At 47.8% G+C, this 280341-nt stretch overlaps 12 protein-coding genes and 2 long non-coding RNA genes across 42 annotated transcripts in view; 7 read left to right on the top strand and 7 right to left on the bottom strand.

Moving 5' to 3' along the window:
- The window catches only part of LOC117693514 (F-box/WD repeat-containing protein 15-like), an 18354-nt gene extending 17862 nt beyond the window's left edge, over positions 1-492 (top strand). The window contains exon 10 of the mRNA XM_076918102.1: positions 351-492. Within this exon, the coding sequence (XP_076774217.1) occupies positions 351-456 (106 nt within the window). The 3' untranslated portion in view covers positions 457-492. The remainder of the gene's footprint in view (positions 1-350) is intronic.
- A 19836-nt stretch (positions 493-20328) lies between these two features.
- Positions 20329-47336, top strand: LOC117693506 (F-box/WD repeat-containing protein 15-like). Of its 5 annotated transcripts, XM_034484202.1 has the most exons (12): positions 20329-20418; positions 21344-21381; positions 21577-21740; positions 22848-22966; positions 38499-38708; positions 41210-41368; positions 42243-42453; positions 44239-44417; positions 44705-44813; positions 45889-45899; positions 46135-46142; positions 47231-47336. In XM_034484202.1, the coding sequence occupies exons 1-12, from the start codon at positions 20329-20331 to the stop codon at positions 47334-47336; spliced, it is 1404 nt and encodes a 467-aa protein (XP_034340093.1). The 5 variants fall into 5 exon arrangements, with proteins under 5 accessions (XP_034340093.1, XP_034340092.1, XP_034340091.1 ...); XM_034484201.1 differs by lacking the exons at positions 45889-45899; positions 46135-46142 and adding an exon at positions 46899-46937 and having other exon boundaries at positions 44705-44799; positions 47240-47336; XM_034484200.1 differs by lacking the exons at positions 45889-45899; positions 46135-46142 and adding an exon at positions 45551-45569.
- A 21452-nt stretch (positions 47337-68788) lies between these two features.
- On the top strand, positions 68789-87919 carry LOC117693524 (F-box/WD repeat-containing protein 15-like). Of its 5 annotated transcripts, XM_034484231.2 has the most exons (11): positions 68789-68878; positions 69898-69935; positions 70131-70306; positions 71358-71476; positions 79041-79250; positions 80651-80809; positions 81686-81896; positions 83465-83643; positions 83922-84015; positions 84804-84834; positions 87543-87919. In XM_034484231.2, exons 1-11 carry the CDS (start codon positions 68789-68791, stop codon positions 87646-87648), a joined length of 1413 nt encoding a protein of 470 aa, XP_034340122.1. In that variant the 3' UTR covers positions 87649-87919. The 5 variants fall into 5 exon arrangements, with proteins under 5 accessions (XP_034340122.1, XP_034340125.1, XP_034340120.1 ...); XM_034484234.2 differs by lacking the exon at positions 84804-84834 and having other exon boundaries at positions 70131-70296; positions 71366-71476; positions 83922-84046; XM_034484229.2 differs by lacking the exon at positions 84804-84834 and having other exon boundaries at positions 83922-84030; positions 87515-87919.
- A 17417-nt stretch (positions 87920-105336) lies between these two features.
- On the bottom strand, positions 105337-131222 carry Plxnb1 (plexin B1). Of its 4 annotated transcripts, none has more exons than XM_076917371.1 (38): positions 131082-131222; positions 126359-126411; positions 124475-125587; positions 123630-123812; positions 123134-123262; positions 122918-123018; positions 122531-122663; positions 122151-122307; positions 121769-121877; positions 121571-121679; positions 120492-121169; positions 120190-120312; positions 119863-119985; positions 119483-119576; positions 119218-119390; positions 118917-119068; positions 117613-117718; positions 117300-117436; positions 116870-117046; positions 116543-116678; positions 116111-116353; positions 115315-115491; positions 115090-115238; positions 114306-114406; positions 113998-114215; positions 113732-113910; positions 113541-113607; positions 113220-113366; positions 112415-112583; positions 112116-112219; positions 111940-112024; positions 111403-111575; positions 111086-111246; positions 110855-111002; positions 110267-110331; positions 110069-110144; positions 108665-108739; positions 105337-107492 (listed from the first exon to the last, which is right to left on the bottom strand). In XM_076917371.1, the coding sequence occupies exons 3-38, from the start codon at positions 125579-125581 to the stop codon at positions 107388-107390; spliced, it is 6369 nt and encodes a 2122-aa protein (XP_076773486.1). In that variant the 5' UTR covers positions 125582-125587; positions 126359-126411; positions 131082-131222; the 3' UTR covers positions 105337-107387. The 4 variants fall into 4 exon arrangements, with proteins under 4 accessions (XP_076773486.1, XP_076773484.1, XP_076773483.1 ...); XM_076917369.1 differs by lacking the exon at positions 131082-131222 and adding an exon at positions 130774-130871; XM_076917368.1 differs by lacking the exon at positions 131082-131222 and adding an exon at positions 130027-130231.
- Positions 131223-133219: 1997 nt separating this feature from the next.
- Positions 133220-151739, bottom strand: Ccdc51 (coiled-coil domain containing 51). 3 transcript variants are annotated; one of them, XM_076917843.1, is made up of 6 exons: positions 151471-151739; positions 151173-151380; positions 149350-149512; positions 135977-136296; positions 134599-134763; positions 133220-134120 (listed from the first exon to the last, which is right to left on the bottom strand). In XM_076917843.1, the coding sequence occupies exons 3-6, from the start codon at positions 149429-149431 to the stop codon at positions 133365-133367; spliced, it is 1323 nt and encodes a 440-aa protein (XP_076773958.1). In that variant the 5' UTR covers positions 149432-149512; positions 151173-151380; positions 151471-151739; the 3' UTR covers positions 133220-133364. The 3 variants fall into 3 exon arrangements, with proteins under 3 accessions (XP_076773958.1, XP_034380938.1, XP_034380939.1); XM_034525047.2 differs by lacking the exons at positions 149350-149512; positions 151173-151380; positions 151471-151739 and adding an exon at positions 142609-142720; XM_034525048.2 differs by lacking the exons at positions 149350-149512; positions 151173-151380; positions 151471-151739 and adding an exon at positions 142184-142599.
- On the top strand, positions 142805-148077 carry LOC143435411 (uncharacterized). 2 transcript variants are annotated; one of them, XR_013105695.1, is made up of 4 exons: positions 142805-142850; positions 142927-143002; positions 143084-143171; positions 147632-148077. It is a non-coding gene; the product is annotated as an uncharacterized LOC143435411 (long non-coding RNA). The 2 variants fall into 2 exon arrangements; XR_013105694.1 differs by having other exon boundaries at positions 142834-142850; positions 142947-143002.
- Positions 151740-151811: 72 nt separating the features above from the next.
- Atrip (ATR interacting protein) lies at positions 151812-166047 on the top strand. 3 transcript variants are annotated; one of them, XM_034525042.2, is made up of 13 exons: positions 151812-152193; positions 153590-153726; positions 154454-154624; positions 156808-156926; positions 158284-158441; positions 159092-159190; positions 160007-160133; positions 160298-160969; positions 164259-164395; positions 164550-164638; positions 165041-165121; positions 165240-165489; positions 165886-166047. In XM_034525042.2, exons 1-13 carry the CDS (start codon positions 151944-151946, stop codon positions 165951-165953), a joined length of 2358 nt encoding a protein of 785 aa, XP_034380933.1. In that variant the 5' UTR covers positions 151812-151943; the 3' UTR covers positions 165954-166047. The 3 variants fall into 3 exon arrangements, with proteins under 3 accessions (XP_034380933.1, XP_034380934.1, XP_034380932.1); XM_034525041.2 differs by having other exon boundaries at positions 151813-152193; positions 164547-164638; XM_034525043.2 differs by lacking the exons at positions 165041-165121; positions 165240-165489; positions 165886-166047 and having other exon boundaries at positions 164499-164634.
- Positions 166048-166056: 9 nt separating this feature from the next.
- Positions 166057-167857, top strand: Trex1 (three prime repair exonuclease 1). 2 transcript variants are annotated; one of them, XM_076917844.1, is made up of 2 exons: positions 166057-166154; positions 166861-167857. In XM_076917844.1, the coding sequence occupies exon 2, from the start codon at positions 166868-166870 to the stop codon at positions 167813-167815; it is 948 nt and encodes a 315-aa protein (XP_076773959.1). In that variant the 5' UTR covers positions 166057-166154; positions 166861-166867; the 3' UTR covers positions 167816-167857. The 2 variants fall into 2 exon arrangements, with proteins under 2 accessions (XP_076773959.1, XP_034380941.1); XM_034525050.2 differs by lacking the exon at positions 166057-166154 and adding an exon at positions 166369-166595.
- A 213-nt stretch (positions 167858-168070) lies between these two features.
- On the bottom strand, positions 168071-184087 carry Shisa5 (shisa family member 5). 5 transcript variants are annotated; one of them, XM_034484442.2, is made up of 6 exons: positions 183912-184087; positions 181726-181882; positions 174783-174875; positions 169664-169782; positions 169273-169485; positions 168071-169134 (listed from the first exon to the last, which is right to left on the bottom strand). In XM_034484442.2, exons 1-6 carry the CDS (start codon positions 183976-183978, stop codon positions 169082-169084), a joined length of 702 nt encoding a protein of 233 aa, XP_034340333.1. In that variant the 5' UTR covers positions 183979-184087; the 3' UTR covers positions 168071-169081. The 5 variants fall into 5 exon arrangements, with proteins under 5 accessions (XP_034340333.1, XP_034340334.1, XP_076773962.1 ...); XM_034484443.2 differs by having other exon boundaries at positions 174783-174872; XM_076917847.1 differs by lacking the exons at positions 181726-181882; positions 183912-184087 and adding an exon at positions 174985-175014 and having other exon boundaries at positions 174783-174872.
- On the top strand, positions 183433-186375 carry LOC143435412 (uncharacterized). The gene is made up of 2 exons (XR_013105696.1): positions 183433-183675; positions 183839-186375. It is a non-coding gene; the product is annotated as an uncharacterized LOC143435412 (long non-coding RNA).
- Positions 186376-188912: 2537 nt separating this feature from the next.
- Pfkfb4 (6-phosphofructo-2-kinase/fructose-2,6-biphosphatase 4) lies at positions 188913-238990 on the bottom strand. 8 transcript variants are annotated; one of them, XR_013105631.1, is made up of 15 exons: positions 236694-237191; positions 227680-227796; positions 227443-227539; positions 221479-221545; positions 219449-219523; positions 219068-219124; positions 218447-218568; positions 216396-216603; positions 215662-215808; positions 195770-195874; positions 193283-193412; positions 193127-193189; positions 192162-192226; positions 190890-191077; positions 188913-190784 (listed from the first exon to the last, which is right to left on the bottom strand). XR_013105631.1 is itself a non-coding variant. In XM_076917630.1 (14 exons), exons 2-14 carry the CDS (start codon positions 227789-227791, stop codon positions 190725-190727), a joined length of 1308 nt encoding a protein of 435 aa, XP_076773745.1. In that variant the 5' UTR covers positions 227792-227796; positions 238894-238990; the 3' UTR covers positions 188914-190724. The 8 variants fall into 8 exon arrangements, 7 of the variants coding, with proteins under 7 accessions (XP_076773745.1, XP_034339858.1, XP_034339855.1 ...); XM_076917630.1 differs by lacking the exons at positions 190890-191077; positions 236694-237191 and adding an exon at positions 238894-238990 and having other exon boundaries at positions 188914-190784; XM_034483967.2 differs by lacking the exons at positions 190890-191077; positions 236694-237191 and adding an exon at positions 238541-238649 and having other exon boundaries at positions 188914-190784.
- Positions 238991-240046: 1056 nt separating this feature from the next.
- Positions 240047-241748, bottom strand: Ucn2 (urocortin 2). The gene has a single exon (XM_076917973.1). It carries the CDS (start codon positions 240745-240747, stop codon positions 240406-240408), a length of 342 nt encoding a protein of 113 aa, XP_076774088.1. The 5' UTR covers positions 240748-241748; the 3' UTR covers positions 240047-240405.
- Positions 241749-241839: 91 nt separating this feature from the next.
- Col7a1 (collagen type VII alpha 1 chain) lies at positions 241840-272620 on the bottom strand. The gene is made up of 119 exons (XM_034483663.2): positions 272549-272620; positions 272355-272443; positions 271698-271878; positions 270926-271085; positions 270750-270843; positions 270497-270658; positions 270223-270386; positions 270017-270146; positions 269797-269913; positions 269570-269716; positions 269367-269483; positions 269142-269291; positions 268938-269066; positions 268053-268196; positions 267840-267965; positions 267599-267742; positions 266930-267049; positions 266651-266794; positions 266213-266338; positions 265965-266111; positions 265635-265757; positions 265172-265318; positions 264794-264928; positions 264572-264718; positions 264357-264493; positions 263972-264098; positions 263742-263888; positions 263481-263653; positions 263321-263356; positions 263213-263239; positions 263087-263131; positions 262954-263016; positions 262292-262363; positions 262164-262199; positions 261993-262028; positions 261766-261837; positions 261582-261659; positions 261151-261177; positions 261016-261069; positions 260865-260927; positions 260731-260790; positions 260602-260637; positions 260362-260406; positions 260255-260290; positions 259930-259974; positions 259805-259840; positions 259653-259685; positions 259284-259316; positions 259082-259135; positions 258944-259003; positions 258815-258850; positions 258619-258699; positions 258482-258517; positions 258236-258280; positions 257926-257997; positions 257640-257684; positions 257386-257412; positions 257161-257190; positions 256959-257030; positions 256848-256883; positions 256737-256772; positions 256567-256647; positions 256320-256355; positions 255891-255953; positions 255762-255806; positions 254855-254890; positions 254747-254782; positions 254545-254640; positions 254397-254432; positions 254272-254307; positions 254117-254164; positions 253749-253784; positions 253521-253643; positions 253234-253434; positions 253106-253141; positions 252965-253018; positions 252768-252836; positions 252650-252694; positions 252471-252533; positions 252237-252281; positions 251920-251955; positions 251771-251806; positions 251576-251620; positions 251425-251457; positions 251287-251349; positions 251129-251164; positions 250968-251048; positions 250773-250841; positions 250618-250653; positions 250479-250520; positions 250264-250308; positions 250130-250174; positions 249240-249275; positions 249095-249154; positions 248884-248991; positions 248645-248716; positions 248484-248519; positions 248328-248387; positions 248179-248223; positions 247947-247982; positions 247799-247834; positions 247665-247721; positions 247430-247501; positions 246976-247047; positions 246732-246767; positions 246387-246467; positions 246004-246057; positions 245756-245809; positions 245616-245678; positions 245192-245254; positions 244969-245085; positions 244306-244383; positions 244160-244213; positions 243961-244009; positions 243326-243358; positions 243108-243194; positions 242782-242910; positions 242488-242682; positions 241840-242198 (listed from the first exon to the last, which is right to left on the bottom strand). The coding sequence occupies exons 2-119, from the start codon at positions 272440-272442 to the stop codon at positions 242188-242190; spliced, it is 8835 nt and encodes a 2944-aa protein (XP_034339554.1). The 5' UTR covers position 272443; positions 272549-272620; the 3' UTR covers positions 241840-242187.
- A 3356-nt stretch (positions 272621-275976) lies between these two features.
- The window catches only part of Uqcrc1 (ubiquinol-cytochrome c reductase core protein 1), a 10955-nt gene continuing 6590 nt past the window's right edge, over positions 275977-280341 (bottom strand). Inside the window, exons 5-13 of the mRNA XM_034483664.2 lie at positions 280332-280341; positions 279992-280071; positions 278411-278526; positions 278086-278229; positions 277799-277959; positions 277617-277702; positions 276978-277066; positions 276598-276673; positions 275977-276174 (exon numbers count right to left, since the gene is read on the bottom strand). The exon at positions 280332-280341 is cut by the window's right edge and continues 189 nt beyond it. Of these exons, the coding sequence (XP_034339555.1) occupies positions 276110-276174; positions 276598-276673; positions 276978-277066; positions 277617-277702; positions 277799-277959; positions 278086-278229; positions 278411-278526; positions 279992-280071; positions 280332-280341 (827 nt within the window). The 3' untranslated portion in view covers positions 275977-276109. The remainder of the gene's footprint in view (positions 276175-276597; positions 276674-276977; positions 277067-277616; positions 277703-277798; positions 277960-278085; positions 278230-278410; positions 278527-279991; positions 280072-280331) is intronic.

Genomic DNA, 280341 nt, shown 5'->3' with positions numbered 1-280341 from the left:
CTCTGGAACCTGCTTGGTGAAAGGAGAGAACTGATTACCACAAGTTATTATCTATCCACTCCATGCACATTAGCATAGGCATGCACTCACACACACACACACAGGCACACATAGACACACACACATATATACAGACACACATACACAGAGGCATGCACACATAGGCATATACACACTCAGGTACACACACAAAAACACACACAGTAGTACATACATATACATACACACATGACACGTAAGTATTAAAAGGTTTTAAACAAATTCAGGACTGTGATGAAACCACAGTCAAATTATCAATTGATAAGCTTCACTCCCATTTGAGTACTGACATCTTGTTTTTCCTTTGGCAGTGCTAATACAAAAACATTATGTGACAATGTGAGCATAATTCGAATGATGTCAACTGGTCCCACCTCCAACTATCTGATGGCATATACCTTGAATATCTTTTCTTGAAAACTGAGTAGGTTATGTGTCCTCTTCCTCAATGATAATAAAAGTCTATTTGCAAGCCAAGGCTGGTGATTTCAGTGTTGCTAAGAAGTGAAGAGGCCAATCCAGACACTGGGGAGGCAGAGGCAGGTGGAAGATCTGAGTTCTGAGGCCAGCCTGATCTACAGAGCTAGTTCCCGGCCAACCAGGGCTACATTATGAGAATCCATCTGAGAAACAAAACCCGTGGCTAGTTGTACAAGCAATTTGTCTGTGACATCTGTCACTTCACTGCTATAGGGTTGACTCAGGTGATCAGGGCATGTGGGCAGCTTCTCACTGTAGAAACCATGTGGCAAATTATAAAAAAGGCATTTGTTTAGACCATAATTATCCTTTCCCCCTTCCTCCTTTAAACCTTCTCATATACCTCTCCTCACTGTTCTCTTTTGAATTCTTGTCCTCTTTATACTCAAATCATTTTTTTTAAATCAAGGGCATATGTGCTGGAGAGATGGCTCAGCAGTGAAGACCACTGGCTGCTCTTCCAGAGGACCTGGTTTCAATTGCTAGCACACATGCAGCAGCTAACAAGTGTCCTTAAAGGCAAAACAGCAACACACTTAAAAATCTTTTTTTAAAAAAAAGAAGAAAGAAAGAAATGAAAAAAAAATTATTAAAAGCCAGGTGGTGTCAGAGTACACCTTTAATCCCAGCACTTGGGAGACAGAGTCAACCAGAACTGAGTTGAAGGCCAGCCCGGTTCACAGAGTGAGTTCCATGACAGTCAGGGCTATGTATGTATGTGTACACAGAGAAACCCTGTCTTGAAGAACCTTAAAATGAAAATTAAAATTTAATTGAGCTTATGGTTTTGTTGCAGGAAATATTAAAGTTGGCACCACCCCATGCTCTGTCCAGCTACTCTATCCCCAGCAGACCCAGTCTCCCCACCTCCAAGGCTAGCCCCCATATGGTAGTCTTCCCAGCTCTGGTTCGCTTGCCTCAGAGTTGCTCGTTCCTTCTCTGCCATCCATCCCTATGGCTGGTGGTAACAAATCCTCTTAACCCAGTAAATCAAAGCTCTTGAAGCTTATCATTAACCAGTCAGATTTATATATCAATAAATTCTCAATTCATAAGATGCCCACACAATACTTTCAGAGGCAATTGATGATGATACAAGCTGCCCACCTAGAGTAGACACGTTATCCCGATTGTTCTATCCCTGTATTGTAGCTACCTGTGGCTACTTAAAGCCACGCAGACTCTGAATCCTCCTGTGTATCCTCCATTACCTTCTCTGTCCTCATCTCTGAAACTCTTTGCTCCACCTCTTTTCCCTGTCCAATCACAGGCTTTTTGTTGTATTGATATTTAAAGTGATTGGACAGGGACAAATCTGCTCCATGGTTTCAAAGGATTAGAGTCAATAGGGCAGAGCAAAGCCAGGGAGGCAGAAACAGTGGAGTGTGCACATCTTGATCTGCAAAAAGGAAGCAAAGAGAAATCATGGGAATAACAACTCTTTCTAAACCTCAAAGCCTGTCCACAGTGACACAACCCCTCCAGCAGAGCCACACCTCCTAATCCTTCCAAAATAGTTCCACCAACTAGAGGCCAAGCTTACATTGGTGAGGGGGAGAAACATTCTCATTCAGATTACCACATATGCACACACGTTCATAGCACACAGAAAAATGCAAAGAAAGAAACCCCAGAGCTAAACCACTTGAGAGTCAAAAGCAAAGGAATCCTCAGCCATACAATGAGCTCAAGGCTAACCTGGGTTACAAGACACCACCTCTTGAAATAAAACCAAGGGACTCGAGACAAGACTTGGCAGTTAAGATCAGAGCTGGTCTTCCAGAGAACCTAACTTCAATTCCCAGCATTCACATGGCAGTTCACAACTGACAATTCAGTTCCAGGGGATCCAATGCCTTCTTCTAGCCTCTGAGGATACTATATGCTTCTGGTAAACATTCAGGCAATACATACATACTCACATACATACATACATACATACATACATACATACATGCTCCCTGGCTGTCTAGGTAAGAGTGTTGTATGCCTGGAGTCCCAGCACTCAGAAGGCTGAGCCTGATCACAGGGAGTTCAAGTTGCTCAGATTGTATAACAAAACCCTTTCTCAGGCCAGTAAACGAGGCTATATGCCTAAAAAGAGAATTTTCTGAGTTGGAGAATGAAAATACTACCAACTGAAAAAGCAGGCAAAACAGAATGTCTTCATAGAATGTTAAGGAATTTCATAATAACATTCAGTGTTTCTACAAACTTGGAGACCATATTAGAAATCAGACCCCAGACCCTCAGAAAAGTTTATCTTGGAGATAAATGGAAGGACTATTCCACTGGAGAAGGATGATGGTGATGTTCAATCCTAGAGAGAACAAAAGCAGAAAGGACCTTCTTGAAGTTCCAGATGGCAGCACTGCCCACTCTTGGCACTGGGCTTCCTGTCAGCTGAGGTCCTAGCATGATACGAAGTGTCATGGATCAGTTTGCAGAAGGTTTTATGAAAAAGATACTTTTGAAGCAAGGTTTAAAAAATAAAAGCTGTGCCAACCAGATGGCTCAGTGGGTGAGGGAGCTTTTGAGGCAAGCCTGATGGCTGGTGTGTTCAATCTCTGGAACCCACTCAGCAGAACAGGATCTAATTCCTGAAATTGGTGTCTGAGCTTCCGGTGCACGTTCTGGTGTGGGTATGAGCACTTGCACACTCTTACCACACACACATGTATAGGGTGAACTTAGCCTCCATGTAGCCTAGCGTGGCTATGCAGTCCACTTCTGGTCTGTCCTCACCAGCTCAGGCCTGATCCACATTTGCCTCAGTCACAGAAGCCCTGTCAGTAGGCACCTTTCAGTGGCAATTAATCAAACCTGCATCTTCCTTGTGTGGCTAAGATTCCACAAAGGAACAACACTAATGTGTATCAGGCAGTTGTAGCTGACTAATTAAAGGAGGGATGAGGAGACCTCCCATTTCCTCAGTTCCCCAGAATATACTGGGCTTCAAACTGTTACTCATAGGGCAGTTTACAACCATCTGTAACTCTAGTTCTAAGAGATCTAACACCCACTTCTGGTCCCTCTGGTACAAGGCTTGCATGTGGTGCACATACACACATCTAGACAGAACACACATGTTTTGATTTCAAAATATTAAAAACCATGTACCCATAAAATTAATTTTTATTTACTTTTGTTTTGTGGATTTAATTTTTTAAAAAATCTTAAGTGGTTTAATTATAGATCTGAGTACACGCATATATAAATGTGTGTGTGGCGGCCCGATATCTGTGTTTACATTTCCCTCTTTGGTCTACATTTAAAAATCAATTATTACACTTATTTGGAGTAGAGGGGAAGGTACAACACACATGCAGAAGTCGGAAGACAACTTGCAGGAGTTAAGTTCTCTCCTCGTACCTGTGGACACAGACATGGCACCCAGGCCATGAGAATGCTGGGCAGTGCTTTTGCTGACTGAGCATTTTGCTAACCTCCATCTAATGGCATTTACGCCTCTAATATCCCCAGAGATTAGATACATTGCAGAAAAAAAGTGGCTAGAGCAAGAAGTTGTAACTCACCAACTGCAAAGGAAGTCCACACTGAGCTGGCTAGAACAAGGATGGCAACTGAGGAGGTCACTCTCATGGTGACAGATCTGTGGAAGGAAGCAGTTCTTTGCCCTCTGGCATTACTTACTTTCAGCTGTGGAAGACACTCCTGACTGAAGGAGCCTCAGCTCAGTGTTAACAAAGTTGTCATCAGCCTTCTGTGGGTGGAAAGCAGCTTCTCTGTCTCCCCTGGCCTGAGATTGTAGAGAAAAGTAGCCTTTCCTGTCCTCCCTCATGCCTCCATTCTCCAGGGGAGAAATTCCTTCTGTGATAACCATCTGCAGAAACAGGGTTCCTGCAACAGACAGTTGTTCTCTTCAGTAATTTTTCTAACCCCTACATAAGAGCAAACCACAGTAATCCCAGCATTTGGGAGGCAGAGGCAGGCAGATTTCTGAGTTCAAAGCCAGTCTGGTCTACAAAGTGAATTCCAGGACAGCCAGGGCTACACAGAGGAAACCCTGTCTCAAAAAACAAAAAGCAAAAAAGCAAAAACAATCAAACAACCCACCCAAAAACAAAAACATAAAAACAAACAAAACGACAACCACAAAAGGAGCATACCACAGAAGCTAAGAAGCAAAGTTGAACAGTACCTTTCCCCAAAGCTGTCAGCCTGTCAGGCTGAGCAGGTGGGAACACACTGTTTACCACTAGAGACCTAATAACAAAGGACCTGGGAAGCTGCTTACATTGGAGACCCTAAGTTTGCCACAGGAGTTGAGTTGAATAGACTGCCTGCTGAGCTTGCTCAATACACCTCCAGCCTGTGATTAAGGATGCACACCCCTCACCCAAGCTGAGCTATCCTTGACACCTTCCAGACTGCTATCTTCTTGCCCAGACCCTGGGCTGAACCACCCAGACTCTGGGCTGAACCAAGAAGAGACTCTGGGGTGTGGGGCTTCCCCTTTATATGTGAAAGCAAATTATTAAACTACAAGCCTTGATCAGAGAACTTTGTCTTGGCTTCATCTCTTGCCACCATTATTTCCCTGTTCTCAGCTTCTCTTACAGGTGAACACCGTTCAGCTGTTGCTGCAGGCGGCAACATAAGTTGAGTATATTTAGACATTTTCTGAGAACTCCAGATTGGCAGGTGGTACTGTCTGTGTGCTGAGTTTTACAGCCTGAATGGTACTGCCATCATGGACTCAGTTGTGCTAATGTCTCAGGGCCTACTAAGTCTGGGGTCCTCTTACAGTGGTTTGAATAGGAATGGCCCCCATAGGCTCATACATTTGAATACTCATTCATCAGTGAGCAGCATTACTTGAGAAAGATGAAGAGGTGTGACCTTGTTGGCTGAAGGGAAAGTGTTTTGGGGTTTCAAAAGCTACTTCTCCAGCACAGTGTCTTACTGCACACCACCATACATTCCAACATGATGAAAATGAACTGATCCAAAAGCAAGCCCAAATGTTTTCTAAGAATTGCCTTGGTCATCCTGTCTTTTCACAGCCACAGAGCAGCAGCGAGCAGGCCAGTACTCTTGGGAATACTTTGACAGGACAGTGTAAGTAGCATTCAGTAGCTCACTCCAGTGCATGGCTACTGAATGTCACTTTAGCCTGATTTTGCCTTTCTTCCTGGTCATCACCCCTTTTTATGGGCCCCAAGTCATACCCAAGCCACTACTGCAGCTTCTGTTCATTTGTGTGCTTTGAGACAGGGTCTCACTCTAGCCTAGGCTAACCTTGACTTCACTTTGTAGTTCAGACTGCCAGTCCTGCTTCAGTGTGGGATTACAGGAATACAGCCATGTATGTGATCAAATTCTCTAAGCCCAGCTCTGTGTGTGAGCACAGGTCTATGTTTTGTGTTCTCTGTGGCTTTAGACATGCTCTCTATCGTGATCTGTAAAAGCAACAACACACCAAACAGCTTTTGTGTTTTTCCATTCTCATGGTGCTTTACAAGGCTGTGTGCAGAACAGGTACCTAGAGGAACACCTAGTTTCTCTATTGATTCCATGTTGGTTAGAATGAATGGCATATGACTTTAGGGAAGAGGAATTCTAAAGAACGGGGAAGACTGTTACTAGTGGTCAGCATTGGCTGATTGTAACCAGTAGCAAAAGCACTGAGAGGCCGCCAGGGGACAGCTACCTCCTCCTACACAAATGGATTCATAGACTCCACTCTAGAAATAACCATTTCCTGCTGGGAGCCTGTGAACAATGAAGTTCTAACAGTGTGGTGTTCTCTACAGAGCAGTGGCTTTGTTAGGGAGAGTGCCTGCTGACACTGCAAAGCAGAGTCACTGGGGCATATCAGCAGGAATGATGACAATTGGGGCCCCAACCCTCAGTTCCTCCAAAAGGGAAAAAGGGGGCAGAAATCCCATTGACAGTGTGAGGAAAAGAGTGGTGGAGTGGAGACAGTGATCCCTGTGTAATGTCACATGGAGTAAGGAGAGTGTGGCTACAGCAGACTCCACGGATGCCAAAGTAAAAGCCTTTTTTTGTTGTTGAATTTTTATGGAACTTATTTCTGAGGAAAATTCTTAGTGTTCTGTAGCCCCTTTGTATCAGAGAAGAAGAGGCTGAAAACTGTCTTCAGGCCCGACATACTGTTAAGTGAGTAGGTCACAGCCAGCCCAGAGGAAAAGAACTGGAGGCAGTAGCCTTACAGCAAGGTCATAGATATCTGGAGCTGATGAGAAGGCCGCAGACAATGTAAGACCCCCACAAAGGGGGAACTTCACCCAAGCCTCGGGAATTTGCAGCCACCCAATAACTCACAAGACTCCAATCTTGATGCAGTCAGCACGAGGTATATTTCCAGATCAACAGGCTGATGGTCAACTCATAACTCATGCAGGAGCAGAGGAATTGACCAAGAGCCTGGGGAGAGAAGGGTATTTAAAGGGAAAAACCACAAATGGGGGGCAGGGGAAAGGTCAGGGGGTAACCAAGGTAACATATCATAAAAAAAGAGGAAATTCTCAGCCCATAATGCAGTCAGTCATGTGAGGAACAAATTATACACACATTTTTTTTCAAGAATGTAATCTTGCTTGACCATTCACCTTATGGCCAGCTATCTCCTGGAACCACCCAGATGACTTACTTTTTTTGTGGTCAGCTAGTTCCTAGAACCACCCAGATGACTTGCATTTTTCTTTGTGGTCAAGTTGTTCCTGGAACAAGCTAGCCTACATTATTGGCTCAGCTCTAGGGGACATAGAGAATACTTTCTATATCTTTTAAAGAATTTTCTATACTTTTCATTCTCCACTCCTTCTAATGCATAGTTTTAATCATAAGACTAAACTTCAGTATCATCATAACACTCATTTTCTTGGCTAGGTAAAGTTTGATATTGTTGGAGTAGCATTAAGATCTGGACCGCACTTATACTTTCTCTAACAAAAGTTATTAATTCATTTAACATACAGGGGCCTATAGTCAGGAGAAAAAGCAGGATTAAAAGGGGTCCAGCGAGGGAAGATATCAGAGTAGTCATCTACGAGGATCTGTTAAACCAACTTTTAAACCAATTTTGTTGTGCTTCTCTGTCTTTCTGTCTTTGATCTAATCTCTCTCTGAGTTTATTCCTAGAGTCTCTAATCACCCCTGAGTGGACTATATATAAACACCATTCTTCTCTAAGAGTAGGGCAAAAACCACCTTCTTTAAGAAACAGTAAATCTAATCTTCACCTAGTTTGCAGGACAACTTCTGAAAGGGAGGTTAATGATTTTTCAAGCTTTGATATTGATTGTTCCAGGGCCCTTAGGTCAAGGTCTATGGCCACTCTTAAATCATAGAAATAATGAGGTGTCTATACTAGTGCCTCAGTGCCTGTTCCCACACCTGCAGCCACTCTAAATCCCAGTATGACAGCCAAGGTCAAGGAGATGGGCTCTCATTGGAAGAGTCTTGGTCGCATTTCGAACTCATTTTCAAGGGTATCAGTGGGGTGATAATAAACCCGAGGGACCAGCTCTACAAGTACACAATAATCTTTGGCCTCATCAAAGACAGAAGTGAATATATAAGGGGTTAATCCTGAACTGCAGACCTAACATTGATCAATCTCAGGCACTAAGTATCTGTTAGCGGGGTTCTCATGCTCTAGTCTATCGGCTAGGGGGTCTCAAAAAGTTTCTATTTCTTTCAAACACACATCTAAAGTTACCCTCTGGCTTCTACATACATCCTGGGGCACACAGTTGCCCATATACACATACATTCACACATATAATAAAGTGAAATTGTAAAAGCAACAAATCTATGTAACTCTAGATTCACATTTAGTTCTTACAACACAGCTCCTGATCTTTCAGACCCGTTGCTTCTGGCTAAATAAGGAACATTTCCAATGTGCCCAGCTATGACCTTTTTATAGATTATTAAAGATTTTTATGTCTCATTGTTTAACAACAAAAGAAAGAAAACTATTTATAAAGCAAAATTAATAAAGATACCAGAAAAGGTTAATAATATTTGTGAAATGAAGGAATAAGTGCCCAGAGTTTTTCAATAACTCTTTTAAAGTTGCAGTCACTTCTGGGGCAGGACCTGAAAGTCAACAGATAATAAGAAGCAGAAAGGGACAGAACCCCAGCCACACACTGCCACACTCTTAAGCTTTGGTAAGTATCGCTTTTGTGTTAACAGTAACCAATGAAATTCCCAAAATGAAAGCCAGAGAGTTGGTAGCAAGAGCTCACTGCAGAACTGAAACAGCAGAGGTACAGTCTGTTCTCATGTTCTGGAAAATGATCTGTCTGGGTAAAGTCAGCCAATGACCTTCCCTGAGGAGAAATGAATAATAAAACACTCTTTCAGTCTCAGAAAATTGGTTGTACACGTTACCTGCTGTGACTCCCACCATTGCTCTGAGAAACTGCCTGGCTGGAAGTCTTAAGCCAGTGAAGAAATAGGAAGACTGACAGGAGGCGGTGCTGGCTGTCTCAGGACAGTGCCTGGTCCTGGAAGCAGTGAGCTTTGAAGTTCAAAAGAACAAATACAAGCCAGGGCTGTGATGATGCATGTCTCTGGTCTCAGTAGTCAAGGAAGAGGCAGGTAGATCTTTGGGAGTTTGAGTGCAGCCAGCCTGGTCTACATAGCAAGTTCCAAGGCTACATATTCCATACTGAGACTTCATCTCAAAAAAAAAAAAAAAAAAAAAAAAGGAAATACAGATCAAATTATGAATCCCATGCTTCCTACCTCAGCAAGTTCGAATTCCAGCTTTCTGGGGATGGAATACATTGTCCACGGCCACTTGGAAATCCAACTCCTCTTGCCAAACTTGCTATTATGTACTATTTGCTATTAAATAGGGCATACTTAATTTGTTTGTTAAAGCAGGGTTTCCTGTAGCTGGGTTAGATGCTGAGGCTATCCTTGACATGATCCTCCTGCCTCTACTTTCTAAGTACACATCCCTGCAGTACTGATTTAATGATTGAGTTATTTTGTTTTAGGTTTTTTTTTTTTTTTTTTTAAAGCAGGTGGATTTATGTGATTTTGAGGCCAGCCTGGTCTACAGAACTAGTTCTAAGGCAGCCAGGGCTACACAGGGAAACCCTCTCTCAAAAAAAAAAAAAAAATTACTTTATGTGTCTTTCTGTCCCATGTTTATGGGTATCCATGGAGGCCAAAAGACGGCACCTTGAGCTGTAGTTACAGGGGCTTGTGAGCTAGGAATTGGGACGAGGAACTGAACTTGTGTCCTCTGGAAGAGCAGGAAGCTCCCCATCTGATGAGCCATCTTTCTGGTTTCAGGTTTTTGAGATGAGGTCCCACTCTGTAACTCAAGCCTCACTGTGTTGCTACAATTCTCTCCTGCTTCTGCCTCTCAAGTACTGGGATTCCAGGCTGAGCTACCATATCCTGCCCAGCAACCATGTTTAGGATAGCTTTAAATACTGGCACACCATATTAATGACCACATATGTATATGTAGTTAATTATTTTATCCAGAGTCAAAAATTAGCTAGTCATCTTTTGGGGAGGAAGTTTTCTTTTACTGACAGAGATTTCTCTGTGTAGCCCTGGTTGTCCTGGCACACACACACACACACACACACACACTCTCTATCTCTCTCTCTCTCTCTCTCTCTCTTTCTCTCTCTCTCTCTCTCTCTCCCTCCCTCCCTCCTCCCTCTCTCCCTCTTCCTCACTCTTCCTGCCTCCCTTTTCCCCCTACACCCCTCTGCTTCATTCCTCCCTCCTTCTCTGTAGACCAGGCTGGCCTTGAACTCACAGAGATCTGCCTGCTTCTGCCTCCCAAGTGCTGGGGTCAAAGGCATATGCCATCATGGCCCTATTGATGGTTCAGGTTTTAAGAGCACTCATTGCTCTTGTAGAGAACCTGGCTTCAGTTCCCAGTACCCACATGTGCTCACAGCCCTGCTAACTCTAGCTCCAGGAGATCCTATGCCATCCTCTCGTCTCTGAGGGCACCTGGAATGCATGTACACAGACATGTATGTGGACAAAAACTCATAAAGTAAAAAACAAGTTTTTTAAAGTTAGCTCTGGCTGTCAGGATGGCTCAGAGATTGAAGGTGTTTATCTTGTAAGCCTGGAAACTTGAATTCAATCTCCAGAGACCACATGAAATAGGAGAGAGCCGACCCAGAAGCCTGCCTTTGTACCTCCACCACCCAAACCCACACACTGTCTCCTCTTGCACAATTAAAATAATAAGCTAAGTCTCAGTGGATAAACCAGGCTTAACACCAAGCCTAATAACCTGAGTTCAATACTCCAGGAGAAGTACCTGCCATGGTGAAGCCTCTACAGGTACATTCTGGAGCACACAACCACTGCTCACCCAGTAAATAAATAAATGTAATAATGGAAAAATGTAATGTTAGACCATTTTCCAGTCTCATCAGTTTCTCCTTTATCTCTGTGTTCAATCAATAGGTAGGTGGAGGCCAAAGAGAAAGGCGGTGCATGCCTGGGGGCTCAGGCTACAGGAAACTTACCCTGTGCTGCCTTGGCTAGTTTTCATAAGATTGCAACAATCAGAAACTTGCTTAGCTTATGAGAGTGCAAGTAAACTCTAATAAGGGCAGTGTAAAGAGAGTTGATGGAAACCTTTTCTTCTGGAATGGGCATGGTATTGTAAATATTTATGGCATATATTTTAGAAATATTTAAAAAAATAAACCTTTATGTGGCTGGGAAACTAATACTCAACTTTAATGTTTTAATGAGGGCTGGACAGATGGCTCAGCTCTTAAGAACACTAACTGCTTTGCCAGAGGTCCTGAGTTCAATTCCCAGCAACCACATGGGGGCTCACAACCATCTGTAATGGAATCTGCTGCCCTCTTCTGGTGTGTCTGAAGAGAGTGACAGTGTACTCACATACATAAATACATAAATCTTCTTTTAAAAAAGTTATCCAAATACTTAGGTTATACACTTACCCAAAAATCAAGAAAACTGCTGGGCAGTGGTGGCACACATCTTTACTCCCAGCACTTTGGCATTACAGGCAGGTGGGTCTCTGAGTTTGAGGCCAACCTGGTCTACAGAGGGAGTTTCAGGACAGCCAGGGCTACACAGAGAAAACCTTATCTTCTTTAGTCATTCCCTGCCTTGTCTTTTGACACAGGATCTCACTGAAGTCGGAGCTAACCTGGCTGATTCAGCCAGTCTAACCAAACTGGCTAGGGATCGTCGTCCTCCTCTGCCTCCTCAGTGCTAGAACGGACATGGTTTCTCCCTTAGTAGATGCTGGGGATTGAATGCAGGCAGGTCCTTCTGTGTGAACAGCAAGAGCTCTATGTTCTGAGTCATTGTTATTTTTTCTTAGTTATGATCCCTCTAAGCAGTATTTTCATTTTCCACATAAGCAGGATATATTTCTGAAACAGTTCTTTAGAAACCATGATGAAGACTTAGCTGAAAGTTAAATTTGAACAGTAAATTTCTGCAAGGGACATAGCAAATTTGAAAGCATCTGATACACAGGTGTGCTAGGTGACTCATGCCTGTAACCCCAGCAGTTGGGAGTCAAAGGCAGGAGGATCAGAAGTTCAAGGTTACTTTTGGTTACTTAGCAAGTTCAAGTCCAGCCTGAGCTACTTGAGACCCTGGGTCAAAAAAACAAACCCAAACAGAATCAGAGATTGGTTGATTTCATGATAATTTATCAGTTACACATGACTGCATTCACACTGCCCTCCAAAACTTCCACAGCTTAAAATAAACCATTACCTCATGTTTTGGGGGGTTGGTGTTTTGGCCCTGGCTCAGCTGTTCTTTCTAAATGGTTTCTGGTTTAGCTCCTTCTCAGCTGTGTTTAATGCCTGTATCTGCCACCAGGTGGCAGGTCACTTGGGTGCTACTCCTCTGGCTGGTGCCCCTGTGTGTCTGGGGGGAGGATGATGAGTAAGAAGGTCAGGCTTCTCTGTCATCAGTCAGCCTAGCATCATCTGCTTGCCTGAACAGGGTCCCCAGAGACAGGAAGCTGGCCTATCCTCTTGAGGCAAATATTCTGAGATGGCAGGACCACATCTGCTGCTTTGTATTAGCCCGAGAAGAGTCACGGGCGCAGAACTGACTAAGGACATGAACACACTGGGTGCAGTTCCATACTGGAGTGAGTGCTTAGCATGCTCAAGTCCAGTCACTAGCCCAGAAAGTAGAGTGTGCAGGTGTGCCAGCTGGAAAGCATGGAGGAAGAGGAGCAGACCTAATCTGAATGGGAGGGGCTCCAGAGTCTTACTATAAAGAGGTGCCCTCCTTAAAGACACCAGGCACATTTTTTCTTGTAATCTCCTCACTGGAGACTTGTGGCTTCCTCACGCTTGTTGCACAGCTGGCCTAACCCCATCACTGAGCACCAGACCAAGAAGAATGAGAGGCTGTGTCAAAATCATAGATGGCACCTGAATAACAACAGCTGAGGCTGTCCTCCAGACTCCATTCTCACGTATGTGCCTATGCTAAAAAATGAACACACAAAATAAGAAGAACGCTTACAAAGAGGCATGGATGCTTGCAACCATTTTTACGACTTCTTCCAAGTCTATCTTTTTCTTTCTCTCACTTGGAACAACTTCAGTTTGTATCTTGTGCCTATAAGTCAACTGTTCCCTAACTTTCATATGTGCCCTTCCACTAACCAAGAGTTAACAAAGCTGTTTGGTCACTGTCCACAGTCACTTTAGAAAACACCCAGGGAGCTTCCTCTTTAACATTATGGACTTTCCCAAATATTCACCTAGGACTGACAAAGTGGCTTAGAGGGTAAAGGGGCTCGCTTTATTCTTTATTTTATTTTATTTATTTATTATTTGACAACCCCAGGTCAATCCCTAGAACTCACAAAAGGAGAGAATTAACTCCCCAAACTTGTCCTCTGACCTCCGCACACCTACTGTGACTATTTTCCCTCATACACGTGGTAGATACACATATTAAGTAATTTGAACAGATTTACTTGAAAAAATATAGATAAAAATATCTATTTACTTATTTTATGTATATGAGCACACTGTTGCTTTCTTCAGACACACCAGAAGAGGGCATCAGATCCCATTGCAGATGGTTGTGAGCCACCATGTGGTTGCTGGGAATTGAACTCAGGAAGAGCAGTCAGTGCTCTTAACTGCTGAGCCATCTCTCCAGCCTCTAAAATGTAGATCTTCTCAGAAAAGAAAGATCAGAGTCAGAATTGATAGAATTGTACATTTTTAAAATATATTTTCACACTCTGAGTAAGTCTATTAGTCTGTAGTTCTTTCCCCACCCCCCAACCCCCTTGTCCATGAGTTGATGAGAAAATCCAAACCACCAGCAGACAGCTCCCATGTATGAACGCATCTCTGGTTGTTATTTCATCTGCTGGTGTGACTTCTATTTACTTTGTCCTTAAGAAAAAGAACTTTTCCTATGGTGGTCAGGGTTGGAGAAATAGTTTTGCCTTGTTTGTCTTCTGAGACAGAGTCCTAGGATATAGAAATTGGCCTCAAATTCATCCTTCCACTTCAGTCCTTCAAGTGCTGGAATTTTGCGCAGGGACCTCCATGTATGTGTGTGTGTGTGTGTGTATACATATATGTATATGTGTATACATATATACATATATATATATACATACATACATACACAGTTTTATTTATCTGTCGTATGTGTGGAGGTGCACACAGCACAGCCTTGTTATAAAGATCAAAGGATAAGTGGGGGAGTCCTTCCCTCCTTCTCCCATGTGGCTCTTGGAGACTGAACCAGGTCCTCACATTTGGCAGTAAGTCCTTTACATGCTGAACCATCTTCTCAGCTCCCAGCTTAAAACAAGACATTTTCTCCACCCAGAAACCTTTACAAAGGTAAGTCAGAAAGAAAAGAGCTTTAATAAGCCTTCAGTCAGAATGTAACACACATCACAGGTAACACACTGGGAGACTGCAAAGACACACTCACCCTCTTGTGTTGCTATGTGAGCACAACCTATTACACAGATGTTCACAAGAGTCAGGGTAATTAGTCCTTAATTAGTTCTCCCAGTAAGAGAATTTGACAGCACCATTCATTTATCCTAAATCCAGCTGATATGGGGTCACCACCTGCATCAGTTCATTGATTTTATACAATGGAAAAACAGGCTTTCTTTATGAAAGAGGTAGTTTCCCAATCAGGAGCCAAGCTTTCCCTGAAGCCGGGCTCCTCAGCCACAGACACTGGGAGACGGGGACCTAGTATAGTTCATCACATTACAGATCTCTGTACATAAGTAATGAAACATTTTATAATGTAATGATATATTTATATTAAAAAGACATTTAATTGAAAATAATAAATATATAAATAAATATATAAGTATGTAATTGGTTTATACATGCTTGTAATAAGATCTCAGAAATCATAAGATTTTGAAAGTCAATCTTAATGATGTCATCAGAGAACTACCTAGGCAACTAAATTTGAGTAGACAGACTATTTAAAGAAATACACACACATTTTGAGAGAGAATGTAACTTTTTTTTCTGAAGGAAAATGCCTAAAGGAGGGAAATCTTTCCCTTGTCCTTTGGAGCAAGAGCTGAACCCCACATCTGATCTGTTTTCAGGCTGATCTTGAGCAGAGCTGCTCTGGGTCAGCCATGGTCATTCGTAACCACGGGAATGAGCTTGCTTATATTCTTGTTGGTTTAGGACTTATTAATCCAGTCCCTCATCTGTCAGGTCATAATTAAATCTCATGCACCAGAGAGAAGTCTGGACTGTGTGGATTCAGCAGTGAGTCAGAGGCAGACTCCCTTCACTAAGGAAATTGTACTGCACAAAAGGAAACAGAACGAACAGATGAATAAGTGTACTTGATAGTTTATTTCCAGTCTGCCCACAGGGCTGTGGAGTGCAAGGAGAAGAATGAAGCAGCCTGAGGGCCTGAGCTGGGAGGATACTGTAAGGAGGGTTGTGCAGTCTGAACTGTGAGGGAGTTCACTGCAGATGAAACCAGTCAGTGTCTCAGCAAAGGAAACAAATGTGTGGTTGGAGGAAGGGAACAGTGGCCAGGGGACGTTTCACTGGGAGTAGGAACATAGAAAAGTGGTCAGTGGGGCCAGATAGAATCCTGCTCTAAACATGGGAAGTTTGAGGTTTCTCTTTTTAAAATATTTGTTTAATTATTACTATTTTTATTTAGATGGTGTCGGTGTGTGCGAGCTTGCACGTGCACATGCATGCACGTTCAATGAAGCCAGAAGAGGGTGTTGGAGCCATTGGAGTTGGAGTTGCAGGCAGTTGTGAGCTGCTGGGAACTGACCTGGGTCCCCTGGTACAGTGTCAGGTACTCCTAATTACAGATCCATCTCTGCAGCTCCAGAGATGCCTCCAAAGAAACCCAAAACAATAATCCATTTTCGTATGGTTATAACAAGTGTTTCACAGACATGTATGTCTGTTTTGCTTGCATGTATGTCTGAGTACCTCCTGTGTGCCTCAGAAGAGGGCATCAGATCCCCTGGAACTGGAGCTGTGAGCTGCCATGTGGGTGCTGAGACTCAAACCTGGATCTTCTGCAAGAATAACTGCTCTTAGCCACCAATTTACCTCCTAACATCAAAATAGAGGGCTAGCCTGGGACTCCATCTCCAGGTCATCCAACACCCTTTTCCATCTTCCGTGGATACCCACTCACATCTAACATATGAACACATGTAGACACATTAAATAAATACATTCATACATACCACTCACATCGAACACATGAACATATGTAGACACATAAATACAAACCACTCACATCTAACATATGCACACATGTAGACACACACAAATAAACAAACAAAATTTTAATTAAAAAATCAAAATTCAAGACTGGAGACATGGAAGGATGGTTAGAGCACTGGCTATAGACCAGGCTGTCCTCAAACTCAGAGAGCTCCACCTGCCTCTGCCTCCTGAGTGCTGAACTTTGATGGTGTGCCTAGTTCCCTGCATTTTTTTTTTTTTTGAGACAGGGTTTGTCTCTATAGCCTTGGCTGTCCTGGAACTGACTCTGTAGACCAGGCTGGCCTCAAACTCAGAAATCCACCTGCCTCTGCTTCCCAAGTGCTGGTACTAAAGGCGTGAGCCACCACTGCCCAGCATCCCTGCCTATTTTTGACTATATAAATACTTAGGTTTAATGAAATTGTTGTTGCAAAGATTACCATTTGCCTTATAGAATGGCCCACAATGGGCTGGTCCTCCCACATCAATCACTAATTAAGGAAATCCCCTACAGGCTTGCCTACCACCTGATCATTTGAAGGCGTTTTCTCCATCGACGTTCCCTCCTCAGATGACTTTAGCTTCTGTCAAATTGACATAAAACTAGCCAGGACCAGGTCTAATGTGGTTGCAGTCAGATGGTGTTCCTGGCCCCAGTCATCCTCAGAACCTTCTGTATTCTGTCCACTGCCTGGGCTGCAGGATCTGAGCTTCTCCTTCGTCCTTCTTTCTACATTTCAAGGGTGTTTTGAGCCTTAGCTGTCCCTTTACAGAACCTCAGGGTAGCCAAATGTCTTACTGGAAGTTGAAGACTGTGATGGCAAGTGTCCCAAACCAACTGGATAACACACTGAAGCCTGTTATTAAGAGCTGCAGACATCTTGCCGTACCCAGCAGGGTCCCAACTGTTTGCAGCATGCACTGGTTAAGAACTTGTGTGCACTCTTGCTCCGTCCCTTGTTAATATTGTTAAATTAAGGTGGTATTACAGGATTTCCAAACGCTGTGAATGTGCAAATATGTCTTTATTCAATAACTGCAGTGGCCAGTCATGGTGGGCCCTTCTAAAAGATACATCTATGTCCCAATCCCTGGAACCTGTATTGCCTTAATTGACAAAGGTGGGAATGTCATTTAATATGATAAAATATATGACTGGGTAGGACTGGGGACATGGGTCATCAATTTAAAAAAGCACATACTGCTTCTACAGAAAACTCGGGTTCTAATCCCACAACCTCCTGGGGCAGCCCACAACTGCCTGCAACTCTAGCACCAGGGAGATCTGACACCTCTAACTTTGTGGGCACCTGTGATCAAGTTCACAAACACACATGCTCATTCACATAATTTAAAAAAATCAAAGATGTGACTGGGTTATCAATCTCAAATGAGGAACTTCTCTTAGTTTACCCAGATGTGCTCTGAATACATTTACAGGTGACCTAAAAAGAAAGACATCTAGCCAAATGATGGTGGCAGTGGTGTTTGCCTTTAATCCCAACACTTGGGAGACAGAAGCAAGCAGATCTCTGAGTTTGAGGTCAGCCTGGCTGACAGAGTGTGTATCAGGACAGCCAGGGCTACACAGAGAAACCGAGTTTCAAAAAAAAAAAAAAAAAGGCATCTCAGCTTGAAGATATGCACCTTTAATCCCAGCATTCAGCCCACTCAGCAGCAGGCAGAGGCAGGTGGATCCCTGTGAGTTCAAGTCCAGCCTTCTCTACAGAGTGAGCCTAGGCCACCAGAGCCACATAGTGAGATACAACAAAGCAGAGAAGAATATGGACCAGGATGAGAACATTGACTGGTGGCAGAGACAGGGAACAGTGTGATGTTTCTCAGGTCCAGGGATGCCAGGGTAGCTTCTGGGACCTGGCAGAGACAAGGGGTGGATAGTCTCCTAGTGTTCCTGCAGAGAACAGGGCCCTGCCACTGTCAGATAACCAATGTCCAAACCTGGGAGACAGTGTATTCTGCCACACACCCCATCTCATTGACACTCACTTATTAATGGCCCAGGAAGCTACTGCAACAACCATGTTCTACTCACCTTGTGTGGGAAATGTCAGAGCCCCAGAAAATATTTTCCAGCTCATTTCTCTACTGGTCCCTTGATGATCCCTTTGTCAGATGGCCATTATTGAAATACTGGTTTAAATACAGCGAGAAGAAGTATCTGTTTATGGTCAGGAGAGATGGCTCAGTGGTTAAGAGTACTGGAGGCTTTTCCAGAGGACCTGGGTTTGATTTTTAGTACCCACATGGTATCAGTACCACTCACAACTGTCTGTAACCTCAGTACCAGGAGGTCAAATGCCCTTTTCTGGCTTCAGCAGGCAAGAGATTTCATGTTTGAAACCAACCTAAACTTCACAGTGAATTCTAGTCCACTCTGGACCATAGGATGATGTCCTTTTTAATCCAGTCACACACACACACACACACACACACACCTTAAACAATTATCCATTGTAAAGTAATCAGATCTCCTTCATGGATGGAAAGTATCCATTGTTAAGGTGTCTGTGGTAGCAATGCCTCATGACTATCATAAGGAGTTATAACAGCTGTGCATGTGAACATCTACATCAGACACTCAGAGAAAGAAGCCAGGGCCATCCTCTGGCTCAGCAAACATGCAAACAGAAAGTCCAAAGCCAAGCACTGTGGCACACATCTTTCATGCCAGCCCTTGGGAGGCAGAGTCAGGCTGATCTGTAAGTTTGAGGCCTGGACTATATATATCAAGATCGAGGCTAGTCAGTCAGGGCTGGAGAGAGACCCTGTCTCAAAATATAACAAAGAAAAGAGAAAAAGGAAGGAAGGAGAAAGAGAGAGAGAGAGAGAGAGAGAGAGAGAGAGAGAGAGAGAGAGAGAGAGAAGTGAGAAAAGTATAGCACAAGGAGGCCTCTGGCTCCTTTCCGGGCCTGCACTGTGGCCTGTCGTCCTCTCTTCAGGCTGCTTTGCTTTTGATGGGTGCTTCACATTCAACCCTCCAAATATATAGAAGCAAAGTCAGGGTGGGGTCTGGAGTCCTCAAAACTATTTCCAGTCTGAATCAGAAGATAGCATAGTTGAAGAAGTGTGTCTTTGTGGGTATATACATATATCTGTTTTGTATGTGTGTCTTTGTGTGTATATACATATATCCATTTTGTATGTGTGTGTGTCTCTGTGTGTATATACATATATCCGTTTTATATGTGTGTGTGTCACTGTGTATATATACATATATCCGTTTTGTATGTGTGTGTCCACACATGTATGCATGCATTCATCCATTGTGTATGTCTGTGTACACTCTGTCATAGCACTGGTTCCTTGAGTTATTTATTGTCTTTTTGTTATTTTGTCTTTTTTTGTTTTCAGAGCTGAGAACTGAACACAGGGCCTTGTGCTTGATAGGCAAGTGTTCTACCAATCAGCTAACCCCCTAACCCCGAGTTATTGTCTTAAATGACAAAGGAGCACAGTTACCAAGGGTCCAGGACTTAAGCTCCACCCTGTGGCTGCACAGGAGAAGGTAATGTTAGATGAAAACACATTCCAATTTCTAGTCACTAACATAACGAGCATGAACAAAATCAGCATGACTCTTACTTTTCTATTTCTGACACAAAGTCTCAGTCTTTAGCCTGTTGAAAATTAGTGTGTTACTCTGTATTTTCTAGAAAGTTCTGACAAGTACATTATCAATCGGGGCTACCCCAGCTCATGTACTTTTTTGGTCTCCACAGTGCCAGGCAGGGGTTGTTGAGCTCATCTGTGAGATGAATAACACTGTGGAGTGAATTTAGGTGTGAACACTCTTAGCTGAGTGTATCTGGCTCTGGTGAGTGTGTGTGTGTGTGTGTGTGTGTGTGTGTGTGTGTGTGTGTGTGTGTGTCTGTGTTGGTGTGAGGCTGAGGGTCTACACACCTGCAGCTTGCTGCTATCAAAGCCTGAGGAGCTGCAGGTGGCAGCCTTGTTAAATCTTTGGCCAAGCCTTTAAAATTGCAGCAAGCTGGAGAGCAGAAAGAAGAGTCAATGTGGACTTAGGCCCCTTAAGATGGAGTTCTATTTGTCTCCTGTGACATCGCTGAAAATCTTCTCCTATCTGGATGCCTTCAGTTTGCTACAGGCTGCCCAAGTGAACAAGGTAAAAGCTCCTTGGCTGAACTCTCCATCTGGTGCATCATAAGGCCCTGGGCCTTTCCCGCTCAGTCTTGGAGTCTCAGCTACCCCAGCATTGTACTCACACAGCCTGGCTTCCTTCCTTCCTCCCTTCCTTCCCTCCCTTCCCTTCCTTCCCTTCCCTTTCTTCTGTCCCTTTTCTCTTCTCTCTCTTATGTCTTTTCTCTCTCCTCTCCCTTCTCTTCCTTCTCTCCCTTCTCTCTCTCTCCCTTCTCTCTCTCCCTTCTTCCTTCTCTCCCTTCCTTTCCTTCCCTTCCTTCTCTTTTTTTTCTTCCTTCCCTTCCTTCTCTTCCCTCTTTAAACTTACCTCATTCAGACCTGTCTACTCAGCTCTGACACATTAATGTCTCAGGAACTCAGCTGCTTCTCTTGACCAACAGGAGTGCCAACCTACAGAAAAGCAAACAGATATATATTCTCATGGGTTAGTATTATCCACTCTGAAGACCTCAACTACAGTTCAATGAGGCAGGAGTGGTGGCACATGCCTGTAATTGAAGCACTTGGGAGGTGGAAGCAAGATGGCAGGAGTTTGGGTCATACTCAATTACATGAATTTAGAACCAGCCCAGGCTACTTAGGCACCCTATCTCAGAGCAGCAACAGTGACAACAACATTCTGCTAAATGAAAAGAACAAGCTGCCGTGAGGAGACGTGCTGCTTATATGTGGCATCCTTGAGACTCCCTGTCAGACCTGTGGAGACTGGCCCTCCTTCCTCTGAGCCCTCCCAAGGTGACTTGTGTTTGCTGGGGTAGGTCTCTCCAGGCTGGCTGGGCCTGGGGAGCTAGGACTGTGCTTGATTAACCTGTGTAGGCCCAGCACAGACCAAACTGAGAGCAAGGGGAAGGGGGCTGTTGTTGATTTAAGGATTCTTTTCTCTCCCATAGGACTGGAATGCAATTGCAAGCAGTGACATCCTGTGGAAGTAAGGAGAGGGGCAGGGTGGGATGGGAAGAAGGGATGAGATGGGGCAGGAAGGGAAGAGGAGGCCTTCTGAGTCTGGACCTGGGCCTCTGCTGTGTGAGGATAGTTAGTGAATAAAAGTTGTGCTCACTGTAACTGTGGCTCTAAGGTGAGGTGACTGGGGTCAGCCTGATGAGATTGCAACTGTGCATTGCAGGAAGTTCTGTGTGAAGAGATGGCTCTTCTGTGACCTTGTCACCCTACAGCTCCTGGGTACAGAGACATGGAAGCAGTTCTTTGTTTATCAAACATGGCAAGAACACATCAAGTCCCGGGCAAGGCCAGAAGATTTTACTTACAAGGAAATTTATGTGGAGCCTGGTATGGCATTGGGTGTGCTAGAAGAGACACCCACTTGGTTTTTTTCATTCTCTGAAGTCCTGCATTCTCACTCAGTAAGAGGAAGGGAACTATAAGATGGGGCTGCCGTGCTAGGCTAGCCATAGAACCACTCTGTGATCTGCTGAGTGGTTGCTCAAAATCATAAAACCAGCCCTGCCCCTCTTTTTCCCTGAAGGCTTCATACCTTTCCCAGAGTATAAAGAGAATTTAATGGGGAAATTCCTAGAGAGGCTTTAGTATTTATCTTTTTTCTACAAACTTCCTCAGAACAGCTTTCTGATGGAGAGATACTTTTAAATTTCTTTCATTATTTTTAGTGTGTCTGTGTGTGTGTGTGTGTGTGTGTGTGTGTGTGTGTGTGTGTGTGTCTCTGTGTGTGTGTATGTAGACACACATACAGAATCGGTTTTGTGGAATTGGTTCTCCTGATGGGAAAAACCTTACCTTTTCTGTTTGTTTTGAAACTATATTGCTGTCGCTAGCCTAGAACCTGGTCTGTAGAGGACACTGGCCTCAAACTCAAGATCTGCAGCTTGCCTTCACTGGGACTGGGACATCTGGCTGTTTTATTTCTTTTGTTTCTTTTTCTCTTTCTTTGTTTCTTTCTTTGTTTTTTTTTGTTTCTTTCTTTTCTCTCTCTCTCTCTCTCTCTCTCTCTCTCTCTCTCTCTCTCTCTCTCTCTCTCTTTCTCTCTTTCTCTCTTTCTTTCTCCCAAGACAGGATCTCATGTACCACAGGCTGACCTCAAATTCTTCATGTAGAAAACATCAATCACCTTGATCCTTCTGCCTCCAAATGAGAACTGGGTTATGGTTTATAGGCCTCTAGGAACAGAACCCAGCACTCTGCCCACTGAGTTCCAGACCCAGCACCCAGTACCCATTTTGTATCTATAGAAGCACATTAAAAAGTAACTGTATCTGAACCAATGACCAACCTGCAGTGTGCTTGACTGTGTCTGCTTCATCCTTCCCACAACTTTTATACAAGCCTTCTACAAGGTAGAGGAAACTGAAACATACCTTCTGTGGTTTGAGTTGCCCCTCAACTGTCTCGTGTCCAAATATTGTTGGGGTTTCCTTGCAGGAACTCATGGATATGCATGTTATCTCTCAGGGCGTGGCTTAACAAGAATCCGACAAGACAGATCAGTTGTCTGTATCTTGAGTTCCAGAGCCAAGATTTCCACCTGGGATATTCACGAGGTGAGTCTGACCTAAGTAGCAAAAGTTACTTGGATGTGAATTCTGATTTCATCTTTTTGTTGTTGGTGATAATGAGACAGGATCTCTCTGTATAGACCTGACTGTCCTAGAAGTCTCCATGTAGATCCACCTACCTTGTTTCCCCATGTGCTCGGGTCAAAGGTTTACACAGCACACCTGATTTTCCCCTCTTACTATTTTTTTTTTACATTTAATTGTTTTATTTATTTTTTATTGGATATTTACATTTCAGATTTTATTCTCTTACCCCATTCCCCCCACCACCCAGGAACCTCCCATCCCATTCCCCTCCTCATGCTTCTATGAGGATGTGCCCCCACCTACCCTCCCACTCCCACCTCCCCACCCTTGAATTATTCCACCTCTAGGTGTTCAGTCTTCATGGGACCAAGGATCTTCTCTCCCACCTATTCCCAAAAAAAGGCCAAACTCCCCTACATGTATAGATGGAGTCATGGGTCCCTCCCTCTGTTCTCCCAGGCTGGTGGTTTAGACCCTGGGAGCTCTGGTTGGTTGGTATTGTTGCTCTCCTCATGGGGCCACAAACCCTTTCAGCTTCTTCAGTCTTCTCTCTAACTTCTCCATTGGGAAACCCTTGATCAGATCAGTGGTGAGCTGAGCATCTGCCTCTGACTATGTCAGACTCTGGCAGACCTCTAAGGAGACAGCTATATCAGGCTCTTGTCAGCATGCATTTCCTGACATCCACATCAGTGTCTACCTTTGGTGACTACACATGGGATGGATACCCAAGTAGAATGGTCTCCAGACAGCCCTTCCTTCACTTTCTGTCCCACACTAAGTCTCCATATTTGCTCCCTTGAGTATTTTTGTTACTCCTTCTAAGTAGGACCAATGCATCCACACTTGGTCTTCTTCATGAACTTCATGTGGTCTGTTAGGTGAGTCTTGGCTATTTCAGCTTTTGGGCTAATATCCACTTATCAGTGAGTAAATACCATCTGTGTTCTTTTGTGGTTGGGTTAACTCACTCAGGATGATATTTTCTAGATCCATTCATTTACCTAAGAATTTCTCAAATTCACTATTTTTAATATCTGAGTAATACTCCATTGTGTAAATGTACCACATTTTTTGTATCCATTCCTCTGTTGAAGGACATCTGGGTTCTTTCCAGCTTCTGGCTATTATAAATAAGGCTGCTATGAACATAGTGGAGCATATGTCTTTGTTATATGTTGGAGCATCTTCTGGATATATGCCCAGGAGTGGTATAGCTGTTATGTCCAATTTTCTGAGGAACCGCCAGACTGATTTTTAGAGTGGTTGTACCAGCTTGCATCCCACCAACAATGGAGGAGTGTTCCTCTTTCTCCACATCCTCACCAGCATCTACTCTCACCTGAGTTTTTGATCTTAGCCATTCTGACTGGTGTGAGGTGGTATCTCAGGGTTGTTTTGATTTGCATTTCCCTGATGACTAAGGATGGTGAGCATTTCTTTTTTTTTTTTAATTTTATTTATTTTTTTCAAAACACTTTATTTATCAATCTTTGTATAAACATATATACTTATACATGTATACATATATAAACAATAATTAAATAATAAGATGTATTTAAAAAGTATGGGGGGTTGGGAAAAGTGGGTGGAAGGAGAGAAAGGGGAAAATTATGCAAATACAGTGTTCATATATGAAATTCTCAAAAAGGAATCCAGTCTTTTAAAATGTTCAACAGATCAACTAGCATTTTACAATACGAAAATAAATATGACCCACAATTATGTTAAAGGACATTTTAACTCACTACAAACCTTGAAGTTTAAAATGAGATCCATAAAAATCATTTTACCCAGCATACTAACAAAAACCACAATAACATTTTATAATTCAAAGTGTTTCTGAGAACAATAAAACAGATTGTCAGGAGCTAAGTCAGCAGAACCAGGGGTACACTGTGTGTCTGTGTGGTCTTTTTTTTTTATCAAATAATAATTTTTACTTTTTAACATAGGGGTTATAAACACAAAAATGCAAGATGTGGGGAAGGGGATGACACAGGAGCATAGGTGTTCAGGGGGAGTACAGATATCTTTCAGAACAGGGTATCAGCTGGGTGAAGGTTCAGGGGTCAGGTCATTATGACTCTGCCTATGATTCACTTGTTTTTATCTAATTTGATACTATCTGCCAAAGGCTGCCTATTTAGAAGGTCTATGACTACTCAGGCTGGTAGATTTCAATAAAAGCTGCCTGTTTACAATAGTTTATAGCCCTCTGTTTCAGTGTTTTTTTCCATAGAGACCCAAGACTTTGTGTTAGCAGGCATGTAAGTCAGGCCTATTGCTGATTTTAGGCTTATGGCTGATTTTAGGCCTTCAGTGTATTAGCAGGGCTGCCCCTGACATCTCCTCCCTTCTCCAAGTATAGAAGGGCTGTGGCGATTCTAATCTTGCCAAGGCAAGGATAGAGGCCTACCTCCAGTAATTAGAGGGGACCTTGTAATGGCTCCAGTCCTCCTGTCATTGTTCAGTGAGGCATGAGGGCCATACCCGTCCCAATGTCTTTTTCCTGGAGAGGGGATATTTTTGACATCAACCCCTATGCAGTCAGGCTTGTCCCTCAGGGAACCCAGAAACATATTTTTAACTTTTATTTATATCCCCTTGCAGTGCTTAGCCTCATAGCCTATGCAAGAATTCAGATCACCAGATGGAGGGGGTTCTGGGTGGCCCCTCTCTGCTTGGTCTAGGGGTGGAAGTCCCCTCTTTTAGGTTGGGTGGAGATGGGACTTGGGAACACCCTGGATAGAGTAACATCCTCATCTAGAGTCTCATGGTCCTCCATAGTTAACATATGATAATGTATCTGAATAGATTTTGCTATCAGATTATCTATCTGTTGTTTCACAAAGTTAGCCTATTTAAGGCCCAGGGACCAAAGGAAATAAGCAAAAATAACCCAATTAATGATCCCAAGATGGAAGGAAGTAGGGTTAACAATCATGGAGAGGTTGAAGACCAATTCTTGTACAAGCTCTGATGGTGAACATTTCTTAAGGTGCTTCTCGGCCATTCAAGTTTCCTCGGTTGAGAATTCTTTGTTTAGCACTGTACCTCATTTTTTTTCTCTTTGTTTTTTTTTATTAGATATTTTATTTACACTTCAGATGCCATCCCCTTTCCCCATTCTCCCCCCCTTAGAAAACCCCTATCCCATGCCCCCTTTTCCTTTTTGCATTTATACATTTTTTTAAAATAATGTTAATCATAAGCGTTATAAGTTTGGAATTGTTCAATCAGAGGTGTAACCCACTGACCAACCTAGATATAACAACTATCTTTGACTGGTGGAGATACATGAATATCTGCCTCCCTGTCTCCCCCCTCTTTCTCTCTTTCATCACCTAGCTTCTCCTCTCCTTCTTCTTCTCCTCTTCTTACACCTTTTCTTCCTCTCAGTACTCCTCCTACCTTAGCTCCTCCTACATATCACCCTTCCTGTTAAAATGAAACTTTTCTCTCAAAATACAATTAAAGCATAATTATGCCAATTTGTACCAGTGAGGTACAAGATAGTCCTAATACCCAGTCCATCATTTTGTTGACTAACCAGCACCTCTGTCATCTATCCTAACTAAAACATTTAGTTCTGAACCTGGCTTTAGGATGAATGTCAGCTGACGACCATCCACTCAAATCTTTTCTCTTACAGTAAATAGCTATAAGTTTTCAACCCCGTCCGAAATCCAGAATGACTGAGTTAACTATAATTGTGGGAAGCACAAAGCATAGCTTCTAAAACTTAGCCAATTTATAGAGCCCTCTGAACACCTGAAAAGCCCCTATACTACCGAATGTTGGAGCATCAAATCTTCAGCCTTCTGGCCCAGAATCATCTGACAGACCTTGGTGATGCAGGATTATTAAGGACTGATTACTCTGTCTAGGCAGATATAATCAGTTGACTATTCTGCATGTGTGTCCTTTTCTGGACAGTAATTTGTCTGTAGATGGAGAGAGGCAATTCTTGCCTAGTGGCTGTTACCACACAACTGGAGTAACTCCAAGGATGCTCAATTTCTTCTTAGAATCCATGACAGGAGGCTGTCAGGAGCAGACAGGTCTCTAATCAATATGAACATTAATATATAAATATTTGTAGCGTCAGTTCTATGGACTTCTGATGTTTTGAAAACCAACTATCCATGTAAGGTAACCTGGACTGTTGTCTGTTCACTCCTCTCAGCTATTTCTAAATAAAATATGGAAAAAACACTAACAATAAACTCAAAAATATGAATTTGCTATAGTCCCTTAACTCATAGGTTAACCGTCCCAAATCAGTTAAAAAAGTTAAAAAAGGGCTGGGTCTAGGCATTGTATTCCTAAATGTGTTATACAGGCACAATGCCCATGAGCGTATCAATATTCATCTCATTTTTATATTAATAAGAGGCTCGTACCAATGAACACCTTAAATTTGAGATCAAAGTAAATTTTGTACCATTTAAGAAATTATAACTTCATCTTGATAATAATTATACAGATTTCTACCAATAGGTTATGGCTATGCAATAAGTCCTATCTAATCCCCCCTGTTCCAACAAAACCACGACTTGTCCCTAGAAAGACAGACCATTATTAACCACATTAGTCCCCAAGCTCAGGGAATAGGGGCGCTGACTCTCCTTTAACTTCTTCAAGCTGATTAAGGGCGTTGAGATTTTAGAAGAGGGGTGGGGGGAAGAGTAAGTTGATAAGCCTCTGATGCTGTGTCTTCACTGAATCCAGGTGGAATTCCAGGACATCAGAGGTTTGGGCAGGTCTGCTCAGTATGCTTGATGAGTAGATACAACAAGGCTGTGTATTCTGCAATATACAATTCTCAGAACAAGTTTTAGTATCAAGAGAAAAAAAAAATTTCCCACCCCCAGGGGGCTGACATTTTTTTTTTTTAAGATATTGGTTCTGAAGACTTTTTTTTTCCCGCTTGTTAAAATTGGTTGTAGTATTTACATTTCAGATTTTATCCCCTTAGCCTGCTTCCTTCCACCACCCAGAAACCTCCTATCCCATCCCCCTCCTCATGCTTCTATGAGGCAGTGACCGCACCTACCCCCCCTCACTATCCCCTCCCCGCCCTCACATCCCCCCCCACACTGTGTGTTCATTTTTTTTATGGGACCAAGAAACTCCTCTCCCACCTATGTCCGACAAGGCCATCCTCCCCTACATATACCTCTGGAGTATTGGGTACCTCCCTATGTGTTCCCAGGCTGGTGGTTTAGACCCGAGGGGGCTCTGGTTATTTGGTATTGTTGCTTTCCACCTGGGGTCAGTAACCCTTTCTGCTCCTTCAGTCCTCTCACTAAGTTCTCCATTGGGAAACCCCTGATCATATCAGTGGTTAATTGTGAACATTGTCCTCTGAGTGTGTTAGTTTTTGGCTGACCTCTAAGGAGACAGCTATATCATGTTCCTCACATTATGCACTTCCAGCCATCCACAACAGTGTTTAGACTAGGTGGCTGTACATGGGGTGAATACCCAGGTGGAATGGTCTCCTGATGGCCCCTCCTTCAGTTTCTGTTCCATGTTTTGTTTCCCTATTTGCTCCCTTGAGCATTTTTGTTTCACGTTCTAAGTAGAACTGAGGCATCCCCTCTTGGTCTTCCTTCTTCATGAGCTTCATGTGGTCTGTGGGTTGAGTCTTCGATAATCCAAGCTTTTGGGCTAACATCCGTGGAGATATGTTTGTATAACTATCTTCTTTTGGGGTTTTTGGAAGATTACTTTCTTGCTTTTTCTAGGCTGTAGTTTCCCTCCTTGTGTTGGAGTTTCGCACCAATTATTCTTTGAAGTGCTGGATTTGTGTTGAGATACTGTGTAAATTTGGATTTGTCATGGAATATTTTGGTTTCTCCATCAATAATGATTGACAGTTTTGCTGGATATAGTAGTCTGGGCTGGCATTTGTGTTCTCTTAGGGTCTGTATGATATCAGGCCAGGATCTTCTGGCTTTTATGGTCTCTGGTGAGAAGTCTGGAGTAATTCTTATAGGTCTGCCTTTATATGTTACTTTGCCTTTTTCCCTTACTGCTTTTAGTATTTTTTTCTTTGTTTTGTACATTTGATGTTTTGACTATTATATGGCGGGAAGTATTTCTTTTCTGGTCTAAACTATTTGGAGTTCTGTAGGCTTCTTGTATATTTATGGACATCTCTTTCTTTTGGTTAGGGAAGTTTTCCTCTATAATTTTGTTGAGGATATTTACTGGTCCTTTAAGTTGGGTGTCTTCCCCCTCATCTATACCTATTATCCTTAGGTTTGGCCTTCTCATTGTGTCTTGGATTTCTTGTATATTTTGGGTTAGTAGCTTTTTGTATTTCGCATTTTCTTTGACAGTTGTGTCAATGTTTTCCATGGTATCTTCTGCACATGAGATTCTCACTTCCATCTCTTATATTCTGTTGGTGATACTTGTGTCTATGACTCCTGATCTTTTTTTTTTAGGTTTTCTATCTCCAGGGTATTGTCCCTTTGTGATTTCTTTATTGTTTCTACTTCCATTTTTAGATCCTGCATGGTTCTGTTTAATTCCTTTTCCTGTTTGGTTGCCTTTTCTTGCAATTCCTTAAGGGATTTTTGTGTTTCCTCTTTAAAGGTTTCTATCTGTCTACCAGTGCTCTCCTTAAGTTCTTTGAGAGTGTTATTTATGTCTTTCTTAAAGCCCTCTATCATCATCATGAGAAGTGATTTTAATTCTGATTCCTGCTTTTCTGGTGTGATGGGGGTGTTCAGGGCGTGCTCTGATGGGGGAGCTGGGTTCTGATGATGCCATGTAACCTTGGTTTCTGTTGCTTACATTCTTGCTCTTGCCTTTTGACATCTGGTTAACTCTAGTGCTGCCTGTACTTTCTGTCTCTGACTGAAGCCTGTCTTTCCAGTTATCTAGCTTGTGTCTGATCTCCTAGGGGTCCAGATGTCTCTGTGATCTTTTCCAGCTGCACTGATTACAGTGGTACCTCTAGGATGCCTCAGGATATGGTGCCTCCAAGGTAGTAGTCCAGCTAGGTGTCTGCTGTTCTGGGTGCAGTGTCTCCTCTAGAATATCTCAGGATATGTTGTCTGAAGCTCTGAGTTCATTTGTTCTTCTGTGGCTCTGCATTGAGTGGACCTTCCAGTATGTCTCAGGTGGAATCCGGGGTCCACACAACAGCAGACCTGGCAGAGGTCTGATCCAGGCCTCAGATCTGAGAACTAGTTTCTAAGACACTGTCCAAGTTAGAGCACCTGGGATCCCTACTTCCTCTGGGTTCTTGGAGGTTGGGGACAGAGCTGTCACCCAAGATCTGCTCAGTGCTCTGGCCCAGACGGGAAGAAACCAGTGTTCTGGGCTGGGAGTGACTTCCTGGGTCCTTTTGGTTCCCAGTTACTCCCTGTTTAGGGCGGGCCCTGCTGTCTGCTTACCTAAGATACTGCCTGAGTTCAAGCGCCTGGGATCCCTGCTTCCTCTGGGTTCTTGGAGTTTGGGGACAGAGCTGCCACCCAAGATCTGCTCAGTGCTCTGGCCCAGACCAGAAGGAACCTGTACCTCATTTTTTAATAGAGTTATTTGATTGTCTGGAGTATAATTTCTTGAGTTCTTTGTATATATTAAATATTAGCCCTCTATCGGATGTAGGATTGGTAATGATCTATTCCCAATCTGTTGGTTGCCGTTTTGTCTTAGTAACAATGTCCTTTGCCTTACAGAAGCTTTACAATTTTATGAGGTCCCATTTGTCATTTCTTGATCTTAGAGCATAAGCCATTGGTGTTCTGTTCAGGAACTTTTCCCCTGTGCCTAGGTATTCAAGGGTCTTCCCCACCTTCTCTTCTATTAGTTTCAGTGTATCTGGTTTTGTGTGAAGGTCCTTTATCCACTTGGACTTGAGCTTTGTACAAGGGGATAAGAATGGATTGATTTGCATTCTTCTACATGCTGACCTCCAGGTGAGCCAGCACCATTTGTTGAAAACACTGTCCTTTTCCCACTGGATGGTTTTAGCTCCTTTGTCAAAGATCAAGTGACCATAGGTGTGTGGGTTCATTTCTGGATCTTCAGTTCTATTCCATTGATCTTCCTGCCTGTCTCTGTACCAATACCATGCAGTTTTTATTACTATTGCCCTATAGTATATGTTGAGGTCAGGGATGGTGATTCCTCCAGAAGTTCTTTTATTGTTGAGAATAGTTCTCATTATTCTAGGTTTTTTGTTCTTCCAAATGAATTTGCAAATTGCTCTTTCTATCTTTATGAAGAATTGATTTGGAATTTTGATGGGGATTGAATCTCTAGATTGTTTTTGGCAAGATGGCCATTTTCACTAAATTAATCTTGTCAATCCAGGAGGATAGGAAATCTTTCCATCTTCTGAGATCTTCTTCTATTTCTTTCTTCAGAGACTTGAAGTTCTTGTCATACAGATCTTTCACTTGCTTGGTTAGATTCACTCCAAGATATTTTATATTATTTGTGACTATTGTGAAGGGTGTCATTCCCCTAATTTCTTTCTCAACCTGTTTATCCTTTGAGTAGAGGATGGCTACTGATTTGTTTGAGTTGACTTTATATCCAGCCACTTTGCTGAAGTTGTTTATCAGGTTTAGGAGGTCTCTGGTGGAAGTTTTAGGGTCACTTAAGTATACTATCATATCATCTGCAAATAGTGAAATTTTGACTTCTTCCTTTCCTATTTGTATTTCTTTGATTTCTTTTGTTATCTAATTGCTCTGGCTAGAACTTCCAGTACTATACTGAATAGGTAGGGTAAGAGTGGGCAGCCTTGTCTAGTCCCTGATCTTAGTGGGATTGCTTCAAGTTTCTCTCCATTTAGTTTGATATTGGCTACTGGCTTGCTGTATATTGCTTTTACTATGTTTAGGTATGGGCCTTGAATTCCTGATCTTTCCAAGACTTTTATCATGAAGAGATGTTGAATTTTGTCAAATGCTTTCTCAGCATCTAGTGAGATGATTATGTGGCTTTTTTTCTTTGAGTTAATTTGTGTAGTGGATTACATTGATGGATTTCTGAATATTGAACCATCCCTGCATTCCTGGAGTAAAGCCTACTTGATCATGATGGATGATTGTTTTGATGTGTTCTTGGATTTGGTTTGTGAGAATTTTATTGAGTATCTTTGCATCAATATTCATAAAAGAGATTGGTCTGGAGTTCTCTTTCTTTGTTCGGTCTTTGTGAGGTTTAGGTATGAGCATAATTGTAGCTTCATAGAATGAATTGGGTAGTATTCCTTCTGTTTCTACTCTATGGAATAGTTTGAAGAGAATTGGTATTAGAGGTCTTGCTTGAAGATCTGAAAGAATTCTGCACTAAAACCATCTGGTCCTGGACTTTTTTTTTTTGTTGGGGAGACTTTTAACAACTACTTCTATTTCTTTAGGGGTTATGGGACTGTTTAGATGGTTTATCTGTTCCTGATTTAATTTTGGTACCTGGTATCTGTCTAGAAAATTGTCCATTTCATCCAGATTTTCCAATTTTGTTGAGTATAGGCCTTTGTAGTAGGATCTGACAATTTTTTTAATTTCCTCAGTTTCTGTTGTTATGTCTCCCTTTTCAGTTCTGATTTTATTAATTTGGATACTGTCTCTGTGCCCTTTGGTTAGTCTGGCTAAGGGTTTATCTATCTTATTGATTTTCTCAAAGAACCAGCTCCTGGTATTGTTGATATTTTGTATAGTTCTTTCTGTTTCTACTTGGTTGATTTCAGCTCTGAGTTTGATTATTTCCTGCCATCTACTCCTCTTGGGTATATTAGCTTCTTTTTGTTCTAACACTTTCAGGTGTGCTGTAAAGTTGTTAGTGTATGCTCTTTCCAGTTTCTTTTTGTAGGCACTTAGAGCTATGAGTTTTCCTCTTAGTACTGCTTTCATGGAGTCCCACAAGTTTTGGTATGATGTGTCCTCATTTTCATTTAATTCTAAAAAGTCTTTCATTTCTTTCTTTACTTCTTCCTTGACCAAGTCATCATTGAGTAGAGCATTGTTCAGTTTCCACGTGTATGTGGGCTTTCTGTTGTTTTTTTCATTATTAAAGACCAGCTTTAGTCCATGGTGGTCTGATAGGGTACAAGGGATAATTTCAATCTTTTTTTTTTTTTGTTTTTGTTTTTGTTTTTTTTTTGTTTTTTGTTTTTTTGAGACAGAGTTTTTCTGTATAGCCTTGGCTGTCCTGGAACTCACTCTGTAGACCAGGCTGGCCTCGAACTCAGAAATCCGCCTGCCTCTGCCTCCGAAGTGCTGGGATTAAAGGCGTGCGCCACCACTGCCCGGCAATTTCAATCTTTTTGTTATCTGTTGAGGCTTGTTTTGTGACCAATTATATGGTCTATTTTTGAGAAGGTACCATGAGGTACTGAGAAACGGGTATATTCTTTTGTTTTAGGATGAAATGTTCTATAGATATCAGTTAAATCCAATTGGTTCATAACTTCTGTAAGTTTCATTGTGGCTCTGTTTAGTTTTTGTTCCCATGATCTGTCCATTGCTGAGAGTGGGGTGTTAAAATCCCCCACTATTACTGTGTGAGGTGTAATATATGCTTTGAGGTTTAGTAAAGTTTCTTCTATGTATGTGGGTGCCCTTGCATTTGGGGCATAGATGTTCAAAATTGAGAGTTCATCTTGGTACATTTTTCCTTTGATAAGTATGAAGTGTCCTTCCTTATCTTTTTTGATTACTTTTGGTTGAAAATCAATTTTATTTGGTATTAGAATCACTACTCCAGCTTGTTTCTTGGGGCCATTTGCTTGGAAGATTGTTTTCCATCCTTTTACTCTGAGGTAGTGTCTGTCTTTGTCACAGAGGTGCGTTTCCTGTATGCAGCAAAATGCTGGGTCCTGTTTATGTATCCAGTCTGATAGTCTATGTCTTTTTATTGAAGAATTGAGTCCATTGATATTAAGAGATATTAAGGAAAAATGATTGTTGCTTCCTGTTATTCTTGTTATTAAAGGTCGAATTATGTTTGTGTAGCTATCTTCTTTTGGGGTTGTTGGAAGATTACTTTCTTGCTTTTTCTAGGTTGTAGTTTCCCTCCTTGTGTTGGAGTTTTCTGCCAATTATCCTTTGAAGTGCTGGATTTGTGGTAAGATATTTGGTTTTGTCATGGAATATCTTGGTTTCTCCATGAATAGTGATTGAGAGTTTTGCTGGGTATAGTAGTCTGGGCTGGCATTTGTGTTCTCTTAGGGTCTGTATGATATCAGGCCAGGATCTTCTGGCTCTTATATTCTCTGGTGAGAAGTCTGGTGTAATTTTTGTAGGTCTGCCTTTATATGTTACTTTACCCTTTTCCCTTACTACTTTTAGTATTTTTTCTTTGTTTTGTACATTTGATGTTTTGATTATTATGTGACAGGAGGTATTTCTTTTCTGGTCTAAACTATTTGGAGTTCTGTAGGCTTCTTGTATATTTATGGACATGTCTTTCTGTATGTTAGGAAAGTTTTCCTCTATAATGTGGTGAAGATATTTACTGGCCCTTTAAGTTGGGAGTCTTCACCCTCATCTATACCTATTATCCTTAGGTTTGGCCTTCTCATTGTGCCCTGGATTCCCTGGATGATGTGGGTTAGTAGCTTTTTGCATTTTGCATTTTCTTTGACAGTTGTTTCAATGTTTTCCATAGTATCTTCTGCACATGGGATTCTCTCTTCTATCTCTTGTATTCTGTTGGTGATGCTTGCATATATGACTCCTGATCTTTTTCCTAGGTTTTCTATCTCCAGGGTATTGTCCCTTTGTGATTTCTTTATAGATTCTACTTCCATTTTTAGATCCTGGATGGTTTTGTTTAATTCCTTCACCTGTTTGGTTGTGTTTTCTTGCAATTCTTTAAGGGATTTTTGTGTTTCCTCTTTAAGGGCTTCTACCTGTTTACCTGTGTTCTCAAATTCTTTGAGAGTGTTATTTATGTCCTTCTTAAAGTCCTCTATCCTTGTCATGAGAAGTGATTTTAATTCTGAATCCTGCTTTTCCAGTGTGATGGGGTGTTCAGGGCTTGCTATGGTGGGAGAACTGGGTTCTGATGATGCCAAGTAACTTTGGATTCTGCTGCTTATGTTCTTGCACTTGCCTTTCACCATGTGGTTAACTCTAGTGCTACCTGCACCCACTGTCTCTGACTGGAGCCTGCCTTTCCAGTTATCTTGCTTGTATCTGAACTCCTCAGGGTCCAGATGTCTCTGTGATCCTGAGCTCCAGTTGCTCTGAGTACATTGGCTCCTCTAGGATGTCTCAGGATATGGTGTCTTCACGGTAGAAGACCAGCTAGGTGTCCACTGCTCTGGGTGCAGTGTCTCCTCTGTATGTCTCAGGATAAGGTGTCTTCCCGGTAGCAGACTAGCTAGGTGTCCACTGCTCTGAGTATAATGGCTCATCAATGATGTCTCAGGATATGGGTGCCCGCAGCTCTGAGTTCAGTTGCTCATCTAGAATGTGTCTCGGGATATGGTGTTTGCTGCTCTGAGTTCAGTGGCCCCTCAGGATGTCTCAGGTTATGGTTTCCACACAGGAGCAGACCATCCAGGTATAGATTTGTTTTATATGAGTGTTTTCTATGCATATGTGTGTGTGTGTGTGTGTGTGTGTGTGTGTGTGTGTGTGTGATGCACGTGTGTCTGCTGCCTGTGGAAGTCACAAGAGGGTGTCAAGGCCCTTAAAACTGTAGTTGCAGATGGTTGTAAGCTGTAGGCAAGGCAATGGAGCAGTGTTTCTCAGTAGTTCTCATATCACAATCTAGGCAGTCTTGTTGTCACTGTGCCCGTATCACTCAGAGATCTTGGGAGTTGGGGGTTCACTGTCAGGATTTGGTAGTCTCTGTCTATCCTAGTAAGCTTTAACATTAGAAAATCCTAGTAACATAGTTACCATAGTAACATTGAACATTACATTTAGCAGATTTCTGACAGGAACGAGAGCCAGTATGTATTAAGTATATTGGAGTAAGACAATCTGTGTTTACTTGTTCTAGGATGTATCTAGTAAGTAAAGAGAGTACATTGTAAATTAATAACAGTAGCAAAAACAAGGCTAAAGATACCTTTTGGCAGATTAGAATTTTTTTCAGAAGTTCCTGAGGAACCATGGCTTTTATCTAACAGTCAGAAATCCAACAATCCAGCTTGATGTCATTTCTGGATATTTGGAGAGTCTTGAGAACCAACATTTACCACATAGTATAGTTTGCCACACGTTTGTGTGTTTGTGCTTTCTTTTGCTGTGTTAAAAGGCCATGACCAAAACTAACTTGGAGGAATGAACTCAGAGGTGAGTTCATCAGAGGAGGCTCAGACAGAAACTGAAGCAGAGACCATGGAGGATTGGTCATTCTTTATGGCTTGCTCTCCATGGCTTGCTCAGTTAGCTTTCTTATACCACCCAGGACCACCAGCCTGGCAGTGGCACTGCCGACAGTGGGCTGAGTCCTTCCACACTGATGATTAATTAGAGAAATATCTACAGATGTGCTTAGAGGCAATCTGCTGGCATGGATGTGGGGGTGATGCCCTCCCTCAATTCACTACCTGTGGTAGTCAGGAGAGCTGGCCATGAGGGCATAAGGAGAGCTGGCCATGCCCTCTCATTGGCTGTGGCACTAGGAGAATGGGCCTCCAATCTTTGCCTGGGGAGCACAGTGGAGCTGTACACTCTTGGGTGCATTTGGAGCAATTGACAGAGCTGTTCTCCACGTGATTCTTTCTCTGATAGTGTCTACTAGGGTTTGGAGTGCCTCTCCGCAGGACCTAACAGAACAAGGTGTGGCTAAGTGCTAGGTAGGATCCTGTGGTTCATTCTCATCTTACCACAATGGAGCAGAGGGAGCACGGAGTGGAGCTGGACCTCAACCTTGTGAGACTGAGTCTTGTGCTCCATGGTGACAAGGACTTCACCAGGTTGCCTTTCAAAGGAGGCAAGATTGACTCAAAGGGGAGATCACAGTTAGAGGGAAGGAGAGGTAATTAATAATTTTCATGCAAATGGAGCTAGGGCTTAGAAATGGCTATATTGATTGCTGCCTCTAATATTTTACTAAATTTAATTATGCTTTTGGCTTTTTGTTATTGATGCTCTGCTAGTGGAGTGAGTATGTGTGTGAGTGTGTGTGTGTGTGTATCTGAGTGTGTGTCTGAGTGTGAGTCTGTGTGAGTGTGTGAGTGATTTAAATAAAAGACTTATTTATTTTATTTGCTGTATCTGCATGTATGTATCTACATGCCCAAAGATGGCATCAGATCCCATTACAGATGGTTGTGAGTCACCATGTGGTTTCTGGGAATGGAACTCAGGACCTCTGAAGGAATAGTCCGTTCTCTTAACCACTGAGCCATCTCTCTAGCTAGCACCTTAATTTAAAAAAAAAAAAAAAAAAAAAAAGATAAAGAAAAGCCTGGAAAAGAACCTGCTTTCCCATTTACAATGTATAAGAATTGATGATACAATAACCAGTTTTGGAATTGATTCATTGTAAATAGGTTTGTTTCATGTGTTATAAAAGGTAATACTGCCAGAAGCATTGACTCCAGTACTCGGGAGGCAGAGGCCAGTGAGTTTAAAGCCAGCTTGGTTTACATAGTGAGTTCCAGGAAAGCCAGGGGTATAGAGTGACCCTGTCTCTAAAACAACAACAACAACAAATCTAGCCCCACCAGAAGTGACAATAGGCACATGCTCCCTGCTTGCACTGTTAGTGAAGGTGAAATGGCGTTGAGCACAGGACTGCTGATTGTTCTTCATACATGTTTGTGGGAGTTAGGTCTCCCTTCCATGTGGTTCCTGAGGATTGAAGCCCTGTCATCAGGTTTAGTGGCAAGTGCCCTTCCCTGGTGAGCCATGTGACAGCCATGTTCTTTCTGTCCTGAATAGTGAATGTGTGCTTGTGTCTGAGCACAATGTATGTGTCCTGTTTCCTGTCGACTCCTGCCATAATATTCCAGATGTTTGTTTTCCTTCTTTGTGTTTCTTTTTATTTCTATGTACATATGTATTTCTGCCTGCATGTATGTCCCTGTGAGGGTGTCATGTCCCCAGGAACTGGAGTTACAGACAGTTATGAGCTGCCATGTGTGCTGGGAATTGAACCCAGGTCCTTTGGTTAAGAACAGCTGGTGGTCTTAAATGCTGAGCTATCTCTCCAACCCTGTGTTTCTTTTTCTTTTTTCTTTTTCTTTCTTTCTTTCTTTTTCTTTTTTTTTTTTTTTTTTGAGATAGTCTTGTAATGTAGTTCCAAGTGTCCTGCAACTTGGCATTGCAGACCAGACTGGCCTCAGGCTTCTAGTGACCTTTCTGCCTCTGCCTCGCTGGGCTGGGATTCTAATCATGTGCTCCCATATCCAATGAGGGATGCTTAGAACTTCCATGCTCTTTTCTTGTAAGTAAGAAGGGGTTCCAGAGTGGAGGAGGCTTTCACATAAAGCTGGTGGGTGAAAGCAGCTGAACTAGAGGTGCTCAGACATGATGATGCTCTTGTTCCCCAGGGTGTGATGACCTGGGTCAGCCCAGAACAGCCCACCTACATCAAGATGTTGACGACCCTCCCTGAGATGCACATTGCAGTCACTGTAGATATAGAACAAACTATCAAACTGTGGGACTGTCACAAAACAGAAGCTCTGGCGACTAACAGGCTGCTCTTTCCCTGTGAATCACTGGAAGCTGTATTTACAAAGGATGGCCCGATTGTCTTGGTAAGTGACCCCCAAATCTGGAATAGCCACACAGAACAAAACACTTGCCAACTTGAGGTCCCATTACTGTCAAATCTTAACTTGCCATCTTGGAGTCTCTGCAAACCCTAAGAGTCAATCACAGTATACCAAAAACATGGCCATCTCTTAGCCTTTGACCTACTTCATGTACATTTAAGCCATTCTCTTTAAACTATCATTTCAAAATTCTTTCCTGGGAACTGGGGAGAGATGGTTCATTAGGTAGTAGTGTTGGCTTTGCAAGCATGAAGACCTGAGTTCAAATCCCTGACACTCACATAAAAAGTGAGCTGTGGCTAAAGGTGCCTATAACCCCAGTAGTGTAGGGGATGGAAACACAAGGGTCACTGGGACTAGAAGGCTGCTAGCCAAGCCAGCCTAAGTCCAGGCTCAATAAGAGACTCTCAGGAAATCAGGAGAAGAGGATAACAGGATACCTGGCATCCTTCTCTGGTTTCCATGTATGCCCTGGTATGAAATCTACATATAAACACATAAATATGCATATAACACACATACACACACACACAATTTTTCTTTTTTTTTCTTTGAAAAATCTAATTCATTTTCTTAATCAAAAAGAAGTATATTTGTGTTAAATTTAAAATATTTAGCTTTCCATTGATCTTTCCAACTCTTGCCAGATAGATACTAACACTGCTCAGATCTGTGAAAGTTAATACCCAACACCGCATTTTCTAAGAAGTCCCTCAAAGCATTGGTGATTTTAATTTAAAAGTAAAAGAATTTTAATTAGCATTGGAAGTCTAAGTGATGATGGGTTTTAAGAGCTAAAAATCAGATTTAAAAAAAAACAGATTTTTTTTTAATTTTTGGAGGACTCAGACCTGACACCTCCATTAGAATACAGTATGTCCCAACTCCCAAATTATTAAATTCATTATTTCACCTTAGAATAGCAAAACTATAAAATGGAATTTCTAAATTATTACATATATAAATACATCATTTTAACAGTCATGTTTGCCAGCAGAAGTATGGAATAAAAACAAATTCTACATTCAAGGTGCAAAGAATAATGCTCTTTCACTGTTTTATTCAAGATTCCATCCTATTCTTTCTTATTTTCCACCCTTTTATTTAAAGCTATGGTCAAAGCCAAGAGTCAATCGTCTTTCTGCACTCGATAGTCCTTGGTACCAGTCCCTATATACAGCAGGTGTCCTGTACTGGGCCCAGGACTCCTGAGACTGGACAATTTGACAACATGATTTAGGAACGCTTAGGAATTCCAATGTGACTCTGAGACACGCACCCAAACCTGACCAGCCAGCATCAGCAGGCTGTTCACACAATCTTTCTACGTGGTTTTATATCTTCTTGCCTTTGAAATGTCTATTATTGCTGAATCCATGAATTTGGGTAGAGACAATAGAGAGAAAATATGAACAATATTGAGGAAAAAAGGATAACGCTGACGTCCCAGCGAGTCCTGGGGAGGAGGGTTTTACCTCTTGGAAAATCTTTACACATACCCTACCTCATGTGTTTGAGGCAGAATCTCATGATATGGTCCTGGCTGGCCTAGAACTCACTGCGTAGACTAGGGTGGTCTAACTCTCTGAGTTTAGACTTGTAAGAAGCCGTGGTCAGCGGTTATACATTCACCATTCCAAGATGGCTCGGACATCGTGTCCTCTCCATTAGTAAACAATTAACTGCACAGCTGCAAAGGCAGAAAGCACGCCAAAGTCACTGGCCAATCCCGAGGTGTAATATTGGGTGATGAGTGAACAGCCAATCAGAAGTGAATACGTCACTCTAGGGTGTATTTAAGCTGTGCCTCTTCCTGTCTTTGGCCCTTCCGCATCTTTCCACGTCTGCTGATGCAGAGTAAAGCCTCGTCTGTGGTAATACCTGAATACTGTCTCATGTGTCCTTGTTCGCGGGAGGAGGGGACACGGGAGGCGCGTGGAACTTCTGAGTGTCGGGATTGAAGATAATAGGCTACCTTGTCCTATAAAAGTTTCTTTAAAAAAAAAAAAAAATCCTGCAAGGCATGGTGTATGCCATAGATGCAGGTGAATTTCTAAAGTTTGAGACCAGTCTGGTCAACAGAGTGAGTCTGGGATAGCCAGGACTACACAGAGAAATCCTGAAATCCTGTCTCAAAAAAACGCAAAAGGAAAAAAATTATTTTGCATGTGAATATTTTGCCTGCATGTGTGTCTATGTATCACGTGCATGCTTGGAGGTCAGAAAAAAGCCATTGGAGGCCTAGGATTGAACTCCCCCTTGTCTCTGACTTTCTGCACAATTACCCACTTAGTCATCTCCCCCCAGGTCTAGTGAGTCTTCTTCCATGATCATCCCAGATGCTCTGTGACACAGGCTGCTCAGAGCTTTGGATCTCTTGTTACTGGACTTAAAGACACAGTGGTGTATTTTAGAGCAGATAACACTGCCTCCTCCATGCTTAACCTTTTCCCACTGACCGGGTGCCGGTGCTCTGATTTCAGGCAGGTGATACTGGTGGTGACCTCTACATCTTTAGGATTCCCGACTTACACCTCATTTCCAAAGTCCATGTATTCCAATATGGTATTAACCAACTCTACTGCTCTCCTCAGAGGAAATGGGTCTTTGTGAGTAAGAAACACCCACATATCTCACCACAGGTAGGTCTGTTCTAGCAACTCCAGGGTGAAGGTGGAGATGGTGGGAAGGTCCAGACCTCAGGGAGGTTCAGGCAGATCACTCCTGCCCTCCTAGGCCCTATCATAAGGAAAGCCATTCCTATAGTCAGGAAATAGTAATGTGCTTGGAAGCAGTCACGTGACCGACCACAATGGTAAATGTCTATTAGTGAAGTGTCCTTGAAATGTGGCTCAGCCAAAGGACAAAGGCAGGTGACATAACAGTCCCAGAAGTCTTTGCTGGTCCGGAACTGGAAGCAGTTTTCTATCACTGGCTGACACGCCTACCCACCCCATGACACATTTCACATAAGTGCTACCATACCCAGTGCTTTATATACTGCCTTCTCTCTTAACTGCCAGCTCTCTGGTGCCTGGTTCTTAGGTACTGTGAGAGAGATGGTCCACTCAGAGGCCAAGTACTTCTTGGGGGCCCAAGAATATTGACTTGGTTTTATGCATCAAAATACTTTCAAAGCAACCTGGGTTACAGAAGACAGTCTCAATGCCTCATTTAAAAAAAAAAAATCCAGAACAGCCCTGGACTAGTCCTCTGCACAGGGAAAATGTACTTAACCAATCTCTGCCTGATGAGTCCATTACAGTAGGGTGACCGAGGCGCCCTTTGACCTGGGTCAGGGACTCCATTCTGTCTCTGAATGTTATGGGAGGGGCAGGAAGACAGTGAGTTATTTCAACCCTGAATGAGAGCAATGACTGTTCCACCCTGTGCTGGGTAAAGAACAGATGCAGCCACTCCTGGGTTTCTTTCAAAAGCCCCTTGTCTGGAGTGCACATGTGCCAGGCTGCAGAGGTGTTACTCCTCATTGATTGCACTGGGCCATACTCTCTGCAGGTATATTTCCTGAGCAGCTTACTGAGGACATCAGAATTCTCCGCCCCTGTGTCTACCATTCTCTCCTTCTCATTATGCCAAGGAGCCTGCTGGACCCCAAGAAGGGAAGACAGGATAACCCTGATGGCCAGAAGAGGCCCCAAACAAGCCACAAAATTTTCCACATTTGATATGAAGCTGGAAGAGATTGGGAACCAACTAACAGTTAAAGGTAAACCTTAGAAAATTCTCGGGTCAGACATGCTGGCACATGCTCCAAATCAGGAAACTGGTTCAGGAAGCATCATAGAGGGTGCTGTCTTGCAAAAGAAAAAGATGGAGCTGACAAGATGGTTTAGCATGTACACATGCATACATATACCAATGCATACGTGTACACACACACACATACACCCTCACATTGATAAAGTTAAAAAATAATAAAAATAAAAGTGCAAGCATTGTAATACATACATTTAATCACAGCGTTTAGAAGGAGAGACAGGCAGATCTCTCTGGGTTCCAGGTTCCTGATCTATACAGTGAGTACAAGGTTAGCCAGGGATACATAGTGAGACCTTGTCTCAAAAAAAAAAAAACAAAAAACAAAAAACAAAAAACAAAAAAAAAACAAAAAAACAAAACCCAAAGGACAAGCAATAACTAACTGTATTATGGGGTGGCAAAATGGCTTAGAGCAGTGGCTCTCTGCCTATGGGTCGTGACCCCTATGGCAAACCTCTCTCTTCAAAATACTTAAATCATAATCCATAACAGTAGCAAAATTACTGTTATGAAGTATCAATGACAGTAACTTAGTGGCTGGGGTGACCCTCAGTACTACATGAGAACTGTGTTAAAGTTCAATGGGAAGCATTAGAAAGGTTGAGAAGCACTGGCTTAAAGGAGAGAGACACTTAACTACCAAGCCTGACAACCTAGTTCAATTCCCGGAGTACCACATGATGGAGGAGAGAAACCAAATCCCTCAAGTTGTCCCCTGACCCCAATATATGTGCTTGTGGCATGAATTCCTTCACAAATGTAATAATTTAAAGACAATTTTAAAAGGAATCCTGTCCAGGCAGTGGTGATGCACACCTTTAATCCTAGCACTTGGGAGGCAGAGGCAGGCAGATTTCTGAGTTCAGGCCAGCCTGGTCTACAGAGTGAGTTCCAGGACAGCCAGGCTACACAGAGAAATCCTGTCTTGAAAAACCAAATAAGAAAAACCAAAGAAAAAAATTGATTTCTCCTGTGTCTCCCACAAGTGTTCCCCATAAACTATAAATGTTTGTCATTCTTTTATATTTTTAGTCATTCCATACAGGGTTTCATTGCATAGCCATGAATAACCTGGAACTTGCTCTGTAACTTGCTCTGTAGACCAGGCTCGCCTCGAACTTGGAGATCCACTGGACTCTGCTGGGATTGTGGATTACCTCATGATGATGTTTCAGTAAAGGGAGCAGCAGGCTCCTTGGTCAGAAGTGAACTTGTGCCTGTTTGATGGTCACTACACTACTGAGCCATGGTTTTCTTGGGCAGACATGTTTCCATTTCCATCCTGTATTAGGGACTGGGCTCTACTGTCCTTTCCAGTACAGTTGTCTTTTCCAATGCTTGAGTTACTGACTGTCCATACCGTCCCTGTGTCACAGCCTGCCTTTTCGTGGCCAAGGACATGGACTTGTCAGACCAATGGACTGTTTTCATTGTCTCTATCATATTAACACTCCATGGAAGTGTGGATATGTTTTTCAGTAAGCATTTAGGGTTTTGCTCTTACTTTTTTAAAAGTATTCATTTACTTAATGTGAGTACACTGTTGCTGTCTTCAGACACACCAGAAGAGGGCATCAGATCCCATTACAGATGGTTGCGAGCCATCATGTGGTTATTGGGGATTGAACTCAGGACCTCTGGAAGAGCAGTCAGTGCTCTTAACTGCTGAAGATTTTGCTCTTAATTAAATGATTGAAAAATTGTCTGTGTATTTTGTGTTTCTTTGGAACAGGATATTTGGTCGCATATTTTGTGTTCCAAGATTACGGAGAGTTCCCAGAATGGATGGGAGTCAGTGATAAGAACGTGATTGTCTGTTCAACTGTATCCTCTCTCTTGCTCTTTAGCATGGAGGGCAACCATCTACAGAGATTTCAGTACTACCCAGAAGAGATCTTGAGACTATGGGTGGTACGTTTGGAATATTTCCCCTCCAGTGGGTTTTAACTAAAATAGATTTACATTTTTTGAAACTTCATACAGATGGGGTGTGTGTGTGCATTGGCACGAGTGTGAGCACGTGCAGAGGCCAGAGGCCGACTTCCTGGAGTTAGTCTCTCTCTTTCCACCTTTACATGGTCAGAGCACCAGGCTTGCTCAGCAAGTGCCTTTACCTGATGGACCATCTCCTAGCCCTTCTTTCTGTCTTTTGATCTGACATTGACTGCAGCCTACTCACATTTGGGTGTTCTTTGAAGGACCCTGTTTATGTCATTGTCACCTTTCTTGATGGCTCATTGGATGTATATGCATGGGAGGAAAGAAGCCTGCGGCTCAGGAGGTGTTATCGGCTGCCAAACTTCAGATGTTGGACACGGCAATGGTAAGCTCTGTTTCTTAACTTAAACTGGACATTAATTTTAAAACCTTTCTGGGGCTGGAGAGATGGCTCAGCAGTTAAGAGCACTGGCTGCTCTTCCAGAGGACCTGGATTCAATCTCCAGCATCCACATGGCAGCTCACAAGTGTCTGTAACTCCAGTTCCAGGAGATCTGACTGACACCTTCACACCAATGCATTTAATGTTCATTCAAACATATTTAAAAAGTTCTATGTAAAAATGCATTTTTAAAAGAGAATGAACTTTTGAGAAAAAGGTATGACTAGATTTAGACCTTCATACAGATCAGACATGGTTCTGTGTGTGTGTAATATTTAAGTGGAGGGAGGAGGATCCAGAAGTTCAAGGTCACCTTCTGCTGTTTAGGCAATTTGGCAGCCAGATGGGTTAATTGTAAAACCATCACAAACAAAAGTAGGAACTGGCTAAGCATAACACACACCTTTAATGCCAGCACTCTGGAGGCAGAGTCAGAGGCTCTCTTGTTGGTTCCAGGCCAGCCTGGTCTACATAGTGAGTCTCAGTACAACCTGGGTTCTAGAGAAAGATTATGTATTAGGAATGAAGGGAGGGGAGGAGGGAAAAGAAAGAATTGCTAGTTCTTGGGATTGAGTTATTATGTCAGCAGTCTCAGGCCCACAGTAGAAGTAGAGGGACTGCATCCTCATATCTTGTCTTCAGTGGCAGGATGGGTTCTCCTGAGTGTGGGCCCCACTTGGGTTGCTTCATCAGTGAGCTGTCATTATTTCCATTTGGCTAATTTTCCTGAGTTGTACTTGCCTTCATCCAAGTTACCTTCAGTGATTGTGGTGTGGTATAGTCTCCTCTGTCTTGGAATCAGGCTGACCTTGGACTCAGAGATCCACCTGTTTCTTCCTGGGACTGAAGTTTTTCACCCAGAGTCCCCTTTCAACAAGGGCCAATAGCACATGACAATTTACCAGTATAATTTATATTACATGTATGACTTAAAGCTATGTCTCCCTTTGAACATAGTGGCACACAGCTATACTCCCAGCATGCAGGAAACTAAGGCAGAAGACTTACCTCAAGTTAGAGGCTAGCCTATGCTACATTCAAATTCATTACAAATCTGGGCTATACACAATGAAAACTTATTTCAGTTTTTCCCCACACTCTGTGGGGTTTCTCATCCTTCTCTTGATTGATGTTTTGTTGTTGGTTGGTTGGTTTTGGTGTTTTGTTTCCTCCACTAAGCTGTGGAGAGACTTTTTAGTTTGATTCTGTTCCATTGGCCAATTCCTGCTTTGCTTGCTGGTACTGGAGAGTTCCTAGCCAAGAACTTCTGCCTAGAGCTGAGACACGGAGCTTTTTCTACAGATTCTCTTTTAGTGACTTTCCAGTCTCAGGTCTAGTGTTGCCTTCAGTGTGTTATGAATTGATCATTGAATCATTGAGTAGTGGGAAGTATAAGAAAGTGATGACTTTTGAATCTTCCTGACACCATTTATTGGACAGCCTAGTCCTTGTCCTTAAAAAAAAAAAAATCACCAAACAATAAAAGTGCAGGTTCTCCTAGGCTCTGATTCATCTATTTGATGGCAGTATCATTCATTCTGCTTTGACCACAACCGCTTGCTGTGATATATTTTAAAATCTGATATTGTGATAGCTTTAGTTTTGTTGTTTCGCTCAAGAAGGCCTTGGCTATGTAAAGTGTGTGTGTGTGTGTGTGTGTGTGTGTGTGTGTGCGAGCATGTGCATGTATGCTTTGAGACATCTTGTATACCCCAAGACTGGCCTCAAACTTGCTCTATACTTAAGGCTGGCCTAAAACTTTATGTATTCAGGACTTGCCTTGAACTCCTGAACCTTCTCCCTCTCACTCAGTCTTGGTTTTCTTAAATTGGTATTACTTTCTACTCCTTCAGGATTTGAAAAGGGCTCTACCATGTCCTTCTGGTTTCTATGCGGTGCTGAAAGATCAATTGTCATTGGGGTCTGTCATTCTATAGATCAGGTGTAATGTCCCTCTGATTTCAAGTTCTTTGTTTCATCTTTAGAAACTTGTTTTTGATGAATCTAGTGAGCGAATCTAGGAGAGAACTGATTCCCACAAGTTATTATCTATCCACTCCATGCACATTAGCATAGGCATGCACTCGCACACACACACAGGCACACATAGACACACACACATACATACAGACACACATACACAGAGGCATGCACACATAGGCATATACACACTCAGGTACACATACACACAAGAGTACATACATATACATACACATACACACATGACACATAAGTATTAAAAAGTTTTAAACAAATTCAGGACTGTGATGAAACCACAGTCAAATTATCAGTTGATAAGCTTCACTCCCATTTGAGTACTGACATCTTGTTTTTCCTTTGGCAGTGCTAATACAAAAACATTATGTGACAATGTGAGCATAATTCGAATGATGACAAATGGTACCGCCCCCAACTATCTGATGGCATATACCCTGAACATCTTTTCTTGAAAACTGAATAGGTTATGTATCCTCTTCCTCAATGATAATAAAAGTCTATTTGCAAGCCAAGGCTGGTGATTTCAGTGTTGCTAAGAAGTGAAGAGGCCAAATATGGCGGTGCACACCTTCAATCCAGATACTAGGGAGGTAGAGGCAGGTGGAAGATCTTAATTCTGAGACCAGCCTGGTCTACAGAGCTAGTTCCCGGCCAACCAGGGCTACATTATGAGAATCCATCTGAGAAACAAAACCTGTGGCTAGTTGTAAGAGCAATTTGTCTGTGACACCTGTCACTTCACTGCTCTAGGGTTGACTCAGATGACCAGGGCATGTGGGCAGCTTCTCACTGCAGAAGCCATGTGGCAAATAATATAAAAGGCATTTGTTTAGACCATAATTATCCTTTCCCCCTTCCTCCTTTAAACCTTCCCATATACCTCTCCTCACTGTTCTCTTTTGAATTCTTGACCTCTTTATTCTCAAATCATTTTTTTTTTACATCAAGGGCATATGGGCTGGAGAGATGGCTCAGCAGTGAAGACCACTGGCTGCTCTTCCAGAGGACCTGGGTTCAATTGCTAGCACACATACAGCAGCTAACAACTGTCCTTAAAGGCAAAACAGCAACACACATAAAAATGTTTAAGAAAAGAAAGGAAGGAAGGAAGAAAAGAAAAAAATTATTAAAAGCCAGGTGGTGTCAGAGTACACCTTTAATCCCAGCCCTTGGAAGACAGAGTCAACCAAAACTGAGTTCAAGGCCAGCCTGGTTCACAGAGTGAGTTCCATGACAGTCAGGGCTATGTATGTATATGTACACAGAGAAACCCTGTCTTGAAGAATCTTAAAATGAAAATTAAAGTTTAATTGAGCTTATGGTTTTGTTGCAGGAAATATTAAAGTTGGCACCACCCCATGCTCTGTCTAAGTACTCTATGCCCCGGCAGTCCCAGTCTCACCACCTCCAAGGCTAGCCCCCATATGGTGGTCTTCCCAGGTCTGGTTCGCCGGCCTCAGAGTTGCTCGTTCCTTCTCTGCCATCCATCCCTATGGCTGGTGGTAACAAATCCTCTTAACCCAGTAAATCAAAGCTCTTGAAGCTTATTATTAACCAGTCAGATTTATATATCAATAAATTCTCAATTCATAAGATGCCCACACAATACTTTCAGAGGCAATTGATGATGATACAAGCTGCCCACCTAGAGTAGACACGTTATCCCGATTGTTCTATCCCTGTATTGTAGCTGCCTGTGGCTACTTAAAGCCACACAGACTCTGAATCCTCCTGTGTATCCTCCATTACCTTCTCTGTCCTCATCTCTGAAACTCTTTGCTCCACCTCCCTTTTCCCTGTCCAATCACAGGCTTTTTGTTGTATTGATATTTAAAGTGATTGGACAGGGACAATTCTGCTCCATGGTTTCAAAGGATTAGAGTCAATAGGGTGGAGAAAAGCCAGGGAGGCAGAAACAGTGGAATGTGCACATTGAAGCAAAAAGAAATAATGGGAATAACAAGTCTTTCTAAACCTCAAAGACTGTCCACAGTGACACAACCCCTCCAGCAGAGCCACACCTCCTAATTCTTCCAAAATAGTTCCACCAACTAGAGGCCAAGCCTATGTGGGTGAGTGGGGGAAGCATTCTCATTCAGATCACCACATATGCAAACACATTCATAGCACATAGAAATATGCAAAGAAAGGAACCCCATAGCTAAACCACTTGAGAGGCAAAAGCAAAAGAATCTTCAGCCATACAATGAGCTCAAGGCTAACCTGGGTTACAGAGACCACCTCTTGAAATAAAACCAAGGGACTAGAGACAAGACTTGGCAGTTAAGACCAGAGATGGTATTCCAGAAGACCTAGGTTTAATTCCCAGCATTCACATGGCAGTTCACAACTGACAATTCAGTTCCAGGGGATCCAAGGCCCTCTTCTAGCCTCTGAGGATACTACATGTTTCTGGTACACATTCAGGCAATATATACATATGTGCATATGTACGTACATATATACATAGGTACATACATACACACACACATACATACATACAAGCTCCCTGGCAGTCTAGGTAAGAGTGTTGTATGCCTGGAGTCTCAGCATTCAGAAGGCTGAGCCTGATCACAGAGAGGTCAAGTTGCTCAGACTGTATAACAAAACCCTTTCTCAAGCCAGTAAACGAGGCTATATGCCTAAAAAGAGAATTTTCTGAGTTGGAGAATGAAAATATTACCAACTGAAAAAGCAGGCAAAACAGATACAATGTCTTCATAGAATGTTAAGGAATTTCATAATAAAATTCAGTGTTTCTACAAACTTGGAGACCATATTAGAAATCAGACCCCAGACCCTCAGAAAAGTTTATCTTGGAGACAAATGGAAGGACTATTCCACTGGAGAAGGATGATGGTGATGGTTGATCTGAGACAGAATAAAAGCAGAAAGGACCTTCTCGAAGTTCCAGATGGCAGCACTGCCCACTCTTGGCACTGGGCTTCCTGTCAGCTGAGGTCCTAGCATGATATCCATGAGGTGTCATGGGTCAGTTTGAGGAAGGTTTTATGAAAAAGATACTTTTGAAGCAAGGTTTAAAAAAATAAAAGCTGTGCCAACCAGATGGCTCAGTGGGTGAGGGAGCTTTTGAGGCAAGCCTGATGGCTGGTGTGTTCAGTCTCTGGAACCCACTCAGCAGAACGGGATCTAATTCCTGAAGTTGGTGTCTGAGCTTCCGGTGCACGTTCTGGTGTGGGTATGAGCACTTGCACACTCTCACCACACATGCATGTGTAGGGTGACCTTAGCTTCCATGTAGCCTAGCGTGGCTATGCAGTCCACTTCTGGTCTGTCCTCACCAGCTCAGGCCTGATCCACATTTGCCTCAGTCACAGAAGCCCTGTCAGTAGGCACCTTTCAGTGGCAATTAATCAAACCTGCATCTTCCTTGTGTGGCTAAGATTCCACAAAGGAACAACACTAATGTGTATCAGGCAGTTGTAGCTGACTAACTAAAGGAGGGATGAGGAGACCTCCCATTTCCTCAGTTCCCCAGAATATACTGGGCTTCAAACTGTTACTCATAGGGCAGTTTACAACCATCTGTAACTCTAGTTCTAAGAGACCCAACTCCCTCTTCTGGTCCCTCTGGTACAAGGCTTGCATGTGGTGCACATACACACATCTAGACAGAACACACATGTTTTGATTTTAAAAAATTGAAAACCATGTACCCATAAAATTTTTATTTACTTTTATTTGTTCTGTGGAATTAATTTTTTAAAAAATATTAAGTGGTTTAATTATAGATCTGAGTACACTCATATATAAATGTGTGTGTGGAGGCCCGAGATCCATGTTCACGTTTCTCTCTTTTGCTCTACATTTAAAAAATCAATTATTACACTTATTTGGAGTAGAGGGGAAGGTACAACACACATGCAGAAGTCGGAAGACAACTTGCAGGAGTTAAGTTCTCTCCTCGTACCTGTGGACACAGACATGGCACCCAGGCCGGGAGGATGCTGGGCAGTGCTTTTGCTGACTGAGCATTTTTCTAGTCTCCATCTAATGGCATTTACACTTCTAATATCCCCAGAGATTAGATACATTGCAGAAAAAAAGTGGCTAGAGCAAGAAGTTGTAACTCACCAACTGCAAAGGAAGTCCACACTGAGCTGGCTAGAACAAGGATGACAACTGAGGAGGTCACTCTCATGGTGACAGATCTGTGGAAGGAAGCAGTTCTTTGCCCTCCAGCTTTTCTTATTTTCAGCTGTGGAAGACACTCCTGACTGAAGGAGCCTCAGCTCAGTGTTAAAGATGACGTCAGTGAACGTCATCAGCCTTCTGTGGGTGGAAAGCAGCTTCTCTGTCTCCCCTGGCCTGAGAGTGTAGAGAAAAGTAGCCTTTCCTGTCCTCCCTCATGCCTCCATTCTCCAGGGGAGAAATTCCTTCTGTGATAACCATCTGCAGAAACAGGGTTCCTGCAACAGACAGGAGTTGCATGTTGTTCTCTTCAGTAATTTTTCTAACCCCTACATAAAAGCAAACCACAGTAATCCCAGCATTTGGGAGGCAGAGGCAGGCAGATTTCTGAGTTCAAAGCCAGTCTGGTCTACAAAGTGAATTCCAGGACAGCCAGGGCTACACAGAGAAACCCTGTCTCAAAAAACAAAAAGCAAAAAAGCAAGAACAATCAAACAACCCACCCAAAAACATAAAAACAAACAAAACGACAACCACAAAAAGAGCATACCACAGAAGCTAAGAAGCAAAGTTAAACAGTACCTTTCCCCAAAGCTGTCAGCCTGTCAGGCTGAGCAGGTGGGAACACACTGTTTACCACTAGAGACCTAATAACAAAGGACCTGGGAAGCTGCTTACATTGGAGACCCTAAGTCTGCCACAGGAGTTGAGTTGAATAGATTGCCTGCTGACCTTGCTCAATACACCTCCAGCCTGTGATTAAGGATGCACACCCCTCACCCAAGCTGAGCTATCCTTGACACCTTCTGGACTGCTATCTCCTTGCCCAGCCCTGGGCTGAACCACCCAGACTCTGGGCTGAACCAAGAAGAGACTCTGGGGTTTGGGCTTCCCCTTTATATGTGAAAGCAAATTATTAAACTTCAAGCCTTGATCAGAGAACTTTGTTTTGGCTTCATCTCTTCCCGCCGTTATTTCCCTGTTCTCAGCTTCTCTTACAGGTGAACACCATTCAGCTGTTGCTGCAGGCGGCAACACAAGTTGAGTATATTTAGACATTTTCCAAGAACTCCAGATTGGCAGGTGGTACTGTCTGTGTGCTGAGTTTTACAGCCTGAATGGTACTGCCATCATGGACTGAGTTGTGCTAATGTCTCAGGGCCTTCTAAGTCTGGGGTCCTCTTAAAATGGTTTGAATAGGAACGGCCCCCATAGGCTCATACATTTGAATGCTCAGTCATCAGTGAGCAGCATTACTTGAGAAAGATGAAGAGGTGTGACCTTGTTGGAGGAAGGGAAAGTGTTTTGGGGTTTCAAAAGCTACTTCTCCAGCACTGTGTCTTACTGCACACCGCCATGCATTCCAACATGATGAAAATGAACTGATCCAAAAGCAAGCCCAAATGTTTTCTAAGAATTGCCTTGGTCATCCTGTCTTTTCACAGCAACAGAGCAACGAGCAGGCGAGTGTTCTTGGGAATACTTTGACGGGACAGCGTAACTAGCATTCAGTAGCTCACTCCAGTGTATGGCTACTGAATGTCACTTTATCCTGATTTAGCCATTCTTCCTGGTCATCACCCCTATTTATGGGCCCCAAGTCATACCCAAGCCACTACTGCAGCTTCTGTTCATTTGTGTGCTTTGAGACAGAGTCTCACTCTAGCCTAGGCTAACCTTGACCTCACTTTGTAGTTCAGACTGGCAGTCCTGCTTCAGTGTGGGATTACAGGCATGCAGCCATGTATGTGATCAAATTCTCTAAGCCCAGCTCTGAGTGTGAGCACAGGTCTATATTTTATGCTCTCTGTGGCTTTAGACATGCTCTCTATAGTGATCTGTAAAAGCAACAACACACCAAATAGCTTTTGTGTTTTTCCATTCTCAATGGTGCTTTAAAAGGCTGTGTGCAGAACAGGTACCTAGAGGAACACCTAGTTTCTCTATTGATTCCATGTTGGTTAGAATGAATGGCATATGACTTTAGGGAAGAGGAATTCTAAAGAATGGGGAAGACTGTTACTAGTGGTCAGCATTGGCTGATTGTAACCAGTAGCAAAAGCACTGAGAGGCCGCCAGGGGACAGCTACCTCCTCCTACACAAATGGATTCATAGACTCCACTCTAGAAATAACCATTTCCTGCTGGGAGCCTGTGAACTATGAAGTTCTAATAGTGTGGTGTTCTCTACAGAGCAGTGGCTTTGTCAGGGAGAGTGCCTGCTGACACTGCAAAGCAGAGTCACTGGGGCACATCAGCAGGAATGATGACAACTGGGGCCCCACCCCTCAGTCCCTCCAAAAGGGAAAAAGGGGGGGCAGAAATCCCATTGACAGTGTGAGGAAAAGAGTGGTGGAGTGGAGACAGTGATCCCTGTGTGATGTCACATGGAGTAAGGAGAGTGTGGCTACAACAGACTCTATGGATGACAAAGTAAAAGGCTTTTTTTGTTGTTGAATTTTTATGGAACTTATTTCTGAGGAAAATTCTTAGTGTTCTGTAGCCCCTTTGTATCAGAGAAGAAGAGGCTGAAAACTGTTTTCAGGCCCCACATACTGTTAAGTGAGTAGGTCACAGCCAGCCCAGAGGAAAAGAACTGGAGGCAGTAGCCTTACAGCAAAGTCCTAGATATCTGGAGCTGATGAGAAGGCCGCAGACAATGTAAGACCCCCACAAAGGGGGAACTTCACCCAAGCCTTGGGAATTCACAGCCACCCAATAACTCACAAGACTCCAATCTTGATGCAGTCAGCACGAGGTATATATCCAGATCAACAGGCTGATGGTCAACTCATAACTCATGCAGGAGCAGAGGAATTGACCAAGAGCCTGGGGAGGGAAGGGTATTTAAAGGGGAAAACCACAAATGGGGGGCAGGGGAAAGGTCAGGGGGTAACCAAGGTAACATATCATAAAAAAAGAGGAAATTCTCAGCCCATAATGCAGTCAGTCATGTGAGGAACAAATTGTACACACATTTTTTTTTCAAGAATGTAATCTTGCTTGACCATTCACCTTATGGTCAGCTATCTCCTGGAACCACCCAGATGACTTACATTTTTTTTTGTGGTCAGCTAGTTCTTAGAACCACACAGATGACTTGCATTTTTCTTTGTGGTCAAGTTGTTCCTGGAACAAGCTGGCCTACATTCTTGGCTCAGCTCTAGGGGACATAGAGAATACTTTCTATATCTTTTAAAGAATTTTCTATACTTTTCATTCTCCACTCCTTCTAATGCATAGTTTTAATCATAAGAGTAAACTTCAGTATCATCATAACCTTCATTTTCTTGGCTAGGTAAAGTTTGATATTGTTGACGTAGCATTAAGATCTGGACCGCACTTATACTTTCTCTAACAAAAGTTACTAATTCATTTAATATACAGGGGCCTATAGCCAGGAGAAAAAGCAGGATTAAAAGGGGTCCAGCGAGGGAAGATATCAGAGTAGTCATCTACGGGGATCTGTTAAACAAATTTTGTTGTGCTTCTCTGTCTTTCTGTCTTTGGTCTAATCTCTCTCTGAGTTTGTTCATAGAGTCTCTAATCACCCCTGAGTGGACTATATATAAACATCATTCTTCTCTAAAAGTAGCGTAAAAACCACCTTCTTTAAGAAACAGTAAATCTAATCTTCACCTATTTTGCAGGACAACTTCTGAAAGGGAGGTTAATGATTTTTCAAGCTTTGATATTGATTGTTCCAGGGCCCTTAGGTCAAGGTCTATGGCTAAGCTTAAATCATGGAAATAATGAGGTGTCTGTACTAGTGGTGCAGTGCCTGTTCCCACACCTGCAGCCACTCTAAGTCCCAGTATGACAGCCAAGGTCAAGGAGATGGGCTCTCATTGGAAGAGTCTTGGGCACATCTTGAACTCATTTCCAAGGGTATCAGTGGGGTGATAATAAACCCGAGGGACCAGCTCTACAAGTACACAATAATCTTTGGCCTCATCAAAGACAGAAGTGAATATATAAGGGGTTAATCCTGAACTGCAGACCTAACATTTATCAATCTCAGGCACTAAGTATCTGTTAGCGGGGTCCTCATGCTCTAGTCTATCGGCTAGGGGGTCTCAAAAAGTTTCTATTTCTTTCAAACACACTTCTAAAGCTACCCTCTGGCTTCTACATACATCCTGGGGCACACAGTTGCCCACATACACATACATTCACATATATAATAAAGTGAAATTGTAAAAGCAACAAATCTATATAATTCTAGATTCACATTTAGATCTTATAACACAGCTCCTGATCTTTCAGACCCATTGCTTCTGGCTAAATCAGGAACATTTCCAATGTGCCCAGCTATGACCTTTTTATAGATTATTAAAGGTATATATGTCTCATTGTTTAACAACAAAAGAAAGAAAACTATTTATAAAGCAAAATTAATAAAGATACCAGAAAAGGTTAATAATATTTGTGAAATGAAGGAATAAGTGCCCAGAGTTTTTCAATAACTCTTTTAAAGTTGCAGTCACTTCTGGGGCAGGACCTGAAAGTCAACAGATAATAAGAAGCAGAAAGGGACAGAACCCCAGCCACACACTGCCACACTCTTAAGCTTTGGTAAGTATCGCTTTTGTGTTAACAGTAACCAATGAAATTCCCAAAATGAAAGCCAGAGAGTTGGTAGCAAGAGCTCACTGCAGAACTGAAACAGCAGAGGTACAGTCTGTTCTCATGTTCTGGAAAATGATCTGTCTGGGTAAAGTCAGCCAATGACCTTCCCTGAGGAGAAATGAATAATAAAACACTCTTTCAGTCTCAGAAAATTGGTTGTACACATTACCTGCTGTGACTTACACCATTGCTCTGAGAAACTGCCTGGCTGGAAGTCTTAAGCCAGTGAAGAAATAGGAAGACTGACAGGAGGCGGTGCTGGCTGTCTCAGGACAGTTCCTGGCCCTGGAAGCAGTGAGCTTTGAAGTTCAAAAGAATAAATACAAGCCAGGGCTGTGATGGTGCATGTCTCTGGTCTCAGCAGTCAAGGAAGAGGCAGGTAGATCTTTGGGAATTTGAGGGCAGCCAGCCTGATCTACATAGCAAGTTCCAAGGCTACATATCCCATACTGAGACTTCATCTCAAAAAAAAAAAAAAAAAAGGAAATAGAATTCAAATTATGAATCCCATGCTTCCTACCTCAGTGAGTTCACATTCCAGCTTTCTGGGGATGGAATACATTGTCCACGGTCACTTGGAAATCTAACTCCTCTTGCCAAATTTGCTATCATGTACTATTAGCTATCAAATAGGGCATACTTAATTTGTTTATTAAAGCAGGGTTTCCTGTGGCTGGGTTAGATGCTGAGTCTATCCTTGCAATGATCCTCCTGCCTCTACTTTCTAAGTACACATCCCTGCGGCACTGATTTAATGATTGAGTTATTTTGTTTTAGGTTTTTTTTTAAAGCAGGTGGATTTATGTGAGTTGGAGGACAGCCTGGTCTACAGAACTATTTCTAAGGCAGCCAGAGCTACACAGGGAAACCCTCTCTCAAAAAAACAAAACAAAACAATAACAACAAGAATTAATTTTACTTTATGTGTCTTTCTGGCCCATGTTTATGGGTATCCATGGAGGCCAAAAGACGGCACCTGGAGCTGTAGTTACAGGGGCTTGTGAGCTAGGAATTGGGACGAGGAACTGAACTTGTGTCCTCTGGAAGAGCAGGAAGCTCCCCATCTGATGAGCCATCTTTCTGGTTTCAGGTTTTTGAGATGAGGTCCCACTCTGTAACTCAAGCCTCACTGTGTTGCTACAATTCTCTCCTGCTTCTGCCTCTCAAGTACTGGGATTCCAGGCTGAGCTACCATATCCTGCCCAGCAACCATGTTTAGGATAGCTTTAAATACTGGCACACCATATTAATGACCACATATGTATATGTAGTTAATTATTTTATCCAGAGTCAAAAATTAGCTAGTCATCTTTTGGGGAGGAGGTTTTCTTTTACTGACAGATTTCTCTGTGTAGCCCTGGTTGTCCTGGCACACACACACACACACACACTCTCTCTCTCTCTCTCTCTCTCTCTCTCTCTCTCTCTCTCTCCCTCCCTCCCTCCCTCCCTCCTCCCTCTCTCCCTCTTCCTCACTCTTCCTGCCTCCCTTTTCCCCCTACACCCCTCTGCTTCATTCCTCCCTCCTTCTCTGTAGACCAGGCTGGCCTTGAACTCACAGAGATCTGCCTGCTTCTGCCTCCCAAGTGCTGGGGTCAAAGGCATATGCCATCATGGCCCTATTGATGGTTCAGGTTTTAAGAGCACTCATTGCTCTTGTAGAGAACCTGGCTTCAGTTCCCAGTACCCACATGTGCTCACAGCCCTGCTAACTCTAGCTCCAGGAGATCCTATGCCCTCCTCTGGCCTCTGAGGGCACCTGGAATGCATGTACACAGACATGTATGTGGACAAAAACTCATAAAGTAAAAAACAAGTTTTTTAAAGTTAGCTCTGGCTGTCAGGATGGCTCAGAGATTGAAGGTGTTTATCTTGTAAGCCTGGAAACTTGAATTCAATCTCCAGAGACCACATGAAATAGGAGAGAGCCGACCCAGAAGCCTGCCTTTGTACCTCCACCACCCAAACCCACACACTGTCTCCTCTTGCACAATTAAAATAATAAGCTAAGTCTCAGTGGATAAACCAGGCTTAACACCAAGCCTAATAACCTGAGTTCAATACTCCAGGAGAAGTACCTGCCATGGTGAAGCCTCTACAGGTACATTCTGGAGCACACAACCACTGCTCACCCAGTAAATAAATAAATGTAATAATGGAAAAATGTAATGTTAGACCATTTTCCAGTCTCATCAGTTTCTCCTTTATCTCTGTGTTCAATCAATAGGTAGGTGGAGGCCAAAGAGAAAGGCAGTACATGCCTGGGGGCTCAGGCTACAGGAAACTTACCCTGTGCTGCCTTGACTAGTTTTCATAAGATTGCAACAATCAGAAACTTGCTTAGCTTATGAGAGTGCAAGTAAACTCTAATAAGGGCAGTGTAAAGAGAGTTGATGGAAACCTTTTCTTCTGGAATGGGCATGGTATTGTAAATATTTATGGCATATATTTTAGAAATATTTAAAAAATAAACCTTTATGTGGCTGGGAAACTAATATTCAACTTTAATGTTTTAATGAGGGCTGGACAGATGACTCAGCTCTTAAGAACACTAACTGCTTTGCCAGAGGTTCTGAGTTCAATTCCCAGCAACCACATGGGGGCTCACAACCATCTGTAATCTGCTGCCCTCTTCTGGTGTGTCTGAAGAGAGTGACAGTGTACTCACATACATAAAATAAATACATAAATCTTCTTTTAAAAAAGTTATCCAAATACTTAGGTTATACACTTACCCAAAAATCAAGAAAACTGCTGGGCAGTGGTGGCACACATCTTTACTCCCAGCACTTTGGCATTACAGGCAGGTGGGTCTCTGAGTTTGAGGCCAACCTGGTCTACAGAGGGAGTTTCAGGACAACCAGGGCTACACAGAGAAAACCTTATCTTCTTTAGTCATTCCCTGCCTTGTCTTTTGACACAGGATCGCACTGAAGTCGGAGCTAACCTGGCTGATTCAGCCAGTCTAACCAAACTGGCTAGGGATCGTTGTCCTCCTCTGCCTCCTCAGTGCTAGAACGGACATGGTTTCTCCCTTAGTAGATGCTGGGGATTGAATGCAGGCAGGTCCTTCTGTGTGAACAGCAAGAGCTCTATGTTCTGAGTCATTGTTATTTTTTCTTAGTTATGATCCCTCTAAGCAGTATTTTCATTTTCCACATAAGCAGGATATATTTCTGAAACAGTTCTTTAGAAACCATGATGAAGACTTAGCTGAAAGTTAAATTTGAACAGTAAATTTCTGCAAGGGACATAGCAAATTTGAAAGCATCTGATACACAGGTGTGCTAGGTGACTCATGCCTGTAACCCCAGCAGTTGGGAGTCAAAGGCAGGAGGATCAGAAGTTCAAGGTTACTTTTGGTTACTTAGCAAGTTCAAGTCAAGCCTGAGCTACTTGAGACCCTGGGTCAAAAAAACAAACCCAAACAGAATCAGAGATTGGTTGATTTCATGATAATTTATCAGTTACACATGACTGCATTCACACTGCCCTCCAAAACTTCCACAGCTTAAAATAAACCATTACCTCATGTTTTGGGGGGTTGGTGTTTTGGCCCTGGCTCAGCTGTTCTTTCTAAATGGTTTCTGGTTTAGCTCCTTCTCAGCTGTGTTTAATGCCTGTATCTGCCACCAGGTGGCAGGTCACTTGGGTGCTACTCCTCTGGCTGGTGCCCCTGTGTGTCTGGGGGGAGGATGATGAGTAAGAAGGTCAGGCTTCTCTGTCATCAGACAGCCTAGCATCATCTGCTTGCCTGAACAGGGTCCCCAGAGACAGGAAGCTGGCCTATCCTCTTGAGGCAAATATTCTGAGATGTCAGGACCACATCTGCTGCTTTGTATTAGCCCGAGAAGAGTCACGGGCGCAGAACTGACTAAGGACATGAACACACTGGGTGCAGTTCCATACTGGAGTGAGTGCTTAGCATGCTCAAGTCCAGTCACTAGCCCAGAAAGTAGAGTGTGCAGGTGTGCCAGCTGGAAAGCATGGAGGAAGAGGAGCAGACCTAATCTGAATGGGAGGGGCTCCAGAGTCTTACTATAAAGAGGTGCCCTCCTTAAAGACACCAGGCACATTTTTTCCTGTAATCTCCTCACTGGAGACTTGTGGCTTCCTCACGCTTGCTGCACAGCTGGCCTAACCCCATCACTGAGCACCAGACCAAGAAGAATGAGAGGCTGTGTCAAAATCATAGATGGCACCTGAATAACAACAGCTGAGGCTGTCCTCCAGACTCCATTCTCACGTATGCGCCTATGCTAAAAAATGAACACACAAAATAAGAAGAACGCTTACAAAGAGGCATGGATGCTTGCAACCATTTTTACGACTTCTTCCAAGTCTATCTTTTTCTTTCTCTCACTTGGAACAACTTCAGTTTGTATCTTGTGCCTATAAGTCAACTGTTCCCTAACTTTCATATGTGCCCTTCCACTAACCAAGAGTTAACAAAGCTGTTTGGTCACTGTCCACAGTCACTTTAGAAAACACCCAGGGAGCTTCCTCTTTAACATTATGGACTTTCCCAAATATTCACCTAGGACTGACAAAGTGGCTTAGAGGGTAAAGGGGCTCGCTTTATTCTTTATTTTATTTTATTTATTTATTATTTGACAACCCCAGGTCAATCCCTAGAACTCACAAAAGGAGAGAATTAACTCCCCAAACTTGTCCTCTGACCTCCGCACACCTACTGTGACTATTTTCCCTCATACACGTGGTAGATACACATATTAAGTAATTTGAACAGATTTACTTGAAAAAATATAGATAAAAATATCTATTTACTTATTTTTATTTATGTATATGAGCACACTGTTGCTTTCTTCAGACACACCAGAAGAGGGCATCAGATCCCATTGCAGATGGTTGTGAGCCACCATGTGGTTGCTGGGAATTGAACTCAGGAAGAGCAGTCAGTGCTCTTAACTGCTGAGCCATCTCTCCAGCCTCTAAAATGTAGATCTTCTCAGAAAAGAAAGATCAGAGGCAGATTTGATAGAATTGTACATTTTTAAAATATATTTTCACACTCTGAGTAAGTCTATTAGTCTGTAGTTCTTTCCCCACCCCCCAACCCCCTTGTCCATGAGTTGATGAGAAAATCCAAACCACCAGCAGACAGCTCCCATGTATGAACGCATCTCTGGTTGTTATTTCATCTGCTGGTGTGACTTCTATTTACTTTGTCCTTAAGAAAAAGAACTTTTCCTATGGTGGTCAGGGTTGGAGAAATAGTTTTGCCTTGTTTGTCTTCTGAGACAGAGTCCTAGGATATAGAAATTGGCCTCAAATTCATCCTTCCACTTCAGTCCTTCAAGTGCTGGAATTATGCACAGGGACCTCCATGTATGTGTGTGTGTGTGTGTGTGTATGTATGTATATATACATATATGTATATATGTATACATATATACATATATACATACATACATACATACACAGTTTTATTTATCTGTCGTATGTGTGGAAGTGCACACAGCACAGCCTTATTATAAAGATCAAAGGATAAGTGGGGGAGTCCTTCCCTCCTTCTCCCATGTGGCTCTTGGAGACTGAACCAGGTCCTCACATTTGGCAGTAAGTCCTTTACATGCTGAACCATCTTCTCAGCTCCCAGCTTAAAACAAGACATTTTCTCCACCCAGAAACCTTTACAAAGGTAAGTCAAAAAGAAAAGAGCTGTAATAAGCCTTCAGTCAGAATGTAACACACATCACAGGTAACACACTGGGAGACTGCAAAGACACATTCACCCTCTTGTGTTGCTATGTGAGCACAACCTATTACACAGATGTTCACAAGAGTCAGGGTAATTAGTCCTTAATTAGTTCTCCCAGTAAGAGAATTTGACAGCACCATTCATTTATCCTAAATCTAGCTGATACTGGGTCATCACCTGCATCAGTTCATTGGTTTTATACAATGGAAAAACAGGCTTTCTTTATGAAAGAGGTAGTTTCCCAATCGGGAGCCAAGCTTTCCCTGAAGCCGGGCTCCTCAGCCACAGACACTGGGAGACAGGGACCTAGTACAGTTCATCACATTACAGATCTCTGTACATAAGTAATGAAACTTTTTATAATGTAATGATATATTTATATTAAAAAGACATTTAATAGAAAATAATAAATATATAAATAAATATATAAGTATGTAATCGGTTTATACATGCTTGTAATAAGATCTCAGAAATCATAAGATTTTGAAAGTCAATCTTAATGATGTCATCAGAGAACTACCTAGGCAACTAAATTTGAGTAGACAGACTATTTAAAGAACTACACACACATTTTGAGAGAGAATGTAACTTTTTTTTCTGAAGGAAAATGCCTAAAGTAAAGGAGGGAAATCTTTCCCTTGTCCTTCGGAGGGAGAGCTGAGCTCCATACCTGATCCGTTTTCAGGCTGACCTTGAGCAGAGCCACTCTGGGTCAGCCACAGTCATTCATAACCACGGGAATGAGCTCGCTTATATTCTCGTTGGTTTAGGATTGGTTAATCCAGTCCCTTATCCTTCAGGTCATAATTAAATCTCATGCACCAGAGAGCAGTCTGGACTGTGTGGATTCAGCAGTGAGTCAGAGGCAGACTCCCTTCACTAAGGAAATTGTACTGCACAAAAGGAAACAGAACAAACAGATGAATAAGTGTACTTGATAGTTTATTTCCAGTCTGCCCACAGGGCTGTGGAGTGCAAGGAGAAGAATGAAGCAGCCTGAGGGCCTGAGCTGGGCGGATACTGTAAGGAGGGCTGTGCAGTCTGAACTGTGAAGGAGTTCACTGCAGATGAAGCCAGTCAGTGTCTCAGCAAAGGAAACAGATGTGTGGTTGGAGGAAGGGAACAGTGGCCAGGGGTCTTTTACTGGGAGTAGGAACATAGAAAAGTGGTCAGTGGGGCCAGATCAAATCCTGCTTTAAACATGGGAAGTTTGAGGTTCCTCTTTTTAAAATATTTGTTTAATTATTACTATTTTTATTTAGATGGTGTGGGTGTGTGCGAGCTTGCACGTGCACACACATGCACGTTCAATGAAGCCAGAAGAGGGTGTTGGAGCCATTGGAGTTGGAGTTGCAGGCAGTTGTGAGCTGCTGGGAACTGACCTGGGTCCCCTGGTACAGTGTCGGTTACTCCTAATTACAGATCCATCTCTGCAGCTCCAGAGATGCCTCCAAAGAAACCCAAAACAATAATCCATTTTCCTATGGTTGTAACAAGTGTTTCACATACATGTATGTCTGTTTTGGTTGCATGTATGTCTGAGTACCTCCTGTGTGCCTCAGAAGAGGGCATCAGATCCCCTGGAACTGGAGCTGTGAGCTGCCATGTGGGTGCTGAGACTCAAACCTGGATCTTCTGGAAGACCAACTGCTCTTAGCCACCAATTTACCTCCTAACATCAAAATAGAGGGCTAGCCTGAGACTCCATCTCCAGGTCATCCAACACCCTGTTCCATCTTCCGTGGATACCCACTCACATCTAACATATGAACACATGTAGACACATTAAATAAATACATACATATATACCACTCACATCTAACATATGCACACATGTAGACACACACAAATAAACAAAATTTTAATTAAAAAATCAAAATTCAAGGCTGGAGACATGGAAGGATGGTTAGAGCACTGGCTGTAGACCAGGATGTCCTCAAACTCAGAGAGCTCCACCTGCCTCTGCCTCCTGAGTGCTGAAATTTGATGGTGTGCCTAGTTCCCTGCCTTTTTTTTTTTTCTTCTTCTTTTTTTTTCTTCTTTTTTTTTTTTTTTTTTTTTTTTTTTTTTTTTTTTTTTTTTGAGACAGGGTTTGTCTCTATAGCCTTGGCTGTCCTGGAACTGACTCTGTAGACCAGGCTGGCCTCGAACTCTGAAATCCATGTGCCTCTGCCTCCCAAGCGCTGGGGCTAAAGGCATGTGCCACCACTGCCCAGCATCCCTGCCTATTTTTGACTATATAAATACTTAGGTTTAATGAAATTGTTGTTGCAAAGATTACCATTTGCCTTATAGAATGGCCCACAATGGGCTGGTCTTCCCACATCAATCACTAATTAAGGAAATCCCCTACAGGCTTGCCTACCATCTGATCATGTGAAGGCATTTTCTCCATAGACTTTCCCTCCTCAGATGACTTTAGCTTCTGTCAAGTTGACTTAAAACTAGGCAGGACAAGGTCTAATGTGGTTGCAGTCAGATGGTGTTCCCGGCCCCAGTCATCCTCAGAACCTTCTGTATTCTGTCCACTGCCTGGGCTGCAGGATCTGAGTTTCTCCTTCGTCCTTCTTTCTACATTTCAAGGGTGTTTAGAGCCGGGCAGTGGTGGCGCACGCCTTTAATCCCAGCACTTGGGAGGCAGAGGCAGGCGGATTTCTGAGTTCAAGGCCAGCCTGGTCTACAGAGTGAGTTCCAGGACAGCTAGGGCTACACAGAGAAACCCTGTCTGGAAAAACCAAAAAAAAAAAAAAAAAAAAAAAGGGTGTTTTGAGTCTTTGCTGTCCCTTTACAGAACCTCAGGGTAGCCAAATGTCTTACTGGAAGGTGAAGACTGTGATGGCAAGTGTCCCAAACCATAACACACTGAAGCCTGTTATTAAGAGCTGCAGACATCTTGCCGTACCCAGCAAGGTCTCAACTGTTTGCAGCATGCACTGGTTAAGAACCTGTGTGCACTCTTGCTCCGTCCCTCGTTAATGTTGTTAAATTAAGGTGGTATTACAGGATTTCCAAACGCAGTGAATGTGCAAATATGTCTTTATTCAATAACTGCAGTGGCCAGTCATGGTGGGCCCTTCTAAAAGATACATCTATGTCCCAATCCCTGGAACCTGTATTGCCTTAATAGACACAGGTGTGAATGTCATTTAATATGATAAAATATATGACTGGGTAGGACTGGGGACAGGGGTCATCAATTAAAAAAAGCATAAACCACTTCTACAGAAGACTCAGGTTCTATTCCCACAACCTCCTGAGGCAGCCCACAACTTCCTGCAACTCTAGCACCAGGGAGATCTGAGACCTCTAACTTTGTGGGCACCTGTGATCAAGTTCACAAACACCCATGCTCATTCACATAATTAAAAAAAATTAAAGATGTAACTGGGTTATCAATCTCAAATGAGGAACTTCTCTTAGTTTACCCAGATGTGCTCTGAATACATTTACAGGTGATCTAAAGAGAAAGACATCCTAGCTGGATGATGGTTGCAGTCGTGTTCGCCTTTAATCCCAACACTTGGGAGACAGAAGCAAGCAGATCTCTGAGTTTGAGGTCAGCCTGGGCTACAGAGTGAGTATCAGGACAGCCAGGGCTACACAGAGAAACTGTGTCTCAAAAAAAAAAAAAAAAAAAAAAAAAAAAAGTCATCTCAGCTTGAAGATATGCACCTTTAATCCCAGCACTCAGCCCACTCAGCAGCAGGCAGAGGCAGGTGGATCCCTGTGAGTTCAAGTCCAGCCTTCTCTACAGAGTGAGCCTAGGCCACCAGAGACACATAGTGAGATACAACAAAGCAGAGAAGAATGTGGACCGGAATGAGAACATTGACTGGTAGCAGAGACAGAATACGGTGTGATGTTTCTCAGGCCCAGGGATGCCATGGTACCTTCTGGAACCTAGCAGAGACAAGGTGTGGATTGTCTCCTCCTGTCCCTGCAGAGAACAGGGCCCTGCCACTGTCAGATAAGCAATGTCCAAACCTGGGAGACAGTGTATTTTCCCACACACCCCATCTCATTGACACTCACTTATTAATGGCCCAGGAAGCTACTGCAACAACCATGTTCTACTCACCTTGTGTGGTGAATGTCAGAGCCCCAGAAAATGTTTTCCAGCTTATTTCTCTACTGGTCCCTTGATGATCCCTTTGTTAGATGGCCATTATTGAAATACTGGTTTAAATACAGTGAGAAGAAGTATCTGTTTAGGGGCAGGAAAGATTGTTCAGTGGTTAAGAATACTGACTGGGCCGAGAAGCACCTTAAGAAACGCTCAACATCCTTAGTCATCAGGGAAATGCAAATCAAACCAACCCGGAGATACCACCTCACACCAGTCAGAATGGCATAGATCAAAAACTCAGGTGATACTAGATGCTGGTGAGGATGTGGAGAAAGAGGAAAACTCCTCCATTGTTGGTGGGATTGCAAGCTGGTACAACTACTCTGGAAATCAATCATGGCGGTTACTCAGAAAATTGGACATAGCATTACCTGAGGATCCAGCTATACCACTCCTGGGCATGTACCCAGAAGATGCTCCAACATATAACAAGGACATATGCTGTACTATGTTCATAGCAGCCTTATTTATAATAGCCAGAAGTTGGAAAGAACCCAGATGTCCTTCAACCGAGGAATGGATACAAAAAATGTGGTACATCTACACAATGGAGTATTACTCAGATATTAAAAGTAATGAATTTGAGAAATTCTTAGGTAAATGAGTGGATCTAGAAAATATCATTTTGAGTGAGTTAACCTAGTCACAAAAGAACTCACATGGTATTTACTCACTGATAAGTGGATATTAGCCCAAAATCCTGGAATAGCCAAGATTCAAATCACAGAACACATGAAGCTCATGAAGAAGGAAGACCAAGTGTGGATACATTGGTCCTACTTAGACAGAGTAACAAAAATATTCAAGGGAGCAAATATGGAGACAAAGTGTGGGACAGAAACTGAAGGAAGGGCTGTCTGGAGACCATTCCACCTGGGTATCCATCCCATGTGCAGTCACCAAAGGCAAACACTGATGTGGATGTCAGGAAGTACATGTTGACAAGAGTCTGTTATAGCTGTCTCCTTAGAAGGATGCCAGATTCTGACACAGTCAGAGGCAGATGCTCACAGCTAACCACTGATCTGATCAAGGGTTTCCCCTGGAGAAGTTAGAAAGAAAACTGAAGGAGCTGAAAGGGTTTGTGGCCCCAAGAGGAGAGCAACAATACCAACCAACCAGAGCTCCCAGGGTCTAAACCACCAGCCTGGGAGTACATAGGGAATGACCCATGACTCCATCTGTACATGTGGGGAAAGATGGCCTTTTTGGGCATAGGTTGGAGAGGAGATCTTTGGTCCCATGAAGGCTGAACACCGAGTGGGGGAGAATTCAAGAGTGGGGAGGTGGGAGTGGGCACATCCTCATAGAAGCATGAGGAGGGGGGATGGGATAGGAGGTTCCTGGGTGGTGGGGGGAAAGGGGTAAGGGGATAAAATCTGTAATGTAAATATAATATCCAATAATAAATAAATCGTCCACCTTTTTTTAAAAAAAAAAAAAGAGTATTGGCTGTGTTTTTGGTTTGTTTTTTTTTTTTCCAGAGGACCTGGGTTTGATTTTTGGTACCCACATGGTGTCAGTACCACACACAACTATCTGTAACCTCAGTACCAGGAGGTCAAATACCCTTTTCTGGCTTCAGCAGGCAAGAGATTTCCTGTTTGAGGCCAACCTAAACTTCACAGTGAATTCTAGGCTAGCCTGGACCATAAGATGGTATCCTCTTTAATCCAGTCACACACACACACACACACACACACACACACACACACACACACACCCTCCTTAAACAATTATACATTGTAAAGTAATCAGATCGCCTTTATGGATGAAAAATATCCATTGTTAAGGTGTCTGTGGTAGCAATGCCTCATGACTATCATAAAGAGTTATAACAGCTGTGCATGTGAACATCTAAATCAGTCACTCAGAGAAAGAAGCCAGGGCCATCCTCTGGCTCAGCAAACATGCAAACAGAAAGTCCAAAGCCAAGCACTGTGGCACACATCTTTCATGCCAGCCCTTGGGAGGCAGAGTCAGGCTGATCTGTAAGTTTGAGGCCTGGACTATATACATCAAGTTCCAGGACTAGATAGCGAGACCCTGTCTCATAATAAAACAAAGAAAAAAGGAAAGTAAAAAAGAAAGAAAGACAATTGAGAAAAGTATAGCACAGGGAAGCCTCTGGCTCCTTTTGGAGCCTGCACTGTGGCCTGTCGTCCTCTCTTCAGGCTGCTTTGCTTTATCTGGGTGGTTCACATTCAACCCTCCAACTCTGTAGTAGTAAAGTCAGGGGTGGGGTCTGCAGTCCTCAAAACTATTTTCAGTCTGAATCAGTAGAGAGCATAGTTTAAGAAGTATGTCTCTGTGTGTATATACATATGTCCATTTTGTGTATGTCTTTGTGTATATATACATCTATTTTGTATGTGTGTGTGTCCCTGTGTGTATATACATGTTTATTTTGTATGTGTGTGTGTCTCTGTGTGTATATACATATATTTGTTTTGTATGTGTGTGTGTCTCTGTGTGTATATACATATATCCATTTTGTATGTGTGTGTCTACACATGTATTCATGCATCTGTCCATTCTGTATGTCTGTGTACACTCTGTCATAGCACTGGTTCCTTGAGTTATTGTCGTTTTATTATTTTATCTTTTTGTTGTTGTTATTTTCAGAGCTGAGAACTGAACACAGGGCCTTGTACTTGATAGGCAAGTACTCTACCACTCAGCTAAATCCCCAACCCCGAGTTATTGTCTTAAATGACAAAGGAGCACAGTTGCCAAGGGTCCAGGACTTAAGCTCCACCCTGTGGCTGCACAGGAGAAGGTAACGTTAGAATGAAAACACATTCCGATTTCTGGTCACTAACATAACTAGCATGAACAATATCAGCTTGACTTTTACTTTTCTATTTCTGACACAAAGTCTCAGTCTTTAGCCTGTTGAAAATTAGTGTGTTACTCTGTATTTTCTAGAAAGTTCTGTCAAGTACATCATCAATGGGGGCTACCCCAGCTCATGTACTTTTTTGGTCTCCACAGTGCCAGGCAGGGATTGTTGAGCTCATCTATGAGATGAATAACACTGTGGAGTGAATTTAGGTGTGAACACTCTTAGCTGAGTGTATCTGGCTCCGGTGAGTGTGTGTGTGTGTGTGTGTGTGCATTGATGTGAGGCTGAGAGTCTACACACCTGCAGCTTGCTGCAATCAAAGCCTGAGGAGTTGCAGGTGGCAGCTCTGTTAAACCTTTGGCCAAGCCTTTAAAATTGGAGCAAGCTGGGGAGGAGAAAGAAGAGTCAATGTGGACTTAGGCCCCTTAAGATGGAGTTCGATTTTCCTTATGTGGCGCTGCTGAGAATCCTCTCCTATCTAGACGGCTTCAGTTTGCTACAGGCTGCCCAAGTGAACAAGGTAAAAGCTCCTTAGCTGAACTCTCCATCTGGTGCATCATAAGGCCCTGGGCCTTTCCCGCTCAGTCTTGGAGTCTCAGCTACCCCAGCATTGTACTCACACAGTCTGGCTTCCTTCCTTCCCTTCCTTCCCTTCCTTCCCGCCTTCCCCCCTTCTCTCCCCTTCTCACCCCTTCTCACCCCTTCTCACCCCTTCTCACCCCTTCTCACCCCTTCTCACCCCTTCTTACCCCTTCTTACCCCTTCTCCTCCTTCTCCCCTATTCTTCTCACTTCCTCCTTTCCCCCTCCATTCCCCCTCCTTTCCCCCTCCATTCCCCCTCCTTTCCCCCTCCTTTCCCCCTCCTTTCCCCCTCCTTTCCCCCTCCTTTCCCCCTCCTTTCCCTCCTTCCCTTTCTTTTCTTCCATCCCTTCCTTCTCTTCCCTCCTTAAACTTGCCTCATTCAGACCTGTCTACTCAGCTCTGACACAGTAATGTCTCAGGAACTCAGCTGCTTCTCTTGACCAACAGGAGAGCCAACCTACAGAAAAGCAAACGGATATATATTCTCATGGGTTAGCATTATCCACTCTGAAGACCTCAACTACAGTTCAATGAGGCAGGAGTGGTGGCACATGCCTGTAATTGAAGCACTTGGGAGGTGGAAGCAAGATGGCAGGAGTTTGGGTCATACTCAATTACATGAATTTAGAACCAGCCCAGGCTACTTAGACACCCTATCTCAGAGCAGCAACAGTGACAACAACATTCTGCTAAATGAAAAGAACAAGCTGCCGTGAGGAGACGTGCTGCTCATATGTGGCATCCTTGAGACTCCCTGTCAGACCTGTGGAGACCGGCCCTCCTTCCTCTGAGCCCTCCCAAGGTGATTTGTGTTTGCTGGGGTAGGTCTCTCCAGGCTGGCTGGGCCTGGGGAGCTAGGACTGTGCTTGATTAACCTGTGTAGGCCCAGCACAGAACAAATTGAGAGCAAGGGGAAGGGGGCTGTTGTTGATTTAAGGATTCTTTTCTCTCCCATAGGACTGGAATGCAATTGCAAGCAGTGACATCCTGTGGAAGTAAGGAGAGGGGCAGGGTGGGATGGGAAGAAGTGATGAGATGGGGCAGGAAGGGAAAAGGAGGCCTTCTGAGTCTGGACCAGGACCTCTGCTGTGTGAGGATGGTTAGTGAATAAAAGTTGTGCTCACTGTAACCGTGGCTCTAAGGTGAGGTGACTGGGGTCAGCCTGATAGGATTGCAACTGTGCATTGCAGGAAGCTCTGTCTGAAGAGATGGCTCTTCTGTGAGGACGTCACCCCACAGCTCCTGGGTACAGAGACATGGAAGCAGTTCTTTGTTTGCCAAACATGGCAAGAACACATCAAGTCCCGGGCAAAGCTAGAAGATTTTACTTACAAGGAAATTTATGTGGAGCCTCATGTGGGCTTGGGTAAGATAGAAGAGACACCCATGTGGTTGTTCCCATTCTCTGCTGTCCTACATTCTCACTCAATAAGAAGAAGGGACTTGTAGTTTAATGGGATGGGGCTGCCGTGCTAGGCTAGCCATAGAACCACTCTGTGATCTGCTGAGTGGTTGCCCAAAATCTTAAACCAGCTCTATATATCGGTCCCTTGCCCTGAAGGCTTCATACCTTCCCTAGAGTACAGAGAGAATTTAATGGGGAAATTACTAGTTAGGCTTTAGTATTTATCTTTTTTCTAAAAACTTCCTCAGAACTGCTTTCTGATGGAGAGATACTTTTAAATTTCTTTCATTATTTTTAGTATGTCTCTCTCTCTGTGTGTGTGTGTGTGTGTGTGTGTGTGTGTGTGGACAACTTTGTAGAATTGGTTCTCCTGATAGGAAAAATCTTACCTTTTTGTTTGTTTTGAAACTATATTGCTGTCGCTAGCCTGGAACCTGATATGTAGACTACACTAGCCTCAAACTCAAGATCTGCAGCTTGCCTTCAACTGGGACCGGTACATCTTTATATCTGGCTTTTTCATTTCTTTTGTTTCTTTTTCTCTTTATTTCTTTCTCTTTCTTTCTTCCTTCCTTCCTTCCTTTCTTTCTTTCTCTCTCTCTTCTTTTCTTTTCTTTTCTTTCTTTCTTTCTTTCTCCCAAGACAGGTTCTCATGTACCACAGGCTGACCTCAAATTCTTCATGTAGAAAACACCAATGACCTTGATCCTTCTGCCTCCAAATGAGAACTGGGTTACAGTTTATAGGCCTCTAGGGACAAAACCGAGCACTCTGCCCACTGAGTTCCAGCCCCAACCCCCAGTACCCATTTTGTATCTATAGAAGCACATTAAAGAGTAACTGTATCTGAACCAATGACCAACCTGCAGTGTGCTTGACTGCCTCTGCTTCATCCTTCCCACAACTTTTATACAAGCCTTCTACAAAGTAGAGGAAACTGAAACATACCTTCTGTGGTTTGAGTTGCCCCTCAACTGTCTCCTGTCCAAATATTGTTGGGGTTTCCTTGCAGGAATTCAGGGATATGCATGTTATCTCTCAGGGCGTGGCTTAACAAGAATCCGACAAGACAGATCAGTTGTCTGTATCTTGAGTTCCCTGGCCAAGATTTCCACCTGGGATATTCACGAGGTGAGTCTGGCCGATGAGTAGCAAAAATTACCTGGAAGTGAATTCTGATTACATCTTTTTGTTGTTGGTGATAATGAGACAGGATCTCCCTGTATAGACCTGACTGTCATAGAAGTCCCCATGTAGATCCACCTACCTCTGTTCCCCATGTGCTCAGGTCAAAGGTTTACACCACACACCTGATTTTCCCCTCTTACCTTTTTTTTTTTTTTAGATTTAATTATTTTATATGAGTGTTTTCTGTACATATATGTATGTGTGATACACATGTGTCTGCCGCCTGTGGAGGTCACAAGAGGGTGTCAAGTCCCTTAAAACTGTAGTTGCAGGTGGCTGTAAGCTGTGTGGGTACTGGACTCAGGTCCTCTGCTAAGCCATCTCTGCAGTGCCTGTCAGTGTTTCAAAGTTTTCATCATAGAGATTGTTCACATACTAGGTTGGGGTTACTCCCAGGGATTCCTTTTTAGGATACGTGTCTTATTTTATATATATATATGTGTGTGCCTGTGTTAGTTTGTGGTTGGTGCCTGCTGGCCGAGGCCAGAGACTGAGATGTTGTGTAGGCTTTGGGAACCCACCTAGGGTCCTCTGCAAGAGCATCACTTGCTCTGAGCTGCTGACCCATCACTCTGGCCTCTTACTCCAGGGTTTGTTTGTTGTTGTATTTTTGGTTTGGAACAGGGTTTCACTGTGTGAGAGCCTTGGGGGACACTTGCTCTGTAGACTAGGCTGACCTCAAACTCTGAGATCTGCCAACCTCTGCCTGCTGGGATCAAAAGCGTGTACCATGTCCACCAGGCCGTTTCAGGGTGGTGTTTCAAGGCTGCTGTGGATGGGATGGCTTCCCTGATCCTCTCTCACTGTGTCTATTGCTATATAGGAAGGGCACTAATTTTTTCCCATGTTAACTTCATAGCCTATCAATCTGCTGGAAGTTTATCAGTTCTAAGAGTGTTCCTGTGGAGTCTCAGGGTCTCTAAGTACAGGCTCATAGTGTCTGCCAATGAGGCAACTCTGGCTTCTCTTTCCTATTGACATCCCTTTTGTTTGCTTCCCTTTTTTGATTATTCTAGCTAAAACAATACCATTTTGAGGGAGAGTAGAGAGTGTGGATATACTTGTCTTCTTCCTGATTTTGCTGGAAATGCTTTGAGATTTTTTTTAAGCTATTTGAGGGGATGCAGTAAAGAAACTTCTGACATGACTCTCCATGATAATGATTAAGGTTGTTTACTGTACATATGAGAGCGGCCAGAAGCATCTAGAAGAGTCCAGAGCAAACAGAGAAAGAAGTAGACTGTGTTGTGTTTTTAAAAGACCAGGATATGTTTTGTAGAGCAAAGTATGATGAGGAGGGAGAGGTGCCTTGGTGGGCCCACATTGAGGCATCCCTTCCCCCAAGGTACCAAACATATGATGTGTATAGTATAGAATAGAGGTTATTTAGGGCATGGGAAGGGGAGTTGAGAAGAGAGTAGAAACAGAAAGGTAGAGAGAAAGAGAGGAGAGGAGAGGAGAGGAGAGGAGAGGAGAGGAGAGGAGAGGAGAGGCCTGTCAGAACACATAGAGAGAGGGAGAAGGAGAGGGGGAGGGAGAATAGGGAAAAGGAGTTAGGGAGAGAAAAGAGCCAGACAGAAGGGGCAGAGAGAGCAAATAGGGGACAAACATCCCCTTTTATGGCAAGCCAGGCCTACCTGGCTATTGCCTAGGCTGGAGTCTAGAAGGCATGCTGACATTCCTCCATTTTGGTTTAATTATTAAAAGGAGAAACTAGAAAGAGGTGGTGGTGAACCAGGGATAGAGTCATTGTGATCTTTAGCCATTTTCTGCTGACTTTGAGGTGTTGTGTCCCTGGGAAACCTAAGAAAACGGAAATGGGGATGTTGGTCCAGTCTTAGGAGAATTGGCTGTTTCTTTGCTATCTAGGATCTGTGGGACCATCTGTGGATAGGAAGAAGCAGGTCCAGTACAAGCATCTGTGTCTGTGAGAGCAGGTGCTGGTGCATCTGTGGGTTGCTTCTCTGGAGCTGTCCTGGATGCAGATTTTGAGTAGATGCCTGGACATAGCAAGATGCTGAAATATGTATATATATTAGAGGTAGAAAATACAGTTTAGTACTGTGGGGAGAATAATCTTCTTAGGTGTACATTTGAAACCGTTAGGTCTTGGTGGTTGGGGTGAGATAAGGCCCAATCCCAGGGAACAGGAGAGAAATCCCATCCTCTGGAATAGGTAACAGGTAGAAACTCAGGCTATTGATTGGCAGATGTACTTATCTAGATGGAGTCTGTTTAATCTATGAGAGGTGGATCTGAGTGGGTTTTCTGGAGCTTATAAGTTTACAAAAGAGTTAAATCTCTTAACAGCATGAACACTATTGTAGATGCATTTAGGGAAGACAAACACCTTTCATGGAGCAGAAAAAGCAAGAAGGGCTTTTTCCTTCTATCTGGGAGATTGAATCTATATAAATTTAGCACAATGATAAACATTTTAAGCTTACATTTAAAAGATAATTAAATAAAACTTGAAAATTTGACCTTGTAAACATGATAGTTGATTATATAGATTAGTATGAGAAACACCTTAAGTCTATAGTTAAGAGTGATAGAGAAAAGGTATGGGGCCTTGGCAACAGCAGAGTCAGGGCAGCTGGTGAAAGGTGAAGTAAGATGACTTGACAGGGTCACTGGAGAAGCTGTAAGTGGCAATTGTGAGTTTGTTCAGGGGGTACACATAGCCAGCAATCTTTAAAGTGCCCAGGTTGCATGACATTAAGGAGTTGGTAGGCCGAGGTCGGGGTCTGAAGCAGAAGGCAAAATGACAGGTTAGTGTTATTTATGAGGGGGGATGTCAAGGAAGTAAGGAACTTGGAGGAGTGTAAGAGTGTTCTGTGGTGGGTGAAACAGCTGAAGCTACTTTGTCAGCTCGGTTGTTTCCTTTGGAAACAATAGAGTCATGCATGTGGTAGGACCTGCAGTGGACAATTCCATCATGACTCGGGCAGAGGTAGTCTGGCCATCAGGCCCAGAAGATGAGAAGCTTTTTCCTGTGTGGGAGGAACCTGGGAGAAATGACTCACTTGTCTTAGGCAATATGAGACATGCAACTCTCTGGGTGTCCTCTGTCCACAGTTTAGACCAAGCCCTGGCAGTGGGCAAGGCAATGGATCGGCGTTTCTCAGTGGTTGTCATATCACAATCTAGGCAGTCTTGTTGTCACTCTGCCCGTATCACTCAGAGATCTTGGGAGTTGGGGGTTCACTGTCAGGATTTGGTAGTCTCTGTCTGTCCTAGTAAGCTGTAACATTAGAAAATCCTAGTAACATAGTTACCATAGTAACATTGAACATTACATTTAGCAGATTTCTGACAGGAACGAGAGCCAGTATCTGTTAAGCATATTGGAGTTAGACAATCTGTGTTCATTTGTTCTAGGATGTATCTAGTAAGTAAAGAGAGTACATTGTAACATAGTACATAGTAACAGTAGCAAAAACAAGGCTAAAGATACCTTTTGGCAGATGGGACCTTGTTTCAGAAGTTCCTGAGAAACAATGGCTTTTATCTGTCAGAAATCCCATAATCCAGCTTGATCTCATGTCTGGATATCTGGAGAGTCTTGAGAACCAACATTTACCACATGGTATAGTTTGCCACACGTTTGTGTGTTTGTGCTTTCTTTTGCTGTGTTAAAGGTCATGACCAAAAGTAACTTGGAGGAAAGAACTCAGAGGTGAGTTCATCAGAGGAGGCTCAGACAGAAACTGAAGCAGAGACCATGGAGGATTGGTCATTCTTTATGGCTCACTCTCCATGGCTTGCTCAGTTAGCTTTCTTATACCACCCAGGACCACCAGCCTGGCAGTGGCACTGCCAACAGTGGGCTGAGTCCTTCCACACTGATGATTAATTAGAGAAATATCTACAGATGTGCTTAGAGGCAATCTGCTGGCATGGATGTGGGGGTGATGCCCTCCCTCAATTCACTACCTGTGGTAGTCAGGAGAGCTGGCCATGAGGGCATGAGGAGAGCTGGCCATGCCCTCTCATTGGCTGTGGCACTAGAAGAATGTACCCCCACTCTTTGCCTGGGGAGCACAGTGGAGCTGTGCTCTCTTGGGGGGTGTGTGGAACAATTGACACAGCTGTTCTCCACGTGATTGTTTCTCTGATAGTGTCTACCAGGGTTTGGGGAACCTCACCCCAGGAGCTAACAGAACAAGGTGTGGTTTGCTCTGAGCACAGTTCTCTTGAGACCTTCCTGGGCTGTGTGTCTTAGGGGAGGAAACCCGGCTACAGCTGTGGCAGTGTTGCTTGATCTGGCACCAGCACACCTGTGTAGGTAGAGAATCTCTGTTTTCTATGGTGTTGTGAGTGCTAGGGGCCCATATGATGCCCTGGGAGAGGGATGGTGGGGACCCTAGTACCAGTGGGAAAGAACACAGGACTAGCCATGCCTGTGGTTCTTGAGGACATTGCTCATGGCTTGTCTCAGTGTTATGACACTAGATTCCCACTGTGCAGTCCCTGCTGCTTTATACAAGAGTATTTTTCTCTTGTGTACTCTGACTTGTGAGACAGCCAGCTGCTGAGCCATTGTAGGAGAGAACTGTGTGACTGCTGGATACCTCAGTACGTGTTTCTTCATTATCCTCCGTTCTCTCAAAGATTTTTTATTTTAAAAGATAAAAGAGTCTAATGGAGTGAACATTAATCCATTCTTAAGGTTGGTTGGTTCTGTCTGTCTGGGAGAAGGTCTCACCCTGTAGTCTTAGCTGGCCTGGAACTATGTAGACCAGGCTAGCCTCCAGCTCAGATCTGCCTGCCTCTGTCTCCTGAGTGCTGGGACTAAAGGGGTGACCCAACACACCCAGCAAAGGGGTTTTTATCTTGTTAGACAGAATCTGAATGTTTACAAACATTGTCTTCTACAGCAAACTGAAGATGGAACATAATGAACAGGATGATCTTGGGGTTGGAGGTTTTGAGGGTTTGTTTGGTTTATATTGGGGGGGGTTAGGAGGAGGCTGTTTAGGACAATATCAGGCTGTCCTAGAGTTCACTGTGCAGTCCAGGCTGGCCTCGGACTCATGGGGACCCTCTGACCTCTGCCTCCTAAGTGCTAGGCAGGATCCAGTGGTGCATCTTCATTGTACCTGGCAGAGGGAGCAGGGAGTGGAGCTGGACCTCAACCTTGTGAGACTGAGTCTTGTGCTCCATGGTGACAAGGACTTCACCAGGTTGCCTTTCAAAGGAGGCAAGATTGACTCAAAGGGGAGATTATGTTTAGAGGGAAGGAGAGGTAATTAATAATTTTCATGCAAATTGAGCTAGGGCTTAGAAATGGCTATATTGATTGCTGCCTCTAATATTTTACTAAATTTAATTATGCTTTTGGCTTTTTGTTATTGATGCTGCTGCTGGTGGAGTGTGTGTGAGTGTGTGTGAGTGTGTGTGAGTGTGTGTGAGTGTGTGTGAGTGTGTGTGAGTGTGTGTGAGTGTGTGTGTGAGTGTGTGTGTGAGAGTGTGTGTGAGTGTGTGTGTGAGAGTGTGTGTGAGAGTGTGTGTGAGAGTGTGTGTGTCAGTGTGTGTGTGTCAGTGTGTGTGTGTCAGTGTGTGTGTGTCAGTGTGTGTGTGAGTGTGTGTGAGTGTGTGTGAGTGTGTGTGAGTGTGTGTGAGAGTGTGTGAGAGTGTGAGTGTGTGTGAGTGTGTGTGTGAGAGTGTGTGTGAGAGTGTGTGTGTCAGTGTGTGTGTGTCAGTGTGTGTGTGTCAGTGTGTGTGTGTCAGTGTGTGTGTGTCAGTGTGTGTGTGTCAGTGTGTGTGTCAGTGTGTGTGTGTCTGTGTGTGTGTGTGTCTGTAACTGTGTGAGTTGTGTCTAGGTATGAGTTGTGTCTGTGTGTAGGTATATGAGTATGGGTGATTTTGAGTGTATGTGAGTGTGATTTTAAAAAAAAAAAAAAAAAACAAAAAAACTTATTTTATTTGCTTCATCTGCATGTATACCTTCATGCCCAAAGATGGCATCAGATCCCATTACAGATGGTTGTGAGCCACCATGTGGTTGCTAGGAATTGAATTCAGGACCTCTGGAGAAATAGTTGGTTCTCTTAACCACTGAGCCAGCTCTCTAGCCTCTTGAATTTTTTTTTTTAAAGCTGCAGAAAAGCCCGGAAAAGAACCTGTTTTTCACATTTATAATGTATAAGAATTGTTGATACAATAACCAGTTTTGGAATTGATTCATTGTAAATAGGTTTGTTTCAGGTGTTATAAAAGGTAATACTGCCAGAAGCTGTGGCCCAGGCCTTTAACTCCAGCACTCAGGAAGCAGAGGCCAGTGAGTTTGAAGCCAGCCTGGTTTACATAGTGAGTTCCAGGAAAGCCAGGGGTATAGAGTGACCCTGTCTCTGAAACAACAACAAGAACAACAACAACAAATCTAGCCCCACCAGAAGTGACAATAGGCACATGCTCCCTGCTTGCACTGTTAGTGAAGGTGAAATGGCGTTGAGCACAGGGCTGCTGATTGTTCTTCATACATGTTTTTGGGAGTTAGGTCTCCCTTCCATGTGGTCCCTGAGGATTGAAGCCCTGTCATCAGGTTTAGTGGCAGGTGCCCTTCCCTGGTGAGCCATGTGACAGCCATGTTCTTTCTGGTCTGAATAGTGAATGTGTGCTTGTGTCTGATCACAATGTATGTGTCCTGTTTCCTGTCTACTCCTGCCCCAAATAATACAGATCTTTGTTTTCCTTCTTTGTATTTCTTTATATTTCTATGTACCTGCATGCCCAAAGATGGCATCAGATCCCATTACAGATGGTTGTGAGTCACCATGTGGTTGCTGGGAATTGGATTCAGGACCTCTGGAGAAAAAGGTATTCTGCCTGCATGTATGTTCCTGTGAGGGTGTCATGTCCCTAAGGAACTGGAGTTACAGACAGTTATGAGCTGCCATGTGTGTGCTGAGAATTGAACCCAGGTCCTTTGGTTAAGAACAGCTGGTGGGGGCTAGAGAGATGGCTCAGCGGTTAAGAACACTGACTGCTCTTCCAGAGGTCCTGAGTTCAATTCCCAGCAACCACATGGTGGCTTACAACCATCTGTAATGGGATTCGATGCCCTCTTCTGTTGTATCTGAACACAGTTACAGTGTACTCATATACATAAAATAAATAAATATTTAAAAAAAAAAAAACAGCTGGTGGGCTTAAATGCTGAGCCATCTCTCCAACCCTGTTTCTTTTTCTGTTCTTTCTTTTTTTTTCTTTTTTTTTCTTTTTTTTTTTTGAGATAGTCTTGTAATGTAGTTCCAAGTGTCCTGCAACTTAGCATTGTAGACCAGACTGGCCTCAGGCTTCTAGTGACCTTTCCACCTCTGCCTCACTGGGCTGGGATTCTAGTCATGTGCTCCCATGTCCAGTGAGGGATGCTTAGAACTTTCATACTCTTTTCTCCTAAGTAAGAAGGGGTTCCAGTGTGGAGGAGGCTTCCACATAAAGCTGGTGGGTGAAAGCAGCTGAACTAGAGGTGCTCAGACATGATGATGCTCTTGTTCCCCAGGGTGTGATGACCTGGGTCAGCCCAGAACAGCCCACCTACATCAAGATGTTGACGACCCTCCCTGAGATGCACATTGCAGTCACTGTAGATATACAACAAACTATCAAACTGTGGGACTGTCACAACACAGAAGCTCTGGCGACTAACAGGCTGCTCTTTCCCTGTCAGTCACTGGAAGCTGTATTTACAAAGGATGGCCCCATTGTCTTGGTAAGTGACCCCCAAATCTGGAATAGTCACACAGAATAAAACACTTGCCAATTTGAGGTCCCATTACTGTCAAATCTTAACTTGCCATCTTGGAGTCTCTGCAAACCCTAAGAGTCAATCACAGTATACCAAAAACATGGCCATCCCTTAGCCTTTGACCTACTTCATGTACATTTCTTTAAACCATTCTCTTTAAACTATCATTTTAAAATTCTTTCTTGGGATCTGAGGAGAGATGGTTCATTGGGTAGTAGTGTTGGCTGTGCAAGAATGAAGACCCGAGTTCAAAGTTTTTACACTTACGTAAAAAGTGAGCTGTGGCTAAAGGTGCCTGTAACCCCAGTAGTGTAGGGGATGGAAACACAGGGTCACTGGGACTAGACAGCTGCGAGCCAAGCCAGCCTAAGTCCAGGCTCAATAGAGACTCACAAGAAATCAGGAGAAGAGGATAACAGGATACCTGGCATCCTTCTCTGGTTTCCATGTATGCCCTGGTATGTAATCCACGTACACACACACAAATATACATATAACACCCACACACATACACACACAATCTTTCTAAGTGGTTTTACATCTTCTTGCCTTTGAAATGTCTATTATTGCTGAATCCATGAATTTGGGTAGAGACAATAGAGAGAAAAATGTGAACGATATTGAGGAAAAAAGGATAACGCTGATGTCCCAGTGAGTCCTGGGGAAGAGGGTTTTACTCTTGGAAAATCTTTGCACATTCCCTGCCTCATGCATTTGAGACAGAATCTAATGATATAGTCCTGGCTGGCCTAGAACTCGCTGTGTAGACTAGGGTGGTCTAACTCACTGAGCTTAGACTGTCTCTGTCTTCTCAGTGTTGGCATTGAAGATATTATCCTACTTTGCCCTACAAAAGTTTCTTTAAAAAAAAAAAATCCTGCAGGACATGGTGCATGCAATAGAGGTACGTGAATTTCTAGAGTTTGAGGCCAGTCTGGCCAACAGAGTTAGTCTAGGATAGCCAGGGCTGCACAGAGAAATCCTAAAATTCTGCCTCAAAAAAAAAAAGGAAAAATATTATTTTGTGTGTGAATATTTTGTCTGCATGTGTGTCTATGTAACACGTGCATGCTTAGAGGTCAGAAAAAGCCATTGGAGGCCTAGGGTTGAACCCCTCCAACCGCCATCTCTCTCGCTCTCTCTCTGCACAATTACCCACTGAGTCATAACCCTCCCCCCAGGTCTAGAGAGTCTTATGTCTTATTCCATGATCATCCCAGATGCTCTGTGACACAGGCTGCTCAGAGCTTTGGATCTCTTGTTACTGGACTTGAAGACACAGTGGTGTATCTTAGAGCATATAACACTGCCTCCTCCATGCTTAACCTTTTCCCACTGACCGGGTGCTGGTGCTCTGATTTCAGGCAGGTGATACCATTGGTGACCTCTACATATTTAGGATTCCCGACTTACACCTCATTTCCAAAGTCCATGCATTTCAATCCAGTATTGAAGAACTCTACTGCTCTCCTCAGAAGAAATGGGTCTTTCTGAGTAAGAAACACACGAATATCTTGCCAAAGGTAGGTCTGTTGTAGCAACTCCAGGGTGAAGGTGGGAGATGGTGGGAAGGTCCAGACCTCAGGGAGGTTCAGGCAGATCACTCCTGCCCTCCTAGGCCCTATCATAAGGAAAGCCATTCCTATAGTCAGGAAATAGTAATGTGCTTGGAAGCAGTCACGTGACCGACCACAATGGCAAATGTCTATTAGTGAAGTGTCCTTGAAATGTGGCTCAGCCAAAAGACAAAGGCAGGTGACATAACAGTCCCAGAAAACTTTGCTGGTCCGGAACTGGAAGCAGTTTTCTATCACTGGCTGACACACCTACCCACCCCATGACACATTTCACATAAGTGCTGCCATACCCAGTGCTTTATATACTGCCTTCTCTCTTAACTGCCAGCTCTCTGGTGCCTGGTTCTTAGGTACTGTGAGAGAGATGGTCCACTCAGAGGCCAAGTACTTCTCAGGGCCCAAGCATATTTATTTGGTTTTAAACATCGAAATACTTTCAAAGCAACCTGGGTTACAGAAGACAGTCTCAATGCCTCATTAAAAAAAAAAAAAAATCCAGAACAGCCCTGGACTAGTCCTCTGCACAGGGAAAATGTACTTAACCAATCTCTGCCTGATGAGTCCATTACAGTAGGGTGACCAAGGTGCCCTTTGACCTGGGTCAGGGACTCCATTCTGTCTCTGAATGTGATGGGAGGGGCAGGAAGATGGTGAATTATTTCAACCCTGAATGAGAGCAATGACTGTTCCACCCTGTGCTGGGTGAAGAACAGATGCAGCCACTCCTGGGTTTCTTTCAAAAGCCCCTTGTCTGGAGTGCACATGTGCCAGGCTGTAGAGGTGTCACTCTTAATTGATTGCACTGGGTCATACTCTCTGCAGGTGTATTTCCTGAGCAGCTTACTGAGGACATCAGAATTCTCCGCCCCTGTGTCTACCATTCTCTCCTTCTCATTATGCCAAGGAGCCTGCTGGACCCCAAGAAGGGAAGACAGGATAACCCTGATGGCCAGACATGGCCCCAAACAAGTCACAAAATTTGCCACATTTGATATGAAGCTGGAAGAGATTGGGAACCAACTAACAGTTAATGGTAAACCTTAGAAAATTCTCACATCAGACATGCTGGCCCATGTTGAAAATCAGGAGACTGGGTCAGGATGGGTCATAGACAGTGCTATCTCACAAACAGAAAAGATGGAGCTGACAAGACGGATTAGCATGTGCACATGCATGCATACATACATACATACATACATACACCCATGCAGACGTGTACACACACATACACACACACACACACAGTCTGATGAAGTTAAAAAAATAATAAAAATAAAAGTGCAAGCATTGTAATACACACCTTTAATCCCAGCATTTAGGAGGAGAAACAGGCAGATCTCTCTGGGTTCCAGGCCAGCCTGATCTACACAGTGAGTACAAGGTTAGCCAGGGCTGCATAGTGAGACCTTGACTCAAAAACAAAAAATCCCAAATGACAAGCAATAACGAACTGTATTATGGGATGGCAAAATGGCTTAGGGCAGTGGTTCTCTACCTATGGATTGTGACCCCTATGGCAAACTTCTATCTTTAAAAATATTTAATCACAATTTATAACAGTAGCAAAATTACTGTTATGAAGTATCAATGACAGTAACTTAGTGGCTGGGGTGACCCTCAGTGCCACATGAGAACTGTGTTAAAGTTCAATCGGAAGCATTAGGAAGGTTGAGAAGCACTGGCTTAAAGGAGAGAGACACTTAACTACCAAGCCTGACAACCTAGTTCAATTCCTGGAGTACCACATGACTGAGGAGAGAAACCAAATCGCTCAAGTTGTCCCCTGACTCAATATATGTGCTTGTGGCATGAATTCCTACACAAACATAAAAATATAAGAAGAATTTTAAAAGAAATCCTAATTTCTCCTGTGTCTCCCACAAGTGCTCTTCATTGTTTTATATTTTTTGTCATTCAAGACAGGGTTTCTTTGTGTAGCCATGGCTAACCTGGAACTTGCTCTGTAGACCAGGCTGGCCTCAAACTTGGAGATCCACTGGACTCTGCTGGGATTGTGGATTACCTCGTGATAATGCTTGTTTTTGTAAAGGGAGCAGCAGGCTCCTTGGCCAGAAGTGAACTTGTGCCTGTTTGATGGTCACTACACTAGTGAGCCATGGTTTTCTTGGGCAGACATGTTTCCATTTCCGTCCTGTATTAGGGACAGGGCTCTACTGTCCTTTCCAGTACAGTTGTCTTTTCCAATGCTTGAGCTACTGACTGTCCATACCGTCCCTGTGCCTTTTCCTGGCCAAGGACATGGACTTGTCAGACCAATGGACAGTTTTCATTGTCTATCAGATTAGCACGCCATGGAAGTTGGGATATGCTTTTCAGTAAGCATTTAGGGTTTTGCTCTTAAAAAAAAAAAAACAAAAAAAACATATTTATTTGTTTAATGTGAGTACACTGTCCCTGTCTTCAGACACACCAGAAGAGGGCATCAGATCCCATTACAGATGGTTGTGAGCCACCATGTGGTTACTGGGGATTGAACTCAGGACCTCTGGAAGAGCAGTCAGTGCTCTTAACTGCTGAAGATTTTGCTCTTACTTAAATGATTGAAAAATTGTCTGTGTATTTTGTGTTTCTTTGGAACAGGACATTTGGTCGCAAGTTTTGAGTTACAATATTATGACGAGATCCTGGAATGGATTGGAGTCAGTGATAAGAATGTGATTGTCTGTTCAACTGTATCCTCTCTCTTGCTCTTTAGCATGGAGGGCTACCATCTGCAGAGATTTCAGTACTACCTAGAAGAGATCTTGAGACTATGGGTGGTACGTTTGGAACATTTCCCCTCCAGTGGGTTTTAACTAAAATAGATTTACATTTTTTGAAACTTCATACAGTTGGGGGGGGGGTGCATTGGCACGAGCGTGAGCACGTGCAGAGGCCGACTTCCTGGAGTTAGTCTCTCTCTTTCCACCTTTACATGGTCAGAGCACCAGGCTTGCTCAGCAAGTGCCTTTACCTGATGGACCATCTCCTAGCCCCTCTTTCTGTCTTTTGACCTGACATTGACTGCAGCCTACTCACATTTGGGTATTCTTTGAAGGACCCAGTTTATGTCATTGTCACCTTTATTGATGGCTCTTTGGACGTGTATGCATGGGAGGAGAGAAGCCTGCTGCTGAGAAAGTGCTATCGGCTACCAAACTGGAGATGTCAGAAACAGCAATAGTAAGCTCTGTTTCTTAACTTAAACTGGACATTAATTTTAAAACATTTCTGGGGCTGGAGAGATGGCTCAGCAGTTAAGAGCACTGGCTGCTCTTCCAGAGGACCTGGGTTCAATCTCCAGCATCCACATGGCAGCTCACAAGTGTCTGTAACTCCAGTTCCAGGAAATCTGACTGACACCTTCACTCCAATGCATTTAAAGTTCAGTTAAACATATTACAAAGTTCTGTGTAAAAATGCATTTTTGAGAAAAAGATGTGACTATATTTATGACCTCTATCATCATAGAGATCAGACATGGTGCTATGTGTGCTTCATATTTAAGTAGAGGCAGGAAGATCCAGAAGTTCAAGTTGTTTAGGAATTTTGGCAGCCAGATGGGTTAATTTCAAAACTATAACAAACAAAAGTAGGAACAGGCTAAGCATAGCACACACCTTTAATGCCAGCACTCTGGAGGCAGAGTCAAGTGGCTCTCTTGTCAGTTTGAGGCCAGCCTGGTCTACATAGTGAGTCCCAGGACAGCCAGGGCTCTAGAGAGAGATTATGTATTAGGAATGAAGGGAGGGAAGGAGGGAAAAGAAAGAATTGCTAGTTCTTGGGATCCAGTTATTATGTCAGCAGTCTCAGGCCCACAGTAGAAGTAGGGGGACTGCATCCTTGTGTCTTGTCTTCAGTGGCAGAATGGGTTCTCCTGAGTGTGGGCCCCACTTGGGTTGCTTCATCAGTGAGCTGTCATTATTTCCATTTGGCTAATTTTCCTTTGAGTTGTACTTGCCTTCATCCAAGTTACCTTCAGTGATTGTGGTGTGGTATAGTCTCCTCTGTCTTGGAATCAGGCTGACCTTGGACTCAGAGATCCACCTGTTTCTTCCTGGGACTGAAGTTGTTCTCCCAGAGTCCCCTTTCAACAAGGGCCAACAGCACATGACAATTTACCAGTATAATTTATATTACATGTATGGCTTACAGATATGTCTCCCTTTGAACATAGTGGCACACAGCTATAATCCCAGCATGCAGGAAACTAAGGCAGAAGACTTACCTCAAGTTTGAGGCTAGCCTATGCTACATTCAAATTCATTGCAAATCTGGGCTATACACAATGAAAACTTATTTCAATTTTTTTCCATACTTTATAGGGTTTCTCTTCCTTCTCTTGATTGATGTTTTGTTGTTGGTTGGTTGGTTTTGGTGTTTTGTTTGTTTCCTCCACTAAGCTGTGGAGAGACTTTTTAGTTTGATTCTGTCCCATTGGCCAATTCCTGCTTTGCTTGCTGGTACTTGAGAGTTCCTAGCCAAGAACTCCTGCCTAGAGCTGAGTCACGGAGCTTTTTCTACAGATTCTCTTTTAATGACTTTCCAGTCTCAGGTCTAGTGTTGCCTTCAGTGTGTTATGAATTGATCATTGAATCATTGAGTAGTGGGAAGTATAAGAAACTGATGACTTTTGAATCTTCCTGACACCATTTATTGGACAGCCTAGTCCTTGTCCTTAAAAAAAATCACCAAACAATAAAAGTGCAGGTTCCCCTAGGCTCTGATTCATCTATTTGATGGCAGTATCATTCATTCTGCTTTGACCACAACCGATTGCTGTGATATATTTTAAAATCTGATATTGTGATAGCTTTAGTTTTGTTGTTTTGCCCAAGAAGGCCTTGGCTATGTAAAGTGTGTGTGTGTTTTCGTATGTATGTACCTATGTGTGGGTGTGTGTGTGTGTGTGTGTGTGTGTGTGTGTGTGTGTGAGCATGTGCATGTATGTTTTGAGACATCTTGTATACTCCAAGACTGGCCTCAAACTTGCTCTGTATTTAAGGCTGGCATAAAACTTTATGTATCCAAGGCTTGCCTTGAACTCCCAAACCTTCTCCCTCTCATTCAGTCTCGGGTTTCTTAAATTGGTATTAGTTTCTACTCTTTCAGGATTTGGAAAGGGCTCTACCATGTCCTTCTGGTTTCTATGATGTTCTGAAAGATCAATTGTCATTGGGGTCTGTCATTCTATAGATCAGGTGTAATGTCCCTCTGATTTCAAGTTCTTTGTTTAATTTTTAGAAACTTGCTTTTGGTGAATCTAGTGTAAATGGCTGGAACTTAATGTATTTTGGGCTTGACCTGCTTTCGAGTCTCTGTAGACTTACAATTTAAGGAAGGGATTTTGTCTTTCTTGTGCTGGAGGAGTGAATCCAGGGTCTTGCACATGGAAAGGATGAACCCTGATAATGAACTTTACCCCAAATTTCAGGGTCTTTTTCTGTGTTCTCAACATGCCGAGTGGAGGGAGATAGGGGTGCCATTTTTACCACCTCAGTGCAAAGGAGACTATGGGTGTGGATGACAGGTTTCGGCTAGTGTCTGCATTGTGGTCACGGTCAGGAGGCTGTGTACTTGCCCAGGGCGGGCCTGACACTTATGAGCTCCCCAGTGATCTAGTAGAGGCTTCCCTCAGTAGTAAAGAATGGAATGATGGACATGTGCCCCACCATCTCCACGCCCCCTAGTGGGGAGGGGATGCATTGCTTCTTTACTGTATTTGCTCTGAGTGGACCATGTTTGGCTAAGGAACAGAATTCAATTTTAAAATAAATTTATACATTAAAAATCATTGGGTTTTTTTCTGAGACAATGTCTCACTGTATGGCCTAGATTAACCTCAAACTCTGTCAATTCTCTGGCCTCAGCCTCCTAAGTTGAAGTGACTTATAGGTATTTGGCATCACACCCGGCTTCCCTCGATGTTCTTAAGCTAGGTAATCTGTTGAACAACTGAGACTGAGAAGTGGGGCAGAGGTCTACTGCAGAAGGCTGAGATTGGAACTCACACTATGAATGATAGTCTGCCTTTGCCAATGTGTGCAGTTACTCAAAATTAACCTGAGATGGCTCTGGATTTAGGCAACTGCCACCAAGCTCGACAAGTTCAGTCTCTGGAACCTGCTTGGTGAAAGGAGAGAACTGATTCCCACAAGTTATTATCTATCCACTCCATGCATATTAGCATAGGCATGCACTCACACACACACACACAGGCACACATAGACACACACACACACATACAGACAGACACACATACATGGAGGCATGCACACATGGGCACATACATATATACAGACACATACACGGAGGCATGCACACATAGGCACATACACACTCAGGTACAAATACAAAAACACACAGGAGTGCATACATATACATACACACATGACACATAAGTATTAAAAAATTTTAAACAGCTGGGCAGTGGTTGCACATGCCTTTAATCCCATCACTTGGGAGGCAGAGGCAGGCAGATTTCTGTCTTCAAGGCCAGCCTGGTCTACAAAGTGAGTCCCAGGACACCCAGAGCTATACAGAGAAAACTTGTCTCAAAAAAAAAATTTTTTTTAAAGGTTTTAAACAAATTCAGGACTGCGATGAAGCCACAGTCTAATTATTAGTTGATAAGCTTCACTCCCATTTGAGTATTGACATCTTGTTTTTCCTTTGGCAGCACTTGTAACAAAACATTATGTGATGATGTGAGCATAATTCGAATGATGACAAATCGTCCCGCCCCCAACTATCTGATGGCATATACCTTGAACATCTTTTCTTGAAAACTGAGTAGGTTATGTGTCCTCTTCCTCAATGATAATAAAAGTCTATTTGCAAGCCCAGGCTGGTGATTTCAGTGTTGCTAAGAAGTGAAGAAGCCAAATGTGGCAGTGCACACCTTCAATCCAGATACTGGGGAGGCAGAGGCAGGTGGGAGATCTGAGTTCTGAGGCCAGCCTGGTCTACAGAGCTAGTTCCAGGCCAACCAGGGCTACATTATGAGAACCCATCTCTGAAACAAAACCCGTGGCTAGTTGTAAGAGCAATTTGTCTGTGACAACTGTCACTTCACTACTATAGGGTTGACTTAGATGACCAGGGCATGTGGGCAGCTTCTCACTGCAGAAGCCATGTGACAAATAAAAATTTTAAAAAAAGGCCTTTGTTTAGACTATAATTATCCTTTCCCCCTTCCTCCTTTAAACCTTCCCATATACCTCTCCTCACTGTTCTCTTTTGAATTCTTGACCTCTTTCTTTCTTCCTTTCTTTTCTTTTTTTTTTTTTTTTTTAAAGATTTTTATGTGTGTTGCTGTTTTGCCTTTAAGGACAGTTGTTAGCTGCTGCATATGTGCTAGCAATTGAACACAGGTCCTCTGGAAGAGCAGCCAGTGGTCTTCACTGCTGAGCCATCTCTCCAGCACATATGCCCTTGATTTTTAAAAAATGATTTGAGAATAAAGGAAGAAATGAAAAAAATAATTATTAAAAGCCAGGTGGTGTCAGAGTACACCTTTAATTCCAGCACTTGGGAGACAGAGTCAACCAGAACTGAGTTCAAGGCCAGCCTGGTTTACAGAGTGAGTTCCATGACAGTCAGGGCTATGTATGCATATGTACACAGAGAAACCCTGTCTTAAAGAACCTTAAAATTCTTGAGAGTAACAATATTCATCTCACTCTTATATCACTAAGAAGCTCATGCCAATGAAAACCTTAAACACATTTAGGAATACAAAGCTTAGACCCAGTCCTTCTTTAACTTTTTTTAACTGATTTGAGATGGTCAGCCTGTGAGTTAAGGGACTATAGCAAATTCATGACTTGGAGTTTATTATAATGGTGTTCTCTATGTTTTATTTAGAAATAGCTGAGTGGAGTTAACAGGCAACAGTCCAGATTACCTTACATGGATAGTTGGTTTTCAAAACATCAGAAATCCTTAGAGTTGACATGACAAACATTTCTGTATTAATGTTCATTTTCATTAGAGACCTGTCTGCTCCGGACAGCTTCCTATATTGAATTCTAAGAAGAAATTGAGCATCCTTGGAGTTACTCCAGTTGTGGTGAGACAGCCACTAGGCAAGAATTACCTCTTTCTTTCTACAGACAAATTACTGTCCAGAAAAGGACACACTTGCAGAATAGTCGACTGATTATATCTGCCTAGACAGAGTAATCAGCCCTTAATAATTCTGCAGCACTAAGGTTTGTCAGATGATCCTGGGCCAGAAGGCAGAAGATTTGATGCTCCAACGTTTTGAAGTAGAGCAAGTGTCCAGGTGTTCAGAGGTCTCTATAAATTGGCTAAGTTTTAGAAGCTATGCTTTGTGCTTCCCACAATTATAGTTAACTCAGTCATTCTGGATTTCTGATGGGGTTGAAAACTTATAGCTATTTACCTTAAGAGAAAAGATTTGAGTGGATGGTCGTCAGCTGACATTCATCCTAAAGCCAGGTTCAGAACTAAATGTTTTAGTTAGGATAGATGACAGAGGTGCTGGTTAGTCAACAAAAGGATGGGTATTAGGACTATCTTGTACCTCACTGGTACAAATTGGCATAATTATGCTCTAATTGTATTTTGAGAGAAAAGTTTCATTTTAACAGGAAGGGTGATATGTAGGAGGAGCTAAGGTAGGAGGAATACTGAGAGGAAGAAAAGGAGTAAGAAGAGGAGAAGGAGAGGAGAAGCTAGGTGATGAAAGAGAGAAAGAGGGGGGAGACAAGGAGGCAGATATTCATGTATCTCCACCAGTCAAAGATAGTTGTTATATCTAGGTTGGTCAGTGGGTTACACCTCTGATTGAACAATTCCAAACTTATAAAGCCTATGATTAACATTATTTTTAAAAATATGTATAAATGCAAAAAGGAAAAGGGGGCATGGGATAGGGGCATTCTAAGGGGAGGATGGGGAAAGGGGGTGGTATCTGAAGTGTAAATAAAGTATCTAATAAAAAAACCTTAAAATTAAAGTTTAATTGAGCGTATGGTTTTGTTGCAGGAAATACTAAAGTTGGCACCACCCCATGCTCTGTCCAGCTACTCTATCCCCAGCAGACCCAGTCTCACCACCTCCAAGGCTAGCCCCCATATGGTGGTCTTCCCAGCTCTGGTTCGCTTGCCTCAGTCGCTCGTTCCTTCTCTGCCATCCATCCCTATGGCTGGTGGTAACAAATCCTCTTAACCCAGTAAATCAAAGCTATTGAAGCTTATAATTAATCAGTCAGATTTATATATCAATAAATTCTCAATTCATAAGATGCCCACACAATACTTTCAGAGCCAATTAATGATGATACAAGCTGCCCACCTAGAGTAGACACGTTATCCCGATTGTTCTATCCCTGTATTGTAGCTGCCTGTGGCTACTTAAAGCCACACAGACTCTGAATCCTCCTGTGTATCCTCCATTACCTTCTCTGTCCTCATCTCTGAAACTCTTTGCTCCACCTCCCTTTTCCCTGTCCAATCACAAGCTTTTTGTTGTATTGATATTTAAAGTGATTGGACAGGGACAATTCTACTCCATGGTTTCAAAGGATTAGAGTCAATAGGGTGGAGAAAAGCCAGGGAGGCAGAAACAGTGGAGTGTGCACATCTTGATCTGCAAATAGGAAGCAAAGAGAAATCATGGGAATAACAAGTCTTTCTAAACCTCAAAGCCTGTCCACAGTGACACAACCCCTCCAACAGAGCCACACCTCCTAATCCTTCCAAAATAGTTCCACCAGCTAGAGGCCAAGCTTATGTGGGTGGGGGAAGCATTGTCGTTCAGATTACCACATATGCAAACACATTCATAGCCCACAGAAAAATGCAAAGAAAGGAACCTCATAGCTAAACCACTTGAGAGGCAAAAGCAAAAAAATCCTCAGCCATACAATGAGCTCAAGGCTAACCTGGGTTACAAGACACCACCTCTTGAAATAAAACCAAGGGACTCTAGACAAGACTTGGCAGTTAAGACCAGAGCTGGTCTTCCAGAGAACCTAAGTTCAATTCCCAGCATTCACATGGCAGTTCACAACTGATAATCCAGTTTCAGGGGATCCAATGCCTTCTTCTAGCCTCTGAGGATACTATATGCTTCTGGTACACATTCAGGCAATACATATGTATGTACATACATACATACATACATACATACATACAAACAAACAAGCTCCCTGGCAGTCTAGGTAAGAGTGTTGTATGCCTGGAGTCCCAGCACTCAGGAGGCTGAGCCTGATCACAGGGAGTTCAAGGTAGCTCAGACTGTATAACAAAACCCTTTCTCAAGCAAGTAAATGAGGCTAAAAAGAGAATTTTCTGAGTTGAGGAATGAAAATATTACCCACTGAAAAAGCAGGCAAAACAGATATAATGTCTTCATAGAACGTTAAGGAATTTCATAATAAAATTCAGTGTTTCTACAAACTTGGAGACCATATTAGAAATCAGACCCCAGACCCTCAGAAAAGTTTATCTTGGAGATAAATGGAAGGACTATTCCACTGGAGAAGGATGATGGTGATGGTCGATCTGAGACAGAACAAAAACAGAAATGACCTCCTCGAAGTTCCAGATGGCAGCACTGCCCACTCTTGGCACTGGGCTTCCTGTCAGCCGAGGTCCTAGCATGATATCCGTGAGGTGTCATGGGTCAGTTTGAGGAAGGTTTTATGAAAAAGATACTTTTGAAGCAAGGTTTAAAAAATAAAAGCTGTGCCAACCAGATGGCTCAGTGGGTGAGGGAGCTTTTGAGGCAAGCCTGATGGCTGGTGTGTTCAATCTCTGGAACCCACTCAGCAGAACGGGATCTAATTCCTGAAGTTGGTCTCTGAGCTTCCGGTGCACGTTCTGGTGTGGGTATGAGCACTTGCACACTCTCACCACACAGGCATGTATAGGGTGAACTTAGCCTCCATGTAGCCTAGCGTGGCTATGCAGTCCACTTCTGGTCTGTCCTCACCAGCTCAGGCCTGATCCACATTTGCCTCAGTCACAGAAGCCCTGTCAGTAGGCACCTTTCAGTGGCAATTAATCAAACCTGCATCTTCCTTGTGTGGCTAAGATTCCACAAAGGAACAACACTAATGTGTATCAGGCAGTTGTAGCTGACTAATTAAAGGAGGGATGAGGAGACCTCCCATTTCCTCAGTTCCCCAGAATATACTGGGCTTCAAACTGTTACTCATAGGGCAGTTTACAACCATCTGTAACTCTAGTTCTAAGAGACCCAACTCCCTCTTCTGGTCCCTCTGGTACAAGGCTTGCATGTGGTGCACATACACACATCTAGACAGAACACACATGTTTTGATTTTAAAAAATTGAAAACCATGTACCCATAAAATTAATTTTTATTTACTTTTATTTGTTTTGTGGAATTAATTTTTAAAAAAATATTAAGTGGTTTAATTATAGATCTGAGTACACTCATATATAAATATGTGCATGGAGGCCCGAGATCTGTGTTCACGTTTCTCTCTTTTGCTCTACATTTTAGAAATCAATTATTACACTTATTTGGAGTAGAGAGGGAGGTACAACACACATGCAGGAGTCGGAAGACAACCTGCAGGAGTTAAGTTCTCTCCTCGTACCTGTGGACCACAGAGCTGGAACCCAGGCCGTGAAGTTTGCTGGGCAGTGCTTTTACTGACTGCAAGTATTTTGCTAGCCTCCATCTTTTTTGAGACATGTTATCTCACTGAATCTAGAGTTTACCCTTTCCACTAGGCTGCCTCACAGCACTGTGATTACAGCCACAGCGTGCTGTAATTACAAGGCTACTAGGTATCTGAACTTAGACCTTCAAGCTTCAAGCAGCTCGCACTTTACTCATGGCTGGAGCATCCCCCAAGCCTCAGACTTGACCAATATATTCTATCCAGGAAAAAAGTCACAGGAAAAGCCATCCTTATTTAGCACCCATCAACTTGTGATAAAAACACTTTGGGACAAATCTGGAACTGCTCCTAACACACTGAAGACTGAACTGTAGTCCTCTTTCCCTAGGCATGGATTTGCTTCTGTTTTTCAGTTACCCATGCCAAACAACCTGAAAATACTGAATAGAAAATTCTGGAAATAGGCTGAGGAGATGTGTGTGTGTGTGTGTGTGTGTGTGTGTGTGTGTGTGTGTGTGTGTATGTTAGTGGCAAAGTGCTTGCCTAGCACACCCAAAACCCTGGGTTTGATCCATGTATACACACCTATTCACAATGTAAGTTTTACAATTTTTATACTGGAGTTTCCAGTTTGTGAGTATACAATCCAATGCCCTCTTCTGATCTCTGTGGGTACTGCATGCATGCAGTGCACAGATATGCATGCAGGCAAAACCACTCATATATAAAATAATAATAAATCTTTAACCTGCTGGGCATAGTGGCACACATTCAGGCAGGTGGGTCTGAGTTCAAGACCATTCTAGTTTACATAGTAAGTTTCTAAGACAGCCGAGGCGATGTAGAGGGCTTGTCTCAAAAACAAAACAGGAAACTGAGGCATGTCTGGTTTACACAGCGAGTTCCAGGACAAAACCCTATCCCATCCACCGCAATGGAGTCCCCAGGGTGTGTCTCCTAGGGGATGCCAAATGCAGTTAGACCGACCTTGAACATTAGTCTCCACTCACATCATTCTGAGCAGTGTGAAGAAATCTTCCTCCTTCCCATCCAGGGTAGGAATCATCCCATTGTCCAACATGTGCCCACTCTATACATGAGCCATTCATCAGTCTCTTAGTGGCTGCCCTCTGGGACAAAGTGTCACAGTGTATCAATCAGTGTGAATGAACACAACTGCTTCATATCTTGGTGAGTGCAAAGCTAAAACAAAAGGGCATGGAAGACAAGTGCCCTGTCAAAGAAAGGAAATGGGAGGATTTATTCCGGGATCCTGCATTCACTCATATGGGAAGGCACTTAAAGGTCAGATGCTTCTTGAGCATGCCCAGTTTAAAGTCCTAATCCAGGAGTCACGGACAGCAGACTTGGATCTGTATTCCTGAGTGAACTCAAGGAATATATGTTCAAAGGGCGCGAAGCTGGACAAAATTACTTCTGCTTACTTTTAGCTGAAAGTTTTCTAGTTTTAGCTGAAGCAAAAGGGGACATTTGAAGGCACCAGAAGGGGCTTGCCTTGCCTTGTTGCTCACAGCAGGTTACTGGTGGGCAGCCCCCGTTGCACGACGAACAAGCCCAGAAACTTACTTCGCTTGCATTGTCTACCTGGATTTCTGTTTGTTTTGATTTGGTTTGAGAATGGTTTGGTAGGGGTGTTCATTTAAGACAGAACTCGTTATATAGCCCAACTCATTGGTGAGCACAAGAATTCTCCTACTTCAGCTACCTGAATGCCGAGGTTACAGACATGAGCCACCACGACCAGATTGTCTTTCATTAAACAACAACAACAAAATCTTTAGATATATATAGAGAAAGGGGTGGCATATGCTGGGGGTGGCAGACTCTGTGGGTAGTGGATGTTGGGGGTGGCATGCTAGGGGATGGCATATACCAGAGACGGCATATGGATGTGACTACAGGTGCCCTGGTGCCCAGGGGCTGATGCATGTCAGACACAGATCCTCTAGAACTGTAGTTATGGGTGGTTGTAAGCTTGATAGGCAGAGGAACTCACACCCTCTAGAATTAAGTGTGTCTCTAATTCATGACTCCTCTCTCCAGTCCCATTTCCCCCCTCTACAATGTGGGTCCTGGGGACCGAACGCAAGTCATGAGGGTCAGTTACAAGTGCCTTTACCCTCTGAGCAGCTGAGATGTCACCCACTCCATCTTATTGATGACAAATTCTGCAGTAATAGTTCATTATAAATTTCCTGATGTGGATTGTGGTACCTTTAACCCCAGCACTCAGGAAGCAGACACAGGCAGATCTCTGAGTTCGATGTTAGGGTCTACAGAGCAACTTCCAGGACAGCCAGGGCTACACAGAGAAACTGTCTTGGAAAAACAAAACAAAATTTCCTGATTTTCCTGACTGTTGATTTCCTGAGAATTGGGATATAGAGAAACACTTTAACGAGAAATGCTGATGTATCCCATGTTCTTTTAAACATACTATAACATTATCACAATGGAGGGATTCAACTTGACGTGACTGCAGCCATAGCAACCATAGTTACTTCTAAATAATCCTGTCAGGTCCCCTCCCATTGTCTCATTGGACTATAATGAAACTAACCCATCAAAATGATAAAGTTTTGCCACCCACACCTGGTACCAGCAGTGCAGGGATGCTCCCCAAATCTTTGCTATTAGCTTGAGAAGAGCAGGCATTTGCTTACGTTGCTTTTGTCCTCACTCCATAAGCTCCCTCTGCTCGCACAGACTGTAGGGATCCACTGGTCTTACTGCCACCCAGAAACATGCTTCTGATGACAAGAAATTCCCCCAATAAAGGGCAGTCTGAAATCCTGGGTTTGTCTACCTCATTCCCAGGTCTGCACTGCAGAATGCTGTGATAATGAACAGTGCACACTCTTCTCTTTTTTATAAAGACATTGTGTGGTGTGCTTTTTCCACATGAAGACTGTGCACCAGTAATTGATGGCAACAGCAGGAGGATCAGAAATTAGACCTAGTTAAGGCTATTAGCCTTGGGACAGAGCAGTTGATCAGAGAATTGAGGATATTGGAAATGACATCAATAGCTTATTTTTAAAAACAAGGCAAAGTAAGTTGGTCATGATGGTGCACACCTTTAATCCCAGCACTCAGGTGTCAGAGGCAGGCAGATCTCTGAATTCAAGGCCAGCTTGGTCTACAAAAGGAGTGCCAGGACAGCCAGGTTTATACAGAGAAACCCTGTCTTGAAACAAACAAATGAGCAAAACAAGGCAAAATGGGTGGTGTGAAATGCCCTTCTGGATTTGCGGGACCCAGAACTGGTACTTGCAGTTAGCTGCTGTCTTGGTTAGATTTTTGTCAACTTGATGAAGCTGAAGTTATTTGAGAAAAGAGAGCCTTCATTGAAAAAATGCCTTCATCAGGCTGGCCTGTAGGCAAGACTGTGAAGCGTTTTCTTGATCAATGATTGATGTGGGGGAGCCCAACCCACTGTGGGTGGTGCTACCCCCACTCCATTCCCTATGCCTAGGGAAGTATTCCTGGGTGGTATAAGAAAGCTGGCCGAGTAAACCCATGCTACTGTTCCTCCATGACCTCTGCTTCAGTTCCTGCCTCTGGGTTCCTGTTTTGGCTTCCCTAGTGATGGGCTGTGACCTTAAGCCAAATGTTTTCTTCACCAAGTTGTTTGTGGTCATGTTTAGACATCCAACTAGAACAGCATAGCAACTATCTTACCTGGGACTTTCCTTTGGCCATTTGAAGTCTGAGAAGGACATTGTAAGGGCAGGGGTCTCTAGGTGGCTGGCACATAGCAAATGCTTCCCACAGCAAATGATGAGACTTGGGTAACTCTGTCGTCTAAGACCTGGGCTGACCTTGGCCTATATGTGCTAGCAAGGCTGTGTGAGTTTGCTTGGGTCAGCCTACAGTTCTGTTGGCTGGGCCCAGAGTCAAAAACAGAGTTCTACAAGTGAATAAAAGCCAATCATTTTATTGAGCTGCTTTGACACTGTGCAAACAAACTCCCACTGAGGATGCCATTTAATATAAAGCCAGATGCCCTGTATGCATTTGTGGGTTTGTGTGCATTTTTATTTATTTATTTATTTTTAAATGTTAATCAAAGGCTTTATAAGTTTGATAATGCTCAATAACAAGATGCCCACACAATCAGAAGTGTAACCCAATACCCAACCTAGATATACCAACTACCTTTGACTGGCAGAGACATGCAAACATCCACCTCCATGTTTCTCTCTCTCTCTCTCTCTCTCTCTCTCTCTCTCTCTCTCTCTCTTTCTCTCTCTCTCTCTTTCTCTCTCTCTCTCTTCTGTCTCCCCTAGCTCCTTCTCTTCTTCTCCTCCTCCTTCCTCTCTTTACTCCTCCCACCTTAGCTCCTTCTACATATCACCCTTCCTGTTAAAATAAAAAAAAAATATTTCTCTCAAAATACAATTAGAGCATAACTTCAAATTGGTAAATTTGTATCAGTAAGGTACAAGATAGATCTAACACCCAGTCCATCATTTTGTTGACTAACCAGAACCTCTGTCATCTCTCCTAACTAAAAGACTTAGTTCTGAACCTGGCTTATTTTTCTTGTCTTTAGAATGAATGTCAGCTGAAAACCATCCTCTCAAATCTTTTCTCTCAAAATAAATAGCTGGGATTGACTATAGATTATAAGTTTTCAACCCTGTCAGAAATCCAGAATGACTGAATTAACTGAAATTATTGGAAGCATAAAGCATAGCTTCTAAACCTTAGCCAATTTATAGAGACCACTGAACACCTGGACAGTTCCTATACTACAAAACATTGGAGCATCTGTTCTTCTGCCTTCTGGCCCAGGATCATCTGACAGACCTAGTGATGCAGAATTATTAAGGGCTGATTACTCTGTCTTGGCAGATATAATTCCACAAGTGTGTCCTTTTCTGGACAGTGATTTGTCTGTAGATGAAAAGAGGCAATTCTTGCCTAGTGGCTGTCTCACCACAACTGGAGTAACTCCAAAGATGCTCAATTTCTTCTTAGAATCCAAGACAGGAAGCTGTCAGGAACAGACAAGTCTCTAATCAAAATGAACATTAATACAGAAATGTTTGTAACGTCAATTCTGTGGACTTCTGATGTTTTGAAAACCAACTATCCGTGTAAGGCAATCTGGACTGTTGTCTGTTAACTCCTCTCAGCTATTTCTAAATAAAATATAGAAAATACCCTAACAATAAACTCAGAGCCATGAATTTGCTATAGGCCCTTAACTCACAGGCTAACCATCTCAAATCAGTTTTAAAAAGTTAAAAAAAGGACTAGATCTAAGCCTTGTATTCCTAAGTAAATAGTGTTATATAGGCACTGTGAGATGTGATATGTTACATCATATATATATGATATATATATGATATATATATGATCATATGTCATATATATATCATATATATATATCATATCATATAATGTAACATATATATCATATATCATATATATGTTACATTATATGATATATATATCATATCATATATATATCATATATCATATATATCATATCATATAATGTAACATATATATCATATATCATATATATATGTTACATTATATGATATGATATATATACATATATATATATATATGTATATATTGCCTATGAGAGTAACAATAATAATCTCACTTTCATATCAATAAGAAACTCATACCAATGAAAACCTTAAATTTGAAATCAAAGTAAATTTTGTACCATTTAAGAAATTATAACTTCAGCTTAATAACAATTATACATATTTCTACCAATAGGTTATGGCTATGCAATAACCCCTAGCTATTCCTCTCTGTTCCAACAAAACCACTACTTTTCCCTAGAAAGACAGCCCAATATTAACCACCTAAGTCCCCAAGTCCAGGGAATAGGGGCATCGACTCTTCATTAACTTCTTCAAGCTGATTATGGGAGTTAAGATATTAGAAGAGGGGCAGGGGGAAGAGTAAATTGATAAGCCTCTGATGCTGTGTCTTCACTGCATCCAGCTGTAATTCGAGGACATCAGAGGTTCGAGCAGGTCTGCTCAGCTTGCTTGATGAATAGATACGCCAAGACTGTGTATTCTGTAAAATACAATTCTCAAAACAAATTTTAGTATCAAGATAATTTTTTGTTTGAATTCTGGAATCTAGTCTTCTGGTGGCCTGCCTCTGTCATGTCTAATCCATATAATTCTGGGAGTTTCTATGAGGGTGTGCTCCCACCATCCTCCCATTCCCACCTCCCTGCTCTTGAATTCCCCAACACTAGGGAATTCAAACTTTCAGGCACCAAGGCCCTACACTTCCACTGATGCCTGACAAGGCCACCCTCAACTACCTATACAGGTGGAGTTATGAGTCCCTCCCTTTGTGTTCTTGGGCTGGAGGTTTTAGAATGGCTGCTCCAGCTTGTTTCTTAGGACCATTTGCTTTTACTCTAAGGTGGTGTCTGTTTTTGTCACTGAGGTGGGTTTCCTGTATGCAGCAAAATGCTGGGTCCTGTTTATGTATCTAGTCCATTAGCCTATGTCTTTTTATTGGGGAATCGAGACCATTGATGTTAAGAGATATTAAGGAACAGTGATTGTTGCTTCCTGTTATTTTTGTTATTAGAGGTGGAATTATCTTTGTGTGAATATCTTCTTTTGGATTTGTTGGAAGAGGATTACTTTCTTGCTCTTTCTAGGGTATAATTCCCCTCCTTATATTGGAGCTTTCCTGCTATTATCCTTTGTAATGCTGGGTTTGTGGAAAGATATTGTGTAAATTTGGTTTTGTCATGGAATATCTTGGTTTCTCCATCTATGATAATTGAGAGTTTTGCTGGGTATAGTAGCCTGGGCTGGCATTTGTGTTCTCTTAGGGTCTGTATGACATCTGTCCAACATCTTCTAGCTTTTATAGTATCTGGTGAGAAGTCTGGTGTAATTCTGATAGGTCTGCCTTTATATGTTACTTGGCCCTTTCCCTGACTGCATTTAATATTCTTTCTTTGTTTTGTGCATTTGGTGTTTTGATTATTATGTGACGGAGAGGTACTTCTTTTCTGGTCTAGTCTATTTGGAGTTCTATAGGCTTCTTGTATGTTTATGGGCATTTGTTCTTTAGGTTAGGGAAGTTTTCTTCTATAATTTTGTTGAAGATATTTATTGGCCCTTTAAGTTGGAAATCTTCACTCTCATCTATACCTATTATCCTTAAGTTTGGTGTTTTCATTGTGTCCTGGATTTCCTGGATGTTTTGTGTTTTTTTGTTTTTGTTTTTGTTTTTGTTTTTTTTTTGACAGTTGTGTCAATATTTTCTATGGTATCTTCTGCTCCTGAGATTCTCTCTTCTATCTCTTGTATTCTGTTGGTGATGCTTGCATCTATGACTCCTGATTTCTTTCCTAGGTTTTCTATCTCCAGAGTAGTCTCCCTTTGTGATTTTTTTTATTGTTTCTACTTCTATTTTTATGTCCTGGATGGTTTTGTTTAATTCCTTCACCTGCTTCGTTGTATTCTCTTGTAATTCTTTAAGGGATTTTTGTGTTTCCTCTTTAAGGGCTTCTACCTGTTTACCTGTGTTCTCTTCAAATTCCTTGAGAGTGTTATTTATGTCTTTCTTAAAGTCCTCTATCATCATCATTAGATGTGATTTTAAATCTGAATCTTGCTTTCCTGGTGATATGGGGAATTCAGGACTTTCTAGTGTGGGAGAACTAGGTTCTAATGGTGCCAAGTACCCTGGGTTGCTGATGCTTATGTTTTTGTGCTTGCCTTTCACCATCTGGATCTCCTTAATGCTACCAGCCCTGACTCTGACTGGAGCCTGTCTTTCCTATTATCTTGGTTGTGTCAGAACTGTGTAGGGTCGATGTTACTACTGGGGTTAGAGCTGGGGCCCAAGATCTGCTCAGTGCTCAGGCGCAGACAGGAAGGAACCAGTGCTCTGGGCCAGGAGTGAATTCCTGGGTCTCTGAGGGTCACAGTTACTCCCTGTTTGGGACAGGTGTTGCTGTCTCCTTACTTAAGATACTGCCCAGGTTAGAGCTCCTGGGAGGCCTGCTTTCTCTGGGTTTTGTGAGACTGGGTGCAGAGCTGCCACCCGGGATCTGCTCAGTGCTGAGGCCCAGACCCGAAGGGTTTGTGTGCACTTTTGAGCCCTAGGACCCATGTGGTAGAAAAGAACTGACTCCCTCAAGTTTTTGTTGAGGAAGACCACAGGTGCACTGTGACATATTCTGCCTAGAGCCTGACAGAGCCAATCAGGCAAGGGAAAAGATGATGCATGACAAAGAAATTTATTAACTCATGAGCTAGCTGGTCACAAAATGGCCAGTGAGAAGACAACACTTCCAGGAAGCTGATTATTTTCTAGAAATAGGTGACTGGAGGCAAGGTGGGTGGGTGCCTTCTCATGTGTGAAGTCAGTGGCCTGGTATGCAGATGTGACCCTGATCACTGGTCACATGTTTTTCAGTTCTGCAGATCTCAAGAAAAAACAGTGATTATTTTTGTAAAACTGGTAATTTCTTTGGGTTATCCTTACTGATGCATAGTTCCTGGCATATTACACAATGGGAGGCTAGTGCAGGTAGCTGCCCAGAGGCCTGTTCTTGATCTGCGAACACAGTGATTTTTTTTTAAATGATGGTGTGTGCACCTTTAGTCCCAGCAGAGGCAGACAGATCTCTGAGTCTGAGGCCAGCCTGGTCTACAAAGTGAGTTCCAGGACAGCCAGGACTACACAGAGAAACCCTGTCTCAAAAAAAAAAAAAAAAAAAAAAAAAAAAAAAACCCAACCAACCAACAACCAACCAACCAACCAACCCCCCACTTGATTTCACCTGATTACTATGGAACAAAAAGGTCAGGTGGAGTTAAATATGAAGTCAGGCAGGGCGGGGGAGGGGAAGCAGGGGGCAGAGATTGAGATTGGATTTTAATGTTCTGTTTCAGCTACAAAATCAGCTTATGATAGAGAGGCCCTAATGGCAGAAAGGTTCCCTATATAGTTTGTTATGGGGACACTGAGTCCCAGCAAGGACCCAGGTCCTCTGGCTCCCAGTTTCTGCCCTTCCATCACCACCTTTCACCTCAGCAGGGGCCAATGTGGGACTTACAGCTTCTGCTCGCCTCCCTCCCTCTTCTCCTCATCTTCCAAGGAACCTGTGCAGAGTGGTCTGCCCAGCAGGCCTGGCCTCTGGGCATGGAGAGCCTGCGGGTCTACAGGGTCCTGCTCATCCAACAGCTTTCCTATCTCGGGCAATTGGTAAGGAATGACTTACAGGAGAGGAAGCAGAGGGTGAGAAGTCTGTTTTCTCAGTGTGGCCACAATTGAGTGAGAGCCACTTTGTATGCTCTGAGTCCATGGGGCTTTTGACCAGGGCACCCTTCCTCCAAGGACAGAGTTTCTGCCTGACCCAAGTCCACATGCCCACATCACACATACATGTGGCATTATATTCAAACACAAAGAGGAAGCTGGCCTGGATTGGGAAGACCTGTCACTTTACATGGGGCTCCAAATGTTGGCATGTACCTCCATGGGTATGAGGCATGCAGGTACGATGGCTTTTCCATCTCTGGGGTGGCCCATGGCTTATTCTGACTGAATTCTTTGGTCCTAAGATGAAGCTATAGACCAAGAACTTGTCTTCCACAGCCTGAAGCTTGGTGTTGTGCTTGGATCCCAGCCTGGAGAGATAGCATAGGGCACTACTAGCCTGAATGTTGAAACGTCCCAGGTTCTCCAGATAGAATGTGTGGCTCCTCCTAAGAACCAGGGATGGGGGAAAGGGAGGGTCCTGGAAGCCAGAGGCTTGGAGCCAATTCTTGCTATGGCAGGAACCATGACCTTGCACAGAGATCCTGCTAGACCCTTATGGGGTTGGTGTGAGATGGAGCATAGTAGGTGCTCAGGTTGTTGCACCATTTTGCCCTTCCTGTTACTTTTCACCCTGCTCATTATTGCAGAGCTGACCTCGACACCAGGAAGACAGAAAAATTGAAAGTCTGGCCAGTGGGAAGAGCAGCCTGGGTCATTATTTCCCCACCATCCTCTTGTAGCAGCGGCCTTCCTCCTACAATGCAATACCTGCATGTCAGCCTTCCTTCGGCTGCAGTCCTCCACGAATCCCAGCTGCCTGCCCTTGCCCCTTCAAGCTCAGGGATGTTGACAGCTGCTCTGTTTCTGAGACTTTGAGACCTGGAATGACGACAGCTCTAATTCACACCCCACCCCCACTGGCTTCCCTAATGCCCACCATCTGGACAAACTCCTCTTTCCTGTTATATGGCATCAAAGCCCTGCCTGGATCTGGACCAATCCAGTACTTCCTGTTTCCCCATTATATCTTTCCAGATGCCAGCTTAAGATGTAACATCCAACAAGGATGGCCCCTGCTCTGTGCCAGAATGCTGCTTCCCTTCCTTGAAGATACCCAGCCATGCAGGGAAGTGGACTTGGAATCCAGTTCTCCTACCATTGCAGGGCTCAGGCCCTGTGTCTCAGGGGTCGGCTGTGAAGCCTGTGGTGAATAAGGGTCAATAAGAGGGGTCTGAATCCTCCTGGCAGCAACTGATCACTGTGGCAGCAAGGTAACCTGGCACCACCGACTTACCAAATCACAAGCCTGAACTGAGGGCAGGGTGTCAGCTTCCCTGACCCCCTAGAGCCATAGCAAGTGGTTGCAAGCTGTAAGAACTGCAGCCCCTCTTATGGGCGACTAACCTCTAGAAACTCCCACCCTTCCAACACTGCAGTCACCAGCACTGCCGGGAACCCCTACAATGACGGTTTTCCTCCTCACCACTTACGGCTACACCATCATTTTCTGTCTTTAAGTGCAACTCACTCTCAACCCAGATTTGAGAGCTCAGCTTCAACACTACAGTCCATTGTAATTATTTTCAATTATGGGTAGATGTGTCTGCATCAGGTGCTCACAGAGGCCAGAGGCCTTACATCTCCTGGAGCTGGAGTTAGATGGTTGTAGCCACCTAATATAGGTGCTGGAGGACTGAACTACGTAGAGAGAGCAGCTAAGTCCTTTTGACTTCGGAGGCATCTCAATTCTACACTGTGGCCAGAAGATGGCGGTAAAGAGCCAGACACCAACAGGGGGACAGGAAATCCTGCACTTGCAGGTTCTCTAAGTACACAGCCCATGGGTCACAGAACATGTCAGCCAGATAATCCATGCACTTGGGAAGAGGATCCCAACTTGCAGCTGAGATGTTTCCTTCCAAACATCATGCTGATACCTTTCCTTCAATTTCTGGTAAGTATGGAACGGGATAAACTATCATCCTTAAGGTTTTGTTGACAAAAGATCTCTCTATACCATTGGGGAATTCACTATGTATGTAGACCAAGCTGGGCTTGGACTTGCGGTGATCATCCTATCTCTGCCTCCCAGGTGCTCAGATTACTAGTGTGCACCCACCATGCCTGGCAAGAACAGAAAACTTTTTACAAAGTAATGAGCTGGGCTTGTACCTTTGATCTCAGCACCGATGAGGCAGAGGCAGGTGGATCTGTGAGTTTGAGGCTAACCTGGTCTACAGAGCAAGTTCCAGGACATCCAGGGCTACACAGAGAAACCCTGTCTCAAAAAACAAAAAGTTTTGCCTACATGTATGTTTGTGCACCAGGTGTGCACCTGGTGTCCACAGAGGCCAGAGGGCACGTTGGATCTCCTGGGCTTGGAGTTGTAGGTAGTTGTGAACTGTCATATGGGTGACGGGAATAAAATATGGGTCCTCTGTAAGAATACCCAGTGCTCTTAACTGTTGAGCAGGAAACAGATCCAGCCAGGCCTGATGGTACTGAGCTGTAATCTCAGCATTTGGGAGGCTAAGGCAGGAAGGTTACCGCAAAAGCCAGGTTGGCCTAAGCAGAGACCCTTTCTCAAAAAGTCTACATATAAATATTAGACCATGTACATTTGTATCATGGGACAGTAGGTGTATGATATTAAAGTTCCCACAGAGATCAGAAGGCATCACATCCTCCAGAAATGGAATGACAGTGTGAGCCACTGCATGCAGGTGCCTAAGAACTGAACTCAGGACCCATGGAACAGCAAGTGTTTTTAACCACTGATTCCAGCCCTTTATTTTTGAGACCAGTTCTCTGAAAAGGGCTGAAGCCTTGAACCTGTGTGGTTCCTGTGGTTTGGATGTGTGCTTTTTAAAGTATTCTATAGTAGCCTGACCATGCAGATATTGTAGACCTTATTGCCAACAGAAAAGACAAGGTAGACCTCTGCTGTGCCCCAGAGCAGTCCAGACCCTCTGGGCCTCTGCTGGCATGCTCTTAGGGTGCTGCTGCCCATTGCTAGGGCCCCAAGTGACTTACAAAGTGACCTCAAAGCTAATCAGACCCAGCTGTGACAGCCACAGGCACCCTTGTTCTGTTAAAAAGAAATATATATATATATATATATATATATATATATATATATATATGTGTGTGTATGTGTGTGTGTATACATATATACATACATCATATATATGTATTCTCTCATTATATATATATAATATATATAATATATATATATGAGAGAGAGAGAGAGACAGAGACAGAGTGTGTGTACTGGGTGTGGCGATGCTTGCCTTTTCTTCCAGCTCTCAAGAGACAGAGCGTGGTGAGTTCAAGGCCAGGCTGGTCTACACAGCAAGTTTCAGGCCAGCCAGCCAGGGAGAAATAGTGAATTCCTGTCTCATTTAAAAATGTGTTATCTAGTCATCTGAACAATCACCCCTACAGTTCAAGTAAAGAAATGAGAAACTTGGAGCCTTCACACACTGACGCGTTTTTGTGGGTAACAATGAGGGCGTGCCTTTGCAAACGGGAAGAGAGGACTGAGAGACTGATCAAACTATTATAAACAGTCTATATTGAAACTGGCCAGGCCCCAGGTGGGCAGCCACCAAGTCCTGTTGGCACTGGCCTTGCCGATCTTGGCCATGGTGATGGAGCGAAGACTTAGCTTCCTAGCTTACGTGGTAAGGTTTTTATTTTCATGACATCTTCTATCATGGTGTTCGGTGAGGGTGAGCCCTGAGTGACTCAGAGCACGTTCCATACTTGCCCGTCCCATGAGCACATGCCCAAGCACGCAGGTACATGGCCTTCCTCTCCAGGAACCCTCACCTCCTCACAGGACTCCTCAAGACTGCAGAAGCCCAAGCCTGGAGCAGAGGTGTGTCTCTGTCATCATGCCTGCCATGTTGACTTAAGGTGCCTCCCTCCCTGTACCTGTTTGAAGTCTAGCCAAGACCTCATTCCCCCCTGTCAGTCCTGTTCTCTGAGACTGTCAACAAGATAGTTTGTCAGAGCAGCCACTGGGGGAGGCACACACGTTCTGAGTGAGGATAAAATCTGAACTAAGACAACTGTCATTAGTACTAAAGTTCACATGCTCCCAAGTGAGGGCCTGATGCTGACCATCTGTCACTGTGGTTCCCCACATCTGGCAGGCAAGGGCAAGACGGAATCTGACAGAAACAGCCGCTGTGATTACCCCCGGCGTGAAAACCAACATGGCTCCTGCTATTTTGAAGACAAAGATTCTTAAAGACAGCAAGAAAGGACTCTTGGAATTGTATCATCCCATCTCTTCAAACGCTCAGGGAAGAGCACAAGGGTGGCCAGATTACTGGCTATACACATGAGCCAAGGGGGAGCTCTCTGAGGATACTACAACCCTTGCCTGGTAAAGCCAACAGCATTCTCAACCTCCAGCTGCTCTGACCCAGCAGCCAAGGGCACCACAGTAGCATGGTCTTGAAGCTCACCTGCAGCTTCAAACAGGAAAATACTACAAGACGACCACTACACAGGCAGGTGGGGGGCTCTGAGCCCCTGCCTTAGGCACCTCAACATGAACAACAATATGGAAACTGGAATCCAGAAACAGGGTCATGGACCCGAGACCCACACTGCCTGGAATCGCCTTTAATAACGCCTTGCTTCCCCAGTTCCTTTCAGAACTCATGGAACAGGAATGGAGAAGTTATCACGACCTGCAAGCAAGATGGAGGACAGAACCTCACATCAGGCCCCCAACTCTCCCTGAGCCATATTGTGCTTCAAGTTCTCCTTTCTGGGAAGTGTTGCCTCTGGCAGACCCTACCTAGGAGCTCGAGAGAGCTTGCCAGCCCTCACTGTGGCCTTTCACGGGGGTCAGGGGACCCTTCAGAGCATGACGTCCATGTCTCCCAGCACTGCCAGTTATATCTTAGCAGAGGGGCCGGGGAGACTGTACCATGTGTTATCCCGTAATGAAGAGCTGTGTCATCAGTGGGCCACTGCTCTCGCCTAAGCTTCCCCTGAAGCAGCTGTCCCCCCCCCCCCACCAGCCACCTGCACGACAGGGTGGTCCTGAGGCACCAACCCTGCTGAGGCAGCAGCAGCCTAGAAAGGCATTTTTTCTCTCTCTCTCAGGCCTTGGAACTGGCAACAGGGAACAAGGACAGAGGAAGCTAAGCTTGAGGTCAAGGAGGATGGATGGAGAGGACAGGGAGTGGGCGGACTCTCTTCCTTCCTCTGTGATTCCCAATGGGACACAAGTCAGTGCTCAAGAACAGTACAGTCTCCCCAGGGGCCTGGAGGGCCTACCAGACATTCTCTGGAAACAAGTTCCCAGCTCCCTGCAGGCTGGCATCACCCAGGAAGTAGGTCAGAGAGTCACCAGTCTTGGGGCAGGTCTGGAACTACCCACTGAACCTTGTAGGTGCCTGGCCTACAAGGCAGGTACAATGGGGCTGAGGCTGTGAGCTGGTTCCACCAGGAGACTAGGAGCCACCTTTCATTAAACTCTGCTTGTCAGTCACTACAGGCATCTACGAAGGTGGCCTCTCCCTTGAGATTCCAGGGCTGCGCAAGAGGTGCTGAGACAGCAGCGGCCAAGACTCCCTGGTCCCTAGAGATCTGTGACCTTGTTTTCTACAGCAGCAGCAATCTGCTGGAGCCGGTAGCCCAGCTGCATCTTCTGGGCAGTGCCATCCTCCTCCAGGGCAGTGATGATCTGAAAGGCAGGACCAAAAGAATCAGAAGAGACTTCTCTGGACCCTACAGTCACCACAGGTAGACTTACTAAGGGGCTGCAGCATTTGGGCAGGGTAGGCAATGGAAATCCAGTGTCTCGCAGATATAACAGTGAGGCTGACTGTGAGTCTCACTGACGAGGGTGAAAACCGAACGGTTGCCTGGCTTGCTTTTCTAGGGTGTCTGAGGCATGGTCTCAGCATAGCCTAAAGCACAAACTTCCTGCCTCTCCAGTGTTGACACAGTTGGGCACCTCCACACGCAGATGTTCCAGAATAGGCCGTCAGGGAATGACACAAGCCACACCACCTAACACTCTTCCCTTGACATGTTCATTTTGTGTAGCAGCCAGCCCTACACATCCACTGGCCTTCTCACAAGGTCTGTCGTAGCCAGCCCCGTTGCCCTTCCTGCCAACTAGTGGCATTTCATGGTTCTCTGTGCCAAGACCAAGAGGATACAGTTTGGGGGACAGATATGGAGGTTGGGGAGAGGAGCTGCCTCTCCTGTGCTCCAATAGGTGGAGGCTGTGTCACCTCTGCCTGCCTGTGCTGGGGCTGGCTTCACACTGTACAAGGCTGGGGATCCTTTGCTTGTTGTTACCAGACCACTCAGCTGAGACCACGACTCAGGTTTCTGTGTTCTCAACGCCAGGCACTGGAGCCACATAATTGTGGTAATTCTTTAGGCACTCATAGATTGACTAACAGTGACACAGATGCACTTAGAACATCAAGGCTGGTCAAGAGAGGCCCCAGAAAGACCCCTCCTGGTTCTGTTGTCCCTTTATCTACCCTCATCCTGTGCTTGACACCTCACCCCTGCTCCCATGGTTTATGACCCACAGTCCAGTCTGTACCCACAAAAGCAGTCATGCCCAGGACAAGGACAACTTTGGAATCTAGGAGAAATGGTAGCTAGGTCGTCTTCCGGCACATCCCATGTACCATCTCCAGATCCTGGCAGATTCTCTGGATGCTCCCAACCACCACAACCACGCCTGGGAAGCCCCACTGCAGAAGCAGGATGGGGAACTGTGAGTACAGGGAGAGCAGAGCCAATGGCACTAATCCAGCCTGTGGGACTCTCACTCAGATTCCCAAGGAGCACACTGAGTTCTGTTAGCCCTGCAGTCGGCCCGGCTGTGCTCACCTGGTCATAGTACTTGTTGATGTACTTGTAGAGCTCGTGCAGAGCTACTCGCGCCCCGAGGTCAGCAGAGCAGTTCTAGGGAAGAGGGCAGATGGAAGTAAAGGAGATGGAGAGGCTGCGGTGGGGAAGAGGCCCAGGACCCCAGCGAAGGATGAGATGAGAGAAGGGGACCTGAGAAAGCACGGGCCCTGAAGTGGGAACAGAGCCCAAGGCAAAGCATGGTGACAGCTCAGGACAGGACAAGGCCAAACCTCCGTGGCAGGAAGAAACACCAGGACTAGCTTCAGCAGGGCTGGAGCTTCCACTGAGCCCTGCCTGCCTCTCCCAGTCAAGGCTAAAGCTAGACATCCCTCCCACTCATTCCAAGTGACTACAGGGCCGTGGGACTAGGAACTGCCTGGGAACTCGGCACAATTTTGCTCTGATCTTACTCAAATGTTTCCTGAGACCATTCCAAAGCTTTCCGTGAGGACATCAAGTCCTTTTCTAGATGGTACTTTGGGGGGGGGGGGGTTAGGGTTAGGGTTAGGAGAAATGGTAGCTAGGTCGTCTTCCGGCACATCCCATGTACCATCTCCAGATCCTGGCAGATTCTCTGGATGCTCCCAACCACCACAACCACGCCTGGGAAGCCCCACTGCAGAAGTAAGTACACTGCAGGGTAAGGGGGAAGAGTTTCAAGATAAGGTTTCTCTGTATAGCCCTGGCTGTCCTGGAACTCATTCTGTAGACCAGGCTGGCCTCAAACTCAGAAATCCAGTCTAGACAGTACTAATGGTGCAGCCAAAGTAACTCATGGAACTCTTAGGGGGACCAAGAAGGGTTTGGCATAATGTACCCCAAAAGTATAGCTGTGTTGGTATGGGTGTTCTCATAGTCAGTTAAGGAATAGTTCTCATGTGGGTGTGGAAGGTGAAACATGTTCCAGAACAGTGGGTAACATGGCCAATAAGTCAAAGGCTGGGCTGGAGAGATGGCTCAGGGGTTAAGAGCACTGACTGCTCTTCCAGAGGTCCTGAGTTCAATTCCCAGCAACCACATGGTGGCTCCCAACCATCTGTGATGAGATCTGATGCCCTCTTCTAGGGTGTCTGGGGACAGCTACAGAGTACTCATCTAAAATAAATCTTTAAAAAAAAAAAAAAATAAGTCAAAGGCTTAGAGTTGCCTCATCCACTCTGTAGACCCCAAGGCTGCATGCACACAAGCACCTGGTAGACCAGACTAGGTGACAGCTTTCCAATGAGACCCCTGGTCATTCTAATGACATGACAGGTCTGGCCTTTTGCAGGAAGACAGGAACACTCTGCCTGTATGATAACAGGGTGTGTCCTCTCCCAGGTAGATCACAGAGGGGTGACAAGGACCTCTCTACAAATGAGACGTAGGAAGGGGAGGCCTTACCCGGGACAGCTCTGCCAAGACTGAGTTCATCTCTTGGTCACTGGCTGGGACAGTCTGTCTGATGTCTGCATAGTACCTGCCAAAAGGTCCGGGATGGCAGATGATAAATAATCAGAACCTACTTCCTTGGTCCCACCAGGGCCCACCTAGGGCCTCAGCTGCATACCTGCCTCTCCAGACCCACTCCCTCCCCAGTACCTTTCCACCATCTGTTTGTAACGGGGAATATCTCGAGCGTACAGAAGCTTGTTGATGGGAGAATCCTGGATGCCAGCAGGAGGGCAGGAGAGAAGGAAGGGTCAAAGTTCAGAAGGTCATCAGCTCCTGGGGCTCCCAATATGATCAGTTTTATAACAAAACATTCCAGAAACCTCCCAGTTCCCAGCAAACCAGGACAGTTGGTCACACTGACCCACTTCCTTGTTTTTCTTATGTTACCTTTGTGTTTGTATGTGTGCATGTATGTGTGCAGGTCAGAGGACAACTTACAGGAGCTGGCTGTCTCCTTTCAGCACATGGGTCCCAGGGACTGAACTCGGGTCATCAGGGCTGGCAGCAGGGGTGCCCCCCTCCACTCTGCTCATCCCGAGACTGACCATGGCCACTTTCTAGGGAGCATGTGGGATGAGGCCTGCCATGGTAATGCCTTAAGTCAGAGGCTGCCTCAGACCATCTTTTCCTTGCAACTTTGAGGAAACCCTGAAGATCTGTGCACCAGACACTCCATAGCCACCAGCTATGTGGGTGACCCTATTGTCCCTGTTGTATCCCTTCCAGCCTGCTCACCCGGCCCAGCTTGTGGTCGGCCAGGGTGCAGGCATCCATGAAGGTCTGTGCAATGACAAGGAGCACCGCGTCCATGTTATCTGAAGTCTGCACATCGAACACAAACTGTGGGTTCTTGATGATGTTGATCCAGAACCTCAGCGGCAGGCTGCAAATTGGGGGAACGGGGGCCAGTGACTATGCTGTGGAGGCCGAGGCCGTCACATATGTCCTGAGCCGTTCCTCCCATACCTGTTGGTCTTCCAGATGTGGATAGTATCCTGGTCAGAGATGCCATGCTGCTGGGCTTGTTCATCCAGCAGGTCAAAGAAGTATTTCACAGCCAGAGGCACAGGGCGGCTGGTGCTCAGAATCACCTGGAACAGGTCATCCACAAACTTCTGCAGTGTGCCCTGTGAGGAAGAGAAGGAAGCAGAGAGCCCAGTTAGGATGGAGTCCTGGCATCAGCCAGCCTTAGGCAGCTCATGGCACCCCCCCATGCAAGCCCCACACTACCCCCATGTCCCATGACAGCCCAGACCCCATTGTCCATTCTCTCCCAGACCTACCTTCATGGATAACAGGCGTGTCAGGTAGATCTCAGGGATAGCCTTGGCTCGCTCACGCTCCCCACCCCGAAGGCTGCCCCTCCTTGGCCTGGGAGGCTCTGGTTCATCACTCGGCTTTACCAGGTGCCAGGGCCGGATGCCCCCCTCATCTACATCCTCCAGCATTGGGGTCCCTATGCCAAGATGTAAGAGTTTGGTGGCCCTCGCATGGTGCCACCTCCTCTTGGGAACCCAAGTCCAGTTAACTCCCCCGGAAGTGAGGGGACCTGGGTAAGGCTCCTCTGAGAAGAGAAAGATACTAGCTCCACCTCAGTCCACAGGGCCTCTCTTGTTCCTCAGGACTGGGCAATACAAATGCAGAAAATTACAATGAGGAAGAGGAAGAGAAAGAAGAGGGGGGGAGGAGGAGGAGGAAGAAGAGGAGGAAGAGGAGGAAGAGGGGGAAGAGGAGGAAGAAGAGGAAGAGGGGGAGGAGGAAGAGGAGGAGGAGGAGGAGGAGGAAGAAGAGGAGGAGGAGGAGGAGGAGGAGATACTCACGTTCTCCAGGGACATAATCCTGGTTTTCCCTAAGAATATGCTTGGTGAGGCAGGGGACAAGGGCCACCGTTGCTCCATCTGGGACCTGCTAACCACAGCTGTGGTCACCAGCTGTGACCCTTCTGTCAGTCAGTCTTAGCCTACCCTACTCAACCTTCAGCTCCCATCCTTCCCACCTTGTAATGCTGTAGTGTATTCAGACGCCTCCACAGACCCTGGAGTTCAGAAGTGACATCCTCATCAGAAAGGATAAGGTGCCCAGCCACGCCAGACCGCCATTCTGTAAGGGCAAGAGAGGACTTGGCACGGGGCTCCCAGGATCTCTTCCTGCCATGCAGCCCATCTTATCCTAGGTGGAGACATGGCCCCTTCACCTGGGGCTAGCCTCACCCATGCCCTTGAAGGACCAATCTTGGGCCAGCTCAGGCCCAACGCCATCTCAGGATCCTCAAACTACCCGGCTCCTAATCCTTACCAACATCCAAGGTGCGAGAGTCGGGCCGCTGGGCAAGAGGCACTCCCTTATAAAGCTGGTCTAGCATCTTCTCCTTGGCCTGGGAGATGGTGTCACAGTCCAGGACTTTCACAGGTACACCCTGGGCTTCTCCTGCCCCAGGCCCCACAGCCAGAAGAGCATTCAAGGTCTACACAAGAAATGTGAGATTTCAGGATTTGTTCCACATGCTGGATGACCAAGACACAGGTCAAGAGCAGGGACAACCATGAAGAAACCACAGCCCCCGAGCCCACTCCGGTACTAAGCAGTCCTTAACTCTCTTCACCTGTCTGCCTTTCACTTGATACAAATGCTCATGGGGTGACTAGGTGAACCCCCAGGTGAGCACCCAACCCTCTTTTATGCCTGAAGGAAGTGTGTGTAAGCCAGGACTCCCTACACAACATGGACAAGGAGGGTTGGGTCCTTCAAGGAAACCCTTGTGAGTAACAGAGAGGAGCTTCAGGCAAGTCTGTGGAGTGCCTACTGGTTTAGAGGACAAGGCTGCATCCCTGGTGAAATGGCAAGATTCTCTGGCACAGCACAGATCTGTGGTTCCATCCTAAGTCAGGGACCCTCTGAGCTTCCCAATTTTCAATCCCACAAAATGAAGAGTGTCACTCCGTGGAAGAAGGATGTTTACTAGCTTGTGGGAGACTATGAGTTCCTACCACCATTAAATGAATAACAGCCTCCCTCCAGCAGGGAGTGAGAAGTCGGGTGGGCTCCATATCCAGGGCAGACCACAGGCGGGTACAGACTGATGGTGTAGAGAACCCCTTACCAGGGGACGGTATTCCACATCCTCTCTGAGCAGGCGGTTGTCATTCAGTGTGTATTTGGCTTTGCCAGTCACACTGTCCACGGGGCCCTTGTCCACTTGATGCTTAATCCCTCTGAACAGCATATACAGAGGCTCTCCTACAGAGTCCTGAGAAAGTGTGGGCAGTCAGGGCCTCTGGCAGGAGGCAAGCATACACGGGACATGTTTTGTTGGGTAATGTCTTTGCTCTGGCACAGATGCGCAAGCTAAATGAATTGCTGGAGGCTTAGTGCTCTAAAGGGCCGGACCCTCCCTAATGAGGAGCTGTCAGCCCTCCCTCACCCTCACAAAGGTGTAGAGGCAGATGGACATCCAGTTGGTGAGCAGCTTCTCCACCACGGTCTCTGTCCTGAGAGACAGGAAGGGAAAGCCAGGTTCAGCAGGGACTCGAGGACTCCATTCCACACGCTCCACACCCAAGCCCCTGGCTCTACCCCTGGCTCCAGCTGTCTGTCACCCTGACAGCCACTTACCTGCGCAGCATCAGCTTGGGGTTCTTGGCTACATACTGGGCTACCAGGTCACTGAGCAGTGTACGAAGGATGTCTGTGAAATATTCAAGCTTCCCGTGAAGTGCAACAGTGAGCAGAGATGCCACGTAGGCCCGGTCCCGAGCAGAGAAGGTACGCTGACTCTCCAGTGTGTGGATGAACTAAGGCCAGGGAGAGAGTGAAGGGGAGGTTTAGAAACAGGGAGACTAGGAGCAAGAAGGGATGGGGCAGCCTGGCTGGGAGCACACCTTGGTAAGGAAAAGCTTGCTGTTTAGCAGGTTGGAGAGCTGCCCCAGGCCCTGTTCCACAGTGGGTCGCCTGCTGTCAGGCACACCGAGGTCCCTGTGCAAGGGTGACTCCCGGTGCCCAGGGAAGAAGACCCTCTCAGCATACACTTTGTAGTCAAGGAAGGGGATGCCGCTGCCAAGGAGGTCACTGGTGAGATCGGTCATCTCTGTCATGAGGTCTGTTGAGCACAAGAGTGTCCAGTGGATCCCATGTGACCAGAGCAGCCTTGGGCAGAGCCCCAAAGGCTACTCCCGCTCTGGAGCCGCACCTGTAAACTCCTTCTTACAGCGGTCCCGCACACTGCTCTCCAGATTCTCCAGCTGGATCTGCACTTTCTTATAGTCCCTCAGGGCCTGCTTGCTCTTCCTCCTACCAGCACCAGGTGCAGAAGGGAAAGGTCAGCAGGCCAAAGCCCTTGCTAGGCTCTACTTGGTTCAGGCCTGTTCAACTCTATTCCAGGCCAACCCCAACCTGGTCTACCAGTATAACCTGACCATGCCCAAGCCAGCCTGACCCAAAACAATCTATCCTGTCTCGTTCCCATCAAACCACATCTACCCATCATTCAGCCTGAGTTAGCAAGCCCTGGACATACATGTCATATAGAGCCCACAAGCTGATTTTATAACCACAGGTTTGTTAGAACTCAGCTATACTCAAAGGTTTATATATTGTTCATGCCCAAGGGCTGAACTGAGTATTGCGGGAGACCGCCAGGCCTGTTCCCTTATGTAAAATATTTGCAGAGTGGCGCTAGAGAGATGGCTCAGTGGTTAAGGGTGCTGGCTTCTGCTCTTCCAGAGGACCCAGGTTCAATTCCCAGCATCCACATGGCAGCTCACAACTGTCTGTTAAGTAACTCCAGTTTCTGGGGATTTGGCATCCTCATACAGAAATATATGCAGGCAAACACCAATGCACATAAAATAAAAATAAATCTTAATATATGTGTACACACACACACACACTTCTTGCAGAGCCCTGCTCTCATCTGTGCCTTTTCTGTCCAGCCATGCCATGCCTACTTACCTGCCACAACTGGCTCTACCCACCTGTATATGAGGACAATGATGATGACACCGAAAGCCAGGAGAGACGTGCCCACTCCCAAGCCCACTTGGGCTGCCACAGGAAAAGCCACGGGGCTCTCACCATCGTACTGCACATGACCCAGGGAGAAGCGCAGGTTCCCCATCTGTACCTGCATGAGAAGCTACCTGTGAGCCAGAGCCCCAGAGAACATAATGCCCAACCTTGCCCAGGTCCTGCCTACTGACCGTGAACTCAGGCAAAGCATCTGGTGCCTCTCGGAGGGCATGGTGATGTGGCAGGGGCTGCTCCACAGGGGGCTCACAGTACAGGTGGTGCCGGGTCAGCGTCTTTACCACACAGGGCCCATCTCCGATCATGGCCACCACCTCTTCCTTAGACATGGCGAGATCCAGATTTTCCCCCTGGAACATTGGGTCACTGATTTGTTTCTCAGAACACTTACCGCCTCAGCCTGTGTTCCCAAATGTGAGAGGGATGGTCCTAAGACTATCTTTCAGCCCTGTTTTCCCTGTGGTTGGAGTGAACGGTCACAAAGGTGTCCCTCAGACTGCTCACCAAGACTTCTTTGTGCTTTCTTACCTTTCTTCTCACAGCTGAAACTCTGGAGAACCTAAAACAGTTCCCCATAGCCTGGGCCATTAACGGAGTTACCCTCAGCTAGGTGATGTTGGATCGTCTGCCTGTGGCCTGTCCATGTGTCTACACATGTATGGACTACTTACCACGTATGTCACAACAAGGGTCTAGTATTATCCACATAAGCTCAGTTGCCAAATGAGGATCAGCCTGTTACCTAATGTATAACACACTACCCAATTAGTGAATATGCCAAACCATTTACTTAACCAAACAGATCCCTTCAGGGAGCATGGGGACCCAGGCCACCAGTCAAACCCCTGGCAGGACCTGCTGGGTCCTGTGCTGTACCAACCACTTCAGATTCTCTCAGCCTGCTCTTTCAACCCTGACCTCTCCAGCATATACATACTGTTCTATAGAAAGCCCAAGAAGGTATATTACCTCCACAGAGAACACACTCCCTGGCTTGTGCCGGAACGGTGTGGTGGGATCCTCGGGGTTGAGGGAACGCAGGGTGGGATCAGCCTCATAGGAGAAGGGTGTGGGGCTCAGTGCAGCAAAGTCAAAGACCATGTTGTCAAGGATAAACTCCACCTGGACCCAAGGGTCCTGGGGTGGGCCAGGGAGAGCAGGTGTGTGGCACATGAGGAGGTGGGAGGAGTTCACAAGACATGGCTCCTCAAACTGTAGAGAGGACGAGGGGTGATCAACTGAGGCACCTCGTGAGATGTGAGGCTGAGCAAAGGTGGGAAGCATCTCCTTTGGTACCAACTACCCGTGGCTGCCCATGGGTGAGGGGAGAGATGGCCAGCCTGGTGCAAGCAGGAGAGACTCATGGGTATGCTACTGAATGATGGCTTTGGAGCCACGTACTTTCTCACGGACCACCTGGTGCTTCTGTCCAAGGCCCTGGCCATGCTGTAGCACTCTTGGGACCACAGTCACTCTGATTCTTGGCATCTGTACCACATCCAGATTCTGGCCACGGACCCATATCTCACGTCCTCCGCTGAAACATAGCCCAGGAGCCATTCATGACTTGCATGGCCCAAACCCAGCCAGCTCAGCCCCAAACCCAAATTGGTTCATTCATGACCCATTCTGTCAACAGTAAGGAGTTCACAGTCTCTATTCCCCGAACCCCACCTCCCCTATTGTGAGAACTGCAAAGACCTTCCAGACATGCATTGGCCCCCACACCTGAAGAAGCTCTTGGCGGGGCCCACTGAAGTGATGTTGGGGTCTGACGTATACTTGAATTGGCCGTGCTGAAGCTTCCGCTCAGTGGCTCCAAACAAGACAGTCACTGGAAGTTCGGCTGGCATGGGGTATGGGCTGGTCTCGCAGTGTAGCTGCTCAGACTGCTGCTCCAGGAGCCTGAGTGGAAGGTAGAAGATAACCCAGATCCAGGAGCTAGGCACTCACTCAAATCTTGGCTCTTAGGTTCCTCACACTTTCCACTGTGTAGCTCTGGAAGCTGTACTTCTACCACAGCCCTGGTTTCTGGAAAGCTGGCTAGAACCTTCCGGGGGTGGGGGGCAGACTTAACCCAATCCACACTGGCTTTTCCCAGCACCCCATCTCCTCCCTGGGGTGTGTGGGTTTTGTAGAACAAGAAAGTGGCCCTTACAAGTGGCAAGGCTGGTCTCCAACCACCACACGAATGTCCTCTAGCCGCCCAGTCAGGAGTTTAGAACCATGCAGAGTAAGGTGGGTCCCTCCAGCTCTAGGGCCACGGGCTGGGAAGATGGAGTGTACTTTTGGATCCTATAGGAAAGAAGTTGGGGACAGATAGACAAAATCAAGATGACAGAAGCCAGGGCACCTCAGACAAATAAGGGAGCCTCAGGACGGGGAGCCTTATGAAGGCAAAACCAAATAGCCTGAGGCATCCGCAGAGGGAGAGGCCTACAGGCAGCTGGAGTGATTTAGCATTCACACACCTGATAAGCAAAGTTGAACTCTGAGACACCGTGTCCTCTTCCAGGCACCTCCACTGCCACAGCACCGGTCACCTCCTCTCCGCTGGTTCCCGTGATGCACACAAGACTGTAGGCACAAGACAGGCATGCATGGCAATACCAGGCTGCACAGAAGTCCCTCAGAGCGACCTGGCAGATCCTCTTCTGGCCACACGGCCAGGTGTTCTGCCTTCCCCATCCTCATAAGATGTGCCAGCTGTGTCAGCACTCTGGCTTTGAAAGCAACCCATTTATGGCACACCAGCAAGCCTTGGCATCGGAGAAGCCACACTCCTGCTTCAGCCATTCAGGCACACCCTCTAGCAAGTGCATTTCCCTGATGTGACAGAGGTTTACAAAGGAGCCCTGGAGAGCTGATTTGTGGTCAAGCAGGTGGGTAAGAGAGCCTCACCAGCCACCCCCAAGTCTCCCTTACCACTATGTGGTCAGTACCCACTTGCAAAGTGATGGGAACTCGATCTGATCCTAAGCAAAAGATCCCTAAAAGCCTCTAGTCAGAATAGGGGCGGATGTGAGCAGTCGAAGAAAATGCTGGTTCTTAGCCAGAAAACAGAAGCCTGGGGCACATGAACTCCCAGAATGTTAAGTCTACAGTGGTTAACATTGTCACGGTTATACAAATACTGGCAAAACAGAGCGACTGGTGTGAACTAGCCAGGGAGGCTCCAGCATAATACATTTTACACTTCATAAATCACTTCATAAATTACCTAAGTCTGGCGGTTCTAGAATTATTAATACCGTAGAGGGTCTGGAAGTTCTCAGTTACCAGCTGGAGGAAAAGGGCATGCTTCTGCAAAGTAACCGCTTGGTTAAAATACAAATTATGGAGCTCTACGACAGTTGTTCTGAGGGGACAGTAAGGGCTTGCCCTGATATCGTGCCAGGTTTGGTCTTGCTGCTTGTGAACATCTCCTGGAGAATGTTCTACATCGCCCGTGGTACTCTGAAGGTGTGCCACACAGCCTCTCCTGAGGGCCCAGCCAGGGCAGGCCTTGGAGAAGTAATACATCTAAGAGGAGCCACCAGCAAGCTCCAGGCAGTGATTCTGCCCGACAGACTAAAATGATCCCCAAGCAGCCTGGGCCAAGGCTCTGCAGCTATACACAGGAAGCCAGAGCTCCAGGCCATGGTAACCCAGCACTAAGGCCCTGACACCGTAATCAAAGATGGGAGAAAGGCAGGCAGATACATGGAGGAAGGAGGTCCCCAACAGGAAGCCATCTAGCCACAGTGCCTTCCCATGTTGGGCCCAAGCAGCTCACCTACTGGAGACATCGTATTCCCCTGCATCCACAGCACAGGGCACTCCAGCCACCCTGACCATGTCCAGGACGTCCTGTACGTGTTGGCCCAGGTTGGAGCCCTTGATAGTGACACGGGTGCCTCCGTCTATAGGTCCAGTCAGGGGCTCCACCTGTTCCAAGACAAGGACATTCACCTCTACTTACCTCTGGTCTGAGGCAGCCCCCACCTATTTTGAGTTCTGTGCATCCACAATACGGACATCCTCCCTCTAAGAGCAGCCGTGAGGAAGAGAAAGGATGTGCCAGCACTCCAACATACCGAGTGAATGAGAGGTGCAGGGCACTGAGTAGCCACAGTCTCGGCTTCATTACAGGCTTCCCGGGCTACACAACGCGGATGCTCCCCTTCACACCACACACAGTCATACTGAGGCATGGCAGTTTGGCAGCGGCTGCAGTCCCCGTGTCCCACAGAGCAGTCATACAACACCACTAGAGACAGGGGGAATGAAATGTAATACAGAGAGAGCCTTGAGGAGCCCTGATACCGCAACAGCCCGCCCTGTGGTCCCCGGGCGGCTCACCGTGCAGCCCATCGGCGCTGTCCACACGCAGACCACCCGCCCAACGCAGGAACAGCCCCACCTGGAGTTCTGGCTTCAAAGCTTCATAGCTGAACTGGAGAAACAGGAGTGAAGTCAGAGCCTAGAGTCTGGGTCAGGCCTGGGGTGTGGCTCAGAGAAGAGACCAAAATGACTAGTTAGGGGAGCAGAGTCTCAGGCCAGAACTGGAGTTCAGGGATCCCAGGGTGAAAGGGCAGGAGATCAGCAACGGAACGGGAATACAGAACCCTGACGAGAGACAGGGACCCCACGAGGCATGTGGCTCAGCCGGGGTGTCCATCTACTGTCCAGGGTCAAAGCCTGGCCCGCGGCCAGCGTCTGTGCCCACCCGTGGTCCGCACCTGGTGCTGCTGGCACTTGGCACGGCACCAGGTGTCTGGAGGTGGCTCACACTCCACCTGAGCCTCCACCGCCACCTCGAGACCCTCCAGCTCCAGCACACACTCGCTGCTCCTTGGGCCATCCTGGGGGCAGAGGACATGTCGCTCAGGCATCTGAGAAGCTGGGCCCTGTAGGCTGCAGGACAGGCCCTGCCCCAGTACAGCCCAAGTCGGAAGAGAAAGCTGGGGCTGGCAGTGTCTTCTTCCTGCTTTCTAAGACTTGGGTAGACTCTGTCAAGTAGTCAAGCAGCTTGAAGGGAAGGTTGCTAGCTGGATAGGCAAACACACCTGGAAGAGCCACAGGTTCCTGCCTCGAAGCTGGACTTCCCGTTCCACATGGACCGGTATCAGCAAGGAGCCTTGGACAGTCTCCACACAGGGGCAGGAGCTCACCCTCTGATTCACCTCTCCCTGCAGGCACCAAGGGTGAGGCAGTCTGTGGCTCCCACCCTGACCGCCTCAGTCCTCTACCTTGCTTGGCTCCATGGTAACACTCTGTCCTCACCCTCCCAAAGGAGAATCCCAGGCTGAGGGGAATGGCTGTGTCTCCCCCTTCCCTCCCGAGGCCTCCTTCCTGGGCTGGACCTCACCAGCTCCCAGAGCCCGGGGGTGTCGTACTGGTAGTCGAGGCTGGACAGGAGGATGAGGGGGGCAGGAGGGCCCTCGTGCTCTGCTGAGTCTCCATCACCTGAGAGGAGTGTGGAAGTGGAGAAGGCGGGCGTGTCACCCCCCATCCACTCATCCGCCTCGGGCAGCTCGCCGCCTCCTTTGGTGAGCCAATCCAGAACAGGCTTCATGGAGCCAGTGGCCCCTGGGAAAGTGGTGACTGGAACAGTGCCAGGGGGCTGCTGGTCCAGAGCCACCATGGAAGGCAGAGCCTCAGGGCCAGGCTCTGCAGGGGATACTGCAGCTGCATCTGAGGGGAATGGGTAGGAGGCCAAGAGGTCCTCAGGTGTGGTCAATGGTCCCAAGTTAGTGGGTGCGGGGACAGTGGTTCCAGGTATGGTAGGGGGGTCAGGGGGGAGGGGCTTCTCGTGGAGAGGTGACTCTGTGGAGGTAGGGGAAAGTATGGGGCCAGGACCTGCCCATGGGCCCCAGAGGCTGAGCCGGGAAGGCTTGGCCCCAGGTAGGACATCTGAGGCTGTGGAGGGGGCCTTAGGCTCTACTGGGAAGGTGTTGGGAGTAGGAGTGACCGTGGCTTTGGGAACTGTGGGTGGGAAAGGGGTGAGTACATCCCCTACAGGAGGGATTAGGGGGAGAAGTGGGCTCTGAAGGGGAAGGCCAAGACAGACAGGAAGGCCACTCAGCAGGCAAGTGCAGGAGCAGGCAGGCAAGGGTATATTAAGAGGGGAAAAGACCGAGGAAGAGAGAAACAAAAACATCCCATTAATTCTCTAAGGCAGAAACACAGAGGGCAGGCTCCGGGGGTCTGTGCTGAGGTGGAGAACCAAGGCCACACCTCTCGCCTCTCAGCTTAAATGTCCTCCCAAAACAGATGGGATGGACAAGCAGCATTCTCCAGTGAACTGTCACACAAAGCAGCTGGGGTGCTCAGGACAGAGCTCCACAGGAGGCTGGGAGGCACACAGATCCCAGGCCATTAGAAAACCCTCTCCCTGGGAGCCCCTAACTCCACCCCCACCATACTGCATCCTGGAGTCCCACTAACCTGTTGGCTTGCCACCATAGGCCCAGCGTCACATGAGGCCTTGTGCGTGCACAGCTGCTGCCACACACACCAGTTACAGCCCCAGCGGCTGCTCACACAGGCCCGGCACCTGCGCACAGTGCAGTCAGTCAGTCATGAACCAGAGACTGTCAAAGGGGAGGAGCCCAGAGCTGGGGACAGGGAAGGTAAGGGACTCACGGTGCAGATGGGAAAAACTCAGTAACTGCCATGCAGTCATAGAAGGAGAGAGAGGTGTTGGCGATCACCACAGCACCAAACCTGAGCTCCACATTCACAGAGATATGGTCTGCAAAATGAGGAGAGCCAGAACTGAAGGGTGGGGATGGCTGGGGAGCCACATGGAATGAGGCTGGTACCCCAAACAGAGGCAGGAACTAGGGTCAGAGGACAAAGTTCACAGGACATAGCACCGATACTGCGGTCCTGGAGCCAGTAAGGGAACTCGGAGCACACCCAGGACTATTTCTGGAGTCACTTCTCATCCCAGTAAGACCTCTTAGAGCAAGATGGAAGCAGGGCGGGGCTCCCAGGTCCAGGGCTGGCCCCTTCTCTCACCCACCGGCTCCTCTCTGCAGCACTGGGGCCTCACGAGGGTCTGGGGAGGGACACATCACACCAGAACTTGTCAGTAGAGCAGGACTCTGTTGGTCTCCAAAGTAGCAGAAATATGACTCCCCTGGCCAGAGAGATGGCAGGCCTGGCACCGACAGGAAAACCTACAGAGAAAGCCAAGGGCACACTTTGGCACCATTTTCATAGTAAGCTACGAACTCTCATTTACGGGCCTCAAGTACACACTCTGGCCTTGATTGATAACAGATAGAGAAACCCAAGGCCTAAGAGAAATGGCTGAGCAAGGACATGTGGTATTTGATGAAACAACACAAAAATCCAAGGTCTCCATCCATCTCCATAGCTCTCCCCACTCTGATCATTCACCTCTCTCCTCTCTTCCCGACTGATATTTGCAGGGCTCACAGCCACCACTCGAAGACAGCCCAGTTCTGACTGGAAGCTCCAAAGCCACTGCTCTGGACCCTGGTCCCTTGAGCACTCCGACCGGCGACTGCACCTAAGAAGAACCAGCACATAACTATGACCCTCCAGCAGCCACCAAGGATTCACATAGCAGAGACATCTATAGGCCTGGGACCCTCCCTGGTCACAGCCCTTACATGGAGTTGATACCAGGCTCTATGGCAGGGAAACAAAGCCCTGGGTAGGGGATAAAGAGCTGGGGGCTGAGAGTCAACCGACAAGGTCAACAGTCTTGTCTAAGGCGGTTACAAAGGCACAAGCCCAGGTTGGGGATTTGGTAGAACTAACCTGCCCAGGAGTACACACCATCCACAGTAAGGGTCTCTGTGAGCAAGGCAAGAGGCACAGTCCAGGTGCTGAGCACAAGGGGCCACGGGAACCTTCACAAGCTGTGACAGCAAAGACGACCTGAGGCTTGCAATCTGAAAGCCTCACCTATGGGTCGCAGTACCTGCCTAGAGACCCCTCCCAGCCATCATCCCCTGGCCTGTGTCCAGGACTTACAGTAGTCTGAGTTGCTACATAGAGATGCTCAAAGGTACCATCAAAGGTAAGATCTCTGTTCACGGCAGATCCCGGCTGGATGCTCTGTTTAGAGTATGGGGCAACACTTCTTCCAGGGCCTAAGTAGACCTAAGATGAAAGACCAAAAGGTCTGGCACCAAGCCCAAAGCCACAAACTTAAGACCTTCCTCCATTTAGAACTGAAACAATTTACGAATAAGAATTTTCTCTCTGGACAGGTGTGGAGGGAGCCTTCAATACTTGTACTCTGGAGACAGAGACAGGCAGATTCCTGTGAGTTTGAAAACAGCCTGGTCCAGACGAGTTCCAGGCAAGACAGGTTACTATAAGCAGCCTTGGGTAAGGTGTATGTGTATGTGAAGAAAATCACAGGTAAATACCACCCAACCCTCAGAGGAATGGCGAAGACAGCTGGGGTGGCACGTGGCATGTCACACATCACACATCCCAGCCTCAGAACTTCCAAAGGACATACCCTATGCAACTGTCCTTGACTGTCACCCAGGAAAGCAATAGTATGTCCATCCTCCATGGTGACAGCCACAGCTGTTAGCTGAACCCCTGGCAGCTCCAGAATCGGTGTGGCTTCCAAAGGGACACAGCTGACCATGGGACTGGGTGTGTGGTCCGAGCCACATGGAAAAGCATCTGGGGTGTCCTACAGGTAGCAAAAAGCATCACTGAGACCCTGCCTAGATAATCTCCCAGGACAACCACCACCTAGGCCCTAGTCTCTGCCAGCCGTCTGGACAGTCCTGCCTTGGGCAGCATACTACTGTAGCCTGCTCCTCAGCCTTACCTCAGTGCACTTCCATCCCAAGTTTCTAGTGGTTCTATCTCCTCTTCCCCGCCCCCCCCACCTTGTCTGTGGCCCCATCTTCTGCCATCCCCATTCTACCCTTTCCCTAGAGCCCCAAACACTCTTAGCTGACTTCTACAAAGTCACTTCTTATCATAAATTCATTTATTTTATGAGTACACTGCTATACTATCTTCAGACACAACAGAAGGGGGCATCAGATCCCATTACAGATGGTTGTGAGCCACCATGTGGTTGCTGGGAATTGAACTCAGGATCTCTGGAAGAGTAGTCAGTGCTCTTAACCACTGAGCCACCTCTCCAGGCCCCCGAAGTCACTTCTTTGGCATCCAACTCAAGCTCACTCCTGTACTGCTCCCTGCCAAGAGGCCTCTTCTTGCTTAGATCTAAAAGGAATCTAAAAGGAAGCACCTGGCACCTGTCATGAGTGTCACTCCACCTAGTCCCAGCTCCCCTCGGACTTTCTGGGCAAGTGCTTGATGGCAAACGCCTAGACTCACCACTGGCAGCTGTGCACAGTCGGAAATGACGTCATATGCAATGTCGGCCACCTTGGTCCCGTTCTCAGCACGGCCTTCCCGGGTGTAACAGGCATCTCGAGTATAGTTAGCAAGCTGGTCTACCTCATCCAGGGGGAAGGCACAGAGCACAGAGGTTCCAGATGCCCCTGTAGATGCTGACAGGGGCCAATCCACAGTGGGAGGAGCCACCGAGGAGAAAGCTGCAAAGAGTACTTCCCCACGGGCCACCTCCTTGGATGTGGCTACAGCTGCAGCCTGGAGAAGACCATAGGTACCACCCTGGCAGGCCAGGGGCAATTCCACATAAGAGTAGTAATGCTGGTCCTGAAGGCACACGCGGGACACATAGGCACGGAAAGCTCTAGAAGGGGCCTTCAGGTCTCGCCTCAAGAACAGGAAGTATGCACTGGCCCCACGTACAAAGGCACTCACGAAGTGGTGGCTGTACTCGGAGAGGCGGCCCACTGCCAGCTTGGCTGTTTCTTCATAAGAGAAGGCAGCTTGGGGGTCCGGTGGCCGCAAGGCTCGGGTTGTAATGGGAGGAATCCCACCACCTACACCTCTGCTAGTGTAACCCCGCCCCACAAACAGGAGGGGCTCCCCTGCCAATCCCTGGGCCACCAGCCCCACTGTGCTGACTGCAGGGTCATTTGCAGCCACATACTGTGTGTCCCCAGGTCGCTCTGGCCGTAGCAGCAGCTGACTGATCTGTCCCAGGCTCCGTAGCTCACAGATGCCCTGGTGTACGCTCCCACACACTACCAGAGCCTCTGGGCTCACCAGGAGCAGCTGGTTAGGGTTGTTAGTAGGCTGGGCTTGGGGACATTCATCAGGTATCACAGGTGGCAGGCAATCCCGGCTGTCATTCACAGGGCCTGTGGACACCACGGCTTCCAGCTGCAGCCCAGGGCTCAACTGGAACAGGAAGTTGGTGGCCCCTACATAGAGGGCACCTGAGGTGGGATCCCTTGCCAAGTGTTGTAGATGTGTGCCATTGGCAGTGAAAGCAGCTGGTAAAGAGGACTGCAGGGTGACGACACACCCGGCCCAGAACACCTGGAGAAGAACTGGGCCGAGGACAGACATGGTCACCTGGCAGAGAGAAGGGTTGGGTAAGACTTGAATGACCAGCAAAGTACTTGGAAGCCACTGCTAAGGGACAGGACTGTGGCACCAAGGACCAAGATACTTCTCCTAACCTGGGCCCTAACTTCTCCTAACTCAGAGATTCCTAGTATTTACTAGGCCCAGAGGCCCAGGGTGATCCCAGATCTGCAGTTACTGGGCAGACACAGGGACATTTCAACCCCACCCCTTCTCTGTAGACACTATGCTCTCAGGGGACCTGTACCTGCCTATACTCTACCCTAGCTCTACATTCAATATTGTTCCTTCTAAACCCTGCTCTCTGAGTCAAGTGAGGTGGCAAGGTCTCAGAGGAGGGAGAGGGCCCCCTCTCTATGGCTGATGGAATTCTTGGGTAGGATTAGGAAGTCTTATAGACCACCAGCATGTCATAACAAAGCAAGAATTAGGTGCAGGGGTGGGTGTGGTGGTGCACACCTTTGATCCCATCACTTGGGAGGCAGAGTCAAATGTATCTTTTTGAGTTTAAGACCAGCCTGGTATATATGGTAAGTTCCAGGACCACCACATAGAAAGACCCTGTCTCAAATCAACAACAAAAGAAAGAAAAGAATTGGATGCAAGACCTTTTAGGCCAGGAATCCAGAGGGTGATAACCAGAGGACCAACAGGCCATGCTAGGATGAGCAAAGGTGGAAAGATGGGGCCCCACACTGGGGAAACCTGGGCCGCAGGGAGAGTCAAACTATTCTCTGTTTCGGGGGAAGTCTGGCTCACCTGGCAGGGCCGGCTGGATCAGCAGACAACGGCATGACCTGAGCAGGAGTCACCTAGCCAGTGGGGGGAAAGCAGAGTATGAAACTGGGGGGCTGGGCTGCAGGCATGTGGGAGCCCTGGACTCCCCTCCCCACTACCCAGTCTGCCTGTGGAGCCCAGCCTAGCTTGGCCCTCAGCCACCAAACACATTCCATAGAGGACGCCTCCTCAGAGCCCACACGGGGAGAGGGAGGGCGGCAGAGCCAGGCACCCAGGGGCCTGGGAAAGGTCAACTAGAGAGGAGCCCCATGGCCATCTGGGCCCAGTCAGGCCCCCAGCACTGCAGTCCCTTCTCAGTATTCTTCCCATCCTTTCCTTACTCTGTTCTGTTCTGTCAAGGCATGCAGCTATATACCATTCACATAAGCCACGGGCCACCCTAACCCAAATGGTACCAGCATAGAAACAGATACACATACACTAAGATCTATGTATACAACCTACCCTGAATGCATACAATTGCACACAAACACAGGAGCACTTGCACATACGGACACACAACAATGCGTGTGGATGGGACCTACGCACAGTAGACGCGTACACACAAACACAAACATGTCACCCAGGGCATATATCTATGCCCAGACACCACATGAAGTCATACAAAACTCCGCCCCCTACAGACATTGCACAGACACATCGGATCCACCCACCAGAGACAGACACATACCACCCACATTAGATTCCTACACATACAGACTCACGCACACTTCCCTGGTTTCAGCACTAAGTCCTAGAAAGCTGTGGAAGGCAGGCCATCTCCCGGAATTTTCTCTCCTGCAGGTTGTAGAGTCAGAACCCAGAATGCAGTATGAGTGGTGGGCTGGGGACTCTGAGGAAGTGGTCATGCCTGCTTGTGCCCTGCAATCCCAGGTCCAACCCTAGGACCTCTCCAGACTTTTGAGTGCCTGCTTTCTTACTTTGCAGGCCCTAGCTAAGGCTCCTAAATCCCACACCTAAGTAACTATGGCAACTCTACCTTTTCCATACTCCCGTGGTCCTCAAGCAGGAACACAGAGCTTGGTTATGGGACAAACTATTCTACACTGAGAAACACTTTCCCCTCCTTGTGCCCAGGCCACATTGCCCAGGCCCTCCCACCACCAAGCTGCCAGGCTGTCTATGTGGAAGACTCCCAGAGTTCCCTTCTTTGCCCCTTGATTGGCCCATCTATCAGAGGCTGCGGCAAGGCGCTCCTGAGGCTGCCCTATCATAAACTGGGCTGGGCACAAGGCTAAGAGGAAGGTCCAGCAGCCTGGTGGGAGCAAGGACGCTGTGGTCACAGCCCAGTGGGAGCAGGGGGCCATGGCCACAGTCTGGCTGGGCACGGCTCCCAAAATAGCTTGGGGGTTTCCATTTTTAGTGTGCAGAGAACAGGGCAGCTCTATGGGAGCAGGAACAAGGCTGCCTCTGTTTGCCACCCAAGGAGGTTGGGGGGGGGGGGGAGAGGCTGCAGGGAAAGTCTTGAACCCAGCCAGAAGCTCGGGACTGTGGCAAGGCCAGGCTACTAAAAAGCCCCCCACCTTGTTTCCAAGGGATAGAGAGGCCGAGTTTCTTCCTCTGGGAGAGCAGAAGCCATTCTCTTGCTCTCTGCTAACTCTCCCACCACCTTGGGCCACAGATGGGCCTTGGGCACAGGGTCCCACAGTGAGACCAGCACTTGCTGTTTCATTAGCTTGTAAATGTTTGCTCAGTGCCTACTGCATGCCAAAGTTTCTCGGCCCTCAAGGGTCAGTAACAAAGCCACTCCCCAAACTGAAGTTGAGGGGAATACACAGAGAAATGTGAGGGCTCAGAAAAGCTCAGAGCACAGGTCAGAGGTTGAATCTCTAGAAGAAACTACGTCAATAGGGCTACATACCACAGCCAGGGGAGGACAAAGGAGAGTGACATTTTTCTCCTCCACGCTGGCACACAGATTTCACTGAACTTCAGCTACATGCCACAGAGGCATCTCTAGTCCCTCCAATCTATGAGGACCCCACTGGAATTTCTTTCAACAAGAGGAGTGCACACACTCAGGCTTTTGGGGTACCCTCAGGCTGGAGAAAGGTCAAGACCCTCTCTCCCACACCCTCCCTCATACATACCCCTCGTTCCTGATTCAACTGCAGGCTTGTTCTATTCCTCCCTGCCACCACCAAGGGCTGTTCCCTCAGCTTGGAATGCCCACTCCCTCTGTCTCCCATTACCTCCCACGCCCTGCCATCACCTCCCTGGGGAGCCTTCCTAGGCCTCCCAAGCTCCTTGAGGAGGTAACCCTGTGTGGTGGATGAAGTGGACACGCCCAGCTACCAGCCAGACCTATCTATCCTGCTCTTCCTTGGGCTCTGAGCCTCAGATTTCCCATTTGTGGGAGGGGAGGAAGGACTGCTCTGATCAGTAAATGTAGTAGAGTGTACCTGGCATGAGTGGGCCCCAAGACCATTTTATTCTGTTCCATCCTCCCACTCTAGACAAGAGCTCTTTAAAGGCAGAAAGTACCCGCTTTTAATAAGAAAGCCCCAGCAACCAGCAGACCCAACGCAGAGCAGGTGTTCCCTACATGGTGAATGAACCCCCACTTCACTGCCAAGGAGATCCAGCCAGGAGGGGTAATATGGCGCTCACACTGCTTTCCAAGCCTCTTGGCCTCTCAAAAGGCAAGAAATTGGCCCAGTTTTATTAATGATCGGTCTAGAGCTTATTTGGAGTCAAGCCTCACGTCCCTAACTTGCACTGCCAGTATCTCCTCCCTACTCCCCACATCTCAGGCTGTCCAGGCTCATCGCCAAAGTCTAACTAACTCTGCCTGTGCCCAGGCCTGCCCCACAGGCCTCTTCAGAGCCCATGTTCCCGAAACCCTTCGGCAGGGCCCAAGACTGGTTGCCTGACTTCTGCAAAGGGCAAGCACCACCTAACCCCCTCCAAGACGGCTCACATATTCAGCCTTTCCACATCTGCACTTGTCTTGTCTGGGAGTTGGGGAAAACTGGCCTTCCCTTTCAGAGCTCTGCCACCCACACCCCGGCTCCCTTCCCAGTATCCACTTAAAAGAGAGTCACTTTTTCTCAGTGAAGTGGTGCGCACTGCACACCTGCTTTCTGGATGTTGAGTAGGGTAGAAGGGAGCCATCATTTACTAGACACCCGCCATAAATTAAAGCGCTCGTCAAGCACCGGCTGGGTGTGTGGGTACCGAGACAGAGTCCCAGTGTTAAAAGGCTCGTGGTCCTCCTTTGTCAGTCTCAGCCTGAAGTGTTTGTTATCCTATGGGGACGCCTCCACTTCCCTGCTTCGGCTCATCCTCAACCCTCCTCCCTCCACCGCGCCACGGGACAAAGACCCCACCAGTGGCCCAGGGAGGGCGGGGAAGGGGCCGGCCGGTCCCGACAGCGGCGGTGGCGGCAGCGAGGAGGGGGCGCGGAGGAGCAGCTCCACCTCCTCTGTCTCCCAATCGCGTTACAGGCGGTGCCGCCAGAGTTTGCCTTCGCGCGCGCGAGTGTGGTCCCAACTCTGAGGACCGAAGCCGCCCACCACTCCACTCTGGCTGCCCGTGCCCAGCGGGATCGAGGCCTCGGGCCGTTCCACTTGGGTGCGCGCGGCTCTCGCCTCCGCCCCCGCCTTCCCTGCCCAAGTCCCGCAACTCACCGCACGACCCTCCTGCGGGATGCGCGCGGCGGCGCGTCCGCCCGCAGCTCCGGGCTAGCTCAGATCTGCGCGCGGCGGCCTTCCCTCCCCTCGGAGGTGGGTCTGGCGGAGCCGCAGCTGTTACCCGGAGACCGAGGGGCGGAAAAAACTGCGCCCGCCGCCCGCCCCTCCCGCCGCGGCGCTGCCTCCGCTGGGAACAAAGGAGACAAAGCCGCGTCGGCCGGCCCGGGCTCCGCTCCTTCCACCCCCCCACCCCCCGCCCGTCGGGCCGCCCTCCCCCCGCGCGCCGCCCGGACCAGGCCGGAAGCAGCCGGGAGAACGGGGGACGCGGCCCCAGCCACCCGGGACCCCACATTCCGGTCCCGCGGGATCCGAGTTTGTGAAGGGCCTGGGGGGGTTGATCAACCCCCTCTCATTAAATGGGGGCTGCTGCACCGGGGCGGTAGCCATGGCAACGCTGCCGTATAGGGTGAGGAGCCTAGCCCGGAGCGTGGGCGGTCCGCCCCGCCCAGCCGGGCCTCACCTGCGCGCTGCTTAGGACCGAGAGGCTGCGGCCATGGTTGCTAGCCTCACGCCCCGGCTTCCCCCGTCCTGCCAGAGTTCGAGGGACTTGTACCCACACCTGCTCTGCCTGTTCCATAACCACCATCTTTACTACCCCCAACGCACCTCACCCAGCGCCTGGAGCGCCCTCATTCCCTTCTAGATCCCGGCCCTTGTGGCCATCCACACCCCAACTTTCTTCACCTGGTCTCCTAGGCGCCAGCTTTCTCCTCTTCTCACCTGGCCCTGCCCACCTTTCCTTCTTTCAATACTCCACAACACCCAACCTCTCCTTCCGGCCCCCACCCTTGGCTGTTTAAAGAGAGCCCGGGCTTTGGACCTGAGTTTGCGCCATCCCTAACCCATGTAACCTGACACCCCTCCCCCAACCTATTTGCTTACTGACAAGTAGGGGGTGATAGCACCCATAGCTGGGTTGTGAAAGCAGGGCATACTGGCTGCGAGGTGTAGAAGTAGGGTCTTAACTTCCTTCCCTCCTCCACGGCTTGTACCTGGAGCCATGCAGAACTCAGAAGCTTTGAGCAAGTCTGGACTCCCTCCTTGGAAAACACCTGGATCTTCCTGGGAAGGAAACTCTGGTCAGAGGCTCTCTTCTGAGGGCGTCTTATGCAGAGCCGTTCACACCCGGGCTTGCCAAAGGCAATCTGTAGAGCCAGGACGTAACCCATCCTGAGGGCTTTTGAAGGACTTTGGCTCAAGGCCATTGGTAGAGTGTCCAGAAAGGCGAAATCTGCATATACGTCACCTGGAAGCCTCTAAGGTTAGAGGGCTTCTAAATCGGGGAAGCCCGAGGCTTCCGTGTACATATCTGCCACTTCACTAAGAGCTGATGCTAGGTTTCTCTACCATCACGCCCTCACACTCCCATGGGGGGTGGGAGGTAGATGCTGGTTTGATTTATGTCAACTTGACAGAAGCTTGAGTTATCGGAAAGAACTTCAGTAGGAAAAATCTCTCCATAAGACTCCCCTGTAGGGCATCTTCTTAATGATTGACAGGGGAGGGCCCAGTCCATTGAGGGTGGGGCTACCCCTGGGCTGGTGGTCCTGGGGTCTGTAAGAAAGCACAGTAAGCAGTGAGCAGCACCCCTCCGTGAGGTTCTGGCCCTGCTTGAGTTCCTGTCCTGTCCAGTGTTCCTGTCTGTCGGTGGTTAATGTGGAAGATTCAGCCAAATAAACCCTTTCCTCCCCAACTTGCTTTTTGGTCATGGTATTTCATTGCAACAGAAACTAATTAAGACAGGGTCCTTTAGCTCATCTGCCTGCTTTCCAAAATACCCCTCCCTTAGGCCCCAGATCATCCCTCCTCTTCCTCCACTCCCACCCCTGGGCTTTGAGAACCTAATCCCAGTCACCTAGCACCTTGTCAGCACCACCATGACAACCCTTCCCTGACACTCCAACTGTCACCCCAGCACTCCAGCTCCTTCCTCCCCACCCCCAGCCCCTAACCTTATGCTCCACAACTCTCCCAAACCTCTCCCTACCCCGACTAGGACAGGGTGTACCAACTCCCTCGATTACTGTTGGCCTCCCTACTAATGCAACGTGTAGGAGCCCCTTTCTTGTGCAGGGAATCCTCTCCCCTCAAACCCACTTACTCAAATGCATGCCAGAGGGAGGCTTGGCCACAGCTCTATAGCCTTCCTCATCTGTAAACACAACACAGTGCTTCCTGGCACTTCAGGGGTACAAACACCCTTAGGTGCTAGGCTTGTTTCACTCTCAGGGAACTACTGTATGACAATAAGCGATCAAAGGACCAAGAGATTAGGTTCTCAGAGGTTCAAAGAACTTAGGAGCCATTTTCCAGCCACGCTTGCTGTTTAGGTATGAGCACAGCACCCAAGAGTAGAGGGCTCCCCATGGGAAAGACTTCTGGCTTCACGGCACAAACAAGCTCCCACTGGAAGCATACAGCTGTGGTACACTCTGCAGGGGGGTACGCTAGGGAGGGGGGCTGTTAGACTGACTATCCACTATGGTTCTAGACCACTAATACTCAGGACAAAGCAACACCCCACAAACTCTATTTACATAAGGCCGCCCACGCCATTTAGCAGCGGAGGTCAAAGGTCACTGTTCCCTCTGAAGAGAGAGGTCAAGGTTCTCAGGGCAGCCCACTTCCATGTTTCACCGTTCCCTTCCTTTAACCACGTCTCCACACGTCTGGCAGGGAGGGCCTGAACTAGGCCCATGCCCTTTTGAGGTCCCAGGTTACATGGACAGGACTTTGTATCAGGGATATGCAGACCAGCATGGATCTGTAATGATGGCCCCCAGTCTCTTCCTGTCAGCAGCAGACTATATATTTCTTCCTCATCCCATGGCAGAAAGCCGCATACCGGGCTAGGTTCTACTCACTTGCCCCATACACAGGAAGGCTCAACAAGCAGAGGGCAATTGTGTCAGGATATTCTAAGTGAGAATCCAGGGCTGATTTCATCCAACACAGTCCCGAGCTAGGACCACTAGGAGATGAGAGAGGAACTAAAGGAGACGAGCCCTCACTCCAGGCTAAACCCCAAGTCGCAAATTTATGAAGTCAATGATATGTAAAGATTTTTTTAAATAATACAAATTCTTAGATATTTTAATTGGACATTTGCACAAAGTTTTGATAATGTCAATAGGTATTACCTACAAGATAAAATAAACCTGTTGGTGAGCCCCTCAGATGGAGTCAGGCTTGAGGTTGTGTGTACCTCAAGATTCATTCTATCACCAACAAAAGCTACATTCACCCTTAGGCCCCTTTGAAGAAGGACCCCAGGGCTAACTTGTCTTGAACAGCATGTAGAGCAGAGGCAATGTGGCCATAAAAGTCACACAGGTGACCAGAGTGCTAGAGATAGCATTCCTGTTAGCCTGGGCTTCTAGCCTCTGCTCCATCTCTGACAGGGCCAAGATCACACTCCCGTGTTCCAGCAAGGAGCTGGGCAGGGCCCCATCCACTGGCTCCACCATGCCTGGATGTGCTGGAGCCTTTGCAAGCTGAACCACCCTAGCCATTTGGCTGCAAGTCTTTTCCAGGCCATCAAGCTGCTCTCGTAAACCCTCCAGGCAGGAATAGACCTGCCGGGAATGACTGAGCTGCTCTTTCATGGCGGCTGAAAGGCCATCTATGTCTTTTCCTCGGGTAGAAGAAGGACCGGTTGGTGATGCGGAGTCCTGGCCCTGCCCAACATGCACCAGGCCCCTCAGATCCATCATAAGGTCCTGGAGGTCTTTCTGTTGGAGGGAATAGCTAGAAGCCTGTTCACGGATGGCCTCCTGGAGACTCACAGGCCCTTTCTGTGCTTCTAGGAGTAAGGCCTTCAGTTCTTGTAGGCGGACACGGTTAACATAGGTGGAACCAGCCACGCCTATCAGAGCTCCCAGAACTGACCCAATAAGGGACCAGTTCTTGGTCCTCTCAGCCCTCGTCCGCTCTTTCTCATGACTCTCCCGCACTGCTGCGGAGAAGAGAGAGAACTTCTCTCGCTCTGAGTCTTCTGCGCGCAGATAAGCTATTCGAAGCCTCTTCTCTTCCTGTGGGAAGAAAGTGGTATCAGACAGTGGCAAGGAGCCTTGTGACTACAGCCACGGGGCCGGGGCCACTCCCCTGCCACTGGCTCTACAAACACCTGCTGCATGAAGACAGAAGAATATACCTGTTGGTGCAGGAGCAGAGCCATGGGGGATATGAAAGGTAGCCGTGTGATCTTCCCACTGAACAGTCATGCAGAGCATGTCTATAGGAAAATAAGTATCTAGTATTCCTTGGGCCAATACCCCCATCCTCTCTTCAATAGTGTGGGAGTCAGTTAGTACTTTGCTGCACTGTTCATCCCAGAACTAAAGAAAGAGCAGGCAGACAGGCTCTGGAAGCCTGGGCCCCAAACCACCATAGAATCTTCTGGTTTACCTCCTCTAAGACCTCTGATCAACAGTCAGGATTACCATCTCCATACCCTCCCATGTTAGGGGCTTGTGCAGGTCACGGAGGGCTGCTTCCTGAGAGGCCCACCTGTAGCATCCTGTGTTCCAAAGTAGCCAGTTCCAGGTACTGGTTGTCCTCCCTGGAGACTCGGTCCAGGCGATCCCTCACCTCCTTCAGCTTAGTCTGCTGAGCTTCTAAATCCTCCCGAGCTTCTCGAACAAGACCACGAGCCACCATGAACACTTTCTCTGCCTGCAGAGAGAACGTCAGAGGGATCAGCCTTTTCTGTCCAACCCCACTCTGTGGCTCAATTCCACAGCTAGCGAGTCAGCAGCTGAGCAGGGGTCACTGGGGTGTCACTGTGAAAGGTAGAAACTCGAACGCTAATCCCAGCTCACTCTGGCATGCTCAACATGTGGCCACACCCACGTGAAGCACTGGATTTATTCATTCAAGCAGAAATAACATGCTCCTGAGAAACCTGCAAAGCAAACAGTACACGATCTTTGTCCACTAGATCCAGCCAACTCTTGTTTGCTGGGAACCACCGTGAGGAGCCCAGTGTGTCACTGAGGCCTACAATACCACCATCAAGTCGGTGCTACAGCCTCTAGCTTATGGCCCTGGAAATTTCAACTCGGCCAAACTCAGAGGTACAAATATTCTCCAAGAAGTGACAACCATGTGCCTCAGATCCCCAGCCAAACCCCTGGTCTTTTCCAACCTTGCCACACTGTTCTGTAGCAAGTAACTGAGTGTAGACAGGTGACACAGTGCATTTCTGCAGCCACCAAAAGACTTGAAGACCACAGGCAGCTCAGTTCACCTTCCAAGATGATGTGCCCTTTGCCTTAGCACCATAAGGCAAAACCGTCCACGAAAGATGATTTTGCTGGCCTATACACAGGGGAGTCATTAGCCAGGGACTTTTTAGTACTTGAGTATTTTCGCAGAGAGCAGAGGGTATAATTACAGAGACCTTCACTCCAGTAGTACAGGCCCAGATCTCCACATGAGATAGAAGCAAATATTTCTACCAATGATGTTTGTTTAAGAAAAGGCAAGTCTGAGCTGGGTGTGGTGACCCATGCCTATAATCTCAGCACCGAGGAAAAAAGATCATGAGTTCAGAGCCAGACTGAAAGATATTCTAAATTTCAGGCAAGTCTGAACTTCAGGAGAAAACCATCTCAGGAAAAAAAAGGAAAAGGGGGGGGGGGAGGGCTAGTTATGGTGGCGCACACCTATAATCCCAGCACTCAGCAGGTGGACAGGAGTTTGTCTACACAGGGATTCCAAGGCCAGCCTGGAGTACGTAAGACCCTGTCTCAAACAAAAAACCACAAACCTGTCCGCACAGTTTCCCAGCCGCCATCACACGTGTAGCTGGGAAGTCTCTGTTAGGAGCCCAAGCCTTATTTCCCAAATCTGAAGGCAAATCCAGCCACCCTGGCCCCCTCCTCACCTCGGTCACGTTCCCCTGGGCCTCTCGGACTTCATTGAGTCCCACAAACTCTTCGTATCTGTCCCACCAAGCCTTGGCAGTAGAGGCTGCTTGATGCCGAACAGTGTGGCCCAGTGTTCGTCCCAACATTGGGAGGCGGTGATACAGCCCCAAGGCTGTAGCTTCCGGTTGCTTCTCTCTAGGCTGGCTGGGACCTGGACTGCACAGAGTCCTTGTCATGAGGAGGTCCATCCCAAGGAAGGTTCTTCGTACCAGTATATGGGGTACACCCACCACATGTTGCATTGCAAACACTGGGCTGCACCCCGTCATCTCAAGAGCTGTGAGGGGGGATACCAGACAGATTAGCTCCTGTCTGAGAAAGGCTAGACACAAGTCAGGTCTCGAAGCCTAAGCTAAACAGACAAATTTCTGCCCCTGTAGCAAGAGGAAGGCCAGGCTTTCCCATGGGTTTTTGGGACAAGGGAACACTCATGGGAAAGCTCATCAGGGTTATGCCTTCCCTTTCCTCCCATGATGCCATACAGACCCGCTGCCTGCACACACACCATCTCCTCGGTCTCTCTGACAGGACCTAGATGAGAAATTTGGTCCTTCCTTTTTCTAATGCCAGAGAAAATCCTCAAACCTGAGTTGCCCAGGAAGACAAAAAGGTTCACAGAGGCCCCGTGGGCTGGTGCTACAGGTTTGTAATTTCTGCCACTTGGGAGGCTGATGCAGGAGGACTCATCAAGAAGAGCAGTCTATACAGGGAGTTGCAGGCTAGTCATGGCTATAAAGTGAGGCCTTGTCTTAAACAACAACAACAACAGAATAACGATGACAACAACAAGAAGTAAAAATGTTTCTAAGGGCCTGGGAGGATGGCTCACTGTCCAGAGCACTTGCTCAGGATGCCTATGGTCATAGGTTCAATCCCCATACTGCAAACACACACGCACACACGCACGACTCCTTGGAAATGAGGGAACTGAGGATGAGTGAGGGAAAGCTAACTTCCAGAGTCATTCCTATAAAAGATCCTCGCACCTAACTTCCGGGCTCCCTGAGGCTGCCACTAGCTCTCCTCTGAAAGGACAATTCCAGGGGAGGAAAAAAAAGCCCATTTTCCATGCTGCAGAGCTTTTCTTGGTTCAAACCACACAATCCCTCTGCTCTCCCACCTGACTTTTCAGGCTCCCAAGTCCCTGTCTCACATTTCCCACCTCTGCCCCAGCCTCTGCGGGCGGCTCAGCTGGTCCGGTTCCTCTGCGCCCTTTCAACCCTGCTTAACAATACCTACTTCCTCTGACCTGCACAGGACAAGAAGTACCCAGAGTCAGGCACTGCCTGGCCCAAGAACAGAAGGGGCTCAGAATCCTGAGGGAAGGGCCAAGTTACCCAGAATCCCAGAAAAACCTGGCAACTTTCTCTGATCACACAGCATTAAGCCCAGGGCACTGATCAGAGCGACACCTGGTGGCCAACAAGAGAAAGCAACAGGTGCTGGGAAAGAAAGGAAGGGCCTGGAGAACACAAAAGGGCTTCCTTAAACTATTGTTGGAATTTCTTTCCTTAGTTTCAGGGCATGAAACTTCTCGCAGGTGGTATACAGATGCGCTGGATCATATGAGAAGGATATGATGCAAGCATACGCCAGTGCGAGGGGGCTTCCTCCTGCACAGATTTACTCCAAGCATCCAGGGCTCCTGTCAGTGCGACTCTCTTGCTCTTTTGGAAAACAAAGCTGGATAGACGGGGACATGGCTTCTGGTCAAAGTGGGCTCAAGCTGAAAGCTGTTGTAGAGAGGATCTTGGTGACACTGGTTCCACGCTGGTCCTCCACCTGAACTCAAGTCCCATTCATAAAGCTGACGACCATACATAAGACAGCATACACCATTCATACCCAAAGCCCCAATACCAGGGCCCACAGAACACAGGTTTCTACAGTCCCTCGACAGCTCTGCAAGTATGCCTTTCAAGGCCAAGCACGCTACCCACTCTCCTTCTACAGACACTTGGCAGAAATGAGCTGGCCGTTTACCACTGCCCCACACCTCCCTCTGTCTCCCTCCCAAGAGACAGATGTTAGGGATGGAACCTAGCAGAGCCTCACACAAGCCAGACAAGCTCTGTACCACTGCAGCCCCAGCTGCCCCCCTGTATTTTGATCCTCCTCTACGACTCAGAGGCCCCGGAATTCCCGTGACTCAGCCGCCTCCTATTTCTCCATAGTTTTCAGAACCCCCATCTCTTCCAGAAGTCACTGCTTCCTCTCTCAACGTCCTCCAGCCTTCTCAGCCCAGTTCCTGGCTTGTCTTCTACTAGCTGCCTGCTCTCGGTTCCCTGGAACATCACCTACACCTGACGGAGCCCTACAGTGTGTTTCCCACAGAGCAGCCTGAGGGCAGAGTAACACAGGAGTAAGAGCACAGTCTATAGTTCCTGACTCACCTGGCATAGAGATCTGACAGAAACCAGAAAGGTCAGGCACCTCCAGCACTCACCTCCCTCTTCCCATAGCCATACTCTGTTCCAGCCACCCTGACACTCTAAGCATGATCTGTACCATTCTGTGCCCTGCCACCTCCAAGTACACCCCTCCTCCCCCCCAAGTCTGTGACCTGTCTATGTCTGCTCAGATGTCCCCTTTCAATAAGGCCTTCCTTGACCACCCCCTTGCTTGCCAGCTTTCCTGCTTTCTGCATCAGATAAAACTGCCTAGCAAGCACACGCACTTGGTGCTAGCAGGAACATCACAGGGGAGTGTTGGGAACTCCCAGCTTGTTTCCTTCATCTACTCCCTCCTTTCAGGCTCTCCCTGCCACCCCGCCATGCGCTGGCCTGTCACTCACTGCGAATGACATCCATACACAGGCCTGTCCCGGGCCCTTCAGCCAGCGAGGGAAGAATGATGCTGGCAGAGGGAGAACCTTAGGAAGCTCTTGGAGTCACCTAAAACCTGCAAGGCTCTCATGCAGAGATGGGCTGAGGGGGAAAGGCTGGACAGATGGACAGAGGCCATATTAAGCAGGAGCCTACGTCCAAAATCTTGCCTTCTCAGATTGGTTTTCCACTGTCAGCAGACGCCTGCCTCCTTCCCTGCTTTTCCACACAGGGTGGTGGTGGCTTCTTCCTGGCACACTTTCTCAGTTGCCAGCATCTCCCAGCCCCGGCCCTTTATTGCAGTGGGAGGTTAAGCCCATGAGCTAGTTCTCACCTTGTCTCTTGATTTTTTTTAAAAGGTTTATTTATGTGTTTATATGAGTACACTGTTGCTGTCTTCAGACACACCAGAAGAGGGAACTGGATCCCATTACAGATGGTTGTAAGCCACCATGGGGTTGCTGGGAATTGAACTCATGACTTCTGGAAAAGCAGTCAGTGCTCTTAACCACTGAGCCATCTCTCCAGCCCTGTCTTTTGATTCTTTAAAAAAAAAAAAAAATTTGTTTGTTTTTTTGTTTGTTTTTTGTTTTTCAAGGGTTTCTTTCTCTGTGTAACCCTGGCTGGCTGTCCTGGAACTAACTTCGTAACCAGGCTAACCTTGAACTCAGAAATCCGACTGTCTCTGCTTCCCAAGTGCTGGGATTAAAGGTGTGTACTACCATGCCCAGCTTTCTCTCTTGATAAAGATTTTCTTTTTTAAAGCATGCTTCTTAAGAAGAGCAACACACATTCTCAGACACATCATGCAGCCACTGGCCCAGTGTGCCATCAGAGAGCCCTTGGCAGACTGCCAGAACTCCCTTCTCCACTTGTTACCCTCTCTGCCGTGGCCTTCAGTCCCACTCTTGTCCAGAAGTGTATCTGCTCAAATGTTACCTGGTCTTTGTCTAGATCACCCCCACCTCTGCCAATTCTTGATCCTCCTCATTTGCCTTCATCCGTCTGTACATTGCGATAGCTCCCTCTTCCTTCAAAGGTCATTTTCACGTGGCTTCCATTTGGCCTCATCTCCCTAACTGCCAGACACCTTTGAAGCCCAAGATGCTGTGCTCAGCTTCCCCACTCATGCAGTTGTCTGGACTGAAAATGCTGGAGGGGGCTGAGATGGCTTCATGGTGGAGACAGCACTCTTGCAAGGAAAACAAGTTTGGTTCCCAGTATGCAGACTGGTGCTTATAACTTATAACTCCAGTTACAGGGAATCACTGCCCCCTCTGGCCTCTGTGGACCACATCTGCATTTATGTTCACATTCCTCCATAGACACACAAAAGCATGTGTAATTAAAATAAAATATAAGGGCTAGGTGTAGTGGCACATGCCTTTAATCCCAGCACACAGGAAGCAGACACAGGTGGATCTCTGTGACTTCAAGGCCAGCCTGGTCTACATATTAAGTTCCAGGTCAGCCAAGGCTACATAGTAAGACCCTGTCTCAAAAATTCAACCAATCAATCAACCAATCAATCAATCAAATAGAAAATATTTTAAAATAATTTCCTTTATAGTTAGGTATGGTGGCACATGCCTTTAATCCAAGTACTCAGAAGGCAGAAGCAGGCAGATCTCTGTGAGTTCTAGGCTAACCAGGCACACACAGTAAGCCATCGTCTCGAAAACAAACTCAAAAACCTGGTTTTGGGGGGCTGGAGAGATGACCCAGTGGTTAAGAGCAATTGCTGTTTTCAGAGGTCTAGGGTTTAGTTTCCAGGACACACATCACAACCAGCTCTACGCCCTCTTCTGGCTTCCACAGGCACTGCATGCATAGGGTACATGGATGGACCAGCAGGCACATGGACATAAATTAAAAATATATTAACACAAAACCAAACAAACTCCACAGGACTAGGGATTTTGGTAAGTGGTACAGTATCAGGGAGCCCTGGGCTTGGTCCTCAGCATTGGGGAAGAGAGTGAAAGGACTCAGCCTACTCAACATGCTGCTCAAACTTGCAATCCCCACACTTGGGAGGCTGAGCAAGAAGACTTCCCCAAGTCCCAGGCTAGCCCAACCTCCAGAGTGAGTGAGTCTCTATTTCAAACCCAGAAAGAGTGGGAGGAAATGCTTCTACAATTGGTTGTAGTAATATTTTATATAATCTTTGATGTATCAGAATCACTGAATTATATAAATCAATTAGTGAAGTTATATAGTAAGCTTTATATCAGTAAACCTGTTATTAAAAAAATAATAGCTGGGCTGGAGAGATGGTTCAGAGGCTAAGACGGCATATAAATTAGTTTAGCTCCTAGTACTTACTCACACTAGGCAACTCGGAACTGCCTGTGACCCCAGTTCCTGGGTACCCGGTGGCTCTGGCCTCTGGAGTCATATTATCTCTCTCCCCTTCTCTCTCTCTCTCTCTCTCTCTCTCTCTCTCTCTCCCTCTCCCTCTCCCTCTCCCTCTCTCTCTCTCTCTCTCTCACACACACACACACACACATTCACACACTCTCATAATTAGATTTTTTTCTCAAAAAACTGGGCCTATAGTTCAATTATACATCACTTGCCTAACATGCATAAGGCCCTGGGATCAATCCCTAGTGCATGCATTCACACACACACACACACACACACACACACACACACACACAGTCACTTCCTCAGCCAAAGCTTCTCTTCGGGATTTTATATTATCTAACTGTCCACCCTGTATCACTGCTTGAAACCTAATAGTAATCTATCTTTCTCTGCACCATGGTTAATGCTAGGCTGACAACTTCACATCACCCCACTCCCTCTCTGTTCTATCACAAATCCAGTCTATTAGCAAAATCCTACTGACTTTCTAAACCTAGGAGCCATCACCCTCTATCTTTGCTGCTTCTCCAGTCCTTCTCTGAGGTCAACTAACAACAGAGCAGCCCATGGTCTTTCAAATACAGAGAACACCATGTCAACCCCTCCAACAGTCCCGCACGTCCTTCAAGGCAAAAGTCAACGTCTTCTCCATAGCTTACAGGGGATCTGACTTTCATTCCTCTCTGACTGCACTTTCGACTGGTTTCTCACTCCTTCCAATCATATGAAGGACTGGAACACACATGGCCATCTTCCACCCTGGACCTTGGCACTGCCTAGCTGTTCCCTGTTTACAGTTGGCTCCCTGGCCTTCCTCGAGTCCTGCTCAAATAGACCCTGGAGAGTTCTTATCTAACTACCCTAGCAAAAATTGACATCCCACCAAGTGAGCATTCCTTAACCACTTTCTCTGTTTATTTTTTTTTTTTCTCCCCACACAGGTCACAAAACGTGTGATGCGTAACTTACTTATTTGCTTTGCCGTAGGTTTGTCTTGCTACAATGTCAGCTTTCCTAAATCCTCAGTCCAGAGTACTATTTATCTATACAAAGTACATACTTTATTATATAAAGTACATACTCAAAAAAAAAAAAGAACTAGAAAAAAAAGAATTTGCAAACAGCTGCACTCATTATTTCATAAAATGCGAACTTTTCCCCGCGGCTTCTGAAGCTGAGGGCTGGGTGATACTGGCCACTATCCACTTCTGCCATCCTATCTCGTGCCAGCCACCTGTGCCTTCCTCCGTTCCGGAAAGGCACTTTGCATGTACCCTCCCCTCTACCTGCAATGCCTTTTTTCGGTGCCGGATTACAAGCTTTATAGCCAGACATCCTCCCCGACCCGCACGGTTTCGGAACGACCCAGGCAGAAGAAGCCTTCCGCCCCGTACCTGAAGAGCCTAAGCCTATTAGGCTCCAGTAGTAAGCCTCGGGTCTGCCACTCAATTGACCCCTGACCGGTCAGCACCCGCCCCTGGAGGACGCATCTTTAAAATACGCGTGGGCAACTTCCTGCCTAGCAGCCAATCAGGGGCCACGCATAGGTGCGGCATAGGCGCAGGCTGTGAGCCCGGTTTCCGGCTTGGATCAGGGGCTGGTGAAGGTGCCGGAGACGCCATGTCGGGCCGGGAAGGTAAGGCTATTTGGGGATGGGGGGACGGATGGATGGGGAACATCGGGAGGGCGATGCATGGCGGGGATGGGCCAAGCATGCTCGTGTCGCCCACAGGTGGCAAAAAGAAGCCCCTGAAACAGCCCAAGAAGCAAGCCAAGGAGATGGACGAGGTGAGGACGGGAGCGGAGGCCGGGCGGGCGCTGAGGGAATGGGCGACTGGACTGGAGTGAACCTGCTCTGCCTCTCCGCAGGAAGATAAAGCTTTCAAGCAGAAACAAAAGGAGGAACAGAAGAAACTTGAGGAGCTGAAAGCCAAGGCCGCGGGGAAAGGCCCCCTGGGTAAGTGAAGACGGAGCTAGTGTAGGTATACGAGGGCAGGCAGGTCTGTTCCGGGGATGGTTGGTGATCTGCAGGGTCTGGTGTACACGCTGGCCAAGCCCCCTGCCTTGGGTTTGTGCAGTTCGAAGGGGCGGGAGTGGAAACGTGGCAAGAAGTGAAATCTTCTGCCTCTCAGACAATCTTGGGCTTCCAGTTCATGGCGAAGGTACAGAAATGGAAACACCAACATGTACGCCGGACAGATACATATAGCTAAGTTTCTGAGTATCATCCAGTTTCTGGTTCCAAACTAGTAATTCACTACTTCTTTATAGGTTGCTAACCTTAGAACATAGGACTTTTTAACTTGCTGGTCGCCTTATCTGTAATGATTTTGAGTCCTGAGTCACCTTTGGGTGCTATCTAGACTAAAGGATAAAAGTCCAGGCTCCTTAGCATGTATTTTGCTCTGGGTGCTATTTTGTTTTGTGGCTATGCCGGGGAGCAAGCTCATTTGTGTAAAGCAAACACTCCCTCTTGAGCTGTGTCCTATGCTCCATGCCTCTCTCCGTGCCTTGCTAAAATAACCTTGCCCATTATTTTGCCTCTTAAGAGTGAATCACAGGGCGGGCGGTGGTGGCGCACGCCTTTAATCCCAGCACTTGGGAGGCAGAGGCAGGCGGATTTCTGAGTTGGAGGACAGCCTGGTCTACAGAGTGAGTTCCAGGACAGCCAGGGATACACAGAGAAACCTGTCTCGAAAAAACCAAAAAAAAAAAAAAAAAAAAAGAAAAGAAAAAAAAAAAAGAGTGAATCACAGGTTCACAGGTCCAGGAGTCCTAATGTCGAATTAAGAAAAGTTTTGCTTTTTGTATTTAAGCATATGAATCCACGGCTACACAGAGAAACCCTGTCTCAAAAAAAAAAAAAAAAAAAAAAGTGTATGAGTGCTTTTCATGCATATCTGTACCGTGTGTGCAGTGCCCTGGGAGACCAGACAAGGTTCGGGTCTCCCTGGGACTGTAGTTACAGATGCTTGTGAGCTGGGAATTGAACCTAGCTCCCCTGGAAGAACAGTCAGTGCTCTTAAACGCTGATCCATCTCTCTAACCCATTTTTTTGTTGTTGTTACTTTGTTTTTTAATTGCTACACAAGTCTTCTACCGATATTAAAAGTTTCTGAGGCTGGCCTTGAACTTTAGATTCTCCTGCCTTCACCTAGATTGCTAAGATTAGAGCCTGTGTCACCAGCCTGGCTTTGTATGCATTGTAAAAGCACTATTTTGCATTTATTTCTGCCTGTTTGTGTCACATAGATACAAGAACTGTCACCCCAAGAGCTATTGCAGTGGGTTTGATCCATTGTTTACCCACAGAGCAATGGAACTTTAGCTCCTGAGATTGCTCTTTAAAACGAGGTCAGGTATCTGGCCCCGTTGATCTGTGATTATGTATAAGGAGGTCGGACCTTGGTGAAATCCAGTACGCATTTATAGTCTATAAATCCAGAGTGTCTCAGAGCTGAGACCTAACACCAGAAGAAAATTCCACTCCTGGCCTTGGATGTTGGATGTTGGATTGCAGTCAAATGCAGAGGCACTGGAAGTGTTGTATTACATTAACTTAAAAGCATATGCACGGGGATGGGGTGAAGCGTAAATAAATGTTGGGTTCACAATTGGGTCCCATCTCCGAAATACCACGTATATGCAGATGTTCCCCAAATCCTAAATACAGGAATTTCTGATAAAGGAAATCCAACTAGCCGGGCAGTGGTGGCGCACACCTTTAATCCCAGCACTTGGGAGGCAGAGGCAGGCAGATTTCTGAGTTCGAGGACAGCCTGGTCTACAGAGTGAGTTCCAGGACAGCCAGGGATACACAGAGAAACCCTGTCTCGAAAAAAAAAAAAAAAAAAAAAAAAAAAGGAAATCCAACTAGTACTCCTCACTGAGCTCCGTCCATTTCGGTTTCTTGTTTGTTTTAATAATTCCTCATCCTGTGACCTTGACCTCCATATGCTGGGATGTACCTCTGTGCCTAGGTGATTGTTTTATCGTGGTTCTTTTGTGCCCTTGTTCCTTTTTTTTTTTTTTTTGACAGGATCTCTGTGTCGCTTTGCCTGCCCTAGAACTCACTATGTAGACCAGGCTGGCTTAGGCTGACTTCAAACACAGACCCGATGGCCTCTGTCTCCTGGGGGCTGGGATTAAAAGTGTGTATCTCCACTGCTAGGCTGTGCTCTCATCCTTAAATTAAGCATAGATGATTGTACAACCATTTCACTAATTATCTACTGAGTGCCAAATGTATCGGTGTTTTTAAAATTGAATAAAATGAAGACATAATAAACCAGTCTCTAGGAATATAAGATGGGATATAGTGTGTTGTAATGTCACAGTTAGAATGTGAAGTTATGAGGGGACTATGAGGTGGCTCCGTGCATAAAAGCCTTGCCTCTCACTCAGCCTGAGGACCCAAGTTCAATCCCTGGGATCTATTTGGTAGGATTGTCTGATTCCTGAAAGTTGTCCCCTGATTTCTACCCATGTACATGTGTATGCACTGGTGCATACATACAATAAGTTAAATGTAATTTGAATAAAAAGGGACCAGAGAGGTGGCCCAGCAGTAAACAGTGCTGTTGCTCTTACAGAGGACCTAGGTTTGGTTCCCATGTCTTACATAGTTATTCACAACTATCTGTAACTCCAGCTTTAGGGGATCTGACACCCTTAGAAAAGCTATACAGGTACCAGGCATGCGCATGGTTTACAGACATAAATGTAGTAAAACACGCATACAGATAAAATTAAAAATTGATTTTTAAAACTGCATTGAGGGACTAGAGAGATGGGTTATTTAGTATTTGCCTGCTAAGCATGGAGATCTGACTTGGATACTCATAACCCACATAAGAAAAGTCAGGCATAGTGGTGTCTAATTATGATCCCACCACTGTGGAGTCAAAGACTGGCAAGTTTCTATAGTTCTCTGACCAACTGGTCTAGCCTACTTGGCAAGCTCCAGGCCAGTAAGCAAACCCTATTTCAAAAAACCTGATTGATGGGGGACACTACCTGGGCTTGTGGCCCACACATGCACACATATAAAATATAAAACGGGAAAATAATGTGCGATTAGAAGGTAGATTTCCTAGGTAGAGCTTAGCATGGTGCTGTACACCGATGATCCTGACACCTGGAGAGCCTGAGGCAGAAGGATGAATGTTCTGAGAATGTAATCGAAGGGCAGTGGTGGTGCAGGCCTTTAATCCCAGCACTTGGGAGGCAGAGGCAGGCGGATTTCTGAATTCGAGGCCAGCCTGGTCTACAGAGTGAGTTCCAGGACAGCCAGGGCTATACAGAGAAACCCTGTCACGAAAAACCAAAAAAAAAAAAAAGAGAGAGAGAGAGAGAGAGAATGAATGTGGGTCGAACGATCCTTTCACAGAGGTTATCTCAGATGATCAGAAAACACAGATACTTGCTTTACAGTTCATGACAATAGCAAAATTATGAAGTAGCAACAAAAGTAAGTTCATGGTTCGTGGTCACCACAACATGATGAACTTTATTAAAGGGTCACATTGTTAGGAAGGTTGAACCACTGCTGTATGTAGTCCAGGCTGTGCTGAAACTCAATATGTAGACCTGGCTGGTTTAAAACTCACTGAGCTCCTCCTGCCTCTGCCCCCTGAGTACTGGACCAGTCACATGCACCACTACATCTGACTAAAACCCTCTTTCATACAATATACTCAACCATGTTTTCTCCTGCCCCAATTCCTTCCAGGCCTTCTCCACCTCCCTGTCCACTAAATTCTGTGTTCTTTCTCAAAAAAGAAAAGAATGCCAGGTGGTAGTGGCTTTAATCCCAGCACTCACAAGGCAGAGGCAGGCAAGTCTTGAGTTCAAAGTCAGACAGGTCTATAGAGTGAGTTCTAAGACATCCAGGGCTAACATAGAGACCCTGTCTCAAAATCAAACCAACAAAACAGTAATGAGGGAAAAAAAAAAGCAAAAACAAAACAAAAAAGCCTCCCCCCCCCCCAAATGGAGGGTGAGTTTGAAGCCCGCCCATGCTGTTTAATAAGACTCTGTCTTAAAGAAAATAAAACACTACAGAGTAGGAAGTCAAACTACAAACTGAGAATTGAGGCTTCTCATGTACCAGCCAATAGCCCTGGAGAGCACCACACATCGAGACTGACTTCCCTGTAAGGTAGGTTGCTGTGCAGGAGAATCACTAAGCTAATCTGAAGGACATACGGTATGGATGCAGAGCAGGACACAGCTGCTGCCTTGCCCTCCCTCAGCCAGTTCTGCCTTTCTAGAAATGGTAGCCATAGAGGAGCTGGGCATGTTTGTGTCAAAGCAAACACCCAGTACAAGAGCCAGTTAATCCTGGGACCCTTTGAGGCTTTGCAGCCATAACAATATTTCTCCCTAACCAGACTTTTTTTTTTTTTTTTAATGCAGCCACAGGTGGAATTAAGAAATCTGGCAAAAAGTAAGCTGTTCCTCACATCAGAGGTGATGGTGACCCTCCTCTTCCATTCCTATGTAAACATTTGGATTCCCTGCCATAACATCTTTGCCACTACAGCTATAGTGAAATGTTACCCTGTAACCTGTCAAACATCTGGATTCCCTGCCATAACATCTTTGCCACCTAATAGCTAGAATGAAGTGTTACCCTGGAGCCTGTTGTTATACATTGTAATAAACTTTTGTAAAAAAAAAAAAAAAAACAATGAATAAAGTGAACAATGCAATGTATCATTGTCTCTAGTGTTCAGCAGTTCCTACCTCAGCTGTGAATTTAAAGTGAACCCAGTCTAGAATCCCAGCAGAGCCTACTGTTCCATCCTCATTGTATTCTGAATTCTGTACCACTTTGGATTAAACCATCTCATTTAAAGGCCTATCATTCTTGTGTGCTTGTTTATCTGGTGGGATAATTCTTCAGAGATCAGTAAAAGGAAATAATCTTTGTAAAAAATAAATAAAAACCACTTGCCTTTCACTCTCACCATCTTGCTCTCACTGTTACTGCCCCTCCCCACTCTCCACATGCTCATGGCACACCTCTCTCTGCCTTTCTCTATCTCTACTACCCTCTCGACTCCCCTCTCTGTGCCCTGAATAAACTCAATTCTATACTGAAAAATTTTTTTAAAAACCCACTTGCCTTTCATATCCAGGTTGCCACATTTGTTTGTGTGTTTAAAGATAACTGCTTGAACTCAGAGAATAAGGGATCCCTGGAACAAACTGGATAGCTAGCCTAGCCATACAGGTGAAGTTTGGATCACTTGAAACCTGCCTCAATGACTGAAATTCCCAAGCTTGGACTTTACCATGTACTTACATGTATGCTCACACATCTTGCAAAGGGGGAAGAGCAGTGACCTTGGTAAACCACAACTCAACTCATCCTTTGTTTCTCCGTGGCTTAGTATTTTTCAATGCTTAAAAAAAGCCAAAGTCTTTTTTTTAACAATTAGGCTTTGAGGCAGTGGCTCTCAACCAAAGGGTCTTGATGCTGTGACCCTTTGATACAGTTCCTCATGCTACAGTGACGCCCCCCCAACCATAAAAATATTTTCATTGGTACTTTATCACTAATTTTGCTACTGTTATGAATCATAAATATTTGATGTACAAACCCCAAAAGGGCTTCACCCCACAGGACTGTAGCTCTAAGGGGACACCATTTCTTCCCTTTTGATTTCTACCATTTACCCTTCAGTCCATTTGCAGCCACAGAGATCTGAGGTAAAGGCAAGCCCCCACTGTTTTGGTTTTTCGTTTTTTGTTTGTCTTGTTGTTTATTTATTTTGGTTTTTCGAGACAGGGTTTCTCTGTATAGCCCTTGGCTGTCCTGGAACTCACTCTGTAGACCAGGCTGGCCTCAAACTTAGAAATCTGCCTGCCTCTGCCTCCCAAGTGCTGGGATTAAAGGCGTGCGCCAACACTGCCCTGCCCGTTTTGGTTCTTCAATGTAGCCCTGGGACTCTATGTAGACCAGGCCTGCCTTTGAGTGCTGGGATTAAAGGCATGCACCACTATGCCCAGCTCTGTGTTTTCTGGGGTCTTTGTTGTTTTTACTAGACACTTTCTTAGTGGTGAGGAAATGCACATACAGCAAGCATGCACAGAGGAAGACCTCTTAAAAGTAGTTAGGGCACCCAAACCTTTTGCTGTGTTTTCACCAATTCTTCCTTTAAAAAATCCTATTTGGGAAGCTGAGGCCAGAGGATCACAACTTGAAAGCATGACTGGGTAACAGTCATACAAAAAAGTAAAAAGGGCTGGGGATGTAGCTCATTGAAGAGTCTTCTGTTTCAGACTCCAATTCTGGAAGAAAAAAAAATACAGTTACTCTTCCCTGATCATATTTTTGCCAGATGTTATCTGTTAACCACCAAGTAAAGAAACTCCAGAACAGAAATCAGTCTTGTTTGGGAAGGAGAGGGTTGAGACACTTACTGTAGCACAGACTGACTGGACAGGCCTTGAGTTAGAATCTCCTTGCCTCAGCCTCCCAAGTGCTGTGATTACAGGTTTGTGCCATCATGCCTTGCAATGTGACCCTAATTTAGGAGACACAGGATGCTGGAAATCAAATCCAGAGCCCTGAATATTCTAAGCAAATACCTTAACACTGTCCAACCCCCATCTGTATTTACTGAAACACCTAGTTAAGAGGCACAGAATTTCTGATTTGCCTTCTAGGCCATTCATACAACTGAAAACAATAAGCTTTCCCTGAGGATATTATCTTCTTTTATGAGACAGGCTCTCACTAAATTCCTTAAGGTGACAGTGATCTAGTTTAGGGCCATCGAGGCCTTGAATTTGTGAGGCCCCCGCCTAAGGTTCCTGAATAGCTAGAATTCCAGCCCTGCACCATCAAGCCCAGCTAGCATTCCTGTAAACCCAGCACTGATGGGCAGCTGATGCAGAAGAATCAAGATTTTAAAACATTAGGTTGGGGACTAGAGAAATGGTTCAGTAGTTAATAGCACTGACTGCTCTTCTAGGGGTTCTGGGTTCAATTCTCAACACCCACATGGTGGCTCAGTGTAATTCCAGTTCCATAGGAGCTGATGCCTTTTTCTGGCCTCAGACATACATGCAAGCAAAACACCCACACATATAAAACAAACAAATCAGCTTGCTTTGGTCATCTCCAAAAAGCAGCTTCTTTGGGCTTTAGGCCCACAGGGCCTTACCAGCTGGCACCCAGCCCCGTGCTGCTGAAAATACTTATCAGCAATCATAGCCTCCTGCTCCCAAAAGAAGGTATTTCTCTTTTATTTTGGTGGAATCTAATCCCTCCTGGCAATGTCCTTTTTTTCAGAACCAGAAATCTTAACTATTAAGATCTGGGCAATCAACCAGGCATGGTAGCCCACACCTACAATTCTAGCACTTAGAGACTGAGACAGGAGGATTGAAAGTTTGAGACCATCTCAAAAAACAAAGACAGCTGGACATGGTGGTTCATGTCTATAATCCCAGCCCTCAGAGGGGAGGAAGGGCATTCAGGAGTTCCTGGCCAGCTTTGGTTATATGTCAAGACACTGTCAAAGGGGGAACAAGGGGTGCTGGGAGGCTTAAGCATTCAACATTCTGTTGGGCAGCTATGGAAAACTACCAGCAACTCAATCAAGAAACTAAGGCAGTTCTAAGTGATCCAAAGTCTTCTGACCGCTGTAGGTATCAGGCATGCATGTGATGCACACACATGCATGCAGGCAAAACACTCACACATAAAAAAAAAAAAAAAAAAAAAAAAAAAAAAAAAAATGAGGGAGGGGAAGGCAGGCCTAAGGCATTCTCGGCCTGAGCACTCTCCTTTTCACGGATGCCTCAGCAAATATTGATAGGCTCTTGTTGCTCTCCAATGCTAATCCCCCATTTCTGGTAAATGTTCTACCCACCACTTCAGCTCATAAAAGCCTGTCATATAATCAAGCCCAACTCAAATCTTTGCTCCTCCGTGAAGTTTTACCTCCTTTCTCTGCCGCAGTAACGTCCATTTGTCATCCTTGTCCAAGTTGAATTTTTCTCAGAAACATCATGCGTCAGCCTCCTAACCCATTTTTTCTTGCTATTTCCCCCTCAATCTGTTGGGCAATTCAAGGACCACTCCCAGCGAGCCATCCTCGACCTCTTGGGCTTCATTCGTCTCTATGCAACCAGCACTCGGGACATAAAGACTCTCCAAGAAATAAAGGAAGTTAACATTTGGAGCAGTTCCGAATAGGAAGCACACCATCCTTCCCAGACTTTTTCTCAAATATACGTACTTGAAATATTTGTTATCCTGGAAGATCCCTGCTTCCAGAAGAACAGCATTCCTTCTCCTCCCCAAGCCTCCTCCCTAAAAGAGTCTCTGGACACGCGAAAGGTGGGTCAGCCTCGAGAGCTGACCCCTGAACGCTGCCTGCCTCGATTCAAGGCGAACTGCTTCTCTAAGGCTCTGTATTCTACAAAGTGCTAGGGGACAGCCACAGGTCAACCCGGGTAATCCTGACAGCACCGCAGTGTCCTGGCATTACCCGGGACCTATGGGTGCTGAGCCCATAGGCAGGAACCTGTCCCGGCGCGCTCTGTATACGTCACCCATCTGTGCCCGGTAGCTGGCAGCTGATTGGCCCGCAGGCTGGGGAGACGCTAGTAGCTGAGGGGAACGGCGGCGCGAGGGCGGTTGGGCCAGCTCAGGCTTTCTGCGGACAAGGCTGTGCTTGGCATCCTCGGATGTTGCGGGCTGAAGGTAGTCATGGCCGGGACTCCCGTACCGAACAGCCACAGGAAGCAGAGTGGCGGCCTGGAGCCTTTCCCCGGTCTGTCTCGGTCCATCGAGAACCCTCCGAGCAAGAGGGCCCGGAGCTTCTCTGAGACCACAATCCCGGACCCCGAAGACCCATTCGGCGAGCACGCGGAATTTACTGCGGACGACCTAGAGGAACTCGACATCCTCGCGTCACAGGCTCTGAGCCAGTGCCCAGTCGCGCCCCGGAATCTGTCCAGTGAGTGCCTGTGGGGGCCTTTTCCCCGGCGGATGGTGCAGACCTCTTCAGCCTGGTAGCTTTGGTACTGGCGGCTTGCACCGACGTTACCCTCTCCCTTTATAAAACAAAATAGCACCCGATCTAGCGTGGTTCTGTTTCAAAAAGCCCTTTGAATTGATGGTAAGACATCCAGAATGTCAAAGGGCCTCACATATCCAGATTTGAAATATAGACAGCTAGACTGTTATTTTCCTTGAAACATGACTGCGATCACCTCAAGACCGTCACAACCCATGTGAGAGGATTTCGATGTTATGCACCCCATTGTAACCCTTGGGCAGAAGAGCATAAAAAGCGTCTGCCAGAGGCAAGAGATGGAAGAGATTCTTAACACAACCAATGCTAGTTGCCCAAAGGTTAGGAATGGCAACAACCACAAGCAATAGGCAAGAAATGCCAAAGCTGCTTTCCTTCTTAGAGCTTACAATCATGGGGAATATTAAGTGTCAGAAGGGTTTGATGGGCACCTTGCTATACTTAGCACTTAAAGCATCTGAAAAATAGGATTATCCCTGGAAACGTGGTTGGTCCGCTATCTCTCCAGGCACTGGAAAACACCCATTGCTGACCAGCTGTACTACACCGCAGTGGTTAGCCACTACTTTCCAAGCAGTGGCACAAGGCAACGCCTCCTCCTCCTTCCTTGACCCTACATCTCTCTCATCATCCGATACTCTACCTTACTCCATCCCTGGAGCCCCACCTCCCCCAGGAATGTATCCATTTTGTTCACCATCCGTCTTTAAAAACCAACAGATCCTATGCCTAGCGTGTTGCATAAGTGGTACTTACGATAGAGTCACAGCCAGTGCAGTCTCCTTTCAGCTATTAGTCGAGACTCTAGAAAGTGGGTGAGGTGTAAAGGGAGAGTATTCAGATATGCTATGCCATAAGGATTCTTTTTTTTTTTTTTTTTGGTTTTTCGCGACAGGGTTTCTCTGTATAGCCCTGGCTGTCCTGGAATTCACTCTGTAAACCAGGCTGGCCTCGAACTCAGAAATCCGCCTGCCTCTGCCTCCCAAGTGCTGGGATTAAAGGCGTGCGCCACCATCGTCCGGCACCATAAGGATTCTTTATATGTTTATATCATGTTCTGAGCTTGGAGCTGATCAATACTGATTACTGGGTCTTTCTCAATTTGGCTTTCAAGAGTGACTCCTTTTGCATTTTATGACAAAAGTAATGAGCCTCCAAGTATATACATGGGTTGTTTTTTTTTTTTTTTCCAGACAGGTTCTCCATCTATAAATTGGCTAGCCTTGAACTTGAGATCCCCGTGCCTCAGCCTCTCAAGTGCTGGGATTACAGTTCTGTACCACCATGCTCAACATAATAGGAACTGTTTTTTATACAGGTGCTCATACTCATAAGGTCCGTCAATTAGATGGGTTACCGAATAATCCTATAAGGAAAACCAGAGAAGATACTCTAGCTAAAGATAATTTTGAATTAGAAGTACTTCAGATACAATACAAAGAACTTAAAGAAAAGGTATTTAACTTTTGGGGTTTTTTTTTTTTTTTTTTTTTTTTTTTTGCCTGTTTGGTTCTATTGTTGACAGATGAACCCAGGACTTTACCTTCACATATGCTATACACAAACACTCTACTGCTAAGCTACGCTGCCAGCCCTAACTAAGGGCTCAACTTATTTGTAGCTGATTCATTCATTCATGTATTAAAGAGCCTGTGTAAAGTATATTAAAAATTTTGAAACAAGCATCTAGATTCATTCCCCTGAAATGAAAGAAGGTTGGGGAAAGAATGCCTGAAATTTTGTTATATATATGTGAGCCTGTGTGAGTTTATGTGCACTGCATGCATGCAGGTGCCTGTGAAGGTTAGGGGTGTTACATCTTTTGGAATCATCACAGTTGGTGTGAGCCACCTGATAGGGGTACTGGGACCGGAACCTGGGTCCTCTGTAAGAGCCATGCGTGTGTTTAGCTGCTAAGCCATCTCTCCAGCCTCCTCAGCCTATGTCTTTACCTGAGGAATATGTTACCATAGTGGTTGCTATTTCCTTAGTCTTGCAAGCTCTTATACATCTTTCAGTTGGTCATCTGTAGATACCTAAGAAAACCAGAAATATAACATGAAATTTTAGTCTGTGGAGGGTGGGATCCATAGCAGTAAAGCCAGAAGAATCTGTATGTAAGTGGTGAGTGTATTCTGAAACGGTTCTTGCTGAATATCTGTTGATTGGGTATAATTTACAGCTGAGAGCAATGGAAGAAGAAATCCTAATTAAGAATGGAGAAATTAAAATTTTGCGTGACTCGCTGCATCAGACAGAATCCGTTTTAGAAGAACAGAAAAGATCACATTTCCTTCTTGAGCAAGAAAAGACTCAAGCACTCAGTGAAAAAGAAAAGGAGTTCTCCAAAAAGGTGAGCTAGAACATTGGTCTTGCATGCTGTGGACAGCAGTGTTGCCGGTTCACTGAATTACATTAGAAGCAATAACCAAGGCTGGGCATGCTAGCACATGCCTTTAATCTCAGGAGGCAGAGGCAGAGGCAAGTGGATCTCTATGAGCTCCAGGCCAGCCTAGAGTACATGATGAATTCCAGGCCAGTCAAGTGAGACACTGTCTCTAAAAAAATAAACAAAATAGAAGCAATAACCAAAGTTGCCTGGAAGTATTCAACCACTGTTTGTCTTAAGTGTTCTCTGCCCCTAGTGAATGGCATGTACCTTTCTTCCAGGGTCTGCATTTGTTTTGGACAAGGACTAAGATGAAAGAAACTCTGCCTTGCTGTGGTTGTTATTCTTGGCAGGAACAAATCACTAGCTTAGAATTTCTAGGATAGGCTTGAATTAGGGCTTTTTGGTAGGTAAGAAATTCAGTTGGCTCGGCTTAGCCAGAAGGAAATATATTAGCTGCCACATCCAAGTCTAGGAAAACGGGGACATAGTAGGGCTTCATATGACATAAACCAGAAATCTCAGATTCTCTGTTATGAGACCTGTTGCTCTGTCAGCAGAGGTTCTGACTGGATGCACTCATGCATTTCAGAACTCCAGAGCACAGGTAAGACTTGGGCTTCCTCAGCTGGGTGTAAATTGGGAGGCTGGTACAACAGGGTTACCATGGGTTCAAGGCTAGCCTGGGCTATACAGTGAGATCCTTTTTCAAAAAGCCAAATGCAAGGTTCCCTCATCTCAAACTTTTTTTTTTTTTAAAGCAGCCTATTTTCAGACCAGTTCTGAAAGGAAAGAGATAAGTATCATTTGAGTCACAGTCAGAGGTAGGAAAGGGAGATCATGTTGAAAGAAAAATAGTAGGCACTAGTCTTTAACACCACTTTCCTTTAGAACATGTCAATGCTTCAGTCAGGGATCTGAGCTCCACCACTCACAGTATAGGGAGCAGTAGCATGGGCAGCAGCTTTAGTGTCTGCCTCCGTTACCTCTTCCAGCAAGTTGTGTGTGTGTGTGTGTGTGTGTGTGTGTGTGTGTGTGTGTTTTGTTTTGTTTTTTTGGTTTTTTTTTTTGTTTGTTTTTGTTTTGGGTTTTTTTTTTTTTTTTTTTGGTTTTTTGAGACAGGGTTTCTCTGTGTAGCCCTGGCTGTCCTGGAACTCACTCTGTAGACCAGGCTGTCCTCGAACTCAGAAATCCACCTGCCTCTGCCTCCCAAGTGCTGGGATTAAAGGGGTGCACCACCACCGCCCGGCTAAGTCTTGAGCAATTTTAAATTGAGCTGTATATTTTATCGTATTTTAGTCAGGGTACTCTGTGATTGAAAAAAGCAACCACAGTTTCCACCACCGCCCAGCTCCAGCAAGTTTTATATGCACATATCCTTTGAACCCACCACAGAGGAAAGGTTGTTGGGAAGCCCAAACATTATTTTTTTTCTGACCTGGTAATGTAGCCCAAGCTGGCCTTAAAGTTACATTGTAGCCAAGAATGCCCTTAAACTTCTGAGCCTCCTGCTTCTGCTCAGACTTCCAAGAAGACCTAGACTTCTGTACTGCTAAGTAATTGACAGATGATGTTTGCAACCAATCCCTGTGAAAGCTGAGGAGGATTTAGAGTCTGACGGCATTTTGGGGAGCAGAGCATGGGGTGGGGTGCAGTGGGGCCCACAAAGCACGCCACTGCTGAGATAAAGCGTCTCACTAGCTCTGTGCTGGGTACTGTACAGCCATCACTTTCTCTAATCCTCAGTCCCAGCCAAGTATGCTAATTATCTCTTAGAGTCAGTGAAGCTAAACACGTAATGGGCTGGTTTTTGAACCTTCATAAACTGCTTCCACAATAGAGTCTGATACATCTTTCTAGAGTTTTTGTTAAGGAAAAAAAGGCTAATATCTGAGGACATTTATATCGTAGTAGACTTTGACAATGTATTTTTCATCATTTTCTTTTACTAGCTTGAAGTTTGGAAGCTAAGGAATTTATTATTGAGTTTTGTTTGTTTGTGAAACAGACTCAATCACTATGTGGAATCACAGAGATTCCCCACACCTGCCTTTGCTTCCTGAGTGTTATTAAAGGTGTGTACCACCACGTACATATTTTTGTACATATGTATCATAGTGCTACCACAGACATCTTTGACTTTTCAGCTCCAATCACTGCAGTCTGAACTCCAGTTTAAAGATGCAGAAATGAATGAATTAAGGACAAAGCTTCAGAGTAATGAACGAACAAATAAACTAGCAGCTCCCTTCGTTTCCCAGCTCAGGTAAGGAGGACACTGGACCCATAGTTTAGTTTGGCATTATTTTGCAAAAAGCCTGACAGCTGTCTGGGTTGTTGGGATGAAGGTCTTGTTTTGAGGCCATCTTTGCTGAAGGATGCACAGGTGGCTTGGCTGAGGCTACGTGGTCTGAGCCATTGCAGTAGAGATGACTTCATTCTACGTGTCTTCATTCTACGTGTGCTTTCTCTGACTGGGACATTGGTAACACAATCCCTTGAGACTAAAAAAAGCTGAAAAAAATAATCTTTTTTTTTTTTTTTTTTAAAGGAAGGAAAGGTTTATTTTGGCTCACAGTGCAGGGAATGCAGTCCATCATGTTGGGGAAGGTTTGGCAGCAGGAACTCATAGCTGAGTGGATCGGGAAGCAGGGAGAGACAAAAGCTGGTGCGCAGCTAGTCTCCTCATGTCCCCTTTTTAGCCCATCCCAGACCCCAGGCTACGGTGTGGTACTACCCACCTTCAGGGTAGGCCTTCCTTTAAATTTTTGAAAACAGATCAGCCTCCGTTTTTATGTAATTTGTTTAATTAACATTGCCCCCCTTCCCTAAGCATGAGTGTATTTCAGTCCTGGCTACTTAACATAGTTTTGCTCATTGGCTATCTGGGACCTTTGTCTTACAGCCCCTCTTTTGCTGCCAGATGTGCTCAGCTTGTTAATGGTCTATGTCCTGCCCTCTGCCTCCCATAGCAGTCTCTCATGTGTCTGAACTCTTTCTGGTATGCAACATTCTCCTGCCTTTGCTCATGTTGGGCAGAGTGTGAGATTGAACTCTCCTTGCCTTGCATGCTTCAGGTGAGACGGGAGAGATGAGGAAGTTTACCCTCACTTCTTCACCACTCAGCAATAGGAAGAAGGCCTGGATGTTGTGTGACCAGCGCTGAGGGGCTTACTCAGTTTCCAATACACTTTCTGATAGACCCTCTTTATTTTGAAGGTTTTTTTGTAAATTATATACATGTGTGTTTGTGCGTACAATTACCTACAGAGCCCAGAAGAGGGCATTGGATTCCCTAGAGCTGGAGTTATAGGCACTTATGAGCTCTCAGACAAGGGACCAGGGAGTGGAACTTAGATCTGCAAGAGTAGTATTTACTCCTGATGCTGACCTATCTTTTGACCCAGTCCAGGCATTGATTACTAAAAATTGGGTGATCAACATTTAAAACTTTGTTTTTGGATGCCTAAGAGATTATGAAAATAAATGCTACCTTTGACACAAACTGATATACCCATAAAGCCTCTAGTCAAAATGTCTAGCTATGAAAAATTTATATTAGAAATTTAATAACCAGGTATTTTAACAGAATCCTAACTGTGCTCATAGTTAACTCTTTCCAGTCCTAGGAAAGGCTCTTCTGTGGTTCTAAAGTCAGAAGCATGTTCTCCACATGTTGGAAAGACAACTTTCCCTACAAAGGAGTCTTTTAGTGCTAACATGCCTCTCTTCCACCCCTGTCAGACTGAGGCAGGACACAAATTTCTGGTGGGCCAAGAGGGTAAGTCAAATATTATTAATTGGTTGCTGCATAATGGACTGCCCCAACTAGTGCCTAAACAACAGGATTTACTTTCTTTTTCTTAGTTTCTGGGCATCAACAGTTTGACACGTAAAGACACATTGAGGCTGAGAGTCCTTCAAGGGGCCTCTGAGACCTCCTGTAGCACTTTATAATTTGACACACTGCCTCTCTTCCCAGCACTGCCACTGTTCTCTTGAGACACTGCAGCCACAAGTTTGGTGACCCCAACTAATGGGGCGCTGCATGGTAGGTTACAAGCAGGCAGAGCAGTCTGGGTGTAAGTCTCAACCACACTACTTAACAGCTTATGTGATCTGGGCAAGGGCACATTACCTCAATGTTTCAGTTTCTCTATATGTGAAACAGCTAAAGTGACCTTTAATCATACGGTTGTTCTGTGAAACAAATGACTATGACTTAAAAAGAAAAATGGGTAAAGTGATGATTACTGTTTTCACCATATTGCTCCATTTTAGGTGAAGCAGACAGATTCTCTTTTTAGCAATCTAGAGATATTTTGGCTTTTGACTGAGTTTAAAGAGATTATCTACTCTTTTAATATGGCATGTTGGAGTGTTTGGAACACCTGTTCTTTTCGTTCAGCTTTAGACTCACATTTTTTCTAGTTTCAGACAATAAGACCCATCTGGGAGGTAACCTCCTGAAGCAAGATGTGCAGCAGAAAATTCTTGCTGACAGTTGGGTGCAGAGAAAAAATACTCAAGGTACCAGAAGACTTCCTTTTCTGTAGGAGCCTGTGTGGTTCCCATTTTCTTCAGAGAATTGCCTAGGGGGATTGTCTGAGAACCCTGTCCCAAGTGTCCTTTATAGTGTTTGGGCACATAGGCATCTGTGACTTAAAGAGAAAAACAGTGTGGTCTGGTGAGATGGCTTAGTGGGTAAAGGTGTCTGCGACCAAGCCTGACAACCTGAGTTCAATCCCTAGGACCCACATAATCAAAGGAGAGAACCAATCCCCAGAAGTTGTCTTCTGATCGCCACATGTGCACTGGGGTACACATCCCCTGTGCCCATAAAATAAATAAGTAAATAAAATTAATTTTAGGTGTGGTGTTGAGTGATGCTTTTAACCACAATGTTCCAGAGGCAGAGGTGGGGGATATCTATGAGAGAAATAGATAGATAGGTTTATGATTGATAGGTAGGTAGATAGATCGGTCAGTTGGTTGATAAATAAAAGGATGTTTTGTTTTGTTATTTAAGGTAAGAACGGGTGTTTTCCAGAGCTTCTGCCCCCAGAAGCATCATGACAGAGTTTAGTAGCTTAGACATGGTGAAATTAAGGGTCCCTCACTTCCTCCCTCTAAGGCCATAGAAAAGGTCTTCCGTAGTCAGGCTGGTAATCCTAGCATCCTGGTCTCAGAGGCTGAGGCAGGAAGATCATGAATTCAAGACAGAGGAGGCAACATAGTGAGACCCTGTCTCAAAAAAAAAAAAAAAAAAAAAAAAACAATGAAGGGATGGAGGGAGAAAGAACTCTCCCATTTCAGAACATTCTAGAGTCACCTTGTCTTTTGCAGGTTCTATTTTGATAAACTTGCTCCTGAAGCAACCTTTGATGCCAGGGTTATCTCTAGGTCTCTGTCACCTTCTGAGCAGTTGTTCTGAGGTTCCTACTGGCACCCTCTTGCAGCCACCAGGGCTTAGGTAAGCACGAGGCTCCCAAACAGTTGGTTTGGGACTTTTCACAAAGCGTACCCTTCACTGGTTCTGGCCAACATATGAGACTATGGCATGTTTAGGTTGGCTAAAGAATTTGGCAGACAGGTGATCTGGGGTCCCTGACCTAATCTGTTTTCTTTTGTTTCCAGTACTTTGCCTGGGACTTCAGGCCTCAGGACCATCAGTTCTCCTAATGGGCCATTTTCCCCCTCTGCCCTGAGAGAAGCACAGAACTTGGCATTCACTGGATTGAATCTGGTTGCCAGGAGTGAGAGATCACACGATGGAGATGTAGCAGGCAGAAGAGTCTTCCCGCTCTGCCAGCTTCCTGGAGCTGTGCATCTCCTCCCTCTTGTACAGTTCTTCATCGGCTTACACTGCCAGGCTCTGCAAGATTTAGCCCCTGCTAAGAAGAGTGGGGCGCCTGGAGACTCTCCGACACATACCTCCTGTGTGAACTCTGGGGTAGAGGCTAGCCCAGAGGACTCCATTTATAGCTTGGAAAGCTTTTCTGTGGCTTCACTTAGCATCCTTCAGCACCTGGTGTGCCACAGTGGGGCAGTTGTCTGCCTGTTACTGTCAGGCATGGGGACCGATGCTGCTGCCAGGGAAGGAAACTTAATTCAGACTTGTGCAGATACAATCTCAGCCTCCAGGGAGGATGCTCATGACCAAAACCAGCATCCACTATTGAAGATGCTTCTTCAACTGATGGCTGTTTCTTCTACAACATCAGGTCATTTTCAAGCCAGTGTCCTGAGCCAGTGCCTCAAAGTTTTGGTGAAATTAGCTGAAAACGCTTCCTCTGATTTCTTGCCCAGGTATAAAGAAGACTCACGGGAGGCATGATTCCATGGGTCTGCCTGACCTCTTGAGGTCTAACCTGTGGCTTTTGTACTTTGTTCACACTTTGACTTAATCCTACTACTTAGCTATGGCTTCCTTCGGGGAGTTCTGAAATGATGGGAAGGGGGCCAGGTAAGCAAAGGCACATGTAACATGCCACTTCGGAAGAGTGGCTTGCCCTTGGACCAAGGCTAAATTAGGAGGCCTTTGAACCCGAGATGTGGATCAGGTAAAGAACTTACGACACAGCATATTTCAGTGAGGTAGAGTCTTGTATGGAAATAGAAATTGGGAGTGTCTGTAGCCATGAGCTGACCTTGTAGGAAGTTGTCAACTTTGTGTCTGCTTTTTTTCCCCACCAAGGACAAGGTTTCTTTGTGTAACAGACTTTGCTGTCCTAGAACTCACTCTGTAGACCAGGCTGACCTACAACTCACAGAGATCCACCTGTCTCTGCCTCTCGAGTGCTGGGATTAAAAGCATGTACCAGCATGCCCAGCTGTGTTCACATCTATTATGAATCACAGGTCACTTGCTGCTTAACAGTAGTTTGTTGGAAGTCATAGTATAATGAATCTAGCTTATAAACAAAACAAAAATCCACTGTTATAAATGACTAACTTGGGGTGCTAGAGAGATGGCTCAGCAATTAAGAGTTATTGTTTTTCTTGCAGAAGACCCAAGTTTGATTCCCAGTAACCACATTGTAGCTCACAACCATGTTACCCCGGTTCCAGGGAATCCAGCAGGCATACATGTGCTGCGTGTACATTCATGTAGACAAAACATTCATACACAAAGTAAGCTACGTAAATAAGTGAATCGTTAAGAAAAATTATAAGTTCCTAACTTGGGAGTTGAGAACACCATGAGCAAGATAGGAAGAATTATAAACCCTGCCAGCCCGCCCTCCACCCAGCCGTCAGTTTGTTTTTCTCACAGCGTGCTTATAAGGCCAATTCCTGTGTTCAAATACTACCATTGATGAGGTTTTGTCTCTGCCAGGCATCATGGCCTGTACTGCTAATCCAGCACCTGGGAGGCAGAGACAGGTGGATCTCTGAGTTTGAAACTAGCCAGAGCTACACAGTGAAACCCTGTCTCAAAAAAACAGTCTTATCTGAACCTAACATTCCTTTTTGTCATGTTTTCCACATGGTATTTTCTAGCTAGTTTTACCTGTCCTAAAGTATGAAATTGAACACAGCACATCAGTGCAGTATAAACAGTACATGGGGAAGAACTGCCATTCACAGGCCCAACTCACACTGGCTAGTTGCCTATTTCTTATGTGCTTAATGAATGAATCTCAGAAACCACACATTTCCCAATTCTGTTTGTAGACCCCTCTTCCTGTTCTGCTGACACACAGGGTATTCAGAACTCCACTAATTAATGGATGCTTCTACTAGCCAAGAGCTTCAGTCGCTGGCTTACGTGACACTTCTGACTCTTTCCTCCTTCACACAGAGCCTGGCTCAGTCTGAATTTGTTAAATCCCGACATTGAATTAGGAAAACTTGTCTAAAAAACTGCAACCATGTTAGGACAGTGTCAAGCCAATGACTGTGATAAGTCATTGCCCACTGCTTTCAGTCACATACCCAAATGGAAGACTTCTCTGTAGATTTCATACTCGTGTGTCAAGATGTACTGCACAGCTTCCTTTTTACCTTTTGGTGAAGGCCGGGGCCGGTGCTGTCAGGGCTGTAAAGCAGGATGTGATAAGTAGCCAGAAAACCTGCCATCTGCCAGTGTCATTGCCCCCAGGCTTGAAACAAATCCCACCTTACCAGAGAGCATGATGACTCCTGTACTTTTATAATGGTGCTATGTGTAACTTCTTTTCCCTTTTTGAGACGGTCTCACTATGTATCCCTGCTGGCCAGTCTGGCGTAGGACTCAGATCCACCTGCCTTTGCTTCCAGAGTCCTGGGATTACAGGTGTGCACCCTCATGCCTGGCATAACATTTCATTGTAAAAGAAGGCTTTACAGCTATGAGAAACATAACTTGGAAACCAAAGGTAGAATCTTTCCAGCTATGCTCAAGGGCCATAATGGGCTAGGTAGGACTAGTCAGGCCAGAGAGCACTAAGTTAAACTTTTTTTTTTCTCCCAGAGATCCACAGTACCTGGCAACTAAAGAATGCCCAACTTCTTGCCTATTTGTAGAATGAATATGCTATAAAATGGGGGCTCAGTGGTTAAGTTGCTCTTCCAGAGGACCCAGGTTCAATTCTGAGCACCCACATGGCAGCTCACAACTCTAACTCCAGTTTTAAGGGATCTGACACCCTCATACAGGCATACAAGCAAGAAAAGGGGGGAAAAAATCAGATTTAAAAGTGCTATAAAATGGGTTTACCCCAAATAGTGAGCCTTGACTTTCCAATGACACACTAATGGGTACTCTCCATCTCCATGCTCTGTGCGGAAATGCCACATGTGTACATGTTGGTACATACCTGCATGTTCATGGCCTCTCCCACACACCAGTTCGCCCTCATGCTGCTACAGGTGATGTGGATAGAAGAACCTGAGCCCTTGGGACTGGGTTCCATCCTTTGTCTCTGCCTCATTCCTCAGTGGGGAGAGATGAATATATATATATATATTTTTTTTTTTTTCATTCATACATACACACACATAAGAGTAGGTAGGTTTTTACACTGGTAGCAACAGAAGCCAGTGTTTTCCAGCAAGTGGAGAAAAACTCTTTCTTTGCCTTGCTCTGTGACTGACCTCATAAGACGGCTACAGCCATGTCCACACTTGTTCCAGTTCGAGCCCTGGCCAGGCCTCTGCTATTAGACAAGGAACATTTCTTATGCTGAAGGTATGCATCTGTACCCTGTGTGAGAACAGACACAGGAAGGAGCCTGGGGTATAGTCATGCAGCCCCGATCCAGGGAGTCTTGTCCCATTTACTTGATAAGGGCCTGTCTTCTTTTTTGGGGGCAAATGAGGGGTTTTGATATGGTGGTGAGTCTTGGCTGCATATAGCCCAGGTTCGTATCCGACTCGTTGCGATAGGTCCTGCCTCTGCCTCCTAATTGCGAGATTACACATATCGGCCACACATAGACCCCACCAAAGGCCTGTCATTTTTAAATCACAGCATTCTTAACAGAAAAGTTTAGTACCTGTTTATTTGTGACAGCCTTGAAGCAAGTAGGCTACGGTCAGGCCAGCAGCTTTTGAACCCTTGTCTCACTACATCAGTGTCCTTTTGGAGAGTGTCCTAACTGTGCCCATTCTTTAGGTTGTCCTGTGTGTTCCCAGTGTTGCCACAGTGCCTCGGCTCAGAGCTGCCGCTGTCGTGTGTGCAACAGGCTGTTGAGCTGCTCTCTGTTCTGGTGGACCACGACAGCCTTACACAGCAGCTGTGCTCCCACTCGGGTAAGCAGAGCAGGACAGGTCTCAACTGTCCCATCTTGGGAGGGAGGGATTGGGGCAGGGACAGGTTCAGAGCTCCTCAAGGGCTTCTGTCCTTGTACCCCAGGCTACAGTGAAAAGGGGGACCCTGAGTGAGGCCTGCCATCCTTTTCAGAAGGCTGTCTTCTCCTGAGGCTGTACATGTACATTACATCAAGGCCTGACAAAATGGCCTCAGAGACACAGTGGCTTCAGCTGGAACAAGAGGTAAGACTCTCAGATGATGCTCACCCTTCCCCCCTTCCCAAGAGCCCAGGGTCTCCTTCCGTCTTGTGGGAAAATACGAGCTACAATTCATTTCGGCCAGTGTCAAACAGCAACAGGTCATGTAGCGGTTCCTCACATGGATGCAATTCAGATGCATCCTGGGCTGCTGCTCAGCAGAGTTGCCTGATAACGCTGCCTGGGCTTTGGGGCCTGGTCCTGGTCCTGGAAGCAGGAAGCTGTTGGTGAGACTCATGTCTGAAAGCCTGAGATGATTACCACTTGTACCCTACTTGTGCAGGCAAGCAGTTGTAGAAGTAGCTAGAGCACCTCAGAAATGCCCGCAGAAGCCCTGTGACAGCCGTCTGCTCTACACGGGATGAACACCGTCTCTTCTTGTTCCAGGTAGTATGGCTCTTGGCCAAGCTGAGTGTGCAGAGCCCTTCCCCACCTGGCATTGGTTCTGACTGTCAGTGCAACGTAGAGGTGAGGGGCCAGAGGCCAACATCACAGTCGCTCGGTTGGTTAAGGGCAATCATGTTTCCCTTGAAGTGGTGAGGTGAGTCAGTCACTGGACCTTAGGCTGTGCCCTCTCTCACCCTAGGCAGTCAGAGCGCTCACTGTGATGTTGCACAGGCAGTGGCTGACTGTGCGGCGGGCAGGGGGTCCAAGGACCCACCAGCAGAAGCAGACAATCCGCTGTCTGCGGGACACTGTGCTGCTGCTGCATAGCCTATCTCAGAAGGACAAGCTCTTTACTGTGCACTGTGTCGAGGTCCTGCATCAGTATGACCAGGTGATGCCAGGGGTCAGCATGCTGATTCGAGCCCTTCCTGATGTGACTGACTGTGAAGGTAAGCTAGCAAAAGACTCTGTCCTAGCCTTCTTCATGTGCCTCTGCCTGAGGCTCATGAAAAAGTCAAACTCCTTTGCTGGACTTCCATGAGTCTTCCCTTGCCTCCAGAGCCACTCTTGGCACCGTGGGCACTGTCTTCCTGCTCTGGGTCTTTGAGTATGATAGGTTCCCATTTGATCATGTCTATTGAATTGGCCTAGCTGAGCCATGGTTTTTCCACAAAGATCTGTTCGAATTGCTTTTGTATCACTTTTGCTCACAGTAGCTGAGGGAGCAAAGCCTGTGCATGGACGGGACTGGTTAGTTCCTGTGACTGACGCTAGGGGAGGGTGGGTAGGCCTCTAGGCCTCAGCACCATCACGTTAACCTCAGAAAGCTCTTCCTTTTGGCTTAGAGGCTGCCCTGGATGACCTCTGTGCTGCAGAGACTGATTTGGAAGACTCCGAGATGGACTGTAGCTGAGGGCCTGAGCATCCAGCCACAAGGTGGCACCAGCTCCCACTGACATCTTTGCCATATCCACTGATTAAAAGTGCACTTCCTGCTGAGAACACAAGCTTTGTTTCCCGAGTCCAGTTTGTGTGGCTGAGAGGGAGGGGCAGAGCAGACTAGGAACTTGCTGGATTAGGTGACTCTCCTTACGGAGTTGAGATGGTCTCCATGGTAACTGATCTGCCCTGAGGAAAACCCTGCCCCTCTTTGGGAATTACCCTGAGTCATAGCTTTGGGCTGGGGCCATGGGGGAAAAAACTTGTGTAGCCGAGGAGGCAGCCCTTTTTAGGAAGGCCTGGATCAAGGACTGGGGGAAAGGCAGAGACACACAGGCATGTTTGAATCCTAGAGACAACCCAGTTTAAGTGAGTTGTCAGGGTTGGGGCAGTGGTCCATTTTACCAGCAGGATCACAGATACGGTTCTAGGAAGGCCTCTGGGGTACTTGGGGAGGGAGGGAGGAGCTTTAGCATGAGGGCCAGGCCTGGCAGGCTAACTAGCAGGGAGGGCCCTGTTCAGGAGGCAGGCCTATGGGTGGACCCAGGCAGTTTTACTTCCTGAGCCACTGCTGCCAGCAGCAGAATCAGCGGAGTGCCTTGCTGCCCGTTTCTCGGTAAGTGTGGGTTAAGGGTATGGGGTACGGCAGAAGAGGATAGGTTTCCATCACCCTGAAGGTGGTCAGCACTAGGGGAAGGGCCTCCCTCAAAAGGATAGTAAGTAGTGTAGCCATCCCACTAGAACAAGCCTACCGTCCAGCTTCTAGTGGCCCTGGATAGCACGTGCTGAAAGGACTAGGCTGTGTTTCTGCCCACGCTACACCCCACCCCAGCCCACTTTAGACTTTTCTACTACTGTTCATTACCCCATCTCCTCCCCAGGCTCAGCATGGACTCAAAGACCCTGCCCCATGGTCACATGCAGACCCTCATCTTCTTAGACCTGGAAGCCACTGGCCTGCCTATGTCTCAGCCCAAAGTCACAGAGCTGTGCCTACTGGCTGTCCACAGACATGCCCTGGAGAACACCTCCATTTCTGGGGGGCAGCCATCTCCAGTGCCCAAGCCACCCCGTGTGGTGGACAAGCTCTCTCTGTGTATTGCTCCAGGGAAAGCTTGTAGCTCTGGGGCCAGTGAGATCACAGGTCTGAGCACAGCTGAGCTGGAAGCACACGGGCGTCAACGCTTCGATGACAACCTGGCCAACCTGCTCCGAGCCTTCCTGCAGCGCCAGCCACAGCCCTGCTGCCTTGTGGCACACAACGGTGACCGCTATGACTTTCCTCTGCTCCAGGCAGAGTTTGCTTTGCTGAACATTGCCAGTCCTCTAGATGGTACCTTCTGTGTGGATAGCATGGCTGCCCTAAAGGCCTTGGAAAAAGCTAGCAGCCCCTCAGAGCATGGTCCGAGGAAAAGCTACAGCCTGGGCAGCATCTACACCCGCCTGTACGGGCAAGCACCGACGGACTCACACACTGCCGAAGGTGACGTTCTAGCCCTGCTCAGCATCTGTCAGTGGAAGCCACAGGCCCTACTACAGTGGGTGGACAAGCATGCCCGACCTTTCAGCACCATCAAGCCCATGTATGGCACTAGAGCTACTACTGGAACAACCAACCTAAGGCCACATGTTGCCACAACCACTACACCCCTGGCCACAGCCAACGTGAGTCTTGGCAATGGCAGGAGCAGGAGCAGGCAACCTAGGAATCCTCCAGAGGAGGTCCCAGAAGCCCCATACCAGGAGGGGCTGCTGGCCCCACTGGGCCTGCTGACCTTCCTGACCTTGGCAATAGCCATTCTGTATGGACTCTTCCTGGCCTCACCTGGGCAGTAAGTCAAGAGGGAAAATGATTAATAAAGACTACCATAGCACTGACTGCTTGCCGCCTCTGCTTCTCAGCCTGGGCCTCTGGCCATAGTCAGGCCCTCGGGATGAGGTACAGTTCCTCTCTCCTGCTCTCTTGAGAGGACAGTCAAACCTGTTAGCCTAATGAGCACAGGGAAGACACATGTTCCAGAGGTAGACAGAAATAGTTTTTGGTGCAGAGCCGAGGCCAGCCGCCCAGGCTCTCAAGAAAGGGGAAGTGGGTCCAAACGTTGCCTTTATTTTTTATTGTAAACGAAGGTGCAGAGTCTGAATGCTCAGAAACACCAATCAACACGAAGCTAAAGCAGCCAGTGGAACAGGCACCAACAGGGAGTGTGGAGGTATTCACATCTGGGCCCTCCACCACCACCTTTGGTCCAGATAACCCCTTGGCCCTGGTGTCCCTGCTAGTGGGACAAACTGGACTGTGGTACAGGAGTCAGGTATAATATGAAGCTGGTGTCAAGGGAAACCAGCTGTCAGAGGTCAGGTTATCTGTCCTCTGGGAGCCAGGGATTTCAACCTCACACCAATTATCACACATCTGGAGACAGAAAACAGGCAAAATGTTTGGCTAACAGTAAAAAGGCAGTGCAAGGAGAGACCAGAGTGTGTAGTAGACAGAGGCCCCTGGCCCAGTAGCAGGAGCCAGGCCAGCAAAGGTAGGAAAGCTTCCCCACTGGGGCCTGAATAGTGAATACGTGTGGCCTCTACATAGTCCTGGGAAAGACAGTGGGACAGTCCAGACAGACAACTGATGGAGAATGGATAGGGCTCTGTCTGGTGTGCTTCGACATCTGTCGCTGACCCACTGCCACTGAGGCCCCTTGTTCTTTGCCCAGTTACCTGCCTCACTGCAAAATGTAGCCAAGCCCTGGGAATAACCCCCTAGCAGCAGCTAGCTGGTTACTCCCCAAAGCAGGACATATACCCACAAAAAGCTTGCTCTCCTGAGTGTGACGGCCATGGCTGGTCACCTTAGGGTGATGTGGGGAATACCTCCTACCCGATTGTTTTTAATTTACTTGAAATTTCAGAAAGTACAATTTCAAGTGAGGAAGAAAACAGGTCGGTCCTGACCTGCACTGGTAAGATTTGTGTCTACCTGGTCAACAACAGAGGAAGCCACATGTCTACACAAGGCACACACACCACAGACAGCAGTAAAGAACTGTGCGTATCGCTCACACACACGACATAATCAAATGGCAGCCAAAAAGGCTGGGGGCAGGCTCAGGCCTTTGGGGGATCCATGTAGGCTGGGTTGTATGGAGGCTGGCTGGCTCCTGAAAGGAGAGAGGACATAGGTTAGTTGTGGGGACACTGGGCTGCAAGGCAGTCAGGCAAGCTAGGAGGAAAGGACCCTAGGAGCAGAGGCATGAGTCGGGACCATACAGGGTTACTGAATCCACTGTGATACTTACCAGCCAAGGACTCATGATAGGCTGGCGGCCCTGTGGGCTGGGCCAGGTAGGGTGGTGGGTACTGCGTCGGATAGGGTGCTGCTGGCATTCCTGGCTGGGGGGGCATGGGATGGTAGCCCTGGTATGTTGGTCCAGGATAGCTGGGGGCCACGGGTTGAGGCTGAGGGTAAGGGGCGTGAACCACGGTAGTAGTTGTGGTGTTGGTCACGACAGCTGCAACGAGAATCCTGATTAGTCAAAACCTTATGGCTCCCTAGGTCAGAAGAGGCCAGGCCTGCCCCTCCCACTTAGTCAAAACAGGTTCCTGGTCATCAACCCTTTCCCACTCTGGGATCGGCATGTTTGCACAGGAAGGGGCATGGGTGGACCGGGTAGGTAAGGGCAAGCTTACGTCGGCGTGAGGGGCAGCACATCTTATACAGACAGCAGCAGGAGCAGGTAAAGCATATGATGATAGTGGCAATAAACACCACAAAGACGGTCACGCCAATGGCAATAGTCGCTCCGAACCTGCCGAAGAGCCAGTGTAACTACCTTTCACTTTTCCCTATGACCAGCCACCCACATGTCACCTGTTCCCAGGGGACCCCTTTTGGCAAAAGACTCTTAAGAAACTTCCCAGTAGTTTGGTATGAGTCCATTACAGCCTCAGATTCCTCATGTATACAACGGGGCTGCCCTTTGTGAATTTATGTAAAGGCACCCCCCTCCCAGGCCTGTTCCCTGTACCCACCTACCTATATACCTGGTCTCTCCCTACCAAGCAACCATATGGTTGTCAGGCATATGCCACAAGCCAGGCAGGATAAGATCCAAGTCAAGACAGGCTGCCATGTGCTGAAGACCTGCAGCTCATACAGGTTGTGTGACATTCCAGGCTACCCCATGGTTAACAAGCATGGCTCCATCCAGGGAAGCTAGATGGGAGGCCTCCCTGCCCAACCTGGGCACCCACAGAATAGAAGGTCTGCCCTTTGTCAGCACACAGCATAGGCTGGAAGTTCACCCAAATTACTGCCAATAGCAGCCGGAGCCCCCAACTGTCTTCCCACGGACCCAGGGCCTGGGCTGCATTCTAATAAAAGGCGACTGCAACAGGCGCATTCAAAACCTAACGAAGTTAAAACTCCGGGGCATCTGCCCCTCTGAGATTAGAGAGGAAGGATGTAAGGTGCCACCCCACCCTACCATGAGGCTTCCAGCTCACAGCCCAGGGGAGCCCCCAACGCCTTAGCAGGGCCTCTTGGCTAAGGGACAGACTCCCCCACACTTCAGGCTTCCAAAAGGAGCCTTCACCAAGACAAAACCATGAGACCATAGGTGCCTTTCCAGCAGTCAGAGGCAGGAAAGGACAAAACACATTCATGCAGTGCGCGGCATGCAGTGGACTGTTTAGTATCTCTTTGCTTCTATAGAATGTGCCCGCTCACCCCATGTTAGCCTCCGCCTTCACTCAAGGGGCTCCTGCAGCCCAGGACTTCCCCTCTTTTCAACAGGGGCCACTCAGTTTCAATCTCCTCCCCTTTCAAAGAAAAGGAAATCGAATCTTCTCAGTCTTCCCCATTCCTGACGTCAGCAGCAGGAAGAACAGACTCACAGGCCCTGCAGCCACCCTCTTAAAGACACAGCATGATCTAACACCATGCCCAGCACCAGGCCACTGAGAAGGGCTGGAAGGGAAAGCAGAAGCGACACTTTCCCAACCCTGGGTTCCCAGGCCTCTAAATGCAGCCCAGCCCCAGCCTCTAGGCTACTCTGCTCACCTGATCCACCCTTCGGGAGCCTGCCTAGGCAGGGCAGGACCCCTGGTTCTGGCTGACATATAAGCAGTTGACTGCCATGGTTCCTCCTCTGTTCCCAAGCCAGGACATAACCCTTCCAGGTCTGATCATGTTTCCCAGTGTTGTTTCTAATGCCTGAGGCTCCCCCAACCCCTGGAACCACAGGAAGCTGCTTCACAGTCTCTAGTGACAGTGTGTGTACTTACCTTTCTGTGGGTATAGAGTAAGTATAGTTAACAATTAAAATCTAGGGTTTGCCTAACCAGAGAGTAAAACTTATAAAAAAAAAAAAATTAAAAAATTTTTTAAAAAGCTAATTCCAATCTTTAATTAAAAATTTAGCAGGGTGTGCCTGAGTAATGCCTGAAATCAGGAGGCTGTTGAGGCAGGAGAATTAAGAGTTCTGGGCCAGCCTGAGCAACACGGTGAATTCCAGGCAAGCCTGGACTATACAGAGAAACCCTGTCCCTCAAAAACCCAACAAAAAAAATTAGATACTCTTTGCAGGACCCACAAAGCCAGGTGGGGCCAAGGACTCACTTCTACCTTGATATCTAGCTAGATCACCAAGCACCAGCCATGCTCACCTCAGGTCTTTGCACACCCAGGTCTTCCTGCTTGGGAGGCCCTCTTCCCCACAACCCTCACTTCTTAGTAATACCTGCTCTTCTCTCAGTCCTTGGCTCAAAGCACCAGTTCAAGGCAGCACATTTCTTTCTTTCTTTCTTTCTTTCTTTCTTTCTTTTTTTTTTTTTTTTTGGTTTTTCGAGACAGGGTTTCTCTGTGTAGCCCTGGCTGTCCTGGAACTCACTCTGTAGACCAGGCTGGCCTGGAACTCAGAAATCCGCCTGCCTCTGCCTCCTAAATGCTGGGATTAAAGGCCTGCGAAACCACCGCCCGGCGGCAGCACATTTCTTAACCATTAAAACACCAGACTCTTTGGCTAATGCTATGACAGAATTAAAGTCCTGCCCATTTAAATGCCTGTCTGGCAGAGACAGGTGAAGGATCTCTGAGTTTGAGGCCAGCCTTGTCTACATTTGAGTTCCATGCCAGCCAGGACTACATAATGAGATCCTGTCTCAAAAACAACAATAAAAACCAAAGTTAAGTACACTGATCGAAGACATATCCTATGCACAGTATGACACTTGTGGCTTGCGCTTCCAGAACACTGTTCTGACCCGTGACTCAGAGGGTAAGAACCAGAGAGAAAGGTCAATGGTGGGACATGGGGGCAGAGCTGCTGCAGACCTCAGGGCCCAGCATCTTTCCTTTGGGGGCTTCTCTGGGGTCCCAAGCCACTGTCAGGCATCAGGGACTGAACCCCTACCATGAAATCCACTCTGTGGACAACAATGCCCTCAGCAGAAGAGCCAGCACATAGGAGTCCAGGGCAGTGTCTCTTTAAGAACGTTCCCTAGCGAAGCGGTGGTGGACAGCCCTACCCTCAACCGCCTCCTCTGTGCACAATTCTGAGGCTCTGGAGAATAGGAGAAAAAGAAATCCCAGAAACTCATTCTTCCTCCTAGCAGCTGCCCCTCCCCCGCTACTTCTAGGTGTCTTCACCCATGGCCAAAGCAGCCTTTCCACACACTGTCAGGCCCCTGAGTGGTCTCCATGGGGCGGTCCACACACATCACACACTTCAGACTCACTCTTTGATTAGCTGTGCTGGGTGGCTCGTGTGGAGTGTGCCACGCCAGCGTGGGGGCACCAACCCCACTTCAGTGCGGTCCACTGCTTCAGACCAGCTGCCTCCTTGCCCTCAACCCCAGCCTTTATCTTGGCTCTCCCTGCCGCTGTTCCCCAAATGTTCCTGTCCATCCTCCATACGTTCTTCCCACCCAAGCCTTCAAGGCAAGGCCCCTGTACCCCAATCCCCATGATGACTGTGTCTACCTGGCATCCCTGTGCTGGGCTGGGTCAAGGAAGTCTGTTTGGCTGTCCATTCTCTCCTTTGTTCCTTAATGGCAGGCAGCTGCTGAACGCCACCAACCCACCTCCACCCTACCCTCCCAACACCTCTGGCCAGGAAGTCACAGTCTGAACATCACCAACCCACCTCCACCCTTCCCTCTCAACAACACCTCTGGTCAGGAAGTCACAGTCATGCCCAATGGCTGCCTGCCATGTTGACCCATGTGTTCTTTTCCTCTGCGACTTGTTCCGTGGCCCTGGATGGTAACAAGACGCCAGTGTAGGAACGTAACATGGGAGCTCACACCTGTAATTCCAGCAATCAGGAAGCAGAGGCAAGAGGACAACAAATTCTGGGCCAGCCCAAAGAACATAGTGAGATCCAGGCTAGCCTGAGCTAAGAGCAAGAGCCTGTTTCTTTCTTCTTCTTCTTCTTCTTCTTCTTTTTTTTTTTTTTTTTTTGGGGGGGGGGGGTGGGTGGTTTCGAGACAGGGTTTCTCTGTGTAGCCCTGGCTGTCCTGGAACTCACTCTGTAGACCAGGCTGGCCTCGATCTCAGAAATCCACCTGCCTCTGCCTGCCAAGTGCTGGGATTAAAGGCGTGTGCCACCACTGGGCGGCAAGAGCCTGTTTCAAAACAAACAACAAAAACACTTGAGATATATCTCGGTTAATTGAGTGTTTGCCTAGGTAAGAGATAAGTTATTCTGGTCTGTTTTCAGTGTGTTGTGTTCTTAGAGTGCTAAGAGTCACAGAAGACCGGTGGCAATAGGCCCTTTCTCCCAGGCTGGCAATCATACCAGTCTTGGCCTTTTCTCTATGCCAGGGCCCTGCCCTGTAGAATCATATATTTAAAGCTGTTTTACTTTTTCTAGTGTCTTAAATTTGTTATTATAGAATGAGGGTCTTGTTTCTTACACCTGCAACACAGGAGGCCCCAGGCTCAACCTCCAGGACTACATGAACTTGGTGACTCACACCTGTAATTCAATCACAGGGAGGATCAGAAGTTCAAGTTCATCCTCAGCTACATACCAAGCTCAAGGCTAGCCTGAGCTACAAAAGACTGTCTCAGGAAGGAAGAGAGGGAGAAAAAAGGAAGAAAGAAAAGCAGAGCAGGAGCCTGGCCAGTAAGTTTAGGGCTACCAGCGTGTGGGGCCTCTGTGAGTATGGGCAGGAAGACTTCAGCTGCAGTCCCCCTTTATGAAGGTGTCACCCCGATCCTGAGACAGAGACACCAGCCAGCACAGTGACCAAAACCCACAAACCTTCGCATGGTGACTGAGGGACTTCTGTCCTCTCAGCACCTTGACTCAACATAACCACCACCTCACTCCCATGACCACAGTACCACCTCACTCCCATGACCACAGCACCACCTCACACTGTTTCCCCATTAGCATAGCCATCATTCTGCCACAGACATTGACCATCCTGCTGCCACCATCTCCTCACAGCGCTGCAACCTCTACCAAGTGTCACTTCCTCTCCAGTTACCTCTACCCATCAGGTACCTACCACCCAACCCCATGCCCCAGGTCAATATGGACCTCACCCCTAGACCTTCAACTACCAGCCCCCAACCAGTTTCCCTACCCCTATCATCTCTCTCTCCATAATACAGAGGAAACCTGGCTCCCAGGAGGGTCAAAGGTGCCAGTGGGTAAACATGGTCACTACTTCACTGGGATGCCTTCCCAATGAGTCTATGCCTTCTTAGTACACAGAGGCCACACACACACACCCAAGCCCACTTGAGCCCTTGTCACTTCTGCCAGGAAAACAGACACAGCCCACAGGCTTTACTTACCCTGACATAGGGTCGTCACTGTCAATACTGGATCGAAACCTCAGCGCTGAACCCGGATGTTCTGGTGTCTCCTCTGGGTGGTTGGAAAATCTGCTAATAGAAAAGAGAAATCTCATGAGGAACACACCCAATCATCACCTGCACCCCACAACACACTGCCTCGAGGCACATAGGACATTCCGAGAATGGATAATGTACACACTGGGATCCCACACTTCTCAGGCACACTAAGGCCAGTCTATAGAGCACAGCACATCTGAAGCCAAGAAACAGCAGATCTCAGACTTTGAGATCTGGAAAGTACCTGCTCTGACCACAACAGGATGAGGGCAGAAACCAAGAGTGAGCGCTACGTTGCCACAAAGTTAAAAACAAAAGAAATACACAGGGGAGAAAAGACGGCAACTCTTCCAAAAACAACAGTCTGAGTTGAAATCTGTCAAATGCCTGTAATTTCAGCTCTGGAGACTGGCAGAAGGATTGCAAGTTCTAAGCCAGCCTGGACCACATAGCAAACCTTCGCATGGTGACTGAGGGATGCTTTCTGAGGAGGGAAGGAAGGGAGGAAAGAGGAGGGAGGAAGGGAAGAAGAGAGACAGATAGAAACACCTTATGGTTATACAGAATGAAATAAAATACTATTAGGTTAAAGTTTACAAAAAAAAAAAAAAAAAAAAAAAAAAAAGGAGCCATGGTAATGCACACCTGCAACTCCAGACCTCGGGAAGTAGAGGCAGGGGAATCAGGAGTTAGGGAAAGCCTGGGTTGCAGGAGACCCCATCCCGAATAAAACAGACAATAGTTAGGACATGGCTTAACTAGCTCTTAGAAAGGAATGAATTTCATTACTAGAATTTATCAAGAAGGACAAAAAATAAGCAAGATACAGCTGGATGTGGTAGCTCAGAACCCTAGCACCCAGGAGGCTGAGGCAAAGGACTGTCTAGAATTCAAGCTCCTCTTAGGCTACAGAGTATGTCCCTGTGTGTGTGTGTGTGTGTGTGTGTGTGTGTGTGTGTGTGTGTTTGTGAAGCTAGGTGCAGTAATACAGGCCTAGAATCCCAGCAAACAGAGGCAGGAAAAATCAGAATTCAAGGTTATTCTTGGCTACTTAGCAAGTTCAAAGCCAGCTTCAACTAAACTATAGAAGACTCTTGTAGGGGAGGTTCTGATGCTAAGGTCCTGTTCCTCAATTGGTTCTTGACCTGTCAGTAAAGAGGCCATGGGCCAGCCAGGCAGTGGTGGCGCACGCCTTTAATCCCAGCACTTGGGAAGTAGAGGCAGGTGGATTTCTGAGTTCGAGGCCAGCCTGGTCTACAGAGTGAGTTCTAGGACAGCCAGGACTACACAGAGAAACCCTGTCTCAAAAAAACAAAACAAAACAAAAAACAAACAAACAAACAAACAAAGAGGCCATGGGCCAATTGCTGGGCAGAAGGAATAGGTGGGACTTCTGGGTCCCTGGAGAAAAAGAGAGACAAGGAGATGGGAGACAGAGTTCATCATGCTTCTGATGGAAAAGAGGAGACCAGCCATGTGAGAACTCGCAATGGAGTGGCCACATAGGCCAATCCTACAGTCAGGTGGTCAGAGATGTTTAGCAGGGACCAGATGTAAATGGGCAACTAAGGTTTAGGGCAGGTAGGAGGGAGATGTGGAGATAAGAATATTGATGAGGGCATGCTTTTTCAGGTGGGAGATATGTATCACCCAGCAATTATGTCAAAAGGCAAGTTGAAATTAAACAACTGTGTGTCTGTGTCTTTTATCTGTGGATTCAAGGAAAGTTAGGTGGGAGCTGGTAACAAGCCCGTTACCAGAGTTAAGGTGGGGTACCAAAAGCTACACACAACAAAGCCTATTTCAAAAAAACAAAAATAAAACAAAAAAAACTTACAAACAAACAATAACAACAATAAAACTCAAGAAAAGCCAGGCATGGTGGTGCATGCCTGCACTGGGGCCTGGGGATGACTTTGAGTTCAAGGCCATTCTGGACTACATAATAGTGCATGTTGTGCCTGCAAGGGGCACTGGATCCCATAGGACTGGAGCTACAGCTGAGCTGCCAGGTGAGTGCTGGGAACTGAACCCCAGTCCTCTGGAAGAAGAATCAGTGCTAACAACTGAGCCATCCCTCCATCCCCACTTCCTTTCTTAAAAGCAAAGCAAATAAAAATTTATTAAAGAAAAGTTTAAAAAAAAAACAAAAAACAAACTCTCAAGAGTGGGAAGGGTTAGCCGGGCGCTGGTGGCGCACGCCTTTAATCCCAGCACTTGGGAGGCAGAGGCAGGCGGATTTCTGCCTCTTTTTGAGACAGGGTTTCTCTGTGTAGCCCTGGCTGTCCTGGAACTCACTCTGTAGACCAGGCTGGCCTCGAACTCAGAAATCTATACACCTGAGACATCGTGCCTCATGAAAAAGGGAGAAAAAAATAGAATTCCCTTCTAACCATGAGTCTATGTACTCAGGCTAACATCCTCTTGGAAATAACATGAATCCTCTAGAGAGAATTCCACATTTCTGCAATCAGTTCTATAGCTGAAATGTTAGATAATCAAATACTTTCAGGAACACTAAGAGTGGTATGAATAGAAAACAAAAGTAGTTGACAATAAAAACATCCCCCAGGGCGGGCATAGTAGCACATTAATCCCCATCAGGAGGCAGAGGCAGGAGGATCTCTGTGAGTTTGAGGACAGCCTGGTCTACCTAGTGAGTTCCAGGACAGCCAGAGTTATAAAAACCCTGCCTCAAAAAGCAACACAAAACAAAGAATGCCCACAAGGCTCTGAACATGAGATTAGCAGGCACTGTTGAAAGAACACACAGGCCAGTGAGAGAACTCTTGCCTTCAAGTCTCACTTGAGTTCATTACCTGGGTGGAGACTCAGTACCACAGTGCAGAAACAGAGCTGGCTCCTGACAGCTGTCCTCTGATGTCAACATGTGCACCAGGCATTTGTTTAAAGAATAAGCACAGGACTGGCCGAAGCCATGGTTGGGCCAATGACATGGCTCAGAGGGTAAACCTGATCACCTGGATTTGATCTCAGAGTCTACATGGTGAGAGAAAACTGACTTGTGAAAGTCAACATCGGCCATTCACATGGAAGGCACAACATCCATGCAAACACATACACACCAAACATAATAACAAAGTAAACAATGAGATTACCAGGAAGAACTCAGACACTAAAGATGGAGCAACTCAGCCCGGCGGTGGTGGCGCACACCTTTAATCCCAGCACTTGGGAGGCAGAGGCAGGCGGATTTCTGAGTTCGAGGCCAGCCTGGTCTACAGAATGAGTTCCAGGACAGCCAGGGCTACACAGAGAAACCCTGTCTCAAAAAACAAAAACAACAACAACAACAAAAGACAGAGTAACTCAGAACTTGAAGTTCCCTAGAAAGACACTGAAGAAATTTCTAAGCAAACATGGGAACACCGTGACTTCTCTGGTTGTACATGGAAAATTCCAGACAGAGCAGAATCAAAGGGAAGAAATCAAAACTTCAAGATTTGGAAAAGGGAGGCAGGGAGTGGAGGTTTGATCCCCAGCACAAAACCAAACAAAACACAAACAACCCCCCCCCCAAAAAAAAGCAAACACCAGAAGATATGAAGAATTCTCATCTTATTTATATTGCAGGCAATGAGATTGCAGTCCAAAAGCCAGCTGCTATGGAGATTAGAACAGGTGTACACCAGGTTAGCCCAGCAGAAATACTTCCAGTTAGAACTGAAGGAGGCAGACAAGTATCTGAAGGGATGCTGCAGGATTCAGCTCCCACAGGACCCGAGGTACTGTGCCATTGTGTCCCATTAACCAAGACAAAGGAAGGACCTCAAGGACAATCTAGGTCCTTGGAAGCTGCATGGTCATCCCTCACAGCTTGGACTGTAAGAAGGTGTGAGGCTCGGGCTTGTTGCTGCAGATTTGTTTCTGCCTTGCTTTTTCAAGTTAGAGATCATTCTGAAGCCTTATCGCCTCCTGGTGGCCCGGATATGTCAGTGCACAAATTTTCAATCCCAGCATTTGGAAGGCAGAGGCAGGCAGGCAGATCTCTGAGTCTGAGGTCATTCTGGTCTACATAGAGAGTTTCAGGACAGCGAGGACTACATAGCGAGACACTGCATCAAAAAATCAAAATAAATAAATGCAGGAACTGGAGAACTGGCTCAGTGGTGAAGAGCACTTTGCTGTTCTTAAACAAAACCTAGCTTTGGTTCCCAGGCCCCACATGGTGGCTCACAACAATTTAACTCCAGTTCCAGGGGACCCGACGCCCTCTTCTGGACATTTTGATCATAGTGTGATATGGTGCACATACATACATGCAGACAAATACATACATGTGGGCAAAAACACCCATGCACACAAAATAAAAATAAATAAATTTTTAAAACAAAACATTTATTTATTATGTATACAGTGGTCTGCCTGGATGTATGTCTGCAGGTCAGAAGAGGTCATCGGATCCCATTACAGATGGCTGTGAGCCACCATGTGGTTGCTGGGAATTAAACTCAGGACCCCTGGAAGAGCAGTCAGTGCTCATAACCTCTGAGCCATCTCTCCCTCCCCAATAAATAAATCTTAAATAAATAAAATAAAACAGACATTGCCTAAGGTCTCTAGTCTCTACATATACTTGAACCACATGCATGTGTGTACTTGTGCTGGCTTCCCCCCCCTCCCCCACCCCCCCCCCCCCCCCCCATCTAAAGGAGTTTGCCTTGCTAAGTCTGGGGCTTTCTTGCTGGTAACTCTACTGAGCTACATCTCAGGTGACCTATTACATTTAAATGGAATAAGAACCTGGTTTTTTTTGGGGGGGGGGGGGAGGTGGGGAGCTGGGTTTGTTGTTGTTGTTGTTGTTATTGTTTTTTGTTTTGTTTTGTTTGTTTTTCGAGACAGGGTTTCTCTGTGTAGCCCTGGCTGTCCTGGAACTCACTCTGTAGACCAGGCTGGCCTGGAACTCAGAAATCCGCCTGCCTCTGCCTCCCAAGTGCTGGGATTAAAGGTGTGCGCCACCACTGCCCAACAAGAACCTGGTTTTTAAAAATTACTTAAAGTTGGGTATAATGCACGAGATCACCATTCCAACTACGTAGTAATCAGAGATAGGAAGGTTATTTGAGACCAACCTGGGCAACCCAGAAACATCCTGTATCAAAAAGAGTAAAAAGAGAGTTGGAAAGAGGGCTCAGTGGTTAAGAGCACTGGCTGCTCTTCCAGAGGACCAGAGGACCTAGGTTCCAATCCCAGCACCCACGTGGCAGCTCACTAATATCTATAACACCAATTCCAGGGGATTCCGGCTTTTGAGGGCACTTCTTGTATACAATGCATAGAAATACACGCAGGCAAAACACCCATATATATAATATAAAAATAAGTAATTTCTTAAATATCAAAAGGGACAGCTAAATTGGTAGAATACCTGCCTACCATGTACAAGGCCATGGGTTTAATCCTCAACCCTGCATAAAACCAGGCTGGTGGTACACACCTGCAATCCTAGCACTTGGGAGGGGGAGGGGTGGAGGCAAAGGAATCTGAAGGCCTTGTATGTATACCATGTTCAAAACTAGCTTGGGCTATATAAGACCCTATCTTAAAATAAGGTTTTAAGCTGGGCAGTGGTGGCGCTCAACTTTAATCCCAGCACTTAGTAGGCAGAGACAGGCAGATCTCTGAGTTTGAGGCCAGCCTAGTCTACAGAGCGAGTCCAGGACAGCCAGGGCTACACAGAAACTTGTCTTGAAAGAACAAAAATATAATAATAATAATAATAATAATAATAATAATAATAATAATAATAATAATGATAATAAGAAGGGTTTTTAAGTAATAAAATTAACATAATGAAAAATTTAAATCCAGTATCTATAAGCCAAGCACAGTGATGCATGCCTTTAATCCCAGCACTTAACGAGCAGAGGCAGGCAAATAGATCACTGTGAATTTGAGGCCAGCCAGAGCTATAGTTAGACCTTCTCTAGGAGTGTATGGGGCTGGGGCTGGGGCTGGGGAAAAGACATCTGTAAAATATAAGGACAACCAACAATTATTCTTAGTGGCTATGCGGCATCACTGGGACCTGGCAGTTCCATGCATATCAAGAACTTCTTACAGACTCATGCGAAGCAGGAGGAAGGGGTACCAAGATGCCCACTGCCGCTGCAACTCTGTGTTAACAGCTTTGGACAGAGAATGACAAAGCTCAGAGCTGCCTTACAAACACTGCATGGAGATCAAACAGTAAGGGCATTTGTTGGAACACCCCCAAAAATGTACCCATAAAACAATACAGATTTTTAAAGGATGCAAACAAAAGTGTACACCTTAAACACAGTAGACTGGGGTGCCCATGGGCTGGAAGGGAACAGACTGGCCATGAGAAGACTGAAGCAGATGCAGGCGATGTGGTCTGGACTCACGGCTGCCTGCCATGAGCTGCGTACGACCACTATACCTCGCAAACTGTGGCCAAGCACAAAGAAAAACCTAGCCTGGCCCTCACTGATGATCACAGTCTATACAGAAGAGGAAATATAAACACATAAGTTCTGCTGGGGGAACATAGCTGAGCTCTCTCTGGGCGCACATCCACGCCCTGCACCTTGTGTAGCATACACATAGCCACTGCATATACACAATATGGGGCACTGCCCGAGGACCTGTGGGATCAAGCACACACCCCAGAGCCAAAGCCACTGACTTCAGCCCAAGGCTGAGGGAAACAGAGCCCTTGAGGATGGGAGCGGGGTGAACAGAGTGGAGTAATTCTAGGTAGGAAGTCTTGTCTAGAACAGAGTCCTCAAACACTCTGGCTCAACGCACAGCCCACTATCTTATGAGGCCAGAGGGGGCCAGGCACTCTCCAGGGAATAGACTGAGGTTCCTCCCCTCTCCCTCCCCTCCACACACCTACCTGGACTCTGGCTCAGGACACATTTCCTCATTCCACTGGATTTTCTTCAGCACGTCAGAGCAGCAGTATTGGTTAGAACAGGAACCACAACAGAAATCAGGACAGGACTCTGGGATCGAATTGTCTTCACCAAAGGGCCTGCATAGCTCACCATGGGCTGAAACATAAAGACAAGTTTGTTCTCCTTTGTCCCACAGGGCAGATCTCAATCATATCCCAGGCAATGTCAGGGATTTCCCCTGTCCAGCCACCAGGCACAGGCATGCTTTAGGCCACCTCAGTGGACCACCCTCCTACCAAGCCTTTGCCCTATCCTCCGGGCCACAGCAAGGTACCCTGCATCCCTTGGCAGTCTGTTGGTTTCCTGGCAGAAGACTGACTTGTCTAAGTGTAAATCTGACTGGGCTACTTGCTGCTCTAAGAATCCCCTATTTTCACATCAAGACCCCAAGGCAGAGTGTCCACTGCAAAGGCCCTCAGCGATTAATTGCCCACTCTGCCTCACCTCTCTTGCCTGTCCCTCACCCGAGACTCCACTCTTCCTTCAAGGACTTATTCCCAGCCACCTCCCAGAAGCTGCCAAGCCTAGAAGGTGTACAGCTGAACACACACCTGAGCAACCGTAGGCACAGGACTGTCCAATATTTAATCCCCGTTACCTTCATAGCAGCCTCACCTGTCGGGCACAACCGCCTGAACCTCAGCCCCTACCAACGGGCTGAATCCTAACCAATTCACAATGACACTCACCACTCCATAAAGCACTTATCACTAGGCTAGGCATGTGGTGATCATTAGAAAACGTGGCACTGTGTGAGACCCTTGCACGTAAGCTCTCAGTCCAAGAGCAAGCAAGCAAATCCCAATAAGCAAGGTCGCGTTGAGAAGGGCACAGGTACCAACAAGCTTTACCACACGCTCTGGGAAGATGTGGACACATGTCCCTGTGTTCTTGGGCTATATTAGCAAACCTGAGGCTTACACACAGGAGAACCCTCTCATGGAAAAACCCTCATCAAGGCTAATCTGACTACATCTGTGGACAGTCCCTTAAGTATCAGCCTGGAAGCTGTCCTGAGCCAGCACATGAACCCTGGTCAGGAGGCAGAGCGTGCGCCTTGGGGCTGCCAGAATGAGGCCCAGGGGAAGAGGCACCATATGACAGACGGAGAAAAGTTAACGTGGAGGTAAAGAGGGCTACATTTTTGTTGTTTTGGGCAGAACCTTGCTCTGGGGAAAACCATGAAATGGGTCTATCTGACTACTGCAGGCTCAGTTCAACCAGCTCACCATCTGAAAGTGAGCCAGGCTGTGATTCTGAGGCTTAACAGCCCACCCCAGTGAGACTTCTTGCTTTCTTTTTAGGGCAGGGTCTCAGTATGTAGCCCTGGCATGCCTGGAAACTCGCAACCTAGACCAGACTGGCCTCAAACTCACAGGGATCTTCCTGCCTCTGCCTCTGAAGTGTTGAGATTAGAGACAAGGGGCATCGGAAGATGCCCACACCAGTGGGTCTTTCAGGCTGAGACTCTCCAGACACAGAACAAAACTCTCTAGTCTGGAGACCATCCTCCCAGAGCCACACTCAGGGGAATGGCTGACTCCCTTCTTATCTCCAAATTCATGTCAGCCCTCAGGAAACAGCCCTTTTCCTCCAGGAAGCCACCCATCACAACAGAATCAGCTTCCCATGGCCGGCCAGGGGACTGTTCCAATGTACACCCGAATAGGCCCCCAGCCTACCCTTCCAAGCTGAGTGAGTCATCTCTCTAGGATGAAAAGGGAAAGAGGTGTCTCCTCCCCAAGCCAGCATTAGGGCCCAGCTTCTCCAGTTCTTAGGAACTCAGAGCTGTAGAGGCAGCAGATGCCGGGCTCCCAGCCAAGAAACAGGCTGAGAGGGATAACCTTTGCTGGAGGGGCCAGGCGGCCTTGCTCCAGCCCCTGGAACAGGTAAGGCCTACACACCATGAAGACCACAACAAAGGTGGGCAGTACCAGTCAGTTCAGGAGGGGAAGAGGTAACCAGATGGGTGGTGGGGTTCGCAGAGGCTCCTTGGTTATCAGGGGGTCAAGTGGAAGCACTCCAAGACTGGTACTGTCTGGCTCCTTCCAGAGACAGCTAGTGGAAGTGTCTGACCCGACCCGGTCCCTGGGGAGCACACACCGCCCCCTCCTCCCAGGCTCACCACCCGGAGGCGGCAGCAGCAACAGCAGCAGAAACAGAGTCCACCGAGAGAGTGCCGGCGCAGCCATGGCGGGACAGACCGACAGACGAACAGACGGACCAAGCCAAGGACCACCGTTCAGCCACAACCTCCGCGACCAGGGCGGCCCTAGGCTCCTTGCCCCGCCCCGGCCGGTTTCCGGAACCCCCGCCCGAGAGGGGAGGAGATGGGAGGGAGGGGAAGAGGTGGGAGGGAAGGGAAGCGGCCACCCCTCCCAGCCTGGCCCTGGGAGTCTCTCCCGCTCCCGTCCGCGACAATTTGAGACAGGTTTCCCAGAAGCAGGAGGAGGGGCTGGTGCACCCAAGTTGCTCCTTGCTCACGGGATACTTTTGCGGGGAGACCCCCTTGCAGGTGACTTAGGTGCTAGGAAAGGATCTCTGTGGCAACGTTATCCTAACACTTGAGCGCCAGCTGTGTACAGCTGGTCCGCGCCTCCAACTTTGCCCTCGGGGAAGCTGCGATTTTCTTGCTGGCTCATTAGATCCTCACACAGATTCACTAGAGGAGGACCATGTGGAGCAAAGCAGGGACCGGTGCTCAACAAATTCAAGTTCCTTTTAGCAAATTTCCAGGACCTCAGTCTGAGGAATGTCATTCCCCCAGTGACCAAGACCACCTCTAGGCAGCTGCTCACCCTAACTCAGGGGATGGATCCTGAGGTAAGAACTAACAACTCCCAGGGTACACACAGGCCACCTCCTGACAACTCTAACAGGCTGCCCCTTCCCCTCAGTGTGGGACAAAGTTTCTAACAAGACCAGGAAATGGAGGTATGGCGTTCTTGGACTGCTCAGCACCTGGCACAAATAATTCTTCTCACGACTGATCCCATGACATGTCTGCTAGGGGACCACTTGAATCAGTATGTGCCCTGCCCTGTACCTTCATATATTCCTCATCTGAGACTGGGACATTGCTGTAGGCAAAGATCAAGCCCTAAGGAGATGGTCTGGAAGGCCTCCAGCAGTTACTCAGCCTGAAGGGAGCCAGGAAAGAAAGCGAAACAACTGGTTCTTTCTGGTCAAGAGGATGAAATCTCCAAACTGTCATGTGTAAAAGTTAATCTAGTGGCCAGGCGAAAGGATTACCCTGTCGCCAAGACAGGGCCACTCCTAGGAAGACATGCTCACTTTAAGCTAGGCTAAAGAATAGGTGGATTAATTAACCCTTTAATGAGATTCTATATTTTCCCTTCCCAGAATTCCTGGCCCCCAAGCAGAGTTCCTACAAGGTGCCATGAGGTTCGGTTGAATCTGCTTTTCTCTTTTACCCTTTGTTGTCCTTTTGAATGCTTGTCAGAACATAAGTTTGCTTTTTGGTAGTACTTTGGGCTTCCTCTAAAGCTCTACTCTGCCCTCCTTGCTGGTTTAACACAAAGAGAATGACATCTTTTCCTTTCCTTCCTCCTCCTTTTTCAGACGCAGAAGGAGTTTTTGTTTTGTCTTTGACAAGGGTCTTACGACATAGATCTGGCTTCTACCTCCCCGAGAGGTGTGTGCCACCATACCCAGCCAGGATTTGCTTTTAAACTATAATACAGTTGTCCTTGTTGATTAAACTTTGGCTTTGCTAGACTTTCCAACTTTTCCTGCCTTTTAAATCCTATGTTGGCGAAGAACACAGCCCATTCATGCATGTGTGGATAGCATCACCGGCTCAGTTGGGGTGACTGTTCCAGGAGCTCAGCACATAAAAGCACCAGGTGCTCTTGTGGAGAGGCTGAGTCGGTTCCCAGCACCCATGTGGTGGCTCACAACCATCTGTAGCTCCAGTGCCAGAGGGTCCCATGCCCTCTTCTGACCTCTGTGGTCACCAGGCACATACATGGAGAACACATACATGAGTGGAAGCAAGCACTCATACACAGAAATACAAAAAAATGTCTGTGCAGGGACCTAGCAAGCCAGAATGAAAGGACAACATAAACCCCATTGTTCCCATTTAAGGACCCCATCTGTCTCCATTTAAGGACCAGGCCCGATTTCAAAACAAAAAAAAAGGGGGGAGGGGGGCTTAAGGCACCAGCTACAGGAACAGACCATAAGTCCCAGAAACTAGGCCATAAGACAGCAGCTCCAGGGCAGACCATAAAATCTAGAAACAAGATCATAAAAACCCCTCCCAAAGAACAGCCTGGAGATAATCACAAAAAAAGGGGAAATATCTCAGAATGGGCCATCTGTGCTTGGCAGCCCTATCTCAGCCTATGGTTAAACATTCATGACATAGGAATGCAAACCACTGACCACCTGTGACCTGCTAACACCCACCAATAAAATTCTAGATTACCGAATCCCTCTAGAGAATTGCCGCAGTTCCCTAGAAGAAGGCCTGCGAGCCTTTGTCTGGGGTCACCATTTCACAGAATGATTGACTCCCACATGCTGGTTGCTTCTGCAGAATAAAAGCTTTTTCTCTTTGCTTACTATCTGAGTCTGAGGTCTTCCTTCAGCAAATTTCAGACCCTTACAAGCACAACAGTGATGCTCAGGAGGCCTGACAGGATGGAGGTGGCTGGGTGTGGGTGCAGCCCGGGACTGCACTAATTTAGCTAGCCCAGGGGGCCTTGTTCTTCTCAGCCAGTACTTGGGCTCCTTTCATCCGTTTTGGATGTTGGTCATCAGAGATTCCTTCCTCAGCATCCACTGCACCTAGAGCAAGGGCTTTTACTGCAGGCCCAGCTGGTGATCTGTACCTCAGATGTATCAGTGTGATAGGGCAGGGTTGGCTAGCTAATCAGATACCAGTAGGCATGGAGTAACCAGGACTAGAATCCCTTCATTGATCTTTGGGCCCCACCTCCTTTGTCCCGAGAACCACTAATTTTGAGGAAAGAGGAAATATTACATTTGCTCTTCCTTGGAATTTGAATCCCAGTGGTTAATCCCCGTGCTACAAACTGCTCTGTTGACAAGACCCTTTGATGAAAACAGTAAGAAGTTCCCTTGGCCAGCCTCCCCCCCCCCACCCCCCAGGATAAGGAGAAAATGCTGTTTTCACAAGCTCATGGGGACTGCTAAAGACAGACACCTGACATCTGACACCATATTCTAAGGCCCAGTGGGTGAAGACACTTGCAGCCAGACCCAACCTGACCACCTGTTCTGTTCCCCAGGACCCACGTGGCAGAGCCAAGAAGCAGCATCAGCAAGTAGTCCACACGAACACCATGATACCCGTGGCCCCCCTGCACCCCATAAATGTAAAAAGGAATTGTTAAAGATGGAAGGGATAACTGTCCACTAGATGAGTTACCGCTGTACCCCCAACCCTTCCCTTAACGCCAATGTTGAGGGGCACTCTCTGAGGAACCCCCCTTTCTAGCTTCTCAGAAGTTGCTCTTTCCTCTGTCCCCCTTTCTGATTCCAGCGAACGAACATCCTAAACCTGCCTGCCCAGGCACCTGACATTCTCACCCTTTCTCTGAGGACGCCCCATGTGCCCAACCATGCACCTGCTCCAGCACCGCCCGCCCTCACTTCCGCCTGCCTGCTTTCTTGACATCTAACTCAAAAGAGCATGGCTTTCTGCCTCCTCTTGCCCATGGCTTTCTCCCTCCTGTAGGGGTGAGCCGCACTTACAGGCATCATGACACATCATGTGGGCTGGGAACTGAACTCAGGTCCTCTGCAAGAAAAGTATGTGCTCGCCGTCGCTGAGCCATCTCTCCAGCCCCTCGATTATTTTCAAGCGGTAACAGCTCTGGCCACAACTCACAGACTTTACTGGTGTACAGTGAAGAGCAGACAGTCCCGCGGAGCCTGACACGATAGTCTAGGTGTGGGTAACTACTGCAGCAATTTTTGTTTGTTTGCAATGTCTGGTTTCAATCCCAGGCCTCCTGCTAGGCAAGTACTTCATTTTGCACGTGTTTTGAAGGCAGAGCCAAGGTCGACTGGAATTTTAGAGGCGAGCATGTAAGAGGGGCAGTGAGAGCCAAGAGGTGGCCATTTCCTGTGTTCATGGGGACATCTAGGTGTGGAAGTTGGGGGATGGGGGCTAGGGGTCGGCAATTTAGCTGAAGTGAGGTGAACCATGTATATGTAAACAAAGAAGGAATGAAATCTCACAAGAGCACTTAGCACTCCACGTTTAGATGAAAGACTCAGAAAACCAGGCTTGGTTAAGAGATCCTGGGCTGGAGAGAGAAAGAGCTCAGTGGGTTAACAGCCCTGGCTGCTCTTCCAGAGGACCTGGGTTCAATTCCCAGCACCCACATGGCAGCTCACAACCATCTGTAATGGGTTCCAATACACTTCTCTGGTGTGTGTCTGAAGACAACTACAGTGTTACTCATATAAATAAAAATTAATAATAATAAAGCTTCTTTAAAAAAAAAAAAGAATGGCCCCAGAGGCTCATATATTTTGAATGCTTTTGTCATGACGGAGTGGCTCTGTGTGAGAGGGATTAGGTGGTGTGGCTTTGTTGAAGGAAGTGTGTTATTAAGGGTGTGGTTTTGGGGTTTCAAAAAGCCTGTTCCAAGCCCAGGGTCTTTCTCTTCCTCCTGCCTGTGGATCAAGATGCAGAACTCCTGGTTATGTCTCCAGCACCATGTCTGCCTGTGTGCCACCATGTTCCTGTCATGATGAGAATGGACTAAACCTCTGAAACTAAGCAAGCTCCAGCTAAATGAGGCCATGGTATCTCTTCACAGCAACAGAATACTGAGCAAGAAAGAGATTCTCCTGCCTCTGCCTCCAGAGTGCTGAGATTGCAGATTGAGATCACCACACCTGGCTGTGTTTTTCAAGGGGCAACTGGGCAGAAGCTCACTGAAGGATTCCAACACACACACACCTATGAGAAGCCTACAATATCAGGTGACAACAGAGCTGGCAGAGAGACCGTGAACACACACATGCACACTCACACACGCACACACACATGCACACACACACACACACACACACGAAGAACTAGTTATAAAATACCATCTCAGATTACTGTTTTTTTTTTTTTTTTAAAAAGTATTTATTGCAAAGAATGCTGGACACAGTGCACTGCACAACTGAAAACCAGTATCATACATTCTAGGGAAAGCAGGAAATGTCCGCAGTTCTTCCCATGAACCATCTCAGCTAAGACCTGGTAGCCAGCCTGGCTTGCAGCTGCCTTGCAGAAGCCACTTCAGGTGCTGGAGGGAGGGGCTGTTCAGGCACAACTTCTCCACTGACATCCCTCCACCCCAACCTTAGGCTCTTACACCTCTGGGTCCAACAATTCCTGCCTTCCCGGGGCACAGAGGAAAAAGGCTTTGGTGGTCTTTGCCTCAAGCTGCATCCAGGCATTGTTCACAGCTGCCAACCGCAGGGATCTGCTATAGCTAACAAATGTCCAGATAATGTGACAAACATCACTCAGACTCTGAGAGACATGGGAGTGGAGGCCTGTGTCCCCAAGGCAGTGGTGTGGTCCTCCAGCTCCAAGCTAGGGCTTGGAGGTCTGATGAGATGAGCCCAGGAGTCCCGCCCCAGGCCCACAGACAACAGTTTGGAATCATGGCACTGACTTCTCAGGGGCAGATGGCAGATGGCATCTGCAAGTTACACAGCCCAGGGCTGGCAGGGCTTGGAAAGGTGGACTCTTCTGCCAGGTTTGGGCTTGGAAAGGTTCTTGGATGCAGGGCCTGGCTTCCCCATGGCTGCTCTGTGGACACTAGAGCAACCAGTTACTGCTATAGAAAGTATCTTACCCTGTTCCACAGCCTGCCTATCACCCTGCTGGTCAGCTAACACATGGAGCCTGAATCTGCTACGTGGACACACAAGGACTCAGGGCATGAGAGGCACCAGGCTTCATAAGGCTGTTTGCACTAGGGTTTAATTTATATTTGAATCAAAACTAGGGTGGGGTCAGGGACTCCTCCCATGGCCAGGGCTGCCTCTGTGCTTTGTCCTTTCCTTCCTCAGTCCTACAGGTGGAGGTCAACGAACAGAAGGACAGTTTGACAGGACCACCAGTGCTGAGCCACTTATGACAAAGACATGTCCCTGTTTACCAGTGTACAGTTCTGTGTGGACAGTGACAGCGACAGCCAGGTAGGGGACACCAGTTTCCATAAGCACTTTGGTGTGTGCACCAAGAAGGTACTTCATAAAGCTGCCCTGCCATGAAAGGATCCCCCGTGAGAGAATTTAGGACAAGGCAGCCTGGGCTGCAGCTCTTCCACATTCCAGTGTAAAACTTGGTAGACATTAGGAACCAGCGCCACAAATGATGCTCTCTTCACTCACTCCTGTGAGCACCCGCAGATGCGGACAGATGTGGGTAGAATCTCCCCTGCTCCATCTTCTGTGCCAGGCGATGAAGGAAAGGCTTTCCACTTTGCCTGAGGCAGCGTCCACTTAAGGCCCCCATGAAGATCTAACCTCTGGCTCCTAGAGTGGCTACAGAGAGGGCAGTAGGATTCTTCCAAGGCTGCTTGGCCCACTTCAGGCAGCTGGGCCACAGTAGGGATGTCCTAGTGAGACTTCTTGTCTCAGTGTCTCATTTAAGGTTGCAAATGTCACAAAGCAGCCAGCCTGGTGAGCAGACTGCTTGAGAGCTGTAGCAGAGAGGCCAGCAGCAGAGCACATAGCCCAGGGATTCTCAGCAGCAGGTCAGCAGCCATACCCAACCTGTCACTGGTTGTCGACAGGGAGGTGGGTGGGCCAGGCTGAGGGTTCTGAGTGTTGCTAGCCACCCATGGCTTCAGGAGTGTTCCTGCGTGGTGACACCATCAGTACAGTGGCCTGGAGTGACCCCTACACAGAGGTCAGGGCATGCCATGGATCATTGGTGAGCAGGGACTGTGACAAGGGCTTCCTCTGAAGGCCTGGATATGTCTACATTCTGCACAACAATAAAGACAAAGAATGTTTACCCTGCACAGGGATAGACGGGACACCTCGCTTCTGCTGCCCTAATCACTATGGCAACACAGACACACAGACTTACCTCAGTAGCTACAGCCGAAAGCCCCTAACCTGCCCTAAGCAGGAAGGCCACCATCAAGTACCACTTGATGGGTGCTCAGACTTCAGGACAAGGGTGGGCGAAGGTGCTGCCCACTCCCTGCTCCACTGCAAGCAGCTCAGGTGCTACCAAAGCAAGGCCACTCAACCTCCCACCAGAGGACAGGTCAACTGGGGAAGGAGAGAAGGGAAGGCAGGGAAGGGGCTTAGCCTCTGAGTGCACCTCCTTCCTGGCTCTAACAGCCTATAGACATCTTCTAGGTTGTAATATGGTTCATCTCCCTGGGACTGAAACATGGGGCCCCATGATACCCCTGAAGCTCTTACTGTGAATGACCCTCCAAGAGCTATAAAGCCCAGTTCCAGCTTTGGCCTGCTAAGCTTTGGGTATCTTAGGTCTGAGAAACAGGGGTTTGAGACTTCCCTCAGCTCCATGGGCCTGTCTCTTGATCCCTCCGTGGCCTCCCTTAACTCCAACACCCACAGGAATGTGTCAGGAGGTGTAGCCCTGTGCAGTATGACAGAGCCAGACCTTTAGGGACAGAGACATGCTCCTCTTGGCCTACACTGAGCTCACAGACCAGTCCTAGGAACTGAAGGAGTGGGCAGAATCCTTGCTTTGAGGCAGGGTTGGTTTGTTATTTGTTTGGTTTTTTGAGAGGAGTCTCATGTAGTCCACGTAGCCTCAAACTCACTATGTAACTGAGGATGACCTTAACTTCTGATTCTCCTGCCTCCATACGCTGGAATTACAGGCAGGTGTCACTAAACTCTGCTGGGGACCAAATCCACAGCTTTGAATATGATAGGCAAGCGTCCTGCCAGTTCAGCCATGGCCAGGCTCATGGTCCTTTGTAAAGTTCAAAGGTGCCCGTTTATAAAGGTGCTCATGAAGCCTGGCCTGGCAAGGGAGTTGAGAATCACCACCTGCCACGGGTGGGCAGCTGGCCTCTCCCTCACCTGGGACCAGCTCTGGTCCAGATCCATGGCAGGGCTGCCTAGGAGCTGTGAGACCAGGGAGCCAAACACACCCAGCTCTGGGTGCTTCCTGCTGGTGGCCCAGCTCCAGGCACCTCCTCAGGGCTGACCTTGGGAAGAACCTAACCAAGCCACAGTCACACCCTGGCCACAGGAGACAGGCCCAAACAGAAAACAGCCTCAGGAGGAGACTCACCCCCCACCCTAACCTGCCCCTGACCCAACTAGGACACCCCAGGGAACGTGCCCACCAACCCGGCAGGGAGCCCAGTGCTACCTGAGGTCTGTCTCGGTGTGTGTTCACGGCTGCCACATTCAGGAATATGGACTCCATTTTACAACCTGCCAAAGGAAGAGGCCAGTGCAGTCTCCACCCAGCAGCCAGAGCCACAGCAAACCTACTTTGGGGAGGAGAGTCTAGCATACAGAGCTCAGCCTTACCCTCCCCCTTCCTAGACAGCCTCAGGGACCACTATGAGGCACAGGAGTCTTGTCAGACTCCTGCGTACCCATGTGACTGCCCCTGTGTGCCACATGGGGAACACAGGCTGCTTACACAGAGACTAGGGGTGGTGGGGCAACAACAGGTCAATGACCAACATGGGATCCCTTACTCTTGGTGGCCCCCAAACCAGTAACACCATCTATTCTGCCAAAAACAGTCCAGTCAGCCTGAGGGGAGGGAGGGATAACCCAGCTCCCCTGAAGCTTTGTTCTCCTCAGGTGTGTCCTGAGCATCTGCACTCAGAAGCATGGAGGAATGCAAATGTCCCCCATCCAGAATATTCTAAAGTTAAGGAAATATCTAAGATCACTGAGGAGACGTCCTGTAGTCACAGGAACTTTGAGACAAAGTCTCATTCTATAGCTCAGGCTGGCCTTGAACTCACTATGTACACAAGGCTGGCCCTGAACTCTTGACACTCTTCCTACCTCAGCCTCCTAATTACAAGTATAAGCTACTGTAACTGAATACATCAAGTTTTCTATAAACTAAAAAACAAACTAGGTGTACAATTAGACTTCCAGCCCGGGGAGTGGAGGGGGCTGAGACAGGGAGTTCCTGAGCAAAACCCCACCTCAAGACAATGAAAGAAGAAAAACAGGAAAGGGGAATTGGAAAAGGCAAGGGGTGATGGGGACTCAGGGAGAATGAGTCCCACCCAGATGGAAAGAAGGGATTTGTGGGGCATCACAGAACCCTACAGCCTGCCAAAGTCAACATGCGGGATGTTCCCTTACCATAAGCCACAGGTGTGAGCTTCAGGACTGTGTGCAAGGGGCACTTGAGGTAGGGCAGCTCTTCTGTGGACAAAAGAGGACAGGACTAGCATGACATACATGCCTGGGTGTCCCCCTGCCATGCACACAGCCCACCTGCCGGGACAAGGCCCTCACCAGCTGCCTTGTCAAGGAAGTAGGCCAGGAGGCAGCGCATCACAGCCTGGTGGCAAATGACCAGCACGTTCTCCTGTCTCTCCAGTTCCATGATCACGGGCTCCAGTCGCTGCACTAGGTCTTCATAGGACTAAAAGGCAAGCAGGGAAGGTGTCCTTCAGGCCTGGCCCCAGGGTAGGAATGGAATCAGAGGTGTTGTTCTGTCTGGTCTTACGTCAACCTGACACACAAACTAGGAAGAGTTGTGGTCATGGTGATTCATCACAGCCATAGAAACCCTAACTGAGGCAGGTGTGCTCGGCAGTGGGCACCTGATGACTCCTGGGGCTGCTCACCACTCTAGAGGTTGTGTTTAAGCTCCCTTCAGCCTACCTGAGGGAGTGGAGTAGACAGCTGCCCTTAGAAGGCCGATTTAGTGAGATGTCCAACTTGGGTAGGAGTTGGGGGTAACCTGGGAAGGGAGCCACCTTCTCCATCCAGGGCTAGATTCTGGTAGGACTGAGAGAGCTAAGTCTCAGACACATCCCAAGAGGCTACTGTGAGGTCCCATTCTTTTGGACCAATGGTGCATTCTGGTCTGGCTTCCTCAGTATCAAAAGTAACCTGGCTTTTCTAACCCACCTCTACCCTAAACTTCTCCAGCTCACAGGCTTCCATCTCAGCTTCCCTCACAGCTGAGTCCAGTCAGCTGCCATGTTCAGCTCACTGCTTTCTCTCTGTTCTGGACTCTTCCAGATGGCTCTGGTTCATATTCACAGAAAGAACCATACTTAGGATTGGTCATGTTCTCAGTTGATACAACTACCTCATGCCATCGATGGGGCCCTCTGCCGCCTTCCACTACAGGGTTCAGTCACTGGAAGCCATGATGGATGGAAAGTTGCCACCCTCCCCCAGTCCACAGCACTGAAGCACACAGAGCGCAGTGGGTGGGTGTGGTGGGACAAAGGCCCTAGAACCTCCCAGAGTATGACAACTGTCAGGACTCTGAGATCCTCAGGAACAACTGTGTCCTTGTCTGCGTGCCTATTCCCTCCTCCACTGTTGTAGCCATGGGAACCTTGGACCCCTGCTGTCCCCTGGGGCAACCCCTAGCTCTATTTTTACCTGAGAATTAGGCCTGAGGGTGGGGCAGTTCCATTTCTCTGCACAGTTAGCCATCTTTCAAAATAAATTCCCACGTAGAGCCTGACCCACACTATGACTGGCCAGGGGCACCAACACCCTGGCCTGTGCTAACCTCTAGCAGTTCTGGGGTACTCCTGATTAATTCTTTTTATAATTAATACCATAATGAATTCCCCCTACATTCTCAAGTCTGAGAAGCTGCCTTCGCTGTTTGTCTTTATTTATTATTTTTATGTGTGGGTGGATTATATGTGATTATATGTGTGTGCTTGCACACACATATGGAGGCTGTGAGGTCAACCTTGGACATCCTTTGTCAGGTGCTGTTCACATTATTTTTTGAAATAAGGGTTGTCATTGGCCTAGAGCTGAGTAGGCTAGGCTGACTGGCCAGCAAGCTCCAAGGATTGACCTGACCCTGCCTCCTCAGTACTGGGATTACAGGCATGCATGCTACAGCAGGTGTTTTTGTTTTGTTTTTAACCTGGGTTCTGGGGAATCACACTTAGGTTCTGTTTGCAAGGCAAGCAACTGCCTGCACTACCTCCCAGCCTTGTTCTGTTTTTTCTCACCACTATCTGGATTGGTTCTGAGCCTGAGCTCTGCCTCATAGCCCAGTGTGAGAATTATCCACGTCACCCAGAGCTGCATGATTCCACATACGTGTCTCATTCCACATACGTGTCTCTGGGCATATTTAGGCAACATCCCAGGGCACCTCCTTGAAGCAGGAAGAGATTACTCAGCCAAAGTGATTCTTACTTTCTGACCAGGTACTTTCTGGGAGAAGGTGGCATGAGATTACTTTGCCAAATCTCTCTGGGGAGGGTCTCCATGGATCTGGAGCAAGTTGGAGGCTGACATATGGAGTTGCATGGAGGATAGAATCACTTTATGACAAGGGGAAACATCCAGAGAAAGGATAGAGGTCCAGGGCCAAGACAAGAGTGGAAAGCACGTTGGAATGAGGCCTAGCCATATGAGGCCTGAGTCTGTGGCCACATAGAGCAGTCTGGGAAATGGCTGATGACTCCCTGAGAAAGAAGCTGGCCCGGGCATCCCAGGAGACAATGAGTTAACTACAGAAGTCCTAGGAAAACCAAACTCAACATAGCCAGGGACACTCAGCTCAGGCTCTGCCCTTGCCAGACCTGTACCCTTAGACCATGTTCTCTGTAGCACTGGCCCCCTACAACCCAAGGAAGAGAAAACATCCAGGAGACAGAGCTGGGAACTGATGGAGAGAAGAAACCCACACTTAGGCTGCCTGCCTCAAGGCCGAGCCTCCAAGCCCCAACCACGAGCAGCACTGCCAGGCAGGCAGTAGATACTGGGACTAAGATCCCAAATCCCACCTACCTCACCCTTCGGGTACCGGTACCGGTACTTGTCCTGATCCCTCAGGGCAAACTCCAGCGGATAGTGATCCTGGATTTCTTCGTAAGTCATCTCCTCACAGACACCCTAGGAAGACACAGCAGTTGTCATAGCATCCAAGCCAGGCTGATAAGACTAATCTTTGGGCAGAGGAGCAGAGACCAACATTTCCTGGGCCAATGGAACCCTCCTAGCACAAAGGTGACACAGTGTGAAAAAGCAGTCTCTGTCTGGACAGTAAGTTTTGTGGTAGCCATTTGTAGGAAGCTAGAGGACTAGAGCCCACCTGTCTATCACACATCTATCCAGTGGACAGCATCCTGTCCATCACACATCTACCCAGTGGACAGCATCCTGTCCATCACACATCTACCCAGTGGACAGCATCCTGTCCATCACACATCTACCCAGTGGACAGCATCCTGTCCATCACACATCTACCCAGTGGACAGCATCCTGTCCATCACACATCTACCCAGTGGACAGCATCGGATTTAGCACTAATGTACATGTTTTCCTAAGTCTTTAAAATCATTTTTTGTTTGCTTTTATTTTTTTCGAGACAGGTCTCTATATACAGCCATGACTATCCTGGAACTCACTGTGTAGACCAGGCCGGCCTCAGACTCAGAGATCCACCTGCCTCTGCCTCCCCAGTCCTGGGATCAAAGGCCCACACCACTTGCCCAGCTTACAAAATGGTTATTGCTTTTACTTATTTGTCTGTTAGTTTAGTGTGTGTGTGCCCATGTGCTCATGACATGGCATGGTTGTGGAGGTCAGACGACAACCTGCAGAAGTCAGTTGTCTCCTTCCATTGTGGGAACCCCAGGAGCAGAACTCAGGTTGTCAGGCTTGTCAGCAAGTACATTTACCCACTGAGCTGTCTTGCTAGCCATTTATTTACTTATTTTTCTGGTTTTCAGGGATCTGTTTCTTTGTGTAGCTCTGGCTATTCTGGAACTGGTTCTATAGACCAGGTTGGCCTTGAACTCAGCCCCCCAAGTGCTGGGATTAAAGGTGGGTGCTTCCACACCTTTGCTGGACCTTCTCCAGTCTTGTCTGTTATGAAAGTATTGAATATGAGCAGAAGCTGCTGCATAAACTGTATTTAAAAAATTCATTTGTGTCCTGGAGAAAGAGAGCATGCCAGAGTGAAAGAGAGACAGAGAGGAAGAAAGAGACAGAGACAGAACACAAACATAGGAGTCATGTGTACCAGGAGCTGAAGATTACGGCTGAGATCAGCTTAAGCTTCATGAGACCCCGTCTCAAAAAACCAATGAGGGGCTAGAGCTGGCTCAGCAGTTAAGATCACACATATTATTCTTGCAGAGGACCTGAGTTCAATTCCTGACACCCATATCAGGCATCTTACAACTGTGTGTAAATTCTAGAGGATTCAATGCCCTCTTCTGGTCTCTGCAGACAATACACACACACACACACACACACACACACACACACACAGGCACCAACCCATCAGCCACCAGCAGAGAAGAAAGGTGCTGGAAAATACCTTAGTGTTATTTAAGGCCCTGAGAGGCGCTGAAGAGACTGAACCATCTCATGACCTGCCAGCCTTAAGAAACTACATGTTTTGATGTCAGGAAGTGGGACAGTGTTGTAATACGTCTCTAAGAATGTGGAAGTGGTCACAGAGGCAGGAAGAATGTTTTAGGTTGCCTCCAAGAGCCTGTTGGTAACAGTGTAGATGTTAAGGGGGATTGTGGGAAGGCTCAGAGGGAAGCAGGGGATGGTAAAGAAAGCCCTGGTCAGGCTGGTAAGATGGCAGTCAGGACAGTGCTTGCTGACTCACGGGAACCTGAGTTTAGATCCCTAACACTCGTGTAAAAAGCTAATATGGCAGCAGGCATTTGTCTCCCTAGCACTGGGGAAGCAGAGACAGGAGAATCCTTGGAGCTCAGATTCTGGGATAGATCCTGTCTCAAAAATTCAGACAGAGAGTGACTGAAGAACATCTGGCTCGTGAACACCCGTACGGGCATGTGCACAATACCCAGGAACACGGACACAACACACACACAAAGCCTGGGTTACTAACACCACCATAACCAGGCTGTTGATGTAAATGTGAGTTTAGCCCATCATGGCAGCAAACACTTGCAATCTCAGTAGTCAGGAGGCTGAGGAAGGAGGAGCATGAAATCCCGGGCCAGCCTGAGTGACAGAGCAAGATCCTGCTTCAACAGGAGAAAAGAAATGAGGGTGTTGGGGTATTTCTGTGAGCCCCAGAAAGAAGCAAGATGGCGGTCACAAAAAAATTAGACAAAAGATGACCATTGTTCCAAAGTGGCAGAGAGCTTGGCTCAATATGTTGTAGTGTGGGGAGCTATGATCTGTAGCGCTCTTCTGCAGATGAACATGGTACAGGTAAGACAAGCAGACATACACATACACATACACACATAAAGAAATATACATAAAACGTTGGCTCAGTGGGTAAAGCACTTGCTGGACAGGAATGAGGATTGGAGTTCAGACCCCAGGAATCCACTTAGTGACAGGTGGGCAAGGTGCCCTGCCTGAAGTCCCAGCACAGGGGAAGCAGAGACAGGAGGATCCCCAAGTACTCTGGCTGGCTAGACCAGGCTAGGGAGCTTTGGATGCAGTGAGAGACTGTGCCTCAAAACCTAACTAAGGTAGACAGCGGCTGAGAAAACATTCAAACACATGCACCCATACACGTGAACATGCAAACACACATGGATGATGGAAATGACCGCAGCCCTGAGAGGAAGCAGGGAGCCTGGGACCATGGGCAACTCACTGTTCAGAGCATAACAGTGAAGAGACAGAAAACAGAAAGGAGAAAAATTTAAACCCCTAGAGCTTCAAAGGGCTCCCTCTGGAATACATGTTCCCTGCCACCTCCTGCCTGTCTTTCAGCCTGAAGAAGGCCCAGCCTCTCTGCACTTCTGTAGCGGATGAAGATCTGGAGTGCATCAATTCTCATCAGAGCCCAGTGACCTGAGGCTGCAAGTCCTTCTGCTGTGCAGAGGTCATTGATGGGAGTTGTAGCCTAAGGCTGGGCAAAGGAGGCCAGCAGCAATAGTCACACCAGAAGTGTGGAGGCGGGGGAGGGGGCAAGTACCACACTGAGGGCTCCAGCCACAAAGCAGTAGTCAGTGTGACTTTCCAAAGCAGAAGTAAAAGTCAACTTTAAATACAAACAGCAATAGAAAGTATCCGTAGAGAAGCTCAGTAAGAAAACAGAGGCCTCACCACACCTTCAAACAAGTCAGTCAGGGGCATGAGGAGATGGTCAGTGAGGCAAGACATCTGCTACACAGGAAGGACAACCTGAGTCCAGTCCTCAGCACCAATGTAAAAAGCTAGGCGAGGCTACATCCCCCTGTGACCCCAGTGCTGTCGGGTGCCAACTGGAGGACCACGGGGGCTTGCTGGCTGTCCATGTACTCAGTCAAATACCATCTCAAGGGAAGAAGGCAGAGAGCGATGGAGTAGGGCATCCAACTTCCTCCTCTAGCTTCTGGGCACACCCATGTGCACACATAAACACACATATCACACACAAACACACACCACCACCCCACACATCACACTATACATACACCACACACACCCTGACACAGAGCCCCCACACACATCACATACCATACCGCACACACACACATCACACACCACATACACACACACATCACACACCACATAAACACACCTCCCACACACACATATTCCAAATGAACACCCACCTGAACCCACATACACCCACCTCCAACACACACACCTCCCACACACAGAAGAAAGATTAAAAAAGCAAAACAAATGCCAGGCAGTGTTGGTACACTCCTTTAATCCTTGCACTTGGAAGGCAGAGACAGGCAGATCTCTGTAAGCTCCAGGCCACCTGGTCTATGTATGTCATAGAGAGTTCCAAGCCAGCTAGGGCTACATAGAGAGACTCTGTCTCAAACAAAAACAAACAACAACAATAAACCCTTGAAGTTAGGTTGAGTGGTAGGATAATGCCAAGCAGGCTAACAGATTACTGGATTCCAGGATGGGAAAGGTGTTACAGAAAATATATTTGAGGAAACAGAAAACAGGTAAAATATTTTTAAGACCCAGGTATATGTCTATAAACCCAGCCTACGAGTTCTAGGTCAGCCAAGGCTACATAGCAAGTCAGCTATGTATTATTTAAAACAAACAAAAGAAAAGTTTTCAAATTTTCTAGTTACAAATCCTCAAATCAAAAGTCTCATGTTTCCACTCTGGAAAGACTCTTCAGACAACTCCAGACCTACTCAGATAATCAAACATAACACCACTGCTTACGGTCATTGGGTTAGCTACGTGAATTCTACCTGAAAACTAAATTCTCATGGTCCATGAAATTTAACACATGGTTCCCAAGAATTATTAGGTGAGGGTGTATGTGTGTGTGTGCCTGAGTGTCAACCCTCATTTGAGAGTTTACACACAGGTGGTGGGGTGTGGCAAGAAGTGGAGAGAAGACTTTTTGAAGCTATTTAAGTTGTAAATTCAGGCTAGAGAGATGGCTCTGACTGCTCTTCCAGAGGTCCCTAGTTTAATTCCCAGCAACTACATGGTGGCTCACGACCATCTATAATGGGTCTATAATGGGATCTGATGCTCTCTTCTGGCATGCAGGCATACATATAATATTTATATATATATATAATCTAAATACAAAAGAAAAATTATAAGAATTCTCTGCTCTGCCCAAAGTGGGAGAACAGCAAATCCAGAGCCAGCCCAGGCTATATAATGAATTCAATGCTGTTGTATTCTGTGTTACAGAGGGGATAGAGAGAGATTGCTTCAAACAACAGCAGTAAAAAGCAACAAAAATATCAAATGACTGTTGTGTAGCAGCTTTCTCCAATATTAAAACATTTCATCCAAAATAAACAAACAAACAAACAAAAATATTCCCAGCTGGGCAGTGGTGGCGCACGCCTTTAATCCCAGCACTTGGGAGGCAGAGGCAGGCAGATTTCTGAGTTCGAGGCCAGCCTGGTCTACAGAGTGAGTTCCAGGACAGCCAGGGCTACACAGAGAAACCCTGTCTCGAACCCCCCACCCCACCCCCCAAAAAAACATTCCCATTCCATCCTTCAGGCAAGACGAAGGTAAACAAAATAGCTTCAGGAAGTCCCTGAAGGGACCAGATTCACTAGGCCTCTTCCTGCTAAGGTAAACAAAGCAGCAAAGACTCAAACAAGCCAATCTGCAAACAAGACTCTCAGACAAGCGGAGATGAAGAGTCTCAGACCAGACCAGCTGCCCAGAAGAAACAGAAACCAGCTTAGATGCTTAGAAGAGGAAGAGAATAACCAACCTCATTTTTCAGTGTATTCCAGGTTTCCCAGGTTTTGTGAGCTTTCACCCATGCTGATGATGCAGCTGCCTTTGAGTCATTTCAGCTCCTGTATGTAACCCCAATGAAACTCAGGGTTCACCAAGTTGGGCTTTGGTGGTATCCATACTTTGGTCAGTCTGGGGTGAACAGATGTGTGTGTGTGTGTGTGTGTGTGTGTGTGTGTGTGTGTGTGTGTGTGTCTGTGTGTCTGTGTGTGTCTGTGTGTGTGTATCTGTGTGTGTGTGTGTGGTTCCTTCCTAGGAAGCTTTCTCATGCAGCAGTGACTGGCAAGCAAGATAAATCATGACCAAGTCCATATGAAGGCAAATCATAATCAAGTGCTGAAAACCACAATCAGTGAGAATTCTGAAAGCATTCAGAGAAGGAAGGAGCAAGCTTCTCAAACATGCAACCAGGGCACCAAAACAGCAACATAATAGGCCTGTTGTTGTTGTTATTATTGATAAGGCTATTATTTAAGATAGTGCTTCTCTCTGTGTGTAGCCCTGGTTGGCCTGGAACTCACTCTGTATACCAAGTTGGTCTTGAACTCACAGAGATCTGCCTGCCTCTGCCTCCTAAGTGTACAATAGAGGACATCCTGGGCTCCACAGAGAAACCCTGTCTTAGGGGTGGGGTGGATATGTCAGGTTTATCTGCACCACCAGATTCCTCTTCCCTTCCCTACTGCTCTCACTGCAGGAAGCTGACCACTCCGGACTGTACCTACAAGGCCATGAAGGATGAGGCCACAGGAAGGGATGTGAGCTGGTCACTCCAGGATGGGTCTTCACTGGGGCCATCCCATCTCACAGGCTGGCCTTTCCTCCTACTCTCCTCTGGACAGTGACAGCAAGGGTCACAGTCCTAGTGTTGGGGATCATCCCCACACAATATACTTCATGACTTCCATATCACCATTCCTTCATGAGCAGCCCCTTTCCCTCCTCTGGATTACTGACACTGTGAAGAAGGGACCAGCTGTAGGCCTAACTGTGGTTCTGTTTTGCTTCTTCGATATTTTCCCTCCTCTCTTCTGCCCCTTTCCTTTTACTTTGAATTCCAGAGGGAACAAGACTCTGAACATCCTGACATGGTAACAACTACTGCAGACCAGAAAGCTTTGCAAACAGACCATCCCACAGCGAGATCACTTGCCCCATGAGGGCAGCCAGTGACCCATGCTGGTGAGGTGTACTCTGCAGCTGCAGTAATTATCTCTTATGAACCAGGCTGTTCCAGTGCTTCTCCTGAATCTCTTGCAGAACTAAAGAGGAGCCAGTGACAGACCACTGCTGACCAACAAAGACTTCCTGCCCCAGCAACTACGCAAACCCCAAAACCCTTCCCATCTTTGCTTCCCCTTTATACAAAATCTCAGAGTTCCTCTTGGTCCCTTGAAGATGGACTTAGGGATCAGCAGACCTGTATCTGCCCATTTCTAGAGCCTCACCCTGACTGCATCTCCTCTCTCTGCCTCTCACCTTATCTCTGAATGCCATATTGGAGTGGGTGAGGAAACCCAGTCTGCTAAGACTCCTAGAGCCAGGGTGTTTGTCCTAAAACTCTACCAACAAGTAGAAACAAGACTCGGTGTGGGAAGCCATCTTGAGCCATATACCCTGATAAGAGACTTGATTACATTAGCCTGCAACAGCTGAGCACATTCTGATAACATCTGGTTTTAGATACCCAGGATTTTCCCTTGGGTGTGTGAGACTTAAAGGTGTGTGACTTAAGGGTGTGACTTAGAGATCAGATTTAGAGAAAAGACCTAAGGGCATGATTAAAGGTGTGACTTAGAGGCATGGCTTAGAAGTGAGATATATAAAAGGCGAGAGGCAGACAGAAGAGTTCAGAACAATTTGGAGTACAACTTGGAGTACAACTTGGAAGTAGGAGTAGACATTAGACATTCGGAGAAGTACAACTTAGTACAACTTGGAAGTAGGAATTAGGCATTAGGAGACAGAAACTTGGAGTTAGCTATTAGGCATTAGGTAGCAGGCACATGGAGGAAGAACTTGGAAGAAGTAACTTGGAACTTGGAAGCACTAGGGACTAGGAACTAGAGACTAGGAACTCAAGACTTGGGACTTGGAGAGAAGAAGAGAGACTGAAGAATAAACGGGATTGAATCATACTCTGTCTGGTCTCCATTCCTCATCTGTCCTCACTCTCTCTCTTGCTGAACCCCAACCCGCAGACCTGAGCAGCTTGGGGCAGTGTAGGCTATAACAGTTTAGCCCCCAAGGGCAGTGCGAGTTCCAACATTGACAGAACAATCCCAGACATTTCTGGCCCCCAAACGCAGGGCAGCTCGGGCCGCAACATTTTTGGTGCCCAACATGGAGCAGCAAGAAAGAAAGACCCAGTAAAGGACCTTACTGGAAGAAGGATCTGCCAAAAATTGAGAAGTGAAACTCGAAGGTGCAGGAATCTGCCACATCAAGAAAGGTAAGTCATGTTAATGAAAATGGGGCAAGAAATAAGTCAGCCTGAACTCAACTCTCTGTTTTTGTTTTGTTGTTTGCTGCTCACATGTGCTAATTGTCTCCTTTTGTTGCATTGTTTAAATGCTGTCTTTCATGTTCAAAATAAAAAGAAACATAATTATCCAAAATTAGAATCTAAAATACAACCAAAGGTTGATAACTGATTTGGCAGAGCCAGATTGTGCTGACCTAGAGGAAGAGGCAACCAAACATTTACGACCCTGAATGGCCCTCTTCCCAAAGCCCCTCTCCCAGTGTGCCTCCACCACCAAGTGCTCCCCCAATGGAGATGGTGGTTATAGATCCCATTAGGGAGTTACAGGAAAAAATATATGTTCTTAAACAACAAATAGAGTTAGAAAAAGAGTATTAGGACTTAATTAATCAGCTACAAAAATTAAAGACAGGGAAGATGTCTCTAGAGATAAACTGTGAAAATCCCCTGGCTCCTTGAGTTCCTCAAACAGGAGTCCAAAGACAGTCCCTATCACCTAGCTTAAGATTAGCCACAGATCATCCAGAGAAGGGAGACACTGAGGCTTTTCCTGTATCAGAGACCAGAGACAATCAAGGGGTTGCTTGGAGACATCACACAGGGTTTAATTTTCAAATTATTAAAGAATTAAAAAATGTAGTATCACAATATGGTGCCACTGCTCCCTTTACTCTTGCAATTTTAGAGTCTGCTGCAGAGGAGTGGCTGACTCCTAGTGACTGCAATGTGTTAGTGAGAGCAGTTCTTAGTGGTGGTGACTATCTTATTTGGAAATCAGAGTATCATGAGAATTGTAAAGAAACAGCTAGGAGAAATATTTAGGCAGGCAATGGTTGGTCCTTTGATGCCTTAGTAGGAGAAGGGTATTTGCTTCTAGTGATAACCAGATGCATTATGACCCAGGCTTATTCGCTCAAATCCAGAACGCAGCAATGAAGGCTTGGCGTAAACTCCCAGCAAAAGAAAACCCTAGTACGTCCTTAACAGCAGTCAGGCAAGGACCTGATGAACGATTTTCTGATTTTGTTCATCGATTAATGACAACAGCAGGGAGGATTTTTGGTAATGCAGAGGCAGGTGTAGATTATGTGGAACAACTTGCATATGAAAATGCTAATCCTGCCTGCCAAGTGGCCATTAGACCCTAAAGGAAAAAGACAGACCTTACAGGGTACATCAGACTCTGTTCTGATATAGGTTCCTTCTATCAACAGGGCTTAGCTATGGTGGCTGCCATGCAAGGACAACCAGTAAGAGATTTTTTGGCAAGTAGAAACCAAAAGGTCTGTTTTAAATGTGGCAAGCCTAGACACTTTGCCAGAGATTGCAAGGTAGAAAATGAGTTAAGCCAGAGACAGCCCAGAAAACAGCCTGGGCTCTGCCCACTTTGCAAACGTGGAAGGCATTGGGCTAGTGAATGGAGGTTCAAAAAAGACTCACAAGGAAACATCCTTTCTCATAATCAGGGAAACAGGAACAGGGGCCAGCTCCAGGCCCCAAACCAACGCAAGCCAAAACAGGCTTATGGAGCAGTCAGTGTCTTACCAGTAAACACCAATCCCAATCTGAACTTAGTCGAGCAACACCAGGAAGCACAGGACTAGACCTCAGTTCTGCCACCCACATAGTTTTAACCCCAGAAATGAGACCTCAGGCGTTACCCACTGGAGTGTTTGGACCACTCTATCCAAATGTGTTTGGTCTGATAGTGGGAAGAAGCAGTACTACTATGCAGGGACTACAAATTTTTCCTGGAGTAATAGATAATGATGATCAAGGTGAGATTAAAGTAATGGCACAGGCAATTCAGAATATAGTCACCATTCATACAGGAAGGAGGATAGCTCAACTATTGTTACTTCCATTGTTCCCTACTAATCACAAATATAAGAATCCTAAAAGAAGGGATCAAGGCTTTGGTTCCTCTGATGCATATTGGGTACAGCCTATAGTTAAACAAAAACCTATGATGACACTATGGCTGGATGGAAAGGCATTCCAAGCTTGGTTGACACAGGAGCTGATGTGACTATCCTAAAACAAAGCAACTGGCCTGCCACCTAGCCTCTGACCCCAAACTTAACCAATCTAAGAGGTATTGGCCAAAGTCAAAATCCACAACAAAGCTCTAAGGTGCTGATGTGGAAAGATAAAGAAGGTAATACAGGGAACATACACCCCTATGTCATCCCAGGCCTTCCTATTAATCTCTGGGGCAGAGATCTGTTATCCCAGTTGGGATTGATTATGTGCAGCCCTAATGAAGTAATCATGGCTCAAATGATAAACTCTGGATTTTCCCACAGGGAAAGGATTAGGAAAAAGTGAAGAAGGGATTATCTAACTTGGATCAGGCCATAAAGGCGCATGAGTACATCACCTTAATGCTAAAACTTTAAAAATTATGTTTAAAATTACCAGAGAACAAGCTAGACAAATTGTTAAACGATGTCAATCATGTGTTACACTTTTACCAGTTCCTCATTTGGGCGTAAATCCAAAGGGACTGATACCAAACAGTATCTGGCAAATGGATGTTACTCATTATAATAAATTTGGCAATCAAAAATATATACATGTATGTGTAGATACATACAGTGGTTACATTTATGCGACATTACAATCTGGAGAAACAAGCAAGCATGTGATCACTCATATGCTTGCTACAATTGCTGTATTGGGTGTGCCTAAACAGATAAAGACTGACAATGGCCCAGGTTATACAAGCTCCAGTTTCCACCAATTCTGTGAAAAATTGGGAATACTACATAGAACAGATATTCCATATAACCCACAGGGCCAAGGTATAGTAGAAAGGGCACATCGAACCATTAAATGTCAATTTGAAAAAATTAAAAAGGGGGAATGGTACCCTACCAAGGGATCCCCCAGAAATATCCTTCATCACACACTCTTTATTTTAAATTTTTTAACTTTGGATTCTGAAGGAAAATCTGCTGCAGATAGATTCTGGCATCCAGATACCAAAAAGAATTTTGTAACAGTCCTCTGGAAAGACCCATTAACTGGAACCTGAAATGGGAAGTCCCCAGTGTGGAAGGAGACATCACCACCCGTACCTCCAGGGTAGCTCTATTAGACTCTTGGCTCCCCAACTTATGATTTAGAGGGGAACATTGTTTAGACTCAGGAGAAAACCCACTACCACAGTTACTATAGTTGTTTTTTGGGTTTGAGATTGACTAGAGTAGAAACAGAGATTTCCTTACTTGTTTTGTCAAGATCAAAGCTTTGGTGTGTATTTCTATAGATTTAGATTCTGCTATAACACATTTATAAACAGAATAGAAGAGGCTTATACTTTTTACTCCTCTGATAGAAGGAGTTATGTGTTGCCTTTAAAAAAGAGTGTTGCTGTTATACTGACTATTCAGGCATTGTTAAGTCTCTTGTCTCTCAGGTCCATGCTGTTCAACAAACTGATGGCTTTTGTACACAAATGAAACCCATACAGGTCCATTATTACAGGCTGGAAGTAGGGGATTATAAAATCTCTGTCATCAAGACTAACGAGGTATATCCCCTAACTTATGTGCTAAGCCAGATAGTCAAAGACTGGTAAGAGAACACTTCAAGACCCTTGCCCCTAAAAAGGGAGGCCTCACCATCCTAAGACAGGAGCTCAACCAATGGCTGTTGAGTTATCCAAAGACGGGAAAGGGAGGCTGTGGTCATTTGTTCCAACCTAAGACAGACACGGTTTCCATAAGTTTTCCCAGCCTTCCCTTTTGAAAAAAAATTAAAAAGGGGGACCTGTGGGGAGCCGACAGAAGGCAGCTATCATCCTTGCAGCCATCTTGAGCCATATACCCTGATAAGAGATTTGATTACAATAGCCTACAATAGCACACTCTGATATCATCTTATCTTAGATACCCAGGATCTTCCCTTGGGTGTGTGAGACTGAAAGGTGTGTGACTTAAGGGTGTGACTTAGAGATCAGATTTAGAGAAAAGACCTAAGGGCATGATTAAAGGTGTGACTTAGAGGCGTGGCTTAGAAGTGAGACATATAAAAGGCGAGAGGCAGACAGAAGAGAGCAACAGATTATTAGGCACTTGGAGGTACAACTTGGAACTAGGAATTAGGTTAGAGTACAACTTGGAGGAAGAACTTGGAATTAGGTATTAGGCACTTGGAAGAGAGCTTGGAACTTGGAGGCACTAGGGACTAGGAACTAGGGACTAGGAACTCAAGACTTGGGACTTAGACTAGGAAGAGAAACTGAAGAATAAACGGGATTGAATCACACTGTCTGGTCTCCATTCTTCGCGTCCATCCTCACTCTCTCTCTTGCTGAACCCTGACCCGAGGACCGGAGCTGCTTGAGGCAGTGCAGGCTAACAAGTTAGTCCCCAAGGCTTTTGGCAGTGCGGGTCCCAACATTGACAGAACAGTCAGAGACACTTGGGTTCCCAAATGTGGGGCAGCTCGGGCCGCAACACTCGGTTTCTGGGACTGGAGAGATGGCTCAGCAGTTAAGAGGACTGGCTGACCTTCCAGAGGTCTTGAGTTCAATTCCCAGCAACCACATAGTGGCTCACAACCATCTGTAATGGGATCTGATGACCTCTTCTGGTGTGTCTGAACACAGCTACAGTGTACTCATATACATAAAATAAATCAATCTTTAAAAAAAAAGAAAAAAATCTGTTTCTTTTTATGGACCACAAATTCATATTACCAAGTTTTCCTTTTTAGTCCAGGGTCTCAGGTAGCCCGAGATGACCTTAAGCTGTAGCCAATGGTGACCTTGGACGTCCACTCTTCTTGTCTTTACCCTCCTTAGTACAGAGGTCAAAGGTACATGCCACCAGGACCACTTTATGAACTTTCAGGAAGTCTACCGAGGGCTCTCTGTGCTAACTAAGCTATCCCCAACCCACAAGCTATAAGACTCACATTATTTTATATTTTTTTTAAATCAAAATATGCACAGCAAACAGTAAAATATAGAGAACAAAAAAGAAATTTGAGGAAAATAATCATAATCTAAGACCACTTACTATGATGATCAAGTTCACAAAAAAAACCAACCAAACAAGAAAAACCCTAAGGATGCAGAGAATTTGAAGGATATAATTACAGAAGCCGAAATTGATATACATACATACAAACTTTTCTTATGAAAAGTTCCACCACACAGAAAATGAAGAGACAACAGTAAGCTAGCACCTAGCCTGTACCTTGTAGCCATAAACAGAAACACAGAACAAATGTGCTTCAACTGAAGTTGCAACTGCTTCTTTCCCACTGCCTACACCACTGGATGGTGTGAGGGAAAGGGTGCCTGATGGGGGAGGGGGAGAGGAACAGAAAGTGAGAACAGGGACAAGATCAGAGCTTGATGGCAGAGTCCCACAGTCCCGTGTCCCTCGGGGCTTCTCCCCAAGGTCCTTACGGCCGGATCTGAGACCTGTTTCTAAGCCAACAGATCACAGCAAAGGTGACAAGCTGTCACCCAGTCACAATGTCTTGTAAAATTCCATTTTAGTAACTAAATTTAGAGACAGAGGTTCATTTTTATTGACTTTGAAGAAATAAATTGCCAAATTCTAAAAGGTCCACATGGCAAGGGATTGTGGCTGGCCTGTCTGTCTGGCCTGTCTGTCTGGCCTGTCTGTCTGGCCTGTCTGTATGGCCTGTCTGTCTGTACGGCCTGTCTGTACGGCCTGTCTGTCTGTATGGCCTGTATGGAGCCCAGATCCTGGAAAAGGGCAGCTAGGAGGTCAGCAGGCTTACTCCTATAGCCTTAAGGAGATGAATTCTGAACACAAGCATGAGCTTGAAGGAGACCCCAAGCCTCAGAAAAGACAGACTTCCTGGCTGATGCTCTAATTGCACACTGATAAACTGGGCAGAGAGCCCAGCCACACCCAGCCAGGCTCCCAACCACGGCAGCAGTGAGGTCATTAATCTGTGCTGGTTGAAGGGACTAAGTGTGTAAGAGTGCTTTGGAAGGCTCTCTTCTGGCCTCCGTGGACAGCCAAGTGCACACAGGTGGCAGACACTCACACAGGTCTATACATGAATGCAAATAAAAACTCTTAAAAATACAAGAAAGAATACAGAGCTCTAGCCAGCCACAATCTCAGAAAAGACAGAAAATACACCAAATTCCTATTCTAGTATCAGAAAATTCAGGCGTCTGCAACCTGCCTGTTCAGATTTAGGACACCTCCCTTCCCCCCCCCCCCCCCCCCCCAGTCTCTGGTGTTCTCAGTTCCTCTCTTTCCCACAGCAGTGAGATGAAGCAACACTTGTCTTTCTGTGCCCGCCTACCTATCTCACTTAACGTAATGTCCTCCAGGCTCATTCAAGTTGCTGCAAAGAACAGAATTTCTGGTTTTATTCTGTTTTTTTTGTTTTTGTTTTTCGAGAGAGGGTTTCTCTGTATAACCCTGGCTATCCTGGAACTCACTCTGTAGACCAGGCTGGCCTTGAACTCAGAAATCTGCCTGCCTCTGCCTCCCAAGTGCTGGGATTAAAGGCATGCGCCACCACTGCACGGCTCTGGTTTTATTCTGATTTAAACAAAATAACTATGAAAAGACTTATAAGACAATTAGTATACTCTGAACATGGACTAGATAGTTAATGACCCCCACTTTCTCTTCTTTTAGTTTTAATTAATTTATTTTTCAGATAGGGTCTCATTCTATAGCTTTACCTGGCCTAGAACTTGCTATGCAAACCAGTTTGTCCGACTCCTCAGAGACCCATATGCCTCTGCCTCCTGGATGCTAGGATTAAAGGTGTGTGCCACCACATTTATTTAATGTGCATCAATGTTTTGCCTATGTGTATGTGTATGTCTATATGAGCATGTCAGATGCCCTGGAACTGGAGGTACAGACAAGTGTGAGCTGCCACATGAGTGCTGGGAATTGAACCCAGGTCCTCTGGAAGAACAGCCAGTGCTCCTGACTGCTGAGCCATCTCTCCAACCCCACTTTTATTTTTTACAGAGGGTCTCACTATGTAGCCCTGGCTAGCTTAGAACTTACTGGATCTACCTGCCTCTGTCCCCAGAGTGCTAAGATTAAGGGCATGCACCACCACCTGGCATAATATTCTTTATTGTCATACACAAATGAAATTCTGTATAATAACCTTTAGAAACAAGCCAGGGATGGGATCAGCCCAGTGCTAGCACCACCCTGAAGGACAGAAGCCTGAGAGATAGGGCCTTTCAATTAACAAAAGAAGGGCACCCTTCTGCCCATCCTGTGTCCTGCCAGAGCAGATGCAGATACAAGAAACATAAGGCAAAGGTTGGAAATTAGGGCCAGGTCATCCTCGTTACAAAGACTAAGGCCTCCAAAACTTAAGAGATAAACTGAAAACTATATAGGGCCCCGGCACTGGTGGGGTACAGCTGGGCACCACCAGGCTCATGCCAAGAACCCCAGTGACACCATGGTGACATTCCAATGGTCAATTTGGGGCCTGGCTTTAGTGCCCACCCTGAAGCCACTGTGCCCCTTTGACTACAGTCTCCTTCTGTGCCTTCACAGGTTTCTCTTCCACCTTAGCAGAAGGACATCGAAAGCTGCCTACAGAACCCTTCAACGCTGGGGCTCCCCAGGGTTTGGACCTTGTCCCTGCTTCCCTGAACCCATTTGGCAGGCTCCAGAACCTCGCCTGTGCAGGCTACCCAAGCTCTGCCTTCTCCTTAGAGACCAGGCTGTACCTGGGCATCCACTGCTGAACACCCACCAGGTGTTCCCTCTTACTCAGCACATGTTTCCTGAGCAGCTATCATATGGTGAACAAGGCGGACACAGTTCCTATCCTCAGGTAACATAAGGCGGGCACAGTTCCCGTCCTCAGGTGACTCATCTCCGCTGCCAGAGCCCAGCCCAGTGACTGGAAACCTGGCGCTATCCTGAATGCTACTGTCCTTTATGTCTCCATGCATCTCCACCAGGATCCCGGCCCTCAGGACCTAGTCCTAGATCCTGGAAGAAGATGGATAAATAATGAAATGGACAAATTCACCTACCCCTTCCTCTCCTACTGGCATTGGCCAGGTTCCGGCTTTCATTATCTCACAGTGAATGCCTGTTTATCTCCTACAGCCCATCCCTCACGTCGCCCAACAAAATCATTCAACGTGACATAGGGTGAGTGATTATTCTGAGATTCACATCCATTAAAGACTTCTGCTTCTGGCACTGAAAACCAGAGTGCTTCAATCAACAACCCAGTAGACAGTGAGTTCACAGCTAGCCAAAGGTTGCCCATCAGTAGCTGCCCAACAAAAGCAAAAACAATCTCTCCGGCATGCCTGACTCTTGCTGAAAAGTTACCAGGTAGGCATTGGATCCAGAATATATCAATGCCCCCTATAAATCGGCAATAAAAAGGCGATAATCCAATTTGAGGGGACACAAAGCAAAAGACTACAAATAAGATTGTAAGAAAGAAAAGAGCTGAGTGGTAGTCCATGCCTGCAATGCTGGCACTCAGAAGGCTTCGACAGGAAGAGCGCCATGATCCAAGGACAGTGGAGCTCTGGGTAATGAGTTCCAAGCCAGTCTGGGTCACAGAGTAATAGCTATGCTCCCAAACAAGCATAAGAAAATAACTGATCAACAGACAGACAGATCCAATGACTAATAAACAGTGAAAACTTCTATAACTAAATTAACATGATATGTAAACAGATACACATGTCATATATGAATGTAATATAAAAAGAAAATAGATCCACAGGAAAAATATGGACAGATGTTTACATTAACTAGCCGATGAATGATCAGATATTGAAAGTTTTGTCATAGCATCAAAATAAATTTTGTTGGTCCAGAGAGTGGACCTATGGGACCAGGGACACAGCACAGCTGGCAGAGAGTGTCCTGTGGGACTAGGGACACAGCACAGATGGCAGAGAGTGGACCTATGGGACCGGGGACACAGCACAGCTGGCAGAGAGTGTCCTGTGGGACCAGGGATACAGCACAGCTGGCAGAGAGTGACCTGTGGGACCAGGGACGCAGCACAGCTGGCAGAGAGTGACCTGTGGGACCAGGGACGCAGCACAGCTGGCAGAGAGTGACCTGTGGGACCAGGGACACAGCACAGCTGGCAGAGAGTGTCCTGTGGGACCAGGGACACAGCACAGCTGGCAGAGAGTGACCTGTGGGACCAGGGACACAGCACAGCTGGCAGAGAGTGTCCTGTGGGACCAGGGATACAGCACAGCTGGCAGAGAGTGACCTGTGGGACCAGGGACACAGCACAGCTGGCAGAGAGTGTCCTGTGGGACCAGGGACACAGCACAGCTGGCAGAGAGTGTCCTGTGGGACCAGGGACACAGCACAGCTGGCAGAGAGTGACCTGTGGGACCAGGGACACAGCACAGCTGGCAGAGAGTGACCTGTGGGACCAGGGACACAGCACAGCTGGCAGAGAGTGACCTGTGGGACCAGGGACACAGCACAGCTGGCAGAGAGTGACCTGTGGGACCAGGGACACAGCACAGCTGGCAGAGAGTGACCTGTGGGACCAGGGACACAGCACAGCTGGCAGAGAGTGTCCTGTGGGACCAGGGACACAGCACAGCTGGCAGAGAGTGACCTGTGGGACCAGGGACACAGCACAGCTGGCAGAGAGTGACCTGTGGGACCAGGGACACAGCACAGCTGGCAGAGAGTGACCTGTGGGACCAGGGACACAGCACAGCTGGCAGAGAGTGACCTGTGGGACCAGGGACACAGCACAGCTGGCAGAGAGTGTCCTGTGGGACCAGGGACACAGCACAGCTGGCAGAGAGTGACCTGTGGGACCAGGGACACAGCACAGCTGGCAGAGAGTGACCTGTGGGACCAGGGACACAGCACAGCTGGCAGAGAGTGCACCTGTGGGACCAGGGACACAGCACAGCTGGCAGAGAGCTTGTCTGACAAGTATGAAGTCTGGTCTTCAGTACTGTCAAAAAAAGAGGGAGAAAGAAGAGAAGAAAAGAACAACCTAGATAGTTTAAATGCACGATAGGAGAACGTGAGAGCTAAGGAACAGTAAGAAATCATAACTGGTAAACTGTCATGTGCTGCTTGCGGTCACTGAGAAGCTGGCTTTGGAATCAGGCTTACCCCACTCGCCCTCCTTTCAGCAAGTCTGTAAGTGTCCTCCACTGTCTGTGGGTGGCCTGGCCCCTGACTCTGTGACAGGGTGGGAAGAGAACTGCACATAAGCCCCAGGGTGAAAACACTGTGTCCTTGAGAACAGCTTGAAGGTCAACCATTTCTAACTCACATTAATTTTTTTTGTTTTTGAAACAAGTTCTCTTTACATAGCCCTGGCTGCCTATGTAGACCAGGCTGGCCTCAGATTCCTAGAAATCCATCAGCTGCCTCCGCCTCCCAAGTGCTGGGATTAAAGGCAAGCACCACCACACCTGGCCTACTTTTTCTTCTTCTTTTTTTAAGTGTGTATGGACATTTTACCTGCATTTATGCCTGTGCACCAAGTGCATGTCTGGTGCCCACAGAGGCCAGAAGAGGGCATCAGATCTCCTGGAACTGGAGTTACAGATAGTTCTGAGCCTCCATGCCGGAGGAATGAAAATCAACCCAGGTCTTTCTTAAAGATTAGCTTAAAAATTATTTTTTAATTTTTATTTGTGTGTGTGTGTGTGTGTGTGTGTGTGTGTGTACCTGAAGAGGGCAGAAGAGAGCATCAACTTCTGTGTAACCAGAGTTATATGTAGTTGCAAGCTGAGATCTAACTCTGGAAGGGCTTAACCATGAGGACAAGTTACTGTTGTTAATCCTGATATTGATGCTGTTGGGAACAAGCAGGAGAAACTTGTTCTAAATCCTGCTGGTTTGTTTTCAGACTCCAATTAATCATAGCTCAGGGTCTCAGGCCCTAGGGGACCTGGGGACTTCCTAATAGCTGAACAGCTTCTGTTTTAAGGAGACAGTTGTCTGAGTCCAGCCTTCCCAAGGACAACTTCTCCATCTTGCTGGCAGGGTCAAACTGAGTTCATGTTCCCAGGCCCAGGGACCAATCCCTACCCTGGTTGGCAATAACTTGGCACAGATGTTGCAAGCTTAAATATTCTGTGGCATTCTGGCTTATTGGAGTCTGTTCTGCAGCCCTGATCGATCAGTAGCAGCTTAATTACAGTAAATTTTTGTCATCTGCACTGACCTGGTGCTTGAGTTACATTGCATTTAAACAGACCCCATAACAGTATAAAAATGTCTACAGTGGAAAGAAAAGTCCAGCATCTGGCTGTGGGAAGTTCATTCACAGAGAGAAAGCTCAATGGGCAACTCTAGCTGTCGGCTCCAATGTCCCCAGTCAGTTTCCCACAGGCGTCTCGAATGCTTGATCTGGTGATGTCATCCCTACCTGTTGCCATTGTTCTTGTGTTCTTTATCCAGACAGGGTTTCTCTGTGTAGCCCTGGCTGTCCTGGAACTCCCATTGTAGTAGACCAGGCTAGCCTCAAACTCAGAGATCCACCTGAGTGCTCCTGAGTGCTGAGATTAAAGGCATGCGCCGCCCCACCTGGCTTGCTATATTTATTTTTTTACATAAGGAGCTTCACCTGAGAAGACACTTGCTCTGCCCAGGGCTCTATAGGAAGCTGCAGCCGACAGCTAACAGAATTCAGCCAACAGCTGGAGCTTGGGCGTCCCATTTGATGATGACTGAGCACTGGGCTTCTTTACTCTGCATGCCACTTACTATTTATCCGTTTGCGTAGGGCCAGTGAGCGGCTCAGTGGGTAAAGGTGCCACCGACCCACAGAGAGGGATGAAAGAACCAATTCCTGTACATTGTCCTCTGACAGCCACAAGAGCCACAAGAGCAACCAGCATCACAAAATAAGTCATTTTTTAAAAGCTTAAAACTATGACTACCCTACGTTATTCTCCAGACCATGCTGAGCACAAATTAGGGAAGGCAGATCTCCCTGACCCAGTGGACAGGACAGTGCCCAGGAGGCAGACAGGGGAGGAAGGGACAGTAATTACCGCGTCAATCTCATTGAGGACCTTCCACTGCTCATAAGGGACACTCAGCGCCTCGGCTGTCTGGATCGTCCTCTTCATCTGGCTTGTCCAGACCTTCAGATCCTTGATGTTCTGGTCACTGATGAACTGAGCCAGATGCTTGGAAAACTGAAACACATTACAGAATACTCAGCCCCACAGGTCCAGGGCTGCCTCAAACGACCCCAAAGCATAGGGTACACAGGGTCCTGCCCAAACTCAGGAAGTAGATTTAGTTTTAAAAAAATCACACTAACTTCCCAATGATGCAGACATCCGAGTACTGTTCTGTGCATTCTCCCAGGCCCCTAGAGCAGTCCCAGACTTGTCAGGTTCCTTCATGTTGATCAACTGCCCCAAGGCCATGTGACCTCTTCTGAGTCCTTGATATCCCCCTGAACTGTGTCAAGCCCATAGCTGTTCAGTTGGGACTCTTGGCCACTCTAAGGGAGTGTGATCCTGCCAGGAAAACGCTCATGTGCATTTGCTCAATGCCTCATTCCCTTCGCTACATTTTACACCGGATAACAACTGTCCACCGCAACTGCACATTGGCTATAGAAGCCCCTTATATCTATCCCGCCGCCCGAAGGTACCAATGCACAAATGCACACACATGTGCATCACCCATCTCTCTCTCTCTCTCTCTCTCTCTCTCTCTCTCTCTCTCTCTCTCTCTCTCTCTTTCACACACACACACACACACACACACTGACCTCCCGGCCCCGGGGAGATAGTCCAGGATCCCCACCAATCCGGCCCTTGAGGTTGAGTTCACTCTCCCCATGCCGGCAGAGGTAGATGGAGCGGGGTGTCACATGGATGTTCATGAGGTAATAAACAATCCGACTCTGGATGTGGTCAGCAACACGGTTCACCACATAGCTCTGTCCCACGTCCATGATCTTGATGTAGGACAGATCCCTTGCCAGAGAGAAGGTAGAGAGAGCCTGTGAGGGTGGCCAGGCCCTTGGAAGCACACCGGCAGCCACAGGAACCAGCTGTAAAGCCTGCAACTCTGCCCACTGGATCTGAGATCACAACACACAGGACCATCAGCTGGTGTGCAAGTGACGGGGTGAGGCAGCTGTGACACACCACAGTGACACACATACACGCACTGTGATGGGGGGGTGGGGCGGTCAACACTCATCATGCTAAAGGGGACAGCTAGAGCAGTGGTCAGTGAAGTCATGTCACGATTTTACTGCTGCATGTGTGTTCCCAGACCCCTTCTTGCCTCCCTCTGTGCTTGGTAAACTGAACCAGAGACAGCTGTTCCTACGGCTGTCCACCTGGTAGTAGCTGGCAAACACTGTCCTCCCCAAAGCTCCTGAGCAGCTTTCCTTCCCCCAGAGACCCTCTCCTCCAGGCACACAGTCAAGGTCATCTATGTACCAAGGAGCTGCCACCCTCCTCATCAGGCATCCAATGGCCAAGAAGCACCGGAGGACTGTGCTGGCCACTCTCTCTACTTTGCACCTGGAAGGCTTCAGCTTAGAGCACACTTATGTTGGCAGCAGTGGGGAGGGGTGACTTAGCAGTGCTGGGAACAGGCAGTGAAACAGCTGAGAGCTCCCCGGATATTCTCATGTGAGTTCTCCCTGTCTGTATGCTTGTTACCTTTACACTACCAATAAAACCAGGAGCAACGTTTGATGACAGGTCTAACTGGGGCAGTTCAGGATGAACCCTACTAGTGCAGTAGCCCTGCAGAATGACAAGAGGTGATATTGGGGAGACCAGAGGGAATAACAAAGCCACACAGGGAGAGGCCTAAGTGCCACTCAGCTCCAGCTTGGCTGCAGAGCCCAACAGAGGGAAGAGACGTGTCAGCCATGGTCAACACAGGCACTATTCTATGAGTACCCAGAAGCCGTCCCTCCAGCAGCTGCTCGTGCCCCTTGGTTCATATGCATTATATATTCTTATGTAATTATAAACACCCAAACGCATATTTATACTCCAGCCTTTCACTTGATGCTGTGTACCCTCCACTCCCACATCTTTCTGTAATTATGATTTATGGTGACTAAGACTTCACCACAGCCTCACGGCTACTTACCTCACTGCTGCTGGTTATACTTAGGCCAAGAGGCACACTACTGCCAACAACTCAGATGCCGCCCACAGGCTGTTTTCTATAAAGTTTTAGTAGAACACGCCCATGGCCATTTATTTACAGTTTCTTTTGTAGCACAATGGCACAGTCAGTAACTGCAGCAGGGTTCCAAACCCTAAATAAACCATTCATTATCTGGTCTGTTGGCTGGAGGTGTTGCCGATCCCAGCCGCAAGACCCTCAGCTGGGCACCCACTTTGGAGCTGAAGGTTGTTGGCCACTCCTGCTTGCTGTTCTGTCCCAGAGGGAGGCAGATGGACCTGACCAGCACTGGCCACTGACTGCTGCTCATGGGCTAGCCCTGGCTAGCTCCCATCCACTTCTGCAAGCGCACGATGAAAGAAGTGTTTGCAAACGCCTTTTGGAAAGGCCTCCTGCATAGAAATTAGGTTTGACTTTATGACAGGACAGGAGAAAATCCTGCCCAGAGAGCTCCACAGGAAGGAGTAAGAGCTGTTCTTTCTGTAAGTCACCTTTGGCCAACAACTTCTGCCCCAAGGAAAGAAACAAAAGCAGTCAGACCACATTGGCCTTCTGGAGTGCTTCCACCCTCAGGCGACCACCACAGGAGCCACATGAGGTGGCCAAGTGGACTCCCCCCAACCTGCTCAGGGCCTCTGCAGGCCACGGGGGCCTCTCACCCACCTGTCCAGGTCTTCATCCAGCGACTCATATGAGTTTTCATAGCATTCAACACGCCTCATGAAGTCTTCAGTGGCTTCGTCGCTGTCTCGGTTGACGTAGTCAGGGCTGCCCAACTTCACTTGCTGTCAGAGCCAGGCAGAGCCAGAAAGCAAGAGCACAGCTAGGCAGGGGTCAGAGAGGTGGGGCCAGAGGCCAGGCCAGGCCAGGCCAGGGCTGGGGGCCTGAGGCTGGAGCCTAGCTGGAGACTGCTCCCACTGGAATCTTCCTGAAGCTCTCTAGTCTGGGTCAGCCTTTCACCCTGTGGCTCAGTGGGAAGCCTGGGGCTCTTTCTCCTGAATTATCTTTCAGACCTATGTGGCCACTCTAGATAAATGAGGAGCAAAGACTAAAAGTGGGAGTCTCAAAGAGAGACCCAGCCCACCCTGGCTGAGGCACCTCTGTGCTGTCCAGGGTCTGTGGGGGAGGGGAAGGGACAGCAAGGAATGCGAAAGGAGCCAGAATGAAGGCCCGTGAGGCACACTGAAGGCCAGCCCAAGTATCAGCCCGAACAGGAAAGGGACCTCACTGTCACAGGGCACCTGTCTTATTACCATCCCCAAGGAAGTCAGATGTCCCACTCACCACAATGTTGGCAGCAATGACCTCAGGATCCACACAGATAGACTCCACGAAGAAGGTCTACAGCAGGGACGGAGGCAGGGAGGGCAGGGACAGGACCACAGACACGGTTAGGGATCTGCGTTTCCTCCCAGGTCTCCCCGTCCACCCACGGCCATGCTGACCTAGCTCGAGCATCTTGTAGCTAAAGGAGGTGTCATTGTATCCTGGGCTCTCCCACTACAGCCCTGGAAAGCAAGTTCCAGGAGGAGAGGACTACACCTCCCTCTCAAATCACTCAGCCACCGATGCCCAATGCTCACGAACACCAGGAGGTGCAAAAGAAGCCTCAGAGTGTCCAGATATATGACAACTCAGCTAAGGAGGGTGCCCGGAAGATCTCACCTTGTAGCCATTCTGTTCTCCAAAGTTAAAGATCATCGCTCTCCGTTCTCGGGTGGTGTTGGTTGCATCAAAAACCTAGGACCAAACTGGGGTGAGTTCAGGACTCTGGCCCTAGGGAAGTAAAGTCTGCCCAGGGCTGCAGCCCAGGCATTCTCTGGGGACTGGGCTTCTTGCCAGGATACCTGCTGCCCAGGCCAAGTCAGGCCTGTCACCCTGCAGACTCACACAGAGGACCGCGCTCAGCATCGCTCTGCATACAGCAGCCGCTCAATTCATGCGTGACCAGTGAAATCTAGCAAAACCAGCTAAACCTGGTACTGAGATTTGGATGTGGTTTTTCTCCTGAGGTTCATGTTCAAGTTCTCCTAAGAGAGATGCAAGACTGGCCTGCCCAGCTCTGTGGTTTCTTATCTCTCAGTGGCTCTGCCATGATGCTATTTAGATCCTTAACAAAGGGTTGGGGTTGGGGAGGTGCCCAATCTGGTACCTTCAGCCTCAAACTGTGAGCTAAACCTCTTCTGTGAGGGGCTGAGATAGGATCTCACTATGCCATCCAGGCTGGCTTTGAACTTACTGTATAGGACAGACTGGCCTCAAACGTGCAACAATCCCCCTGCCTATGTTTCTCAAGTGCTGAGATTACAAGTATGTGCTACTACCCCTAACAAGGGGTGGGGAGAGAGGGAAAAAGAGAGAGAGCGAGAGAGACACTGGCCAAGCCAGAAGTCCCAACTCCTGACCAACCAACCAACATGATAGAAGGAAGACCAGGACTCCTGTAAGTTGCCCTCTGACCTCTGGACTTGTGCTGTGGCACACTTGCACACACATGCACAGAAAAGAGAAATGTTGCCTGGTCGTAGTGGGACACATCTTTTATCCCAGCAACTGGGAAGCAGAGGCAGACAGATCAGCCTGGTCTATAAACTATAAGTCAGGCATGATGGCATACCTTTTAGTTCCAGCACTTAGGAGGCACAGGCAGGCAGATCTCTCTGACTTATAAGCCAGTCTGGTCTATGTAGTAAGTTCCAGGACAGCCTGGGGTACACAGAAAAACCCTGTTTTTGTTGTTTCTGCTTTTTAAATCAACCAACCAACTAATGAACCAGACAAGCAACAGGACATTGCTGCTAGGCAAGGCCCCACCCTAAGTATTTCCCAAGCACTTTTCTGCTGTTTAGACATGGCTCTCAGGCATCCCAGGCTGGCCTACAGCTCCTTATACAGCCAAGGATGCTCCGATTCTCCTGTCTACCTCTGTAGTACTGAAACTACAGGCACACAAAACCATGCTCAGTTTATTCCATGCTGGAGGGCAAATCCCAGATTCCATGCCTGCTAGGCAGCACTCTGAGCTACACCTCCAGCCACTTAACTGAAGAAATGTATCTGTGGGATTCACTTCAATAAAACAAACAGGTCAGCAAAGCAACCGGAAGGGGCCTGTGTTACAGGACAGGGGCTTTCCCCAGGACAGAGGAGAAGGGCATCCACACAGTGATGGCTGTGCCACAGGCAATGGGTACAGGCTGCAGCTGGGGTCAGAGAGCTCCAGGAGGCACAGCTCCAAGGGGAAAGTGGTAGGGATGTGATACACAGGGCTGGGAGAGCCCTTCTTCTCCCAGGTCCCACACTTCATCTGACTGCAGGGGCCATCATCCTGGTAGAATTCCCTCACCCGGCCTCAGCTGCTTTCTGGGATGGTAAACAATATGGGCAGGGCTCCTAAACCAGAAGTTATATGTGTGGAAGACTGAGGTATACCACTGCCAGTGCTGACTTCTGGAAGGAAGGACTGCAAAGTTAAACGTAGCTACAAGTGCAGGGGAAAAGGGCAGGCCCAGACACTTCCTTCTTCATGCTTGTCCCTGGCTGGCACCCTCAGGCGTGCAGGGGCACACCCATCCCACCCTGCTTCCCTTCCGGATGCCTGATGAGCAAATGGTGGATAGAGTGGTAGGTGGGGGAATGCCCTATGTAACAGCCCTATGTCTCACTCTTGGCTGTTACTAGAGTGTCACACTTACCGCCACATGTCCCCCCTCCTCACTGAGGAACTTCCGGACATCACTGAGGGCTGCCAAAGCACACTGCCTTTAGGAGAGAAAACACAGAGTGAACCTAGCATCGGACCTTTAACACTACCACGGACAGGAGAGCAGACAGCCCTCAGGTGTCCTCCCTTTTCATCCATCAGCTTGTGGCTCTCATCTGCTGTGAGGCTATCAGGTTTTCTAAACGCTACTTTCCTTTGTCGTCTTATTGGGACCCGCTGTCACTCCTCTTCATGACTCCTAACTGTCATGCTTGGCCTATGATTACCAAGATAAGTACTTTTCGTGAATTAATTTATGTTTGGTTTACTTATTTTACTTTGTGCATATGAGCGTTTTGCTTGCATGATGTACACCATGTGTGTGTGCCTGGTACCTTCAGAGTTCAAAGAGGGTGTTGGATCCCCCAGAACTGGAGTTACAGGTGGCTGTGAACCACTATGTGGGTGCTGGGACTTGAACTCAGATTCTGTGCAAGAGCAGCCAGTGCTCTTAACCTTGAAACCATGTCTCCAACCCCGGGATAAATGCGTTCCAATCAGATGTTCTGTGTGCTGGGCCAAGGGCAGCAAGGAAGGACACAATGGCTGCATATGTCCTGGAAGAGAGAACTCCACAAGCCACCCCTGATGGAGCAGGGTGCCGTCCTCTCTACTCTAGCACAGTAATGTGCCCGTTCAGCTCTGACCCTGGATGATCATGTACAACGATGCACTCAGATGCCTCACTTGCTATAAAATGACTGCCACGTGTAGAGGCCTTTCCCACTTCATCTACTCCTCCTAAGGGTCTGGAGAAACAAAGCTATCTTTACTTTGTTTTGCTTGAGGCAGGTCTCACTACATAGCACTGCGTGGCCTAGAGCTTGCTTCATAGACCAAGCTAGCCTTGAACTCACAGAGCTCCACCTGCCGATGCCTCCCGAGGGCAGTGCTTTTACTCCCTATCTATGACCGCCTCCCTTTTTAAAGCCAGCAATGCTAGAGATGGAACCCAGGGCACCGCCCACTCCAGGCAAGCCCTGCCACCCGCTCCTTACTTACTGACAGAATAGTGCTAGATCTCCTCCCGTCTATGATCTCAGGAGATGCATGCAACCCCACCCCACCCCGTGTGTCAGTGTCAAATACTGCATGGACGCCACTGTGGAGCCAGGTCCACTAGGTAGCTGTGTTCTCGTGCCTCCTAGTGATCCTCTGTGCTCTGTAGGGTTTTCGATTAAAGTTGCAAAGAGCTTTCCTCTGGGAGTTGCAGAGAGGGCTCAGTGGTCCATGGAAATTGTGAGCTTTTAGAGGACAGAGTTCAGTTCCCAGCACCCATCAGACAATGCAAAACTAGGCAACTCTAAGGCCAGAGGACACCATGCCTCTTCTGGTTTCTGTGGTTCTTGTATGTACGTGGCATGTACACAGAGAGAGAGAGAGAGAGAGAGAGAGAGAGAGAGAGAGAGAGAGAGAGAGAGAGAGATATATTTAAAAATTAAAAGAAAGCCAGGGTATGGTGGCACATGCCTTTAATCCCTGCACTTGGGAAGAGGAGGCAAGTAGATCTCTGCTAATTAGTCTACAAAGTCATGGCTGTTACACAGAGAAATCCTGTCTTGAAAAACCAAAATAGACAAACAGGCAGGCAGGCAGGCATTAAAGCAAATCTTTAGGGGGATAGAGAAATGGCTCAATGGTTCAGAACACTGGCTACTGTTCCAGAGAACCAAGTTCAAATCCCAGCACCAACAACCAATTCTGTGGATTCTGGCGCCCTCTTCTGGTTTCCGAGGGCGTGGCATACAGATACACACATGCAGAAACACTGACACATACAAAAATAATAAAATGGAAGAAAAATTTAATCTCTAAAAAAAAATGTTTTTAAGGAGCTAGCGTGACAGCTCAGTAGTTAAGAGCACTGGCTGTTTTTTCAAAGGACCCAGGTTCTATTCCAGCACCCACATGGCAACTCACAACCATTATAACTCCAGTTCAGGGAATCCAGCACCCTCTTCTGGTGCTGCTGACCTCCCAGGAGATCAGGCATGTAGTGCATAGACATACATGAGGTCACAACACTCACACATATAAAATAAAGGGTAAAAGAAAAGTTTTTAAAGAAAGTTTTCTTTTGCCAAAAATCTAAATTCTGAGTCCAGAAACTAGCCCTGCTGGCTCATTTGACTGACTGCCTGGAGATCAGCGTGTTCTGGGCTGAGTTTTGTGAGCTGTTCTGATTGTGGATCTACTGTGGAGGAGGAATCCCAGGGCTTCAAAGGAAACACCAGGAGACCATCTTGGGGGCCTGTGTGCATACTCATGGATGAGTGTACAGTTACTTGTGCTGCGTGTCCATGTGTGGGCAGGTCTGTACGAACATACTGTGCCCGCATATGAGCTTGCGAGTCTGGTGTTGTGTGTGAGGGCTCCCTGGACTCTTGCTGGATGAACTGAGGGCATCCTGTGGGACTGCAAGGAGACCGCTCACATGCTGGTTCCTGTCGACTTCACGCCATGCGCCTTTCCTTTCTGTCAGTTTGCAGCAATGTACCTTAGCCGAGAGTCCTGGGAAATTGACAAACCTGAAGGTATTCTTAGGGTCCAAGTGTGCTTGGTATGCAGATGTAAGCAAATGCAGATTGTGTATGACTCAATAACACACACTCAAAAGTGAGCCCACTCTCAGAGACAGAGTGGCTACTTGTGTTAGGGGTTGTGTATGTATATGAACATACCCATGTGCACATATGATATGTAGGCTTGTGTGTATGTAGATATGTGTGTATAAAGTATCCACGTGAGGTTATGTGTCCACAGTAGACACAGAGAGCTCATGTACGCTAAGAAAACGCAATAGAAATGTGCCTCGTGGAATACGTGTGCATGTGCCTAGAAGATGGTGGAATACGTGTGCATGTGCCTGCATAGATGCATAGAAGCAGCACATACTTGTTCACACCTTCCTCTTGAGTGGTCTTGTATATCTGAATGTTAAATAGCTCTTGAGACCTCAGCAATGGGTGCGTAGCTAGGAAAGTTGCCCTTTCTTCTCAGGCTTCCTATTTTTAAGACTTCTGGTCCCACCACACACAGTGGCAAATGCCTGTAATCCCAGCGCTTGGAAAGTGTGGACAAGAGAATCAGATGTTCAAAGTCATTCAGAGCTATGTAGCAAGTTCAAGGCCAGCCTGAGCTCCACTGTGGCATCCATCTCAAAACAAAACAAAAATTCCTTCTGCCTGGGCTGGGGGTGCAGCCAATCTATCATCAACAAGGTCGGGGTTCAATCCCCAGTACTATAAACAACAACAAAAAGAACAAAATAAAAACTACTTTTGGTGCTTTTATTTTTCCAATTACTTAGAGGTAACGTAGACATCAAGAACACAGTAGGTCCAAATATCAGGGTGGTCCGTGGAAGTTGACCCTGTGGCCCAGTGGCTAGATTCAGGCTTTAGGTGTAGAACAAAAAACAGGAATGTCCGTCCTAGCAGGTGGTCTTGGGCTAGCTTGGGCTAGCTCTCCCCACCTCTGTCTGGGTTTCTCCATTTCAATTACTCCCCAGAGAAAACAGCTGGCAGGCTGGGGATACCAACACCACAAACTCTATATTCACACACACCAGTCCTCCAGTTCAGACTGAATGGCCCCCAAAAATGTTATCCCTGCCTAAGCTCAGATTCCACACCTGGGAAGGTACCGCCCCTGCGCAAACAGGGCCTGCACCTTGGCAATGCTTTAGATTTTGCACCTGAGTGTCCTTTGACCTACTAGCCATGAGATAGCTATCTGAGTGAGTGGATGACGAGAAGTTTTTGTTGTTGTTGTTTTGTTTGTTTAATTAATTGGTTTTTGGTCTTCAGGCTGCCCAAGCTGGCCTTAAACTATGCCAACCTTGAACCTGACTCTCCTGCCTTCACCCCCCAAGTGCTGGGACTGTAGGCATGGACCGCCAAACTCAACAGTGAGAACAGTTTCTAGTAGTACACAGACTTATGTTCAAAATTACTCAGCAACTACAAATGTGAAGTAACGTATACAGAAGTGTATGAGACTCCTGGTCTCTGTGAGGCTCAGTTTCTTTACCTATAAAATGGGGACAATGGACAGCAGACATCAAGAACACAGTAGGTCCAAATATCAGTATATCTCCTAGCCTCTACTCTTATCTAAATATCAGACTTCCCTTCTGGGTGAGTTACCTGGTCTCACTCCTACGATGTAAGAGCAAGGGAAGCAGGTTCAAGTACATAGTGGGGCGCTCCTGCCCCTGGTGGCCATAGAGAGAATAGGTAGCCTAGTACCCAGGTGGCAGCTCCAGGTCCAGAGGCTGGGCTTGATTTGAGGAAGTCACTACTACTGTCTTACCAAGATGGCAGAGGCAAGTCTGTGTACCCTTAGCTGACGGGGGGGGGGGGGGGGGGGGGGGGGGGAAGGCCTGTGGTGGTTAGTAACTGTCAAGTTGATGCAGTCTTAGAATCACCTGGAAAAAGTCTCCAGGACAGACTGTCCGCATCAGGTGGGCATGTCTGTGAGGGATGGTTTTTTTTGTTTTTTTGTTTTTTTAGATTTATTTATTTTTATATGCACTGGTGTTTTGTCTGCATTTTATGTCTGTGTGAAGGCGTCAGGTCCCCAGGAACTGGAGTTACAGGCAGTTATGAGCTGCCACGTGGGTGCTGGGAATTGAACCTGGGTCCCGTGGTAGAGCAGTGCTCTTAACCACTGAGCCATCTCTCCAGCCCTCGATTTAAAAAAATAAAAACTAAAAAAAAAAAAAAAAAAAAAAAAAAGGTTAACTGAAGTGGGAAAAGTGGGGAAACCCGCCTTGAACATGTGGGTGACACCCTATGGTGACCTGGTCCCTGAACCGTATTTAAGAGTGAAAAACAGGCTGGGCAGGCAGGCATGCACAGACTTATCGCCTCTCTGTTTTGAGCTGTAGATGTGACCAGCTGCTTTGGAGTCCTGCCCTGACCTCTCTCAGTGGACTGGAATGGTAAACCAAACACACCTCTCTCCCCTAAGCTTTCTCTTGGGTGTTTCTGTCTCTAGTGTCTTACCACAGCAACAGACGTGAAGATAGGACAAGGCTTATTTCTGTTGTTATTTAGAGACAGGTCTCACTCTGTAGTCCTGGCTACCTGGAACTCACTATACAGACCAGGCTGTCCCTGAACTCAGATCTGTCTGCATCTGTCTCCCAAGTGATGGGATCAAAGGTGTGCAAAGCCACGCCTGGCAGGACAGGGCTTCACGAGCATGCCACCAGTCCTTTCCAAGAAGGGCCTGTCATCACTCCTCAAAAAGTTATGTCTGAATTGGGAGGGGGACAGAGATCACAGGCAAATTTCTGTCTCATGAGTGTCAACAACTTACTCCGTCTAAACCATAACCAAGGCCTAGCTGGTACATGCCAAGAACATGCCAAGCACAGGACAAACATACTCCAGCACTCATGAGAGTTGTCTATCCTGTGCCTGCATCTTCTAGGGTAGTCTGGGGTAGACAGGCAGGGCCTCCATGCTATGCGATGGTCCCTGACATGACCTGGGTAAGCCTCTCTTCTCCCTGAAGCTCCACCCTTCCTTCCCATAGAACGTCCTTACCAAAGGTGGGGAAGGGAAGAGACAGCCATCAGGAGGCTGCACCCTAAACCCATTATAAGCCAACCTCTCTACAACCTGAGAGGTTAAGAAGCCAGACCTAGAGCTGGGCATGGGGCACACACTTTAATCCTAGCAATCCAGAGATGGAGGCAGGCTGATCTCTGTGATTCCAGGCCCATCAGTCACTGCACTGAGTGCCACTGCAGCTCAGGAGAAGCCTGAGCATCCAGAGTTTGAGAGAGGGGGTGCTTCTTAGCAAATGGGTTGTAGCTTACCAAGCCTTCTCTACAGCAGTGTCCCCCCTCACCCACCTCATCCCCCCTCACCCTCACCACACTTACTTCCTGATTTTCAGGCCTTCTTCATTGTTTGGGAGGAAAAACTCAAAAGATTTGTATGTCTTGACCATGGCCCGGCGATACTGACCAACGTTGAATTCTGGGGGGAGAGACTCAGCTTTCACAGGTCAGCAACTCTACCAACCCCTACCCAGAGCTCTTCCCTGGGACCTGACCACCACCCAGGCTTCTCTCTTCCCCTCCCTCAATAGTCCCCCCATGACTCCCTTGGAGCCTCACCCCGAGTAGGGACACCAATCCAGTTGAGGTACCGGGTCAGCTTCTTAGAAATGTAGGTCTTGCCCCTGGCTGGCAGGCCCACCATGACGATGAGTGTCGGGCAGTTAGTCATGCAGACTGGAAGGCAAGCAGTACTGTGATGGTTAATGTGGATTGTCGCGTTGGTGGGCTTTACAGTCACCATGGAAACAAATGTCTGGGCTTGTCTATGAGGGAGTTTCTATGAGGGAGTTTCTATTAGGTTAGCCGAGGTAGGAAGACCTGTCTTAAATGTGGATAGCACCATCCTGTGGGCAGGGGTCCTGGACTGAAAGCAAACAAACAAACGAAGAAAGATGGGCAACAGCATCCATCCATCTCTCTGGTCCTCACCATGTCACCAGCCACCTCAAGTCTGCCACACAACTTCCTTACCATGACGGTTTATCCCCTTGAACTGTGAGCCAGAAAAAACATTTCCTTCCTTAGGGTATTTTGTCACAGGGACAGGGAGAGCAGCTAGTTCAGGCACACTGCCGCCGGCTCCTGGATCACCTCCGGGCACAGGATTGGTAGCAGCTGTACTTCCCTGGCTTCCTGGCGTCAGACAGCTAAGAACCTCCAGAGTTGGTCGTAGGCTGACATTTTCTCTGTTCCCAAGACTGTCTGGGCTCTGGAGCCTCAGCAGCCGCTCTGTCCCTAAGCACACTAAGCACACAGCGGTGTGTATATAAGGCACAGGCCAGCAGCTAGACACTGTTAGGGAGCTGTCCACTGCCCAAAGGACGGAGCCAAAGCTTGCACCTCTCACGTAGGAATCCATACCCTAATCTCCATCTACCTCCATGTAATCCTGTGCCAGTTCCACCATGGTCTCCTGATGGGGAATTTTTTTTGCTCTTCAAAGCTTTGCTTGGAAGGTCTCCCTTCAACATGTCCTTTCCCAAGAGCACCTCCATGTGAACCTGGGGCATTTTCACCCCCTATTTGGTCACCTCACTAACGACTACCCTCTCTGGACTGATTCCTTGGCATACCGGTTACTTGCAACTGTCCACCAAGCCAAGCAACCACCAACTAAGCCCTTTGCAAAAGCATTATCCTGGCTAGGGTTGTTGTTTATATCCTTCATGGAGGGGTGAGTAGCATTGGGAGACCCTCACCTGAGTATCCGGCTGCTTCCTACCACCTGCTGCACGTAAGCACCACACCCATGTAAGAATCCCTCACCTACTCTCGGTAGGTCCAGTTAACTCACTGGCTTTTCAGACTGAACTTGTGGAGCTGTACCTCTGTGTGTCATTGGGACCTTGGGAGGAGGGGTAGATCTGGTTTGCATCGCCCCCAGGGGATGACTTTAACCACAGTATCCCTGTAGTGCATGAGCCACCCGTGGCCCTGGCCCAGCATGGATGCTTGGTAACTGTGAGCGGGGAGACAAGAAGCACATCAAGGTGAGAGTCACATGGGACCGAGGCAGAGGCCCAACAATGACAATCCTCTAATAGTCTGCTCATCCCCATTTCGCATGCTACTAAGTCGGGGTGTCAACCACAGAAGCTGCCAAGGCTGGATCGGGGAGACTGTCCACAGCATCCCTGAGAAGCTGCCAAGGCTGGAGCAGGGAGACTGTCCACAGCATCCCTGCGCTTTAGCTGCTTAGGACTGATGCCCAAGCAGCAGGAGTGCTCTTGACTCAGCTCAGCTTCCAATGTGACCACATGTGACCCCACCCTAGTCACAGGAGCCTTCTTTTTCATCACCCATAGGACCAGGCCAGGAGAACCAGAGGGGATGGCTGGGTGGTGGTGGCTCATTCCTTTAATCGTAGCACTCGGGAGACAGAAGCAGGAAGATCTTTCTGAGTTTGAGGCCAACCTGGTCTACAGAGCAAGTTCCAGGACAGCCAGAGCTGTTACACCAAGAAGCTCTGTCTCAACAAAACAAAACAAAACAAAACCCAGAGGGGACAGACTGCTAAGCAGATGTGGTATACTGGCCCTGTCTCTCTGCCCACTCGGTTACCCTCCTTTGTCAGACTATAAGGAACCCCCTGGCTGTCTCTCTAGAACACAGACTTCAGGGACAGCTCTACCTGGTGTCAGTAATCAGGCAAGCTTCCGTCCCTATTTTGATTCTGGCAACTCTGAGTCTTGCCCTCATCAGCATGATTTAGCACTTTCCCCAAGGAAAAGCTGGAGCACGGCTGAGAAGCTGTGCCCTTTGCCTTGCCCCGGCAGCATCCGGAACTATGGACACAAGTGTACTTCAGCCTCAACTACACTTAGGTCTTGGGATGTGGGCGGCACCATTCCTGTGCATGACCCAAACACAGAACCCCAGGGGGTCCGGGAAGAAGGAGACATGGGCTGAGCAAGAGCTATGACACTTGCAGAATAACCTCAGTATTGGCTAAGGTTAGAGTTAAGCAAGGCCCTGCCTCCTCAGGCCCAGCAGACTTCTGGAGTCCGTTATTTGCACAACTCCTGTCCAGGCTGACCAGGACACTGAAGCAACTTAAAGAGAGCATATCAGCCATTTATCAGGGGCAATCCATCTGCCTGCCCCACCTATAAACCCTACACACACACACACACACACACACACACACACACACACACACACTCACACACACACACACACACACACCACTGCTCGCTCAGGGGCAGTACTCAGGATTTCAAGACTGAGGCACTGTACCCACTCTTCACACCTGTCTTAGAGTTTCTGTTGCTGTGATGAAACACCATTTGATTAAAAGCAACTTGGGAGGAAAGAGTTTATCTGGCTGACACTTCCATATCACTGCTCATCACCGAAGGAAGTCAGCACAGGAACTCAAACAGAGCAGGAACCTGGAGGCAAGAGCTGATGCGGAGGCCACAGAGGGTGCTGTTCACTGGCTTGCTCCTCATAGCTCACTCAGCCTGTTTTCTTATAGCACCCAGGACCACCAGCCCAGGGATGGCCCCACCCACAATGGGCTAAGCCCTCCCCCCATCAATTACGAATTAACAAAACACCCTACAGGCTGGCCTGCAGCCGGATTCTCCAGAAGCATCTTCTCAGTTGTGGTTCCCTCCTCTCAGATGACTGTAGCCTGTGTCAAGTAAAAACTGGACAGCACAACATCTACTTTCCCAGAGCAGACTTGGGCCTCCTTCTACAGTCTCTGGTGACAGTGCCCCTGTTCCCCTCCTCCATCAACCCACAAGGTGGGCAGTCAGGGCAGCAGACTGGATCTGGGCACAAAACAAGGCAATAAATTGGTGATCACCTCTGCTCCTTCAGATAAGCTTCCCAGCAAAGAATCAAAGCAAACCAAAGTTCAAGAACATTCATGACAGCCCTGCCTACCACAGCAAGATGTGGAGATAGTCCCTTGAGGGAAGAAATTATACACAGGGCAGAATGAGGGGGGACACACAGCAGACCTTGAGAGCGGGGGGGGGGGGGGAGGGGGGGAAGGTGGGATATGCAGCCAGACCCAAGCCCTGGGCCCACAAAGACTCCAACATCTGGTATCCAGGACACAGAACACATATAACACCACACAGAGAGAAGGAAGTCAGAAGACCTGTCAACTCAGCCTTCTCTGCTTCCTTTTTCCATAAATTTACTGAAGGCCGCAGAGCCCTCGGAGCCTAGAGGCCTGAGGCATTTGTTGCAATGGAGACTGCATGCTTGCCTACCTATTTCCAGGCACTTCTGCCAAAGGCACAGCCACAATTCCTGGAGTGGATTCCAGGTAGACACCTGAATTGGTTAAACCTTCTCCCACCATCTTGGCCAGACTGAGGAAGGAAGAACTCTTCAAAATTAAGCAACATCACAAGACAGTCCCACTCAGAGACATAAGCTGACTCTCAGGGTGCCCTGTGTAGACACACAAGTCCTGTTACACCCTGTGCCATCTTGTCACTAAAAGAAACCACTAGAAAACAAGACTAGGGCTGCAGAGATAGCTCAATAGTTAAAACCACTTGTTCTTACCCTGGTGTTGAGGCACACATCTCTTTAATCCCAGCACTCTGGAGGCAGAGGCAGGCGAATCTCTGAGTTTGAGGACAGGCTGGTGGCCTACAGAGTGAGTTCCAGGCCAGCGAGGGCCACACAGGAAACCCTCTCTTTCAAAAGCAAAGCACTTGCTCTTGCAGAGGACCAGGGTTTGATTCCCAGAGCCCATCCAGAGGAGCACAAGGGTCCATAACTCCAGTTCCAGAGTATCTGGTGCTCTCTTCTGACTTCTAGAGACATCAAGCACACAGAGTGCACAGACATACATGAAAGCAAAAGAACTCAAACACATAAAATAAGTAAATATAGGAAACTCAGAAAGAAAGAAAGAAAGAAAGAAAGAAAGAAAGAAAGAAAGAGGAGGGAGGAAGGAAGGAAGGAAGGAAGAAAGACAGACAGACAAGACAGACGCAAGAAGACCATCCACAAGGTCAACACTAGCCCAGTTTACTACATTTTCAAAAACAAAGATAAAACAATGTCCTACCTGCCATGGTACTGGGGTCCCTCATCCCCGTCCCATCTCCTCAGAGCTCCTGAAGGTCTAAGCTGGGATTCCAATGGTAAGGAAGACTAAAGCTTCCAGATACATTGGCATGGCTCTGGATTTTATAAATGTATCAGATGTATCAGCTGCTTATGGTGTTCTAGGCTGGAGAATGTGGCTTTATCAATTGGCCCCTATACGCTGAGGAGCTGGGGACTAGAGAGCAGAGAAAACCCACCACCAGCCTGGACTAGAAGTGGGCAGTTTCTTTCTTCCCCAGAAAGTGCTGGTCAGGCTATCCTTCCTTGCTCTAGGGGCTTTACTGTCCTGGCAGTCTTCCAACCTGGCCCCAGGTCACTGTGCAAAGGGTAAAATGCTGCACAGAGGGGCTGACTGGGTGTGCTGTGACCTCTGGGACCCCTGGCTAGGACACACATCTGCAAGCTTCATCTTCAGCCATGTCACCTCCTGTCCAGAAAAGTGTAAGTCTACAACGAAGACTATTCCAACACTGTAACGTTGACAAGCCCTCCACTTACACAAGAGAGACACTTGTTTGTGGCTCTTTTTTTGTTTGTTTGTTTGGTTGGTTGGTTGGTTTGGTTTGGTTTTTCGAGACAGGGTTTCTCTGTGTAGTCCTGGCTGTCCTGGAATTCACTCTGTAGACCAGGCTGGCCTCGAACTCAGAAATCCACCTGCCTCTGCCTCCCAAGTGCTGGGATTAAATGCGTGCACCACCACCGCCTGGCTCTTTTTTTTTTTTTTTTTTTTGAGATGGGGGTTTCTCTGTGTAGTCCTGGCTGTCCCGGAACTCACTGTCAGACTGGCCTTGAACTCAGAGATCCACCTGCCTCTGCCTCCCTGGGATTAAAGACATGTGCCGCAGCCGTGGCGCAAGCGCCACGATTCAATCCTACACTTAGAACTTAGAGAAAGATGTACAGGCCTGGCCTTGGGAGCAGACACAAGGGACTGGCTCAGGCTGACACCTCAGTCCCCCACTCTGATATAGGCAAAAAGGAGACTGGTCACGATGAGATCTGCTTCTGCTTTTCTTTTTTTCCTCTTTTGTTTTGTTTTGTTTTGTTTTGTTTTTTGAGACAGGTTCACTCTACAAAGTCCTGACTACCCTAGAACTCACTATGTAGACCTGGCTGCCACAAACTCCAAGAGATCCTCCTGCCTCTACCTCCTGAGGGCTGGGATCAAAGGTTTGCACCACCACGCCCGGCTGGCTTCCACTTGTTAGAGGCAAAAATGAGACTGGCCTCATCCTAGGTTGGGGTCTAAGGATTAGCTCTTTATCCAAGACCACACAGCTGGTCCAGGATGTGGCTTGAGCATTACTGTCCCCCAAAGTCCAGGTCCCCACTCCTTCCTTCTCTAACAGAGGCGCCCACCCCCTGGTCTAGATCACTGTCCTAATAAAGACTGGCAAGGAGCTTCTGCCTTAATGTTTCCTTTTGGAAACTTGCCAGGCTAAATCCACAGCCCCTGAGGACTTGGAATGTCTCTGGACAGCTACAGCTCTACCAGTACCCATATTGTGGTGAGAGCCACCACCCACAGGAACACAGTCTGCTTATGAACTATGCCCATATACACACAACTTCCCCACCCCCACCCTCTTTCATTATGGTAATGGTCAAAGTCACAGCCTCAGGCTGGCCTTGGCAACAGAAGCCCAGAGGACCCTCCCCTCCCTTATCACACACAGCAGCCTTCAGGAATGCACAGAGACCCTGGCACATCACACAACAGCTTGATCTCCATTTCCATATCTGCTCCACCAGTTGTACGAGATGTTCTCTGAGGTCTTTGCCAAGCTGCAAATTCATTACAATATTTGAGTTACTTATAAAACAATTCTTTTCTTTTTCCTGTCAATAAAAAGTTACAGACTCATTTAAGAACGAACAGAAAAACCAAGGAAGTAGCTGAAAACACCCAGGATCCCAGAAGAGGTAAGTCACCTAGCAATCCACAGATTTCAGCATAGCTCCTTGATGTTGGACCTCCTGCGCAGTTATTTACCAGTGAACTCAAGTGGGTGCTTCCACATCCAGGGCCAGAGAGATAGGTCCATATGGTGTGCTTTCCTATTGACTCCGTCCAGACAACTGTACTCCCCCGAAATTTCTCTAAAACGTTGGTTTTTAAAACCAAGGGGCACCTGAGAAATACTAACCCATGGCTAGGCTTTCAAAAGTTCTCAGCTCAGAGAAGCCAACTGTCTTGTCTGGAGCTACACAACTCAGTTTCCAGCCAGACTACCGGCTAGCCCACTCTGTGGCCAGCAGAGAGGAAAGACCACGAATGAAGTCCTCTCCTGTACCCAGGCACTGGAAACAGCTTGGGTCAGTCCCTTCCCAAGGTAATAGTGGCCAGACCCAGCCTCCAACACACTGACATGTCCCCTCGCATCTGTCCCCACTCCTGCTCCACCACACTTCTGCCGGTCACTGTTACAGCACCACGGTCACTCCCCCTCACCTGTTCCCAGCCTTTCACCTGTTCCCGACTCCGCCCATCAGTTACAATAGCCTCACCTGTGCCTTCTTCTCTACTAGTCTCCTGCCATTCCACTCGAGACCCTCGTCTAGGCCGTCTACCCACCCATCCGGGTTCACTACCCTTCTCCTCTCCTTGCGGACCCCGTCTTACCACCACGCTGGCTGGCGTGCAGAGCGGGCCTCCCATTGCTATACGGCATCCAGATCTTCTTCAGGGGATTCTGGGTCAGTTCCCGTGGGGACGCCATCCCCGGGCTGGGATGAATCGGACTGCGCTGCTTCTCACCCAGCAACCGGGCCACCTCGGGCCACCCGAGGTCCCGCCCCTCCGGCCCCGCCCCCCTCTAGCGGCTCCAACTCTTGTCAATCTTCTCGCAGGCCCGCCCCAGTACTAACAGGCTCCACCCAAACTAAAGAGGCACTGGCCTGCGACTACGCATGCCCAATTTTCCTAAGGCCTCTTTTGGACTAGGCACGCCCAGTCCTTCAGGCCAGAGCTGATAACGCGCATGTTCAATACCAACTGCGTTGACAACCGGATTATGCAGGCCCGGCCCCGGATGTGAAGTTTACCGCACTCATCCAGAATGTTCTCATTTGCATAGGCTGCACTCAGGGTCCCGCCCAGGGAGCTGCAGGCCGGCCTCAAAGCTTGTGTGGCCTCTACTACCTGAGAAATGTGACCTCACTGTCGCCTGGAGAAGGGTACGATGAGGCTGGGCGGGACCTGAGTGATCCCTAGAGCCGAATAGTCCAGACCAGCTTGGCTCGAATGACTGACCTGCTGTCCTGGCAGCCCTCCTGGACCTTCTCCGGTCCTCCTCAGCTGCTTTTACCCTCAAAACTTCCCAGGTCCACAAGAATAACTTATTCAACCACGCAGAAAAAGTTCCCTTTTCTTAGGGACATAAACACAGAATACATCTCAAAAATCTATCATGTTTTGGCATGGCTGCCGGGGAACTTGGACTAAATCTCTGAAATATATGAACAAGCTATTTGGGGACTCACTAAGGAGTATTTTGATTTTCTTCCCAGGATTTATAGTTTACCAATTACAACTTTTGGTGCTGTTTGATTTTTCCTTCTTTTGGGGGAGAAGGGCAGGTTCTTCTGTAGCCAGGCTGCCCTGGAACTCAATGTATAGCTGAGGGTAACCTTGAACTTCAAATCATCCTGCTTTTACCTTCTAAGTTCCACTGTTTAGACAGGGAATCGAACCTAGGGCTTTGTGCATGCTAGGCAAGCTACACTCCCAGCCCCAATTAGCGTTTTAATAATGAATTTATTCATTTTTTTATGAGCTTCTGTCTCTTCATCAGGAAAATGAGATGCAGATGTCATCAATTTTACAAGATTGTGGTGCAGATTAAATGTGTCAGTCTCAAATCTGTTCAAAAACATGTTCATTATATTACCTCCCTCTCTGCCTTTGAAAGGGCCCAGGCCAGGCCTGGCAGCTCAGGCTTAAGGGTTAAAGTGGTGCCATATGAAAGAGTTCTCAAGCTGGGCGACCCCCAGTGAACACAACCCTTTAAAGGCCAGTGAAGGCCAGCGAGGGGAAGCCACTCTTCTGCGTTTGACCTCCACCAGTCTCCAGAGAGCTCAGATCTCTTCTTTCTGCCCAGCATTGCCTCTCCAAACTATATTTTCTGTGCAGGCCTCAGCAGGCCCCATCTCAATCTCACTACCCTCTAGTAATGCCCTCCACCAAACCCCTGGCAGGTTTCCTGCCTCACATATGCCCAGCCAGAAGCTAGGGACATGAAAAACAAGGCTGACCTCATTCACAGTTGGCCCAACATCCCTTCCTCTCATATCTCTGCTTTGGGTCAGTTCACCAAGTCTCAAACTAACTCTTCAGAGTTTGGCAAAGACAGAATGACTGTAACAAAGATATCTTAACCACTGCACCAGGAAATAAAATTCAGAAGCACATTAGGGGCCTCCCTGGTACCAGCTCTGGCTGACTATTTGGGGAACTACCCTACTGCAGGCAGATATTCATTTCCTCTTACCTCCTTGCCTGTTGCAGAATCCTCCCTCCATTCCCAGAGGGAAGTGAGCAGCTTGGAGCACACCCACTGGGTTCCTCTTGTGATCATCAGCAACTCCTCCTTCTCCAAAGCCACTCATTCTGTTCCTGTTTGTGTCCTGGCCATGGCCAAGGTCATCTTGGGACCACAGCTACCGAAACCATTGTCACTCCTCACAAGGCTCCCACCTTAAATACACATGGGTACCCAGCACCTCATCAGTCCCATGCATCCTCTTCCCCAGAACTCCTGGCTGTTACTCAAGAGCTGATAGCCAGGGCAGAGCCATCTCCACACCCAGTCTGAACCTGCTTTCAGGAAATGTAGCTCTATTCCTCCCACTCCTCTGAGCTCACCCCTTGCTGAATCCTCTGAGCTCACACCCTCTCAAGTCCATATGCTAGGAAGTCATAGGTCAACATCAGGAGCCCGGGCAACCTTCCTAATGCCAGGGTCTACATCTGTTCTGAGAACCTACCTACTTCCCGGCTCCCTTCCCATGGCCTCATATTTTAGGTAAGAAACTGAGGGTGGGAACAGGGAGGAGCCAAGATAACAGAGCCAGCCCACAGGCTCATCTCCCAACCCTCACAGCCTTGCCTCCTGTATCTCGCTTTACTGTCTCATGTTCAGAAAGCCCTCATGGCTTTTCTGTCTTGAAGGCATCTCAAAATAAACCAATTACCCTGTCCCATGCACAGGCAGTGATACAATGCTAGTGTGCACTCATGTATGAACATGGCTAGCTCAGGCCTTCTCTGCCGTGAACTGGTCTAGTCCTGGCTGGCTCTCTGGGTACTATATGTACTGACCACTGGACCTCCTAGTAGAAAACATATGATCAAAGTCCTCGACCCTCAGTTCTCAAGGGTCAAACTCTCCCCACTCTCTGTATCTTCTGCCTAGTCCTGGCTGTACCAATAAAGCCACCACGTACAACATAAAGATCCAGGGGCCTCAGCCCTGCCACACAAATGCACATGAACATGCTCGCACACAGACACATGGATATTGATTAGTCCTGGACCCAGGCATACATATGCACATGAACAAAATACTGTCCAGGGCCTGCTGGCCTGCTCCTTCTCTTCCTCTCCATATCCTGACCAGATGCTGCTTTGCTGGGTGGTGACAGTTCCCAGGAATGCTAGCTTCCTCTAGCTATTTCTAAGAACTGTCCCCAGCATCCCTCTGGGCCTAGGGTTCACAGTGTGAGGTTCTAATTTAGGGGTATGCAGCCATGTGAGTGGCAGCCTGTGAACCCTGATCTGTGGTACTTCCTGATCCAGCCTGGTACAGGGCACACAGTAAGTGCTCCAGGCGACTCAAAGCTAGGAAAGGCAAAGAAGCAGCTCAGAGAGGCTTATGAAAAAGAAAGAGCACATAGTAGGTGTGTAAAGAAACTCAAGACCAGCCTAGAACACACAGTGGGTGCCCTAGAAATAGAGGCTTAAAGACCAAGGCAGATCTATAAAAAAACAAAACAAAACAAAACAAAACAAAAAACTTCTCAAATTGGGTGACCATGATGAACAAGACCCCTCAGAGACTAGCAAGGGACATAGCGGGGGAGTGCCTCAGGCAGCTCCAGCTGGCTAGCTCTCCTCCTTGGCTAAAGGAAGACACTATTTATACACACCCCAGCTTGGTGCAAGACCCTCTTCCCTACAAGGCCCCAGTTTTCCCTCCTCTTCAGGTCACTGACAGATTGATGCCCTCTCAGAGTACTTTAAGAGACCCCCAACACCCTTCTGCTCCCTCCAACACTATCTTCACTACATCCAGGTCCTCTCCCAATCCCCACCCTCCCCATGCTACCCAATGCCTACCCTCGTCGTGGCTCTCCCGCCAAGAGTCGATTAGAGAAGTGCCTCCTAATGTCCGTCTGTCCATCCTGCAACCGAACTAGCCAGGGCCGCCGCCCCCTCTCTCGTCTCCTCCCCCCCACCCCAACCTCCCGCGGCTCGGGAAGGGTAAGGAAACCCCGCCCCTGTTCCCCCAACCCCCAATCCGCTGGCTCAAAGGAAAACCGGCCCCGCCTCTCTAGTCGCCCTAGACCCGCCCTCCCGGGGCTGCTTTGCTCTGTGAGGTTGCCAGGCCCCCCCATCCAGGCAAGCAGCTGCACTCTGCACTCCGGGCCATTAGCCCAGTAGTGTTTTTTCCCAGTGAGAGCAGTTCATACCTCTCAGCGTCCGGTCTTTTTTACTTCTTGAGTGTCTACACCACTGGGAGCCCTTGCCTCAAGCACAGGCAAATAGGATCACACTCCCCAGAAAGTCAGTTTCAGCACCAGCCCAGCAATAGAACGGGGGATGTAAAGGTGAAGCCTACTCTTTTCACAGTGAGCAGGTCAGAGGGGAGGGAGGGAAGGTGAGTGGAAGGACAGGGAAGCCAGGTGTGACTCAGCCCTCATGTGTCACTGCCTGGGTGCACATGACTGGGTGATTCGGGTGCATCCTATCCTTCAGTCATCTGACATTTATTGAGTACCTCCACAACCACAACTTTTATGTCCACCGTGTCAGTGCTACGAGATGCTTGGTGGCATTATTCTGCTTCTCAGTTGGAGCTAGAAAAATGTGGACAGCTTTGCCTAGCACAATTCATCAAGGACAGCATCGTGTTGGCTTGGATCCCCAGCAGTATCCACTCCCTCCTGAGCCATGTATGTCTACGCAACTGGCAGGCTGCTGAGGTGTGACTAGACAATGCTTGGCTGTGTGTTACCACACACACACACACAACACACACACACAGGACAAAGCCACCAGGGTCAGGTTTCCCACGTTCATGTGTGATCACCTGTACCAGTGCCTGGAGATGTCTCTGATAACCACATCTAAGTAGGATGCTACCTAACAGAGCACAAAACAAGCCTGTCATCAGATGTGATGACACATGCTTGTAACATGAACACCCAAGAGACTGACGCAGAAGGATTGCTATTAGCAAGTTCTAGGACATGCAAGGATTCCATTGCAAGACTGTCTTTTTTTTTTTTTTTTTTTTTTTTTAAATTTATTTATGGTATGGGTGCTCTGCTGCATATACATCCACATGCCAGAAGAGGGCATCAGATCCCCTTACAGATAGTTGTAAACAACCATGTGGTTGTTGGGAATTGAACTCAGGACCTCTGGAAGAACAACCAGGGCTCATAACCACTGAGCCATCTCTCCAGCCCAAGACTGTCTTTAAATACAAAAACAAAATCACAAAACAAGCATGTGATCTTTTCTGGTGCAGCAGCCTCAGGGGGAGGGCCCAGGCCTGTGGGCCTTGCATAGATCTCAGGTGCAGCACGGGGATGGGCAGGGGGCGGGGGGGGGGGGAGGTTCTGTGTTGACTCTCCTTTACAGTTAATGATGGAGCTCATACGGTGGCATCTAGATGCTCTGTGACTGCCAGACACAGCTAGGCATGACACGATTCTACATATCGAACATACATGCTAGTGTTCAAGATGCCCAAACATATTAAGTGTGAGGGGGCGTGAGGGGCACAGAAGCATGGCAAGACATGGATGGCCAAGCTGTCTAAAGACACTGTAGACACTTGCAAGCTATGGCGGTGGTCCACTACAGTGATCTCTGGGTATGTTTTTGGCCTAGATGTAGTAATGTCCAGCTTTGTGGCTGTCCTCCAGAACTTCTCATTCAGGGTCACCCCATCTTTATGACCCCCTTTCTCAGTTTCAGCGGCGGCCAACACGGGCTAGTATTTGGGCATTAGTGGCAGCCTGATTTCTGGCAGCCTTGTTCCGAGCCTGTTCCAGTAAGATCCGCAGGAGGCCAATGGGGACATCCAGGGAGAGTATGACACGGGTGTCCAGGTAAGTGCTGGCTTTAGAGTTGCTCCAGGAAACTGAGGGTCCTGTGGTGCTACCTGAGGGGCTCTCCAATGCCACAGGGCTGGGAGTTGTCTCCAGATAGTTCTGAGGGAGAAACTGGAAGGTGGGGATAGGGGTTCCTGAGACAAACAGGATCCTATCCAACATCAGGACCATGACCACCACCAGTGTCCACCTGATCATCATGTGGTAAGGCTGTAAGGAGAAAACAGGCTCAGGGTCCAGGCTCAGCAGCTGTAGTTCATTGGGAAGAGACAGACTGCTAGAAGCAAGAGGCAAAGAGGAGTCGGAGAGGTTACAGAGGGCACGCCAGGGACAGAGACTCAGAGACAAAGTCAGAGAAAGAAGAGAGCCATACAGGACCAGAGACAGGAGCTAGACAGAAGGGATGAAAATGTGTACTTAGGCAGGTGTCTGTCTATAATCCCAACAGTTGGGAGGCTGAGGCAGGGTCTGAGTTTGAAGCCAGTTTGAGTTGCAAAACTGAGAGCCTGTCTAAAAACCCCAAAGAAAACAGAAGGAGAGCACGTGGGAGCAAAGGAAAGAATGGCATCAGAGGCAGAGAAAGGCAGGGGATTGGCAGGGGAGGAGCAGAAGAGGAAGGTAAATGGGATGGAGACAAAGCAAGAGAGGGGAAGACAAGAAAAGAGACAAGGCAGAAAGAGACCAGCCACCCGGGAGACAGCTAGAGGGAAAGAAAGACTCAGAAATAGAAAACCCCAAGTGACAAAACAGAGACAGGTTCCAAGCACACAGCTGCTTGAGGAAGAACAGCAATGGGGACACAGTGAAGCAGGGTAAGCCGAGACCCCAGAGCCTCCCAGGTCCAGGCATCTCCATCCACCCAAACCCCAGGCCCCATCAACCCAGACCCTTCCCATCCCGACTCAAGGTCACTCATACCACTATGGCAACTTCCTCAGGGGCAGGCTGAGATGGCTGGGGCTGCTGGGGCCAGGCGACAGTCCTGCGGCTGACCCTTTACTCCACTTCAAGGCCCATTTATCTCCCCTGGCCTCCTGGGGTAGGAGCTAGGGCATGTTTCCTGGCATGAGGCAGCTCCCTACCTATGACTCATCCCCTCCTAGGGAGCTAGGACACCTCCTTAGCCCCCACCCTATTTGTTTCTTTGGAGGAGACAAGTTAGGGGGTCTAAGAACACAGAAAAATAACAAGGGCCAGGACTCTATACCATGTAATACGATGCAGACTACCCCTTCCCCCAAAGGAAGTTTGCCTCCTGATACCCCCATCTCACCCAAACAATCAACAACAAAGGCCTTTTAAAACAGCAGCTTTAATGTCCCCCTCCCCTCCCATCAGCACCATGGTATCACAGCCTTGGGTCAAGGGGCAGGTTGGACACCAGTCACATCCATTCACTGCCCACAACCACCCCCAACAGTGAGTCATCTGCCAGGAAAGCAGGCGCCACAATGGGGATTTGTCCACAGGGGGGAAGGCTAGACCCATAGGACCAAGTCACTGAAATAGTGGACACGGACACAGACACACGCTCATGTGCACACACAACTCTAGCACCAAATGGAGAACAGCAGGACCCGGCTGAGACCCTGCCACCTCCAGGGACTGCTGGCCACTAAGCGCGTCATCAGGGCCTCGGCCCTAGGCAGCACCTGTGTGGAACACATCAGAAAACATTCAGCTCTCTGAACTTCTTTCTCAACTTGAAGTCTGCACAGAAACACACTAAAGCATCCATGAGGGATGGAGTGTACGCTCTGACTCAAGAGGGACCCTTAGCAAAAAGGAATATGAGAGGGACCATGCAGGCTCCTCAGCTGGGGATATGTAGCCAGTTCTGGGATCTGGGATCTGCTCCAGGTCCCCTAGTCTCAGGGAACTTCTTGGCCAAGCACTAACACATGTAGACGCAGCCTCCACTGAGAGCATCTAGGCCCATACCTGTTTTCTGGTTGTGGACCCCTTGGGGTGGGCAGCGGCGCTCACACGCCTCACGGGTTCCAAAACGATTGGCATTCCCTCCGCATCCACCATAGACAAAGGGATGACAGGCTGTGCCACCAGGCACAGCTCGATGGTACCAGCGCAGGGTATAGGCAGTACAGGAGCCCTCATCCAGTGGTAGGGAGCAGAGATCTAGGGTCAGCAGTGGTTAGGTCACCGGGGATAGTGGGAATCAGAGGAATCCAAAATCAGCAAAAGATCAGCGGTGGGATGAGCTCTGTCTGGCACTACCTGAACCTCGCTGGTCCCAGCCCTTAATCTCAGCATCACCATCCCATGGAACTTCAGGGTCCTGGTAGTCCTCCACAGAATACACAGAGTACTCAGAAAAGTCATCATCATCTTCAGGGGGCACCTGGCCTGCAGGCAGGGTGGGGTATGCTGTGAGGAAACCCCAGCTAGTTCTGGGACAGAATGGACAATACCCATCTCCCCCATGTGCAGAAATGTGTGTGTGTCCTGTGTGTAGACTCTATATACATACTACGTGTCCTGACAAATACCCATATGCATATTTATACCCAACCTGTGCATGCCCCACAGGCTGTCAGCCTCACCTTCCACCTCTGTGTGAGAGACCCGGAGCACAGGAACATGGTGGAGCTGGGGGCCAGCTGTGTCCGCAGCATAACCGGGGAGGGGTCCTAAAGCACAGAGCAGGTGATGACATCCTCGGTTATCATGGTCAGCCACCCTAGCCACACCCCTGCTAAGAAGACCCAAATGATAGGCATTCTGGTGCCTTGGAAAGTTCTAGATACAGAAAGCTACTCACGTGATCCGGACGCAATAAACTGGCCCTGGCAGGCTGGAAGTGACAGAAAAGGTAGAATGAGACCATGAGAAATGGAAACAAGACACAAAGGCAGGACGATGGGGAAAGAGAGACAAAAGACACATGCTTAGGGGCTAAGATATACAGAGAGCTAGCCAGCAAGCCGGTGAGAGACAAAGGAGTGAAAAGAGAGAACAGGTGAGAGGGGAAGAGGAGGAAGGAAGGGGAGAGACAGGGAGGAGCATAGAGGAGAAGAACCATCAGGGTGAGAAGCTGGGAATAAACCAGGGAAGCAAGGGCCAAAGGCAGCCAGGGTCAGGAGGCGAAGAGATGAAAGTAGTCATGACAGGAAGAAGCAGGGCCCCCAGGATCATCCCTCCCCCTCGTGTGTTACAGCTGGGACCAGCTCTGCTCCTTACACTACCCCTCCACACAGATAGTCATCAGAACACTGTGCAGCCGCCCACATCTCTCCCTCTCCACTAAGGAGGTCCTGTTAGCATGTTTATCCTATAACATCTGTGTTTCGTACCATTGATCTCTGTTTGCCCTCTAAGTTCTGGGGGCTTGCCGGCCCCCATCTAGGTATCCTGGGATGCAGTTAGGGCAGGAGACTCCACACTAGACCCACTCACCACAATGCTGACTCATCTCCTGACGCACAAAGCCCCGAATGTCATCCTCCTGGGAACACAAGACCACAAGGTCCCTGAAGAACCCATGAATCATGGTTCTCATAATGCAGGAATCAAAGACAAGTCATTATCAAGTCAAGAGCTCCGGGACTCAGGGGTCAGGGTTCTGGGCGCCCCAACCCATCCAAGCTAAACTCACAGTCAGTGCAGCTTCACCCTTCTCCCCACGGGGGCCAGCAGGTCCCGGTCGCCCCTATGTGTGACAAATATGACCAAGTTGTGACAGATCTCAGATATCAGAGCTGATGTTAATCTCTGACTCCAAGCTGAGGTATCCTCACTCACCTGCTCCCCTCTCTCACCAGGGGTGCCAGGAGTACCAGGAGCCCCTACCACACTCTCTCCAGGGGGACCTCGCTCACCCTGTCAGACACAAAGACCAAGTAGGCAGGGTCAGTGACAGTTTGGGTCAGAATACAGGCAAGTGAAAGACCACAGTAGGTCCTCAATTTAGAGAGACAGGAAAGGCAGGAGTGTAGCTCAGCAGTACAATACTTGATTGTAAGTAAGGCCATGGGTTTAGGCCTCATCACAGGCTGGAGAGATGGCTCAGCAGTTACGACACTCGATATTCTTATAGAGGACCCAGGCTTGGTTACCAGAGCCCATGTGGTGGCTCACAATCATCTGTAGCTCCAGTTCTAGGGGATCTGATCCCTTTTCTGGCCTTCTCAGGCACCAGGCACATACATGGTACAAAGACATACTTTCAAGGCAAAATATTCATATGCACAGAATAAAAAATAAACTTTAAAGAACAAAATGGCAGCAGGCATGGAGGTGCAAGCCTTTAATCCCAGCATCTGGGAGGCAAGCAGAACTCTGAGTTTGAGGCTAGCCTGATCTACATAGAGAATTCCAAGCCACCCAGGGCTACATAGTGAGATCCTGTCTAAAAACTTCAGGAAGGGGAGGGTCAAGCCAGGCATCGAAGTTGGAAACCTTTACCTTCTGACCCTGAAGTCCTTCAGGTCCCTTGGGACCAACACCACCAGGTGGCCCTGGGGGACCACTAGAGCCATCATTTCCTCTGGGACCTGGGAAGCCCCCAACTCCTGGAGGCCCCTGTGGAAAGATGGAGAAGGGTTGGTGTTTAAAACCCCTTCAAGACGAAACCACTACCAGAGACAATGCTCCCCCCCCCAGACCACAAACCCTGACCTCAACTTACCCTCTCCCCTTTCTCGCCTTGGTCACCCTTGGGTCCTGACTGCCCATCAAAGCCTCTGTCACCCTGGAAACAGAAGAAGCAGAAAAATACTCAGCCTTGACATCCTTCTGCTCTTGTACCTCCTTGAGCTTTGGAGTTCCCTGGCCCAATGCCCCCCACAGTGTATGATCCAAGCATCTGTTACTGTGTCTACTATGATTCCATGATACCAACTCCACCCAAGCCCTGTCCTGATGCAACATGCCCCCCTCCTTCACCTTCTACCTTTTCATCCTAACTCTCTGCCATGACCCCAAACCTCTACTGAAATCTCAAAATCAGCCCCACAACCCCCCAAAGCCACAGCCTTCCTTGACTCTATTATGACTTTCTTTGGCCTATCCGACTCCATTCCCATCGTGTCCATTATCAAGAGCCCCTGTACCTTGGGACCGATCAGGCCCTCTTTCCCAGGAGCCCCAGACGGACCGGGCATACCAGGCTCCCCCTAGAGGAAAGAAAAAGTGTGAGGCTGGCTCTCTTGTCAACTGCCCCTCTTCATTTAGGGTGTACCCTGACACTCACCGTGTCTCCTTTCTTTCCTGCCAACCCAGGGCGACCAGGAAAACCAGCTTCTCCCTGAAGATATCAGGAAGAGGAGTGAGCCCTGGGGCCCAGCACCCACAGCCCATCCACATCAGCCCTGTAGACCTCACAACCTCATATCCATGACGCCAGCATCAGTCCCCGTGAACCCCCACATCAGCTCCACATCAGCCCTCATGGCCTCTGCATCAGCACCACAGCCCCAGAATCTCCCATCACATCTATACCTTATCTCCCTTTTCTCCGTCAAGGCCACAGGCTCCCTTTATTCCTCTTTCACCCTAAGGTAAGAAAGCAGATCAGAAGATAACTTCTTAGTCAGGCGTGATGGCACACATATGTAATCCCAGCACTTGGGAGGTAGAAGCAGGAGGGTCAGGAGTTCAAGTTCAGGCTTGGCTACATAATAAGTTTAAAGCTAGCCTGTGCTACCCAAGAGCCTGGGTCCAAAAATTTTAAAAAGAGCTATTTCTATTTCACCTTGAATCTTTGAGCTTAAAACCAGCTCATACTACTGGTTTTAGACATTCCCAACCTGAACTAACACCCCTGAGCACCCAAATCTGAACCTAGGCCCCTTATTCTCCAACACCAGGCCATCTTGGCTCACCTTGAGGCCCCTGGGACCCATGAAGCCAATATCTCCTTTGTCTCCTCGGAAACCAGGGACTCCATCCTTTCCTGGGGCTCCCTGGGAGAAAAGGTGTTAACATGGATCAAGAGAGGAAACTGAGGGATCACGAAGAACCACCTTAGAGTGCAGTCACCACCCATTGCCATGGAGACAAGAGTCAGCATGAGCTGAGATCACTATCATAGAGTTTATGACAAAGGTAGGAGCTTCTGAGAAAGGTCATAAAAAATTAGGTCCTTAAAGGGCTACATGGGCCTAGTCATCATGGGAATGGGGGCCTTATGAGGACAGGGGGGTCTCTATGGGATTGGGGTATCTTACCGGCTCACCAGGGATCCCTGTAGCACCTGGCTCTCCCTGTGGGAAACAGATCGAGGCAAGTCCTTCAATGTAACGGTGCCCTGAGCTGGCACATGCAATCATTTGGTGACCCATTAAGCCAGGGCCCAGTCTGCACATAGAGACTGTGTGAACACATATGGCCAAGGAAACCAAGATCCCTCTAACATAAGAGATCCCCAAGGCAGCTGTGAGCGTGAGTGACTAAGCCTGAGGTGAAACTTGCCTTGGGTCCTGTGAGTCCTCGAACTCCAATTGATCCAGTCGAGCCTTTGTCACCAGGCTCTCCTTTGGAGCCCTTTAGGAATGACCGGAAGAAAAGACAGAGTCAAGACACCATCTGGAGCACCCCAACACCCAAAGAGCCTCCTTGCTGTTTTCAGAGGCTCCTCTTACAGAGTTGTAGCCCAGAGCCTCCTCCTGGTCTCACCACAAGCCACTGGAGCTTTCCCCACAGTTCCTGTCCTTTCCCACGGTCCCTGTCCTCTCCATGGTCCCTGTCTTCGCCACTACCTTAGAATCACTACAGCCTAAGCTTCCCTCTCATGCACAATAAGCTTTGTCCTTCTCTGACTCTCTGAGGCACACACACACACACACACACACACACACACACACACACACACACACAGAGCCTACAGGACTCCATGAGGAAAACCCACCCACACTCTTCCTTGTACCTTGTCACCAGGATTCCCACTTTCTCCCCGAGGTCCTTTGTCACCATCTATGCCTCGAGGCCCTCTTTCACCCTAGGTCAAGAGGTCAGAAATCAGAGTCAGAAGCCTGGGTCAGGCTGGGTGTCCTTGTGTTCTGGAAAGCCGAGCTCTCAGGTCCCCTGGGCCAGTCCCACTGAATTCTTTCCCACAGCCAAGGGAGACTGAGTTCATATCTGAACCAGACCCACCCACTTACCATATCCCCTTTGGCACCTCGTGGCCCTGGAGGTCCCTCAATCACAGCTGGGTCACCCTGAGGGGCAGGAGGAATAAGAGAAGTCAGGAGCACCCCAGTTTCCTACACTAGCCCTCCCTGATAACCACACTCACCTTGTCACCCTTGAGCCCTGCAGCACCAGTGTCACCCTATTGAGTGGAAAAATGTGAATCTCACGAAGTCGGGGGAGGGGCCTGGACCTTAATTACAAATCCATTATCACCCCCAGTCACCCCAGGGGTCTTCCTCCTACACTCTTACCTTCTCTCCTCGCTCTCCCCGGCTGCCAGGGGGCCCCTGTGTGGAACAAAGTGATTATGAGTTATGGGACTGTGGAGGACTAGTGAGGGGCAGCTCAAGGGACAGAGTAAGACAGGGACTGAGAGGAAATAGAAGGACCAGAGCCAGCAAGGAGAACTCGAGGGCCAGGACAGCCTGCAGTCAGGCAGGCGTGGGTGAGTCATTCCACTAGGCTCTCCCCGACAGGACATACCATGAGTCCACGAGGTCCTTCCTGGCCAGGGTGGCCATCTTCACCCTGAATGATGACATTAGGTCCACTGAGTCAGAGGTTGGGAATCTGAGGCAAGGACTACAATGGAGGGGTGGTGAGCCCTGCCTGTGGTGAGGACATATACGTACCCGGACACCTGGCTCACCACGCTCGCCTCTGGGCCCCGGCGGCCCTGCTCCTGTGTCTCCCTAGAGTTCAACAGGAATAAGTAAGGACTCAGTAGAGGACAGAGGATTACAGGAGCTCAGTGAAGCACAGGAGAGAGCCAGCAGCATGTCACCTACCTTGTCTCCTTTGAGTCCAGAGGCACCAGGTGCTCCCTGTGGGTCAGAGTAAGATGAGAAACCTATGGGCTTGAAGTCCCCCTATACCCTACCTCATGGCCTAGTCCCTACCAATAACTCTCACATGGGCAGACTTGGGGCATCCAGGCAGTTCTACTCACCACTGACCCTGGTGGTCCAGGTGGTCCCAAGGGACCTGGGGCACCTTCTCTCCCTGGAAGGCCTGCCAGACCCTGTAGAAAATGGGGCAAGGGATATAGAAGTGGGTTGGGAAGCATCTTTCTCTTCCTCTCAAGGCTGGTTACCACCAAGGAAGGCCCAGTCTCTTCCTCCCCATCTGGTACCAAATTCAGGGGTCGGGTGGTGGTCAAGTCCCCAATGCTATCCCCAGCCTTCTTACCCGCTCTCCAACAGGCCCTGGCTGGCCTGTCTCTCCTCGAGGTCCTGTCTGACCAGGAAACCCAACAACACCAGGAGCACCGGGAGCACCAGGGGGGCCCAAGTCTCCCTGAAACAGATTAAAAGGGGGAGTGGTCACAGAAGGACTTCCCAGGTTAGGCCCCAGAACTCCTCCTCCCACCTCAGGAGCCTGTGATGGAGCACTGACTTACCTTCATACCTGGAGGACCACTTGGGCCAGGGGGGCCCTGAACCCCAATGCCTGGCTCACCCTTTGAGAGAAAGAGGGGTCTCATCAGGTTTAAAGAGTCATCCACCCATGGTTCCAAGCAAAGGCCTTTCCATATACGTTTGTACCTTGAGACCTTTGAGTCCTGAAGCCCCTTTTTGACCCTAAAAAACAAATTTTATATATATATTTCAGGCTGGAGAGATGACTCAGAGGTTAAGAGCACTGGCTGTTATTCCAGAGGACCTAGATTCAATTCCCAGCATACACACATGGTAGCTCACGATGATCTACAACTTTAGTCCCAAGGGATCCAATGTCCTTTCTGGCCTCCAAGGGCAACAGGCAAGCAGGTAGTGCAGGCAAAACATTCATTCAGACACATTTTTTAAAGGTATAGGAATATGAACACCAAGCTTCTCGATGGACCAAAAGTATTCACAGGGGAACTCAGATGATTACGAGCCTCTGGAAACATAGACTGGACCATAGACTGGTGAGAAGAACACAGGCCAAGGGAGGCCCAGATGTGACCACAGACACGTGGGAGTTCAGCCGTGACCACAGGCACAGAGCTCACACATGAGCGTGCAAACAGAAGGGACCACAGATGTGACGCTCAGCGGAAACTCCATTAGGAAACTTAGATGTGAGCACAGATGTGTGCTCAGGCAGATGGGGGTGGAACACAAGATGATAAACACATGACCAAGGAGAGGCCTGCACAAATTCTGCTGTGCCCTGAGACCTGGGAGATGAGGCAGTACCAGACATGCCTGGGCTCAGCCATGGTAAGGAACCGTGATGAAGGACGGTCACACAGAAGCCAAGCTAGCATCCACAAGAACGGAAGTCCACAATATGGAAACCAAAAAGCATGCAGCTGTGTGCTGTGTGTGTTCCAAACAGAAACTTCCGGAGAACATAGGCTAAAGGCTCAGTGCTATAAGCAACCCCAAGAATGGTCTTTGTTTTCATGGTCAAGCCAGGTTTGGTCCTACCCAGACCCCAGACTTACGTCTTCTCCAGGGTCCCCAGGCTCTCCTGCACGGCCAGCTTCACCCTGCACATAGAGGATGGTCAGGGCCCCTGGCCTCCCGGCCTCACTCCTACTCCGTCTCACACTTATGCTGGAAGCCCAGACCCACTCACCTTTTCACCCCGTGGCCCGGGCAGTCCTCGGTCACCTTTGGCTCCCTGGAGACATAAGGGTTATGTGACAACACAGGTGTCAGGCACAAACAAATCTTAAGGAGGTAGGTCTGAGGCCAGGGTCAAATGTAGGGGGATCTTGTGAAAGCTGAGAGTCATGAGAATAGATAAACCATGGGTCAAAGGACCCCTCCTGTCAGGGGTGTCACACTCACCGGCTCTCCCAGCAGCGCTCCAGCCAGGTCTCCTGGGGCTCCCTGATAACAGAGGGGGTCAGCAGCTTTTCCTCACCCCTGTCCCTTTGTCCTTCCTTTCCCTTGTTCCCGTTCCTTCACCCTTCCTTCTAATACTCACCTTCTCGCCTTTTGCTCCAGGGGGCCCGACCACGACCTGTGGGGAATGCCCAGTGAGTGGTCTAGCCACCCTTGCTTCCCACCCCATCCTGCTATCCCAGATGGCAGGTGGAAACTGAAGCTTAGGGCAGGGAGTAGGAAACAGGCAAGAGTCACCTGTCCAGGGGCCCCCACAGGCCCAGGTTCTCCTTTAGGTCCAACAGGACCTGGCAGACCTGGTGAACCCTATGAAAGAACAGTGTGAGGAATTCAGTCTCTCTGTCATCTTATCCGTGATGCCCAGCTTCTACCCAGCCAGTTTGGCACAGGGCTCCACAGCGGGCCCACCACCAATCCTCCTAAAACACCTACTGGGATTCCAGGACCTCCCCTCTCTCCATCCTTTCCACTGCTACCATCGCGGCCTGGAGGTCCTGGCTTCCCTGTCTCTCCCTGAAAAGAAGGGACTCAGTCAAAGACCTGTGTAATGACCCTTAACCCCTGGAGTCTAGCCAAAGCCCACTAGGACTTACCACTTGTCCAGGCAAACCTGGAGAGCCTTGTGGACCCTGGGGATGGGTGGGGAAGCAGATATAAAGTCATATAAGGTGAAGGACAAAGGACATGGGAGAATGTGGAACTTGTGGAACACAGGAGGTATAACATGGTATCCCTACCACAACTCACTCACCACGAGGCCAGAAGGGCCAGGAGGGCCAGGAAGTCCCACAGCTCCAGTAGGCCCAGGCAGACCCTGGAAGGAGAAGTTCAGTACAGTGGCAAATCCACAAGTGTCCTTGTAACCTATCCCAACAGCTACGCTACTCACCCGTCCTGGGGGTCCTGTCTCTCCAGGTTCTCCCTGTAAAAAAAAAAACCCAGACACCATGTACTCAGCTTCATTGTGGAAATAGACATGTGTGGTATCCCCTTCCCTTCTTCATCTATAAATTTCATTCCCCTTCCATGCCTAGACTCACCTTCAGGCCAGAAGGCCCCTGGGGTCCTGCAGGGCCAGCAAGACCCTAGAAAAAAGTATGAAGGCAGAACACAGGGTTCAGTATTGCCTGCTGGGGCTCCAGGATTCTCTTGAACAAAGCCTGGCTTCTCAACAGTGACAGGTGACATCCCTCCCCTTTTCTACCCTCTTTAAACATCATTTCTCCATCACTCACCGGGGCACCAGGTGGTCCAGGGTCTCCATGGCTACCCTGTTAGGGAGAATCTGATGAAAGGAGCCAGCCCCACCCAGAGAAAGTAGGCAATGTTTTTCATTGGCGTTTGGCACAGGACAGGAACAAAGTGAAGGGTTGAATGTACTCACCACTGGGCCAGGGGTCCCCCTCGGGCCCTGCAGACCCTGCATAAGGAAGGGGCTGATGAACCCTGGTCCAGGCCTCACTTTGGCCTGTTCCCACCTTCTGAGGACTTTTGTTTGGTGAGCCCCTTGTACTATCCACCTCTCTGGCACAGATGGCCAAGTACCTGTGGACTGCCCTTACAAATAGCTCATAGACACGGTAAACTTGTCAGACATGCACCTGTGTCTGCAATTTGCACATAGGCATAGCCCAACTCCCTCAAGTAATAAACACAGCAAGGGGCTCAGATCCTAGGCCGGCCACTCCCGTGGCCACTCACCGGCTTCCCTTCAGGCCCAGCCACACCACGCTCTCCTGGCAGACCCTGTAAAAGAATTGGTCTAAGAGTACCTTGCCCTTATGCTCAACCCCCTTCTTCACTGCCCACCCTGCCCCTCATGGCCAAGGATAGAACTTATGCTCCTGAGCAGTGCCAACTCCAGCCCTGCATATATGACAACACATGGAACAGCCATGTTCTCATACATGTGTGACCTATGGGGCAAGAACTCACTGGGTTGCCATCATGACCCCTCTTTCCAGGCTCTCCTGCGTCTCCTTTGATGCCTGGTACACCCTGCAAACCAAACATCATGCCCTGAGCCCCATTCTCTGCCATGTGTGCACGTATATGTGCAAACCACTCATGGTATGCCCCATAGAGAGACAGCATAGTAGGGTAGGAAGCCTTACCCTGTCTCCTTTGGGTCCAGGAACACCATCACTGCCTGGCTCCCCCTGTTTGATGAGATGTCAGGTTAGGTCCTAGTGTCATATTAAGGCTTGGGTCACAAGTTGACCCCACCCTGACCTTAGCACCCTTGAGTCCAGGAGGTCCTTGTTCTCTAGCGGGTCCTGGACCTGGCTCTTCAATGGCCACCTATAAATACAAAATCATGGAGGGAAGATGAGTCTGTCATATAGGTGTGAAGAGGTCAATCAGTACAGGTCCCAGGATCACATAAAATTATGAGGTTTCTGGGGCCCAATCTCAGGCTGGATGATCACCTTGGGGCCAGGAGGGCCGGGTGGTCCAGGGAGGCCGGGAAGGCCATCTCTGCCCTGCAGAAGAAAAGAAAACAGGATGCTATGCCAGCCAGTGTAGCTCCAGGAAGGCAGGCCCCTTCAGAGTGTCTCCCCGGCACGCACCTGTTCTCCACGTTCTCCTTTCTCTCCCCTTTCTCCCTGGATGCAGAGAGCAGGGTGAAGCCAACATCAGTGAAACAGCCAGTCTCTCCTACCATTCCCCCGCCCCTCCTGGTCAGCCCCAGGCTCACCCTCTCTCCTGGCCTTCCTGCTTCCCCTGAACCACCAGTCCGGCCTGGGAGTCCAGGAATGCCGGGCTTTCCAGGTTCCCCAGCAAGTCCAGGTGGACCAGGTGGGCCTCTCTCACCAAGGGCCAGGCCAGGAGGCCCCTGAGGGCCAGGGTCTCCACGTTCTCCCTTCAACCCACGTTCTCCAGGAAAGCCGATGGAGCCCTGGGGGCGGAGAAGGGTAGATGCTTGTGGCTGTAAGAATGTGCCCTCCACCAGGGACAACCACTGAGCATCCAGCAGTCTCTTACCTCCTTGCCTGGAGGCCCTCGATCACCAGGGTCCCCTTTGGGGCCAGGTCTCCGCTCAGGCACTGGCAGGAAGCTGCCAGAACTCTCATCCCAGGTGTCCACAATCTCCCGCAGGGCCGACACCTGAGGAGCAGCAGGCCTGTATCTGCTACACCTTATCCACAGGGCCCGGTGGACACTGTCTCACAGGGCTATACTTGACCCTACATCAGCTTCTAAACAACCTACCTTGATGCCAGCAGTTTCCAGCAACCGTTCTGCATTCTGAGGACACAAAGATGGTAAAGAACTAGCCAGGCAAGAGAAGGCTCTCTCTTGTGGGTCAGTGGGCACAGCCCACCACCCCATACTCTCTCCTGCCCCACACTGTCCCCTGAGAAAGTTTCTACACCCTCTTGCCCTCTGAGGTCAGTTGTGAGGCCTATTTTGGCATTTCTCCACCACCTCTGCTTCCTTGAATGGAAGCTACAGGAACCTCGGTGGTACAAGCGACTGAGGACAGAGGGCAGAAGCCATAGAGTCCCATGACAAGGGGAAAGAGAGAGAGGTGACTGCCAGGGTATGCAGACAAAGGTCAAGGGCCAGGTCTTACTCACCGGCAAGCTCCCTGGTTCTCCTCGTAAGCCACGTTCCCCAGGAAGGCCCTAGAGACAAGAAATTGGCTACTGGGACCCAGCCAGAGGGTGGGATATGTGTACATCTAGCAGGAGGGCATGGCTCCATGGACAGAAGGAAAAAGTGGGAGCCTCACCTGTTCCCCTTTGGATCCAGTCTCTCCACGGTCACCCTGGAAAGAGAATGATCCAGCGGAAACATGTCTCCTAACCCTGCTCAATCCTCATCACACTCTTACCCGACACAGATACACATACTCACCTTAGGACCCATAATTCCTGGGACACCAGGGAAACCCTGAAGTATGAAGAGACATAAGAGTCACATAGGTCAAGGCACCCCAGAACGGTAGCTCAGGAAGCAGAGTGGGCTACTGATCCCGAGTCCTACAGTTACCCTAGACACTCACCTGGCCAGGAGGACCGACCTGCCCCGGGAGACCGGGAGGACCCTGGAGTCCAGGATTACCAGGAGCTCCGCGTTCACCCTTGGGACCATCAGGACCCTGTGGAGGATACAGTTAGTATCCAGGATCCCAGGGAAGAGTGAAACCATATTTCTCACAGGATCATGATCAGGGACCACAGAATATGAAAAACTCAAGCACTCACTTCTCTTCCAGGGGCACCTGAATCTCCTTTTTCCCCCTAAGGAAGATAAGGCTTTATAGACATGATCCAATCTGAGCCCAGAGAGAGATCTTCAAGAGAGGGGCTTACCTTCCTTCCATCTTCTCCAGGGTCTCCAGGTTCTCCCTGTGGGCAGAAGACCCATAATCCCAAATGGTCTGGCTTCGAGACTGTCTGTATACACTTCAGATGACTGTAACTGAATCTGCGCCTGTAGCCTCATGGCTGTGTGTCTTAGAGTGCCGACGTCTGTCCATCCCAGCAAACTGCTGCATAATCATGGGTTGCCTATGTGTGCCTGTAGCTCTCTGTATGTAACTCACATCCATGCAGACATAGTAAGAGTTTATGTTTTATGAGCATACCTATCCATATGTGTCTTAGCAGATGTACACAGGACTCTGTATGTCCTCAATCTGCATATTGTGGCCTATGTCTAAGTATGAATTTATCCATATACACTCAGGTCCCCAGTTCCTTAGAAACTGTATGTTTTGGCTTGTGTCTGTAAATCTTACATGTATTTTAATATATATGGTCATATGTATGTTGGTGACTATTGCTATAAACGCATGCCAGCATGTCCTCAGCTATGTCATGGGAGAGCTGTGAGACTTTGTCTCACCACATCTTTGTCTAAATGTACTGTTCAAGTGTTAACATATCTCCACATGTCATTGAATATGGCTTGATGCTCACATGTCTGTTGCTCTCAACCTGGTTCTGTGGCTCTTTGGCTGGACAAGTGGCTGTGGCTTGTCGTGCACTGGCCCTCCTGCACTGACATGCACACAGATCTAACATCGTGTCCACAAGGCTGCCCAGGTGTGCCCTAGAACACACTTCAAATGCACTGTCACATCAGGGCTATGTCTGGTGTTGGTGCATATCTACATATGTCAGTACATTTGCTCCGTGTGCTGTCTGTGTTTCTGGGCTGTGTGAGCACGTGGGCCTTTCTTGGCAGGTGTGGCAGCACTGTCTTAAACACACTCACGTTTTTCCCATTCAGGCCAGGTTTGCCGTCATCGCCTGCCTTTCCCTGTGGGAACAGAGAGTTGGTCAGATCTTGGGACTCAGGTGATGGTAGAAGAGGCCAAAGGAATAGCCGGAAAGCCAGACTCACTGGTACTCCAGGAGGGCCAGGGGGACCAGGGGGGCCATGTTCTCCTCGAAGGCCTGGAAGCCCCTGGAGGAGAAAAATCATTACTAGGATTGAGGTCTCTGAGCTGTCCCCTAGGACAATGGCATCCCATAGCCTAGAAGGGTCCCCAGTGTAGAGAATCAGAGTCTTGTAGAAATCCTCTGAGGCCCAGATCCTGTAAGTTAAGGTTTCTCTAGCTTTGAGTCCTAATGGAAGAACCCCAGAGCCATTCTGTTAAGATGTGTAAAGCAGAGGTTAGCAAAGGGGACTCAGGTGACCTGCTGACTAGGAACTGAGATCTCCTCCCAAGACCCAGCAGGACCATCTGCCCTGTTCTCATTGTGATGACATCCATGAGGCCTCTCTTGGGTCCCCAAGCCACCCTCCACCTTGATATCTCCCCTGACTTACATCTCTCCCAGGGTCCCCAGCTTTGCCTGAAGCACCCTAAGAAGAAATTCAAAGTTAGGCATGTGGGATGAAGGTTCCTGCCCATTGGCAGGCAAGAGTTCCTGTGAACCCAAAACCTACCAGTGACATACCCCACATAGGAAGTCTCTCTAAAAGGACACACAGAGAGCATGTTGGTACCAGAACTCAAGGCTAAGACCAAACAAGTGAAGTGAAGGGCTACAGGACTGAGAAAACTGTTACTCACGTGTAGTCCTGGGGGGCCAGGGGCTCCTGGTTTCCCATCTAGCCCACTCCGGCCATCCAGCCCTGGAGGTCCTCGATCACCCTGAGGAAAACACAGTGGCAGGAAGCCTTGAAGACTGAGGTGGGTTCTCGAGCCAGCTAAGCCTCTAGAAACAGACTCAGTCCTCTTACCTTGTCTCCTGCTGGGCCTCGAACACCTGGGTCTCCCTGGAGGGAACAAGGTCAGATAGAGGGTGACAGAGCAGTGGATGGTGCAGGTTAAGGGGCAAATCACACACTCACCTGTGGGCCTGGGGGTCCCCGAAGCCCATCAATGCCCTGAAGACAAAAGACAGAAGAATCAGAGAAGGGGTTTCCCAGGACTGTAGCCCCCACAAGACTCATCATGCTTACCCTTTCTCCAGAGGCTCCAGGGGGGCCAGGGTCACCCTTGGGTCCTCGGGGACCTTCTTGTCCAGGTTCTCCCTGTGGCAGAGACAGGCTTGCTGAGGGAACAGCACCTCAGCCACTAGGGACACTTGAGCCATATCTTGTCCCAAAGGCCACTGGATACTTCCCAGACTTGAGGCTCCACTCTACCCACAGGCCCCTGTACCTTGTCTCTGGATTCAATGCCTGCATCTACCTGCAGGGGAATGAGCGACATGAACACTTCAAGGGGAAATCTGAGGCTGGAAAGGGGCAATGGGGACAATAAGAGGCGATGAAGATCAATAGAGGGGTCCTGGGTCTGTGAGGGAGGTAGGTTGGACGGGAAGACACAGGAGGCAGCAGGGGCTGGGAAAGGGGATGACAGAGGACCAGACCTAGCTCAACCTACCAGCCGTCCAGGGGGACCTGGGGGGCCCTGGAAAAAGAAATTACTAACATCAATAGGAGTTCCGAGGTTACCGAGCATTGAAGTTCAGAGTTGCCCAGGCTCAACTCTGTCTCCTAATTCCATAAAGCACCCCAATGCCAACTCCTGGAAGGCAGCTAGGCCTGCATGTGGCCATTAGTGCTTCTCTCTGGTAACTTCCAGGTCTCTTGCCTGAACGATGCCCACAGTGGCAGCCCAGGACCAGTACTACTCACCGGCTCCCCACGGTCACCCTTGGGTCCAGATGGTCCAGGGCTGCCCTGCAGAAGGCCAGGGTGTCAGTTAAGGCAGACAGCAATTGGAGAGAGGTTTAGAAGTACCTCTCTCCAATGAGGTACTCATTGAGGGCTCATGGGGTCCTGCTGGTCTTTGGGGAGTTCTCCCAGAAGAGAGAAGGGAGATGAGGACTATGTGGGGGTGATCCCTGCAGGGATGGGGTGGGAACTGGATGGATGTGTTGGGACTGAAGTCAGGGGTGAGGGACCAGAGACCGATACTCACATTCCGTCCATCTTCTCCAGGATCTCCCTGGTCCCCCTTCTCACCCACAGGTCCCCGGGGCCCAGGTGCCCCCTAGGAAGAACAGTTGGTTTGAGGCAGACTCTTCAGGCATTTTCAGGTTTTCCTATGAGCTTCTATTCTGCCTATGTTCACCATTACCCCTAAATCCATGACAGTTTCCCGTCACCCCGCACCTCCTTGTAGACAGATTCCCCTTTCACATCTCATCGCCCGGAACCTCTCTTCACTTCCCTGCCTAAGTTTTTCCTCCCTTTTGCTTGACATGTTATTTCTCCCAGAGAAAACTCACCCGGAGGCCACGTTCACCCACTTTTCCAGGCAAACCTGGCTCACCCTGGTGACAGAGAAAAAAAATCACTCTGTGCAGGTAGGCTAGGATCTAACTGACTCAGTAAGCATGGACAGAGAGCCTGGGCATTGGCTGGGCTGGACAGGAGCAGAGGGTGGACAGAATTAGCTGCTAGGGTCCCAAGGTCCTTGGGGTCATGGTTTTAGGGTAGAGGGTCAAAAGCCACAGTGTGGGGAGGAGTCTCACCGGGGTACCCTCGTCACCTTTCTCTCCAGCTTCACCCTATGAGACATGAGGGTCAGTCCTGGTCCTAAGACCCCAGTGATACATCCAAACACCCATACTCCCATTCCCCAGGACATCCCCCTGATCCGGCCTCTCACATTTCTTCCTCGGGGGCCAATGGGTCCTGGGGACCCAGGTCGTCCAGGCTCTCCCTTCTCTCCAGGAGGCCCTGAGTCACCCTGCCAGGGAGACAAGAAAGAGGGGCGGGGGATATACAACTCAGACAACACATAGCCTTTGAGAGAGGAGGGAACTCCACCAACTTTGGGCTCATCCAAGGTCACAGATACTTACCGTGGGTCCTGCCCTTCCAGTGAGGCCAATGGGACCCTGAGAGAGCAGGAAGGGGAACGGGTTAGTCAGAATTCTAGATACATTTCCCTCCACCCTCTGCCACATACCCCCAGCCCCACATTTAATTACCCTGTCTCCAGGGTCTCCTTTGGGGCCAGGGTCTCCAGGAAGAGCCAACCCAGGTGCGCCCTATAGACGAATGATCAGTATTTAGGGGTGTATAGCCTGCACCTATCCTGACCTCCAACATGCTTTCCCCTCAGTCACCTGTTCTCCTTTGCTTCCAGCTGCTCCTCTGGGCCCGGGGAGCCCAGCATCTCCCTAAAGGTAACAAAGGCTATCAATACTAGAACCAGGCTCCAGGCACTCCCACAAGCCAGCAATCAGGCTACAAGCCTTGAGAGCTCTAGGTAGGACCCAAGATAAATCCTGTGACCTTGACCTCACCCTTTTACCGTCTCCGACGTACCTTTTCTCCTTTGGCTCCAGCACCACCAGGACCCTGAAAACAAACAGGACAGACACAGCTCAGCCTTGACTAGGGATCATAGGGCCAGGCCCTATGGGGATAGAGATATAAGGAGCTGGATGTCACAGAGCTCAGTCTCTGCCTGTAGGTCACAGACAGACAAGGGCTATACAAAATGGCCTGACACCTAACACCCTGTTCATGAGTGCAAAATGGTTATAGGGTCAGAGGGACATGGCTAGCTGTCTGAAGGAAGATTACAGCATTCAGGGAATCACAAAGCTGGGTCTACCCAGAACCATAGCAGTAATTCATATTCACTGTTCCAGAACCATGCTGGACTCAGGACCCCATCTGCCCCTCACTCACCACTGCAGGATCCCCAGGGCGACCAGGCTCTCCCTAGGGAGAGAGAACAGGGACAGACACAGGTCAAAGGGCCACCTAGAAACTGAAGGTCCAAGTGTCCCATCTGTCACATCCCTGCTGCCAGAAAGTATGATAGCCAACCCATAACCTACCTTTTCTCCTCGGCGGCCAGCGGGTCCCGGTGGTCCCTGTACATGGAGACATTGTGAGCCCAAACAGGGAGGGAGGGACATGGGAAAGCCTCATTCCTGACCCCCTACCACAGTCACAGATTTACCTCAGGACCCTCCACTCCAGGATGTCCAGCAGCTCCAGGGAGCCCCTGGGAAAGAGAAACACAGGCGTTGTTCTGGGTGGGTGGGGGCAGTTAGAAAGGGGACTGGGATTGGGATGGGCAGGAGTCAAACTCAGCAAGAGAACAGAGATCAGTTCTGTTCAAGTCAGAAAATTCAAAGCTGGAACCTGGAATCTGAGGACTAGAACCTGCATTCCTGAGGAGTAGGGGTCATTTGCAGATGAGTCAAAGGGCTCAAGAATAATAAATCAGAACTAGCAGGGAACAGAGTCTATAAGTCAGTCAGCACTGAGGTTGAAGGGCTTACCTGGGGTCCCACTGGGCCAGGCGGTCCCCTTTCACCCTGAGAGAACAGAAGAGGTCAGAGCTGAGAATGGCCCCAGATCCTCCCAAGCTCCCCCAGGTTCTACATACCTTTTCTCCAGGCTCACCCGGGGTCCCTGTCAGTCCCCGATCACCCTAAGGAAAGAGAAAAGGGGGACTTTCAGAGAACCCCAAATAAAGCATATGGATCTCCAGCTACCAAAACCACAGCCTTTGAGCTCCTCAGAGCTGTATCTTCTAACCCCACAGCCTGGAACACTGGAGCACTGTGGGAGGGTCCCAGACTATAACATGCTACATCTGAACTCACCCCACACAACTGGTACTTACTTTAGGCCCAGTAACTCCAGGAGCTCCCCGCAGGCCCTGAGAAGGATGAATGGGGAGTTCAGAGATTTAAGTTTGAGCATAAGGATGAAGGGAGGTGATGGTTGAAGGTTGAGGCAGGAGCTAACTCACCGGTTCCCCTGGGACCCCAGGCTGTCCTGGAAGGCCTGGGCCTCCATCCTCACAGTCACCCTGAAGGAGAAACAAATGACAGAAAGACCCAGGGGAGGTCCTACCTATGGGCCACCCAGAGGTCAAGCTCCTACCTTTTCTCCCTTTTCTCCAGTTCGTCCAGCTGGGCCTTGGGGTCCAGGGATTCCAGGAAGTCCCTTGAAGGAAGGAAACAAACTCATAAGCAAAAAACTAGGAAGGCCAGCACTCAGCCACTGCCCCAGAAGAACCCCGAAGCCCCCTCACCGGAAGTCCAGGATCGCCTTGTCCACTGGTACCAATGCCTGGTCCCGGGGGACCCTAGGGAAGAACAGTGGGTCAGGAAATGGCCATGAGATTCAGCCTCCAAGCCATCCCCAGGATACCTGGCCCTTGACTTACCGGTTCCCCACGATCACCTTTGTCACCCTGGAAGACAGATTATGACCCCATGACTCTGAACCATACCTTCTTCTCCAAGACACAAGGAGAGTAGAGTTATTGGGTCAAATTTGGTTATATAAATGATGGGGGCTGGGTATGGTGAAGCACACCTTTAATCTCAGCACTTGGGAGGCAGAGGCAGGTGGATCTCTGTGAGTTCAAGGCCAGCCTGGTCTAGGCCAGCCTGGTCTACAGAATGAGTTCCAGGCCAGCTAGGGCTATATAGAGAGACCCTGTCTCAAAACCTAACCCCCCAAAAAGAATAACGAAGAACTAAGCAGTGGGGGTTAAAGGTCAGAAGAAACAGTAAGGGTTGTATGGGTCCCAGTGAGATCATCGAGTCTGAATCACATGATAGTCATAAGACTATGTGGGGGTCATGCTGTCACCTTCACTGATGTTCCAGGAAGCCCTGGGGGGCCACGGGGTCCTGGGCCCCCCAAAGGGCCACGAGGTCCAGGGGGGCCCTGTTAGAGGAGACAAGACATCAGGTGCTTTAGAACTGACTGTCACTTCCCATCTGGCCTCCTCCTTACTCCCTGATCACTAGCAGTCACAAATCCTGGGACTTACCGAAGGTCCAGGGTCCCCTTTCTTTCCAGGAAGCCCTGGCCCTCCACCTCCAGTGATTTGCCCAGGCTCTCCCTGTGTGAGGCAGAAAGCAGTTGTTAGGGTAGGGCAGGTGGAAGAAGCCCTTTGTGGTGTTTCAGTTCTTAGCATGCCTCAGGCCTGTACAGGGTCTGGCCTGAGGCACCCCACTCCTCCAGGGAATATCCTGGCCCCGTTTTCCTTTCACCTACCGGTTCCCCCTTTGGGCCTTGAGGCCCACGTTCTCCCTACGGACAAAGCAGAGTAGAGGGGTAATAGTTAGATTCAGATGAGTCTTAGGGAGAACTTCATGAGCCATGGCTGACCCCAGCCTCAGGCTCTTACTCTAGAAGGCACTGGGAAGACAGAAAGAGAACACTTACCCGTTCCCCACGAGGGCCAGGCCACCCTGGGGAGCCCTGAAAAAGAAGGGCAAAGACAGAACAGTCAAAATTATCACACTCATTCAAGGAAGTGTCCCCTAGTGATGCCAAAGGCAAGCTTAGCTCACCTTAACGCCAGGAGACCCAGTAACACCAGGGAGGCCAGGACTGCCTGGAGGCCCTTCTGGACCAGGAAAGCCCTAGAAAGGCAGAGAGGTCAGAGCAAGAAAAGATCTTCCCCAGTGTCCCAGATTACATAAAGAAGTCCATGTCACCCACCATGGCTCCAACCCCATAGGCTCCCAAGTGTTAGCAGAGCCGAGTGGGAGAGCAGAGGAGCAGCCCTGTCAGCTGAATGGATCTAATGCCAGCAAGAGACCAGCCTCTCCAGGGGATCTCAAAGCCCTTGTGTCCACTCCAGAACCCGCCCACCCTCAAATCTGGTGTGCTTTATAATCTTCACTCAGGCCGCTAAGAACATTCTGTGGATATTTGTTTTTTATTTATTTATTTATTTATTTATTTATTTATTTACTTATTGAGACAGGGTCTGGCTATATAATCTAGGTTAGCCTAAAAGCTGTGTCTCTCATCCTGCTTCTGCTTGGGTGCTAGGGCTGCAGGTGTGCTCCGCCACGCCCAGCTCTAACTCCGACTCATACCACTAACTCTGATTCTTCCTTTTTCCCTACACCCTCCAGGAAAACTAGTGGGAGCACCCTAGTGGGAGCACTTTAGTGGGAGCACTTTAGTGGGAGCACCCTGGAGAATCAATGAGTTCCACACTCACCCTCTCGCCTTTTGCTTGGGTACTTCCAGGAGGACCTTGCGGGCCTGGAGCACCGGTCCTGCCCTGGGTGAGGAGAGCAGGTTAGGAGGCTGTCAGCCGGGCACAAGAGAGGCAGGTGTGGAGAGGCACTCACCGGGAGACCAGGGGGACCAGGAGGTCCAGCCTGTCCTTGCAGTCCCTAAAAGGGGTGATCAGTGAGTCCTGTGATGTCAACCACCTTCTACCCCACTGATTCCCAACCTCCATTAGGGTGGCTTACCGTCACTCCAGGCTCCCCTTTCTGGCCCTAGAAGACATGTCAGAAGAGGGTAAGAATAACCAGGTCTAGCTGTGGCCTTTGCCCACTCATTCAACCCTGGCCACTTACCTTTGGACAGTGCACAGCACAAGGCTCTGTTTGTGTCTGTGGACAAAGAGTTCCTTGAGACCAGGAAGTTCTAAAAGAACCCCAAGGTCCCCTCTCTACTACCACATGTCCTCCCTGCCTTGTGTCTGCTCCTACCCAGGTTAGGAGGCTTTCTCCAAACCTGTGTGGTCACAGCTGCCTGACACAGGGCTACAGCCAGATCACTGACTGCTCGGTCCAAGCCTGGGCCATTATCCACAGCAAAGAAGTTCTGGATGGGGTCCGTGCCTGGTGCCAGGCGACGCAGCTGCTCTGAGTCCGCTCCCACCAAACCCAGCACCATCACCTGGAGCCCTAAGAAGAGATCCAGCAAACCTACATGACAACCTCACCAGGGCCACCTCTATTCCCAAGGCCCCACTCCAACAGTCCTAAAGCTCACCAGAAGCCTGGGCCTCACGAATGGGGCTGAATATGTCCCCTCTCAGAGGCTCATCCACTAACAGGACCATCACGCCTGGCACTTGCTGACGGCGCCCAGGAGCATTGGGTGCTAAGAGGTATCTTTGAGCTGTGGTCACAGCTGTGCCTGGGAAGAAGGGCATGTCAGAACCCTGAGACACCGAACCTGATGAGAAAGACCCAGGAGTCCATGCTGACTGCAGTCCTTACCTAGGTTGTTACCACTTGGGTCCACGTAGGGGATGTCACGGATCTTTTGCAAGATGACGCCAAGGTCATGGGAACTATTCAGCGGGAACAGTGGGGAGGGCCGGTGACTGTAGGACAGCAGGCCAACCTGGGTAGGAGCAGACACAGGACAGGGAGGACATGTGGAATAGGACAGGGATAGAGACGTGGGAGGAGTGAACAATGCAGAACTGCTAGTTGGGGGGGGGTGTCAGTGATGTTAGTAGAATAGAAGAGATAATCCAGAGCCTGCGGGAGAGCTGGGAAAAGCCTGAACCCACAGAGGGATGGCGAGATGGTGGCTGATGGGGAACCGGTAGGGGGAGGGGCAGAGACAGGTAGAGTCTGGCTTGCTTTAGAGCCAGACCTGAGCAGCCTGTGGACCAAGAGGCCCGAGTGCGGACACCAGCCTTTCCAGGACCCTCCTCACAGTCTCTGCATTGTGAGCATTGTCTCGGGTGGCATGCAGCAGGAACACCACGTCCACCCGGCCATGGGGACACGCTGCACAAAAGAACTGAGTTACTAGGATCATCAGCCATTCCACGGTCCCCTCAGGCTTCTCCACGGTACCTTCCATACCTGGCTTTTGTGTGACAGAGATCTCAGAACTCCGTACACCGTTTTGAATGGGTGTCAGAGAGAAAACATAGGAGATACCAGGTTCCAGGCCTGTCACTCTGTGGGAGCTTGAGGTCCCTGGCAGTGTCTGTGGTGCCCCAGGCACTTCTACAGAGGAAAATTTGGTTAAACAGGGACTTCTCTGTGGAGCCCCAATTACCACCTTCTGGTCTTCCTCCTCACCCTGGCCAGTTCCTCTGAGTGGCCGCCAGGACAAGATATAGCTGGATGCCCCAGACACTGGGGTCCAGGCCAAAGTCACTGAGTCAATCGAGGTGTCCACCACATGTAGTTCAGGGCTCGGGACGTGAGAAGGCTCTGAAAGAGGAATCAAAGACCAACAGATCTGAGCCTGGATGCAGAGAGTAAGAGAGAGATGCAAGATTCTGGAGCAGGCTCATTTTAGTGAAGCACCATGGGACATCATGCTGGAATCTCCCCCAGGGCCTTATGGGAGGGTCTACAGAAATCACTTAGAGTCTGGAGTGCAGAAAATTGGGGCATGCCATCAATGTGGGGGAAGAGCACACCACAAGCCGGTGAGTGCTCTGGGAAGCTCACCAGTATATGCAGTCACCTTCCTAGGGGGACCTTCTCCAGTCTGGCCCAGGACACTCAGCCATACTTGGTACTTTGTTGCTGGCTCCAGCCCAACCAGGTTGTAGCTGTTAGACTCAGGTCCCAAGGTCAGGGACTGTTCCTGGCCACCTGAGACCAGGATGAGTGTAAGGGCCAGGAATATGCAGGGGATAGTGACTGATAATAGTGATGGACGCACCCATCTCACTGACTCTCACTAACCACGCTGACCAATCAGATCCATCCCCCCAGTGAATCGTCCTTATTCATCTTTGCCCTGTCCACCAGATCCATCCCCTCAAGGCTGGTCACTTCCACCCACCTTGTTGATTGAGCCCCTTGATGCTTTTGATCCTGCAGACCTGGCTTTTCAGCAACGTTGATGACTTTGCCCAGAGGCCCTCTCCCTTCATTGGTCCCAACTTCCTACCCTAGCACCTCTCACCCTCAGGTTGCCAATGCAGACGGAAGCCAGGCGCTCCAGGGACTCGCTCCCAGCGCAGCCTCAAGGAGTGCTTCCCACTCTGTACTACTTGAAGAGTCTCCAGAGGTGTCGGGGCTTCAGGCGCTTAAGAGAAAGCATTACAATCAGGGAGGCTCTGCTCCCCAGCCTGAACCAACCCCTCTGAATACATCTCCTCCCCAGACTTACCCACACAGGCTTGCTATAAATCCTTGACCCCTCTCCTACCCCAGCATAAATCCTTCCCCGTAAGTCCCGTCCCTTGAACACAAGCCCCACTCTAAGACTTCTTCCAACCAAACATTCTCCTACGTGTGGTGACGACAATGGAAACTGGTGCACCCTCTCGGTCTCCAATAAGCGCTGTCACTCTCACAGAGTAGCTGACTCCGCCTTCGAGACCCCGTATCTCTGCAGAATCTTTGTTTCCTGGGAGTATCTGGTGTCTCATAGGGCCACCTGGCCAGGTCAGTGGAGAGTAAGAGTTAGGGGGTGTGGGGAGCTAACCAGAGAGGGCACTTGTAGCCAGGAAGGACAAGGATGGAGTCAAGGGGCCATACCTTCACTACGTCCCCACATGAGTCTATAGGATGTGGCCCCAGGGACTCCTATCCAAGTGACCCGTAGATTATCACTGGAAGCATTAAGGATTTGCAGTTTTGACACACTGCCCACAGGCTCAGGAGCTAGTGACAAAGGCAAGGTAAAAGTGAGGACCACCGGGTACCTGGCAGAGACAAGAGTGGCAAGGCAGGCATAGGTAATGAGGGCTAGGCAAGGTTAGTGTGGCCGGGTCAGTGGAGGGAACTTTAAAGGGAAGAGGTTAGTGTTGGGGGTGGGGGAGATGTGCAGCATAGGCTAAGGTCACAAACATGAATGGACACACTTAGTAACCATGGGTGGTTCAGTATGGACAGGAAGGTTACTGAGCAGCAATGAACAGGGGTAGCAGTCGGAAATACATAGCAGCCAGAAACAGCTGGCCGGGAGCCACTCACCAGTCCTCACAACCACAGAGGCGGGCGCTCCATCCGCACCAGCTACGTGGGTTCTCACACGCACTATATACTCCGTGTCTGGCTCCAGCCCATCTATTTCAGCCACCGTGGCATCTCCAGAAACCAACTGAGATTTCTCTGGGCCTGGGATCAGGGATGGAGGTAACACCAGGACTTGTCAGACTACCCGGTGCTTCACTTGGACCCGGAAAGAATCCTTAGCCTCCACTCTATTCAGAACCACCTCCCATAGCCCCCCCTTAAACCCCTGCCTCCTACCACGGCCTGAGTGCCAGGAAACCCTGTATCCTGTGGTGCCAGGAACCCCAGTCCAGGTAATGCTGACAGATGAGCTGCCAGCCTGTGTCACATGGACTCTCCTCACTGGGCCCAGTGGATCTGGAGAGGGAGATGCCGGGGAATCTGGTTAAGTAGGCAGGTCTGATGGGAGAAGGACTGCTTGGAAAGGGAAGCCTGTGAGTGTTTATAGGAGGCGGGGACCTCACAAAGGGCAGTGAGGGGTTCTGTCAGAAGGCACAGTAGGAAGCCGAGCTATCAGGTAGCATCAATCTGAAAGACAAGATCTGACAGAGAGGGGTCTGTGGAAGAATTAGGGGACCATGAGGACATCAGGCAAATGACAAAGTGAAGGTCCAAGAGGAGAGGTGGGTCCAACAAAGGAGGAGGAGGAGGAGGCAGAGGAGGAAGAGGAGGAGGAGGAGAGGAAAAGGAGAAGGAGGAAGTGGTAGGTTCTGAGGGATGGAGTCGCAGAAATAAGGACAGAGAGAGCCATGGGAGACACAGGTGAACGTGGAGGGAAAGACTCAAGAGTAGGGCTGGGTGGGCTGGGACTCAAGGTGGAAGCAGGGAGGATGTACACCATTAAGGGGGCCATAGGAGTCTAAGGGGCACGGAGGCAAAGATCAGGGGACCCGGTCAGGCTCTGACCAGTTCGAGCCACGATGACCACAGGGGGGCCCTCTTCTCTCCCTCGAAGTGCTGACACAGCCACTTGATAAGAGGTTCCAGGCTGTAGCCCCAGGATGTCTGTGACAGTAGAGTCTGGGGCCAGCGTCTGGCTGGACTCTGGACCTGGGATCAGAGAGAAACGATGGCCTAGTTTCTGCACGTCCCTTGTTCCCCCATACTCTGAGAGCTCCCCTCAGCAACCCCCACAGTCCACACTGACCACTGCCTGTCCTCCAGCTAATCCGAAATCCACTGGCCCCAGGGACAAGTCCCCAGGCCACTCTAATTCTTGTTGCATCTGATGCCACAACCCGAAGTCCTGGGACAACAAGTGGGGCTTCTGGATCTGGGGATTAAAGACAGGGGTTAAGGGTCAATATGAGGACAGAAGCAAGTCGGTCGCCATCTCCCGTAAATCTCCTAAAGTGCTCACCTCTGTGGATCGTTAGGATGCTGGCATCACCCTCATGAGTGCCCACTCGAGCAGACACCCGCACTGTGTAGCTAATCCCAGCTCGAACATCATCTAAGTCAAAGGTTGTCTGACTCCCGGGAAGCAACAGAGTCCGTTCGACCCCTGAGAAAAGGCAGGGTGGGCAGGAAGGGGTGAGTGTCACACAGGGACCCTGAACAGCAGTCAGTGATGCGCAAGGTACGAGACAACGTGGGAGATGAGGAGATCGGATGGGGAGGGACAGGGAGAGAGGAAAACAATGTGAGGTTAAGGGGTCCATGATAGCAACACAGGATAACAGGAGTCACCAATGAATGGGGACACTGGATGACAGACGGGTTAGGACATAGCATGATGAGAGTCTGACACAGGGATGAGAATTGGCAGGCCACGGATCGACATTGACACAGGAAAATGGATGAGCATTGGGTGAAGCGAGAGATCAGTATTAGAGAATCCTTAGTGGGGAGGCGGTGGGAATGTAAGAGACTGAAGGGGCGCTCAGGAAAAAAAAAAAAGAATCAAGAGACTGAGTCAGGCTCTGATTAGTTTAAGCCTCAGTGACCACAAGGGGGCCCTCTTCTCCCTAGAGAAGGACAGAAGAAGCGTGGGTCATAGAGTTTGTGGCGGTAGAGATGGATGGGCCTCGGCAGGGGTGTGGGCAGAGTGGAGATAGATAACTGAAGAGCAGGCTGGAGTAGAGGAGAGGAAAGACAGACCCTGAGGCAGTTCTGGGTTGATGGTTCTCAGGATGTAGATGCGCAAAAAAAAATGAAGGAGGCCATGGAAACGCAACCAGAGAGGGAGGGCGGTGCAGGCTGGGACCTCGGGATCAGGGGACTTTTCAGGCTGCTTCTGCCTTACCCTGGGTGGTGCGAACAGTGAAGCGGTACTCGGTGGCGCCGGGGACAGGGTTCCAAGACACTCGCACCCGCTGCCCAGGCAGTTCTATGGCTTGTAAATTCATCACCGGGCCCGCCAGCTGCTCTAGCCCTTCGAGAGAGGAGAATGTGAGGCTGACTGCAGTCACTAGACTTCCCAGATAACGTAGACCTACGGAGCCCTTACCTGTAGGGACCACGGTTGCAGGAGTGGCCACCTCACGGCCCTCCAGCAGAGTGTACAGCGTGAGGCGGTACTCAGTGCCCGGCTGCAACCCATCCAGCTGGTGGCGGGTCACATCAGGGAGCAGTTCCACTTTCTGTGGTGGTTCCAAGCCTGCAGGATGGCAGGACCAGGTTAAGCTGAAGCCAAGCCCCAAACCCAGCCGCCAGGCTCTCCACTCTCACTGACCGCTCTCGCGACGCCACTCCAAGCGGTAGCCGCGGGCCTCAGGCACCAAGTTCCAGGAAAGGAGGATGGATGTAGGGCTCAAGATGATGGGATGCAGTGTTTGCTCAACGGAAGAGGCTGCCCAGGGCACATGGGTATCAGTGGCCTCTGCACCCTGCCCTACCTACCCAGCCCAGCCTGAAAAAGGGACCCAGACTTCTCACCGGTGCGGATAGTCAGAGAAGAGGCAGGCCCCAGGCTGTGGCCAAATAGGGCACTCACAGTCACCTCATAGTCCCTGCCAGGCTCCAAGTGATCTAAAAACACTGACCCCTGCCCAGGGCTCAGGTCCTGCTGCTGTGTCACCCCACCTGTATGGGGACACAAAGGGTTCAGTGGGGCTCATAGATTCAGGAATCAATAATTTTGTCAGTCTATGCTTCTCACTTACCACTGAGGTCCCGCCATGTTACACGGTAGCCATTAGCACCCGGTACCCTCCTCCAGGCCACCAGGAGGCTGTGGGATGTGATGTTCTGGATGCTCAGTTCCAACCCTTCCTTGGCAGCTGAGAAAAGGCCCCACCAGGGATTAGTAAAGCCAAAAGTAGGACGGGGTGTAGGGGTTGGGTGGTTAGGAGAATGAGGTCAAAGGTTGACAGGGTTGCTCACTGGTCCGAGCGGTCCCACTCACGGCCTCCCCGATGCTGTTGGCATAGAGGGCAACCACAGTCACTTGGTAGTCTGTTAGTGGACGGAGACCCTGCAGTCGCATGCTGGTCTCACCAGCCGGGACGTTCACCTGCCCAGGGTCAGAAGTCATCTCATACAGTCCAGTCAAGTCCTCGGCAGCCACCGGTCACTGTTAACATTCTCACCTCCTGTCGCTCACTTGGCAGCGGCTGTCCTAGCTCAGTCAGAGGTGTGTACTGAACCTTGTAGCCGGTCACAGGGCCACTGGCTGCTGTCCACTGTACTCGCAAGGATTGGCTACTTGGCTCAGACAGCACCAGGTCCCGGGGCCCAGATGGAGTGTCATCAGCTGTGAATGGGATTGCGAATTGAGTATCAGGTCAGGGGTGGGGGATGAGGAGTGCATAGGTCAGCACTCCCAGGCTGGGATCAGGGTACCCAGAATGGGCAGGAACTTACAAGGCAGGGTCACAGGCACACCCCCAGCCGTTGTGCACACCCTCCTGGAAATGAGGGGCAACAGGGTCCTCAGGATGCTGAAGTCATTGACGAAGAAGAAGAAGTCGCTGGTTGGCTGGGAGGCAATGCGTTTCAGTTCCTCAGGATCGGCATTCTTGATTCCTGAAGTGAGGCCCCAACAGGACTTAGTTGCTTACACATTCTCTGAATGGTCCCCACTCCAACAGACCTCTCGCCTCAACTTGGTTCTCACCCACAGCAAACAGCTTCACTCCCTGCCCCTTCAGTTTTTGAGCAGCCGTGTCCACCAAATCTTGGGATTTCCCATCTGTGATCAGGATGCAGACCTGGGATAGGTGCCAAGACCAGTCAGGGATGTTTCATTTATTTTGGGGTCACATTTGGAGGCATAGTCGGTTTAGGGAGCACCTTGGGGATGCCAGGACGCGTTAGATGAGGCAGGAAGACACGGTCGGAAACATGGTGAAGAGCGGCCCCTGTGCGAGTGTTCCCGCCCTTATAGCTGAGCTCACGGATGGCTCGGATGGTGTCACCCCCAGAGCCAAGTGCATCCAGACCAAATTCTGTCCTGAGGGGAAAAAATGAGGTGGCACAAGGCAAGGGGTTATGATCTCTTCCAGCCCTGCCTCTGAGATGAGACCTCTTAAGAGTACCCTTGGTTCCGAGACCCCAGCCCTCTACCATGGAAGCGTCCACATTAGCAGCTTCCTCCGGTGCTGCTTGACATAGCAATGTCACTGAGCCTCAACAGGCCTGGAACCCTCAAGGTTCTTAGGCTAGGGGCGGGGGACAGGATATCTGATCAAACAATTGTTGGAGGAAGGGCCCAGTTTCAGAACAGTGGGCACTGGCCAGACAAAGCGTTTCTGATGAGCAGAGGGCTGAAGGGTTGGCAGAACCCAAGCATTCAGACTCCAACAGGAGCCCAACACCTGAAGCTCCTGGGCTCCTATCTCTATGCAGATCAGAAAACAGAATCATCCTGTCCATCCCCCAGCACCACTACCCCAGGACACTGGCTGAGAGGTGTTTTAGGACAAAAACATCCTTCAAAGTTATCCCTACCTCTCTCCAGAGGGCTTGCCTAGGGTCTTTCTGGCTTCTCCCAAGCCTGCTTCTAGACTCCTTCCTGTCAAAGGATCTTGGGGCCTACAGTCCTGACCCCAAGCCGGCTACTCACTGTGGATCATCACTGTACTGCACCGTGGCAAATCGGACGCCCTGTGCACTGGCTGCTCCTGAGAAAGGCAGCACCAGCCCCTCCAAGAATCCCCGCACTTCTCGAAAGTTGCTGCGGCCAATGGATGAGGAGCCATCGAGTAAGAACACAATGTCAGCGGCATAAAGGCGAGTGCAGGTCACTGAAGCAGGGAGAAGAAATCATGACCTTTTTCTGGGAATACAGCCACTGTCTTCTAGGCACTGAGGTCCCCTGGCACTTGGGGACTGAAAGGACAATAAGCTTCATCTTCCTATGCAAACGGAGCCCAGGTAGGCGGATCTCTGCCAGAGTTGGAGGAAACCGCAGTGGGGCTCAGAACAGCTTCCCAGGAAGGGCAGGATCCTTGGGGGAGGATAAGTTGCAAGCAGGCGTCGCTCTGTGGGGGCTGAAGCCAGCTTGAAGGGAAAGGACAGAGGATTCAGCCTGTATCTAGGGAGCTAGAATTTGGGTGCTGATGGGATAGATAGGAGGCGATTTGGGGAACACCGAGTAGAATTCGGGGACTTTAGGAAGAATCCATGAAGAGTTTGGAAGACTCCTCGGTGGAAAGGTGTCAGGAATAAAGTTTGAGTAGATGCATAGGTGACAGGGTGCCAAGCCCTGGAAGATGCCCACCTCTATCTCTGGGCTGGGCCCACACTCCGGGCGCCCCCACCAGGATCTCAGCAGCGCAGAGCGCAGTGACCAGGAGCCGCAGCCTCATCCTGAGTGATAGAAACAGTTAGCCAGGAACCCAACCTCTGTCCCTTGTCTCCCAAGCTATTGGTGGGTGGAAACCGAGTGCCCCCCACCCCAAGTCCTAATCTTGCCTGTGCGAGTCAGCCTCCTCCCGCCGCCGCTGCAAGTCCCGCCGGCACAGAGGAGAAAAGTCCCCGATCCCAGGAGGCGGAGCAGCGGGCGGGGACCTGGCGGCCTGCCCCCACCCACCTCCCCAGAGGTCGCTTCCCCCACCCCACTTCTCCTGGACTTAAGATATGACGTACTTAAGGGCAAGGTCAGGTCCCAAGGCTTTTGGGAATCACCCAGGGTTTTGACAGACACTTGGAGAGCACCCCAACCCCAATTTAGGGTTACAAGTCTTGACTGCTTTCTAGTTAGACTGACCAATGAAGTCATTGCTGCTCTCTGAAATGTGGACAGGTTCCAGCAGACCTAGGGGTAACAGCCTGATGGTGGGGCACAGCTGGTGTTGACTCATCCCCAATCCCATGGGGGTGCCCAGACAAAGCCTCAGGCCATAGGTCCTGACAAATACAAATCATGTGAATCAGCCATGCTTCTGTCTGGTGGCCCTCCTGTGCCCCACCCTAACCTTTATGACAGACAGAGCAGCCCCCAGCAGATGAGAGATTATGGGAGTATCCTAGGGACCCCAAGATCCCATTGGGCTGGATCTAAGCAACACTTCCCCATTTTGAAAGAAAGAACTTGTGTCATGCTTATTCGTATTTGCTCATCCCAATGCCCCTCACTCCCTACTGTATCTTGTACCAGTCCTAGACAGATGCCATCCAGCTGTGTTTGCAGAGAGGGAGGGTTGTCCATATGTGGAGGGGTGGACCACCCATGCTGACAGCTCATCTCTCAGGAATCCATCTCCTGATACCCATGTTCCCACTGGCAGGGCCTGTCCATGATTCAGGCCAGGTTCCCCCATCTACTCACCTTCATCTGAGCCTGCAAGCCTCCCCTCTGGCCTACTTTCATAGAACCTTTTTACTCCATTTCTTGACTAGGCCACGGCCATCCCATAGCCATTTCCTTTTCTCATTGCCTCAAGGTATCTAACTTTCCCCTCCCTAGCTGACCCCCTCTCAACCCTTACCTATGGACAGTCATTGCCAATCCCAGGTCAAGCCCACTTGCCTATTGATTTCCTTTGGTTATACACGCATGTTGACTAGGTGAGTGTACTCAATACAAAGAGACACGCCTAAGAAAACTAGCCCCCATTTGGGCCCTGCTTGCTTTCTAATCAGTCCTGTACAGTTCAACACAGTCCAGAAAGTATCTCCTCATTCACCGCTGCTGGGCTGCTTCCAATACGCCTGGCCCTGCGACCTCCCGCAGATCCACAGGCTAAGTGGGGAGATGGGGACCGGTGGAAGTTTTTATAGTTTTCTAGCATGGGCAAACCTTAGGTCACAGAGAATCGTCCCCTCCTATTTCCCTGTCATCAGGAAAGCTGGTGCTTCCCTTGTCACTGAAGACGTTCACTCTCAGAACTATCCCAGGACACAGTGCCTTTACAAGTCCCAGAACCTCTTTTCCACACCAGGGTCTCCCTGGTGTTGTCCCTGGGGCCTCCCATCACTAGGTGGTATGCTCCAGATGAGGGCAGTAGAGAACCAGGCATGTTCTCACAGCCAAGGTGGGTAACAACAATGGCATATTTGGTATGAACATACATGTATTATGTTGACCTGGCCTTTAGGGAAGAGGCCCGACTTATAGAGTAAACCTCAGGAGAGCCTCAAGGCAAACCTCACTAGAGCTGAGTGTCCCTCAGAAAAGGCTCAGTGTGGAGTCAAAGGCGGTGACTGAGAAGGTAGAAGACTAGAAGACTACAGCAGCCAAAAGCTTCAACAGAGGTATGACCCTCTAAGGCCCTTGACTGCAGCAGCATCCTGGCAAGACCGCAGCTTTAGCTACAGTATGGGAGAGACCTGTACCTACCTCCAGCTCTTCCATCAGGGCAGTGGAGGCCCCAAAGTGTGACCTTTTCCCTCTCATGCTCCCCTGGCTTCAGCCATGTTTTGCTAGATGGCACCATGTCTCCAACCAGGCCCACATCTCATTCCATCCTCAGTACCTCCAATATCCTTCAGAATGCAGAACCTGGCATTCTGATCTATGGCTTCCCTCTGCCTCTCCCAGTGCTACAGGGAATATTGCCCGGCTTGTGCTTCCACAGCTCATTCCACCTTTCCCTGTGGCCTCATCATACCAGGCTCACCAGGGTTGCCACAGACCTGTAGCCCAAGTCCCCATGCAATTCACAGCTCCTACCAAGTCACTTCTCTTCACCATCTCCTGATATGTTTCTAGAGGAAAGATGAAACAGGTGGGCTCAGATAGCAAGGAACCCAGAAACTCCCAGCAGCTCCACTTCCCATCTCTAGCTTACTTATATTTGTAGCCTTTGGGGTCAGCTTAGAAATCAAAGCTCATTCCAGCACAATAGATTGGGTGTTTGGTCCCAGACACAGTTGCTCCATCTTCACACAAAGCCAGGGTTGGGACCCTCTGAGTTGTGTTACCTAGCAGCCCAGATGGTTGCACAGTAGGATGACCTGCCCCTTGACAAATGACAAGAGCAAAGGCTTGTTTGGCTGCTTTTGCAAGAGGTTACTGGGAGACTTAAAAGTTCCTCTTAACAGACTGACCTAGACTCCAGCTCATACTCAGCAGCCAGAAAGTTCAGGAGCCTCAAACCCTTTGCTCCCACCTTCCCCACAGGCCTCCTCATAGAAGCCTGGGGAGCACAGGAGTGAGGCCTACCACCTCATATTTCTCCCAGATCAGAGCATGAAGGAGAAGCAGAGGGAGAGAGCAACTGAGAGCTTCATCAGGAGATGGATGGCTAGGTCCTGGAGGCCTCTAGAAGATGGGAAAGAGATCTCTAGGACAACAGCTCAGGACTTGCCTGGGACAGACCTAGAGGAGGGAGTGGGCTTGGGCCCCACTGATCTCAGGGCTATTCTTGGAGCCTGAGTCAGCGGCAAATAGAGGCAAAGGATTCTTGCCTTGCCTGTCCAGACAGCAGTTGGAAACCAAATCAGAACATTGTGCCCCGGGCTATCCTCTCTATCACCCACAGTAAACACTCAGAAGCAGCTTCCTCTGGGACAACAGTGGCCCCTCCTGGTCCATCCCAGCAGAATAGAGGCCACCACAGGGTGGCTCTGAAGTCTTCCGTGAGGGTTTTCCCACATAAGCTCCTAATTTCCACACTGGGACAACAGGGTACAGGCTGGCCTGTAGTTTCCATAACTCCCACATCCCATTCCTGGGACAAGCTGGATGAGGAATGTCCCCCATGTAGCTGAGTGGAAACATCTGGGCAAACTCCCTGCAAGCATCAAAGGCTTCCGGCCTCTGTTGCAGCCTCCATGCTTGGCCCTGGCTGAGGACACAGGAGACTATGGGAAGGCCGAAGGATTCAGAGGGTGCAGAATGTGAGGGAAGTCTTTGCTCCCAGCGGATCCCATGCCAACTCTAAAGAAGGACAACACAGTTCTCAACAGGACTTTATTGGTGGTAACTGGCTGCACACAGCTGAGCAGCAGGAGTGGCATTGTCTGTGGCAGGGACCCGGAGTCCCCGGCCCCGCCTTCCTGGCTGCCAGGCTGCCTGCGCAGACTTCCTGCCTAGAAGCGCAGCCAGAACATGCCACTACGGATCCGGTTGTAGTCTGGGAGCTGCTCGATGGGGCCTGTGGGGATAAGGCGGGGCGTCAGGGTGGAGTGCCTGGCCTGTACAGGGACACCTGGCCCTGTGCCACACCCAGCTCAGAGTGGCTGCCCAGAGCAGCACAAGACAGGCTTTGAGTGAAAGGAGGAGGAACACATTCCCCGGGGTGCAGAGCCTGTCCTTTCATGCTCTGGCTCTGGCAGCCCCACCCCACATGCAGGGTACCTGTTACCTGGTGGGCTGGGGATGGGTGGGGTATTAATGGAAGTAGCTTGGCAGGGAGTTGGGAACTGTTTAGACAGGTTTTCTGAAAAAGAACTCTCTGGCAGCTAGGTTACTGGAGAGAGCCCCAACTTCCTTCTTGAAGTATAAGTTGTGAATGGGGGAGCAGAAGGGTGAGGGGCCTGAGAAAAATAACAGAGGACAGACCTTCTAGACAACTTACCATATCCAGCCACAGCTGGACACTGGTCATAAAAGTACTTGGAGCAAACATCACGCAGCATCTGGGCATCCACCTCCTATGGGGGGGGGGCGGAGAGAGCACAATGACAGGCACTGGGCACCTCTCAGCCAGTACTTCCTTGAGTCAACCCACATGTACTTGTTCTTTGGAGCTGTTCCTCTCCCCAAAGGGTGAATGTACAGGGTTCTCTCTGCCTATGTCCACAGCCATCAGTAACTCTCTAATTACCCCTGCAAATGGCAGCTGCCTTGGATAACAGATGCTTATGGGAGCAATCTCGCTTGTATCAGATTCCAACCCCAATTCTGCAGAGGCCCACCAACCTACAGTTCCAGACCCTCTTCCAGGGGTCCAATTACCTCAATCCGGCTTTCCCACTCAGCCAGAGGGATGCGGCGGCCATAAGTCAGGAGGCTGCGACCAATGTCTTCACACACTGGGGTGGTGCCTTCAAGAAAAATGGAAAAGCTTATAGATCTGCTTGGTCCAATCTTGGACCCACAAAGACCTATAGAACCATGCTCTGACCCCAGACCACAACCCTCGTTTCAGAACAACAGTAGTGCGCTACTGACCTGGGCTACCTCCACTTGCACCTGAAGCTCCAAACACCCACATCGGGGGTGGCAGAGTATCTGTGGCCTTAAAGTCTTCTTTCCCTCCCTCTCTTTTTTTCTTCTTGTTTTCTTTTGTGGCAAGGTCTTGCTATGTAGCCTTAACTGACCAGGAATTTGATAAGTAGACCAAGCTGGCCTCTCTAACCCACAAAGATCTTCCTGCCTCTGACTCTAGAGTGCTGGAAATGCCCAGCTTCTTCTTTTTAAGATAAGGTCTCCTACACTATTGTCTGGCCCTGAACTTACTTTGTAGCTAAGGGTAAGAAGCGTGATCTTCCTGGCTTATCTTCCAAATGCTGGAATTACAAGTGTAATTTTCCTTTCTAAGCTTGAGTCACAGTGGTCGCTTCTGGGAGATACTGTAGAGGATGCAGGACTTACCATCCAAATGAGACACCAAGGCATTCCTAAGGAGGTTTTTGCCCCGAGTCACCTCACTCTCTGTAGCACTGGTGCACAGGCGCATCCTGAAGCAGGTGGGGGTGGGGAGGGGGTTGAAGTGATGCTCATGCTGGGAGACTCCAGTGTCCCAGCCAATCACCCGTACATATGGTGAGACTCACCACTGGCCTTGCAGGAAGAAGACCATGTCATCGATGCTCATGGCATCACAGACAAAGTGTGCGCCCAGCAACCCAGTCTCAGAGTAGGAGATGTTGAAGGTCTGGAAACTCTGGCAAAGCTTGTTAGCTGCAGCAACGGAAGCCAGCGGGCTGGACAGGTGCTGCCAGAGGCAAGGATCAGAAGCACCCTCATATCTGTGGCACATATCCTAAGTTCCATAACTCATAAACCACAACCCAGCACCCTCTGCTGAGGGCAAGTCCCAAAGGCTGTTCCTGGCTCTTACCACTCCACCACCGTAAGTGCAGTCATAGTGGCCTATGATGGCATTGGCCACTTGGAGGGCCACATTGTCTGGGTTAGCCCAGCCAGGTCCCTCTACTGCAATGGCCACGTGGGCCAAAGGCAGGGCATCATCACGATGGCGGATCTGAAACAACACATGTCAAGGCTGAGAGGCAACCAGACCTCCTGGGAAAACAAAGGATGGGAGATGCTGGACCCCTTGCCAACATCCTGAGGAATCTGACGTTGCAAAGACAACTATGTACTCAAGGGTTCTCCCAGAGGTGCCCAGCTCAGAGCACCAGCCCTGCTACCAGGCAACATACCTCACTGCCAGTGAAGCGACATGGAGTTACACCAGGTATAGCATCCTCTTCATACACTCGGGAGACACTGCTGAAGTATTTCTGAGCAAGGTCTAGCAGCTGCTGGTGTTCCACCCCTGCAGGGAACACAGGATATCAGTGGTCACCCAGTCCAAGCACAGGGAAGAGAAATCAGACTGGAGCAGGAACACGGCATCAGAACAGGAGGAGGGGAGAGACGAGCCACAGATAGACAGTGTCTCAAGGCAAGATAGGCACCTTGGGGCAAAACAGCCCATGGCCTTAGGCACAGTGAACTTAAAAAAAAAAAAAAATAGACTTGGAGGGTGGGGAATATGGAAAAATGGCTCAGCAGTTAAGAATACTTGTTCTTGCAGACCAAGGATTGGTTCCAAAGACCTACATGATGGTTTATAACCATATATAACTCTAGTTCCACATTGAGTCCCTCTTCTGACTTCTGTAAACACCATGCCCATGTGGTACACAGACATCCAGGCAGGCAAAACATACATACACATAAGTAAATCTTTTAAAATGTATGTTAGAAGATGGGAGGATACTTGAGTGGTTAGAGCTCTTGCCTTAGACACAATCTAAGCCCCACAAATAGAAGTGGGGCTGGAGCCAGGCTCGGCAGTCAGGAGAGCTTCCTGCTCCTCCACTGACCTGAGTTCAATGCCTGGCATCAATGTCAGGGAGGGCACAGCTTCATGTGACTCACTCCACAGGATCTAACATTGTCTTCTGGCCCCCATGAGCACACACATGCTTGTGTCATATATACACAGACACACACATTTACATAAACAAATATCTAAATAAATCTCTGGGCCAACCCGTAACTCAACAGGTAAAGGCATCTGTTGCCAAGTCTAATAACTGAATGTGATCCCTGAGATCCACAGGGTAGACGGAAAGACCAACTACGACGAGCTGTCCTTAGATGTACACACACGTACACACACATACACACACACACACACACACACACACGACTCTCAGCAGCAGAGCAAGTCTTAGTGTATACATCTCCCCGTGGCCCAATTCCCCCACTAAACTGACAACTTCCATCCTTCCATCCTTCCACCCTTCAGAAATCTGTTTGAATGACAAGTGCTCCCCACCCGCCTCTAATTCTAAGCTCCCATTAAAACCTCTGCTGTGATCCCATGCTTCCCTGTTAGGGTGGCCCCAGTCACCATCAAATGTACATTATCACAGAGCCAATGTCTGTGGCACCCAATGGCAAGGGCTATAAGAATAAGCCGTTATATCTTCCACCAGCCCACAAACAGTATTCTAGGGCTAGGTGAGCTAAGAGAGGTTTGTGGCCTGCGCAGGAGTGAGAGCCAAACTGAGGCATGTTCTAGAGAAGGAGCACCTGCATGCCAGCTCCAGAGGTCTCCAGACCCCAGCACAGGACCTCATCTCCAAGCAGATAAGAAGAGTCACAAACCTTAATGACAGGACAAGAACAGAGTCCCCTGGAGTCTGCTATGTTCAGAACTAGAAGATCTACACACTGATGAGCAAGGTTTGGGCCCACCTGTCCAGGGCTTCAGCAAACCCATCACTCACCTCCAGCAGCAGCCAGCACCATTCGGGGAGCTTTGTAATGCCTGTTGAGGTAGTTAGTCAAGTCTGTCCGCGACAGCCTCCTGCAAGACACACAGCCGAGTCAAGTCCTCTCACTCCACCGCAAGCTGAGGGGACAGCTAGCTATTCTCTCCCTCAGAGTGTCAGGACATGCATGGAAAGATATCCTCAACAGAGCCCAAGATTCACGTGAAAACCCTAGACTAACAGGGTCTTAGGACCAGATGGCCATTCAAAATTTGTATAAATTAGGAAAACAAACAACACAGACAACTAGACAACCTAAAGGACACATGGCTGACGGAGACGTGCATTATTTCACCTGACGTTCT

This window comes from Arvicanthis niloticus, chromosome 21 (genome assembly GCF_011762505.2).
Source record: "Arvicanthis niloticus isolate mArvNil1 chromosome 21, mArvNil1.pat.X, whole genome shotgun sequence".
Lineage (NCBI taxonomy): Eukaryota > Metazoa > Chordata > Mammalia > Rodentia > Muridae > Arvicanthis > Arvicanthis niloticus.
This window is presented reverse-complemented; position numbering and strand designations above follow the sequence as displayed.

Excerpts from the sequence above, each read along its gene's own strand:
- LOC117693506 (XM_034484202.1), top strand. The coding sequence starts at position 20,329 with ATGGAGTTCTATTTGTCTCCTGTGACATCGCTGAAAATCTTCTCCTAT. Across the intron at positions 22,967-38,498 it reads CCACCTGGGATATTCACGAG|GGTGTGATGACCTGGGTCAG; the intron begins GTGAGTCTGACC and ends CTTGTTCCCCAG. Across the intron at positions 41,369-42,242 it reads ACCCACATATCTCACCACAG|GTATATTTCCTGAGCAGCTT; the intron begins GTAGGTCTGTTC and ends TACTCTCTGCAG.
- LOC117693524 (XM_034484229.2), top strand. The coding sequence starts at position 68,789 with ATGGAGTTCGATTTTCCTTATGTGGCGCTGCTGAGAATCCTCTCCTAT. Across the intron at positions 69,936-70,130 it reads AGCAGTGACATCCTGTGGAA|GAAGCTCTGTCTGAAGAGAT; the intron begins GTAAGGAGAGGG and ends TGTGCATTGCAG. Across the intron at positions 80,810-81,685 it reads ACACGAATATCTTGCCAAAG|GTGTATTTCCTGAGCAGCTT; the intron begins GTAGGTCTGTTG and ends TACTCTCTGCAG.
- Plxnb1 (XM_076917371.1), bottom strand. The coding sequence starts at position 125,581 with ATGTCTGTCCTCGGCCCAGTTCTTCTCCAGGTGTTCTGGGCCGGGTGT. Across the intron at positions 112,220-112,414 it reads CTCTCGCACCTTGGATGTTG|AATGGCGGTCTGGCGTGGCT; the intron begins GTAAGGATTAGG and ends TTGCCCTTACAG. Across the intron at positions 110,332-110,854 it reads CCGACCACAAGCTGGGCCGG|GATTCTCCCATCAACAAGCT; the intron begins GTGAGCAGGCTG and ends GCTGGCATCCAG.
- Ccdc51 (XM_076917843.1), bottom strand. The coding sequence starts at position 149,431 with ATGCTTTCAAGTTGTGATCCTCTGGCCTCAGCTTCCCAAATAGGATTT. Across the intron at positions 136,297-149,349 it reads TGGTGAAAACACAGCAAAAG|CTCTTGAGATGACGGGGTGC; the intron begins GTTTGGGTGCCC and ends CCCCCCTCACAG. Across the intron at positions 134,764-135,976 it reads CCCAGGGGAACGTGACCGAG|GCAGAGAAAGTGTTCATGGT; the intron begins GTGAGGAGGGGG and ends TTCTCTCTGCAG.
- Atrip (XM_034525041.2), top strand. The coding sequence starts at position 151,944 with ATGGCCGGGACTCCCGTACCGAACAGCCACAGGAAGCAGAGTGGCGGC. Across the intron at positions 154,625-156,807 it reads AAAAGGAGTTCTCCAAAAAG|CTCCAATCACTGCAGTCTGA; the intron begins GTGAGCTAGAAC and ends TTGACTTTTCAG. Across the intron at positions 156,927-158,283 it reads CCCTTCGTTTCCCAGCTCAG|TCCTAGGAAAGGCTCTTCTG; the intron begins GTAAGGAGGACA and ends AACTCTTTCCAG.
- Trex1 (XM_034525050.2), top strand. The coding sequence starts at position 166,513 with ATGGGTGGACCCAGGCAGTTTTACTTCCTGAGCCACTGCTGCCAGCAG. Across the intron at positions 166,596-166,860 it reads GCCTTGCTGCCCGTTTCTCG|GCTCAGCATGGACTCAAAGA; the intron begins GTAAGTGTGGGT and ends TCTCCTCCCCAG.
- Shisa5 (XM_034484442.2), bottom strand. The coding sequence starts at position 183,978 with ATGGCTGCGCCGGCACTCTCTCGGTGGACTCTGTTTCTGCTGCTGTTG. Across the intron at positions 181,883-183,911 it reads GCTGCTGCCGCCTCCGGGTG|CCCATGGTGAGCTATGCAGG; the intron begins GTGAGCCTGGGA and ends TTTATGTTTCAG. Across the intron at positions 169,135-169,272 it reads CTATCATGAGTCCTTGGCTG|GAGCCAGCCAGCCTCCATAC; the intron begins GTAAGTATCACA and ends CTCTCCTTTCAG.
- Pfkfb4 (XM_034483964.3), bottom strand. The coding sequence starts at position 236,811 with ATGAGTGGCTTTGGAGAAGGAGGAGTTGCTGATGATCACAAGAGGAAC. Across the intron at positions 218,569-219,067 it reads TCATTGCTGCCAACATTGTG|CAAGTGAAGTTGGGCAGCCC; the intron begins GTGAGTGGGACA and ends TGGCTCTGACAG. Across the intron at positions 216,604-218,446 it reads CTGGATGAAGACCTGGACAG|GGATCTGTCCTACATCAAGA; the intron begins GTGGGTGAGAGG and ends CTCTCTGGCAAG.
- Ucn2 (XM_076917973.1), bottom strand. The coding sequence starts at position 240,747 with ATGATGATCAGGTGGACACTGGTGGTGGTCATGGTCCTGATGTTGGAT.
- Col7a1 (XM_034483663.2), bottom strand. The coding sequence starts at position 272,442 with ATGAGGCTGCGGCTCCTGGTCACTGCGCTCTGCGCTGCTGAGATCCTG. Across the intron at positions 256,884-256,958 it reads CTGGAGCCTCTGGAGAAAGG|GGCATTGATGGGCTTCGGGG; the intron begins GTAAGCATGATG and ends TTTTGTCTTCAG. Across the intron at positions 248,717-248,883 it reads CAGGGCCTGTTGGAGAGCGG|GGTCTGGCAGGCCTTCCAGG; the intron begins GTAAGAAGGCTG and ends CATTTTCTACAG.